The sequence below is a fragment of the Antechinus flavipes genome, chromosome 4 (assembly GCF_016432865.1).
Source record: "Antechinus flavipes isolate AdamAnt ecotype Samford, QLD, Australia chromosome 4, AdamAnt_v2, whole genome shotgun sequence".
NCBI classification, from domain to species: domain Eukaryota; kingdom Metazoa; phylum Chordata; class Mammalia; order Dasyuromorphia; family Dasyuridae; genus Antechinus; species Antechinus flavipes.
Window position 1 is genome coordinate 279,084,498 of NC_067401.1, and position 288,358 is coordinate 279,372,855.

The window sequence follows — 288,358 nt, forward strand, 5'->3', positions numbered from 1 at the left end:
TTGAAGAGATTCCCTCTCAAAAAAGTTACATGAATAAATTTGTTCTCAATGTCTCAGTGTTTTTTATTTCCTTTCACAATTTATAAATTCTTTCCTGGAAAGCCTAGGAAATTTTTAATGGAAAGTATTTCCATATCGTTTATATGTAAGCAACCTAATTATTGGACTTCATTCAGTTAAAGATTATCTGGGCTCTGTTACAGTGCCATTTATTATCACATGCCATTTCAATGATATTTTCATATATTTGGGGCAAAAAGAAACACGTTTGTTTCCAACATCTAACAGGTACAGAATCTGGGAATTTTTTCTTTCCTAACATAACATTTCAATAATAATAAAGCAAGCAGAATTATTTTCACCTGAACTTAAAGAGGGGTGAAATTTTCAGGTTATTTTCCATATTTCAGTTGGGCAGTCACATTTAATTATGCAACAAAGCTCTTATGCCAGATTTGACCTGATGATTAAAAAAGAAAAGTAAATCCATTATTCCCATTCTTTATCAAATTAGAGGAATAAGTCTCAGATAGGAGAAAGCACAAAACTGTTAGCAAGATTTTACTTTACTTCAGTAGTTCTGAATAGTGTGTACTTATATCTATAACTCAATAGAAAAACAAATAGATATTCAAAAGGATAAACAATTTCTTATACATCATTATTAGGCTAACAAACATTTAAATAAACTGTATTAGATAATAAATGAACAAATTTATTGAAGAAAGTTGTTGGAATCCTTACTAACTGCTAAGTAATTAGAGTTGATCTAATCTTACAAGAAGTTGGCAATTCTTCCTCCTGTACTTTCCTTTTCATCATTCTATCACTTAAATAACTTCTTATAGCCAATTGTATTACATTATATGTATTAATTATTGAGTTAGGCCCATTTTTATCATAGAATTGACAAAGATCCTCTCCAACCAATTTCCATTCATTTAGATCTAATTCCTTATCAAGAGAGAAACAAGGACATATGTCCTTTACAGTTTGTAAAAGTTCAGTGATTTGCTGTAAACTTATAATTAAACCTTGGCTTTCCATAATTTTGACAATGCTCTCTAAACATTTTCCTTGAACAGAAACAGGCTGTTTTCTAAATATCTGTCCCATCTTAGCTGAAATTCTACTTTAACTCTTTTAACAAAATTTCTTTGTTGTACTCACTCTAATTTCTGGGTTGAAGAGTCTTTTCCACTGGATCAGGATCAGAGGCTTTTCCACTTGAATCAGGATCGTAGCTTTTCCACTGAAATCCACTGAGGGGGTCTGTTAGCCCCACGTTGGGCACCAAAATGTGGTGATCTTTTTCTTCTCAAAACGCAACCAGGTGATAAAAGTTCAGATCTTTTATTATCCCGATATAGCCCGGTTAGCTTAGAGGCCTATCTCTCTGCTTGGTTCCAAGAGCTCTTGCCGCTTTGTCCTTTGCTTCTGCCTCTGCTTTCTTCAGCCTCCAGACCCAGCACCACTCTTCATGTCATCCCGCTGAAATCTCGACTTGTAGCGTCTTCACTCTCTCAAGAAGCTCTTCGACTGGCCCATTGGCCTATTTATGCTCCTTCCAGAGAGAGGGATTATGGGTAGTTCTACTTAGTACCTTGTTTCAGGTTCTGGCCAAAACAACTTCTTGTAAGATTAGATCAACTCTAATTAGTTAGCAGTTAGTTTCATGAATTATGTAGGATTCAAGCCCAACGCAATAGGCAAACAGGAGCTATTGTACAAGTTGCTTTTGACCAACTAGCTGGTGAAGGTCAGTATGCAGAGACTTCACAACAGATTTATTATCCCATAACAGTGTATGAGCAAATTTCTAAGGCTGCAATAAAAGCTTGGAATTCTCTCCCTGGACAGAAAGATGGAAATAATGTTTTCACAAAAATAGAGCAAGGTCCCAATGAACCTTTTGCAGATTTCGTGGGACGTTTACAAACAGCTGTAATAAGAACCATTGGAGACAATGCAGCAACAGAAATAATGACTAGACATTTGGCTAAGGAAAATGCCAATGAGGTTTGCAAAAGAATTATATGGGGCTAGACAAAAATGCTCCTTTAGAAGAAATCATTAGACGCTGTGCCACAGTGGACATAAATGCTTATTATGCCCAAACTATGATGAACATGGAAAGACAAGGTCCTTCTTGGCAGAGGAATTCTAGAGAAACTCGTCGATATGGAGATAGAGTGAGAAGACAGGGTGAGAGAAAACCCAAAACCCCATGTCCAAAATGTAACGGAGGCTTTCACTGGGCCTCTAAATGTATATTGACCCAGAGGAATGAGAGGCAGGGCCCAGCTCTAAAGTATCAATCAAAGGACAGGTGGGGCATGATAGCAGCTGAGGTTACACCCAGAGAGACTTTAGAAATTCAGAACTCTGATGTCATCAACCAACAGAAAAGCAATCAGGATTACAGTTGGGAAGAATACAGGCCTTTTAAGACAACAAGACAATATCCAATGCAAACAGCTCCAATGTAATTACCAGATGATGAGGAGAAATCCCAAAAGTGGTAAATAGAAGAGAATTAGATAGGTTAACTGCTTGGGGAAGAGGATCTGCTTATATTTCCACAGGTGGAAAAGGAATCAGATGGCTAACAATGAGACTGTCAAAAGAACTTTAAAATCTTCAGCTTTCAGTTCCTGAAAAACCAGCAAGAATCACTGGATTCCCTGAGATGAAAAATTGTTGATGAGACTTTTTTGCAGTACTTCAGAGCTTACAGGAATTATTAGATTCCTGGCGCATGAACTAATGAACAATGGATTCCTTATGGACTATTTCTAGGACTTATGGACATTTGTAAATTTTCAGGTCGATTTATGTTGTTACATTACTACTAGCCTGTGTTATATTACTATGTGCTTATGTATTTTAAGCAATTGCAAGAATCATTGGATTTCTTGAGATGAAAGATTGTTGATGAGACTTTTGCAGTAGTTAAATTTTCATGTTGATTCATGTTATTTGTTACATTACCACTAGCCTGCGTTATATTGCTGTGTGCTTTTGTAAATTATGTATAATGCCTCCCATATTGATGGATTTATGTATACCATGTATATCTGTTACAAAGTTCTGGCCCATATTGATGGATTTATGTGTACCCCCTCAGAAACCCCCTATGTTTTAAAACAAAAGAAAGGGGGAGATGTTGGAATCCTTACTAACTGCTAACTAATTAGAGTTGATCTAATCTTACAAGAAGTTGTTTTGGCCAGAACCTGAAACAAGGTACTAAGTAGAACTACCCATAATCCCTCTCTCTGGAAGGAGCATAAATAGGCCAATGGGCCAGTCGAAGAGCTTCTTGAGAGAGTGAAGACGCTACAAGTCGAGATTTCAGCGGGATGACATGAAGAGTGGTGCTGGGTCTGGAGGCTGAAGAAAGCAGAGGCAGAAGCAAAGGACAAAGCGGCAAGAGCTCTTGGAACCAAGCAGAGAGATAGGCCTCTAAGCTAACCGGGCTATATTGGGATAATAAAAGATCTGAACTTTTATCACCTGGTTGCGTTTTGAGAAGAAAAAGATCACCACAGAAAGTAAATAAATATATCATGAGACTAGTATGAAATAGTTGCAAAACCCTTTTCAAAATGGTTTCTATTTTTTCTTTCTTTCCTTCCAGGCTGAACTCATTGCCTATTCTAATTCCTTTAATTTCTTTTTCTTTTCTTATTGCTAAAGCCAACATTTCTAGTACAATGTTGAATAATAGTAGTGATAATGGACATCTTTGGTTCACTTCTGATTTTATTGAGAATATGCCCAGCTTCTCTTCATTAGAAATAATGCTTCCTGTTAGTTTTATATAGATACTGATTATTATTTTAAGGAAAATCCCTTAATCCCTATGCTCTCTAATGTTTTTAATATGAATGAGTGCTGTATTTTGTCAAAAGCCTTTTCTGCATCTATTGAGATTATCATATGATTTCTGTTAGTTTTTTTTAATTGATATAGTTGATTATGGCAATTGATTTCTTAATACTGAATCAATCCTGCATTCATAGTGTAAATCCCATTTGATCATAGTTTATTATGCTGCTGATATGTTGTTATAATCTCCTTACTAATATATTTTTTTAAAAATATGGGGTGGAGCCAAGATGCCACAATCAGAAGTCAGTCAACAGCTCAGGTCCCAGGACAAACTAAAGTGGCTTTCCCTGTCACCCTTTTGCCTTAAGAGCAGATCTCAACCTTTTAAAAAATGAGCAAAAAAAGCAAAAAAAGCAAAAAAAAAAAAAAAAAAAAAAAAAACTCTGACCATATATAGCTTTTATGGAGAAAGAGAACAGACCTCAACTCCTGAGGGTGGTAAGAGCAAATCATTTGTAAATGAACTCCAAAGGATACTATGAGTTGGTTCCCATTTCACAAGGCACTTTTAGAAGAATTCAAAAATAATATTTAAAGACATTTAGAAGAAAAATGGAGAAAGCAAATAAGAAATATGCAAGAGAGTTTGGAAAAAGAAAAACAGAAATTATCTGAAGAAAATGCCTTAAAAATAGATTTGATGAAATGGAAAAAGTCTATAACCCCTTACAAAATAAATATGAAAAAATTAATTGAAAAATAGAATTTGTGAAATGGGAAAAAAATGCAATGGACAAAATACTTCAAGTAAAACTTCAATTGCCCAAATGAAAAAGAAGATAAAAATACTATCTGAAGAAAATAATTCACTAAAAATTAGAATTGAACAAATGGAAGTAGATGATTCAACGAGACTTCAAAAATCAGTCAAACTAAACCAAAAAAAAAGAAGGAGAGAAAGAAAGAAAGAAAGAAAAGAAAATGCAAAATACCTCATTGGAAAAACAACTGACCTGAAAAATGGATCTAGGAAAGACAATCTAAAAATTATTGAATTTCCTGAAAACCATGATTAAAAAAAAAACAGCCTAGATAAAACCTTTCAGGAAATCATCAAAGAAAACTGCCCTAAGGTCCTAGAAGCAGAGAGTAAAAAAAAAAAAAAAAATTGAAAAAATTCTCCAATAACCTCCTGTGTGGTTTCCCACCCAAAACCCACTATTATCAGTCACTCCTAATTCTAAGGCCCTCAGAAGAATCTCTGGCCACTGTCCTAATATAGTTCTTCTTACCAATCTTACCTCAATCAGAAGTCTTCAGAGATCTTTGGCCACCACTGCATTGAGTGCTGGTTATATGTACAACAGAGCACCCAAAGACAGCCACATGCAAGCAAGCTTAAGATCTTTTATCCCGCGTGTTCATATCCTACCTTTCTCACTCTTAGTCTACTCCTAGTAAAATTCCTGGTAGAACTCCTACTTCCTGGTTCCCATAGCTTATATTAAGTCTATGAGGTCACACACAGCCAATTAGAGGAGATACCTTCCATAAATGATGCAGATCTCAATGTGACCAAAGCTCCCTCCAATGAGGCAATGTGCTGATCACATTAAACTACATCCAGGGATCTCAGGCTTCAAAGCCGAAGTACTTCCTAATTGCACCATGTGCAGCTCCTCCCCTGACCCTTACACTCTTGAAAGAGATCCTGAAATGAAAACTCAAAGAAACATCATAGCTACATTTCAGAATTGTCACATTAAGAAGAAAACATTGCAAGCAACCAGAAGAAATCAATTCAAATACCAAGGAGCAACAATCAGGAATTACCTACTACCTAATAGCTTCCAATTTAAAAGAATAAAGAGCAAGTAATCTGATATTCCAAAAGGCAAAAGAACTTAGATTTCAGCCAAAAATCAACCATTCAGGAAAACTGAGCATTACCTTTCAGGGGAAAAGATGAAAATTCAGTGAAATAGGTGACTTTCAATTATTTCTGATGAAAAGACCAGAGCTGAATAGAAAATCTGATTTTCAAATACAAAACTGAAGAGAAGAATAAAAAGGTAAAAAGGGGGAGCAACTAGATGGGACAGTGTATAGAGCACTTGCTCTGAAGTCAGGAGGACCTGAGTTCAAATGCGGCCTCAGACACTTAATACTTTCTAGCTGCTTAACTCTGGAAAAGTCACTTAACTCCAATTACCTCAGCCAAAAAAAAAAAAAATAAAAAAAATAAAAAGAAGAAGAAGAAGAAGAAGAAGAAGAAGAAGAAGAAGGAGAGAAAGAAAGAAAAGAAAATGCAAAATACCTCATTGGAAAAACAACTGACCTGAAAAATGGATCTAGGAAAGACAATCTAAAAATTATTGAATTTCCTGAAAACCATGATTAAAAAAAAAAAAGAAGGAGAGAAAGAAAGAAAAGAAAATGCAAAATACCTCATTGGAAAAACAACTGACCTGAAAAATGGATCTAGGAAAGACAATCTAAAAATTATTGAATTTCCTGAAAACCATGATAAAAAAAAAAAACTCTGACCATATATAGCTTTTATGGAGAAAGAGAACAGACCTCAATTCCTGAGGGTGGTAAGAGCAAATCATTTGTAAATGAACTCCAAAGGATACTATGAGTTGGTTCCCATTTCACAAGGCACTTTTAGAAGAATTCAAAAATAATATTTAAAGACATTTAGAAGAAAAATGGAGAAAGCAAATAAGAAATATGCAAGAGAGTTTGGAAAAAGAAAAACAGAAATTATCTGAAGAAAATAATTCACTAAAAATTAGAATTGAAAAAAAAAAATCAGTCAAACTAAACCAAAAAAAAAAAAACAGCCTAGATAAAACCTTTCAGGAAATCATCAAAGAAAACTGCCCTAAGGTCCTAGAAGCAGAGAGTAAAAAAAAAAAAATCAGTCAAACTAAACCAAAAAAAAAGAAGGAGAGAAAGAAAGAAAGAAAGAAAGAAAAGAAAATGCAAAATACCTCATTGGAAAAACAACTGACCTGAAAAATGGATCTAGGAAAGACAATCTAAAAATTATTGAATTTCCTGAAAACCATGATAAAAAAAAAAAACTCTGACCATATATAGCTTTTATGGAGAAAGAGAACAGACCTCAATTCCTGAGGGTGGTAAGAGCAAATCATTTGTAAATGAACTCCAAAGGATACTATGAGTTGGTTCCCATTTCACAAGGCATTTTTAGAAGAATTCAAAAATAATATTTAAAGACATTTAGAAGAAAAATGGAGAAAGCAAATAAGAAATATGCAAGAGAGTTTGGAAAAAGAAAAACAGAAATTATCTGAAGAAAATAATTCACTAAAAATTAGAATTGAAAAAAAAAAAACAAAAACAAAAACAAAAACAAAAACAAAAAAAAAAAAACAGCCTAGATAAAACCTTTCAGGAAATCATCAAAGAAAACTGCCCTAAGGTCCTAGAAGCAGAGAGTAAAAAAAAAAAAACTCTGACCATATATAGCTTTTATGGAGAAAGAGAACAGACCTCAATTCCTGAGGGTGGTAAGAGCAAATCATTTGTAAATGAACTCCAAAGGATACTATGAGTTGGTTCCCATTTCACAAGGCATTTTTAGAAGAATTCAAAAATAATATTTAAAGACATTTAGAAGAAAAATGGAGAAAGCAAATAAGAAATATGCAAGAGAGTTTGGAAAAAGAAAAACAGAAATTATCTGAAGAAAATGTCTTAAAAATAGATTTGATGAAATGGAAAAAGTCTATAACCCCTTACAAAATAGATATGAAAAAATTAATTGAAAAATAGAATTTGTGAAATGGGAAAAAAATGCAATGGACAAAATACTTCAAGTAAAACTTCAATTGCCCAAATGAAAAAGAAGATAAAAATACTATCTGAAGAAAATAATTCACTAAAAATTAGATAAGTTGAGTCACACAATAAATACAAAATAAGTTAAAGGGGTAAATAGAGTTCCAGAAACATTAGGTATAATAGAACTTTGGAGAAAATTGAATGAAGACAAAAAGAAATATACTTTTTTTCCCCTCAGCAGTACATGGAATCTATGCAAAAATTGACTATGTATAAGGCTATAAAAACACAAAAATCAATACAGAAAGGCAGAAATAGTAAATGCATTGTTTTCAGACCATGATGCAATAAAAAACAGCCTAGATAAAACCTTTCAGGAAATCATCAAAGAAAACTGCCCTAAGGTCCTAGAAGCAGAGAGTAAAAAAAAAAAAAAAAATTGAAAAAATTCTCCAATAACCTCCTGTGTGGTTTCCCACCCAAAACCCACTATTATCAGTCACTCCTAATTCTAAGGCCCTCAGAAGAATCTCTGGCCACTGTCTTAATATAGTTCTTCTTACCAATCTTACCTCAATCAGAGGTCTTCAGAGATCTTTGGCCACCACTGCATTGAGTGCTGGTTATATGTACAACAGAGCACCCAAAGACAGCCACATGCAAGCAAGCTTAAGATCTTTTATCCCGCGTGTTCATATTCTACCTTTCTCACTCTTAGTCTAGTCCTAGTAAAATTCCTGGTAGAACTCCTACTTCCTGGTTCCCATAGCTTATATTAAGTCTATGAGGTCACACACAGAGCCAATTAGAGGAGATGCCTTCCATAAATGATGCAGATCTCAATGTGACCAAAGCTCCCTCCAATGAGGCAATGTGCTGATCACATTAAACTACATCCAGGGATCTCAGGCTTCAAAGCCGAAGTACTTCCTAATTGCACCATGTGCAGCTCCTCCCCTGACCCTTACACTCTTGAAAGAGATCCTGAAATGAAAACTCAAAGAAACATCATAGCTAAATTTCAGAATTGTCACATTAAGAAGAAAACATTGCAAGCAACCAGAAATAAATCAATTCAAATACCAAGGAGCAACAATCAGGAATTACCTACTACCTAATAGCTTCCAATTTAAAAGAATAAAGAGCAAGTAATCTGATATTCCAAAAGGCAAAAGAACTTAGATTTCAGCCAAAAATCAACCATTCAGGAAAACTGAGCATTACCTTTCAGGGGAAAAGATGAAAATTCAGTGAAATAGGTGACTTTCAATTATTTCTGATGAAAAGACCAGAGCTGAATAGAAAATCTGATTTTCAAATACAAAACTGAAGAGAAGAATAAAAAGGTAAAAAGGGGGAGCAGCTAGATGGGACAGTGTATAGAGCACTTGCTCTGAAGTCAGGAGGACCTGAGTTCAAATGCGGCCTCAGACACTTAATACTTTCTAGCTGCTTAACTCTGGAAAAGTCACTTAACTCCAATTACCTCAGCCAAAAAAAAAAAAAATAAGTTAAAAATTTTATATCCCTATGTGGAACGATCAACTCCTGAAATCTGTAATCTATTATGGATATACATAGAGAGTATAGGTAATTTGCTTTTATTGTGATGATATTAAAAAAAAAAAAAAAAGAAGAGAAAAGGTAATTTTATTGGAAGAAGTGGAAAATGGAGTTAAAATTGGGTAAATTACATCTCATGAAGGGGCAAAAAAGACCTATTGAAATTGAAGAAAAGAAGAGAGGGGGCATGAACATTGAATCTTATTCTCATCATATTTGGTTCAAAGAGAGAATATCAGACATATTTAGCTTCACAGAGAAGTTTGTCTCATTTCATAGGGAAGTGGGAGGGGAAAGGGTGAAAGAAAGGGGAAGGGTAATACAAGGTAAAAGAGAAGTAAAAGGCAAAAGTATAAGAAAGAGGGAGAGGCTATAAAAGGAGAGAGCTGTTTGAGGAAGGGAGTGGTCAGAAGCAAAATATTAGGGAGGAGGGAAAGTGGAAAAGAAAGAAAAAAGTATAATGGGGAAAATAAGATGGCATGAAATACAGTTAGTAACTTTAACTAGGAATGTGAACAGGATGAAATTCTCCCATAAAATGAAAGTGGATTTCTATCTACTGGATTAAAAGCCAGAATTCTACAATTTGATGTTTACAGGAAATATATTTAAAGCAAAGTGTTACGTTCAGAATACAGGTAAAAGGCTGGAGCAGAATCTATTATGCTTCAGGTAAAGCAAAAATAAAACAAACAAACAAACAACAACAACAACAACAAACCGGGTAGATCCTAATCTCAGATCAAGCAAAAGAAGAATTAGATCTAATTAAAAGGTACGAGGAAGGAAACTATTTCTTGCTAAAGGATACCACAAATAATGAAGTAATATCAATATCAAATATACATACACCAAGTGGCATAGCATCCAAATTCCTACTGACAAGTTAAAGACAGATGTAAGAAGAATTAGAGAGCAAAATTATACTATTGAGGAATCTCCACATTGCTCTCTCAGAATTAGATAAGTTGAGTCACACAATAAATACAAAATAAGTTAAAGGGGTAAATAGAGTTCCAGAAACATTAGGTATAATAGAACTTTGGAGAAAATTGAATGAAGACAAAAAGAAATATACTTTTTTTCCCCTCAGCAGTACATGGAATCTATGCAAAAATTGACTATGTATAAGGCTATAAAAACACAAAAATCAATACAGAAAGGCAGAAATAGTAAATGCATTGTTTTCAGACCATGATGCAATAAAAATTACATGCAATAAAAATCCAGGGGAAAATAAACCAAAAATTAATTGGAAATTAAATGATGTAAACATAAAAGAATGAGTGGGTGAAACAACAAATCATAGACATAATTGATAGTTCCATCCAATAGAATGACAATCATGAAACAAATACCAAAATCCGTGGAATGCAGCCAAAGCAGTTATAGGGAAACATTTTAACTCTAAGTGTTTATTTGAATAAACTAGAGAAAAAAAAATAATGAATTGGGTTTGCAACTAAAAAAACTAGAAAAAGAAGAAAGTAAAAAATCCCCAAATACCAAATTTGAAATTCTAAAAATTAAAGGGGAGATTTATAAGATAGAAGGTAAGAAAAAATTTTAATTAAATAATTAATTAAATGAGAGTTGCTTTTATGAAAGAACCAACAAAACAGATAAAACTTTGGTTGACTTAATTAGAAAAAGGAAAGAAGAAAATTAAATTGTTATTATCTAAGATGAAAAAGGAGAACTTTCCACCAATGAAGAAGAAACTAGAACAATAATCAGGAATTATTTTGCTCAACTTTATATTAATAAATTTTTATAATCTAAGTGAAAGGGAGGAATATTTACAAAAATATAGATTTCCCAGATTAACAGAAAAGGAAATAAATTAAAAAATACTGTTTTATAAAATAAATAAAACAAGCTATTAATCAAGTCCCTAAGAAAAAAATCTCCTGGGCCAGATGGATCTACATGTGGATTCTACCAAACATTTAAACAAAAATTAATATCAACAGCATGCAAGCTATTTGAAAAAATAGTGAAAGGAGTCCCACCAAATTCTTTTTATGACACATATATGGTGCTGATAGCAAAAGCAGGTAAGGTCAACATAAAAAAAGAAAATTATAAACCAATTATCCTAATGAGTATTGATGCAAAAATCTTAAATAAAATATTAGCAAAGAGATTATAACATTATCCCCCAGATAATATACTATGACTAAGTAGGATTTATTCCAGGAATGCAGAACTGGTTCAATATTTGGAAAACTATTAGCATAATTGACTATATTAATAACCAAAGTAAGAAAAATCATATAATAATCTCAATAGATGCAGAAAAAGCATGTAACAAAATCCAACACCAATTCCTATTAAATAACATAATTAATTTAATAAAATAATAAATAATATAAAAACACTAAAGAGTAGGAATAAATGGAGTTTTCCTTAAATTATTAGTAGTATCTATTTAAAATCATCAGAAATCATCATATGTAATGGGAACAAAGTAGAAGCATTTCCAATACAATCAGGAGTGCAATAAGGTTGCCTAATATCACTATTACTATTCAGTATTGTATTAGAAAAGTTAGATTTGGAAATAGGGGAAGAAGAATAGATTAAAGGGATTGGTTAATTAATGAGGAAACCAAATTATTGCTGTTCTCAGATGATAGGATGGTATACTAATGGAATCCTAGAGAATGAACTAAAAAAAACTACTAGAAACAATTCACAACTTTAGCAAAGTTGCAGGATACAAAATAAATACACATAAATCATCAGCATTTTTATATATTACTGACAAAGTTTAGTGGCAAGAGATACATAGACAAATTCCATTTAAGGTAACAATGAATAATATAAAATGTTTGGGAATCTACCTTCCAAGGCAAAGTCAGGAACGATATGAACATAACTACAAAACACTTTGTACACAAATAAAGTCAAATCTAATCAATTGCAAAATTATCAAGTGCTCATGAGTAGGTTGACTGAATATAATAAAAAAATGACAACACTACCCAAATTCATCTACTTATTTAGTGCCATACCAATCAAACTTCCAAGAATTTATTTTTCAGACTTAGAAAAAAATAATAACAGTTCATCTGGAAGAACAAAATATCAAGAATTGCATGGGAATTAATGAAAAAAAAAGCCAATGAACATGACCTAGCTGTACTAGACCTAAAATTATATTATAAAGCAGCAGTCATCAAAACCATTTGGCACTGGCTAAGAAATAGAGTAGATGATCAGTGCAATAGGTTAGGATCACAGTACAAAATATGCAATAACTATAGCAATCTGGTGTTTGACAAACCCAAATACTCCAGCTTTTGGGATAAGAACTCACTATTTGCCAAAAACTTCTAGAAAAATTGGAAACTAATATGGAAGAAACTAAGGATTGACCCACCCCTAACACCACATAACAAGATAAGGTCAAAATGGATACATTATTTAGACACAAAGAGTGATATTATAAGCAAATTAGAAGAACATAGGATAGTTTACCTCTCAGTTCTGTGGAGAAGGAAGGAATATTTTGTCCAAAGAAGAACTGGAATTCATAATGGAAGACCAAACAGATAATTTTGATTATTTTAAGTTAAAAGGTTTTTGTACAAACAAAACTAATACAGACAAGATCAGAATGGAAGCAATAAATTGGGAAAACATTTTTACATTTAAGGGTTCTGATGAAAGGCCTCGTTTCTAAAATATATAGAGAATTGACTCAAATTTATAAGAATTTAAGTCATTCTCCAAATGATAGTCATATAAAAAGGTACTCTAAATCAGTATTGATCAGAGAAATGTAAATTAAGACATCTCTGAGATACTACTACACATCTTTCAGATTTGTTAAGATGATAGGAAAAGACAAAATGACAAATATTGGAGAGGATGTGGGAAAACTGGGACACTGATATATTGTTGGTGGAATTGAAAATGGATGCAGCCATTCTGGAGAACAATTTGAAACTATGTTCAAAAGTCTATCAAACTGTGCAAACCCTGTTATCCAGTATTATTTTAACTGGGCTTATATCCCAAAGAGATCATAAAGGAGGGAAAGGTATCCACATGTGCAAAAATGCTTGTGGTACCCCTTTTTGTAGTAACAAGGAACTAGAAACTGAATGGATGCACATCAGTTGAAAAATGGCTGAATAAGTTAAGGTATATGAAAATCATGGAATATTATCCTAGAAGAAATGATCAGCAGAATGATTTCAGAGAGCTTTAGGGAAAGTTACATAAACTTATACTAAGGGAAATGAACAGAAGTAAGAGATTATTGTACAAGGCAAAAGCAAGATTATAAGAAAATCAATTCTGGTGGAAGTGGTTCTTTTCAACAGTGAGATGATTGAAGCCAGTTTCTATAGTCTTCATGAAGATATCCATCTAACCTCAAGAGAGAACTATGAAAACTGAGTGTGGATCACAACATGGCATTTTCACTCTTTTTTATTGTTATTTGCTTGCATTTTGTTTTCTTTCTCATTATTTTTTATCTGATTTTTCTTGTGCAACATGATAATTCTATAAATATATACACATATATGGCATTTTTAACATGTTTAACAGATTTTGGATTGCTTGCCATCTTGGAGAAGAAGCAGGGGATGGGAGGGAAAATTTTGGAACAAAAAGTTTTTCAAGGGTCAGTAGTGAAAGAGTATCCATGCATATATTTTGAAAATAAAAAGCTTTAACAAAAAATAAAAATAAATAAAATTTGAAAAATTACATCAATATAAATTAGTGATATTGATATTCAATTTTCTTTCTCTGTTTTGGCTTTTCCTGGTTTAGGTATCAGTACCATATTTGTGTCCTAGAAGAAATTTGGCAGGACTTTTTCTTTACAGTTTTTCTCAAATAGTTTACAAATTATTGGAATTAATTGTTCTTTAAACATTTGGTAGAGTTAACTTTTAAATTCATCTGTCCTGGACATTTTTTTCTTAAGGAGTTCATTCATGACTTGTTCAATTTCTTTTTCTAAAATAGGACCATTTAAGTAATTTATTTCTTCTTCCTCTAATCTGAACAATTTGTATTTTTGTAAATATTCATTTCAATTAAATTGTCAGAAATTTTGCACCTCTTTGTGTAAACTAATTGTTCCATTATACCTCCCTTTTCTGCTTTTCCCAGTACAGACCATTTTCCACCCTTTCATGTCTTTTTCTTTGATGTCATTACATCATAATTCATTCAGAACCACATGCTCATTCCATGTGATGCCCCCTTCTGTTTGCCTCAGTGACAGATACAGTTCTCAAGAATTATAGATATCCTTTTCCCATCTAGGTATGTAAACAGTTTAAATTTTAAGTAATGTATATTTTTACCCTATTTAACTTTCATTTTTTTTCCCTAGTTCTGTGTTTGAAGTTCAAAATTTCTTTTTAGTTCTTTTTTCTAAGAGGAATGATGGAAAATTTCTTACTTCATTGAAGATTCATCTCCTCCCCTGAAAGGAGATGCTTTCTCCTGAAAGATGTTCATTCTAGCTGACTAGTTAGTTCTTGCTTATAACCTCAAGTTCTTTGCCTTTTGAAATATAATATTCTAGGTCTTTTTATTTATTTATTTCTTTATTTCTTTCTTTCTTTCTTTCTTTCTTTCTTTATTTATTTATTTTTGTTGTTGTAGATGCTGCCAGAGCCTGGGCAAATCTGTCTTTTGCTCCTTTATACTTGAAATGTTCTAATCTGGCAACTTGTAGCATTTTTTTCTCTTGAGATTGTAATTCTGGAGTTTTATAGCAAAGTTCCTTGGGATTTTCCTTGTGGAATCTTTCTGGAAGTAAGCAATGGTGGATTCTTTCAATGATTATTCCCCTCTCTCTGTTTCTAGTATATCAGAGCAGTTTTTCTTAATGTTCACTTGAAGAATGTTATCCATGCTATTTTTTTTGTAATAACCTTCAGGTGGACCAATAATTTTTTAATCTTCTCTCCTAAATCTATTTTCCAGGTCAGCTGTGTTTCCAATTTTTTGGAAGGTTTTTTTTTTTTTCTTTTTAGTTTGTGTGAATGATTCTTGATATCTTGTATAGTCATTAGATTCCATCTGCCCCATTCTAGTTTTTAATATATGATTTTCTTTAGTTAACTTTTTTATCTCTTTTCCATTTGATTAATTCTAGTTTTCAAGGTATTCTTTTCTTCAATGGATTTTTTTTTTTAATTTTGCAATTTTTTTTTATGGAATTGCATTCCTTTTCCAAGCTGTTGACTCTCTCTTCAATAACTTTCATTTTTTTCCCATTTCTTCTTGTACTTCTCTTATTTTCTTTTGAGGGTATTTTATTTGAAGCAGTGTCTTTGGATCTGAGACAAATTCATATTAATCTTTGAGATTTCCTGGATAAACATTTTGTCCTCATCTAACTTGGAGTTTGATCTTCCTTTCCACCATAGTAGCTTTCTATGGTCAAGATTTTTTTTTTATTTCTTGCTTATTTGCTTTTCTTTTTTCTTTTTATGTTTCAGTTCTACTCTTGGGGCAAAGGAGATGCTCTCCCAAATCTTCTTGTGTAACTCTGAGTCTTAGCTTTGAGCACAGAGGTCCCTTCTGTTTGTAGGAAGTAGCTTTGCTTTCCAAGAAACAGCCTGGTTTTCCAAAATTTGTTTTCTCAGCTGGTACCAGGGGCTGCACCACTGGTCTACTCCACTATTGAACCAGAACTGTGGGTTTTAGTTGCTGATTGGCTATGTTTATGACCATCTTTTTTTTTTTTTTAATAACTTTTTATTGACAGAACCCATGCCAGGGTAATTATTTACAACATTATCCCTTTCACTCACTTCTGTTACGATTTTCCCCCTCTCTCCCTCTACCCACTTACCCAGAAGGCATGCAGTCCTATACATGTTAAATAGGTTACAGTATATCCTAGATACAATATATGTGTACAGAATGGAACAGTTCTCTTTTTGCACAGGGAGAATTGGATTCAGATGGTATAAATAACCCAGAAGAAAAACAAAAATGCGAGCAGTTTATATTCATTTCCCAGTGTTCTTTCTTTGGGTGTAGCTGCTTCTGTCCATCCTTAATCAATGGAAACTGAGTTAGGTCTCTTTGTTGAAGAAATCCACTTCCATCAGAATATATCCTCATACAATATCGTTGTTGAGGTATATAATGATCTCCTAGTTCTGCTCATTTCACTTACCATCAGTTTATGTAAGTCTCTCCAAGCCTCTCTGTATTCATCCTGCTGGTCATTCCTTACAGAACAATAATATTCCATAAACGTTTATATTCCACAATTTACCCAGCCATTCTCCAATTGATGGGCATCCATTCGATTTCTAGTTCTAGTCACTACAACCAAGGCTGCCACAAACATTTTGGCACATACAGGTCTCTTTCCCTTCTTTAGTATCTCTTTGGGGTATAAGCCCAGTAGAAACACTGCTGGATCAAAGGGTATGCACAGTTTGATAACTTTTTGAGTATATTTCCAAATTACTCTCCAGAATGGCTGGATGTTTTCACAATTCCACCAACAATGTATCAGTGTCCCTGTTTTCCCACATCCCCTCCAACATTCCACATTATCTTTCCCTGTCACTCTAGCCAATCTGACAGGTGTGTAGTGGTATCTCAGAGTTGTCTTAATTTGCATTTCTCTGATTAATAATGATTTGGAGCATATTTTCATATGTCTATAAATAGTTTTAATTTCTTCATCTGAGAATTGTCTGTTCATATCCTTTGATCATTTATCAACTGGAGAATGGCTTAATTTCTTATTAGAGTCAATTATCTATATATTTTGGAAAAAAGGCCTTTATCAGAACTTTTGACTGTAAAAATGTTTTCCCAGTGTATTGTTTCCCTGCTAATCTTGTATGCATTAGTTTTGTTTGTACAAAACTTTTGCAATTTGATATAATCACAATTTTCTAGTTTGTAGTCAATAGTGATCTCTAGTTCTTCTTTGGTCATAAATTCCTTCCTCTTCCACAGGTCTGAGAGGTAAACTATCTTATGTTCTTCTAATTTATTTATAATCTCATTCTTTATGCCTAGGTCATGAACCCATTTTAATCTTATCTTGGTGTACGGTGTTAAGTGTGGGTCAATGCCGAGTTTCTACCATACTAATTTCTAATTTTCCCAGCAATTTTTGTCAAATAATGCATTCTTGTCCCCAAAACTGGAGTCTTTGGGTTTGTCAAACATTAGATCATTAAAGTTATTGGCTGTTTTGTCCTTTGAACTTAACCTATTCCATTGATCAACTAGTCTATTTCTTAGCCAATACCAGATGGTTTTAGTGACCACTGCTTTATAATATAATTTTAGATCCGGTACATACAGCTAGGCCACCTTCATTTGATTTTTTTTCATTAATTCCCTTGAAATTATTGACGTTTTGTTTTTCCATATGGACTTTGTTGTTATTTTTTCTAGGTCATCAAAATAGTTTTTTGGGAGTCTGATTAATATAGCGCTAAAGAAATAGATTAGTTTAGGTAATATTGTCATTTTTATTATATTTGCTTGCCCAGTCCAAGAGCATTTAATATTTTTCCAGTTGGTTAGATCAGATTTAATTTGTGTGGAAATTGTTTTGTAGTTTTGCTCATAAAGTTTCTGACTTTCCCTTGGCAGATAGATTCCTAAATATTTTATACAATCAGTAGTTACTTTAAATGGAATTTCTCTTTGTAACTCCAACTGTTAGGTTTTGTTAGTAATATGTAAGAATGCTGATGACTTATGTGGGTTTATTTTGTATACTGGAACTTTGCTAAAGGTGTGGAGTGTTTCTCATAACTTTTTAGTAGAAATCTCTGGGGTTCTCTAAGTATACCATCATATCATCAGCAAAGAGTGATAATTTGGTTTCCTCTTTGCCTCTTCTTATTCTTTTAATCTCTTTCTCAACTCTTATTGCCAAAGCTAGAACATTTCTAATACAATATTAAGTAGTAACCTTGATAGTGGGCAACTTTGTTTCACTCCTGATCTTATTGGGAATGGTTGCAGTTTGTCCCCGTTACATATGATGCTTACTGTTGATTTTAAATAAATGCTACTGGTTTTTTAAAGGAAAAGTCCATTTATTCCTATACTCTCAAGTGTTTTTATTAGGATTGGATGTTAGATTTTATCAAATGCTTTTTTCTGCATTTATTGAGATGATCTTTTTTTAATTTGGTTATTAATATGGGCAATAATAATGATAGCTTTCCTAATATTGAACCAGCCCTGCATTCCTGGCATAAATCCTACTTGATTGTGGTGTTTTATCCTGGGGATGATTTTCTGTAGTCTTTTTGCTAATATCTTATTTAAGATTTTAGCATCAATATTCATTAGGGAGATTGTCTATAATTTTCTTTCTCTGTTTTCAACCTACCTGGTTTAGGTATCAGTACAATGTCTGTGTCATAAAAGGAATTTGGTAGGACTCCTTCATTCCCTATTTTTTCAATAGTTTATAAAGCATTGGGGCTAATTGTTCTTTGAATGTTTGGTAGAATTCACATGTAAATCCATCTGGTTCTAGGGATTTTTTTTTAGGGAGTTGATTAATAGCTTGTTCTATTTCTTTTTTCTGAAATGGGACTATTTAAGCAATTTACTTCCTCCTCTGATAATCTGGGAAGCCTATATTTTTGGAGGAAGTCATCCATTTTGCTTAAGTTATTAAATTTATTGGCATAAAGTTGGGCAAAGTAAGCCCTTATTATTTCTTTAATTTCCTCTTCATTGGTGGAAAGTTCTCCCTTTTCATTTTTAAGACTACTAATTTGATTGTCCTCTCTCTTTTTTCTAATCAGATTTACCAAAAATTTATCAATTTTATTGGTTTTTTCATAAAACCAACTCTTAGTTTTATTTATTAGTTCAATAGTTTTGTTTTGTTTTGTTTTGTTTTTTACTTTCTATATTATTAATTTTTCCTTTTAATTTTAGAATTTCAAGTTTAGTAATTGATTGGGGGGGGTTTAATTTGGTCTCTTTCTAGCTTTTTAAGTTGCAGGCCCAATTCATTGATCTCCTCTTTCTCTATTTTATTTAAGTAAGCTTCTAAGGATATAAAATTTCCCCTTATTACCGCTTTGGCTACATCCCATAAATTTTGGTATCATGTCTCACCATTGTCATTATCTTGAGTGAAATTAATGAGTCTATAATTTGCTATTTCACCCAATTATTCTTTAAAATGAGATTATTTAGTTTCCCATTATTTTTTGGTCTATTTACACCTAACTTTTTGTTGAATGTAGTTTTTATTGCATTATGATCTGAAAAGAAATCATTTACTATTTCTGCCTTCCTGCATTTAATTTTGAGGTCTTTATTTCCTAATATATGGTCAATTTTTGTGTAGGTTCCATGAACTGCTGAGAAGAAAGTATACTCCTTTCTGTCACCATTCAGTTTTCTCCAGAGATCTATCATACCTAATTTTTCTAATATTCTATTTACCTCTAATTTCTTACTTATTTGTTTTGTGATTTGATTTATCTAAATCTGAGAGTACAAGATTGAGATCTCCCACTATTATAGTTTTGCGGTCTATTTCTTCTCGCAACTCTCTTAACTTCTCCTTTAGGAAGTTAGATGCTATACCACTTGGTGCATATATGTTTAATACTGATATTGCTTCATTGTCCATAGTACCTTTAGCAAGGTATAGTTTCTTTCCTTATCTCTTTTAATTAGATCAATGTTTGCTTTTGCTTGATCTGAGATATGGATGGCTACCTCTGCTTTTTTTTACTTCACCTGAAGCATAATAGATTCTGCTCCAGCCTTTTACCTTTACTCTGTATGTATCTCCCTGTTTTAAATGTGTTTCTTGTAAACAACATATTGTAGGGTTCTGACTTTAGATCCAGTCTGCTATCCATCTCCTCTTTATGGGAGATTTCATCCCATTCACATTTATGGTTAAAATTACTAATTCTGTATTTCCTGCCACCCCAATATCCCCAAATTATACTTTTCTTTTTCTTACCCTCCTTTCCCCCTTCCCTAGTATTAAACTTATTGGTCCCACTTGTGTTATGCAGCTCTCCCTCTTTAGTATCCCTCCCTCCTCCCTTTAAATCCTTTCCCCTTTCTTGTACCCTTCCCTTATTACTCTTTTTCCTTTTCCCTTTCCCTCTCACTTTTTAATGAAGTGAGAGAAGATTCTCTGTAAAACAAATATGTCAATTATTTTCTCTTTGAGCCAACTCTGATGAGAGTAGGATTCACAATGTTCCTCCCCCTCTCTAAGTTCCCTCATATATGATAGATTTCCTTTGCCTTATTGTCACATGTAGTTTCCCTCTTTTTGTCTTCCCTTTTCCCTTTTTCTGACACTATCCCCTTTCCATTTCTACTTCCCTTTTTTATGTTATATCAGTAAAATCAAATTATACATATGTTTTTTATGTATATCCATAACAGAAATACAGTTCTCAAGAGTTTCTTTTACCTTTTTCCACTTCTCTTGACTCCTGTTATTGTAGATCAAAAATTTGGTTTAAGTCTGGTTTTTTCCTTAGAAACAAATGGAATTCCTCTATTTCATTAAATGTCCATTATCTTCCATGGAAAAAAAATACTCAGCTTAGCTGGGTAGTTTATTCTTGGCTGCATTCCAAGCTCTTTTGCTTTTCGGAATATCTGATTCCAGGCCCTTCAATCCTTTAATGTTGAAGCAGCCAGATCTTGTGTGACCCTTATTGTGGCATCTCGGTATTTGAACTGTTTTTTCCTGGCTGCTTGTAAAATTTTTTCTTTATTCTGAAAATTCTGAAGTTTGGCCACAAAGAGTCCTTCTACTCTATCTTCAGCTGCAGAGTATTTCATTCTGTCAGATTCTGTCCAGGATCTTGATTTCATATGGTTTCTGAGAGACACTGAAAGAGAGTAAGTAGCTTCCTGGTTTTCTAGCTTTACTCCACTCCTCAGAGTGCAGTATATTAATACTAGCACAATTTTAAGGAATTTTAAGTATTCTCTTAGCATGTAGGAATATAAACAATTTAGTTCTATTAAATGCTTTATATTTTCTTTTCACTTTTTGTTTCTTTAAGTTTTTATTGGCTCTTGATAATGATGATCAAATTTTTTCTTCAGTTCTTATATCCTTATGAAAGTTTGGAATCCTTATCCTTTATTGAATGACATTTTTCTCCTTTATGCAGATTATGTTTAATTTTTTTCAGGTAAGGGATTACTAGTTGAAATTCTAAGATCTTTTCCTTCCAAAATAGCATGTTCTTTGACTGAACAAACTTTTAATGCTGCAGTTGCTAAGTCCTGTGTAATTCTTATTGCATTCCATGATACCTGAGTTATTTCTTTCTCCCAAGTTGCAGTATTTTTCCTTGACATGAAAGTTCTGAAATTTGGCTATAATATTTCTTGGAGGTTTTATTTGTGGATTTCTTTCTTGAGGTGATTGATAGATTATTTCAATGTCCAACTTGCTCAGGGCAGTTGTCTTATAATTTCTTGAAAGGTATTATCCAGATTTGCTTTTTGATTACAGTTTTCAAACAATTTAATGATTCTGACATTGTCTCTTCTACATATATTTTTCCAGGTCAGGTTTTTTTTCTCCATAAGGTATTTCACATTTTCTTTATTCTTTTAAACGTATTTCATTGATTCTTGATGTTTCATAGAGTCAAGACTGTCCACTTGTCCACTTGCCCAAATCTAACTTTTAAGGAGTTGTTTTGCACAAATAGCTTGAGTCCTTTCCTTTCTATTTCACCATTTGTTCTACTTAAAGAGCCACTTTCTTTAGTGGGTTTTTGTGTATCCTTTTCCATTTGGTGAATTCTGCTTTTTTTTTTTTTTTTTTTTTTTTTTTTTTTAATTTACAAGATATATGCATGGGCAATTTTTCAGCATTGACAACTATAAAACCTTTTGTTCCAATTTTCCCCTCCTTCCTCCCACTCCCTCCTCCAGATGGCAGGTTGACCAATACATGTTAAATATGTTAAAGTATAAGTTAAATACAATATATGTATACACATCCATACATTTATTTTGTTGTACAAAAAAAATTGGATTTTGAAACAGTATACAATTAACATGTGAAGGAAATCAAAAATGTAGGCAGACAAAAATAGAGAGATTGGGAATTCTATGAAGTGCTTCATACTCATTTCTTTCGTTGGGTGTAGCTGATTCAATTCATTACTGCTCTATTGGAACTAATTTGGTTCATCTCATTGTTGAAGAGGGCCACTTCCATCAGAATCGAATCATTATATAGTATTGTTGTTAAAGTATATAATAATCTCCTGGTACTTCTCATTTCACTCATCATCAGTTCATGTAAGTTTCTCCAGGCCTTTCTGAAATCATCCTGCTGGTCATTTCTTACAGAACAATAATATTCCATAATATTCATATACCAAAATTTATTCAGCCATTCTCTCATCCATGGGCATCCATTCAGTTTCCAGTTTCTGGCCACAAAGAGGGCTGCCACAAACATTCTTGCACATACAGGTCCCTTTCCCTTCTTTAAAATCTCTTTGGAATATAAGCCCAGTAGTAACACTGCTGAATCAAAGGATATGCACAGTCTGATAACCTTTTTGAGCATAGTTACAAATTTCTCTCCAGAATGGCTGGATGTATTCACAGTGAATTCTGCTTTTTAAGCAATTGTTTTCTTTTTCTAGCTTTTGGCATCTTTTTTCATGATTATCTCATATCACTCTCATTTCTTTTCCTAATTTTTCTTCTTTCTCTCTTGTATGATTTTTGTGTTTTTCTTTGAGCTCTTCATGAATTATTTCTGACTTGAGGACACTTCACATATTTATTTGGATTTTGCCCAAAATTGTTTTAATATTATTATTCTCTTCTGAGTTTGTGTTTTGTTCTTCTGTTACTAAAATAAGCTTCTATTGTCATATTCTTTGTTGTTGTTTAATTTACACATCTTTTTTTTCTTCCTTTCATTTAAATTTAAACTGTACTTCTGAGGTGGAAAAAACAGAGTTGTAGACTTCTTGTGCTTAAGGCTTCAATCCCTGACTATACTTACATTGCTTTGAATCCCATGGGAGTCGCTTGTGACTAATGTTGTGCTGACAGTAGTGAGGAATGGCATATACTGCTGGAGGCCTGGAGTCTGGCAGCTTCTTTGGTGCTAAGCTGGAGTCCCAGCAGTGGTTTCCTCTATTTACTCAAGCCAGTGGGGGTGTTTCTGTCTTTCCCCATGGATACACTGGATCATGTGGAGATCTGGCTGCTGGTTACCGAATAACATGCAATTCTAGCAACTGGATATTGTTTGGTTTCCCAGGGATTTGCCAAAGCATAGAATGGTTCCTAGAGCTGGAGTCTGCCAGTTTCTCTGGCTATGCTGATGCACTGGGAGGGAGCGGTAACATCCACCACAATGAAAATCTGGGTCAGGATCTTTTAGTTTGCTGAGTTAGAGGTGGCTCGTGACTTACTGCAATATTTCCTATCCTGGACTGTGCTCCTCTTTTCTCTGACTGAGGTGAACTTTTCATGTGGATCTTACAAGTTTCCTTGGTTCAAAGACTGTATCACTCTGTCTCTCTAATTTGCTATTTCTGGACTTGTTTTAGGGTAGTATTTTGTGGTTTTGTGGAGGTGAACTTTGAGAAGTTCTGATGACTTACTGTTTATTCTGCTAAAATGCAAATGTGATGGAATACAGTAGTGACTAAAATGTTAATTACCCACAATTACTTTAGCAGGATGCTCCTTGACATTTCTTATTTTTATTACAAATTATTTGAATTGATAGTCTGAACCACAAAGGCCTGAAATCAATCAATTACATCACATATACATACATAAATATATGCATACATGCATACACACATACATACACATATGTGTGGGTTTTCTAAATGACAAATATTAGGCTAGGCACAGATAGTACAATGACAAAAAACAAATCTCTCCACTCAAGAAACGTAAATTCTACAAAAGGAGAGACTAAAAATGTACATGCATAACTAATTTTTATACATTATAAACTCAAAATGTTTGAGCTGTGTTTTGAAAGAAGTAGGGATTTTAAATAGTGAAAATGAAGAGAGTGTGCTTCATGTACAGAAGTTAGCCTGGGAAAAGGAATAGAGATGGGAGATAATATATCATGTGTGAGGAACTTAGAAGTTAAGTTTTGCTAGATCACAGTATATCAAGAAGGATAATGTATAAGATTAGAATGGCTTAAACCATGTTTTGAAGGATTTTAAGTTCCAAACAAGATGTTTATTTTAATCCTATTTTACTTGGCATGATGACATTTGTGGATGTTCCAAAAAAAATATATTTACATGCACAAAATAAAATACATGGGTCTATAAAATAAGCCAAATATATTGAACATTTCATTAAAATATTTGAAAAGCACACATTCATGAATCCCTTTACAATTATCTTTTAACCCTATGGTGATCATTGGAATTCTGGTTAAAAACCAATGCTGTATAAGCATCAAAGAACTACTAGAGGTTATTGAGTATGGAATAAAAGGCTGGACCCATTCTTAAGAGATTTTAGAGTTCACCAAATTTAATTTTTTCCATTTTCAAGTATGGGAACTGAGCTGAGACCCAGAAGAATGAACTAGCTTATTTAAAGCTAATTAGTTTCAAATCCATGATTTAATCCATATTTTAATCCAGTGTTTTTTGGGAAATACTGTAATATTTTAATAAAATTAGGATAAGCCTGTGGACACATCTTCTTTCTTTTCATTGTCAATGTAACTATTAAAATTAATATCACCATCATCATCCTAATCAACATCATTTTCTTTTTTTAAAGCTGTTTATTTTCAAAACATATAAATATATAATTTTCAACATTCAGTCTTGCAAAACTTGGTATTCCATTTTTTTCCTCCCTGACTTTTTCCCACTCCCCCAGACACTAAGTAATCCAATATATGTTAAACATGTGCAATTCTTCTATACATATTTCCACATATGCTGCACACACACACACACACACTCACACACTCACACACAAATCAGATCAAAAAGGAAAAAAAAAAAGAAATAAAACAAAATCAAGCAAACAGCAAAAAAGTGAAAATATTATGCTGTGATCCACACTCACTCTCCAAGCTCCCTCTGGGTTCAAATGGCTTTCTCCATCACAAGAGCATTGGAACTTACCTGAATTATATCACTATTGAAAAGAGCTATGCCCACACTGGATAGAGCACTACCCCTGAAGGCAGAGGAACCTGAGTTCAAATATGGTCTCAGATACTTAATACTGCCTAGCTGTGTGACTCTGGCCAAGTCACTTAACCCCAATTGCCTCAGCAAAAAAAAAAAAAAAAAAAAAAAAGCCACATCCATCAGAATTAATCATCATATAATTGTATTTAAATATGTATACATATAGGGATATATGTATGTGTGTGTATGTGTAATAAAAATATACCCATTTGTTTACTTCTGTTGCCAGTCAGTTCATGGGCCCTATATATTCAAATGATATATACTGGTGTTTCTTTCATTGTTAAAACTGAATTCCTCTGATATAAATGTTATTCTATTTCCTCAGTCATATTTTAAGACTCTGCTCCATTATCTCTTTCTTATAGACTGGAAAATCAATAAGGTGGTGAATTTCTTCTTGCACAAATTCCCAATAGTCATTGCCTCTCCACATTAAGGCTCTTCACACTTCTATTGATTTCTGTAATTCTATAAAGAAATGTCAAATATATGTGATAGAGAAGAATACCAACTGTAAAAACAATGATACGTTTGGAGGTGTGTTGGGAATGAAAAAAAAAAAAAAGAACCTAAACAATTACCTACATTTATTTACTGCAAAGATAGACATACCAAGAGTCAGAATTTCAGTGATACCTGAGATTTCCAATGATTCATTAGCACTTATTTAAAGTAATTCTATATGGTGATTTAAGGCAATTTCTAGACTTGTGATGGAAAGTGCCATCCATATCCAGAGAAAGAACTATGAAAAGAATGTAGATCAAAGCATATTATTTTTAGCTTTTTGTTTGCTTATTTTTTTTCCTTTTTCATGTTTTTTCCCCTTATTGATCTGTTTTTTTTTTTTTATTTGTCATTATGAACATGGAAATATGTTTAAAGAATTGCACATATTTAACCCATATCATATTGCTTTTTGTCTTGGGGAAGGGGAAGAGGGGAGGAAGGGAAATATCTGGAAGACAAAATTTTGCAAAGATGAATTTTGAAAACTATCTTTCCATGTATTTTGAAATATAATATACCATTTTAAAAAAATAAGCTATTCTATTGGTCATTGTGCAATAATTAAGAGGATTAATTATGTAAGCAATGATAACTGTTCTAGTAATGATGTATTCTAATTTTGAAATAATTTAAAAAATTATAAAGGAAAGAAACATTAAAAAAAAAAACAAGAAGTAAAATAAAATGATTAGGAATAAGAGAACCCTTGGATGTAAATATATTTTTTCCAGTTTTCAGCATCCCTTCTAATATTGTCTTGCTTGAACAAAACTTGTTGATTTAAAATAATCAAATCTATTTTTCATTTCATACTGTGCTCTAGTTGTTCTTTGACCACAAATTACTTTTCCACAGATCTGAGAGGTAGACTATCCTTTGTACTTCTAATTTGATTATAATATCATTATTTATGTCTAAATCATAAACCCCCTTTGATCTTATTTTGGTACAGGATGTTAAGTGTTGGTCAATGTTTAGTTTCTGCCATTCTATTTTTTTTATTTTCCCATAAATTTTTGTCAGATACTGAGTTCTTATTAACCCAGTAGCTGGAGTCTTTGAGTTGATCAAACCTTGGATTATTTTATTCATTGACTATTGTGTCTTGTGAACCTAACTTATTCCATTGATCAACTACTCTATTTCTTAGCCACAAGTGGTTTTATTGACCACTGTGTTATTAAGTAGTTTTATATATGATACAGCTAGGCCACCTTCATTGCTATTATTGCTTTCATTAATTTCCTTGAAATTCTTCACCTCTTCTTCTTTTAGATGAACTTTCTTATTGTTTTTCTAACTCCATAAAGTTATTTCTTCACAGTTTGATTTATATGGTAATGAATATGTAGGTAAATTTAGTAGAATTATCATTTTTATTATATTAGCTCTACCTACCAATGAACACTTGATATTCTTCCAGTTGATTAGATCTGACTATGTAGGAAGTGTTTTAAATTGTGTTCATATAGTTCCTGACTTTGTCTTGGCAGATAGACTTCCAAATATTTTATATTATCTTCAGTAATTTTAAAGTGATTTCTCTTTGTATCTCTTGCTGCTGGACTTTGTTGGCAACATATAGAAATGCTGATTTTTTTTTTTTTTTTGGTATGGATTTATTTTGTATCCTGCAACTTTGCTATAGTTGTGGATTGTTTCTAGTATTTTTTCATTGATTCTCCAGGATTCTCTAATTATACTATTATATCATCAGGGAAGAGTGATCATTTAATTTTCTCATTACTTATTCTAATTATTTCATTTTTTTCTTCTCTTATTGCTAAAGCTAACATTTTTAATACAATATTGAATAGTAATGGTGAAATAGACAAACTTGTTTCACTCCTTATCTTATTGAGAATATTTCTAGTTTATCCCTGTTGCATTTATCCCCATACTTGCTGATGGTTTTAAATACATGCTACTGATTATTTTAAGAAAAACTCCATTTATTCTATGTTCTCTAGTGTTTTAAATAGGAATGGGAGTTGGATTTTGTCAAATGTTTTTTTTTTTTTTTTTTCGTATCTATTGAGATAACTATATGGTTTTTGTTAACTTGGTTATTGATACAGCCAATTATGCTAACAGTTTGCTTAATATTGAACCTACTCTACACTTCTGTTATAAATCTTAGTTGGTTATAGTATATTATCCTGATGATAACTTGCTTTAACCTTCTTGCTGAAAATTTGTTTAAGATTTCCACATAACATTCATTAGAGACATCAGTCTGTAATTTTCTTTCTCTCTTTTGATCCTCTCTGGTGGTATCAGCATCATATCTGTACCATAAAAGGAATTTGGTAGGACTCCTTCTTTCTCTACTTTTAAAATAATTTGTATAATATTAGAATCAATTGTTCTTTAAATGTTTGGTAGAATTCACTTGTAATTCCATCTGACCCTGGAAAATTTTTCTTAGGTAATTAATTAATAGCTTCTTCAGCCTTTTTTTTTTTTTTTTCTTTTCTAAAATGGGACTATTTAAGTAAGTTATTTCCTCCTCTACTAATCTGGACAATCTATATTTTTGTAAGTATTTCACTTAGATTATCAGATTTATTGGCATACAATCAGGCAAAATAGCTCTATTTTCCTCTTCATTAGTGAAAAGTTCTCCTTTTTCATTTTTGGTATTAACAATTTGATTTTCTTCTTTCCTTTTTTGAATCAAATAAAAAAAAGATTTATCTATTTTGTTTTTGTTTTTGTTTTTCAAAAAAACCAACTCTTAGTTTTATTAGTTGATTTGTTTTCTTTAAATTTTATTAATCTACTCTTTTATTTTCAGAATTTAAAATTTAGAATTAAATTGGGGTGTTTATTATTATTATTATTTTTTAGATTTTTAGTTAAATGCCTACTTCACTGATCTTCTCTTTCTCTAGCAAGTGAGCATTTAAAGATATAAAATTTCCCCTAATAACTACTTTGGCCACATCCCATAAGTTTTGGTATGTTGTCTCTTACTGTTAATCTTTTTTGATGGAATTATCAATTGTTTTTATGAATTGTTGTTTCAGCCACTCAGTCTTTAGGATGGGATTATTTAATTTCCAATTAATTTTTGATCAATTTTTCCCTGGCTCTTTATTACATGTAATTTTTATTGCATCATGATCTGAAAAAAATATGCATTTACTATTTCTTTCTTTCTTCATTTGATTTTGAGATGCTTATGCACTACTACATGGTCAATTTATGTAGCTTCCTGGTACTGAAAAGAAAAATGTATATTACTTTCTGTCCACATTCAGTTTTCTCCAAAAGTCTATCATAATTAATTCTTCTAAAATTCTATTTACCTCCTTAACATCTTTCTTATATGTTTATGGTTTGACTTATCTAGTTCTGATAGAAGGAGCTTGAGATATCCCAATAGTTTAACTGTCTATTTCTTCTTGTGCTCTCAATTTCTCTAGGTACTTGGATGCTATATCACTTGGTACATATATGTTTATATTGATATTATTTCATTATCTATGATACCCTTCAGCAAGATATAGTTTCCTTCCTTATCTCTTTTAATTACATCTATTTTTTGCCTTTTTTTTTTAAATCCAAGATCAGGATCACTACCCCTGCATTTTTTTAAAATTTTAGTTGAAGCATAATAGATTCTGCTCCAGCCTTTTATCTTATTCTGTATCACTCTGCTTTAAATGTGTTTATTGTAAACAACATATTGTAAAATTTTAGCTTTTAAACCAGTCTTCTATTTACTTCTGTTTTATGAAAGAGTTCATCCATTCACATTCACAGTTAAAATGATTAGCTCTGTATTTCCCATCACCTTATTTTCCCTAAGTCATGCTTTTCTCTTTTCCTCCTTTCTTTCCCCTCTATCCCTGTGGTTTGCTTCTGACTACCTTCTTCTTTTACAGATACTTCCCCCATTTCTTATCCCTTTCCCCATTCTATTTCTGTTCTCCCTTCTATCATGTCACCCTTTCCCTTTGTTCCTTCCTATTTTCCTATAGGATGAGACATGGTTTTATATTAAATATGTCTAATATTCTCTCTTTGAGCCAAGTCCTATGAGATTAATGTTCACACAATGCTGATCCCTTTCCCTTTATTTTCTCAATTGTAACATGTCTTTTTTGCCTCTTCACATGATGCAATTTGCCCCATTTTACCTACCTTTCCCTCATCTTCCAGTATTTTCACTTTTGCACCCCTTGTTTCTTTTTTATTATCTCAGTAAATTAAAATTATATCTAAGTATATTGCTAATCATAATACAATTCTCGAGTTGACCATATCTTTCTATAAAGAAATATAAACATTTTGACCTTTAAAAATATAGTTATTTTTCTTCCCTTTTTACTTTTTTATGCATCTCTTGAGTTTTGTATTTGAAGATCATTTTTTTTTTTTGTTCAGCTCTGTTCTTTTCATCAACAATAAATGAAAATCTCCTATTTCATTGAATATCTTTTGCTGGATAATTGATTCTTGGCTTCATTTCAAGTTCCTTTGCCCCCAGAATATCATATTCCAGGATCCATCCTTCATTCTTTTAAAGGAGAAGCTGCTAAGTTCTGAGTAAATCTGATTGTGGCTCCTCAATATTTGAATTGTTTCATTCTGGCTGCTTGCAGTATCTTCTCTTTGATCTAATAATTCTGGAATGTTTCTATGACATTCCTTGGGAGTTTTGTTTTGGGGTCTCTTGTCAGAGGTTATCAAGGGCAATTATGAATAGCAATGTCTATTTTACCGTATGGTTGTATTACATCAGAGCAATTTTCTTTGATGATTTCTTGAAAGATGTTGCCTAGGCTCTCTTTTTTTTTTCCATTATGGTTTTTAGGTAGTCCAGGAATTCTTAATTTTTCTCTTCTGTATCTATTTCCCAGATCAATTGTTTTTCTGATGAGGTATTTTACATTTTCTTCTAATTTTTTAATATATATTTTTGATTTTGTTTGACTGATTCTTTATGTCTCATTGAGTTATTCACATTCATTTGCTCAGTTTTAATTTTTAGTAAATTGTTTTCTTCATTTATCATTTTAAAATTCTTTTGCATTTGGCCAATTGAATTTTTCTTTTTAAAAATTATTTATTTATTTTTATTATCGCTTTTTATATACAAAGCATATGCATGGGTACTTTTTTCAACATTGACCCTTGCAAAAACTTCTGTTTTAACTTTTCCCCTTCTTGCCTCTATCCCCTCCTCTAGATGGCAGGTAGTCCCATTCATGTTAAATATGTTAAATTATGTATTAAATACAACATAGGTATAAATATTTATACAGTTGTCTTGCTGCACAAGAAAGATCATATTTAGAAAGAGGGTAAAAATAACCTGAAAAGAAAAAAACAAAAATGTAAGAAAGAGTGGAAATGTTATGTTGTGGTCCATACTCTTTTCCCAGTGTTCTTTCTCTGGGTGCAGCTGGTTCTGTTCATTACAAATCAAGTGTAACTAATTTGGATCCTCTCATTGTTGAAGAGAGCTATGTCCATCACAAATAATCATCATATACTATTGTTGTTGTATTGGGTAATTATCTCTTGGTTCTGCTCATTTCATTCAGCAACAGTTCATATATGTCTCTCCAAGCCTTTCTGTATTCATCCTGCTGGTCCTTTCTTATAGAACAATAATATTCTCTAACATTCATATACCACAATTTATTCAATCATTCTCCAATTGATGGGCATCCATTCATTTTCCAGTTTCTAGCCACTACAAAAGGGGCTGCCACAAATATTTTTGCACATACGGATCTCTTTCCCTACTTTAATATTTCTTTGGGATATAAGCCGGGTAGTAACACTGCTATGTCAAAGAATATGCACAGTTCGATAATTTTTTGAGTGTAGTTCCAAATTGCTCTCCAGAATTATTGGATCCATTCACAATGCATCAGTGTCCCAATTTTCCCACATCCCGTCCAACATTTATCAGTATCTTTTTCCTGTCATTCTAGCCAATCTGACAGGTATATAGTGGTATCTCAGAGTTGTCTTAATTTGCATTTCTATTATCAATAATGATTTGGAATATTTTATCATATAACTAAAAATAGTTTCAATTTCTTCATCTGAAAATTGTCTGTTCATATCCTTTGACCATTTATCAATTGGAGAATGGCTTGATTTTTTGTAAATTAGAGTCAATTCTCTATATATTTTGGAGATCAGAACCTTTAACTGTAAAAATGTTTTCTAGTTTATTGCTTGCCTTCTAATCTTGTCTGCATTAGTTTTATTTGTCCAAAAGCTTTTTAACTCAATATAATTGAAATTTTCTATTTTGTGATCAATAATGGCCTTTAGTTCTTTGGTCACAAATTCCTTTCTCCTCCCCAGATCTGAGAGGTAAACTATCCTATGTTCTTCTAATTAATTTATAATTTCATTCTTTATGCCTAGATCACGGATCCATTTTGATCTTATCTTGGTGTACTATGTTAAGTATGGGTTAATGCCTAGTTTTTGATACACTAATTTTCAATTTTCCCAGCAATTTTTTTCAAATAATGAATCCTTATACCAAAAGCTCGGGCCTTTGGGTTTACTGACTATTTTGTCCTGTGAATCTAACCTATTCCACTGATCAACTAGTCTATTTCTTAGGCAATATCAAATGCTTTTCGTGACTGCTGCTTTATAATATAGTTTTAGATCACGTACAGCTAGGCCACCTTCATTTGATTTTTTTTTTCATTAGTTCCCTTGAAATTCTTGATCTTTTGTTCTTCCAGATGAATGTTGTTGTTATTTTTTCTAGGTCATTAAAATAATTTTTTGGGAGTCTGATTGATATAGCACTAAATAAATAGATTAGCTTAGGTAATATTGTCATCTTTATTATATTTGCTCAGCCTATCCAGGAGCTCTTAATATTTTTTCCAATGTTTAGATCTGACTTTATTTGTGTGGAAAGTGTTTTGTAGTTTTGCTCATAGTTTTCCTTGGCAGATAGATTCCCAAATATTTTATACTATCAACAGTTATTTTAAGTGGAATTTCTCTTTGTATTCTCTTGCTATTGGATTTGTTAGTGATGTATAAGGATGCTGATGATTTGTGTGGATTTATTTTGTATCTTGCAACTTTGCTAAAGTTGTGGATTATTTATGATAGCTTTTTTAGTAGAATCTCTTGGATTCTCAAAGCATACCATCTTATGATCTGCAAAGAGTGATAATTTGGTTTCCTCATTATCTACTCTAATTCCTTAATTTCTTTTTTATCTCTTATTGCCAAAGCTAGCATTTTAAATACAATATTGAATAGTAATGGTGATAGTGTGCAGCCTTGTTTCACTCCTGATTTTATTGGAAATAGTTGCAGTTTATACCCATTACACATGATGCTTAGTGATGGTTTTAAATAGATGCTACTGACTATTTTAAGGAAACTTCCATTTATTCCTATATTCTCCAGTGTTTTTAATAGGAATGGGTGTTGGATTTTATCAAATGTTTTTTTCTGCATCTATTGAGATGCTTATATGTTTTTTTAATTGGGTTATTGATATAGTCAATATGCTAATAGTTGTCCTAATATTGAACCAGCCCTGCATTCCTGGTATAAATCCTACTTGATCATGGCGTATTATCCTGCAGATGATTTTCTGTAATCTTTTTGCTAATATTTTTAAGTGTACTCCTTTCTGTCTCCATTCAGTTTTTTCCCAAAGATCCACCATACCTAAGTTTTCTAGTGTCCTATTTACCTCTTTAATGTCCTTCTTATTTATTTTGTAGTTTGATTTATCTAGTTCTGAGAGTGCAAGGTTGAGATCTCCCACTATTATAATTTTGCTGTCTATTTCTTCTTGCAACTCTCTTAACTGCTCCTTTAGGAATTTAGATGTTATACCACTTGGTGCATATATGTTTACTAGTGATATTGCTTCATTATCTATGCTACCCTTTAGCAATATAGTGTTCTTCCTTATCTCTTTTAATTAGATCAATTTTTGCTTTTGCTTGATCTGAGATCAGGATGGCTACCCCTGCTTTTTTGACTCCACCAGAAGCATAGTGGATTCTGCTCCAGCCTTTTATCTTTATTCTATATGTATCACCCTGCTTCAAGTGTGTTTCCTGTAAACAATATATTGTAGGATTCTGGCTTTTAATCCACTCTGTTATCTGCCTCCACTTTATGGGGGAGTTTACCCCATTCACATTTATGGTTAAAAATACTAATTTTGTATTTCCTGCCATCTTATTAATCCCAACTTACTCTTTTCTCTTTTCTTTCCCCCTTATCCCCCTCTCCAGTATTAGACTTATGAGGACCACTTGCTTCAAGTAGCCCTCCCTCTTTAGGATCCCTCGCCTTTTTTTAAACCTTTCTCTTACAATTTCTGTATTCTCTGCTATTTGTCCTACTCCTCTTTTCATTTTTACCCTCCCATTTTTCAATGAGATGGGAGAAGTTTCTTTGCAAATCAAATATTCCTAATATTTTCTCTTTGAACCAATTTTGATAAGAGTAAGATTTATACTGTTCATCACCCTCCTTTCTTTCCCTCAGATATAATAGGTTTCCTTTGCCTTTTTGTAAGATGTAGTATCTTCACTTTTTCCTTTTCTGGTACAACTTCCTTTGCACCTCTAGATTCTTTTTTATATTATAACTGTAAACCAAATTATACATGCACTCTTTATGTATACTCGTAAAAGAAATATAGTTCCCTACATTTCTTTTTACCTTTTGTGTTTCTTTTGAGTCCTATATTTGGAGGTCAAACTTTTTGTTTAGTTCTGGTTTTTTCATCAGAAATAGATGGAATTCACCTATTTCATTGAATGTACATCTTCTTCCCTGGAAGGAAATGATCATTTTGTCTAAGTAAGTTATTTCTGTCTGCATACCAATTTCCTTAGCCTTTAGGAATATTAGATTCCAGTTGCTTTGATCCTTTATTGTGGACGCTGCTAGATCCTGAGTGATCCTTTTTGTAGCTCGTTGGTATTTGAATTGTTTTTTTTTTGTTTGTTTGTTTTTGTTTTTGTTTTTTTTCCTGGATGCTTGTAGTATTTTCTCCTTGGCTGATACTTCTGGAATTTAGCCACAATATTTCTTGGAGTTTTGATTTTGGGATGTCTTTCAGTAGGTGATTGATGAATTCTTTCAATGTCTATTTTGCCTTCTGTTTCTATAACATCAGGGCAGTTCTCTTTTGGTGATTTCCTGAAAAATGGTGTCTTGGCTCTTTTTTTATCATGATTTTCATGGAGTTCAATAATCCTTAGATCATCTCTACTAGATTTGTTTTCCAGGTCTGTTGTTTTCCCAAGTAGATATTTAATATATTTTTTCTATTAAAATTTTTTTTTCATTTTACTTGACTTATTCTTAGTGTCTCCTCGAGTCATTCATTTCCATTAGTTCAAGTCTGATTTTTAATGAATGATTCTATTAATTTACTTTTTAAATTTTCTTTTTGTATTTGTGCAATTGAGTTTTTCAATGGGTTGTTTTGTTTTATGGAATTTTTTTTCCATGTCGCCATTTTTTAAAAAAGAATTCTTTTCTTTTTCCAGTTCACAAATTCTGTTTTCCTTGGAATTGTTTATCTTTTCCAATTCACAAATTCTGTTTTTCAGGGAGTTGATTTCTTTTTCCCCTCTATCTTTTAATGTGTCACATCCTGACCCTCTTGCAAAGTTTTTTTTTTTTTTGTTTGTTTGTTTTTGTTTTTGTTTTTTTTCCTGGATGCTTGTAGTATTTTCTCCTTGGCTGATACTTCTGGAATTTAGCCACAATATTTCTTGGAGTTTTGATTTTGGGATGTCTTTCAGTAGGTGATTGATGAATTCTTTCAATGTCTATTTTGCCTTCTGTTTCTATAACATCAGGGCAGTTCTCTTTTGGTGATTTCCTGAAAAATGGTGTCTTGGCTCTTTTTTTATCATGATTTTCATGGAGTTCAATAATCCTTAGATCATCTCTACTAGATTTGTTTTCCAGGTCTGTTGTTTTCCCAAGTAGATATTTAATATATTTTTTCTATTAAAATTTTTTTTTCATTTTACTTGACTTATTCTTAGTGTCTCCTCGAGTCATTCATTTCCATTAGTTCAAGTCTGATTTTTAATGAATGATTCTATTAATTTACTTTTTAAATTTTCTTTTTGTATTTGTGCAATTGAGTTTTTCAATGGGTTGTTTTGTTTTATGGAATTTTTTTTCCATGTCGCCATTTTTTAAAAAAGAATTCTTTTCTTTTTCCAGTTCACAAATTCTGTTTTCCTTGGAATTGTTTATCTTTTCCAATTCACAAATTCTGTTTTTCAGGGAGTTGATTTCTTTTTCCCCTCTATCTTTTAATGTGTCACATCCTGACCCTCTTGCAAAGTTTTTTGTTTTTTTTTTTTTTCCTTTCCCCATTTTTCTTCTAGCTCTCTTTTAAGATCCTTTTTAATTTCTTCTATGAAAGCCTTGTGTGATGGGGATTAGGTTATATCCATTTTTGGATCTAGAGACAAACTATTTTTAGTCTCCTCAGGGTTTAACGTCTTCTTTCTTTCCATAAAGAAGGTATCTATAATTAGAACTCACTTAGCTTTTTTGCTCATTTTAACAAAAGAAAAAAAAAAAAAGCTATGGTCTGCTTCTGGGAACAGTAGGGTATTTCCAAGATGCCTCTTCAGACAACAAGAAATGGCAGTGAAGCGGCAGTGGGACAGCAGCCACAGGCTGCATTGGGATTAGCAGTTGTGCTGAAATCAGTGGCAGTAGGAAGGCTGTATCTGCAGTAGGAGCAGTGACTGTGGCTGTGCCTGGATCACACTGACTCACTCTGGGTGTTAGGTGGGTGTGGTCAGGTCCTGAGAGCTCTAGGGTTTGGGGGTTATAGTCTTTACCCCCTGTGTTTATAACTTTTCTGCTGATCTACTGGCTTGCTGACAGGGCAGAGTAGCTCACATTGTGGTAGACCTTTCCCTGAATATTTTCTGGCAGCAGAGACCACACCCCACTCCCCGCTCTGGTCTGCTCAGAATGAGCATTTCCCATGCTCTCACTGCCTGCCTGAGTCTGTGACTGGCGTAGCCCCATTCCATCCTCACGCACTTGTTTAAAAAAAAAAAAAAAAAACTTTTCTGGTGAGTTATAAGATTATTTTTTGTTGGTAATGTGTTGTATTCCCAATATTCATGGGTGATGACAGTCAAGCACTAATTCCGAGGCTGAATTTCATTAAAATTGATTGATGGAAAAGGAGAGCGTAGGAATATACATGTGTCCTCTCCACCATCTTGCCCCCCACCTTCCCCTGAATTTTTCAATGAGTGGTTTTATTCATTGGATTTCTTTTCCCATTTTACAATTTCTGTTTTTCAAGGAGTTGTTTCCCTTTTCCATTTTGCCAAAACTATTTTTAAGGAGTAACTTTCTTCAGACAATTTCTGTTGTTTCCTTTCCCAGACCTCTCATTTCCATTTTCCATTTTTCTTCTCTCTTTTAAGATACTTTTTGAATTTTTCCAAGAGATAAATGAAATGGAGATCAAACCCTTTGAGGGTTTATCTGGAGATATGTTTCCTTTAGTGTGCTCAGGGTTTGAAGTCTATTTTTCTCTGTCTTCATAAAAAAAATATGTATGGTTAGAGGTCTTTTTACATTTTTGCTCATTTATAAAGGTTGAGGTCTGTTCTTGAGGCAAAAGAGAGATTGCCCCAAGCTTCCTCTACAAGCCACAGTGGCTTCACACTACCCTGGGGCCAGTGCTGTCAGCTTCCTTCTTCTGCTGAGTGGCTGTTGCTAAATTCTGCTTGTTATGCTAGAGTTCAGGGACTCACTATTTGCCTCCTGTAGTTGTAATGGAAGTCTCATAAGTAGTCTGCTAATCCACTGGCCTCTGAACCAGGAAAGAGTTGCAAATGCTGCTGTATTTTGTCTATGAGGCTCCTGTTAAATTCTCCCAGCACAGGGAAGCTTCTCTACCCTAGTTCTCTTTGTATTGCATTTGCACTGCACTTGTGCTGGGTTGTAACCTCCCATCTCTCCCACTTTGACAATTGAGAGAGAACTTTCCTGAAGGAAAATATTTCTACAAATGCATTCCAAATATTTGTGGGTTCTGTCCCTCCAAAACCCTTTCAGGTATTTATCTTAGAAAAATCAGAAAGAACTAAGACAAAGACCTGTCAATGTACTGCTCTCATGGCTCTGCCCACCAATGTAGACATTTTCTAGTCCCTAAAGTGAAAAGGATATTTTGACATGGCTACTGTTTCATCTTGTTTCATGCACTAGCCAGGCTGAGATGTAAGCTCTCTTTTCCCCCTTTTCTCTCTTTCTTTCTTTTTTTTTATTCCAAAGGGTGCTTTGTGGCAGAATGTTAAGATGAGTTGCTTGTATTATAACAAAGTTTTCAAGATTCAGAAACCTTATGTGTATTATGTCTTATATGTATTTTTTGAATAATGATAGTTGGAATTGTTTATAATTTTAAAATATCTGTTTCAGCCATTTTAAGATGAACTTTTCAGTTGTTTTGTAGGCTGAATATTGACTTTTTTTTTCAAAATTTCAGATTTACAGCAAGATAAGATACAAAAAATACTTCTGTCTTTCTTTAATTCTCCCAACCCTCCTCTCTCTCTCTCTCTCTCTCTCTCTCTCTCTCTCTCTCTCTCTCCCTTTCTCTCTCTTTTTATCTTTCTTTCTTCCTCTTCCTTTTTACCTCTCCCTCTCTTTTTCTTTCTCCCTCCTTCTTCCCCTCTCTCTTCCTCTCTCTCCCTCTGCCCTTGTCCCTCTCTCTCTCCCTCCTCTCTGTCTTTCACTGTTCCTGTCTATATGTCTTTCTGTCTCTTTCTCTATCTCTCTTTCTGTGTCTCTCTCACACGCACATACTCTTGGAGTAAGAAAAACCTACCTCAGGTATTTAATAGTTCTAAGTTATTTAAAGGCAATTTATTTATCATCTTTTTGTATATTTTAATTTCCACATCTATAAGATGGGTATACTAATTACAACCACCCTACAAGGTTGTTGTGAGAATCAAATGTAACTATATATATATATATATACATACATACATACATACATACAGAGAGAGAGAGAGAGAGAGAGAGAGCTTACATAACATTAAAATGATAAGTAATTGCTAACTACCATTGTAATTATTAAACCAAGAAAATCTTTGTAATCTGATGTAGAAGAACAAGCACTGACTTTGGGAATTCAAATACTTCAGTTTGAATCCTATGTCTATTGTTCAATAATTAAACAGTATTAAGCAAGTCAAATCTATATCCATAGACCTTACTATGCTTAATTGAAAAATGAAAGGATAAGATTTGGTCAACTTTTTTTTTCCCCTGAGGCATTTGGGGTCAAGTGACTTACCCAGGGTCACACAGCTAGGAAGTATCAAGTGTTTGAGACCAGATTTAAACTCAGGTCCTCCTAACTTCAGGGCTGATGCTCTATCCAATATGCCACCTAGGTCCTAAGTAGGTCAACTTTAAAGCATGTTCTACTTCTAAATTTCATGACCCTTTATCTGACTTTTGTCAATTGTGTTCCTGGAAGAGTCATTTATACATTCTAAGTATAAATTTTCCAACCTGTAAAATAGGGATAATACAGTTATTTTCTCTGTCACACTAGTTGCTACAAACACTTTGTGAATATTGGAGGGAGCTTTATCAATGTATTTCTTGCTATATCATCATTACTGCCAACTTTGTAATTATTTTTTCCAATCAGTTAAACCCATTTGGAGTGACTTAAGCTGTACACAGAAACCAGCATTCACATTTGAAATTTGTACAAAGTACTACTAATTTATATTCTTATTTGTGTGAATATACTAATACAAAATGTGTGTATTTGTATGCACATGCATATGTATGTATAAGGAATATCTGATGGAATAACAGGTTTCGATCTGATTGCAATCACTAAGAAACCCACTATATTTCAAAAATGAGTCAGAGAAGTTCTTCAGGTATCAGTGAGCATGGCTGTAATATAGTAAAAGAAAAAAAAAACTACCCCAATATTCAGCTAATTCACTAATAAAGGACTTCACTTTATGTGAATTATGTCACTGCTATATAATAGAGAATGATGTTTTTATTTGGAAGATACTGCAATTTCCTCTAGGTTTTATTTTTATTTTGTATTGACTTAACACAGAATAGTGTTACCTTTTATTTGGAAAATCACATAAAAATATAAAGAATGAGTCTGGCATTTTCTCTGGACTCATCCAGCAGAAGAAGCATCAAAACAAAATAGTTTTATAATGATTATTTTTGGAGATCATTGATCCATGAGAGGCAGAATGCAGAGCCCAAAAATATAGTGAAAGACCTAATGACTTGATCTTGAAGCTAAAGCAACTGCTTATATTTTATGACTATGCTGGTGGAAGCCCAATTTTTCACAGGATACACACAGTGAAAGCAAAAGCTGGAATGGGGATCCCTTTCCTAAGCCTGACCACCAACTCTCAAACACAAAGGCTGCATAGGGATTAAATCTCCTTAAACCTTTACAAATTGCCTACACCTGAAGAGAGGCTTACACAGAGGCTCCCCATGATCAAAAACGTGGCAGCTCATCTATTGAAAAGTGCAAGTTATAGACAGTGACAAGTCTGCCCTCTCCTTGACTGGTTGCATGGCCTACTTTTGATCCATTTCAAAGTCTGATATTCCTCTTTAAGGCCCTACAAATCAAAAGGACCCTAGTTTTCATTTTATTTTTCTCCCTTTTTTGATATTTCACTGAACTATGCCCACCTTATAGAAGATTTCAGGAAAAAAAATATTAGTGGAAATGGGGACAAAAAAGAAATTGCTTTCTCTTTTCAATATCTATTTCTATCTATCCATATCAATCTATATCTATCTATCTATTTATATGTGTGCATGTGCATATATCTATATCTATATCTACATATATATGCATGCATATTCACACATATATCTATATCTATCAATCCACAAATAATAAAGGAAATTTAAGGAAAAAGCTCAAACCACTGGTCTTGATTCCAATAAAGAAGGATTTCTCTTTTCTTACCCTGTGCTATGTGTGTTTGAGTGGGAGGATACTCTTTTTAGGGACTGAAGTTGGAAAGAAGACCTAATAAAGGAAGAAGTTGAAAAGCAGGGATAGAGAAGAAGGTATAAAAGACTATGTGTTAAGCATTTATTTCTGTCACTGAATCTTTTTTATAAAATGTGCCTGTTGGAGAAGACTTTTCAATCAGCAAAAATACATGCCTAATTCTCTTCAACTTAAATATATTACATTATAGTCACTCTAATCTTTGGAGAAATCCTTGAACGTGTGAATAATGGGATTTAAGTGTAAAGTGTAGTGTCAATTTTTAAAAAATCCTATTGATTTTTTTACCTACTAGAAAATTTTTTATGTTAAATCAGTTGATATTTTATGGTTAAAACATGATCATATCCAAAAAATAGTATATGCATATTTTTGTCTTTAATTCTAAATTTCAGAGCTTAGTGTTTTGATATGATAGGTACCCCTTTCTACTACATGAGATGTTCATCCTAAATACCTTCTCCATTTTGTAGCCAATTTCACTTTCAGGTCTGTCTATGTAACTTGCTTTTATTTCATAATCACCCAGTCACTTCTTAAATCCTTACTATCTGATTTTTAAACCAATCGCTAGACAGTAATTGTTCTCTTTAAAGTTATCATCAATTTTTTGTTACATAATTCAATGGTATTTTATTAGTTCTTTTTATTATATTGATTGTTCTACAACTTGAACATTATTTTTATTTATTTATTTAGCTTTTTATTTACAAGTTATATGCTTGGATAATTTTATAGCATTGACAATTACCAAACCTTTTGTTCCAATTTTTCCCCTCTTTCCCCTCACTCCCTCCCCTAGATGGTGGGATGACCAATACATGTTAAATATGTTAAAGTATAAATTAAATACAAAATAAGTATACATGTCCAAAACATTATTTTGCTGTACAAAAAGAATCAGACTCTGAAATAGTGTACAATTGGCCTGTGAAGGAAATAAAAAATGCAGGTGGGCAAAAATATAGGGATTGGGAATTCTATGTAGTGGTTCATAGTCATCTCCCAGAGTTCTTTCACTGGGAGTAGCTGGTTCAGTTCAGTACTGCTATTGGAATTGATTTGGTTCATCTCATTGCTGAAGATGGCCAGGTCCATCAGAATTGATCATCATATAAACTTTAACTTTATTGATCACTTCTTTTTCTTGGACATTGTCTTTTTCTTGGATTTCTGTGACACTTTCTTATTATTCCTCTTCTTTCTTTCTAACATTTCTTTCTCAATACTTTTTTTTTCTCCCACTCACCATATATCTATCATGTACCTTCTTCTCTCCCTAAGATCTCTCTTTTGATAAATTCTTCAACTAACATTAATTTAATTAGAATTTCTATGCAGGTAACTCTTAAATCTTTATATATGGTAGTAATTTCTCTGATGAACTCCAATTCTCAATGATAAAATGCCTTTTGGGTGTTACTCATCGACATATTCATTCCAAACCATCAAAATAATCATTAAATTCATACTCCTCCACATTTAGCTCTCCTCCAAAATTCATTTTTATAGATGGCATCCCCATCTTTATAGCACTTTAGGTTACTTAGGTGCACAATCTTGGAATCATTCTTAACTTCTCTCTCGCCATCAACTTCTTATTCTAGTAGAATACCGTGCCTTGCCAATTCTATCATCACAGCAATTCTGAATTTGTTCCCTGGTTTTCCATCAAATATCTCTGATCTTGTTCAGAATTAGTCCCTTTTCTCCTGAACTATCATTATATTTTCTTAAATGGCCTAATTACTGCCAGCATCACTATTGTCCAAATAATTTTCCTTTTAGTTGTTAAAATAATATTCAAATATACCTAATCATATTATCTCATTTAAAAAAATAATGATTAGGGGAAGCTAGGTGGTATAGTGGATAAACCATCAGCCCTGAATTCAAGAGGATCTGAGTTCAAATCTTGCCTCAGATACTTAACACTTCCTAGCTGTGTGATCTTGGACAAGTCACAACTCCAATTGTCTAAGCAAAAAAAGAAAGAAAAAAAAAGTAATGATTTCATATTTCTACAGAATAAAATCCTGAATATTGCATTCAATGGCCTTTGTAATCTGGCTCTCCCCTACTTTACAGTTTTATTTCCTATTATATATTATTGACCTCTGCTAAGTTAATTTGAGAGGAAGTATGGCAAGGCAGCATAACAATAAGATAACTTGGATTCATATTATTGGTGGTTGCCTACAAAAGTTTCTTGATCTCTCTTTTATTCATTTCCTTTCTCAATAAAACAGGAGAGGAATGTTTATGAATTGGTCCAACATCTTTCTAGCTTTAAATAAGTAAATCTATGATTTTTTTTTTTTTTCATGTACTCTGTATTTTGGGCAAATTAGTTTACTAGTTATTTCCTGTATAGGATACTTCCTTTCTACCATGCATACCTTTGTCAAAGTGGTTTCCTCATGTCTCAAGGCACTCCCTTTTTAATCTACATATCATAGAAGTCCCAGCTTCCTTTAAAGTGATTTCTTATATGATACATCTCCTGATTCTTCCAGCTGTCTGTACTCTTTTGATCTAGAAATTATTTAGCATTATTTTCTATGAATTTTTCACTTATTTATGTGCATACTATATCCTAATTCCCATTAAAATATAAGCATTTTGAGAGTTATTTTATTTTATTTTATTTTATCTTCTATCACAGTGTCTTTTGCATAACAGGTGCTGAATTTTTCAATTTATCTCTCCTGGAAATAATTTCCAGGTCAGTTGTTTTTCTAATGAGATATTTCACAATGCTTTCTTTCTTTTTTTAAATTCTTCCAATTTTGCTTTATTGGATTTTGATTTCTTATAAAGTTACTAAGCTTCAATTTGTTCAATTCTATTTTTAAGCAGTTATTTTTTCTAGTGAACTTTTGTACTATCTTTCCCATTTGTCTAATTTTGCTTTTTAAGGCATTCTTCTTTTCATTAGCTTTTTGTATTTCCTTTTGCTTTGCTCTCATTTTGCATTCTATTTTTTACTCTTCCTCTCCTACTTGATTTTCAAAAACCTTTTTGAGTTCTTCCATGACCTGAGACCAATTCTTATTGATTTATTTATTTGTTTTCCTGGAGGCTTTTGATGCAGGACAACTTTGTTCTCTTCCTCTGAATATATATTTTAATCTTCCTTGTTACATAGTAACTTTCTATGGCCAGAATCTTTTTCTGTTTTTTTTTTTTCTTCTCATTTTGCCAACCTATTACTCAGATTTTACCTCTTTGATAAAGTAGGGCTTGAATTTCCATGTCAGAGGAACTGTGAACCAACATTGCTATCCAGATCTGTATCTGCTACAGGGATTAAGAGTATAGGAAAAGCAACAGAGTCCTGACTCAGTGCTAGCAAAGAGACCTCTATAATCTCCTTCTGATCAACTGTTCAGCCCCCTTATGTATGGGCTGAAACCTCCTAAAGCCATGACTGTTGCTACTACTGTTGTTGATTCAAGGGCTTCCAAAGACTGGTTTGCTGGGGCTTCTTTGACGTGGTAGTGTCAAAAACTTTTTCTTACAATGTGCCAAGTTTCCCTTGGCATTTGTGAGCTAAGAGGTCTAAAAACAGCCACAACTACCATATTCAAAAATCCCAAGTCTTGCACCTGATTTGTTGGGATTGTGGCTGTACTGTTGTGGCCTGTGCCATGACTGAACTACAGTCCTATTCCACTGGCCTTCTAAGTTGTCTTTTGCTGTGACACTGTTCCACTGCATCTTTTACTGGATTCTGATGCTCTAAAATTTGTTTAGAATCATTATTTAAAGATATTTAGAAAGGTTTAGGTAAAAAGATTAGGTGCCTTTATTCTTCCATTGTGACTATACTCTTTAATTTTTCTTACATGAATTTCATAAATGGAAAAGTGCTGATTAGTTGTTTTTTTTTTTTTTTCCCTCAAAGGAGTATATGATATATTAACTATTTTTGTGGTGGCAAGGAATTGGAAATTGAAAATATGCCTACCAATTGGGGAATAGTGAAACAAGTTGTGGTATATGAATGTCATGGAATTCTATCATTCTATAAGAAATGATAAGCAGGCAGATTTCAGATGATCTAACATAATTTCAAAGGACTCATAATGGAAAATGTTTTCCACATCTGGAGAAAGAACTACATATCAAAGTATACTGATTTCATTTTTTTGTTTGCTTTTTTCTTTTCTTTTTTGTTCTGATTCTTTTTTTTTTTTTTTAACAACATCACTAATGTGGAAATATATTCAATGTAATTGGACATGGATAATCTATTACAGATTTCTTGCCATTTTGTGAAGGGCAAAGAAAGGAAAGAGGAAGAAAAGAATTTGAACTCAAAATTTTGTAAAAATGAATGTTGAAAACTATCTACATCTGATTAGAAAAGAAAAATTATGCTATGGAAAAATGTTTGAAACTATAATAATTTTTGATAATAAAGCCATATGTTACATGCATCATCTCATTTCATTCCGACAATAATCATGCAAGGAATATAATGCAAGTATTATTTCAATTTTTCATATAAGGAGACTAAGAGTCAGAAACACTAAGTGATTTGTTCAGGACTATAAACAAAATGCCAGAAATAGGGTTTGAAGTCATCGATTGTTCTGGTCTAACACATAATAATTTTATCACACTGACTAATTTAACTATTATGAGCAGAATTTTATTCTAAAACAGAAGAATTTCATGATAGAGAAAGTTTATATATCTTATGATAGTTATCTGTATGTGTCTTCACTACTTTGCTCGATGGCAAGTTACTAGAGTTCATACATTAACTCACATCATGTTTTTAAAGCTTACTTTTTGAAATATGTTGTATTTAACTAATGAACGCAGGAAAAGGCACATAGTAGAAGCTTAATAAATACTTTTGACTCTTCTATTAATTGAAAAAGAGAACAAACAAGTGATTAATAGTTCTGGAATTGCACATTTGTGTGATTTTTTTTTTTTTTTAGCCTTTAGACTTGTCTTTATATTGACTTCTATTTTTACTATCACTATAATTTACAGAAAAAAATAAAGTAGAACTATAATTATGTAGCAATAACTATATTTCACTCTGAGCTAAGGACAGAAATATTCATTTCTTAAATCACCAATGCAACTTTCTCATATTCCTTCTATAAAACGGTTTCATGTCCTAAAATTTACATAAAAATGGGCCAAGAATCAGGGTTTTTATGTTTTTTTCTTAAGCTAGTCATTCTAGTTATGAATTGTATTGCTAAATTCTAAACATTATAAATTATATTGATGACCAAGTTGTTTTTCATCAGTATAAAATAAGACAAAATAAAATATTATTTACTGCCATTTTTTGTGTTTAAATTGTCTTTGATGCTCTAGGCATGTAGGAAGGAGATCTATATCTTTACACCAGAGAGAACGTAAATGTTCAAGAAGTCTTTTAAGAAGAAGAAGATGTAGGATGTAAATTACACATGTATTTAAGAGTAGCCATTTATACACAGAATAAAGGTCAAGAGATTATAACTCTAGAGTTAGAAAGAACTTCAAAAGCTATCTAGTCTAAATCAATTAATTGACAGATGAGAAAACTGAAGACCAGGGAGGCTAAATAACTTATTAAACGTCACAAAGGTAGTACAATTCGGAAATAGGATTTGAACTCAGGTCTTTTAACTTCAGGTTTTTTTTTTTTTTAATTTCAGGTTTTTTCAGCACTACTACTCATATAAACAATGAATACTTCTTCGAGTGGATGTTGACATGGCATCTTCATTTGCCAAATTATAAAAGAATGTTCTTCTCATGGAAGAAAATGTAGGTAATAGATAAGATATTATATCTTCCTAAATGAAATTTATGGGCTGGAGTGTGTGTGTGTATGTGTGTGTGTATGTGTGTGTGTGTGTGTGTGTATGTGTGTGTGTGTGTATAGTGGGGATGTGGAGTTTATACAACTGAAATGATGATGGCTATGAAACATATTAGTGAATGATAAGCATATGATAAAATGACAAAAGGCATTACATATAAAAAAAACCTTAGAAGTCATTTAGCTCAAGGTGGCAGGAAAAGATAATGCGGAATGTTGGAGGGGATGTGGGCAAACTGGGACTCTGATACATTGTTGATAGAACTGTGACCGAATCCAACCATTCTGGAGAGCGATTTGGAACTATGCTCAAAAAGTTATCAAACTCTGCTACCCTTTGATCCAGCACTGTTTCTACTGGGCTTATATCCCAAAGAGATCTTAAAGAAGGGAAAGGGACCTGTATGTGCAAGAATGCTTGTGGCAGGTCTCTCTGTAGTGGCCAGAAACTAGGAAATCAAGTGGATGCCCATCAATTGGAGAATGGCTGAATAAGTTTGGTATATGAATGTTATGGAATATTATTGTTCGGTAAGAAATGACCAACAGGATGATTTCAGAAAGGCCTGGAGAGACTTACATGAACTGATGCTGAGTGAAATCATTATACACAATAACAACAAAATTATACAATGAACAATTCTGATGGACGTGGCCCTCTTCAACAATGAGATGATTCAAACCAGTTCCGATTGTTTAGTAATGAAGAGAGCCATTTATACTCAGAGAGAGAACTATGGGACATGAGTGTGGACCACATCACAGCATTTCCACTTTTTCTGTTATTGTTTCCTTGCATTTTTGTCTTCCTTCTCAAGTTTTCTTTCTTTCTAGAAAGAATTTTTCTTATGCATCAATATAACTGTATAAATATGCATACATATATTGGATTTAACATATAATTTAACATATTTGACATTTATTAGACTATCTTCCATCTAGGGGAGGGAGTGGGAGGAATGAGGGGAAAAGCTGGAAAACAAGTTTTACAAGGGTCAATATTGAAAAATTATTCATGCATACGTTTTGTAAATAAAAAGCTATAATAATAATAATTATTATAATAATAAAATAAGACAAGCCATTTAGCTCAATAGAAGAACTTAACACACCACAGAAATTAAATGGGTCTAAGTCCATATAGATAATGGCACAGTGCATTACCATCTCCAGTCATGGTTTCTTTCCTATCTGCATTTTCCTGGTGTCAGCAAGAAAGACAACCAAATTCCCTGGAGTACTTATTCCCACTTTGGCATTTTAGAACTTCCTGTTGTCTGATGGCAAGATTCCTTCCCTTGGAAGGTGAACAGCTGTTATTTCTCCTCTTCTAATCCTTATTCCTTCTGCTTGCCCCAGGTGAAAAACATTATTAGTTAAGTCTTGGAATCTCAAAACTACCCATTCTTCTACACCTTAAAATTACAGACTTTGAAAATAAACTAAAAGGAAAATGCCATAGAAACACACATTGTTCGAGGGGTGGGCAAGGAAATCAGAGTTACTCACCCATGATCACACATCTAAGTGTCACTTGTCTGAGGCTGGATTTAAACACAGGTACTTGTATTCCAGGGTTGCTGCTCTATCTACTGTACCACTCAGCTACTCCTAATAAAACACCATTTCAATTAGTTAAGATAACCTTAGAGGTTACAAACTTTCACAATCTTAATAGTATATCATATATAAATCAGTATCTATCTATCTATCTATCTATCTATCTAGGTAGAATTATGTTTTATGTGAATGTTTTACATATAATTTATCCTACAACACACTGTCATTGTCACTAACTATTCATAGACACATTAAAGTTCTTTCAACTCTGTCAGACTCTTTGCAATTTATTATTCTCATCACATGGACAGGGTTGGCTGGGGAGGTTGCCTAATTAGATGCAGTGACTGGCTCCCTGGGATGCTAAAGGCTGCTAACTGACAAAAGCGAGTCTAGAAAAGGTCAAAGGGCTTCCCACAGAAGAAAATGAACCTTCTGCATGAGGACAGAACTTAGAAAGGCAAAATTCTTGCAGTCTCAGACAACTATTGGTGACATCTGAAGGTTGTGGAAGACTCTGAGATCACAGATGGTAGGCCTTAAACACTTCATTTTAAAAAGGATCAGTGAAGGTTGGAGGAACCTAAGAAGAAAGCAATGTATCCTATCCACTGTAAAGGTGACTTGAGATGGATGATGAAAGGAAGGATGAATTGAAGGAGAATTTATAAATTCATAGGATTTAACAGTAGGAGGGTATTGTAGTCCAATATGACATATCACAAAAGAAAAAAAATGAAGATTATTCAATTTAAGTAGCTTATCCAAAAGTTATTCCTTTGGTTGACCTCAGTCCCAATATAGAGATTTACATGTGCACACACACACACACACACACACAAGATAATATGTAGATTTCTGTCTCAAGAGTTTAAAGAGTGATACCTTCAGGTAAGTAGGTCCTAATTAATTAAGTAAAGTTTCTTCAAAAGACAGCACTTCCTTAATCAATGAATAGTTAGTATAGGCAGTTAGAGGCAGGTTACTGCAGTAGAAAGAGCTTGCAGATTAATATTCCACATAGGTTTTGTCGCTAGATGTATAAACTTTGGGAAAAATATACTTGATATCTCTTATTTTCAGTTAAATCAATTATACAATTTGAATGATAATGGCCTTATGTTAATCACATATTGATAATGAGGATCAAATGAGATAGTAATTGGTGCAGAGATATCCTTAAACTTCTAGACAGTGAGTAGAAGGGAAGATATTTTGTCATTCCTCCATGAAAATCATTTTCTGATACACTTTTCCCCCTTCCCTCTTGGTTATATAGAAATGATCTTAGAGAGTATCTGTGTACAAGGTATGATTTCTATATCCTAAAATGAAAGATTTTGCACTAATTGGTCCTTGAGAAGATGAGAATAATGTGACTAAAAGGATGACAGCAACAAGAAAGAGATTGAAGTAAAGAAGAGACTGTAGACCAAACTGAGATTTACAGAAATGAGAGCCAGTATCAGTAGAAATATTTCTGATCAAGTAGAGAAACCCTGGGACTAGGATCCTCAGGAAAAGATGAAGAGGTCTACGACTAAGTAGAGAAGACCTGAAACTAGATAATATTTAGAGCAGAGGAAACAGCAGGGAACAGAGCTACTATGAGAAGTTAACAGTTAACAAATTGTAAAATTGATCTGCTTCACAAAACAATGAAGATCCTCTATCTATTGGTGAAGACCTATTCCCAGTGAATCCCTGAGGTGTGTTTTTTTTTTTTTTTTTTTCCCTCAAGGTTAGTAAACCTTTTTATGTTTCTACTGGAAAGATTGGGTGAAGGATTGATGTATGAATGTGATGGGAAAAATCAGTCCATATAAAATCCTTTTTTTGGCAGTGGGATACAGATTATGTGAGAATAATGCATAAGTCCCTTTTCATAGATTACTTGCCCAAATACCACCACTATTGAAAAATGGGTTCCCCAGAAGAATAACTGTTACGACTCCCAGGGTTATAAGAATAACTCTAGGCATGACTATTCTCATAAATGCTAAATGGTCATTTTTCATCAGTATCCTGTCTATGGATCTCTCAATAGATCTTCTTAGCAAAGTCACTTAAGTGGCATAGTGAGGGCGATACTTTCAAATCATTTATTCCAAATTTCAGGCTCATACTTTCCCACAAACATACACAGAGTTCAGAAAGAAGAAAGAGGAGGAATAATGTAAAGTGCAGTAATAATGAAGCACACATATAAGGAACACACACGAATGAAGCAATACAAAACCCTGGTACATTAGGCCATTAATATCCTTTTTCTTTTGGTCTCCAGAATGCCTTCTCATAATTCATTATAATTTCAACTGGGCTAACTCTGTCCAGGATTGGCTCTTTATAGGGCACAGTGCATCAGCATATCAGAGGTCTTTTCCTCCTCAGATATCAATCTGCTGCTGCATTAGGCTGGACACTTTAATCCGTGATTGTACAGGATTATAATGCTCAGGCAAGGTGAAAGCTCTACTCAAAGAGAATAGTCTTTTTTGGACCTATTGATTTATTGGTCTATGTGAATTGCTTTTGGATGGATAGTTGCCGTCATTTTCCCATCTTCAGTCACTAACTGGGCTAGAGCAGAATCAAGGAAGTGGCACTTCGTTCTCTTCAGCTGAAGTGTTAACAAAGTTTGTTAGCTAAGATTAACATTTTGACAAAATTTTCCTAATTCAAAAAAACTCCTAATCCTTAAGATGTTCCATGTCTTAAAATTATTAATTTCTGTTTAAATGACACATTTAATAGACTGCCAAATTTGAAGGTTGGAAGACCTAAATTTAAATCTGGCCTCAAAAATTTCCTAGCTGTGTGACTCTAGGCAAGCCATTTAATTATTGATTGCCTCAATCTCCTTCTATGTAAAATGGGAATAATAATAGGGATATGATAAGGATCATATGAGATGATAAAGTCAAAACATTTATCACAGTTCCTGGAGCAAGTTAGCTATTTCTAGCTATTATTATTATTATTATTATTATTATTATTATTATTATTAATTTTCAATTTCCATATTCTAATAGGTATTTTATAGAGATTCATGACTGGGAAAGGGAGATAGGAATGAAGTCTATAATCTGTAGTTACTTCACTGTTTTATTGAGCTTTTTACACACAATGGGGTTATTCATTGCTCTCATCCTTTTTAGGGTAGAAGATGTTAATGTTTTTTTCTTCTGACGGCTCTGATTTACCTTTCAATGTCCTTGTCCTTCAGCCTCTGCAAAAATTTAATTATCATTTAAGTCTTATTAGAACCCCATTTCCACCTCCAATTTGTGTGTGTATGCTCACACGTGACCACACACACACACACACACACACACACACACACTCACCTTAGAAGTACATCATCCTTTCAGAAACTTGGAAGTTCTAAAATCAGCTTTTACATTTTCCCTCTCACTTTCTTCTCATACCAAATCCATCATCAAGACATACCAGATTTTGTATTATGATGCTTTGTTACTACTTTTGTCCAAATTCTCATACTCATTAAAATGTTAAGACTAGGTTTAAATCTCACTTCTTTCATGATACCTCCCTTTTGCCTCACAAGAAGCTGAGCCCCTAATGACAACCACTCTTTCTGAGTTCTAATTGCCTCAAGTCTGCAACACAATTCTGACACCTAATATCTATTGTTCTAAAGTGGGTATTTAGTTTTTTGGGTTTCAAATGTCCTTTCTCTGATTTTTTCATATGAATCCTAAATATTTCAATGTACAATTTGTATCTGAGAAATAATTATGCTGGCATTATTGCTATCATTTAACAAAATTAATGTTATATATAATGTTTATGCATATATGTTACATACATATACATATATCTAAATGTGGTGTATGTATACATATGTATGTATGTGTATGCATATGTATAAGTGTGTGTTTGTGTGTGTATATATATACCTTTAAATACATACAAATCTAGCTGGGAATCTACCTATCTATCTAGACACACATTTTGTGATACTAAATCACTGGTAGAATATAAATTCCTTGAGAGTAGGATTGTTACATTTATTATATTTGTATTCCTATCACCTAACATAGAACCTGGCCCATATTAGGAACTTATATGCTTGTTGATTAATGGAAATGGTAAACTCTTCAAGGACAGTAAGTAATTGTTAAATATTGTAAATGACAATAATAAGTCAATTATTTTTATTAATTTTAAAATCCATTATATGCAAACACTGCAAATTATATGTTATAACTTGCTAAAATATAACAAAATCAAATGATTTACTTAAGATTATATACAAAGCTGTTTTTTTTTACATTTCTTATAGTTGAATGCTTTTATTGATAATTCAACAAAATAAGATCATATATCTAAATGCTATTTGTTATTAAAATGACTTTTATAAAGGTATATACAATATGTGTGTATTTGTACACATGTATATACATACATATACATATGTATGTGCATGTAATGAAACAAATTTCACAGTCCATAGAAAATACTATACCACTTCTGTTTTTGCAGTAGATATCAAACCAAATATGTGTGTTGTTCAAGTTACAATATAACTGTATTGATACTAATGTTTGCTTCCCTTTGCATTTTATAAACTACCTATATAATAAATGCCTCTTCTTAATTTTAGGCAACCATTACGAACATCCAAATTCCAGCTGGAATTGTAAACATACCACTCTGTTTCTAAATGTTATACTAAGTATATTAAATTGGAAAAAAGTCAAGAATATAATTCATTCACTTGTACCTCCTTCTTTGCCACACATTCAAATATCCATAGGTGTTTATAATTTCTGTTTCTATTTGTCTTACAATGAGTAAGTTTGTAAAGAGAATAAACATACACAAACCGACAGACACACACACACACACACACACACACACACACAGAAATGTGTAAAAGAGATGATTTTGCTTTCTCAAATCATTAAACACATAGTGCTATTAACATCAGCTACTCAGTATCAAGGGATTTAAGTGGAAAATGTTCGAACAGAAATAAGTCAAACTATTTTTAGAAAGAATAATTGTTAACTCCCAAAGAATTCAAACATTGACATTAATAGCCAAAATTCTGAACAGAAGATCAATAGGTACTCATTATAGGGTACCAGGCATTGGGGTTTGTCTCACCTGAGGGAGCACATTGACCTAGGCAGGGAGAAGTTCTTGATGAATGCTGTAGGAGGAAAGTAATTATAAGAATAGAAATAGAGGGGAGAAAAAGCCAAATCAATTTCAAACATTAATGTCATTGTGATTCTTTTGGGAAACAAATGCCATGTAGTGAGTTATGTAATCAGAAGACAAATTAAAAATAAATAGAAGTGCATTATAATCATACATGTCCTAATGTAAACATTCATTTTCTAGTTAAAATAATTTTAAAATGACATAAGATTGTCAATTTGTATTGTCAAAAGTTAATGAGGTGTGATTTCTTTTAATCCTTTATATCCATCTATTATTTATTTTTTCCATCCACCCTTTCATTCACCCAGTACACATTTGTTAAACAATTTATATGCATTTGCTATAGTGTCTACACTATGCTAAATATTGTGCTAAAATTATGCATACATATACAAAAGTGCAACATCAATATTCTAATGTGGGAACAAGGAAATGATGTCTGGATTTCTGTTTATTTGTTTTTCAGTGTTGAAGTCATTGTGGTATTATTATTCCTTCCTCCTTCCTATCTTTTCCCATTTGATCTCTCATTTGAGCCTCATGACAGTCCTGTTAGGATAAGTGCTCCAATTATTATAATTTTATAGATGTCAAAACTGAGTCAGGTTTAATGACTTATAGAAGATCATGTCATATTCCAATAACCCTCACAGGTTACTGACAATATCATAATAATAGCAGTGCTTATATAGGCTTGGGAAAGAGAACTTTCTATTTTCCTTGAGCATTCTATCAAACTCTAGTCACCATTTCCAGATTTCTATTACTCCATGATAGTTATGTTACAAGGGCTATCTCTTGTTCCTGCTATCCCATTCCCATTTTCTAGCTACAAAAATCTATTTTCGTGACTAAGGAAGTCCAGGACAATGGACTTGGTCAATAATAGGTCAACATGATCAATAAAAACCAACCTGAATTCACAGCTGCATGATTTTGTTGATTATGAACCCCTGGATACTATTGTTCAAACCCAACTTTTTACCCATTCACCACTGAAATATCAGTTTTTTTTTCTCCCTAATTCTTACTTTCAGAGTAAGATGTTTAAACATAACCATTAAAACCCTTTTAAATAAATCCTCACAAGTCATCAATTTATTCATTTCCCCGGATCTGCTCTTCTATCTCAGCTAGCAGTGGTTATAGCTTTGATCTTGCCATCTATCACAAGTGTTCCACTTAAATATTCATGAATGCTGAAATTCTTTAGTAAAATATATTTAATTGTTGTCATTCTACTCCTCTATATGCATTGATACTTAAAAAAAAATTTATCATCATTCTCAGTACAACTTCTAGTACATCCACCCATCATTTCTTTCCAGGCCCACCCATGCTCAGACTATACTCTTTTGCCCTTCTAATTTTGAATCTTTGTCCTTTTTAATTTGTCCTTGTCTTTTAAGTCCCTTGCTTCCTTATCCTATTGAAAGCCATGCCCTGCCAAACCTCAGTTTCAGTTTACTTCCATCATCTTGCCTACACAGTTACTCACATGAAGCTGAATGAAACTAGGTACAAGTATGAATGAAATCATGCTAATGGGGTACACTACAGATTACTGTCTCATAATCAAATTAAATCCTGACTGCTAGAAGACAAACTTTTCTATGCCACTTAACTCAATTCACTCATCTTTTTATGACAGTGGCATATACAGAGATTTCCAAGCCTTTTCAAACCTCCCATATTCCCCCTTCCCTCCTGATCCATTTACTCAGATGCCTTCAGATCCTATATCTTCTTCCCTCATAGGAAAAGGTGGTCCTACTCTTTGCCAAAATAAACCACTCTCTGTGCCCATGTGATTTCATTCTATCCCAACTTCAAAAAATCCCCCCACCCCCTATATAATCTCTACTCTCTCATTAAGACTGTTTATCTAGTCACTGCAAACACCTCCATCGACAATAATCCCTCACTTGAATCATTCGGCTAAAGTAACAATAGACACATATGTCCCACTTTTTTTTTTTTTTTTTTTTTAGCTCAACCCCTTGAGAAAACTGCAAATAAATTGTGCATCCACATGTTTACTTTCACTATCATAACTCTTCACATTAGCTATTGACCAATAATTCAACTAAAAGTGTGCTGTCCAAAATGAATTCATCTGACAAATTTGATGAATTTTTATATCTCTTCATCTTCTTGACTTCTATACAGCTTTTGACGCTATTGATCAACTTTCCTTTGATTTTTACTTCTCTCTAGAATTTTGTGATCCTATTCTTTACTAGTTTTCTTTCTGTCTGTCTAATTGTTTATTCTTAGTTTCCTTTGCTGAATTCTGAGTCAGGTTATGCCTATTAGTTGTCATTATTCCCTAAAACTCTTCCCTTGACTTCTTTTTCTTCTCCCCAATACTATTTCACTTGTATTCTTTGGCTCTCATTGATTCAATTAACTTCTGTAAGTATATGATTTTGATATCTATTTGGTATACCCATATCTCTATATCTTATCTCCAACAGCCTTTTAGATCACTTTAACTGAATTTTTCATACATATATTAATTTAGATTAAAGTTATCTTTTCCATGAAATCATCCCCTGTTCCCTTATTATTTTCTAGGATATAACTATCTACTCAGTCTCCTGGGCTTGCAACCTATGTGTCATTCTCAATTCCCCTTTCTCTCTCTCCACATATTCAATCATTTGTCAAATCCAATCATCTTTACATTTGGAGAGAAGGCATCTTTAACTTTTTCTCTCTCTCTCAATATATATATACATATAATATGTGTATATATTATATATATGTGTGTTTTTGTATGTTTATATACCTATATGTGTTTGTGTATATATATATATATATGTGTGTGTGTGTGTGTGTGTGTGTATACACATATATATTTCTGCTGGCCTCATAATTACTTGGTTTTCAAATGCAATCATTTATGTTTTGCTATATTTTATTTATTTTGTTAAATATTTCCCAGTTATATTTTAATTTTGCTTTGTTGTATTCAAAAGTACTATGGGTTTGATGTTGTCCTGGCTGGAGTTTGATTCTGCTTTAAGTAATATTATGTCCCAGGTAAATAATATGAGAGTTATCTCAATTTGCAGATGAGGAAAATGAATATCAAAGAACATGACTTCCTTAGGTTCATATCACTAGTAAGTGAAACAGCCTAGCTTAATCCTTGGTCTTTTGATTCTAAGAATAGAACACAATTCACTAGCCCATATTGAATCCATGGGAGTCAAGGAGGACATGGAATTGCCCCTGGATCAAAGGGAGCCTTAAAGCAAAACTCATTATGTTATATCTCAAACTAGGAGATTTTAGTTAGGTGTTGGTAATAAGAGACAAATATAACATGGTCAGTACCTAGTAGAAACTTTCCCCATGAATAATGCAATCTATCACAACTAATTGAAAATACCAGATATTGTGAGCATCCTGATTAATCCAAGCAGAATTTTCAGTTTTTCCTGTAGGTTAGGTAGCTCACAAAGTACAGTTCCCCAATGACTTAAGGTCAAATATCTGGCCTAGTTCCATATATCACATGGTTATTCAAATACAGTTTGACTGACTGAACTATTTTTGAATTTTCAAAAATCATGCAAATCTGTTGGAGGATTTTAGACATCAGTGCAGGTGCTATGATTTTTATCCTTTTACATATTAAAATTGTGTGGCCTAAGCTCCTCTGACTATTTTTTTTTTACCTTTGTTGCCATAGAAACTCTAGAGGTAGCGTTAGCCCCTTGATTAGCATAGGGGTATAATTATTTTGTCAGAACTTCTTAGGTATTATACATCATTTGCATTAAAATTCACTCTATTTATATAAAACTTTCCTTCTATAAGAATGCAATACCTTAAATGTTTATCTATATCCATATACCCAGAGAGATAATTAATTAGTAAATTACCACTTGTGAGATAAGAGAGAGCACATGTTTACCTAAGGGAAGTGGACATTTAGTCCTATAAAGAGGAAAAAATATTTTACACATCTAAAAAAGCACATCAGTATCTCTTGCTTTATCTCAAGTTACATCAGGTAAAGCCACTACTTGACATGAAAATAAAATTCATTAACTATAAGAGAATAGTGAAAAGGATTACAGTGATTTTGGCTGAAGATAGAAAATCACTCAATAGTCAGATAGATTGATTTGGCCTTATTCTTGAGTTAACTTGCATGAAAATTCAATGAAAATTATCTGAGATTGAAAAGAATTTCCCAATCTCAATTACATATAATATTTCAATTTTACTTTGTGAAATCCTCAGGATGATTTAAAAAGGACCCAGTCTATGCCCTTGATATATGATAGAAGTAAAAGAAATTTGGAACAAAATAATTTAAATGGAGACCCTGAACAAAAATGTGGGGGTGTAGATGAAATTGGTTTAATCTTCTACTGGCTTTTTGTGAACCGATTGACTAAATGTGACTGCACTAGCCCTGGGTTTATCTTTAAAAGTAATGCTTCTCCCTGGATAGGAGGACAAGTATCACAGCTGCCATCCAGCAGATAGCAAGAGTAAGGGATAATGCAAATATACTGCAGAAAGTAGTTTATCTGGCAACTAACCTCATGAGAGGATATACATAGTTCTGAAGCACAATAAAAAGCTTGAGTTGCTCCTGTCATTTGAGTCTACATTTTGTGCACTTTCATGCACGTTCTCTGGCTACATGAGCTCCCTACTCAAGATGATTTGGTCTTGTTGTCGGTGTTGTATTAATTTTGGGGAGAGAATGAAACTTTGTCTATGGAGGATCTTTCTTGTTATTTATTTTACTATATTATTTGACCCAATTGTTTTAATTAAAGTAGACAGATCAGTATAGATTCAAAAAGGAGATATTTGAACAGATGGTAATCCACAGTGTGTTAGAAACCAAAACTAGCTCCCTGGAGAACAAAGTATGGTGGTATCCTGAGTATTTCAATGAATGTTAGAGTGTTAGGGCAAGACAAAACTAAATTCTATTCTCTTGTTCTGCTTTCTGTATGCTTATATCTAAACTTATACCTGATATTTGGGGGAGGGGATTATTTTTAATTTTTTCCAAAGTTCTCAATATGCATTCCCTTTCACTAACAGATAAAAAATTATTCTCTCTCCCTCTCTCTTTGCCTGTGTTTGTCCTCATCTCTCCCACCTCTCTCTCTCTCTGTCTGTCTCTCCACCTTTCCTCATTTCCTCACATATAATCCTTGTATAATTTAGGCAATAAAGTTAATTATATACAAAAATTCATTATTAGTTGATAATATAATCTTCCATTACAGATTCATCAGGAATTATTTTAGTCTATTTCCCAATTCAAAAAGACTATTTTCAAAATAGCAGGACATTTGTTAGAAGTTATATTTAATATTAATTTTGCCAATAGTATGACAAATAACATACCAATAGTATGTTAAATAAATTCTCTGCAATTCTTAGGTCATATTTTGTATTTTTCTCCATTTTTGCTGAGCAGCAATAACATCCTAAAGAAATTTCAGAAAGGTTAAGAGGATAGTTACCATGATTTTCCTAAACCATGTTAGCTTTAACAATGTTTTCCTCATGTTCACAAATCTGTTTTGTTAATATAATCTTATTCCTTAATCTGTAACCAAAGGAAAACTAATATCCATAAATTTAAAGTCTATTCTGAGTTCTTGATTAAAACGTATGATAGGATTATTCTGACCATTTTCCAGTGTTAAGGTCCTGGAGGACAGAACATGTAGAAGATGCTTCATGTAGTTTAGTCAATTTCTTTCAGTTTCAGTAGTACTCATATCTATTGTTTTCAGTTCTTGTGCTTTAAAATACCTGAAAAAAATGTCTGTTTCAGCAGAAATTTTTGTTCAGATTTAAAATTTTAAAGAAAATAGTAGAAATTGTAGCTATCTACTACTAAGAACTCAGATAAAGAAATAAATGCTATAGTATGTCCATAGCTTTACAGTTTTAAATAGACTGCAGAAATATGCATATTTGCTACTAATGAGTTTTCACATATAATTTTATGTTTTTATAAATAGTAGGTATGTTTTTAAAGTATAAACAATAGACAAGTATAAAAAAGTATACATGTATGATGTATCCATGTGTTCTCATATATGCATATTGTAGATATATATATACATATATGCATAATTGCATGCATATACAATAAAGTAGATTTTTAAAAAATAATGGTTATATTTGCACACAAGTTATCTTGTGGCATGAAATGATCACATTCTCCTCTAATGTTTCATTGTAGTGTGAAGATGGTCCTAAATTCTTAAAGAGTATATCAGCAGAGTTTAAGGTCTAGCTTCGTAGGTAAAAATGCATCCAGTGTGGCCCAGGTGCTAACTGTTGTCATTCAATTACAAGTTGAGGAAAATTTGGAAAACATGTTTTCATGAAGATCATAGGATTATACTTTCAGAGCTCCTAAAGATCTCTCAGAGATCTTTAACGACAGGTCATTAAATCTAAGTTCCAGAGTATGGATCAAGAATGCCCCAGACAAATAAGAATGTCTCCTTATTTACTGAAATATTCACAGCATCACTTTTTATCAGAGGAGTGGGGGAGAGGGGTAGGAAATAATTCAACCCCAGATGCTAGTAGAAAGTGAGAACAAGACTGTCCCAGTCTGGTTATTTTAAAGATGCAACTTGTTACAGCTGTGCAACTAGAATAGTACTAGACTGCTATGATTCAAGTAGAGGGGAAATTTAGGAAAAGCAAATTACTGTCATTTTCTACATGGATGACTCTACCTTAGGTAAACTGAGAATGTACAAAGCCTAGTTATACTCTCAAAGGACTTTGTAAACTTTAAATTGATATATAATGAGGGAAAGGGACTGGTGCAATGTCATGAGCAGAGGAAACTCCCAGGTAATGAAACTTCCTCTACTAATTCAGGTTAGTGTTTTCTCTGAGAGCCCAGAAATTAAGTAACTTTCTCAATCTCACACAGTCATTATATCTCAGAAATAGGATTTGAATTCAAGACTTATGGATAGCTCTCTAACTCTGTACAAGTTTGCCTCTAGTATATTAATAGATCTGATTATCTGTTGTTAAAATGTGCAAGATATTCAGGAGTATTCACATTTTTAATTCATGGCTTTCTTATTCAGTTCAACAAACATTTAGTAGTCATTAGTATAAGAGAATAGGAGAAAAGAGATGAATTACACATGTCTGATGCCTATGCTTTCAGGATTTGATGATAAATTGTAATCTGAAATCTCTGAAGAGTGGTTGTGACATAGAATCATATTGTACATTTCTGAACCTTGCAAAAATTATATTTTTATTTAATGAATGTCATGTTTGGAAAGGCTTTTTTTTTTTTTTAACCATACTATATCTTCTTTAATTAGTTTTTTTCTTATATGGAATTTTCTTAATGCAATAGTGTAGTTAATATAGGAAATGTACTAGAGGACAGTTTTCCAATTACTTAATACATGATCCTATGATTTACAGAGTTACATTACTTAGATTGCCTTGTGACTTGTTCCGAAACATCTGGGTTTCAATATAAGCTGTCAGTTCTCTCCATTAAAAAAAAAAAAAAAAGAAAAAAAAAGAAAGAAAGAAAAGGAAAAAAGGGGATGCTATTATTTATACAAGAACACATAGATGAAGGTAATTGTCATTTACACTTAATGATAAGTTACCTCTCATTCTAAGAGTTTTATTCTCAATGGAATTTCCTAAATATTTATCAGCAAATTTGAGATGTGCAAGGAGAAAGAGAAAAATGGATATAAAAAGTACCATTTCAGCCCTCTGGAGCCTCCAGCAAATACATTAAACCTGCTGTACTGTTTAAAGTAATCTACTTCACAGTCAAATCACTTCTATAATCTTGTCATTGTATTAATTCTGAAAAGGCAACTGCCAACCATCATGTGGCATATGGATTACTATGAGAGTCCATATACTTTGAAAAAGTTGGTCTTCAAATGAAAATTTGTGAAATCAAATAATAATTGAGCCCAGGCACCAAAATCTAATTATCAACAGCTTCACCAGACTACAAACTTTCCTTCAAAGGGTTGTGTTCCTTCTTTAACATCTGCTCCTTTTCTGTCACTCACCTGTTATACTCCATAGTTCTCAAAAAAGAATATACCTGAAAGAAACAAGGTTTACTAAGTTATCCTGCTAATTAGTCTTTAGTCAACTGTAATCTTAATGACCTTTTGTGTCATTCAATCAATGATGGATATTTAGGAAAAAACCTTAAATTTTTAAAAAATGTTTATAATCAATTTGAAATGTTTAAGTTATACTCTCCATACTAATTTTGGAAAATATTGGTAAAAAAAATGGAAATTCTACTGTCTGCAAATGACCTTTGTAGCTATGATAACCTCCAACTCTGCATTTCAACATGCAATGCTGCACCTAAGTTTATATTCCTGATCAAGAAGCAATTATACATTAAGAAAAATTGCGGAAACAATCTCTTAATTGTTTCTAACTAATCTCTGCCTTATCTATTCTATCATTCTCATCACCATGAAATTAATATCTTTCAGATCTAAAAATAACTGAAAAAGCATTTATTAAGCATTTACATGTAAAGCATAATAGTATGTATTAGCTTATGGACAAAACATAAAAGCAGGCACTTCTTCCAAGAAATTTATATTCTAATGGAGATAGAATGTCATTCATTAGGTATTACTACTTCCCTTTACAGAACTATCACCTATTTCTTTTCACTACATGTACTAGTCTCCTGATTAACAGAATTAGTCTTTGGACACACACATTGTTTTCCTATTCCTATGCCTTTGTGCTTGAAATATCTTCTCTTTAGACTTTCTCCACACTTTCAACTCCACCTCTTATAATACTGTACAATATTTAAGCCTTTATAAAACTGATCTCTTACAGGGAGCCTTCCTTGATTCCCTCAATCAGTTTTCCCCTCCTTTCTTTGACTTTACATAACACAATTTACTTGGCTTATGATTCTGTTCAGAGCATTATCATTCTTGTACACTATCATAAGTTTGTTCATCTATCATTATTCTTTCAATCAACTGCACATTTCATGTAAGGAGGTTTATGCCTGTGGGTGGAGGGGTAGTGGGTGTGTGGATAAGTGTGAGAGTGTGAAGTGAGATAACACCAGCTCCTAATTATCATAATCTCATCTTCCCTTCCAGCTAACCTCTTCCATCCAAACTTGAATTCTGCCTTCCAACTGATTAGCTTTCCTCTTTTCTTGCCCAGAACTAAGCCAGCACAACACATAGCAGTCATTTTCAACAACATATTCACTGTTTTAGCTCTTTTTAGTATTTTGTTTTCCCTCATAAAATGTAAATCCTTTGGGGTCAAGGACTGCCTTTCTTGTTTGTATTTGTATTCCCAAATATAAATGGTATTTACCTGTTACAATAATAAGAACTCAATAAATACTTTTACATTTATTCATTCATTCATTTATTCCCAGTAGATAGTACCATATTTTCCACATAGTAAGTGCTTAGTAAATGATTATTGAATGAAGAAATAAATGGCAAAAACACTTTAAACAAATATAATATATATATATATATATATATATATATATATATGCTATAGAAACAGGGCAATAATGGTACTAAAGCAATATTACTAACATTTATATAGAGTTTAATGTATACAAAGAACTTTTACAAATATTAAATCATTGGTTCCTTACAATTCTATAATACGATAATTTTACTATTTTACACATAACAAAATTGACCTTGAGAGAGATTAAGTGATATAATACAACTATCAAATGTCTAAGAAAAATTCCAACATTAAATCTAGTACTACACACAACATTACTTTGCCATTTTATATAAATTCGTGGACTCCAATTTCTTTCAAGTGGTCATAGAGGGAATTTTGCAGTGACACAAGCTTATTCATATTTTCTGTCATGCTTATTTACAAATTAGATATTTCAATGCAATTGTTCTCTTAGAACAGAGCTATCAATCAGATAACCAGCTTACAGTCAAGGAAAGTGTTCCTTTTGATCTTTACAACTCAATTCAAGGAAGATGGAATATTATGTTCTCCACTACATTGATTCTGGAAGGCCTCATAAATTCCTTGTATGTTATCTTAGATAACATCAGAGAAAAGTTCTCCCAATCCTGAAATAGGTGTAAACAATTCGAAAATACGTACTATTCCAAAGGTATATGGGATAAGAATCTGAAATAAAGAAGTCAATAGTCCTGAATCTTATTTTAAGTGTTTCCAACTTTATATTTGACAGACCAATGACAGCAGGAAGTGCGGCCTAGGGACATGTAAATATCTCCACATGTCACTTTTCAGTAAGCCTGAAGCAGACTTCAGGCTAGGTGACAATATGAGGCAACTGCAATTATTGATAGGTTTCTGACAGAAATAAAACATGGCAATGTACATATTTTCTCTGTGTAGGCTTTCTCAAAAGTCCAGTGTGTCAACTTGCTAGAGAAAGATGAAACAGATTCATATCAGTCCACTACTAGGGGCCTGCAGATATATGAATAAATTTTTATAAGCAATGCCAAAAAAGAAATAACAAAGCATATATTGATTTTCTTCTAGTTAATTTTAGAATGCAAAAAGTGTTGTGTTCTTTTCTAGAGACAAATGTACAATAAAAAGGTTAATTTGCTTAAAGTAAAATATTTAGGTCTCTTTTACATTTCAGCTGAATTCTGAAATCTGATTTATAAACATTCAAATTCATTCCAACTATTTTCAGATTTTTAACATACTCACAGGAACAAAAGAAAGAAAGACAGGGAGGGTCTAGAAACTCTTATTTATGCAGTATAATGATCATTCTTTGGATTCAATGCCTTGCTTTATCTCTTCTACAGGTGTCTTGCTATTAACTGCCCATGACAACTACTTTTTTAAAAAGTCTTATCCTCTCAACTAAAAACCAGTTCATCTTCTACAAATTTCATACTGATCAAAAAGGAAATGTGATGATATAATCTGGTGTTCTTTTATGCTCCTTTTGTAAGAATTTTTCAGTAAGCCACAAAATATAGATTTAAGTTTGTTTTGTTTTTTGTTTTTTTTTTTTTTTTTTTTTTGCTATCTATCTACTTGAAAGAACTGAATATTAATTGTTTCCTTTATAATTAAACCATTAATTCCAAGGAGAAACTTTTGGTTCTAGAATTTATGGGCCAGCTGATGATTTAAGGAAAATTACTGTTTCCCCAAGTCTGTTTTTTCATCTGTAAAATAAGAATGGTAAGACAGTGTCAACCTCAAAGGGTTCTTGTATGAATCAAGTAATATACAGGCACCATGTTAAATATTCACCAAATGCTGCATTCTTTTGAGTCACTAGGAGTGATAGTTTTATCTGTAGCCAGAAGATAAACCTTACTTTATTAGAATTGAATTCATATTACCAGTGCCAATTATTGGAATCCAGGTTGTTGAGGCCAATCAAATTTTTTTGCTTTTCTCAAAAGGTGTGGATTTCAAACTCTTCTAAAACTTTGGAATATCAGTGGCACATATTCAACTATGAGCACTAAAACATTATTATTATACACTAGCTATTAAAATATAATAAAATTGGAATAATATAATGAAAAAAATGACTCATAATACTAGTAGAAGAAGATAAGGATTTTTGAAAAACATATAAAGGGAATTTCATGATTGTAATGTTTGGACTAGCTCTCTGGAGGACTTTGGGATTAACTCAAGTCCTTGGTATTAGTGGAGTGAAGGAGGCAGGAGGAACATGTGGCTGGTCAAAGAGTCTGGAATCTGGCATCATTTCTTGTGTCTGTGTCTGAGAGCTGTGGCTGAAAGTGTTCTGTCTCTGAAACCCACTTATATGCCTCAGTATGATTACATCACTATAGCACACTGAGCCTGTGTAATCATTACATCATCATACTAAATACTAAGTATATGCTTAACTATAAGTACTTTGCTGACCTAGATTTAACTACACCTTTTCAGAGTTCCCCCTCTACCCATGATACCCTTGATGGCCCAGTGACTTCAAGGCATTTGAGAGCTAAAAGAAAACATTTTTTATGGTAACTGGGCAAGAAAACTGCAAGAAAGAAATTTAAAGTAATTGCATTTGTATGGTAGAGAATAATTTGGCAGGAACTATTGAATAGATAGCTTTGAAATATAGAAAAGAAAAGAAGAAAATAATTGGAGAAGCATGGTACATACATGTTCCATTTAAGGAAAAAAAAGATGTTGAGAAAAGTCAAATTGACTTAATGAATTCTAATCAAAAGAATAATAACTGCTTTGTGCTGGGGAAAATTTTGTGTTAAAATAGCATGTTCTGAAGAAAGAAATTGAATCAAGGGAGGAGGACAAAACATATAACTAGCTTTTTAAAAGTTTTAGTTTCATTTCATGGAACACAAGTATATTTTAATGAATTATCACAGGGCCACTTTCTTCATCACATATATAGACTAAAAATGAATCTTTATTCATAATTAGCATAGTAAGATGAATCTATAGGAGAGAGGGATGCTAATTAATTTAGTCTTGTTTCATTAAAGTATGAAAAATGATTAGTTATCCACAGTTCACTTTTTATATATATATACATAGTTTTACTTGCATCCTATTGGGGAAAAGAAAAAAAAAGTCTGAAATAAAAGAAATGATTTTGAAGATTTCTTTCAAAAACGACTGCCATCACTGTCTTTTTATCAATTTTGACTACAAATAGCATCTCAAAATATTCCGATAAGTGATTTATTTAAAACATATAACTACTGTATCTTTCTTATTATTTCTTGGAGAAACTAAATGGAGTATAGCAAGCTTTTGCCTGCTTTTATTTTCCTTCTCTATGTCCAAGTGTTAGAGACCAAGTGTTGAAACAATGAAACTTTGGCCAATGATATTTCTATAAATCCCTTACTTGTGGGAAAAAGTTGAGAAAAGATTTTGTTCCTCTATAAAATTCTCTGATATTTCTTAATCTGTCTCCTAACACTTATCTCACTATTTAGGTCCTAACTTTTAACTTTTAATTCTGTAACTTTATAAATTTCACACAATTTCCACAAAGTAAGAAAACTATTGAACTAATAAACAAAACTTAATGTTGATTTTATGAAAAAAATAGATAAAGCTTTAGTTAATTTTCTTAGTAAAATTAAAGAAGAAAATCAAATTGTTAGTATCAAAAATGAAAAGGGTGAGCTTTCCACCAATGAGGAAAGAAATTATAGCAATAATCAGGAGATATTTTGACCAACAGTATGCCAACAAAACAGAAAATGTAATAAAATGGACGAATACTTACCAAAATATAGATTGTTCAGATTAATAGAGAAGGAAATAAACTACTTAATTAGTGCTAATTTAGAAAACAAAATTGAATAAATGATTAATCAACTACCTAAGAAAAAATCTCCAAGGCTAGTTGGATTTACATATGAATTCTACCAAAAATTTAAAGAGCAATTAATTTCAATACTATGCAAACTATTTGGCAAAATTAGGAAATTTGAATCCTACCAAATTCTGTTTATGACACAAATAGGGTGCTAATATCTAAACCAGATAATGTCAAAATGGAAAGAAAATATTTAAACCATTTTTCCTAATGAATACTTATGCAAAAAAATATTAAATACAATATTAGCAAAAATATTACAGCATATTATTCCCAGGATAATACACCATGATCAAATAAGATTTATACCAGGAATGCAGGGCTGGTTCAATATTAGGAAAACTATTAGCATAATTGACTATACCAATAGCCCAACTAATAGAAATAACATGATTGTCTCATTAGATGCAGAAAAAGTATTTGATATTAATCAACACCCTTTCCTATTAAAAACACTAGAGATTATAATAATAAATGTAATTTTTCTTAAAATGATTAATAGCATGTGTTCAAAACATCAGCAAATGTCATATGAAATAGGAGAAATTAGAACCAATATGATTAGGAGTGAAACAAGAATGCCCATTATCACCATCACTATTCAAAATTCTTTTAGAAATTTTGGCTTATTCATTCTCCAACTGATAAATGATCAAAGGATACAAACAAACAATTTTCAGATGAAGAAATTAAAACCATTTCTAGTCATAATAAAAGGTGCTCTAAATCACTATTGATCAGGGAAACTCTGAGATACCACTACACACTTCTCAGATTGACTAAGATGACAGGAAAAGATAATGACAAATGTTGGAGGGGATGTGGGAAAACTGGGACACTGATACGTTGTTGGTGGAATTGTGAATGGATCCAATCATTCTGGAGAACAGTTTGGAACTATGCTCAAAAAGTTACCAAATTGTGCATACCATTTGAAGCAGCAGTGTTTCTATTGGGCCTGTATCCCAAAGTGATTTTAAAGGAAGGAAAGGGATTCACATGTGCAAAAATGTTTCTGGCAGCCTTTTTGTAGTGGCAAGAAAATGGAAACTGATGGATGTCTATCAGTTGGAGAATGACTGAATATGTTATGGTAACATATGAATATTATGGAATATTATTGTTTTATAAGAAACAATCAAGAGGATGATTTTAGAGAGGCCTGGATAGTCTTACATGAACTGATGTTAAGTAAAATTAACCAGGACCAGGAGATCATTATACATGACAATATCAATATTATATGATGATCAATTCTGATGAACGTGACTCTTTCCAAGAATGAGAGGACTAATACCAGTTCCAATAATCTTGTGATAAAGAGAGCAACTTGCACTCAAAGAAAAGACTGTGGGAACTGAATGTGGATCACAATATAATATTCTTACTCTTTTTGTTATTGTTTACTTGAGTTTTGTTTTCTTACTCATTTACTTTCCTTTTTGATCTGATTTTTCTTTTGCAGCAAGAGAATTGTATAAATATGTTAACACATATTGGATTTAACATATATTTTAACATGTATAATATATATTACATTGCTTGCATCTAGATGAAGGGATGGGGGAAGGAGGGGAAAATCTGAAACACAAGGTATGCAAGGGTCAGTGTTGAAAAATTATCCATGCATATATTTTAAAAATAAAAAGCTTAAAAAAAAAGAAATATTGGCTTTAGCAATAAGAGAAGAAAAATAAATTAAAGGAATTAGAATAGGAATTATCACTCTTTTCAGATGATTTGATGCTATACTTAGGAAATCTTAGAGAATCCACTAAAATATTACTAGAAACAATTCACAACAGTAGCAAATTTGCAGGATACAAAATAATTTTACACAAAATATAAGGTTCTTAGTGGTTTTCTGGAAGTCTTAGAGCAACCTTCCTTTCAGTTGAGTAATCACCACAAAAATAGCCAGGTGTTAAAGTCCAAATTCTTTATTATCTCCTGCCTGGGGTTGGGCAGCTTTCTGGAGAGCCTTTCAGACTGGCTTTGATCTTAGGGGGGAAAGTGCAGGAGGCCAGCTACCAAGAGGCTGATGAAGATGGAATAAATCTATCTCCAAATGAATCTGGCTCTGGGTTCCTTCTGAGTCTGTGTCTGGCCTTTCTGAGTCTCTCTCCAAGACCTTCTGAGTCTCTCTCTCTGGCTCTGAGTCTTAGCTTATATGCTCTACACTGCATATAAACCAATCATTATATCACTAGGAAACCATTATTTATTGTAAGATTAAATCAATCATACTGAATTTAGAGACCTATTAAGCACCATGCTAAAGTAGACAATTATTGTCTCATCAATTCCACTGACTTAACATCTTTTGAGAATCCTTGTTTCTGAGTTATGGCCCATAACAACAACATCATCAGCATTTCTATATGTTACCAACAAAGTTCAGCAGCAAGAGACAAAAAAGTTTAATTCCATTTAAAATAATTGTAGATAATGTAAAATATTTGGGAGTCTACCTGCCAAGACAACATCAGGAACTATATGACCTCAATTACAAAACACTTTCCACATAAATAAAGTTAGATCTAATCACCCCAGAAGAAAATCCAGTACTCATAGATAGACCAAAGAAATATAACAAAAATGACAATTCTACTTAAATTAATGTACTTATTCAATGCCATACAAATCAATCTGCTAAGAAACTACTTTACAGAGCTAGAAAAATAATAACAAAGTTCATATTAAAAAAAAAAAAAGATCAAGAATTTCAAGACTTTAATTTAAAAAAAATACAAAAAATTGTGACCTTGCTGTACCAGACCTAAACATAATAAAGCAGCAGTCATCAAAAGCATTTGGTACTGACTAAGAAATAGAGTAATAAATCAGCGGAAGAGGTTAGGTTCACAAGATACAACAATCAATGATTATAATAATCTAATGTTTGATAAACTCACAGACCACAGCTTCTAGGATAAGAACTACTATCTGACCAAATTCCTGGAAAAAAAATTGGAAATTAGTATGGCAGAAAATAGTCATTGGCCCACAACTAACACTCTATACTAAAATAAGGTTCAAAATGGATTCATGATTTAGACATAAAGAATGATATTATAAGCAAACTGGAAGAATTAAGGATAATCTTTCTATACCTCTCAGATGTGTGGAGAAATATGGAATTTATGATTAAAGAAGAACTAGAGTACATTATGGACTACAAAATGGATATTGTTGATTATATTAAGTTAAATAGTTTTTGTACAAACAAAATCAATGCTGACAAGTTTAAAAGGGAGGCAATAAACTTTGAAAAAATCTTTATATCCAAGGTTCTGATTAAGGCCTCCTATCTAAAATATATAGAGAATTCACAGAAATTTAAAGAGTACAATAAATTCTTCAATTCATAAATGGTTCAAGGATATAAACAGAGAATTTTCAGATGAAATAATTAAAACCATTTCCAGTCATATGAAAAAATGTTCTAAATGACTATTGATCAGAGAAATGCAAATTAAGAGAACTGAGGTATTATTACACATCTCTTAGATTGGTTAAGATTACAGGAAAAGATAGCTGAAAATTAGGGGAAATGTGGAAAAACTGGGATACCAATACATTTTTGTTGGTGATGTAAACTGATCCAACCATTCTGGAGAACAATTGGGAACTATGCCCAAAGGATTAACAAACTGTGTATACCCTTTGATTTAGCAATGTCCCTACTGGATCTGTATCCCAATGAGATGATAAAAAAGGGAAAAGGGTCCACATGTGCAAAAATGTTTGTAGCAGCCCTTTTTGTAAGCTTTTTGTAGGGACAAGGAAGTGGAAATTGAATGGATGTCCATCAGTTGGAAAATGGCTGAATAAATTATATGAATATTATGAAATGTTATTTTTTCTATAAAAATAATGAGCATGTTGATTTCAGAAATGACTGGAGAGACTTACATAAATTGATCCCAAGTGAAGTGTAGAACCAGAAGAACATTGTACATGGCAGCAGCATGTTTATATGATGATCAGTTCAAATGGTCATTTCTCTTTTCAACAGTGAGGTGATTCAGTTCAGTTCCCGTGATTTTGTCATGGAGAGAGCCATCTATATCCAGAGAGAAGACTGAAGATTGAAAGTGAATCATAACATAGTATTTTCCCTTTTTTCATTGTTGCTTGCTTGCATTCTGTTTTCTTTCTCAATTTTTGTTTCCTTTTTGATTTGGTTTTTCTTGTGCATCATGATAATTGTGAAAATATGTATAGAATAATTGCATATGTTTAATATATAGTGGATTACTCACTATCTAGGGAAGGTGGTAGGGGAAAGGGATGGATCTCCAGAACCTTTGCCTTCAGTCACTGGAACTTAAAAGCTTCTGTCCTACTCCCTCCCAGTTGATTAAGAAGGAATGAATTCAAAGTACACTAATCCAGTTTTCTGACTATATTTACTAATTTGCCCTAGGGCAAAAAAGGAAAAAGAAAATTATATTCATCTTCACAATCTATCTAGATTCTACCCAAGTCATCTTGCCATTTATCTGCCTCCCTAAATTGTAACCATTAACCCTTTTGTGCACAATAATCACATCAATATTGTGATTACTTTTTTAAAAAGAATGTATTACTTTACTAAAATAAATACCCACTTACGATCTCAGTAAGGACTTTGAACAAAACTCTTATTCCTCTCTATGCTTTTTCTTACCTATAACAATAGAATGAAGCATTTGGAATACAACTTTGTTTTTATATTTGTAGCCTCTTTATTTAGCACATTATTTGAAATATAATAAGCATTGAATAAATGACTTACTAATTAACTCAGCTCAAGCTGAGCAATAACTAAAAATTCAGTATTCTTCAATTTTTTATGGAACATAAATGCTTCACTTTCTTTGATAATATCCATTCTGTATCATGGTGATATATTATACTGAAAAGCAATTTTTTGATTAGTGAGTATAACAGAGATATTGTAGCCTTATACTAATATTGAAATTAGCTTTCACAGCTTTTTCCTTTTCTTTTGTGCATGTCATTAACTTAGAATACTTTTCAGTCATATATTCTAGATTTTAAATCTGTGAATTTCATTAAAGATAAAATTAAAAGAAATAGCATTTGGGTCCTTTTATGAATAGCCTTCTATTCTATAAGGCAATTTTTATCGAATTTCTAATTTCTGGAATATTCCCCTAACTTTTTTTCCTCCATGACATACCATACACTAATAGCCTCATTATTGTAATCAATGTTCCCTTCTTATTCTAAGTCTTTTTCCCACTTTGCATTTAGTTTCTGCCCTGCATTGACTACATGCCATGTTCTTCCTTAAATTATAATTATTTATATCCAGGCCTGGGAAACCAGATTGCACAGTGGAGGGGGCACTGGGCTTCAAATCAAGAAAACACATCTGTTTGAGTCCTCACATACTTACTAGCTGTGTGACTCTAGACAAGGCACTTAACTCTATTTGTCTAAGCTTCCTCATCTGTAAAATGAGCTGGGGAAGGTAATGGCAAACCACATCAGTATTTATGCCAAGAAATCTCCAAATGAGATTAAGAAGAGTCAGTATGATTTTTAAATGACCTAACTATAATAACTTAGGGCCTATTTCTCTTATTAGGTTTTATGGGTATAGGCCATATAGTTGCCCATTTCTTTGTACACAATGCATGAATTATAAGACTTAGTAAGTATATAGTAAATATGTTGAAAATGGAATAAACTGCAATATTTTTACTATTTTGTACTAGGATCCAATCACATCAGTTCACTGCCACAGCTCCACATAAAAAAACTTTGAGAGTGAAAGCAGAAAGCAGAAAAAAGATTTGGTACTTCCTTTCTATCTGAAGACTCTTTATCCCCTCTCAAGGGAAAAAATTAGCAGATCCTACAAATGATTACTAATATCTTTAAAAATATATTAGACTAGAGGCAGCTAGATAGCACAGTGGCTGAGATCATCTCAGAAACTTAGCACTTCCTAAATGTGTGAACTTGGAAAAGTCACTTAATGTCATTTGCCTCAGGGGGGAAAAATAGAGTAGATCTCTAATATTATGTCTCTATCATTTACTTCTCTCATTCTGGATGTTTTGCTTCTATAATATAGTTTTTAAGAGTCAGGTTTCAAACACTTCTTTCTGCCTTCAAAACTAGTTCCTTTTCTATACTATCCAACTGCTCACCAATCCTGAATTTAGTGGCCAGTCATTAAAATATATGAACTTGTTTTTAATGTATAAGAATTAGTGTTTATTTTTTATTGTGCTGTTATCAATCCAATCCAACTCAATTTCACTCCACATACATTTATTGAGTCACTACCATGGGTAACAAGTCATGCTAACTACTGGATAAAGATTTCACTCTTCTGTTGCCAACAATCACAGTTGGAATAGCATCTTTCTGTCAATGATTGTATAAAGAAATTAATTAAAGTAGATGCTCAGGTGAAATCTATTTTTTTAAATATGTATTTTTCATCCTTGATTTTTCTGTTCAAAGTTTCTGATTAAACTCTTTTCTGCCATACTAAAAACAATCTTGTCAAAAAGCCCTATGATAGATGTTATGTGCTATATAGATAAATAGAAAGCATATAAAAGAAAAATCACTTACAGTAAGCAAGAGTTATCATACAAGTATGGATGTAAATATGTTTATATTTTCAGAATATATTGTAATACATGCTGCCTTTTGCCTTTTGAGATGAATTTAATGCCAATTTAGTATTTTATTCTAGGAGAACATTAATTTGGATCAAATTCATTATTATTCCTATAAATGTTTTAATATTTTTGACTACTATTTCCACCTTGGAGAATTTCCTTTTGGCAAATACTGGAGGATTGTATGTCTATTTTACCAGAAATAAATTTTAATCTGAATAGTCATATTAGATGATGAAAAAACCAGATTTGTACTATACAAATATAACATATGCATTATATATATATATATATATATGTATATATATATATATATATATATATACATAATTTGCCCTCAATCTACCAATATTTACTAAGAAGGCTTAGAAATCAACCAGTTCTAGTATTGACATAAAAAAAAATGTATCTCCAACAGTATAACTACTGGTAAAGATGGGGGGAGTCAAAAGAGGGCATACTATAAGAAATAACTGTGAAGTATCATGGAAAAGTTGACCAGAGTATGAAAATTAGCTGGTAATTATCAACATATACAATGTCTTTTTGCCACTCATTTTCCCACTGTAGAAAATATAGCATGTCCAGATTGTTATTTATCCATGATGGAAGAATTACCATCCTTTTTCATAAAATTATTCAGTATATGATCACTGTATTATCAACCAAAAGGAAAAAAAAAAGAAAATAAAAGAATGGGGATAGAACTAAGATGTCAGAAAGTGAACAGATTTTTATCTGGGGTCTTCCTGGCATCTTTCATATCACCACCAGATCAAGTGTCTGAACTGATTTTGGAGTGACAGAACACACACATATTTGGAGTGTAACAAGTTTCCAGCAGAAGATATTTTGGAAAAATAACTTCAGAAAATATCTGTTTAAATCGGGCAGAGTTGGGTGGGGGGGAGGGAGTGTAGGCAGCCAAGTGCTGACACAGGGCAGGGATCCAGGATGGTGTGGCATCCCAATGCTGGTGAATCTACTGGGAGGCTCTTAGTCAAAATATAGCAGTGCTGGCTACTCTGATGTGTTTAGAAATGAGTGAATCAACCAATTAGCTATGACATCTGACACAAATACAAAAGGCAAATTGTGGTGAGCTTTTTCTTCTTAAAACGCAGCCAGGTGATAAAAGTTCAGATCTTTTATTGTCCCAATATAGCCCGGTTAGCTTAGAGGCCTATCTCTCTGCTTGGTTCCAAGAGCTCTCTCCGAATGTCACCAAATCCAAAGGTCTGGTCCTTCAGCCTCTGCCTCTGCTTTCTTCAGCCTCCAGCCAGCTCCAACTCTTCATGTCATTCCGCTGAAATCTCGACTTGTAGCATCTTCACTCTCGAAGAACACTTCTGCCACCAGCCAGCCAAGTGGAAAATATTCTGCCTTGCCTCGGAGAGAGGGCTTCTGGCGTAACTCTACTGAAATCTGACCGAGAGCTTCTGTCTGTTTCTTTTATCAAGAGGGAGGAATTGTGGGATACGAGAGAGAGGGATTATGGGTTTTCTCCCATAGTGCTCTCTGGCCCAACGAGCTTCAAGGGAGGTGTGAACTCATTGAACTTAGTTCTACTTAGTACCTTGTTTCAGGTTCTGCCCAAAACATCTTCTTGTAAGATTAGATCAACTCTAATTAGTTAGCAGTTAGTAAGGATTCCAACATCTCCCCCTTTCTTTTGTTTTAAAACATAGGGGGTTTCTGAAGGGGTACACATAAATCCATCATATGGGCCAGAACTTTGTAACAGATATACATGGTATACATAAATCCATCAATATGGGAGGCATTATACATAATTTACAAAAGCACACAGCAATATAACACAGGCTAGTGATAATGTAACAAATAACATGAATCAACATGAAAATTTAACTACTGCAAAAAGTCTCATCAACAATCTTTCATCTCAAGAAATCCAATGATTCTTGCAATTGCTTAAAATACATAAGCACATAGTAATATAACACAGGCTAGTAGTAATGTAACAACATAAATCGACCTGAAAATTTACAAATGTCCATAAGTCCTAGAAATAGTCCATAAGGAATCCATTGTCCATTAGTTCATGTGCCAGGAATCTAATAATTCCTGTAAGCTCTGAAGTACTGCAAAAAGTCTCATCAACAATTTTTCATCTCAGGGAACCCAATGATTTCTGAAGATTTTAAGAATCCTTTTGACAGTCTCATTGTCAGCCATCTGATTCTTTCTTCATCTGTGGAAATATAAGCAGATCCTCTTCCCCAAGCACTTAACCTATCTAATTCTCTTCTATTTACCACTTTTGGGATTTCTCATCATCTGGTAATTACATTGGAGCTGTTTGCATTGGATATTGTCTTGTTGTCTTAAAAGGCCTGTATTCTTCCCAACTGTAATCCTGATTGCTTTTCTGTTGGTTGATGACATCAGAGTTTTGAATTTCTAAAGTCTCTCTGGGTGTAACCTCAGCTGCTATCATGCCCCACCTGTCCTTTGATTGATACTTTAGAGCTGGGCCCTGCCTCTCATTCCTCTGGGTCAATATACATTTAGAGGCCCAATGAAAGCCTCGGTTACATTTTGGACATGGGGTTTTGGGTTTTCTCTCACCCTGTCTTCTCATTGTGTCTCTGTATCTACAATGAGCTCTCAAATGGCCAACTTTTCCGCACTTAAAACATCGACGAGTTTCTCTAGAATTCCTCTGCCAAGAAGGACCTTGTCTTTCCATGTTCATCATAGTCTGGGCATAATAAGCATTTGTGCCCACTGTGGCACAGCGCCTTATGATTTCTTCTAAAGGAGCATCTTTGTCTAGCCCCCATATAATTCTTTTGCAAACCTCATTGGCATTTTCCTTAGCCAAATGTTTAGTCATTATTTCTGTTGCTGCATTGTCTCCAATGGTTCTTATTACAGCTGTTTGTAAACGTCCCACAAAATCTGCAAAAGTTTCATTGGGACCTTGCTCTATTTTTGTGAAAGCATTATTTCCATCTTTCTGTCCAGGGAGAGAATTCCAAGCTTTTATTGCAGCCTTAGAAATTTGCTCATACACTGTTATGGGATAATAAATCTGTTCTGAACTCTCTGCATACTGACCTTCACCAGCTAGTTGGTCAAAAGTGATTTGTACAACAGCTCCTGTTTGCCTATTGCGTTGGGCTTGAATCCTACATAATTCATGAAACTCCGAAAGCCACAATAAATTTTGTCCCGGTTCTAGACAAGTTTTCACTATGGATTTCCAGTCATTCGGGGTTAGGATTTCATAAGATAAATTATCCAATAACATCTTCACATAAGATGATGTAGCCCCATAAAGAGTGCAACCCTTTTTCAAATCTTTAATTTTTTCCAAATTAAAAGGAGTGTATCTTCTCCCTTTCTGACCTGAGGAGTTGAGCTCTTCAATCACAGGATATGCATTTATAAAATCAGATATATCTTCTCCTTCATTTTTTGCCTTAATTAATGCTTTTTCTAATCTTGTTAAATTCTGCTTTATAGGAGAAGCTGACTGTGTTTCTGTCTCTCTCCCTCCCCCTTGTTCCACCCATGAAGGGTTCATTGTGGGGGGAGGGTCATGAGATGTGGAATCACCTAATTCCTCCTGCTGTGAAGTATCATACTCAGAATTGTAATTAACTCCATTCTCATCTGATTCGTCCTCCTTTTCACCTAGTAAAGTTGGCACTTCTTCCTCCTGTACTTTCCTTTTCATCATTCTATCACTTAAATAACTTCTTATAGCCAATTGTATTACATTATATGTATTAATTATTGAGTTAGGCCCATTTTTATCATAGAATTGACAAAGATCCTCTCCAACCAATTTCCATTCATTTAGATCTAATTCCTTATCAAGAGAGAAACAAGGACATATGTCCTTTACAGTTTGTAAAAATTCAGTGATTTGCTGTAAACTTATAATTAAACCTTGGCTTTCCATAATTTTGACAATGCTGTCTAAACATTTTCCTTGAACAGAAACAGGCTGTTTTCTAAATATCTGTCCCATCTTAGCTGAAATTCTACTTTAACTCTTCTAACAAAATTTCTTTGTTGCACTCACCCTAATTTCTGGGTTGATGAGTCTTTTCCACTGAAATCCACTGAGGGGTCTGTTTGTCCCTGTTCGGGCGCCAAAATGTGGTGAGCTTTTTCTTCTTAAAACGCAGCCAGGTGATAAAAGTTCAGATCTTTTATTGTCCCAATATAGCCCGGTTAGCTTAGAGGCCTATCTCTCTGCTTGGTTCCAAGAGCTCTCTCCGAATGTCACCAAATCCAAAGGTCTGGTCCTTCAGCCTCTGCCTCTGCTTTCTTCAGCCTCCAGCCAGCTCCAACTCTTCATGTCATTCCGCTGAAATCTCGACTTGTAGCATCTTCACTCTCCGAAGAACACTTCTGCCACCAGCCAGCCAAGTGGAAAATATTCTGCCTTGCCTCGGAGAGAGGGCTTCTGGCGTAACTCTACTGAAATCTGACCGAGAGCTTCTGTCTGTTTCTTTTATCCAAGAGGGAGGAATTGTGGGATACGAGAGAGAGGGATTATGGGTTTTCTCCCATAGTGCTCTCTGGCCCAACGAGCTTCAAGGGAGGTGTGAACTCATTGAACTTAGTTCTACTTAGTACCTTGTTTCAGGTTCTGCCCAAAACATCTTCTTGTAAGATTAGATCAACTCTAATTAGTTAGCAGTTAGTAAGGATTCCAACAGCAAATAGTGAGCTTCTAAATCCCAGCATAACACATAACCTGGCCATGCCCACCTAGCACTGGAAGAAAGTCAGCAGCACTGGCTCAAGGCAAAGTAAATCCACTGTCACCTGTACAAGAAGCTTGAAACAATCTCTCCTTTGCTCTAAGAGCTGGTAAAAATCAAAAAGAACTCTGATCTTAGATAACTTTTATGGAGACAGACAACAGACCTCAAACCCTGAAGATACTAAAGGTAGATCATCTCCAGATGAAGCCCCAGAGGGTGATATGAGATGGCCCCCATCACACAAGGATCACTTGAAAAAATTCATAAAGGACCTTAAAAAAAAGAGTTAAAAGAAAGATGGGGAAAGGAAATGAGAACTTTATAAGAGAGTTTGGAAAAGGAAAGAAAAAATTATCTGAAGAAAACTCCTTAAAAATAGAGATAGTGAAATGGAAAAAAGCATTCTCCTTTACAAACTCCTTATAAAATAGATTTGGAAAAGAAATCAATCTGGTGAAAAACAGAATTTGCAAAATGGAAAATATATTCCCATGAACAAAACACCTCATTTAAAAGTTCAATTGGCCAAATGCAAAAAAAAAATATTAAAAAACTAATTAAACACATCATTAAAAAATTCACTAAAAATTAAAAATGATCAAATGGTAGTGAATGACTCAATGAGATATCAAGAATCAGTCAAACAAAATTTTTAAAAAGGGAAAAATAAAATAAAATGTTAAATATCTCATTAGAAACACAACTGACCTGGAAAATAGATCCAGGAGAGACAATTTAAGAATTATTGGACTACCTGGAAACCATGATGAAAAAAAGACTCTAGACATCATCTTTCAGGAAAACTTCAAGGAAAACTGTTCTGATTTCTGAGAACCACAGAGTATAATAGCCACTGAAAGAATTCATTGATCATTTCCTGAAAGACATTCCAAAATGAAAACTGCAATTAACATTGTAGCTAACTTTCAAAATTATCAAAAAAAGAGAAAATATTGCAAGCAGCCAAAAAAATTCAAATATTGAAGAGCCACAATCAGGATTATATAGGACCTAACAGCTTCCACTTTAAAGGGTCAAAAAGTTTGGAATCAGACATTACAAAAGTGTAAAGGTAAAAGGCTGGAGCAGAATCCAGTATGTTTCAGCTGAAGTAAATAAAATCAGATAGTGATCCTGATCTCAGCTCAAGAAAAAGTGAAAATAGATATAATTAAAAGAGTCAAGGAAGGAAACTTCATCTTGCTAAAGGATACCATAGATAATGAAGTAATATCAATACTAAACATGTATGCATCAAGTGGTATAGCATCCAAATTCCTAGAGGAGAAGCTTCTAAGAGAGCTGCAAGAAGAACTAGACAGCAAAACTTTGCTAGTTGGGGATCTCAGCCTTGCACAATCAGAACTAGATAAACCAAACCACAAATTAAATGGGAAAGAAATTAAGGAGGTAAATAAAATTACAGAAAAGTTAGATATGATAGACCTTTAGCAAAAATTGAATGGAGACAGAAAGCAATATCCTTTTTTCTTGGCAGTAGGTGGAATCTATATAAAAATGACTATATATTAGACAATAAAAATCTGAAAATAAAATGCAGAGAGGTAGAAAAAGTAAATGCATTTTTTTCAGATAATAATTACATGCAATAAAAGTCCAGGGACAAATAGATCAAAAATTAGTTGGAAATTAAATAATCTAATCTTAAAGAATGAGTGAGTGAAACAATAAATCATAGACAGAATTGATAATATCATCCAAGAAAATGACAATAAAACTTTCCAAAATTTATGGGATGCAGCCAATGAAGTTCTTAGGGGAAGTTTTATATGTCTAGATGCTTACTTGCATAAAATAGAGAATGAGAAAATTAATGACTTAGGCATGAACTAAAAAAGCTCGAAAAAGGACAAATTAAAACCTTCCAATTCAATACTAAATTTGAAATTCTGAAAATAAAAGTGAAAATTAATAAAATTTAAAGTAAGAAAACTATTGAACTAATAAAACTTAATGTTGGTTTTATTAAAAAAAAAACAAGTAAAGCTTTAGTTAATTTTCTTCACAAAATTAAAGGAGAAAATCAAATTGTTAGTATCAAAAATGAAAAGGATGAGCTTTCCTCCAATGAGTGAACAAATTAGAACAATAATTAGGAGATATTTTGCCCATCTGTGTGCCAACAAAACATCTAAATGAAATGGATGAATACTTATCAAAATATAGATTATCCAGATTAGCAGAGGAGGAAATAAATTACTTAAATAGTGACATTTTAGAAAAAAATAAACTGAATAAACTATTAATCAACTACCTAATAAAAAAATCTCCAGGGTAAGATTTACATATGAATTCTACTAAAAAATTAAATCTATATTATATTGATTTTTTAAAAAATATTTCCAAATTATATTTTAATGTACTTTGGTTTGCATTGGGAATGTCACTGGCTATAACTACAGGATTGATACTTCTCATTTTGTGATTTAGTGAATTAAGCACTCAACATGAATAAATGATATTTTGTGAAAATAAAAAACATGAAAAACAAAAAATATATAATATTTTCTACTCATTTCTGATCAGAAGACATCAGTAATACAATTGTCAGTACTCAACACCACTATTTGGGGAGGACATTAATAAGCTTACTATTGTCCCAGGAAGACTACCAATAAAGTGCCTTGAGTTTGTGGCCAATGAAAATTGCTGGAAAGAAATACTGTTGGTATACTGGATAAGAAAAGGCTTATGTGACACATGTTAACTATATCTAAATATTAGAATGCATTATTATTATTATTTTATTATTAGAAGAATTTATCAAGGGGTTGAGACTTGTTTGGTCTCAGAGGGAAGAACCAATTATTAATAGGTGAGAATTGTAAGAAAGTCTGTATTTCTTCTGATTATAAGTGAAACAACCAATATTTCATAATTAATAAAGTAGTCTAAAAATGGAATAGGCTTTCTTGAGAAGTTCTCACTCACTGGAGCTTTTCAAACAGAAATTTATTTGTCATTTTCATTACAAAGAGGTTCATTTGGGGTATGAATTAGATTACATGACCACTGAGATTCTATCCATCATTTGCAGTACATCTTGCTCATTGTTCACAGACTTGTTTTAGAAACATAAGATTAATGAGTTTTATAACTTGATGAGGTTATAATTCAGGATATTTTAAAGTTATTTTCTTTCAATAAATCTCTAGAGAGTTTGTTTTCTCATTACTGACCGTTTTAATCACAAAAAGCAATTGCATAAAAATAAAAATTGATATTTATTGTACTACTTTTCCAAGTATTATAAGCTCCCTGTTTTGTTGGCTTTTTTGTTTGTTTGTTTTTCATTTTATGCCAAAATAAAACAGCAAGATGAAAGTTCTTTTTCTATATGTCTCTTCAACATGATTAATATTTTTTTCCAATTCATATTGTGTATGTATAAAACCTTGAACAAGGGAGTATCATATGCAAGTCTGCAATGTTAAAAGACTTGTGTGTGATATCCAATGTTCAAGGTTATCCTCTTCCTAGAATAGAAAAAAATATATATTGAAATGAGAGAATAGAAATATCTAATTAAAGATTAGAAAAGTTCCCATGCCGATTTCACAAGATTGTTTTTAGGCTCAAATAAGATAATTTCTGCAAAACATTCTGACATTAAATAACAACATGAATATTAGCTATTATTTTTATTATTAAAAATAATCTCAACAATCCCTAAAGGAAAAAAAAATTCTTCTTCATTATAAATACTGCCTTCTTTGTGAATCTATTGCCTTACCAACTGAAAACAATGCCTCTTGTCTTAATAATGTATCTGAAGAAATCTATGTATCTATAATCACTAGCTTTTAGTGGAATCAGTAGCATATATATTATATGCCTGGAAAGTTATGTTTTATACTTGGGTTGTCTAAACATTTCTTGTTTACTTGGGGAAATTAATAAGTAGAGGCCCCCTAACCAAAACATTACAACACTGTGAGAGAGCTGAAAAAGAGGCAGTTAAGAGTAAGATGAACAATAACTTCTCATTTGAAAATAAAAAGCAATCTTGTAAAAATGATATTCAGGAAAATTGGGTTGGAAGCAGATTGATGAGGGGGCAAAGGAGATTATAAGGCTTGCATAGAGTAAGAAGGGAAAGAGTGGCTTCAGCCTCTGCCTTGGCCATATTCAGCAGCCTCCTTTTCACTACAGGAGGAGCTTGCTAGCTTTGAAACAGCTTGATATAGTTGAGTTTCTTCCCATTAATGTAGTACCCCTGGGTTATCAGTAATTTTGTCTTTCCTACTACTAAACTAATACTGGACCTCTCAAATCAGGCATTAAATCTCCTGCACCAGGAGAAAAAGACAAGTTGACTAATAATATTTAAAGAGAAATTGTTACTTTGCAAATGGGAGAAAAGGACTTGCAGCAATGAGACACTATGAATTTGCTACATTACTTCCAAGTTTGAGTCCTCTTTACCCTGGACTCCATGTATACTTGTGGGACAGTGTGTCACAGACTTTTGGTTGGGAGTACTTTGTACTAACTCTACTTAATGGTACTATCTTAGTAAATATTTTTTTCTCCAAGTTACTATAAGCAGAATAAATATTTTTTTAAGTGATGATCTTGGACAGAAGCACACTAATAAATGCTTGAGCTGATAGTATTAGTGAATAGACCTTGACTAACCAGTGGTACTCCTCTAACCTTGTGGGAGAAAAGTGCTACTTGTTCTGGACACCCTTCTAATCAATAGGATTGAGAGCTGGGATAATGATAGCTAACATTTACCTAGCACTTACTATATGCTAGTCACTGTGCTCAACACTTTACAATTACTATATCATTTATTCCTCACAGTCTGGAAAGTAAATATTATTAATATCCCCATTTTATATATGAACAATCAAACAGAGGTTAAGTATCTTCTCTAAAATAACATCACTAGTAAGTACAGGAGATTGGATTTGAATTTAGGTCTTCCTGACTTCAGAACTGATTATCCGCTGTAACACCTAAGGATACATCAGAATTGATATTTTCTATATTTGTCTCGAGTATCCCTACAAAAGAATGATTTGAAATTAATAATTACAAATTGCAGTGCTTGAAGATATTTGTAAACTTGTACACATATGGAATAACATTCTTGTAACTTCAAGATTACTTAAAGAATTCAGAGACCAAGAGGTCAGGAAAGAAAAAAAAAACAGTACATCTTTCTCTAGAAGAATTAAATTTGCTAGCTTCTGTCATAAATATAAAGCTTTGACAAGAGTGTAAAACAACAGATGAAGAACTAATCTCAGAGATAGGAAGACTTAGTTTTAGATCCTGCCTTTCATGTCATTTTGGTCTAGGCCTGATTTAGTCTCAATATGAGATCAAGATGAGACCCTAATAAATCACTCAACATTAACACAAATATATTAATCAAAGTAGAGAAAGATATTTGATAAGGATGACATTGAGATCTTGAATTTATTCAGTTCATTAAAGGTGCCTTGCCTGTTGTGATCCACCATGCAAATTTCAGAATCCCCTAGAGATGACCTTTTGCTTTATAGTCAGTTATTACTGAGTTCTTAGTCAACCAATAATAATAGCTAACATTTATATAGCATTTGCTATATTCAAGACACTCTGCTAAGTATTTTATAATTATTATAACATTTGATCCTCACAGCCATTTTGGAGGACAACCCCAATTTATAGATGGCAAATACACACACACACAAATAGACAAATAGATACACATACATATACAACACACACATATGGGCAAAAAGAAGTTATATGTCATGCTCAGAGATACTATACAACTAGCAAATATCTGAGGTTGGATTTGAATTAAGGTTTTTTAGACTGCAGGCCTAGTGCATTATCTACTCTATCATCTAGTTGTCAAACCTATAGAAGTATCTCAACATTTTTTAAGGAAAAATTAGTTTAACTTGTCTGGGGAAAAGGAGGGGAGAGACTACAGGATATTGTTACTATCATAGCTGTATATAGACCATGTGATTCTAAGTAAGTCACTTAATCTTTCAACTTCTTTACTAATAAGGCTATAAATTTCATAGCATTGCAAATGTGCATTGGTAGGAGGACTTTCATTACCTTGAGTTTCTTAAATCAAAAGAATCTCAGGACAGAGAAAATGTAGAGGGCTGAAACTATTGGGTCAATGCACTGAGGTTGGGACTGCTGAGCACTTGAGGATGACTACTAATTGGACAGTACTTTGTGGGCATGTGCTTGGAAAAATGGTCCTTTCCACTATTAGTACTGGCTCAATGATTGGTGTATAGAGGATTCTAAGAGGGACTAGGGGGTGGAGTAAAGCTAGTCAGGGACACACTCTCGGTGGTAGCGGAGGGAGAAGGTAGTTGTGGAGATTCTGCTTCCATCCTCTTCAATTCTGAGACCAAGAATAAAGATGGACTTTTGCTTATCTTGACTCCGGCTGATTCTGAGGTCTCCTGGGTGCTAGCGCGGTCATTACAAGAAAACAAGAACAAAATCACATCAAAAATTTGAGAGGCAAATCCATGAAATATCCTTAATAATGTAATGTTTAAGCAACATCTGGAAGCCTAAATTCAATTATAAATACCATATTTTAGAAAGAACTTGATAAATTTTATAATAGCCAGAGCAATCTGTTGGTCAGTCAATAAACATTTATTGAGAGGCTTCTACATGCTAATCACTATTCAACCTTGGGAATAAAATATACAAGCAGAAAAAAATCTCTATCATATATGAGTTTTCATTTTAATGGGGAAAGGAAGAATAATATGTGAATGGAAGTTGAAAGAGGAGGAAAGGATAAAAATACAATGCAAAGGCTTTGAGGGTCAGTGGATGAGAATGGCCTCCCTATTATAGAAGTTCACAGAGGAGGCATCTAATCAAGGGGAGAAATCACAGAAATAAAGACAACTGGAGTAAACACTAGAATGAAAAAATTCCTGGAACATGGTAGAGAAATTCTAATAGTAAGGAATGAAGAGAGGCAAGAAATCAGCATGTCAAAGGAACTCAAGTCCATGCCATTTGACAGTCTGCTGAAGGAATTGGAAATGAGTGCTCTGCGGGGGGAAAAATTAGGGGGAACATGGAAATTACCTTTCAAAAACTCTTCTCTTAAGCTCAGTGCACAAATGTGAATCTATTATCTGAAGATATTGCATCAATGAAGTAAAAACTCAAAACAACAACAGAAATTCTATTTACTAAAAGAAACAACAAATACTAATAAAATTAGTATATGGTATATTTATATATGGAAGTATATGGGAGCAGCTATGTAGATATGAAATATTATTGCACAACACAATAGAATTCATTAAATCTCCAAAGACAAAAAAACTACCTGCCATCCCCTTCTTTTTTTCTTCCAGTAATTTTTTTTTTATTTTTAATACACATTACTTTATGAAACATTTTGAGGAGAAAAATCAAAGCAAAAGGGAAAAAATAATGGGAAAGAAAAACAACAACAACAGAAAAAAGAAGAGAACATAGCATGTATTGATTTACATTCAGTCTCCTCAGTTCATTTTCTGGATGCAGATGACATTTTTTGTTCAAATTTGTTGCTTTGGGTCACTGAACCACTGAAAAGAACCAAATCTTTCATAGTTGATCATCACACATTCTTGCTATTAATGTGTACAATGTATTCTTGGTTCTGCTTGTTACCCTCAGCATCAGTTCATGTAAATTTTTCCAGAATTTTCTAAAATCAGTTTATTCATCATTTTTTAAAGAAAAATAATATTCCATTATCTATACCATAACTTGTTCAGCCATTTCCCACTTAATGGGCATCTACTCATTTTCAAATTCTTTGCTACTACAAAGAGTTGGTGTTGTGCTACAGTTCCCTTTTAATGCTTTGACCCAATTTCCCTTATTGTCCTATTTAGTCTTTCTGCCTCAGGTTATAACCATTCCCTACTAATGTTTGATAGGATAAAGGTCTTTCTTCTTATATCTTAGACCTTAGGCTATACTTATTCCTTCTTAATGTTTAATGGGATAAAGGGATTTATCCATTTTAGACATCATTAGAATATCAGGAGACTCTCCAGTATCTCTCATTATATCATCCTAGGTCCCTTCCCCCATTAGGTCATTCCCATACAGGTACCTCCCCCATTATGTCATTTTTCTTGTTACCTTATAAAAGAATCTTGTATCCCATAGTTCGTGCTGGTTTTTTTTTGAGACGATAGTCCCATTCAACCCTGGGACTGTTTGCATAGATCCATTTGGTCCCAGTAAATCTCTCCATTTAATAAACTATTAAATTGTTCTCTAATCTCTATCTTGCTCAATTTCTCCAGGATTGCATTGGTACAAATATTTCTGCACATGTGGAACCTTTTCCCTCCTTTATTATTTCCTTCAGATACAGACCCAGTCAATGGCATTGCTAGGTCAACATATATGAACAATTTTATAGCCCTTTCAGCACAACTCCCTTCTTGATTTTTGTTTACACAATGCTTCTTAAAAGTAGGCCTTAGTACATTTACTCTATTCTCTACACATTCTCCATGAATAAGTGATATTCAGACCTTTTCACTCATTAAAGTCATGTTTAAAACTCAATGCCTGGGCAGAATGAATAATACCTGAGAAATCTGTTATGTGAAAATGGAATTAGATTTATTCTATGTGGTTCTAAATGGTGAAACAGGAGAAGAAAAAAGGGGATACTAAAAGAGCAAATGTAGACTTCATATAAAGGAAAACCTACTAATACAGAATTTCCCAGAAGTGGAATGGAATGCTTTGGGAGATTAAAAAAAAAAAAGTCATACAACTACTAGTTAGATATGATGCTTATATTAATAGCATAGCTTCTTCTTCAAAGCACCTTCATAGGATATGGTGATGATCAAGTGAGTTAATATCTGTAAAGTGCCTTACAAACTTTAAAGTTTGCTCTCTCTTTTTTTCCATCTCCTACCCATTATTATGGGCACCTTTCACTTTTTGAGTCATTTGGTTTCTGCAATTCTGCAGTTCTGGTATGCTGCTACTAACATAGATCACTGACAAATCTTTAGTTAACCAGAATTTAAATTAATACCACAATCCCATTCCCTAACCATAGGAGATTTTGTTCTTTGCAATGTTCAGGATCATCTTAAAGCATGGCTGCTGTTCTTCTAGGGCACTGTTCATTTTCCTATAATGAAGTGTTCTGGAGTTTTATTTAAGAAGTTTTATGAAAACCGTTTGGAATAATTGACTGAACATAACTCAGTCATCATAATAAAATGGTTGCCAATTTAAAAAAAAATTTACATAGTCATTCCATGATAATCCATGATCATTTCTATTAACATGACATGAGAAATTTAGATTCCAGAAAATTCAAAAGTCTCATTTTAGGCAATAGTCTCAATATACTCTTCCACTAATTTTTTACTGGAGCCTCTGGAAGATAGTGAAATTGTTTGACTTTATTTTTATCTCTTTTTTTCTTCCTCTTTTCTTGTTGTGGTAGAAGTACCAAAGTGCATTAAAAAATACCTAAAACCAGTCAAACAGGAAAGGGAAAATTAAAAGTTCAAGAGTAGATTATGTTATTGCTTTCTTCATTCTTTTTTTAATGCATTTGGTGCATTAATGTCCATAAATTTATAGTAAAACTTCAAAAAACCAATTAAAACCATAAATCTGTATTTTATAAAATACAATATTCATTTTCCCCACAACTACACATGTATATGTATACATATATACACACACATTTACAGACAAATTACAAATATACATATATATTTGCATTCACATAAAGTTATTTGTATTCAAGATACATGTAACTATCAATTTATTTTTCTATCTATATACTTTTTAAAAGACTGTTTATTCTCCATCAGTTATTAAAAGCATTCTCATGTTTCTCTTAAGTCTTTATATATGTATTGCTGATACAATAATAGGTCTCTACATTTATGTAGCACAATTTGTTCAGCCACTGCTACATTGATAGATACCTATTCTTTTTTCAATTCTTTGCCACTACAAAATTAAAAACGGGATTCATGGATTCATAGTTCTGGAAATTTTTGCAAGAACTAGATACTGACAATATCAGAAGGATTAAAGGTATAATTAATGTCAAGAAACATTTCAATTTACTCATAATGGGAAAACTATAAGATACATAGTAGACAATCAATAAATGTGCTCTACTCCCTCATTTTATACAGAAACAGTAATAGCTGTTGATAAAATGACATTTGAATGGGAATGATGGTTAAGAACAAAATCAAGGCCAATATTCTTTTGTCTTAATCATATGGTTTTCTAACTATTTCAAAGAGGTTATATTTATTTTTGTTTTTTTTTTAACTATAATATGCTCTAGCTTTAAATTCTGTTTTTGAAGAATTTTATAGTCTGTAAAAAAAAAAAAAAAGTTTGTATTTTTATCCTGATCACTACTCACACTAGAGAAACTATCAATCAATGCTTATTGAGTGATTACATTGCCTCAAACAAAGACATTGTGAAAATTACAGATGTTGCTTAAGGAATAGAATTGGCTTTCAAGTTGCTGAAGATAAAAAAAAAATAACATATATGAAACAAGTAGAGAACAATAAAGTTCAATTTGTATGGAACTGACTCTCAAGGCAATAATTATTTGGGGAAGAAGGGGATGAATTTGGACCAAAGAATGCTATGTACAAAGGATAGTTTAATATTAATTCATGGTGAGAAAAAGTGATACAAATTTGAAAAGTGAGAAAATTTTGAATCATTCTTGGTATTTGAACATGACACAATTAGGTGGTACCATTAAGTATCCTTTGTACAGATGGAAAAACAGATGAAACAGGTTATAAATCTACAATTGAATGAGTCATGAATTAGAGCTGCATTATAATAGCAGGGAAGACATCAAAGGAGGAAAGTAAGGGAATGATTTTTATTAGAATTGCAATAAAATTTGAAAGCCTTAAGATTTTTGCATAATGTCTAGGACAGATAAAAGCATTTTTTGTTGATTGAACAACTATGTTGCCCATAATACCCTCAGATAACTTCCCTCATACAAGGAAAGATTTCACTAATCATAAATTTCACCATTTGGAGGCCTATACATATATATCATTCAGATGATAATTCATAACACTTTATTTATATCCCATTACCTTTTATGAGTACAATTCCATATTTTGTAAAAGGAGGTCTGCATAATTCAAATATAAATACATCAGTGTTCAAAACAGGGTTCTTACTTTTAAATTGATCTTGAAATTGTCTGTGTAAACTTAGATAGGTTTAACCATTTCCCATGAACCCAGAAGTCTGGTTGATATTGCTTTATTACTAAGAATAATTCTTTCTGGGAGAAGGTAGGGGTGGAATGGGGTTCATTTATGTAGTTTTAAATGTTGAGATGCATTCTGTGTATACACAAATATGTATTTATGTATATATTCATGCACACAAAAATATACATAGTGCTTCTAAAGTCATTGAGCTTTAATAGTTTAAAATTGCACTTAGTCTTTTTGACTGCACTACATATTATAAGTAGGTAGATAATGCAGTTGATTGAGTGTTAGACATTCCTAGAGTCAGAAATATCAGAGTTCAAATTCAACCTCAGATATTTACTAGTTGTGTGACCATGGGAAAGCTACTTGACCTTTGTCTGCCTCAGATTTTTTAATCTGTAAATAGGTACAATAATAGCAACTATCTCCCAATGTTGTTTGATGATTAAATATGATATTATTTTAATTTTTATTTAATTTTTATTTTTGCTGAGGCAATTGGGCTTAAGTGACTTGTCCAGGATCACACAGCTAGGAAGTGTTAGTGTCTGAGGCCAGATTTGAACTCAGGTCTTCCTGACTTCAGGTTTGCTGCTCTATCCAGTGCACCATCTTGCTGCCCTTATGATGTTATTTTTAAAGCAATCTACAAAATTCAAAATACTGAATAAATGTGAGCTATTATTTAATTACACATACATAATTTTGGAGTATATATCTATGCATATCCTCACTCACATGTATAAATATGGCCATGCATGGGTACACATGTATATGTAGACTTATAACAGAGGTATAAACATACACATGTTATAAGGATAATATTTTAGGGGAGAATATTGGGAAGATGGAAGAATAAGTCAGAAAATTTCAATCTCTTCAGATTTCACCCACAAACAGAACAAATTTTCTCTTTGGAGTGAACATAGACTAGTAAAAAAAAACAAATAATTCTTGGGATAGAACAAGAGTCCTCCTGCAACAACCCATGAACTGAAGAAAGACCCCAGGACAGGGATATAACCGGTATGAAGTGCAGGCTAGCTTTGGAGAAGCAGCAAGCAAGGAGATCTGGGGCTAATTGGATTCATAGGGAGCCTCAGCCTGCACTTCAGGAATTTTCACATGCAGCATAACTAGGAGAATCTGGGACTAGGAGTCTGAGAAGACTGAGGGAAACTCTGCTGATTAGGATATCAGAACCAGCTGTGCTGGAGAGATACTGCCCCAGGTGAGAAAGAACCACCAGACCTGGTGAATGCAGAAACAGGGGGCAAGGACCCTGCTGGCTATGGGCATTTTCAGAATGGTGGAGCTATTGATTTAGATTTCCAAGGTAGAAGGAAAAGTGAAATGAAGCTAGAAGTACCATCTGCCACACCCTAGGATTAGAGAGGCATACACTAATAGATTTCAAAAAAGCAAAACCAAACAAACAAAAAAACATTATCACAGAAACTTATGGGACTAGAAAAGACCAGAGTTTATCTTCTTCATGGAGGAGAGCAAAGTTTAGAAACAAAAGCCTCTTCTACCCAAAAGAATAATATTAAATGGCTATCTGCCCAAAAAGAATGACAGAAATTTAGGAAAAATAAAAAATAAATAAATAAAAATAAAAAGTCTAAGAAAAATAAAAATTTTGTGGGAAAAAAAAAAGTTAACCAAGTAAAGAAAAAGACACACAGTCTTAAAGATAGAAATAATTCTTTGAAAATTAGAATTGGCAAAGGGAATCCAGTGAAGCTTTAAGACACCAAGAAATAACAAAACAAAATATGAATGCTGTAAACAAACAAAAAAAGTATTCTGACACAATAACATAAAAAATAATAAAAAAAGATTGTTTTGGAGTGACAGAACAAAAGGGGAAAGTAAAAATAGAAAAAGACAAATCTACCACCATTGATTCAAAGAGCTCCTACAAAGAATATTATTAGAAACATTATTGCTAAATTTTGAAAACCTCAGATCAAAGAGAAAATTCTACAAAAAAGAAACAAACACACAATATAAGACAAAAAAAAATAATTCTAATATTCTGGAGCTTCAATGAGAATTGTACAGGATTTATCAGCAGTTAGAATAAAAGAATGTAGGTCTTTGAAATATATATATTGATAATCTAAAGACCAACATTTAGTAACTCATACGTAGGTCTCAATGGGTTTATGATTTAGATATAAAGAATGATATTATATGTAGATTAAAAGAGAAAAGAACAGTTTACCTCTCAGATCTGTGGAGAAGGAAGGAATAAGTGAAGAATTTATTATTGAACAAAAAATAGATAATTTTGATTATATTAAGTTAAAATGTTTTTGTACAGATAAAACTAATGCAGACAAGTTTAGAAAGGAAAAAAACATTTTTATATTCAAAGGTTCTGATAAAGAACTCTTTTCTAAAATAAACACAGAATTGACTCAAATTTATAAGAATCGAAGCCATTCTCTAATTCATAAATGGTCAAATGATATAAAAAGACAGTTTTTAGATGAAAAAACGTTTTTTAAAAGCTTTTAATTATAAAAAAAATGTGTACAGATAATTTTTTTTTTACATTAGAACTTGCATAGCTTTGTGTTTCAGATTTTCCCCTCACTTACCCTACTCTTTCCCTAGATGGCAAGCAATCTAATATATGTTACTACATATTAAAATATATGTTAAATGTAATATGTTAGCATATTTATAAAATTCTCTTGTTGCACAAGAAAATGAGTAAGAAAATAAAATGCAAGCAAATAACAACAAAAAGATGAAGCTATTATATTGTGATCCACATTCAATTCCCATAGTGCTCTCTCTGAGTATAGATGGTTCTCTTTGTCACAAGATTAATGGAATAGGAATCCAATCATCTCGTTGTTGAAAATAATCATGTCCATCAGAATTTATTGTCATATAATACTGTTGTTGCTGTGTATAATGATCTCCTGTTCTGCTCATTTCACTTCACATCAGTTCATATAAGTCTCTCTAGGCCTTTCTAAAATCATCCTCCTGATCCTTTCTTATAGAACAATAAAATTCCATAACATTCATATACCATAACTTATTTAGCCATTCTCCACCTGATGGGCATCCACTCAGTTTCCAGTTTCTACAAAAAGGACTGCCACAAATAAAGGTTATGCGCAGTTTGATACTTTTTGAGCATGGTTCCAAATTGCTCTCCAGAATGGCTGGATCACTTCACAACTCCACCAATCATGTATTAGTATCCCAGTTTTCCCACATCCCCTCCAACATTCATCATTGTCTTTTCCTATCATATCAGGCAATCTTAGAAGTGTTTAGTGGTATCTCAGATTTGTCTTAATTTTCATTTCTCTCATCAATAGTGATTTAGAGCACCTTTTCATATGATTAGAGATGCTTTTAATTTCTCAAATGAAGAAATTCAGTCTTTCTACTGGGCTTATATCCCAAAGATATGTTAAGGGCAGAAAAGGGACCTATATGTGCACCAATGTTTGTGGCAGCCCCCCTCCCCTTTTTTTTTTTTTAATTAACGCCTTTTATTTTTCAAAACATATGTGTGGACAATTCTTCAACACTAGCCCTTGCAAAACCCTTGCAAAACCCTTGCAAAAAAAGTCTTCTAATTCTTCTTTGTCCATAAATTCCTTCCTTCTCCATAGACATAAGAGGAAAACTATTCCTTACTCTTCTAATTTGCTTATGGTATCACACTTTATGTCTAAATCATGTGCCAATTTTGATATTACTTGATAAATTGTGTGAGATTTTGGTCAGTACTTAGTTTATAGCATCTTATTTTCTTGGTTTTCAATAGATTTTTTTTTTAAAAATGAAACATTGACTTCTCATCCTAGAAACTGGACTTATAAAACAATAGAATATCGAAGTAATTTATCACTGTGTTTTGGGTATCTAAACCTTTCAAGTGATCTGCCACTCTGTTTCTTAACCAATTCCAACTAGTTTTTCAGGAGTTTCACTTTATAATACAGTTTTAGATCTGATACAGCTAGTCCTCTTTGCATTTTTCTCATTATTTCTCTAGATATTGTTGACCTTTTCTTCTTACTGATGAATTCTATTATTATGTTTTCCAGCTCTATGGAAAATTTTTATTAATTTGATTAATATTGCATTGAATAAATAAATTAATTTAGGTTGAATTGTCATTTTTAAATTATATTACCTTAGCCTACTCTTGAGAAGGTGATATTTTTGCACTTGTTTAGATCTGATTTGGGGGGGAGAAAATTGTTTTGTAATTGTTTTTATAAAGTTGTTCAGTTTTTCTTGGCAGGTAGATGTGAAAATATTTTATATTGGCTACATTTATTTTATTTTATTTTTATTATAGCTTTTTATTTACAAGATATATGCATGGGTAATTTTTCAGCATTGACAATTGCAAAACCTTTTGTTCCAATTTTTCCCCTCCTTCCTCCCACCCGCTGCCCCAGATTGCAGGTAGACTAATACATGTTAAATATATTAAAATATATGTTAAATACTATATATATACACACACATATATATAAATATATATATATATACATACACACACACACACACACACACACACACATATCCATACAGTTATTTTGTTTCACAAGAAGAATGGGACTTTGAAATAATGTACAATTAACCTATGAAGGAAATCAAAAATGCAAGCATACAAAAACAGAGATATTGGAAATGCTATGTGGTGGTTCACACTAATTTCCCAGAGTTCTTTCACTGGGTATGGCTGGTTCTATTCATTATTGAACAAATGGAACTGATTGGTTCATTTCATTATTGAAGAGAGTCACATCCATCAGAATTGATCATCATATGGTTTTGTTGTTGTTGTTGTATATAATGATCTCCTGGTCCTGCTCTTTTCACTCAGCATCAGTTCATATAAATCTGTCCAGGCCTTTCTGAAATCATCCTGTTATTCATTTTTTTTACAAAACAATAATATGCCATAACATTCATAAACCACAATTTTTTCACCCATTTTCCAATTGATGGGCATCCACTAAGTTTCCAGTTTCTAGCCACTACAAAGAGAGCTGCCACAAACATTTTTTTCACATACAGATCCCTTTCCCTTCGTTAAGATTTCTTTGAGATACAAGCCCAGTAGTAGCATTGCTAGATCAAAGAGTGTGCACAATCTGATAACTTTTTGAGCATAGTTCCAAATCACTCCCCAGAATGGCTGGATGTATTCACAATTTCACCAATAATGTATCAGTATCCCAGTTTTCCTACATCCTCTCCAACATTCAGTATTATCTTTTCCTGTCATCCTAGTCAATCTGACAGGTGTGTAGTAGTGGTATCTCAGAGTTGTCTTAATTTGCATTTCTCTGATCAAAAGTGATTTAAAGTACCTTTTCATATGACTAGAAATAGTTTCAATTTCTTCATCTGAAAATTGTCTGTTCTTATCTTTTGACCATTTATTAATTGGAGAATGGCGTCATTTCTGAGAAATTAGAGTCAATTCTCTATATATTTTAGAAATGAGACCTTTGTCAAAACCTTTGACTGTAAAAATGTTATTATTTCCTTTCTAATCTTGTCTGCATTTGTTTTGTTTGTACAAAAGATTTTAAATTTGATATAATAAAATTTTTCGATTTTGTGATCAATAATGATCTCTAGTTCTTCTTTGGTCACAAAATCCTTCCTCCTCCACAGGTCTGAGAGGTAAACTATCCTATGTTGCTCTAATTTATTTATAATCACATTCTTTATGCCTAGATCATGAACCCATTTTGACTTTATCTTGTTATACAGTGTTAAGTGTGGGTCAATGTCTAGTTTCTGCCATACTAATTTCCAATTTTCCCAGCAGTTTTTGTCAAACAGTGAATTCTCATTCCAAAATCTGGGATGTTTGGGTTTGTCAAACACTGGATTATTAAAGTTATTAACTGTTTTGTCCTTTGAACCTAACTTTTCCATTGATCAACTAGTCTATTTCTTAGCCAATACTAAATGGTGGGACTTCCGGTTAAGATGGTGGAGAGGAGGCTCACAGTTGCATAAGCTCCACGCTTTCTCTCACTATCCACCTCATTACAAGCCTCTGAATCAATGCTTGACTGAAAAAAACCCACAAATAGTTACCAAGAGAAGCCATCCTTGAGATCCGCCAAGAAAGGTCTGTCTTTACTGGAGGGCTGGGGCGGTTTTAGATCGGGCGCAGGCGGCGGGCAGCAGCAGTGAGAGCACGGGAGCAGACTGGAGAGGGGGTGGAGAGTGATCGTAGCCATTTCTGCGGGGAGAGCTTCGCTACAGGTTTGGATACTTTCCTCCGGCAGCAAGTCAACAGCCCAGCAGAGAAGCTAAAAACACCGGGGCTGAAGAATACAACCCCAAACAGCTGGAGTCTCTCAGGACCTGGCCGCCCCCCCCCTTCCACCCCCTCAGTGACTCAGCACGCTTTGGGATCTCAGAGCGCAGGCGCAGCACAGTCCTGCTAGTGCCTCACTGCTGCCCCCTGCAGTCTGTAGAGGAAGCTCGATAACACACCCAGCCCCCCCCCCAAAGAAAGACTCCAGTTTTTTCTGTTTTTCTTTGGTAGTTTGTCTCTGATTAATAGACAGAATGAGCAAGAAGCTGAAGAGGACTTTAACCCTTGACAGCTTCTACACAGATAGAGAGCAGACTCTAAATCCTGAGGAGACTAAAAACAGGCAGTCCCCAGGTGATTCCCCAAAGGAGGAGATTGTCTGTTCCTCAGCACAGATGAACCTCATAGAAGTGATTAAAAAGGCTCTCACAAGGGAGCTAGAAGAAAAATGGGGAAAGCAGAGTGAGGCTTGGGAAAAGGAGAGGGAGGCTTGGCAAAAGAGCCTGGAGAAGTCAGTTAAAGAGAGAGTGGATAAAGAAGTAAAATCCTTGAAAAATAGGATTAGTGAACTGGAAACAGAAAACAGCTCTCTAAAAAACAAAATTGGCGAAATGGAAAAAAATTCCACAGAACAAAAGAACTCAATGGGACAATTAGAGAAAGATTTTAAAAAAGTGAGTGAAGAGAATACTTCACTGAAAATCAGAATTGAACAAGTGGAATTGAATGACTCGTGGAGACAAGAAGAATCAGTCAAGCAAATCCAAAAAAATCAAACAATGGAGAAAAATGTGAAATACCTTCTGGGGAAGACAACAGACCTGGAAAACAGATCCAGGAGAGACAATCTGAGAATCATTGGACTCCCAGAAAAACATGATGAAAAAAAGAGCCTGGACACTGTCTTCCAGGAAATTATCAAAGAGAACTGCCCAGAAGTCATAGGAACAGAGGAAAAAATAAACATTGAAAGGATTCATCGATCACCCACTGAAAGGGATCCTAAAATCAAAACACCAAGAAATATAGTGGCCAAATGCCAGAACCCTCAGATGAAAGAAAAAATATTGCAAGCAGCTAGAAAAACCCAATTCAAGTATCAAGGAGCCACAATAAGGATCACCCAGGATCTGGCAGCATCCACATTAAAAGATTGAAGGGCCTGGAATATGATATTCCGAAAGGCTAAGGAACTTGGTATGCAACCAAAAATAACTTACCCAGCGAGAATGAGCATCTTTTTCCAGGGAAGAAGATGGACATTCAACGAAGTAAGCGAATTTCATCTATTTCTGATGAAAAAACCAGAACTTAACAAAAAGTTTGATCTACAAATATAGAACTCAAGAGAAATCTAAAAAGGTAAAGATTAATCTTGGGAACTATATTTTGACTATATAGATGTATAAAGAATACATGTATACCTTGTTCTAGAAATTGATGTGGAAAGGACATTGTACCAGAAAAAGGGTAAAGTGGGGGTAGTATATCTCATGAAGAGGCATAGGAAACCTATTATATCTGAGAGAAAGAATGGAGGGGGATGAATATAGTGGGTATCTTACTGCCTTCAGAATTGGCTTTAAGTGAAAAATCTTAAGACATATTCAATCTATGGTGAAACTTCTCCCATCTCATTGAAAAGTGAGAAGGGAAAAGTGGAAAGGGAAGGAATAAGCTAAGCGGAAGGGAATACGGGAACTGGGAGGGAAAGGGGTAAGATAGGGGGAGGAACTCTAAGGCGGGGGGAGGGACACTAAAAAGGGAGGGCTGTGAGAAGCAAGGGGTGCTCACAAGCTTAATACTTGGAAGGGGGGGAAAGGGGAAAGAAGGGAGGAAAGCATAAACCGGGGTTAACAAGATGGCAAGTAATACAGAATTGGTCATTCTAACCATAAACGTGAATGGGGTAAACTCCCCCATAAAGAGGAAGCGGTTAGCAGAATGGATTAAAAGCCAGAATCCTACAATATGTTGTTTACAGGAAACACACCTGAAGCGGGGAGATACATGCAGGTGAAAGGTAAAAGGTTGGAGCAAAATCTACTATGCTTCAGGTGAAGTCAAAAAAGCAGGGGTAGCCATCCTGATCTCAGATCAAGCTAAAGCAAAAATTGACCTAATTAAAAGAGATAAGGAAGGACACTATATCTTGCTAAAGGGTAGCATGGATAATGAAGCACTATCTATATTAAACATATATGCACCAAGTGGGGTAGCATCTAAATTCTTAAAAGAGAAACTAAGAGAGCTGCAAGAAGAAATAGACAGTAAAACTATAATAGTGGGAGATCTTAACCTTGCACTCTCAGAATTAGATAAATCAAACCACAAAATAAATAAGAAAGAAGTCAAAGAGGTAAATAGAATACTAGAAAAGTAAGATATGATAGATCTCTGGAGAAAATGTAATGGAGACAGAAAGGAATACACTTTCTTTTCAGCAGTTCATGGAACCTATACAAAAATTGACCATATATTAGGACATAAAAACCTCAAACTCAAATGTAGTAAGGCAGAAATAGTAAATGCATCCTTTTCAGACCACGATGCAATGAAAATTACATTCAACAAAAAAGCAGGGGGAAGTAGACCAAAAAATAATTGGAAACTAAATAATCTCATACTAAAGAATGATTGGGTGAAACAGCAAATCATAGACATAATTAATAACTTCACCCAAGAAAACGATAATAATGAGACATCATACCAAAATGTATGGGATGCAGCCAAAGCGGTAATAAGGGGAAATTTCATATCTCTAGAGGCCTATTTGTATAAAATAGAGAAAGAGAAGGTCAATGAATTGGGTTTGCAATTAAAAATGCTAGAAAAGGAACAAATAAAAACCCCCAGTCAAACACTAAACTTGAAATTCTAAAAGTAAAAGGTGAGATCAATAAAATTGAAAGTAAAAAAACTATTGAATTGATTAATAAAACTAAGAGTTGGTTCTATGAAAAAACCAACAAAATAGACAAACCCTTAGTAAATCTGATTAAAAAAAGGAAAGAGGAAAATCAAATTGTTAGTCTTAAAAATGAAAAGGGAGAACTCACCACTAACGAAGAGGAAATTAGAGCAATAATTAGGAGTTACTTTGCCCAACTTTATGCCAATAAATTCGACAACTTAAATGAAATAGAAAAATACCTCCAAAAATACAGCTTGCCCAAACTAACAGAGGAAGAAGTAAATATCCTAAACAGTCCCATCTCAGAAAAAGAAATAGAACAAACTATCAATCAACTCCCTAAGAAAAAATCCCCAGGACCAGATGGATTTACATGTGAATTCTACCAAACATTTAAAGAACAATTAACTCCAATGTTATATAAACTATTTGAAAAAATAGGGATTGAAGGAGTCCTACCAAACTCCTTTTATGACACAGATATGGTACTGATACCTAAACCAGGTAGGCTGAAAACAGAGAAAAAAAATTATAGACCAATCTCCCTAATGAATATTGATGCTAAAATCTTAAATAAAATATTAGCAAAAAGATTACAGAAAATTGTCACCAGGATAATACACTATGACCAAGTAGGATTTATACCAGGAATGCAGGGCTGGTTCAATATTAGGAAAACTATTAGCATAATTGACTATATCAATAACCAATCAAACAAAAACCACATGATCATCTCAATAGATGCAGAAAAAGCATTTGATAAAATCCAACATCCATTCCTAATAAAAACACTTGAGAGCATAGGAATAAATGAACTTTTCCTTAAAATAGTCAGGAGCATATATTTAAAACCATCAGTAAGCATCATATGCAATGGGGAAAAACTGGAACCTTTCCCAGTAAGATCTGGAGTGAAGCAAGGCTGCCCACTATCACCATTATTATTTAATATCGTATTAGAAACACTAGCCTCGGCAATAAGAGTCGAGAAAGATATAAAAGGAATTAGAGTAGGCAATGAGGAAACCAAACTATCACTCTTTGCAGATGATATGATGGTATACCTAGAGAACCCCAGAGATTCTACCAAAAAGCTATTGGAAATAATTCATAATTTTAGCAAAGTAGCTGGCTACAAAATAAATCCCCATAAGTCCTCAGCATTTTTATACATCACCAACAAAACCCAACAGCAAGAGATACAAAGAGAAATTCCATTCAGAATAACTGTTGATACCATAAAATATTTGGGAATCTATCTACCAAAGGAAAGTCAGGAATTATATGAGCAAAATTATAAAAAACTCTCCACACAAATAAAGTCAGACTTAAATAATTGGAAAAATATTAAGTGCTCCTGGATCGGCCGAGCGAACATAATAAAGATGACAATACTCCCTAAATTAATCTATTTATTTAGTGCTATACCAATCAGACTTCCAAGAAAATATTTTATTGATCTAGAAAAAATAACAACAAAATTCATATGGAACAATAAAAAGTCGAGAATCTCAAGGGAATTAATGAAAAAAAAATCAAATGAAGGTGGCCTAGCTGTACCTGATCTAAAATTATATTATAAAGCAGCAGTCACCAAAACCATTTGGTATTGGCTAAGAAATAGATTAGTGGATCAGTGGAAAAGGCTAGGCTCACAAGACAGAATAGTCAATTATAGCAATCTAGTGTTTGACAAACCCAAAGCCCCTAACTTCTGGGAAAAGAATTCATTATTTGATAAAAACTGCTGGGATAATTGGAAATTAGTATGGCAGAAATTAGGCATGGACCCACACTTAACACCATATACCAAGATAAGATCAAAATGGGTCTATGACCTAGGCATAAAGAACGAGACTATAAATAAATTAGAGGAACATAGAATAGTTTATCTCTCAGACTTGTGGAGGAGAAAGAAATTTGTGACCAAAGATGAACTAGAGACCATTACTGATCACAGAATAGAAAATTTCGATTACATCAAATTAAAAAGCTTTTGTACAAATAAAACTAATGCAAACAAGATTAGAAGGGAAGCAACAAACTGGGAAAACATTTTCACAGTTAAAGGTTCTGATAAAGGCCTCATTTCCAAAATATATAGAGAACTGACTCAAATTTATAAGAAATCAAGCCATTCTCCAATTGATAAATGGTCAAAGGATATGAACAGACAATTCTCAGAGGATGAGATTGAAACTATTACCACTCATATGAAAGAGTGTTCCAAATCATTATTGATCAGAGAAATGCAAATTAAGACAACTCTGAGATACCACTACACACCTGTCAGATTGGCTAAGATGACAGGAAAAAATAATGATGAATGTTGGAGGGGATGCGGGAAAACTGGGACACTAATGCATTGTTGGTGGAGTTGTGAACGAATCCAACCATTCTGGAGAGCAATCTGGAATTATGCCCAAAAAATTATCAAATTGTGCATACTCTTTGATCCAGCAGTGTTTCTATTGGGCTTATATCCCAAAGAAATACTAAAGAAGGGAAAGGGACCTGTATGTGCCAAAATGTTTGTAGCAGCCCTGTTTGTAGTGGCTAGAAACTGGAAAATGAATGGATGCCCATCAATTGGAGAATGGCTGGGTAAATTGTGGTATATGAATGTTATGGAATATTATTGTTCTGTAAGAAATGACCAGCAGGATGAATACAGAGAGGACTGGCGAGACTTACATGAACTGATGCTAAGTGAAATGAGCAGAACCAGGAGATCATTATACACTTCGACAACGATATTGTATGAGGACATATTTTGATGGAAGTGGATTTCTTTGACAAAGAGACCTGAGTTTCAATTGATAAATGACGGACAAAAGCAGCTACACCCAAAGAAAGAACACTGGGAAACGAATGTAAACTATCTGCATTTTTGTTTTTCTTCCCGGATTATTTATACCTTCTGAATCCAATTCTCCCTACGCAACAAGAGAACTGTTCGGTTCTGCAAACATATATTGTATCTAGGATATACTGCAACATATCCAACATATAAAGGACTGCTTGCCATCTAGGGGAGGGGGTGGAGGGAGGGAGGGGGAAAAAAATCGGAACAGAAACGAGTGTCAATATAATGTAATTATTAAATAAAAAATTTAAAAAAAAATACTAAATGGTTTTGGTAACCACTGTTTTATAGTATAGTTTTAGGTCTGGTACAGCTAGGCCACTTTCATTTGATTTTTTTTTTTTTTCATTAATTCCCTTGAATGTCTTGACCTTTTGTTCTTCCAGATGAATTTTGTTGTTATTTTTTCTAGGTCATTAAAATAATTTTTTGGGAGTCTGATTGGTATAGCACTAAATAAGTAGATTAGTTTAGGTAGTATTGCCATCTTTATTATATTTGCTCGACCTACCTAAGATCACTTAAGATTTTTTCCAATTGGTTAGATCTGACTTTATTTGTGTGGAAAGTGTTTTGTAGTTTTGCTGATATAGCTCTTGACTTTCCTTTGGCAGATAGATTCCCAAATGTTTTATACTATCAGAAGTTATTTTAAATGGAATTTTTTTGTTGTGTCTCTAAAGTTGGATTTTGTTAGTGATGTATAAGAATGCTGATGACTTATGCGGGTTTATTTTGTATCCTGCTACTTTGCTAAAGATGTGGATTATTTCTAATAGCTTTTTAGTAGAATCTCTGGGGTTCTCTAAGTATACCATCATATCATCTACAAAGAGTAATAATTTGGTTTTCTCATTACATACTCTAATTCATTTACTCTCTTTCTCAACTCTTATTGCCAAAACTAGCATATCTAATACAATATTGAATAGTAATAGTGATAGTGGGCAACATTGTTTCACTCCTGATCTTACTGGGAATAGTTCCAGTTTATCCCCATTACATATGATGTTTACTGATGTTTTAAATAGATGTTACTGATTATTTTAAGGCAAAGTCCATTTATTCCTATACGCTCAAGTGTTTTTATTAGGAATGGGTATTGGATTTTATCAAATGCTTTTTCTGCATCTATTGAGATGATCATATAGTTTTTGCTAATTTGGTTATTGATACAGTCAGTTATACTCATAATTCTCCTAATATTGAACCAGCCCTGCATTTTTGGTATAAATCTTACTTGGTCATGGTATACTATCCTGGGGATGATTTTCTGTAATCTTTTTGCTAATATTTTATTTAATATTTTTGCATCAATGTTCATTAGGGAAATTGGTCTATAATTTTCTTTCTCTCTTTTCAACCTACCTGGTTTAGGTATCAGTACCATGTCTGTGTCATAAAAGGAATTTGGTAGGACTCCATTGCCTATTTTTTCAAATAGTTTATATATCATTGGAGTTAATTGTTCTTTAAATGTTTGGTAGAACTCACGTGTAAATCCATCTGGTCCAGGGGATTTTTTTCTTAGGGAGTTGATTAGTAGCTTGTTCTATTTCTTTTTCTAAAATGGGATTATTTAAGCAATTCCTCCTCTGTTAATCTGGGAAACCTATTTTTTTGAAGGTAGTCATCCATTTCACTTATGTTATCAAATTTATTGGCATAAAGTTGGGCAAAGTAACTGCTTATTATTGTTATAATTTCCTTTTCATTTTTGAGACTAACAATTTGATTTTTCTCTTTCCTTTTTCTAATCAGATTTACTAAAGGTTTATCTATTTTATTGTTTTTTTTTTCATAAAATCAATTCTGTTTTATTTATTAATTCTAAAGATTTTTTGCTTTCAATTTTATCAATTTCTCCTTTTAATTTTAGAATTTCAAGTTAATATTTAATTGAGTGTTTTTAATTTGGTCTTTTTCTAGCTTTTTAAGTTGCAAACCCAATTGATTAATCTTCTCTTTCTCCATTTTATTCAAGTAAACCTCTAGAGATATAAAATTTCCCTTTATTACCACTTTGGCTGCATACCACAAATTTTGGTATATTGTCTCATTGTTGTCATTCTCTTGGGTGAAATCATTAATTGTGTCTATGATTTGCTGTTTCACCCTGTCATTCTTTAGGATGAGATTATTTAGTTTCCAATTACTTTTTGATCTACTTACCCCTAGCTTTTTGTTGACTGTAGTTTGTATTGCATCATGATCTGAAAAGAATGCACTTACTATTTCTGCCTTTCTGCTTTTAATTTTGAGGTCTTTATGTCCTAATATATGGTCAATTTTTGTATAAGCCCCATGAATTGCTGAGAAGAAAGTATATTCCTTTCTGCCTGCATTCAGTTTTCTCCAAAGATCTAACATACCAAACTTTTCTAATCTATTTATCTCTTTAAATTATTTCTGGAGCAGGTGGTGGTCAGAAACAAAACATTAGTGAGGAGGGAAAGGGGAAAAGCTGCTTTTTTTTTTTTTTTTTTACTTCCGTTGAAGCATAATAGATTCTGCTTCAGTCTTTTATCTTTACTCTGTATGTATACATTTGCCCAATTCTTATTTTTATGAATTTCTTCTGTATCTCCTTTTTTTATTTGTCTAGTTCTATTTAATGTCAAAAAATAGAATTAATTTTTTCTCTTCAGATATTTTACTGTAATTAATTACCTTAATCTGAGAATATTATCATTTTTCCATTTATTCATGCTCACTATCACAAAGTCATTTGCTACTTCTCCCTCCCACTCAACCCAACTACCCAATATATTATCAACTTGTCAGTTTAACTTTCTCAATATATTTAATATTTATGATCCTTTCCCTCTATTCATACTGCTCCAATAAAGCTCTTATCACTTCTTTCCTTAATTATCTCAACTCAATGAGTTGATCTCATTGCAAATCTTATTATCCTCTAATATGTCTTCTAGTTGTCAAAGAGATCAGTCCAAAGGTATTCTCTGACCATACCATGTACTAATTAAATGAAATCCATTGATTATCTATTATACCCAGAATCAAATATTAAATCCTGCTGGGCATTTAAAGTCATCCAAAATGTGGCCTTTTCCAGAATTTTAATTCTTTTTTTTTCTCCTCTACATGTTTTAAAACTCAATGAAATCTACTTTCTAGCTATTTTTCACATATCACACTCTCCCAAGCCTCTATCAAATTTTAAAGTATTTTCCCATGGTTTGAACATTCTCCTCCCTTATTACAACTTCTTAGCTTCCTAAAATAATAATAATAATAACTCAAATATTTAAATTTTATGTTGGAATATAATCAGCTATTCTGTCATCTCTCTATGTCTCTGTCTGTCTCTTTCTCTCTCTCTCTCTCTATCTCCCTCCCTCCTTGCCTTTTCTGCTCTCTCCTTTTTTCTTCCTTCCCTCCATTCTTATACTAAAATGTATAATTTATATAACATATTTATGTACATATACACAAAGGAGAAATATATCCATACATATTTCTATTTCTACCTTTAAGTGTATTTGGGATTATTGTATGTAAACTATGGTTTTCTTTGCAATATGGAAACGGTGACTGTTTTTGCTTTCTTTTAATTCCCAATTCTTAGTTGAGTACTTAGCAAATGGTAGTCACTTATTATTTATTGAGTTACTATCTATCCTCATTTTGTAGTTTAATACCTGGGGCATTGTAAATTCTTTAAATGTCCTTGTTCACTGAGTGATATCATTATTTCTATAATATCTGTATTTAATACAAAATTATCTATGAAATCCTTACTTCTTTGACATTTTGCACTTTGTTTTCTTCCCTAACATGTATTTTTTCCTACTGGTTTATTAGATAAAATAAATAAAAATAGTTGTTCATGCAGTAGCTTATTTTCTCAATTATCCTCTTTCCTCAATTATCCACTTTCTATCTTCTCCAAATTTCAAACTGTCTTATTTATCCAACAGTTTAACACTATAAAAAATGAACTCATGCAAGGATAAATCTCAGCCTCCCAATTATTTTTTTGTCCATGTTTCAACAGTTCTTTATTGAATATAATGTTGCATTATGATCTGAAGACATGCACTGAATTTATTTGTTTTTCTGCAGTTGTCTGTGAGATTTTTATGTGTGTTAGTATGTGGCAAACTTTTATTTAAGGTGCTATGTAAAGTGGAGAGAAAAATAAATATACTCCTTTCTATTGCCATTCAATGTTCTCCAAAGGTTGATAACATCCTTTCCTACAATTCTATTCATCTGTTAAACTTCTTTATTTTCTATTTTAAATTGAGATTTCCATAGGTCTGAGAGTGATAAATTGATGTTCTGTATCAGTACACTTTATAGTAACTCATTTAATATTTCTTTCAGGAATTTCATTGCTATTCCAGTTTAATACTTGTATTCATTGTATATATAGATATAGATAGATATAGATATAGATAGATAGATATACATATATATCTATCTATATATGGATATAGATAGATATATTAGCAAAATTCATTTCTTTAATTATATCTTTATTTAGGGTCTATTTTTACTTTTGTTTTGTCTCAGATTATGATTGCAACTCTTGTATTTTATTTTTCTTCAGCTAAAATATTCTACTTTAATCCCTAATTGTTATTTTGTATATGTTTTACTGTTTCAATTATGTATCTAGAAAACTACATATTGTTGGATTGTGGCTTCTAGTTCATTTTGATATCCTCTTTATTGTATGGATGAATTTATTCCATTCACATTCATAATTATAATTGCTCTATTTCCATCCATCCTATTATTTTTTCTCTTTTCTTGTTTTACTCTATATTTTCTGAGACAAATCTGTCCAGAATATTTTTATCACACCATATTCCTTAATATATATATATATATCCTTCTCTTCCCATTCCCCTTTCATTTATCTCCTTTAACTCCAACTTCCAAATTGAGTAAAATGAAGTTCATCCCCATGTGTCCTTGTTTTTCTGGTTTTTTTTTTTCCCATTCATTTTAGAATCAGTTCAGAAGAGAGTAAATTCAAATGTTTCCCACTCTGTCCCCGCCATTTTCTCCATCCATTGTAATAAAAATTGTCCCTTATCTAACTCTTTTGAGAGAGATATATTTTCCCATTTTTTCCTTCTTTTCCCCTCTTCTACCACTTTATCCCTCTTTTTTTTATTTTTGAGGTAATCCCCATATAACAGATTTATAGTGATATCATCTAAATAGACTCCAAACTGCCAAGCTCCCACTCCTTCTGTTGTAGTTTCTTCCTCCAAGGCACACAACTGGTGGCATTTCCATCACAATCTCAGCTCTGTATTTGTAGACGTGTGCAGATGTCTTTCTGACAAAATTTTTCTGGGGGTGAACAATGACACTCTGATGTTCTGATACTTTTCAACTTAGAATTCAACTTGATATATTTTGTGCTTGTTTTATAGGAAAGGATGTGGAGGAAGTTTGACAATTATGACATTTCTTTTCCATTTTTGCTTCCAGAATTTACAAGAATCAATTTAAAAAAAATTTATCTATAGTTGTCCACAGAGGTTGCAGACTCATTCACATCCAGGCATGAGCTTTGACAGCAGCTGAAAATACCATGAAAAAATCACCATGATCGTAAATTTGTCTTTAGTTTGTTTGCTTGTTTTTCACTTCCAATTATAGGTCCAATTTCAACCAAAAATAAGGTCTGATACAAAGGCATTACTAAAAAAATGATGTAATGCCTCTTTGGGAAGTGGGATCAAGCAAATTGAATACTAAACTTTTCTCAAGGAATATTTCTAAATTTTGTTTTCCTAGTACCAGAAACTGAACAACAGATGTTGCTATCATATATTAGCAATGGTGATTTGAAAACTGAAGTGGTTCTAAATATATTATCCGGCAAAACATGATAAAAACTGCCTGTGGCATGAATGAAGGATAAAAGATGCAGAATTTGCCTTATTCACTGATGCACTCAATGTCAAATGACTTAAAGGCAGCCCTTCAAAATTTTGGGTTGATTATCTGTAAAGGACTGTGACAATGAAAAACATTTCTTCAAATAAGAAAAGAGAGCATGATATAAAGAAAAGAATACAGATCTACAGTAAGATCTGAGTTCAAATTCCCTTTCTTAAGTTTAGAAACAGTATGACCTTTCTGAAATTCTTTAAGATAAGAAGGTTGAACAAAATGATTTCTTCAGTTTCTTCTGTCTCTGATTAATAATACTGGTTCCTATTACAAGTATATTTTTAAAGAGTAGCAAGTATATTTTATTTTATTTTTTTTATCTTCTGGTAACAATTTCTATATTACAATTATTATTACAGCTTTTTATTGGTGAAACATATGCATGGGTAATTTTTCAACATTGACCCTTATAAAAACTACTGTTCCAACTTTTCCTCTCCTTCCCTCCACCTCCCACCCCCGATAGCAGGCAGTCCCATATATGTTAAACATGTTAAAGTATATGTTAAATACAATATGTGTATACATATTTATACAGTTATCTTGTTGCATGAGAAAAACCAGATTTAGAAAAATGGTAAAAATAACTTGGGAAGAAAAACAAAAATGCAAGCAAACCACAACAGAAAGATTGCAAATACTATGCTCATTACCCAGTGCTCTCTCGCTGGGTGTAGTGGGTTGTGTTCATCACTGATCAATTGGAACTGATTTGGATCCTCTCATTGCCAAAGATAGCCATCAGAACTGATCCTCATGTAGTACTGTTGTTGAAGTGTATAATGAGCTCCTTGTTAGGATTATTTCACTTAGCATCATTTCATGTAGGTCTCTCCAAACCTCTCTGTATTTATCCTTCTGGTCATTTCTTACAGAATAATAACATTCCATTGCATTCATATGCCATATTTTGCTCAGCCATCTCCAATTGATGGGTATCCATTCAATTTCCAGTTTCTAGCTGCTACAAAAAGTGCTGCCACAAATATTTTTGCAAATACAAATTCCTTTCCCTTTATGGAATACAAATCCAGTAGTAATACTTCTGGATCAAAGGTTATACACAATTTGATCCCTTTTTGAGCATAGTTCTAAACTGCTCTCCAGAATGGTTGGATCCGTTCACAACTCCACCAACAATGTATCAGTGTCCCAGTTTTTCCACATTCCCTCCAACATTCAGGATTATTTTTTTCCTGTCATCTTAGCCAATCTGACAGGTTGTAGTGGTATCTCAGAGTTGTCTTAATTTGCATTTCTCTGATTAATAGTGATTTGGAACACTTTCATATGAGTGGAAATAGTTTCAATTTCATCATCTGAAAATTGTCTGCTCATATCCTTTGATCATTTATCAATTGGAGAATGGCTTGGTTTCTAAGAAATTAGAGTCTTAACATTTTGGCTTTTGTTTTCAAATATCAATGAAAGGAACCAAAAATTCTGACAAAATATTGTTTTCCAGATTCCATTTTGCATGTCTTTTTTTTTTTTTTTTTTTTTTTTTTTTTTTTTTGCTTTTAACTGGGCAACATGGTGGTCAAGTTTTCTGTTATATTAATGAGCTAGATATTGATGTCATCTACTTCTTTCCCTAGATTTTCTTTTTTTCTTTTTTTTTGTTTAAATCTTTTTTTATAACTTTTTATTGACAAAACATATGCCTGGGTATCCCATAGATTTTTAATAGTTCCCTAAAGTCACTTCTGTCATAGTGCTATTCAACACTTCTTCCATGGGCTATTCTATGGGCACCCTCTTTCCTCCTAGGATTCTTATATGGACAATGACTACCACATATATTTTTGTGTTCAGAGACTGAAATGTTTCAATACTTTCTGTCAAATATTGTGAGAGAATGCAGACATACATGATGGGTATAGTCTATACCAGCTTTTTAAATCACCCTGTTTCAGTAAAATTAGCCTGAGAATTGGACTCATATTATCTTGCTCAAGGAAAGACTTTTCAAAATTTCAGTTAAGAATATCCATTCCTTTTTCAGAATCATTTGGAATATCAATGTTGTTTTTGTGATGTTTTATTATTAGGTATAATTTAATGAGTTTTCCATAAATAAAGATTTTCAATGCCCCCCCCAAAAAAAAGAAATTAGAGTCAATTCTCTATATATTTTGGAAATGAGACCTTTATCAGAATCTTTAACTGTAAATATGTTTTCCCAGTTTATTTCTTCCCTTCTAATCTTGTTTGCATTAGTTTTGATTGTACAAAGGCTTTTTAATTTGATATAATCAAAATTTTCTATTTTGTGATCAATAATGATCTCTAGTTCTTCTTTGGTCACAAATTCTTTCCTTCTCCACAAGTCTGAGAGGTAAACTATCCTATGTTCCTCAAATTTATTTATAATCTCATTCTTTATACCTAAATCATGGACCCATTTTTATCGTATCTTGATGTATAGTGTTAACAATGGGTCCATGTCTAATTTCTGCCATACTAATTTCCAGTTTTCAAAACAGTTTTTGTCAAATAATGAATTCTTATCCCAAAGGGTGGGATCTTTGGGTTTGTCAAACACTAGATTGCTATAGTTATTCACTATTTTGTCCTGTGAACCTAATCACACTGATCAACTAATTTATTTCTTAGCCAATACCAAATGGTTATGGTGACTGCTGTTTTATAATATAATTTTAGATCAGGTACAGCTAGGCTACCTTCATTTGTTTTTTGTTTTTTTTTTTCCATTAATTCCCTTGAAATTCTCGACTTTTTGTTCTCCCATATGAATTTTGTTGTTATTTTTTCTAGGTCATTAAAATAGTTTCTTGGGAGTCTGATTGGTATAGCACTAAATAAATAGATTAGTTTAGGGAGTATTGTCATCTTTATTATAGTCACTTGACCGATCCAAGAGCATTTAGTATTTTTCCAATTATTTAAATCTGACTTTATTCAAAACACTGGAAAGTGTTTTGTAATTATGCTCATATAATTCCTGACTTTCCTTTGGTAGATAGATTACCAACTATTTTATGCTATGGAAAGTTATTTTGAATGGAATTTCTCTTTGTATCTCTTGCTGTTGGAGTTTGTTGGTGATGTATAAAAATGCTTAGGATTTATATGGATTAATTTTGTATCCTGCAATTTTGCTAAAGTTATGAATTATTTCTAATAGCTTTTTAGTAGAATCTCTGGGGTTCTCTAAGTATACAATCATATCATCTGCAAAGAGTAATAATTTGGTTTCCTCATTATGTACTCTAATTCTTTTAATCTCTCAACTCTTATTGCTGAGGGTAGCATTTCTAATACAATATTGAATAATAATGGTGATAGTGGGCAACCTTGTTTCACCCCTGATCTTACTGGGAATGGTTCCAGTTTATACCCATTACATATGATGTTTGCTGACAGTTTTAAATATATTCTCCTGACTATTAAGGAAAAAGTCCATTTATTCCTATACTGTCAAGTGTTTTTATTAGGAATAGTCGTTGGATTTTATCAAATGCTTTTTCTGCATCTATTGAGATGATCATATGGTTTATGCTAATTTGTGTATTGATATAGTCAATTATGCTAATAATTTTCCTAATGTTGAACCAACCCTGCATTCCTAATATAAATCCTACTTGGTCATAGTATATTATCCTGGGGATGATTTTCTGTGGTCTTTTTGCTAATATCTTGTTTAAGATTTTAGCATCAATATTTATTAGGGAGATTGATCTATAATTTTATTTCTTTATTTTGAACCTACCTGGTTTAGGTATCAGTGCCATGTCTGTGTCATAAAAGGAGTTTGGTAGGACTCCTTCAATCCCTATTTTTTCCAATATTTTATATCATTGGAGTTAATTGTTCTTTAAATGTTTGGAGCAATTTGGAACTATGCTCAAAAAGTTATCAAACTGTGCGTACCCTTTGATCCAGCAGTGTTTCTACTGGGCTTATACCCCAAAGAGATACTAAAGAAGGGAAAGGGACTTGTATGTGCCAAAATGTTTGTGGCAGCCCTGTTTGTAGTGGCTAGAAGCTGGAAAATGAATGGATGCCCATCAATTGGAGATTGGTTGAGTAAATTGTGGTGTATGAACGTTATGGAATATTATTGTTCTGTAAGGAATGACCAGCAGGATGAATACAGAAAGCGCTGGCGAGACTTACATGAACTGATGCTAAGTGAAATGAGCAGAACCAGGAGATCATTATATACCTCAACAACGATACTGTTTGAGGATGTATTCTGATGGAAGGGGATCTCTTCTATAAAGAGAGTTAATTCAGTTTCAGTTGATCAAGGATGGACAGAAGCAGCTACACCCAAAGAAAGAACACTGCGAAATGAATATAAACTGCTTGCATTTTTGTTTTTCTTCCCGGGTTATTTATACCTTCTGAATCCAATTCTCCCTGTGCAACAAGAAAACTGTTCGGTTCTGCACACATATATTGCATCTAGGATATACATTAACCCATTCAACATGTAAAGGACTGCTTGCCATCTGGGGGAGGGGGTGGAGGGAGGGATGGGAAAAATTGGAACAGAAGTGAGTTCAAGGGATAATGCTATAAAAAATTACCCTTGTATGGGTTCTATCAAAAAAAAAAGTTATTAAAAAAAAAAAGGAAGCCCAATAATTCTCAGATTGTCTCTCCTAGATCTATTTTCCAGGTCTCTTGTTTTCCCAAAATAGTATTTGACATTTTTTCCATTGTTTCTTTTTTTGTTTTTTCTTGACTGATTCTTGGTGTCTTAAGTCATTCAATTCCATTTGTTTGATTCTGATTTTCAAAGAAGTATTTTCTTCACACACTTTTTATAATTTTTTCTAATTGTCCAATTGAGTTTTAAAGTGAGTTGTTTTGTTCTGTGAAATTTTTTTTTTCCATTTCACCTGTTTTATTTTTTAGGGAGCGATTTTCTTTTTCCAACTTACTAATTCTGTTTTTTAAGGATTTGATTTCTTTATCCACTCTATCTTTAAATCAGTGGGATGACTTATCCAGACTCTCTTGCCAAGCTTCCCTTTCTTTTTTCCATTTTTCTTCTAGCTCTCTTGTGAGAGCCTTTTTAATTTCTTCCAGGAGAGTCTTGTGTGTTGAGGGCTAGATCATATCTCCCTTTGGGGATTCTCTGAAGACAGTCTGTTTTTAGCCTCCTCAGGGTTTAAAGTCTGCTTTCGATCCATATAGAAGCTATCAATAGAGTTCATTTTAATTTTTTGTTCATTTTGTCAAAGAAGAATAAAACAAACAAACAAACAAAAAAAAAAAAAAACAAGAAAAACAACTGCAGCCTGCTTTTTTGAGGGGAAGGGGGAGGGTGTGGATGATATTACCGAGCTTCTTTTACAGACTGCAGGGGGGCAGCAGCGAGGCACTGGCAGGACAGCAATGGCTTCACTGCATCTGTGCTCTGAGACTCTGAGGCTCTGAGAGCATGCTGAGACACTCCAGATAGGTGTGACCAGGTCCCAAGGATGCTAGCTACTCAGGGTTATAGTCTTTACTCACTGTGTTTTTAACTTCTCTGCTTGTCTACTGGCTTGCTGCCACGGCAAAGTAGCCAATATTGTAGCAAAGCTCTCCCTGCAGAAATGGCTGAGATGACACCCCATCCTCTCTGGTCTGCTCAGCTGTGACCTGTGTGCCTTACTATGTCTGCTGTGCTGCTGCTACCTGCCTTCAGTTTGTGTCCAATCTAGCTATCCTTACTCAAGAGCAAAAACAGACCTTTTCTTTTGAATTTCAAGGATATCTTCTCTTGTTAATTATTTGTGTTTTTTTTCAGTCAAGCACTAATTCCGAGACTTGTCATGAAATAAATTATTCTGAGAGAAAGAACAGAGCTTAAGTAAATGTGTCCTCTTTGCTATTTTGGCCAGAAGTCCAAAAAAAATCTTAAAAGATAGAAGAAAAATGGAAAAATGAAATGTAACTTTTGCAATAGAATTTGGGAAAGAAAACACAAAAAAGTATCTGAAAAAAAAACTCTTTAAAATCGAATTTGGCAAAATAGAAAAAAGAATATAATTCCTTAAAATATTGATGAAATAGAAAAGGAAAACAATATTTGAAAAAGGGAATTAGTGAAATAGGAAAAAAATCCAGTGGACAAAACAGCTCTTTTAAAAATTCAGTTGGCCAAATGCAACAAAAAAATAAAGCAGTTAATTGAAGAAAACAATTCACTAAAAATTAGAAATGAACAAATGAAAGCAGTCAATGAAAAACAAAAAAAAATGAAAAAATCTCATAAGAAAAATAGTTGACATGGAAAATAGATCCAGAAGAGACAATCTAAGGATGAGAAAAAGAGAGCCTAGACTTCATCTTTCAAGAAATCATTAAGAAAAACTACCCCAATATCCTAGAACTAGCAGGAAAATAGCTATTGAAAGAATCTGCCAATAATATCCTGAAACAAACCACAAAATAAAAACCCCAAGGAATATTGTAACTAACATCCAGAATTATTGATCAAGGAGAAAATGCTGCAAGTAGCCAGAAAGAAACAATTCAAATATTGAGGAGATACAATCAGGATTATTTAGGATCTAGCAGCTTTCACTTTAAAGTATTGAAAGCTCTATTCCAAAGGGTATAGGAGCTTGGACTGTAGCCAATAATTAAATATCCAGTAAAATTAAGCATATTTTTCAGAAGAAACAATGGATATTCAATGAAATAAGTGATTTTTTTTTGATGAAAAGACCAGAGCTGAACAACAACAACAACAAAAAAGATGATCTTCAAATACAGAATCCAAGAGCATAAAAAGACAAAAAGGGGAAAAAAATCATGTACTTTTTAAAGGTTAAAACCTTTATATTCTATAATAAAAGATGGTATGCTTAACACGTGAGAACTGCATCTTTGTGAAGGATATAATTTAAAGGTGTAGGCATAATTTGATTTTACTATGTATTATAAAAAAAGAAACTGGGGTGGAAAAGGTGTTACACTGGAAATAAAGGAAAAGGGAGGAGAAATAAGGGTAAAATGCATCATATGAGGAGGCAAAAAAAAAAAAAACAAACCTACAATTGAGAGGTAGAAAAGAGGGGGTATGCATTATATGAACCTTAATATTATCAGATTTAGGCTCATGGAAAGAATATCAGACATATTTAGTTAGATACATAAACTTGTCTCACCCTACAGAGAAGTAGGATGGGAAAGAGGAAAGAAAGGGAGAGGCTAATAGAAGGGAGAATACAAGTAAAAGGGGAAAGTGTTAAGAAAAGAGGAAGGGACTGTAATACGGGAAAATTAATGAGGGAAGTCATTGAAATAAAATGTTGAGGAGGAGGGGAAGGGGGGAAAGGAAAGAGAAAAGTATAACTTGGGGAAAATAAGATGATGGGAAATACAAAATTAGTAATTATAACTATGAATGTGAATGGGACAATTCTCTCCTAAAAAAACAAGCAGAGATAGAATGGATTAAAAACAGAACACTACAATATGTTGTTTACAAGAAACACAAGAAATGTTTAAAGTAGAGTGATATATCCAGAGTAAATGTAAAACACTGGAGCAGAATCTACTATGCTCAGCAAAAGTAAAAAAAAAATGCAGAGGGTAGTGATCCAATGGATATTCACTGAAATAAGTGATTTTTTTTTTTTGATGAAAAGACCAGAGCTGAACAGCAACAACAACAAAAAAGATGATCTTCAAATACAGAATCCAAGAGCATAAAAAGACAAAAAGGGGGGAAAAATCATGTATTTTTTAAAGGTTAAAACGTTTATATTCTATAAGAAAAGATGGTATGCTTAACACTTGAGAACTGCATCTTTGTGAAGGATATAATTTAAAGGTGTAGGCATAATTTGATTTTACTATGTATTATAAAAAAAGAAACTGGGGTGGAAAAGGTGTTACACTGGAAATAAAGGAAAAGGGAGGAGAAATAAGGGTAAAATGCATCATATGAGGAGGCAAAAAAAAAAAAAAACAAACCTACAATTGAGAGGTAGAAAAGAGGGGGTATGCATTATATGAACCTTAATATTATCAGATTTAGGCTCATGGAAAGAATATCAGACATATTTAGTTAGATACATAAACTTGTCTCACCCTACAGAGAAGTAGGATGGGAAAGAGGAAAGAAAGGGAGAGGCTAATAGAAGGGAGAATACAAGTAAAAGGGGAAAGTGTTAAGAAAAGAGGAAGGGACTGTAATACGGGAAAATTAATGAGGGAAGTCATTGAAATAAAATGTTGAGGAGGAGGGGAAGGGGGGAAAGGAAAGAGAAAAGTATAACTTGGGGAAAATAAGATGATGGGAAATACAAAATTAGTAATTATAACTATGAATGTGAATGGGACAATTCTCTCCTAAAAAAACAAGCAGAGATAGAATGGATTAAAAACAGAACACTACAATATGTTGTTTACAAGAAACACAAGAAATGTTTAAAGTAGAGTGATATATCCAGAGTAAATGTAAAACACTGGAGCAGAATCTACTATGCTCAGCAAAAGTAAAAAAAAATGCAGAGGGTAGTGATCCAATGGATATTCACTGAAATAAGTGATTTTTTTTTTTTTGATGAAAAGACCAGAGCTGAACAGCAACAACAACAAAAAAGATGATCTTCAAATACAGAATCCAAGAGCATAAAAAGACAAAAAGGGGGGAAAAATCATGTATTTTTTAAAGGTTAAAACGTTTATATTCTATAAGAAAAGATGGTATGCTTAACACTTGAGAACTGCATCTTTGTGAAGGATATAATTAAAAGTGTAGGCATAATTTGATTTTACTATGTATTATAAAAAAAGAAACTGGGGTGGAAAAGGTGTTACACTGGAAATAAAGGAAAAGGGAGTAAAATAGATCTAATTAAAAGAGACAAGGAAGGAAATTACATTTTGCTAAAGGGTACCATAGCTAATGAAGTAATATCAATACTAAACAAATATATATTCAGTGGTATAGCATCTAAATTCGTAGAGAAGTTCAGGGAATCATAAGAAGAAATAGGGAGCAAAATTATGATAGTGAGTGATTTCAACCTTAATCAGAACTAGATGAATTGAATCAAAAAATACTTATGAAAGCAATTAAGGAGTCTAACAGATTTTTTAGCAAAAATTAGATACAATAGTCCTTTGGGGAATATTCATTTGGGGCAGAAAGGAATATATTTTTTTCCCATTGGTACATGGACCCTAGACAAAAATGCATAGCAGCATATATTAGGACATATGCACCACAAAATTGAATGCAGAAAAGCAAAAATAAATGCATCTTTTTCATATCATAGTTCAAAAAATTATATGAAAAAAAGGTTCAGGAAAAATAGGTCAAAATTAATTAGAAACTAAATAATCTAACCCTAAAGAACGAGCAGGTGAAACAACAAATCATAGAAACTATCCATAAGTTCAGCCAAGAGAAGGACAATAATGAGACAATATATAAAAATATATAGGATTCAGTCAAAGTAGGTCTTAGGGGAAATTTTATATTTCTAGATGCTTACTTGCATGAAATAGAGAAAGAGATCAGTGAACTGGACATGCAACTAAAAATACAGAAGAAGAACAAATTAAAAATGCCCAATTAAATATGAAATTTGAAATTCTAAAAATAATTGGAGAGATTAATAAAATTGAAATTAAGAAAACTATTGAACTAATAAGCAAAACTGAGTTGATTTTATGAAAAATCTCAGCAAAATAAAGTTTTAGTTAATTTGATTAGAAATAGGAAAGAAGAAAATCAAATTGTTAGTATCAAAAATGTAAAGAGTGAACTTTCCAGTAATGAAGAGGAAATTAAAGCAATAATTAAAAGCTATTTTGCCCAACTGTATGCCAATAATCTGATAATGTAAGTGAAATGGATGAATACTTACAGAAATATTCCAGACTAACAGATTAACAGAGAAACTTAATTAATTACATAATCCCAATTTAGAAAAAAGAAATTGAACAAGCTATCAAACAGCTCCCTAAGAAAAAAGTCTGCAGGGCCAGATTAATTCACAAGTGAATTCTACCAAACAGTTAAAGAATAATTAACTCCAATACTACATAAATTATTTGGAAAAATAGGGATAGTAGCCATCCTACCAATTCTTTTTTTGATACAGACATGGTGCTATTACCTAAACAAGATAGGGTCAAAACAGAGAAAGAAAATTATATATCAATTTTGTTAATGAATATTGATGCAAAAATCATAAATAAAATATTAACAAAGAGATTACAGTAAATTATCATAAGGTTAATACACCATGGTCACATACAATTTGTACCGGGAATTTAGGGCTGCCTCAGTTGTAGGAAAACTAGCAGCATAATTTGTTATATAAGCAATCAAACTAACAGAAATCATATGATCATTTAAGTAGATGCAGAAATAGACAAAAATCTAACACCCATTTCTATTAAAAACACTAAAAAGCACAAGAATAAATAGAATTTATAGGACCATCTATTTAAAACCATCAGCAAGTATTGTATATACTGGGGATAAATTGTAACCATTCCTAGTAAGACAAGAAGCAAAACCAGCTTACCCACTATCACTATTACTATTCAATATTATAGTAGAATGGTTACCTTTAGGAATAAGGGAAGAAAAAAATTAAAGGAATTAAAGTAATTAAAATAATGAGGAAATCACTCTTTGCAGATGATATGATAGTATACTCAGAGAATCCTAGAGAATTAACTAAAAACAATTTTTAGAAACAATTCCCAATTTTAGTCCAATGCATGATGTACAACAAATATACATAAATCATCAGCATTTCTATATGTTACCAACAAAGTTCAGCAGCAAGAGATGAAAGGTGAAATTCCATTTAAAATAATTGTAGATAATATAAAATATTTGGGAGTTTACCTGTCAAAGCAAAGACAGGAACTTATGACCACAATTGCAACACACTTTCCACACAAATACAGCAGATGTAATCAATTGGAAGATTATCAAGTCTTCCATGGGTAGGCCAAGCTAATATGATAAAAATGAGAATTTCACCTGAATAAATCCACTTATTCAGTGTCATATTAACCAAACTGTAAAGAAACAATTTTATTGGGTTAGAAAAAATAATAAAGTTTATCTTGAAGAACAAAAGATCAAGAATTTAAAGGGAATTAATGGAAAAATGTAAACAAAGATTACCTAGCTATACCAGATGTAAAAATTTATTATAAAACAGGAATCATAAAAACCATTTAGTACTAGTTAAGAAATAGAATAGTTGATCTGTGGAATGGGTTAGATTCACAAGACACAATAGTCAATAACTGTAGTAATCTAGTGTTTCCTAAACTCAAATACCGCAGCTTCTGGCATAAGAACTCATTATTTGAAAAAAAAAATTGCTGGTATATTTGGAAATTAGTATGGCAGTAATAGGCATTACCACTCTATACCAAGATAAGGTCAAAATGATTTCACGATTTGGATATAAAAAGTGTTATTATAAGCAAATTAGGAGAACAAAGGAGAGTCTGTACCTCAGATACATGGAAAAGAAAGCAATTTGTGGCCAAAGACTTGCAGTATAGTATGGAATGCAAAATGAATAATTTTGATCACATTTAGTTAAAAATGCAGATAAGGGAAGCAGAAAACTGGGGGAAATTACATTCAGGGATACTGATAAATATTTCATTTCTAAAATATATAGAGAATTGATTGAATTTTCTGAGAATACAAGATATTTTCCAATTGATAAATGAACAGAGTATATGTACAGATAATTTTTAGATGAAATTGAAACCATTTCTAATAATATGAAAAAGTGCTCAAAATCACTATTGATCACAGAAATTCAAAGTAAGACAAGTTTGAGGTATCACCACACACTTCTCCAATAGACTGACAGGAAAGATAATAATTGATATTGGAGGGGGATATCAGAAGACACGGATACTTATACATTATTGGTGGAGTTGTGAACTGATCGAACCTTTCTGGAGAACAACATGAATTATGCCCAATGGGCTTTGATACAATATGTATCTACTAGACCTGTATATCAAAGAGATCATAAAAAGGGAAAAGTTTCATATGTGAAAAAAAAAAATATTTGTAGCAGTCCTTTTAGTAGTGGCAAGAACTGGTAACTGAGTGGATGCCCATCAATTGGACAATGGCTGAATAAGTTATGGTATATGCATGTTACAGAATATTATTATTCTATAAGAAATGATCAGCAGGATGATTTCAGAGAGGCATGCAGAGACTTACATGAACTGATGCTAATGAATTGAATAGAACCAATAGAAAGTTGTACACAGTGACAACAAGATTATATGATGATCAATTCTGACAAATGTGGCAGAGAGTCACCAACATGATCAATCAGCCGAGAAGCAACCTGATGGGATAAAGGGATTACAATTAGGGAGAATAAAATTGTATGCAGCTGGGTCTACTGAGATATGCCCTGGAGGGGGAAATCTGTCTTTGTTCAATTTATAGATCCTTTGCCTCCAGGAACATTTCCCCTCATGAGAGTGCTTACAAAACAGGGTCTATCCAAACATGATTTGAGAAACTGGGGAATGTATGGCTAATATTCCAGTCACTAATATTGGTAGACAATGTGTGACTTATCACCCAGGAGAATTAGTAGCATCAGGTTTACTGACACATACTCTTAATAGGCAATGGTGATATTTACCCAGATTTTGACTCCCAGCAGCAACAGAATCCAGAATATTCTGGACTGCAACTATTATATCTGGCCAACCTATGCTCATGATCTATATAAATGACATACCATTATAAGGGGTGGTAGACACAGATGCAGATCATATAGTCATTAGAGGTGACAATTGGCCCAGTCATTGGCCAAAGATTAAGACAGACACCCATATGTCTGGCATAGGAGCATCAACAGCAACTATAGTTAGTGCTACCCCTTTGAGATGGATATTCGCAGGTGAAACAGAATTTTTTCCTCCTGTTGTTGTAGAAAAACTCCCCATCTATCTATGGGGAAGAGATATCTAACAACAGGATTACAATTGAGTACTTTGGCTTTTTAGGCAGGGCTGCTGTTGAAGGCCTGCCTGCTTTCCCATGTGTTCCCATTCAATGGAAAAAAATTGATACCCAGGTGTGGGTAGAAGAGTGGCCCTTAGCAAGTGATAAAATTCAGGCTTTATTAGATATAATCCAGCATAGTACTTACTTAGCCTTACTTGACCAAGGACACTTACAAACTTCTCTAAGTCCTCTTGTATTTGTTGGGAAAAAAAAAGAAATCTTGAAAATGGAGGATGTTGACTGATTTTAGAAAAATAAATGAATAGATGGCAACTATGGAAACTCTTCAGGCTGGACTTCCAACTCCTACTCAGTTGCTTAGAGAAGGACTTCTTTGAGTTATAAACATTTATACCTTCCTTATCCAGGGTAATAGACTAGATTGTTTCCATTCTATCTCTCTGGATAAGGAGAATATAAAAAGATTTGCCTTTTCTGTACTCTGCTTTAATTTATTTTTTATTTTTTTTTACAATGTGTCAAATGTATGTGACTGCTGCTCTTACTCCAGTAAGAAAACCATTTCCAAAAGTTAGTTGTTACATTACATGGATATTATATTGGGGTATGCATCTGAAGAGCAAATATTAGAAGCATGTCTATAAAAGACTAAAGAAACACTAATAAATTGCATATGGCTCCAGAAAAAAATTCAAAGACATTCTCCTTTTTAATATTTAGGATATGAAGGATATCTTAGGATACCCTAAGATGCTTACAGTTACAAAAACTTTCTTTAAAAACAGAGAAGTTGAACACCTTAAATGACTTTCAGAAATTGATAGGAGATATTCAGTGAATGTGTCTAGTCTTAGGTTTAATTACCTATCAATCACAACCATTATATGAAATTGTAAGGGGAGACTCTGCTTTAAACTCACCATGCCAGCTTACAAAAGAAGCTCAAGAGGTTTTGAGAGAAGTTGAACTGGCTTTATCTAATGTGGTTGAGTCACTCAAAAACTCTTGCAAATAACAGTTTTTGCTATGAACAAGGTACTCACAGCAGTCTTTCATCAAGGACACAATGTGATAGAGTGGGTGAACTTCCCAGCATAGCCAGACCAAAGCCTTACTCCTTACTCAGTGCTTGTGGCTAGAATCTTATTAAGGCCATTAAGTGAGCAGTACAATTATATGTAATAAGAACTGACAAGATATACACTTTTCATACCAATGCCCAAAGTAATGTCTGCTGTGAAATCATCCCAGAGTGGCTAATTTTATTGACCATAGCTCCAAATTTTACACAGTCTCCATTAAAGATATGCTGGATATTACATAATTGGCAATGAATTTTTGAAGAAAAGGTTTCTAAGGTCCCTCTTAAAGGACCAACTATCTTTACAGATGCATCCAAACATAACATTTGTGCTGTATACTCTCATGACTTAATTATAAAGAGAGTAGTTGGAGTAGTCAGAACTCCTTTTTAGTCCACTCAGCAGAATGAATTGTATGCAATCATGCTAGCTCTTACTTGTTATTTAGAAAATATAAATATATCCGAATCAGCTTATTCAGAATTTCTACAATCCAAATAAAATTTGTAGCTTCTAATATATATCAGCTCTTTAAGGAACTTCAAGAGCAAATGAGAAAGCATCCAGGTAAGATTTATATCTTGCATGTCCACTCTCATAGTGGACTTCCAGGTTCTATTTTTTATGGAAATTCAAAGGGGGATTGATTTCTAACTGTGTTAGTCAATATTCCTTTATTTCAGGCAGCCCAAGAATCTCATTCTAATTACCATCAGGCTTCTCAAGCTTTACATTTGTAATTTGGGATAACATAAAAGGAAGCGAGGAATATAGTAAAAGCCTGTACAGCTTTTGCCTTCTTTTCCACATTCCTGTGCTCCTTCTAAAAAAGAAAAACCCTCATGGTTTGAGAACTAATGAAATTTGCCAAATGAATGTGATCCATTATAAATCTTTGGTCGTCTGTCTTCTATCTATGTTGTAGTAGACAACTTTTCAGTATTTACTTTTGCAATACCAGTAGCAAAAGAGACAGCCTGATTAGTCACTGAATTTTTTATACAAATTTGCAATTGTGGGTGTGCCACAAGCAATAAAAACAGATAGTGGACCTGCATATACTTCTAAACATTTTGCATCCTTTTGTGTACAGCATAAGATTTTATACATCATTGGCATATATTTTAATCCTCAAGAACAAGCAATAGTAGAGAGGAGAAACAGAGAAATCAAGATGCTCCTTCAAAAACAAAAGAAAGGGGGAGCCACAGATTTCTCACCCTAGAGAAATGTTAAATTTAGCTTTTTATACTATTAGTTTTTTGATTTTTTGATAAAAATGCACTGGCTCCAGCAGACAGGTTTTATAACCCACTGGAAGGACAGTGTGCAGTGTGAGCAGCTCCACTATCTTAGATAATTGCTAGATGATATGGAGAGATCCAGAAAGTAGTGAATGGAAGGTAACTAGTAGGTTAACTGCTTGGGAGACAGGGCTTGCTTATATCTTTATAGATGGAGAAGGAATTAAATAGGTGCCAAGAGCTATATTCACCTCATGCATCAGAGAAAAATGGAGAAGACCTTTGAAATGAAGGGAAAGTTTCATTGCTGACTGGGCCCAACACTAAAAGAGCTTGGCAGTTATGGAAATTGACTCATGAACATCAAACATTGTTAATAAGACTGCCACAGACTTTAAAACCAGCAGGAATCATTGGATTCCCTGACATGTAAAATAATGAACAATATATTGCTTTTGGACTATCTTTTGGCCACTGAGGGAAGTGTATGAGTGATTGTTATTTATATATCCTCCTTCTAAGACTTATGGGTATATTTGTTTTGTCACTATGTTGAGCTGTTTTGTTTGCTACATCACTACTAGCCTGAGTTATATTTTATGTGCTTGTGTAATACCTCCTATGCTGTTGGAGTTATATATACCTGTTTCAGTTTCAGCCAAGAGGAAACCTTCTAACAATATCTGGTTTGACTATCCATTTCCTTTTAATGTTTTCATCTCCCTTCCTGAGAAGTCAGGGAGGGCATGATCATTTCCTTTTTTGGTGTTTTCTCCTCCTTTCCTGAGAAATCAGGGAGGGTGTGACCATCTATGTTCTAAAACAAAAGAAAGGGGCAGAAGTAGAGGGCCAGAACTCTGAAAAAATATACTTAAATCTAGGTCAGCATGGTGCTTATAGTTAAGCACCTACTGAATGTGAAATAATGGCTCTCCATGGTGATGTCATGGTTGAGCATGCTCAGTGTGCTATAGTGATGTGTAGTGATAAATATCTGAGGTATTTAAGGGAGTCTCAGACACAGAAGGCTCTCTCAGCCACAACTGTCAGCCACAGACACAGAGAAGACTTCAGGCTCCAGATTTCAGAGCCAGATTCCATCTTTGACCAGCCAAATGGTGGTTGTCCTGCCTCCTTCACTCCTCCACTAAGACCAAAGACTCAGCTGATCTGGAGGTCCTAGAGAGCTAATCTGGATATTACATAAGATTTTGAAAGGGTGAATTTTGAAAACTATGGATATATTTTGAAAATAAACAGCTTTAAAATTTAAATAAAATAAAGAATAAAAAAATAAAAATAAGAAAACTAAAATCACTATGTCTCACTTGATAATGAATGAAAATAGAGATCTACAAAAACAAGAAATATACATGAGAATGTTGAAATTGTCAAATTTTCAGTTCTTCAGGATTAATTTTTAAAAGCCTAAACTTTGAAGGGACAAATAAAAAGCCAAAGAGTGGATATGATAGTGATCTTGTATTTTGTGGAAACTCTTAATTTGAAGAATAGACACATTCTTCAAAGAATTAGAGTCTTTGAGAGTAGGAAAGGATTTGAAGTACAACTCCTGCTCAAATAGAAATATCCTATGTACCACTTATGTTCTGTATTTCTGCTTTAATTCCCTTTGTTCAGTTCTCATGTCACCCAAACTACTTTTAGGTCATTCTCTAAGCACCTTTTTCCATTGCTCCTCAAATCTACTAGTGGGAGTGTTAGGGCACTCCCTATTATAATGCCTAAATATTTACATTTATATTTGCCAGGAATCATCATGTACCCATTGTGGTTTTAGATACTATCTTAACTTCCATATTACATTACATTAACATCCATATAACATCATAAACTTTTCAGTCCACAAAAAATAAACAGATAAAAATATGAATCTATTCTCACTTTTCTCTTAAACTTATTTATGTAAGAAATTCAGTTGTCAGCCCATAAACGTCTATTAAGGGCCTAGAATATCCTCAGGACTGTGCTGAATCCTGAAGATATAAACACAAAAAAGAAAATTTTCTCAAGAAACTTACAGTAAAATAGAGAAAACAACATGCAAATTGCCATATTAAAATGCAAAGAGTATGAATATGAATTAAGGATTATCAGAAAAGATTTCTTGTAAGTGGTTTAGTGGATAAAACACTAATTCTGGAGTCAAGTAGTCTCATCTGAGTTCAAGTCTAGCCTCACATACTTAGCTATGTGACCAAAAGATTTCTTATAAGTGGTTCAGTGGATAGAACACTAAATCTGGAGTCACGTAGACTCATCTGAGTTCAAGTCTAGCCTCAGATACTTAGCTATGTGACCAAGGGCCAGTCACTAAACTTTATTTGCTTTAGTTTTCTCACCTGTAAAATGAGTTGGAGAAGGAAATGACAAAGCATTCCAGTATCTCTGAAAGAAAATTCCAAATGGGGTAACAAAAAGTTAGATATGACTGAATAATGATTGATCAATATATTTGAATTTTTTCTGATTGAAAAAAATGCAGAATTCAGAAGATGGGAATGAGTAGAGAGAGCATTTGAAGTAAAATGGATAGTCAGGAAAAATTCATTGTGTAAAATGACGGTGTCTCAATCTAAGAATAGAAAGAATGCCAATATTACTGGATCGTGGAAAACATAAGGGTTGACATAAGGGTTGATTTTATAAGAAAATAGAGATATGTGAAGGATATCTTAGTTAATAAAGGACTTGGAAGCCAAACAAAGGATTTTATATTTGGAATTGGAACTTATAGGACACTGTGAGGCCTGAGCTTTGTGGAGATGGATGGAGGAATGAAGTAGAGTAGAAAGAGACTCATCACAAAGAAACCAACCGAAAAACTACTGAAATAATTCAGGGATGAGGTGATGAGAGACTTAACAGAATATTCAGAGTGTCAGAATAGAGAAGGGATCCCATGAGAGAGATGTAATGAAAGTAAAATCAAAAGGTAAATCAACAATGGATTGTTCATATATAATGAGAAAGGATGAAACATTAAGGATAGTGCCTAAGTTGAAAGCTTGGATGACAGAAAGAAAACCTCTGTGGTGTTGTTTTCTTCCTTTTTCTTTTCTTCTTTTTTTTGCCTTTTTGATACAATTTTTTTTGTGTAGCATTATAATTGTGGAAATGTGTATAGAAGAATTGCACATAATTAACATATATTGATTTACTTGCTGTCTGGGAAGGGAGTAGGGAGAAGGAGGGAGAAAAATTGGAACACAATATTTTGAAATGGTGTGTGGTGAAAACCATCTGCATACATTTTGAAAATAAAAAGTTATTTATTAAAAAAAAGAAAACCTGGATGATTAGAAAGATAATGACACCTCCAACATTAAAAAGGAACATTAGGAAGAACAGAAACTTTGGGGAGAAATAATCAATTCAGTTTGGGCCAAGAATAAAATTGAATGTATAGTTTGACATATGCAATTAGTCCATCTGGAGGTCATCAGGTAAATGGATAGAGGATATGCATAATTGAGAATCAGCAACTTATGAATGTGACCTGATGAAATCCCCAAGTGAAATATATAAAAAAGAGAAAAAAAATTGGGATGAAGTATTGTAGGGCATACATGTTTAGCAAATGTGATTGGCATAAAGCTCTAACAGAGGAGACTGGAAAAAATGGTTAAGTAGGTAATAAGAGAATTTAGAGAAAATAGGGTCACCAAATCAGAAGATGAGAGATTATCAAATAAAAAAGAACAGTCAACAGTCTTAAGGCTTCACAAAAGTCAAAGAGATTGAAGATTGATAAAATGTCATTATATATGATAAGACATCAATAGCAACTATGGAGAGAATGATCTTAATTGAATTGTTTAGTCTAAGGCCAGAATGTAAAGAGGTAAAAACAGAGCATTTCCTGAAAAAGTTGAGTCACAAAAGGTTGAACAGGGAAGGATGGATCAAATGAGATTTTTTTAAGGATGGAGGAGCTGAGAAAATATCAGTATTTCAATAATTTTCCATAGATGCAAGATTTGCCTTTGGACAGTAATGTGGAGAGAAAAATAAAATCAGGGATCAGATTTTTTTTTATTGTAATCTCACACTGGAATATAGCTTAAAGTCAAGTAACATTCTCTCCCCAGGTATACATTATACATATAAACAAACAAACACACATAGACAAACACACACATTTTGTCTCTATACAATTCTGCTACTTCTCACTTTCTTTATGGTATTTCAAAAATCATTTATATCATCTTAAAAATGAAACATCTCATTTCTTCCAGTGCCCTGGGATAAAACTCATGCAAGACTACTAACGCCATATAACTGAGGAGGAATGACAACACCAACAATCTTTTCACTTGCCTCAAATTTCCTCTCAACTGCTTCCTCTCAAAGTCTGGATAGATTTGCTCAGTGTCATATACTCCCAGTCAAATTTTCACTTTGCTAGAGGCAAAAAACAACAACAACAACAACAACAACAAAAAATTCATTTGATTAGTTTAAGATTTGTAAAGAGCTTTATAAATGATGTTTCATTTGATCCTCATAATAATCCTGTGAAGTAAATGTTATCATTTCTCTCCTTCTCTCTCTCCAAAGGAGGAAATTGGATCTCAGAGAAATTAAGGAAATTGGCCAGAGTCACACAAGTGTTTGATACAGGGTATTTAGTATCCCTAGCTGAATTTGAGGACAATATACACTACTTTTTTCTTTTTTTAAGTTATCATCATTTCATCCAACTTAAGAAAATGTTACCTCTCTTGTCTTCTATATTTCACTTAGTTCACATTATATTTAAGAGGAGTTTGATAGAATAAAAAAAAAAAGCTCTGGTATTTGAAATTCTTATCTTAATTCTAATGCTGACTATATGTGACCATAGGCAATCTCTTGTCCAGACCTGCTCACTAGAAGATTTTGTAGCAGCCCGAATCCTGATTATGCATGAGGAGTGATAGGGTAGAACTGACAAAGATGATCAAACAGGAGTCCATTTATTCAAAATTTTCTCAACCTTATATATTCTAAAACATATAACTATAGCCCACTGCAATGCTCTATATACTGGGCATGTAGGGCCACATAATCAATGTGCTATTTGTGCAGACTTTCCTTGCCACTTTAGTATAACTCTGCTTTAATTACAACACAGGTTGTCATGCTACCTGACTTCTTAGAAAGCCAAGTTGCCCTTAGGGGGATGGAGAGCTAAACCAGACACATCAGCAGAGTTCCTTTTACTGGCCTAAAGGGTCTTCTCCCAAGGGTTCCCGCTCTCTGCAACCATCTAAAATCTCTTAACTTCTCTGGTTCTGTTTTCAAATATGTATGAGGAAGGTGTTGAACTTCCAGTTGTGCATCTGTAGTTTATGATTCTGTTACCTGCCTTTGCCTTTATTTTCTCTACATGTCCTTTGAAAATTTACATTGGTCAATAAGTTTCTTTGTAGTTGCATTAATCTTGTTAGACAACTTCTTTTCAGAATGGTGTATTAAAGGGATACTGGTTTCAGAGTTACAGAAATTGATTTGAAATCACAATTTTTATAGATTTGTAGTTTCATGTGCAATTGGCTTTTTCTTATGCTATTTTACACAAATGCTTGTTTTAGTCCATAAATAAATAAATAAATAAATGAAAAAAAAAAAAAAGAAATCACAACTTTATAATTTTCTATATTGGGGACCTTGAACATGTCCATTTCTCATCTTGGGTCTCTTCTTTCTTATCTGAAAAGAATGTTCAAATAAATAAAGTGAATTTAGTTGTTTGCATGGATATAAATCTAAAAGCTAAGATTTGATTGCAGGTCCTCTGAGATATCCCATTTTTTTTTAACTATATCATACAACTTTACATAATATGCTGAGGTTATAATGAATAGCTTTTTAATGTTCAGCTCATTTTATTTTATTATAAGTATTTCCCTCTTGAACATCACAAATTTTGATTTACCCTCCCCTCAGCTTTCAGTATTTATTGACATTGTTCTTTAATAGACCATCTAATTCCACAATCTGCTTTTTCATATATTCAGTTAGATTTTGTGTAAGTGTTGACAATTGCATTTTCAGATTTGATTAACCATTATAAATATTAAAATAAACATGTAACCTTTAAGTATCTGTGAAATTATTCAATAAAATAAATACATGTATGTACTAAATTCTAATGTGGAGATTGTTTTGTTCTTGGATTTAACCACTTAGAGCCATTAGGAATGGAAGGATACTTTATCTTGAAGAATAAAATGTGTGTCTTATAACTGTTAACTTTGATGAAGAAAAAAATACAGATTCCATAAGTTTCCTATGTATTAAATTTGTATAGTAATAAGCTACACAATATGTTTTAATCCATATATATATGCCTAACTCAAGGTCACTAGTGGAAAATTGGATTTTTTTTTCCTTTATCTTCATTCATTGACAAGGGAAGACACACAAGAAGCTCTTCATTAATTATTTGAACTCTCTATCTGACTGTTCTTTTCTTTTTTAAAAAAGAAATATTCAGCATTTTCCCAGGTACTTGATATTTTCTTTCAATTACTCTCTACTTTTCCTGAAGTTCACTTTCAGATAGTGAACACTGCATAAAAGTATCACTACTACTAAGTATCCCCCTTCTTCTGAAAATTGTTAAGCCATAGAAGTTTTATGATATTTCTAGGATGACTGTGGTTATCTAACTGAAGGCTCCCTTCTTGAAATGTTTTTTCTCATGCAAACAATATTTAAATAATATTCTTCAACTAGAGGACAAGATAGAAATTTAAAAATACCCACTGATAAACACCTGAAATTGTTTCTAAAATGAAAATTTCTATGAATATTACAGTCAAATTCCAATGTTTCCAAGTCAAAGAGGAAACACTTCAAGAAGCCAGAAAAAACCACTCAAATAGATGGTGTTAGTGTCAGGATCGCACAAAACTTAGAAGCAACCACATTATAGGAGTAGAAGGTATAAGGTTTAATGTCAGGAGCTATATTATCAGTTCAGATTACAATCAAGAATAATCTACTCAGAAAAACTAGGCATAATAATTCAAAGGAAAAAATAGAAAATTTTATTTTTAATTGTGATGCAAGAGAAGTATAAAAAGGTAAACAAATTAACTATTATGTAAAACTATTTCTCTATATGGGAAGCTAATACAAAGAACTATGTTGTAATTTGGGCAGTTAGAGGATTTTTATATAGAAAGACATTGTGAGAGTGAATTATGTTGGGATAATATAAAAATGGATAAATGAGTAACAGGATTCTCTGGAAGGACAGGTGTGTAAGGAAACAAAGAAAATTATCTCACATAAAAGAGGTACACAAGGAAATGCATTTACAATGTAATGGGAAGAAGTGAGGAGTGGTAAGTAATACCTGTAACCCACATATAAATTGACTCAAAGAGGAAAAATACAGTAAATACTCAATTGGTTTTAAAATTTTACCTTATCAAACATGGAAATGAGGGATGATAAAAAGGTGGGCAAATAAAAGAAATCTGTGGTCAATGGCAAGACAGATTTTAGAGAAGGGAAAGGATAAAAAGGGAGAAAGATAAACAGAAGAAAATGGGAAGACAGGAAAAGCAGCTAGTTATTATAACTATGAATGTGAATGGAATGTTTCCACATATAAAATTGAAGCAAATAACATAATGGGTTAGAAACCAGAATCAAAAAACATATTAGTTACAACAAATAGCAGAATCTATGCTTCAGCTGAAGTAAAAAAAAAAAAATAGGAGTAGCAATCATGGTATCAGACAAAACAACCAAAACAGCCAAAAAGAAAAAAAAAATAATAACTTAAAAGGAACAAATGGGACAACTATATCTAGCTAAAAGGAATCATAGATATTAAAGTAATAACTATCATAAATATATATGTATCAAATGGCATAGCATTTCAAATTCATAAAGGAAAAGTTAAATGAACTAAGGAGGAAATAGACAACAAAATTAAACTGGTGAAAAAATCAACTTTCCGATCTCAAGAGGCATATGTGTGTGTGTATATGTATATGTAAATATATATGTGTGCATATATATATGTGTGTGTGTGTATATATTTGTGTGCATGTACATGTATGTATATGCATGTACATATATACACACACACACACACACATATATATATATATATATATATGAAAGAAATCTTAGAAGAGCTGCATATGATAGATCATCTCTGGAGAAAAAAAAAGGAATACAAATTTTCAGAGTTGTATTGAGATCCTCAAAAATTCATCTTGTTTTAGGGCTTATACACTTTTCAACCAAATGTGGAAAAAAAGAAATATTAGATGCACTTTAAAGATCATAATGAAATAACACATTTATTGAGAGGCCATAGAAGAATAGATTAAAACTTAATTTATGATGAAATAATCTGTAATAAAAATGAATGTGTCAAAGGACAAATCATATTTATAACAATAAATTACTGTACCTATTTATAATATTAAACAATTTCTTTTAAATAAACAATGATAACAAAGAGATAACATTCCAAATTGAAGCCTTCCCAAAAAGATCAGAACAAGGATGTTCATTATCACCAATGTTATTCAATATTATACTAGAATTATTATTTTACAGTAATATAACAAGAAAAATTAATTGAAGTAATTAAAATAGGTAATGAGAATACAGAACTATCACTTTTTGCAGATGATGTGATACAATAATTAGCCCAAGACAATCAACTAAAATAATTGCAAGATTTAACAACTTTAGCAAAGTTGCAAGATTAATAAATGTAAATAAAAATAAATCCACGTAAATCATTGACATATCTACACACTATCAAAAACTCCAACAGCCAAAAAAAAAAAATTGAAAAAAATTGCACTTAAAACAACTATAGACAAAACAAAATACATCCTTCGGAATGTATTTGCCAGGACACAATTGCCTGTACCTAAAGATTCTTGCCCCATTAAAGTATTTTTTTTGGTCTTAGAGAAATATCTCAGGGATAGATGACAGAGAGGATAAAACTCTGGCCCTGAAGTCAGGAGAACCTTGAGTTCAAATCCAGTCTCAGACACTTAACATCTCCTAATTGTATGACCCTGGGCAAGTCATCACCCCAATTGCCTTCCACCCCCAAAAAAAGAGATAAAGGGAGAGGAAAAGAGTGGGGTAGAGAGGGAGGCAGAAGGATAGAGAGAGAGAAAAAGAGAGAGAGAGAGATACATACACAGAGAGAGAGGAACAGAAAAAGGGAGACACACAGAGAGAGTCCTAGTTTAACACCTGTTAGTGGAAAATAAACATGTGCTTCACAGGAATTTCTACATGATTAAAGATATGGCATCATTTCTCTAATGTGGGTCTTAGATGGGAATTAAATGGACAAGTAAGAAAATGTTGAGTGGTGATGGTAGTAAAATTAACTTATATTTCAGGAGATGTTAAATATTTGGGGTTTGCGAGTTCTTGGCCACTTTACTTCATATGATTCATGGATTATGCAAAATTTTTGACTGTTTTGAAAGTATCACTATGTTCCTACAGTAACACTGATTTCCATGGTACTATTCTTACCCATTGTTTCCATATTTTATAAATAGAATACTCTTTGGATTTGCTGAAGTTAGCCTTATTTGGTTTAAATATCTCTGATGACCCTGGTACTCCTTGGATTTAGTTTCATTTATGATCTAGTATCATGAATACCAACAATTAAGTGCAAAGGTATAGTGTCACCTACCACAAGGAGCATATTGTGGACATCTGTAACTAGGTCCTTTGGAGAATTGTATAGGATAGAATAGCCTTCAATAGCTGTCTTTTGCTCTCTCAAATTTCTTTTTTCTCATTGCTTCTTTTATTTTTATTTAAATTTTGTGTGTAGATGAGTATTGCATTTTTTTTTCTTTTTTATGTTTTAATTTTCATAAAATTCTTACAAAACACTAAAATACTGTGTGATCCTCTAGAAGATCATCGGGATCTTGTTACCATTGACTAATATAAAAATAATATCTAAATGGAGTCTCCACACCTCCCAAATCCTGAGTTACACCATATCCCCCTTCACTCCACCAAGAAAAGGGAGCCAAAGCTGGTACTTTATGGGACCAAGTATGAGAAGGCTCAAGCTATGCTTTCTTTTACCTCCTGAATATGTTGATGATGCTTCTTTACCCAGTTGTATTTTTCACTCATTTCCAGAGAATTTTCATACTTCTTCATATAAGAAGCTCATTGTATCTATGAACTATTTATCACATTATTCATAATATGTACACTTATGAACTGTCCCTTTGATTGTCGTGTTCTTCCCAGAACTTAAATTCTAAGGAAAAGCCCAGGACAATCATGTTTTAATTCCTATTCAGGTCACACTACTTGTTTATGTAATTGAACCTTATCTACTATGTCCCCTTAAAAGATACATTCACTTCACCTTCCTCTTGAAATATGATTTTCATCTACTTTTTTATATTTTCCTTCATTAAAATGTACACTTTTTGAGAACAAGGATTCTCTTTCTTTATGCTTATATCTATATTACCAGCACTCTCGGCACAGTATCTGGGACGTTTTAAGTGTTTAACACATGCTTATTGATTGACAAACTGACTAACCTGATCACACGCTGGCATTTAAAATTTTCACTTGGGTAGGGACATCTCTCTTCACATTTAATTAACATACAGAGACCATACAAGTATCTACTTGTTGCTGTGCAAAATAGATAAGACTACATAAGGGGACTCTCTTGTAGATGAAGGTGAGTCTACTGAAGCTGTTGTAGAATCCTTTTGAAATATATTTTTATATTAGAATTAAATAAAATTTTTTTTTGGTTATCTGTTCAATGACCTATATAAGTGGTTCATTTTCTGAACATCAAACCTTAACTAATATTGTACCTATCATACCCTATCATACCCTCTCCTAACAAATAATGGAAAAGGATTCTGACCAAATCTCATATGGAAAGGAGTATAACAAGTGTCAATTTCCTGAGTGTCCCATTTGTACAGTATAAATGACTGTGCCATGTAGAGGATTCATAGTAGATCATACTCAAGATTTAAATAGGATGAAAATGGTGCAATGAATTTCTACTAGCCTCATTAAAAGGATATTCAAATTAATGAAAGTGGAAATTTCCCTTTTGATTTAGCTACAGCAATCATATTATAAAATTATAATTTATTTTCTGATTTATGCAGAATTATCAGTCTGTGATTCAGATTATTTTGTTTCTTATGGGCCCATCCTCCATCTGTGTCTTTGTAATATTGCTAAGGAGAACAAAAAGGAAGTCTAATATGACATCTGTGTATTTCTACTGTATCACACTGGTTTTTTTGGCATTATTTTGTCATAGTAGCTACATTTCATTTTATGGCAGGTGCAACTTGTGTCAATGCTTCTCTCTGCTCAACCCCATCCAGAAGCTTTCTAGATTTGTAATGGTAAAGAGGAAATCCTTTAATTACTTTACTAGGAGGTAAAACAAGCAAGACCTGCTAATTGAACTTAGATGTTTGCAAAAGCAAAATGAAGGAAAGCAATGCAGTGCAATATTTCTCTTCTAGCCCAATTTGTTCAGATTGCATTATACTATTTTATTCAAGCTGAAATATTTTTTTTAAAAAATGAGATATTTAAAGTATCTTTCTATTTATACAGTTGTATTTATCAGATTTATTGATTAAATCCACTATTAGGGTAGAAAACTGGATTCACTAAAGTTGGGACAACTTTTCTGACAATTAAGAACATCTTCAAGAGCTCTGGCAGTTATTTATTTTGAGATGGTAATTTGTAACAAGGGGGAATAAAGGTCAAAGGCTAGGTGATATAAAAAAAAGTTGTAAAGTGAGACATAGACTCTTGGGATTGAAATCTCTCTTTCCTGAATGGGAAGAAACCAGATAGTCTCAGTGCCTATGAAATAAAATATAAGTTTTATTAAATGAGGCCGATATGCATGTGGAGCAGAGAGACTTAGACGGCATTTGTTCAAAGAAGGAGTTTTTTGATGTGATTGATATACATTTTAGCAATGTTGGGGTAGTACAGGAAGTCTCAGGAGAAGAATGAGGGAGGTGAAGAAGGACACATTTTGAAACTTCCAGTACATGTTAGCAAAGTGTTTGAAAAGTCCAGAATGCACCTCAATCATTAGGAACTACCTAAGGACCTAAGGCTTCGTTGGACAAGTTTTCTGGTTGCTACTGCTGTCGATTGGTCCCAGGTTACTTTAGGGCAACTCAAGAAAGCATTACTTTGAGGAATCACTCAATTCTGTTAAAATGAACATTGTTTTAAAGTATGAATATTGAACAGTTCAATATACAACGAGTTTTAGCAGATTCAAAGAATCAGAGAATCCCTTTTCTCAATGATTTCAAGTTAATTACTGATTTAATTTATACTTTGGAGAGAGAATCCTTTGACTTGAATCAGAGACAAAGGAGTCAAATCTAACAGTGCAGTTTATTAAAAAAAGAGAGAGCAAAATATAGGTGTAAAATGTTGTGGCTATATCTAACTCCTTAGCATCATCCTAAAACATTAAAAAGATCATGTCATATAAATGAACAACAATAAAAAAAATAAATCATTGCAAAGAAAATCTAACAAACTATGAGACATAATAAATAAATCAAATAAGCAAAATATTATGCTAAGAAGGAAATTTTATGTCATAAAGGGATGGAAAAATTTTCCCAAGGAGAAAAGAATAATAATTCAACAACTAAAATATTATTCTAAGAAGTGAAATTGAAATAACCCTAAGGACCTACTCACACAATTACTGAGAAATAAAATCAAATAAAAAATAGAAGTAAGGAGTTAAATTAGGGCTCCTAAGGACTTATTGAAGAAGAAAATCAATGGTATAATAGTACAGAAGTAATAAAATTGTGTTAAGATTGATGGCATTGTTTTAAAGACCATGAAAAATATCATTTCCAAATAGATTTTATAAATATTCAAGAAAAAATAAAAAACTGAAAGGTTTATATATTTATAGATATATAGATAAAGTAATATGAAGTTTCAATAAAACAAAGTAACTCTCCTTGAAGACAAAGTTCATTAATTCAGTGTAAAATTTATTAGCCTCTGAAAGAATCATGATGAATCAATAAGCTTGGATTTGGGGAAATCGTTATCCAAAACTAACTAGAAATTTGCAATGAGAAGACACAAGTTTTATAAAATACAAATGATGACAAAAAGGAGACTCAAGTTTAACACATCTTCAGGTATGCCTGTCAAGCCAGAGAAATCATTTGGTCTGTCATGGTATAGTTTTCATTAATCCATGTTACTTCTTTGTGATACTAATTTCCTTTTTCTATTTTAATAACACTGATTTAATAAAGTATGATAAAAATTGTTGGACACATCTATGCTTTTCTCTTAAAAATAACATCAACAAAGGGAAACTAAGTGCTTTTTCTAACAGCATTGATAGCAGTAGTTGTATGGGTGGTGATAGTGACAATAGTAAAAGAAGCAGTAATAGTAGTAATAGTAGTAGTACTTGTTTTGTTTTTTTTTTTTTTTTTTAAAGCTAATGGTGTAATAGTGCCTTATCATTTGCAAGACTTTATAATTATTTTATTCAGTCCTCAAAAACCACCTTTGGCATCAATTGTTTTTAATTATCTCTATTTTTTAAATTAAGAAAATAAGATAAACAAGTTAATCGACTTTCCCAGGAAAACACAGCTAATCAACGTCAAAGGCTGAATTTGAGTTGGACTCTATCTGAATTGAAGTACAGTAATCTAACCAACATACTAATTAGTAATAACAAGAAATATTACTAAATATCATTATTTCATTAATGAAAGTAGTTTAATTACCACATACCAGTGCTTTTAGTAGCTAAGGTGTCATTTGTTCCTGACAAATAATTTGAATGTATCAAGGGCAGTTACTTTAGACAGTGTTTTATTGTTCCTTTATTTAATTTCTAATTCCTTTTTAGCCACTTTTTTTCTGCTAATATGTGTGGTTGTGTGTATGTGTGTGTGTATATATATATCGTATTTAACATTTTATTTTCTCCAGTTACATATAAAACTATTTTTACATTGTTAGAATTTAGAATTCCAGCTTCTCTCCCTTTCTCCCCATCCCACCCTGTTAAAAAATGTGTGAAGTTATGCAAAACATTTCCATAAAAATCATGTTGTGAAAGAAAGTAAAGATCTCCCAATTGAGGGGTGAGGGGAACCTTCAAAAATAAATTATTTATTATTATTAAGAGTATGTTTCATTCTGTATTTAGACACTATCATTTCTTTCTCTTAGATTGGATAGCATCTTTCATCTTAAATTCTTCAGAGTATTAATGGATCATTGTTTTGATGAGCATAGCAAAGTCATTCACAGTGGAACATTTGACAATATTGTAATTACTTTGTACACAGTATATTTCAACTTGTTTGAGTTCATGGAGAATTTTCCAAGATTTTCTGAGATAACTCATCATTTCCCATGGAATAACAATATTTATTTATTTATTCCAAAATTTATTCAGCCATTCCCTAATTGATGGGTACCCTATCAATTTCCAATTCTTTGCCCTAAAAAGAGAACTCCTATAAATATTTTTATATTTATAGGATGCTTTTTTAGCTTTTTTAAGGTATAAATATATTTATACAATTCTCTTGCTGCACAAGAGAAATCAAATAAAAAAGGAAGTAAATGAGTAAGAAAGCAAAATGCAAGTTAACAACAACAAAAAGAGTGAGAATGTTTTGTGAACCATATTCAGTTCCCACAGTCCTCTCCCTGGGTGTAGATGGCTCTTTGCATCACAAGATCATTTGAACTGTCATCAATCATCTCATTGTTGGAGAGTCACGTTCATCAGAATTGATCATTGTATAATATTACTGTTGTTCTGTACACTGATCTCCTGGTTCTATGCATTTCATTTAGCATCAGTTCATGTAAGACTCTCCAAGCCTTTCTAAAATCATCTTCTTGATCATTTGTTGTAGAACAATAATATTCCATAACATTCATATACCATAACTCATTTTGTCTTTCTCCAACTGATGGGCATCCACTCAGTTTCCAGTTTCTTGCCACTACAAAGAGGGCTGCCACAAACATTTTTTCACATGTGGGTCCCCATCCTTCCTTTAATATCTCTTTGGGATATAGACCCAGAAGAAACACTTCTGGGTGAAAGGATATGCATAGTTGGATGACTTTTTGAATATAGTTCCAAATTCCTCTCCAGAATGGCTTGATCTGTTCACAACTCCACCAACAATGTATCAGTGTCCCTGTTTTCCCACATCCCTTCCAATTTGTCCTTGTCCTTTCCTGTCATCTTATCCAATCTGAGAGGTATGTAGTAGTATCTCAGAATTGTCTTAATTTGCATTTCTCTGATAATAGTGATTTAGAGCACCTTTTCATATGTTGTAATGTTCTGACTAGCTTTCTGGAGAGTCTTTGTTTCAGCAGAATAATCACTACAAGAATAGTCAGGGATGAAGTCCAAAGTCTTTATTGTCTCCTTCAGTCTCCCAGTCTGCATCAGCAGTCTCAGTTAATCAGCCAATCAGCAGTCTGCAATCCAAATGTAATGTCCTGCTTTCTAGAGCCTCCAAGTTGGGGTGACAAAATGTACCATTGGTTTTTTAAAGCCCCAATACTGGGGTGAGTAGAATATAGTGCCCAGACTAACTCTCTGGACAATTTTGGGAACAGCCCAAGTCCTTGGTCATCGTTGGAGTAATGAAGGCAGGAGGGCCACCATGAAACTGGACAAGTCTTATGCCCTGTGGCTGAGTTTGTCCCCAGTTTATATACTCTATTACAATTAAATCAATTCATCATGCTGAGAATAAGCCAATCATTATATATCTAGGGAATCATTATTTGTTGTAAGATTAAATCAATCATACTGAACTATTAATCACCATGCTAAACTTGATAACTGTTGTCTTATCAATTGCACTGAGTTAACACCTTCTTTCAAGTATATTTCTCCAAAGTTCTGCCCTCTACAATATGATTAAAAATAGTTTCAATTTCTTCATCTGAAAATTGTTTGTTCACGTCCTTTGACCTTTTATCAATTGGAAAATGGCTTGGATTCTTATAAATTTGAGTCAATTTCCTATATATTTTAGAAATGAGGTCTTTATCAGTATCCTTAAATGTAAAAATGATTTCCTAGTTGATTGCTTCTTTTTTGAACTTGTCTGTATTAGTTTTGTTTGTACAAAAACTTTTAAACTTAATATAATCAAAATAATTTAGTCTTCAATTGTCATTGTTATTTTAATCCACTTCCTCTTCACTGTCAATATTACCTAAAATATTAAATATTCGAAATAAATACATGTCCAATTTTTGGGAAGGTGGCTTAAATATAATTATTATTTAGTAAATATTTGAAGCAACATTCAGACAAAAAATAATACCTGACATGTCTAGTACTTCATGCTGTTACTTTTTAATGAATCCATTACTCATAGAATATTTAGCCCCTGTCATGCTATGTACTCTGGGGCTTTATCTTTGTATTTTGTTTTGTTTTTTAATTAATATATTTATTGTCAATGAGACAATCACTATTTGTCTCATTCTTGCCTTAATTGTAGTCTTATGTTATTCTCTTAAAGAGAATATGTTGTCCTTATGACTATTGATCTTAAAATGGATAATCTAGATAAATAATGGTCTAAAGAAAATTTGTACAATGTGCTTTTATGATTTTTTCAATCTAGTAACATACTTTACTGGATCTGAAATGTTATTATTTTATATTTTCTTTGTGTATACATATACTACCTCTACATTATACCTACCATTAGACAATTAGACAATCAATTTCTTTTGATTTTGATATAAGTAAATTTAATGAAAACAAATTCCAGATTTATGGCTATTGAGATGTTATTTTCTTATAGGAAACTATTTTTAATTTAAATTATGAAAAGAACTAAAAATGTGGAATGATACCAATATAATCTTTGAAAATTTTCAAGGATTAAATGAAAACATTGTTTTTAACCAGGTAAAAATTTTAAAAGAAAAAGCAATTGAGAAATATTGTAATTCAGTCTAATATCCTAGTCTAGTCCTCATAGTTGAGTGTACTGGGTATAAAGTTAAAACTGGAAAAATATTTTCTCAAAATTGACTAACAATAACATTTTATCTTTGTAATGATTTGCTTTTACTTAGAATAGAAAATATTTCAGATGTTTTCCCTTACCAAAGGCAAAGAAAATAGCTGTTGACTTCCATGGAGATTATATGTTGAATTTGTTTTAAATTACTATTTGATGATGTTTGTAGCAGCCCTGTTTGTAGTTGCTAGAAACTGGAAAATGAATGGATGCCCATCAATTGGAGAATGGCTGGGTAAATTGTGGTATATGAATGTTACAGAATATTATTGTTCTGTAAGAAATGACCATCAGGATGAATACAGAGAGGCTTGGAGAGACCTACATGGACTGATGCTAAGTGAGATGAGCAGAACCAGGAGATCATTATACACTTCGACAACGATATTGTATGAGGATGTATTCTGATGGAAGTGGATTTCTATGACAAAGAGACCTAACTGAGTTTCAATGGATAAATGATGGACAGAAACAGCTACACCCAAAGAAGGAACACTGGGAAACGAATGTGAACTATTTGCATTTTTGATTTTCTTCCCGAGTTATTTTTACCTTCTGAATCCAATTCTCCCTGTGCAACAGGAGAACTGTTTGGTTCTGCAAATATGTATTATATCTAGGATATACTGCAACATATTTAACATATATAGGACTGCTTGCCATCTTGGGGAGGGGGGGGGAGGAGAGAGGGAGGGGAAAAAACGAGACATAAGCGAGTGCAAGGGATAATGTTGTAAAAAATTACCCTGGCATGGATTCTGTCAATACAAAGTTATTATTAAATAAAATTAAATTTAAAAAAATTACTATTTGATGCCAGAATTCACATTATATTTAAGTATATTTTCCTGGTGTCACTCAAGGGCTTAATGAAAATTGGAAATTAAAGGATTGTAAAAACATAGCTTAAATTAACTCAACATAAGTGAAATGAGTAGGACCAGGATAACATTGTACACAACAGCAAAATTATATGATAATCAGTTCTGAAGGAGGTGGTTCTTTTAACAACAAGGTGAATCAGGCCAGTTCCTATGGTCTTTTGATTAAGAAATCTATTTGCATCTAGAAAGAAGACTGTGGGGACTGAGTGTGTATCACAATCTAGCATTTTATTTTATTTTTTTTCTTGTTTGCTTTCATTTTTTTTCTTTTTTGATCTGATTGTTTTGTGTGTAGCATAATGCTTATGGAAAAATGTAGAGTAGAATTGCACATTTTAACATATATTGGATTATTTGCCATCTAAGGGAGGGAATGGGGGAAGGGAGGAAAAATTTTGGAAAACAAGGTTTTGCAAGGGGAATATTGAAAATTTTCTATGCATATGTTTTGAAAATAAAAAAAAATTAATAAAAAAGAGAACAAAGGACAAAAACAAAGAAACAAATTAATCAACTAATTAGCTGAGCATACGTTTTGAAATTCAAGTTAAAAATTAATATTTTGGAGACAATTTTTACTTTTTAAATAAAACTAATTAGAAATATCTGCATTATTAATATTGTTTTTAAATATAAGAATCATTTTAAAATTGAAAAGTAAGAGAAAGAAGAGTAAAGTCATTTCAAGTAAATGCAAATATAGGTAAATATCCAAATTAACTACAGAAGAGACACAAAAAGAACTAATAAGTAGAAATATATATATATATATATATATATATATATATATATATATATATATATATATATGTTGGAATCCTTACTAACTGCTAACTAATTAGAGTTGATCTAATCTTACAAGAAGATGTTTTGGGCAGAACCTGAAACAAGGTACTAAGTAGAACTAATTAATACAAGGCCTGTGTTCACACCTTTACTCATTGGAGTTCAATGAGTTCACACCTCCCTTGAAGCTCTTTGGGCCAGAGAGCACTATGGGAGAAAGGAGAAAACCCACAATCCCTCTCTCTCGTATCCCACAATTCCTCCCTCTTGGATAAAAGAAACAGACAGAGGTCCTCGGTCAGATTTCAGTGGAGTTACGCCAGAAGCCCTCTCTCCAAGGCAAGGCAGAATATTTTCCACTTGGATGGCTGGTGGCAGAAGAAGCTTTCTTCAGAGTGAAGAAGCTACAAGTCGAGATTTCACCGGAATGACATGAAGAGTTGGAGCTGGCTGGAGGCTGAAGAAAGCAGAGGCAGAAGCTGAAGGACCAGACCTTTGGATTTGGCGACAATAGGAGAGAGCTCTTGGAACCAAGCAGAGAGATAGGCCTCTAAGCTAACCGGGCTATATTGGAGATAATAAAAGATCTGAACTCTTATCACCTGGCTGCGTTTTGAGAAGAAAAAGCTCACCACATTTTGGCGCCCGAACAGGGACCAACAAAATCCTGATTCCAGGGAAGGCACCCAGAGAGAACTCCAACATTTGAACTAACATCTGAACTAGATCACAACATATATATACACACAATATTTCTATGCATGTATATATGTGTGTATATGCACACATACATGTGTGTATATATATATATATATATATATATATATATATATATATATATATATGTTGGAATCCTTACTAACTGCTAACTAATTAGAGTTGATCTAATCTTACAAGAAGATGTTTTGGGCAGAACCTGAAACAAGGTACTAAGTAGAACTAATTAATACAAGGCCTGTGTTCACACCTTTACTCATTGGAGTTCAATGAGTTCACACCTCCCTTGAAGCTCTTTGGGCCAGAGAGCACTATGGGAGAAAGGAGAAAACCCACAATCCCTCTCTCTCGTATCCCACAATTCCTCCCTCTTGGATAAAAGAAACAGACAGAGGTCCTCGGTCAGATTTCAGTGGAGTTACGCCAGAAGCCCTCTCTCCAAGGCAAGGCAGAATATTTTCCACTTGGATGGCTGGTGGCAGAAGAAGCTTTCTTCAGAGTGAAGAAGCTACAAGTCGAGATTTCACCGGAATGACATGAAGAGTTGGAGCTGGCTGGAGGCTGAAGAAAGCAGAGGCAGAAGCTGAAGGACCAGACCTTTGGATTTGGCGACAATAGGAGAGAGCTCTTGGAACCAAGCAGAGAGATAGGCCTCTAAGCTAACCGGGCTATATTGGAGATAATAAAAGATCTGAACTCTTATCACCTGGCTGCGTTTTGAGAAGAAAAAGCTCACCACATTTTGGCGCCCGAACAGGGACCAACAAAATCCTGATTCCAGGGAAGGCACCCAGAGAGAACTCCAACATTTGAACTAACATCTGAACTAGATCACAACATATATATACACACAATATTTCTATGCATGTATATATGTGTGTATATGCACACATACATGTGTGTATATATATATATATATATATATATATATATATATATATATATATATATGAAGGCATATACATGAGGGTGTGTGGGTGTGGGTGTAATGGTAGCTACATGGCAAATTTATTATATATTTAAAAGGAATAGCAAATTGTATATAATAGATTTAGAATTTCATGTACAATCATATTTTTTTCTATTCTACTATGTTATAGAAAAACTTATATTGTTTCTTAAATTCAGGAAGATATGAATTAAATTTGAAAAAAGAAATAAAACAAGGTTATTATGCAAGGGATAATAAAAATGGTTAAGATGATGATATTGATGGTATCACTATTGATAATTGGTGAAAAACATGCATTTATGAAATTACTATAATTAAAAAATTAAAGTAATATGAGATTAGGATTTTAGATTATTCATCAATGTAGATATTGAAGTCATTGCAGAAAACTTTTCTCCCATTTTGTAGTGTTTTATTTTTTCTAATTATATATAAATATACTTTTCAACATTCATTTTATAAGATTTTGAGAACCAAATTTTTCTTCCTCTCTTGCATTCCCTACCAAAACAACAAACAAATGATGTATCACATTTTTAATAATTTACATTAATTATGTTGTGAAAAAAAGAAAACCCATGAGAAAAAATTTAAAAAGTGAAAATAGTATGATTCTCTTTGATTTAAAACTACATGTTCTTTCTCTGCATGTAAATGTATTTTCCATTGTGAGTTTTTGAAATTGTCTTGGATTATTGTACGCTCTTAACTCTTATAAGAGCTACATCTATCATAGCTGATCATCCTACAAGGTTGTTTTTGCTATATACAATGCTATTCTGGTTTTGCTCACTTCACTTTGGATTAGTTCTCTAAGTCTTTCCAGGTATTTTCTGAAATCTGTCTGCTCATTATTTCTTATACTATAATGTTATTGCATTACATTCATTCAGCTATTCACTGTTGGAATATATGGGAGCAACCTGATAGTGGCTGCTAGAGGTCCAACCCAGAATGGATCTCCTCTTGTGAGAGGATGATACAAGGAGATTGAGAGGTAGTTGCTGTTTTATGACCTCTCTGACTGAGAGGGCGTTGTGTTGTCTGACCTCTCTCCTCTTCCTTCTGCCTCCAATTTATCTCATTCCCAGTCCGCAATGCCACTGTCAGCAAAGGCTGCCCTGCAACTCCTTCAGATGTTATGATCCACAGATGTGGAAGCTCTCAGAGAATTGACTTGTTTCTTAATAATTAAATAATTGACAAGTATCCTCTCAAATTTCTAATTTGTTGCTACCATTGAAAGAACTGCTAAAATAATTTTGTACATATGGGTTCTTTTCCCTCATTTATAATCTCTTTGGGATACATACATAATAGTGGCATTGCTGGTTCAATGTGTAACCACAGTTTTATAGCCTTTTGGGCATAATTCCAAATTACTCTCCTGAATAATTGGATCAATTCACTATGTGGAAAATAATTTCTAATTAAAAAACAACCTGAACAGAATTCGAGACCAGTTAATTTATAAAACAACTTACATATTATGGTATTTATTAATTTTAGCCCCATTGTATTATAAAAACAATATTTTTATCTTTTTTTTTTAACTTTTGAGTTCCAGATTCTCTTCTTTACCCAGTCCCTCAATCCTCATTAAGAAACCACATGTGAAGTTATGCAAAACATTTCCATAAAAATCATGTTGTGAAAGAGGATATAGATGTCCCACCCATCAAAAAAATATCTCAAGAAAAAACATAGTTTTAAAAAAGAAAGAGAGTATGATTCAATTTGTACTCAGACATAATCAATTTCTCCTCTGGGTATATGTAGGATTTTTCATAATAAGTCTTTCAGAGAAGTACTATTATACTGCTAAGGATAACTAAGTCATTTACAGCTGGTCATCCCAAAACATTGCCATTATTTTGTATACAGTACATTTTATTTTTCTTGAGTTCATGGAGGACTTTCCAGAGTTTTTTCCCATTAGCATTTTGCTCATCACTTCCCATATAACAATAATTATTGTAATCATACATCACAATTTATTGAGCCATCCTCCTATTGATGCACATGCCCTCAATTTTTAATTCATTGCCCTGAGAAGGGAGCTGCTACAAATATATTTGTACATGTAGATCTTTTTTTCCTTTCTCCCCTCCAATTTTAAATCTCTTTTAGTAATCATGTCTTATAATGACAGTGTTAGGTCAATGGATGGATATACATGAATGTATAGCCCTTTGGACATAGATCATATATTTTGACAACTTATTAATTGGAGAATGGATTTTATTTTTCATAAATTTGACATTTCCTTCTATGTATGAAAAATTAGTATTTATCAGAGAAATGCTTCAAAGTTCTTTTTGCAATTACTATTTCTAACTACCCATTTATTCTATTCTCTCTTTCCTTTCACCCTGCCCATCTTCAAAAGTGTTTTACTACTGATCACTCTATCCCCCAAAATGCATTTTCTTTTATCATTCTTGCTTCTTCCCATACTCCATTCCCATCTTATATTCCTGCAGGATAAGATAGACTTCTATGCCTATATTGAATGAGCTTGTTATTTTTCTTTTTAGCCAATTCTGATGAGAGTAAGGTTCATTCACTCCCCCTTTACTCCTCCTCTTTTCCTTCACCGTAAAAGCTTTTTCTTGCCTCTTGTTTGTGGTCCATAATTAAAACTATTCCAATTCTTCTGTTCTCTTTCTCCCAGTATATTGCTCTCTCCCCTCTTAATTTCATCATTTTTTTAGATATTATTCCTTCATATTCAACTCACTCCTCCTCTTCTCTCTCTCTCTCTCTCTCTCTCTCTTTCTCTCTCTCTCTCTCTCTCTCTCTCTCTCTCTCTCTCTCTCTCTCTCTCTCTCTCTCTCTCTCTCTCTCTCTCTCTCTCTCTCTCTCTCTCTCTCTCTCTCTCCATATATTCCTTCAAACTGCCATAATAATGAGAAAGTTCTAATAAGTTACAATTATCATTTTCTCATATAGGAATGTAAACAAATAAACTTAATTAAGTCCTTTAGCTTCTTATGATTCTCCAGAGTATTTGAAAATCAAAATTTCCATTCAGCTCTGGATTTTCATAATGAATATTTGAAAATCCACCATTTCCTTAAATGTTCACCTTTTCATCTGAATGATTGTACTCAGTTTTTCTGGGTAGAGGATTCTTGGTTGTAATCTTAGCTCCCTTGCTCTCCAGAATATCATATTCCAAGCCCACCAGTTCTTTAATGTATAAACTGCTAAATCTTGTGTTATCATGATTGTGGATCCACACTACTTAATTGTTTATTTCTAAATGTTTGCATTATTTTCTGCTTGATTCAAAGATTTTGGAATTTGAATATAATATTCCTGGGAGTTTTCATGTTGGGATCTCTTTCAAGAGGTGATTAGTGAATTCTTTCAATTTCTATTTTATCTGCTGCTTCTAGACTAACAAGTAAATTTTTCTTGATAATGTTTTTTAGTACATTTGTTTTTAAGATTTTTGAGTTCTAAGTTCTCTCCCTTACCCCACCCACAATTAAGAAATCACACATGAAGTTATATAAAGCATTTCCATTATGATACAGGAGCCACCTGCTAGTGACTGCTGGAAGTCTAACTCAGACCTATAGAATGGATTTCTTCATGTGAGAGAATGATAATGATACAAAGAAACTGAGAGACACTTGCTGTTCTCTGACATATTCATTGAGAATATTTTAATATATTTTAGTTTGTTCATGGATTTCAGATGTTTATTTTTTTCCCCTGAGAGCATCCTGTTCATTATTTTCCAGAAATCAAGAATATTCCTTTAAAGAAACTTGATTTGATTTTTTTTTTACAATTTCTATTGAAAATTGTATTTCCCTCTATTTATTTTCTCTCTCCTTTCACCCTGCTCATTTTCAAAAGTGTTTTGCTATTGACCACTCCCTTCCCCCAGTATGCCCTGTCTTTTATCACTTCCTTCCCCGCTTCCCACATTCCATTCCCCTCCTATTTTCCTGCAGTATATGATAGATTTGTATACCTGTATTGAATGTTTATGTTATTTCCTTTTTGGGCCAATTCTGATGAGAGTAAAATTCACTTGTTCCCCTTTTTCTCCCCCTCTTTCCCTTCACTGTAAAAGATATTTTTGTCTCCTTTTTTATGGCAGATAATTTGCACCATTCAACTTTTACCTTGCCCGTTCCATCAGTACATTCCTCTCTCACCCCTTAATTTCATCATTAAAAAATATATATTATTCTTTCATGTTCAATTCACACCCATTCCCTATTGTGATCATAAAGTCCTTCTAACTGCCATAATAATGAAAATGATCTAATGAGTTACAAGTATCATCCTCCTATGTAGGAATATAAACAGACAAATCTTATTAAGTCTCCTATGTTATCACTTTCCTGATTTCTCTAGAATCTTTTATTTGAAAATCATATTTTCCATTTAGTTCTGGTTTTTTCATCATGCATATTTGAAAATCCTGTTTCATTGAATGACCACTTTTTCCTCCGAGGAATTATACTCAGTCTTGCTGTGTAGAGGATTATTGGTTGTAATCTTAACTCCATTGCTCTCCAGAATATAATATTCCAAGCCCTCTGGTCCTTTAATATAGAAGCTGCCAAATTTTGTGTTGTCCTGAGTGTGGCTTCACTATACTTAAATTGTTTCTTTCTGGAAGCTTGCAATATTTTCTTCTTGATCTGGGAGATCCAGAATTTGACTATAATATTACTGGGAGTTTTTATTTTGGGATCTATTTCAGGAGGTGATTGGTGGATTATTTCAATTTCCATTTTACCCTCGGTTCTAAAATATCAGGACAGTTTTCTTGATAATTTCTTGAAAGATAATGTCTAGACTCTTTTTTTGATCATGACTTTCAGGTTGATCAAAAAATTTTAAATGACCTCTCCTGGATCCATTTTCCATGTCAATTGTTTTTCCACTGTGATATTTCACAATTTTATTTTTTTTTTGTTTTGTTTTGAGTATATCTTGATTTCTTATAGAATCATTAGTTTCCATTTGTTCAATTCTATTTTTAAGGAATTATTTTCTTCAGTGAGCTTTTGTACCTCCCTTCTCAATTGGCCAGGTTTGCTTTCTAAGAAATTATTCTCAGTAGTTTTTTTTTTTTTTTTTCAATTTCCTTTTGTACATCTCTCAATTCTTTCCCCAATTTTTCCCTTTATCTCTCTTACTTGATATTCAAAATCCTTTTTGGACTCCTCCATGGCCTGAGACCAATTCTTATTTTTCTTGGTGGTTTTGTGTGTAGGAACTTTGACTTTGTTATCATCTTCTGAGTGTATGTTTTGATCTTCCTTGCCACCATAATGACTTTCAAACATCAGAGACTTTTTTTTTTTTTTTTTTTGATTTCTGCTCATTTTACTGGACTATTCCTTGGCTAACTTTGTTAAAGTAAGGGTCTATTTCTAGCATGGACAGTGCATTGTTGAAAGCTTCCGGGATTTTGTATAGTTGTTTTCAGAATCCTTCTAGAAATCAGACCACAGCATTCTTTCATGTCCTGGAACTATAAGGTGTTTCTCTTGTTCACTGTAATTGTAAGATCCAGTATGCTGGTGGAATCTGGGGTTCTATTCACCTGGGCTGTTCTGGGACTGTACACTAGACTCCTCCTCATTGCTACATACTCTCCCACTCACCTTTCAACTGATTCAGAGGTTAGGCCAGGTTGAGCGAGGTCTGAGTCCAGTGCTTCACCAGCATTCCCACCCTAATATCACAAACCTTTTCTGCTGAGCTTCTAAGTTGCCTTCAGCTAGAAAATGTTCTCTTTTGGGGTGTTCTGATGCTCAAAAAATTGTTTAGAGTCATTATTTGAAGGAATTTGGGGCAGTTTGAGAAAGAGGTTGGTCAAGTTCCTGCCTTTACTTTGCCATCCTGTCTCTGCCTCCCCAATAATTTCTTAAAAGATGATGTCTGGGCTTTTTTTTATTATTATTATAATGACTTTGAGGTAGACCTATAATTTTTAAATTATCTCTCCTGGATCCATTTTCTAATTATGTTGTAAAAATATTTAAAAACACAACATTATTTTAAAGATAAGTTGTTTTCCCCCAGGAAAAATATTAGGATTATTAAAAATGCTACCCCATTTCTTAAATACAATATATCTTCTGGATCTAATTTCATGTTCATGTACACTGTCTAGTCAAGACAACTTGGACTGATGGACAAAACCTTTAGAATACTGATCCACATATATAATAGTCTTGACTATGGATATTCTTATTCATTTACTTTTGCCCATCTCTACTTTTTTTTAAAAAGTCACATTATTCTATTATCTGCACAACCTATTTTACTACTCCTTTCCCCCACTTTTTTTCCTTTATGAATCAAACTTTCTAATTTGGGAAGGGCAGGAAGCTGTCCTTGTTGGCCCATTTTATCTCCTATGTAGATCTTTCATCTATTTAGGTATTTTGTAGGTCTTTTCAATCCCTTGCAACCTGTTTAAAATTTTCATTAATTTACTGAAATTATACATTCCCAATTTTCTCTTGTTTTATCATCTCTTTAAAAACATTAATTTAGACATGGCCTGTGAACTTTTCAATACTTTATAAAAAATCATGTAGCTCAGGGGTTTACAATTAGAAAGGATTTTGAAGGTAACCTTCTTTGTTATCAACAAAGTACTTCTACTTTGTTGACAGGAAACAGAATCCCAAAGAGACTACAGTGATTTTCCCAAAATCATAAAATCAGACGTGCTCACATTTGAACCTAGGTCTTCTGATTGCACAACCAATATTCTTATACGAAGAGATTTGCTAGTGATAGATGGCATAGAATTCCCATAGTTTCCTGTCCTCTGTTCCCTTATAAACAATTACTATATGAAAACATGTCATATTACAGTTTAAAATAATAAGGTTCAAAGCAATACAAAGCTCGTTAGTAAATCCTATATAGTAGTTGGTATATCCTATATAGTATCCAGATGACTATATCTGGATATAGTCCAGATCATTAGGTCTGGACCCTAGAGCAATCTTTTTTTTTTCCTCCTCATAAATATAAATATTTAATGCAAATTAACCCTCAATTGTAAAGTCAGTACCATGTTTTAACTGAATTAACTGCTGCGAATGAATGATTTTTTAAAAAATTAGTATTATATATAGTTATAAATATGTGTGTGCATATATAAATAAGTTAAAATATTGCTATGTACCAACCAGCATGTTAATCACTATGAATATAAATACAATAAACAATGATCCCTATCTCCAAAAAGTCTGTATTATAATGATCAACTGGTTTTAATATGCCTAGGAAAAATATATAGAGTAAAAATTTTCATTGTACAGGGAGAAATTTGTATACTCTTAACTTCACAGGAAAGATAATCTCCTTTGCAAAAAGAATAGCTTTAACAACAAAAGTTTACTCTAGAGTCTATGTAGAAATTAAGCATCACAGTTCCTTCCATTTTATGGCCTATTTGACTTCACTGGCCCAACAATCCAGTTTATCTCTTAGTTAAACAAGAAATCTCAGAAAGATAAAGGATTCTAGTCTGTCTCTATGAGAGTTGTCAGAAATGTTAATGGTATCTTTTGAGATACATTTGGATAATATAATAATACTGTTCATATGCAGTGATAGAAGAAATTCTCTCATTATTACTATGTAATTCCATAGATTTTCCTGTGACAGGTTATTTAAATTTTACCATCTAATGCAAAGACCTTAGAATTAAGGAGAGGCAGTCTTCCTTTTGCCCTTCTAGTTTTGAAGGAAATGGCCATTTTCCAAAAATAAATAACTTGGGATTCTATGAAGATTTTACTACAAAAATTTTAATAATAGAATAGAGTAGTAAACTGATGAGACAGGACCCCTTGGCTTTGGAAAATGCAAGAAATGATATTTCATTGGAAAAATCCACCTTTTGAGTTTAGTCTGTGTTTTAAAAACCCAATTTTCAAAAGCATTCACATTCATTTGATTATAGATCTTTTTATTTATAAGAATAGACAAATTAACATTAAAACCTGAAAAATATAAAATTTCAAAGGTATATCTTCTTGACTGATACAGGGAAATAGTACAGAAAATCACCTTCTATTTGTTCTATGCACAAAACAAATGATATCCCATTCTATACATTTAGAGAGAACATACATCTGTGGTATAGGGCATAGAATTCTGACTTTAGTCCTAGAAAAATTAAATTCAAAAACTTCTTTGGGAGTTTTACTAGCTGTGCTATTCTGGGCAAGTCACTAAACTCTCTGAGTCTCAGTTTTCCCATATGTCACACATGATAATAATAGCAACTACCTGTCAAGGTTATCATGAAGCTCAAATAAGAAGATATGCATATAATGTTTTATAAAACAAAAAATGTCAAATAAATATGAGTTATTATAACAATAACTATTATGATTATTAATTATTAGAAAGAGCAATGATTCATCTTCCTCAGTTTCTTTATATAAATACACCTATAGTTTGTATTTAAATGCAAAAGAAGAAGAAAAATCGGACACGTCCAATCTCTATTAGCTATTGATCAGTAATTTTAAAAATAAAATCTGTTTTATTTAATAAAATCTTGAACACTTGGAACTTTGGCCTTTCTACTATAAAATGACATATTTTTACACATACACATATGTGTATGTGGCAGATATATATTTAGCTAATCTATTCTTTCAAAAAGATTTGAATATGTGTGTATGTATGTGTATATACATATAATATACATACACACATTTATATATATAATACATTTATACACAAGTGTAAATAATATATGCACATATGCATATGTGCATATATGTATATACACACATACACACGTGTGTGTATGTGTATGTATTTATTTCCAACATTTATCTTTCAAAAACAATGGCATCATCATACTCCAAACAAAAATCTTTTGCTGGCAGGTGGCACAAGCCTACTTGGTATGCTTTATACCAGGGTAAAAGCTGCTAATTAGGTAAGGGCTACTCAAAAATTAGTTCTGTTTTACTGACTAGTGACAAGATAATTGGAGAACACATGATGGAATAGAAAGTGACATACTGTGTGATGCCTTTCATCAGATGAAAAAATCTGACAGCCAGTCAGAAGCCTTCTTGAATTAAATATTGACAGGTCCAGGAGTAACAAGTATTTCAAATTTACTTGACAAAGAATTTAAAAATAAAAATGGGTGTATGGCTTTTTTTTTGGAGGTAATAGAAGCCTATTTTTTTTGGTTGGGGAAAAGGTATATTACAAATAAATGCCTTATTATATCTAGTATTGGAGCTAGTGAGACAGATTGATTCAATAGTGACTTTCACAAAATTCCAAACAAGGTGAAGGTGACAAGAATTCTCAGGTGAGGCTTTTTAAATGGAGATGATAACTTTTCCGGAAACAGCTTCCGTATGATGGCCTGTCACCTATTATTTCTGTTGTATTTATGTATCTTTGGAAAGGTGAAGGTGTGGTAGAGTTATAAAAAGGAAAGGTCTACTCCCATGATTCTGTGCTAATAGAAAATAATTAAGAATGCATTTTATTACACTTCACATTGGCAGACAACATCAGTCTTACTGCATTTTCTGAACATTAATTGTAGTTTTATTTTTTATAAGTTCTTGCAGACTTAAGTATGGCTAACATTTAAGAAATCCATGTAAGGTGGGGAGAGGGAGGAAAAAGAGTCAAAAAATGAAAATAAATCTAAAAGTGGTTGAAACATTGTGAGGAATGGAACTAAAAGAGAGTATAAAAGCTGCCTTTGAGAAAAAATTTTGACAGATGAGGAATATGCTTTGTTTTCAAAACCTGTCAGTCACATTCATTTTTACTGTGCAATCTTGGTATCCTTGTTATCATCATTTGATGTTATTTCTGATACATTCTACTATTGTTGAAGAAATTATTTCATTATTATTTTTAGCATAGGATAGCACATATCATTTTTAGAGGGAGGATCCATCATATTAGAGTCTAATCATTTTCATAATTATTTTAGGTCAATTGAGCCATCACTGAATGAATGGAGTAAATGAATGAATGCATGAATAAGATTTAGTGTCTATATTGTGCCAGACCTTGTATTAAGCAATGAAATATAAATGTACAAGTTAAACCCTCAAAAACTCACATTCTAACATAGGAAAACAATTCTGCTTGACAATATATCTTAGTAGGGCTAGAGTGCTTTAATAGAGAATAAGGAAATAGCATTTCCCTGACTCACTTATTCTTATAACATATCATAATTAAACATGTGATTTCTTATTCCTTTTGGAAATTTAAAATGTAAGATCAACTGTGAAGGACAGGTATAATCATACCAGATGTTGAATGTGTTTTGATGTTGTTCTTAAAGACCAACTCTTACTTCTCTTGTACAAAAGCAACTCATTATGTGTGTTTCCTATCATACCTCATACTTACACAATTGAAGATATTTTTTTCTTTACACAATCAACTTTGCAAATGCACAAAATGAAGCATATTGCAGATTTAAAGATAATGCACATGAATTCATATCAAATGTAAGCAATCATTACAAGAAAGACAATTTCTTGTGAATCACCTCTTCTCTAGCTAGAGTCTCCTGCTTTCTTTCTCCTTCATGATACTAATCAATCTTCCAGCATTTTGACTGCAAAAGTGTTATATTCACATGATATAAATACAATGTCCTGCTAACTAATGATTTAACTTTCTCTAATCTTTCTTTTCTTTTAAGATCCCTCTAATATTTTCATTGCTTTCTATTAAAGTTAGAACCTTTATGATTTTATCATAACTTTCATAATTCAAAAAGTAAAATTAGGCTTTTCTGCTGACCTGCTGGGATGACTTGCCACTTTATATGCCTGGATCTACCAGGACCTGCTGGGTAGTGAAAGTAAAAGATTTGGATAAACTGTTCTTTGATAACCACCCAATTATCTTTTGCTTCATGATGATAAAAAAAAAATCACAGTTATTATAACTTCCTGTAGGTTTATAGGAAAACTCTCTGAGGATCATCTCTGTAAAAGAGGTTGTTGTGGATGATATTCATCACTGTAGCCAAGAGACTTCTAAACCCAAGGCTTACATGAACAGGATTCAATTTTAACAGAAATCCTACAAGGTCAGTATCCTTGTTTCAATATAAATTCAATCAGAATTTACTCCTGGAAAAGCACCACTTATAATTCATATCTTAGTCCCTAAAAATATAGATAACAGGGGCCCAAATCCTGAACATGTGATTCAGGGAAACATGATATTAGGTACAGGAGAAACACTTTACTCCCTAGGGGGAAAAACATAAAATGTAATAGGAGCCATAAATCATTAACACAACTAGTAGGGCCCACTTTTTCATAATGCCTTGCATAATACCTCCTGGCTCATTACTATCCTATGGGTTAGACTCCTCCAGGAAGGAAATGTACATAATGTCTGATTCCCCAGTGTCATTTATTGAAGTAGAAAACATGAATTCAAAACATTTGTTTCTCCAAGTAATAACTTTAAATTAAAAATTACATTGACTTCCAGGGATGGAGCCAAGATAGTGGAGTAAAGTCAGGAAGCTCCTGGCGCTTTTCCAGCTCCCCTTGAAAACCACATGAAATAAAATCTCTGAATAGAGTTTGAGGGAATGAAACTACTTTTCAGCTCGAAATATACTGGAAAAAAAAAACTTCAAGAAAGAATAGTCTCATTGTTGTGAAAAAGGTATTCAACCCAGCTCAGATAGACCCTAGAAAAGCTAGTGAGAGGGTCTTAATCATAGGAAATCAGCAAAAATGTCCCTCAGTCCTGGCTCAACAGAGGGGCAAATCAGTGGAGCAGCTTGCAATCCCAGCTCAGAAGACAAAGTCTGGGAAACCAAGTTATTTCCTGAAAAGAGCAGGGTAAGATGCCTCTGCAAACACAGGGGACACTGTGTTCAGAGCCAAGGCTCAGACCTGCACAGGAAGCTTGGGACAGGGCCCTTTTTACCCAAGGAACAAAGCTTAACCATAAAAGTAAAAAAAAAAAAAAAAAAAAGGAAACACCCAAAGAAAAGGAAAGAAAATGAGCAAGGAAAAAAAAAATAGAAAGCTACTATGGTGACAGGACAGAACAAAATACAAACTCAGATAAAGATAGAATATCCAAAGAAGAAATTTCAAAGAATGATATGAATTGGTCTCAAGTCCAAAAAAACTTCTTGGAAGTGCTCATAAAACACTTCAAAAGAAAAATAAGAGAGGTAAAAGAAAAAATTGAGAAAGGAAATGAGTGATATGTATTCTGCAAGAAATCATCAAGGAAAACTACCCTGATATTCTAGAAAAAGAGAGGAAAATATTCATCAAAAGACTCCATCAATCACCTTTGGAAAGAGAACCCACAAGGAGCGATGTTCTGAAACTGCAGAACTACAATCTCAAGAAAAAATGTTGCAAACTACCAGACAAAAAACAATTCAAATATCAAGGACCAATAGTCAGGATTTCTCAGGATCTGGAAGTTTTTACAGTAAAGAATCAGAGGGCTGGAATACTATATTCCAGAAGACAAATAACCTAAGGTTACAACCAAGAATTAATTACACAGCAAGACTGAACATCATCTTTTAGGGATGAAATGATACTTCAGTGAAGTAAGAAACTTTCAACCATTTCTATTAGAAAAAAAAAGCAGAGCTAAACAGAAAAGTTACAAACACAAGATTCAAGAGAAGCATAGAAAGGAAAACAGAAGGAAATTATATATTATTTAAAGGTTAAACTGTTTACAACCCTACATAGGAAAATGATAACCATAACTCTTAAGAACTCTTGAGAACCCATCAGACAGAGGGACGGAGCAGGGAATCACATGGAATGAGGTTGTGGTTGTGAATGGACTCTGATGTGATGACATCAAAGAAAAATATATTAATGGGTGGGAAATGGTCTGTGCTGGAAAAAGAAGAAAGGGTAGGAATAATGAAAAAATTAATTCACATGAAGCAATGCAAAAGACCTATTATAATGGACAGAGAGAAGGGTGGGGAACAAGTTTTGTCTGAAACTTGATCTTATCAATTTTTCCTTTAAGGGGGAACAACTTTATCATTAATTTGTGAATAGAAATTTTTCTAGCGCTATAAAGAAGTGGCAGGAGAAAGAGGAAAGAAAAGGAAGAGACAAGATAAAAGGGAGAGCAGAAACATTAGGGAAAAAAGTAAGAGAAGAGGGGAAAGGCTAATAGAACATAAGGTAGTGGGTGGAGTAAGAGAAAGGTAGTGGATAGGGTGAGTACAAAAACATTAGTAAGTACAGGATGGAAAGAAAGGACAAAAGTATATAGAGGGCAGAAAATAGGATGGAAAGAAATATAGAGCTGGTAATCATAACTGTGTATGTGAATAAAATATCCCATAAAATGAAAGTGAATAGCAGAGTGGATTAAAACGATAGAATCCTACAATATGTTGTTTACAAAAAAATTCATTTGATACATAGAGAGTAATGGTGAAAGGCTGGAATAGATGACGAAAGGCTTGAATAGAATTTATTATATTTCAGCTGAAGTAACAAAAGCAAGGCTAGCAATTCTGATCTCAGATAAAACAAAAGTAAAAATAGATCTTATTAAAAGATATAAGGAAGGAAAGCACATCTTGATAAAGGTACCATAAATAATGAAGTAATAACTACACTAAATGTGCATGGACAAGGTGATAGAGCAGTCAAATTTCTGAAGAAGATTTTAAGCCAATTACAGCAAGAAATAAACAGCAAAACTGTTCTAGTGGAAGACCTCAACATTCTCTTCTCAGAATCAGACAAATATAGCCATAGAATAAACAAGAAAGAAATCAGGAAGATTAATAGGATTATAGAAACCTAGATATGATAGACCTCTAGAGAAAATTGAATATGGACAGAAAGGAATATGCTTTTTTTTCTTCTCAACAATATATGGCACTGCTACAAAAATTGACCATGTATTAGGACATAAAAACATCACAATCAAACGCAGAAAGAAAGAAATAGTAAATGCTTCCTTTTCGGACCACAATGATGTAAAATTATATTCAATAAAGGCCCAGGGAAAGATAGACTAAAAGCCAATTAGAAATGTAATACTATAATTCTAAAGAATAAGTCAAACATAAAATCACAGTAACAGTCCACAATTTCAGCTATTAACAAGAAAGTACAAAGCTGGAAAAATTTTATAGTCAGTGTTTCTGATAAAGTTCTCATTTCTAAAACATCTAAAGGACACTGTCAAATTTATAACAATACAAGTCATTCCCACATTGATAAATGATCAAAGAATATGAACAGAAAAAATTTAGGTGACAGAACTAATCATCTATAGTTATATGAAAAATGCTCTAAGTCTTTATTGATTAGAGAAATATAAATTAAAACAAGCCTGAGGTTACATCTCACAACTCTCAGATTGGCTAAAATGACAGTAAAAGATAATAATAAATGTTGGAGGGTGTTAAGGACCACACCTAAGTGTGAAACCCAGAAAACCTGTAAAGGGTTAAAGGGTATTGTACCATTAAGGGGAAGATCTGTTCTCCGGAAAGTACCCACAGCTGTTAATCAGAACACACTTGAAGGAACTGCAAATCAGCCTTTACTGAAGCAGATGTTCCTTGTGAATTGGACATGAAATAAATCAGAGGGAAGGGGGAAGAGGAGAGAGGTCAAAGAATGCAACTGCTTCTTAGGCCCCTTATATTATTATCATCCTCTCACATGAAGTGATCTAGTATGCTGGTCAGAATTTGATCCCCAAAAGTCACAGCAGATGACTCCCCTAAGACCCAGCACACTAGCAAGTTGCTCTTCTAACAGAAGGGCATGTGGGAAAATGAAAATACTAATACATTTTTGGTAGAATTGTGAACTGATCCAACCATTCTAAAGGGCAACTTGGAATTATACCTAAAGTGCTATAAAATTATGTATACCCTTTGATCTAGAAGTGCCATTACTGGGTCTGTATCCCAAGGAAATCATAAAAGAGAGAAAAGAATCCACATGTGAAAAAAAAGTTTGTAGCAGTTCTTTTTGTGGTTGCAAAGAATTAGAAAAGGAGTGAATGCCCATCAATTGGGATATGGCTAAACAAGTTATGTTACATGACAACAATGGAATATTATTGTTTGTAAAAATGATGAATGAGCTAATTTTAGAAAGACCTGGAGAGATTTACATAAACTGATACTTGCACAAAATATGCAAAACCAGGAATACATTGTACACAGTAACAGCAAGAATGTGCAATGATCACCTATGAAAGACTTGGTTCCTCTCAGTGGTTCAGTAATCTAAAGCAATCTCAATAGATTTTGGACAGAAAATGCCATAAACATCCAGAAAAAGAATTAAGAACTAAGGATACTACATGTAAATCAATACATGCTAAGTTCACTACATTTTTCTGTTTTTTTTTTTTTTTAAATCTCTCTAATGTATTTTCCCTTTTGCTCTGATTTATCTATCCCAACATGATTCATAAAGCAATGCATATTAAGAATAAATAAATTTACTACAAAAATTTTTAAAATTAAAAATATAAAAACAATTACATCAGTTATAGATATACTCTATAGAAAATTCATAAAATTCAAAGGATTGAAATTTTTGGGCTACATGAGTAATTCTCTTCTCTCTCTGAGAAGGACATTCCTCAGAAAATTTCCTTTCCTGGAAAGGTTATTCTGTAAACTCTTAAATTTGCAAGTATTCATGACACAGCACTCAAAGCTATAACTGCACAAAAAAAATCTTATTTTCTTGTTAGAAGGCTAGAATGTTTTTTGCTGGAGAACCTGTAAATTATAATAGTAGAAAGAATTTTAAGAATTGTGTTTTCATGAACATCTCTCTTGGACCACTTGGGCAATCTGTAACTTTTCTGTGCTTTTTCAGAATAATCTATTACTTTTCTGCTTAACTGTTGTTATTCCTTGGCTTTGGGAATTCCAGTTATACGGTTTTTATTTGGGATTTAGATTCATAAAGGGAAAGAAGGGATAACATTTTCTAGGAATTATCTAATCATGAAATTACTTCAAAACATGGTTCCCATGTACTTCTACCTCAAGAAAACCATTAAAGGACTACTGTGGAATGGAAAAAAAAAATTATTCCTATTCCCAATTCCTAAATCTGCCATGTTTTTTTATCTTTCTAGATGAAAAAAATGAGATTAACTAAGTGAAAAGGAGTTCTTACTATCACAAGATTTTATAGAACATGTAATTCCCATGTCCATATGCACCAAAGATAACTTGTTAATATATTTCCTGTCACACATGAACACAACTCTCTCCCTTGCCTCTTTCCCCTTTTTGCTTTATGAAAAAATACTGCTTTTGCTAATGGAAAAAAGAACAATAATGAAGTGTATTTTGATTTCATTAACTATTCAATAGTAGGAAATGAATTTAGTTCTTTGTATTCTGAGAACAGCTCATTATCTAGCTACTCCACACTAACTTTCTTCTAATGCAAAATGAAATGGCAAACTTTCAAAGAAAAGATTTATGACAAAAATACATAGACCATACCCAAAGCATTTTTATAGTTTAAAAAGCAGAGGGCTCTATACAGGATAACCTTAATGTGAATGTCACAATCCCATTTCCATGTTCTATCTTTTTTTTTTTTTTTTTCCCTTTCCCTGCTCTATTTTTCTCAAGAAATCCATATGAAAACCCTTCACTCAATGGCAGTTAATCTCTTCTCCAATTGTATCCAAAATACCACTACTGGTATCACAATTGTCTGCTGGAAAATGATAATAATGTTACAAAGAAAGGATTAGAATAATATGCTGCGAATAAGAAGTAGCTAGAAAAACTATCGAGAAACAAGCTTCTATTTACCTATGTGTGTCAGTAATAACAAATGAGAGACAAGAAAGGGAGATAAGTGATAGACTGCATAAGCCACACAATTGTAACCAAATAAAATGTATTTCAAATTATATCTCAATACAATTTACTTCAAAGTTTTCTATGAAGTACAGCTTTTATTTAAAATCATTATTTGCAAGTTAGGCTTTAGAGCTTTATGTAAGTTCTTCTGGGAATACTTGATAACTCTCTAGTTCAAGATTGAAAAAAAATCATGAAAAACATCTATGTCTTAAGACTTACTTAGGGAAGTCTGGGATACCAATAATTCAATACAAGGAAGCAAAGTTCTCAAAATAAAACAGCACGCTTTAGTAAGCCAACTTTATGAAAAGAAGATACTCACAATATGAAGTAATCAGGGTGAATTATAGAGAATAGTCTTCTGTGCTCTAGACTGGATTTAGAACCCTACCTATGTCTTGGAGGTAATACAACAAACACCTCTCCACAAATCAATAAAGTTTGATATATTTTTGTAGGGTTTTTTATGACACCAGCAGGATCAGTCTTTCAGGACATGAATTGAGTGAGTCCAATAGTAAACTTTTGATGTTTCTTAGAGGGGAGAGTTGCAACTCCTAGCAAACTGAAGGTTAGGTAAAAAGGTTTGTGGCAATTACCTCTGATCTTATTCTAATGAGGTAACTAATTTTTCCTGTCACATATTTTTTCTCTTTTCTGGGGTTTCTTCCTTCAGTGCTTTGAAGATACTATTAAAATAGTCACAATCTGTTGGTAATTTTTAAAGAATTTCTTATACTGAAAGAAATTAATCTGTTGTGTTATTTTTTTAAAATGTGAAAATGTCTCAGTATATGCTTTTTAAAACCATAAAAACATTACATTGAGGATGAAACTTGTTACATGGATATTGTGGTTTTATACATATGTGTTTTTGTGTATATACATATATATGTATATATATATATATATATATACACATATATATGTTTCAGAAATATATAAATATATACACAAACATGCACATATATATTTTTATGTTTATATGTATGCATTTATTGTTAACTTTTATCTCAGTGTTAATGCTGACTAAATTCATAAAATCAATAGTAATTTCATGCTTTGATTGTACAGTTTATTCATGTTACTTATTTAATCAACAAGCTTAATATAAATGTGTCAACAATATATGATAGTGTACATCAAAATTTTGAAGAACTCTGTATTAAAATTTGAAGTTCATGAAAAAAGTCTCTGTTGTTTTGTACAGTCATTGAATAAGTCATCAACAATTTTCCATATCATTTATCATGTTATATAATAGTTTCAACAGCGATTTTATACACACACATACATATATGTGTATATATATTTGAATTTCATTTTTATAATAAGATATCAAATACATAAATGGATTTATAATTTCATTTATTCCAAAGTTATCTTTCATTATCAAGATCTCAGAACAAAGAAGGGTTTCCAACCTGTTACATTTTTTTTTAAGTTCTCCCAAAAATTCACAACAGGAAGCCATCCAGAGGTTTACTGGTATAGGGAGCAACTGACCCGAGACCTGATTTTTAAGTTTTCAGTGTGAACAACATTTAGACCACAGAAAGCAACAAATGCTATAAGTCTGAGCTTGTATATTGTTGATTATCTACACTTTCAAAAGTAATGGAAGAGAGGATTCTGGGATGGTGTAGTAGTTCAAAAAATTCCAAGCACTCTAGATTGCTTTCACAAGCAATGCAGAATTGTATCTCAGGGTAAATGTAGAACAGCTAAAAACAAATAGGAGGGCAGAGCCAAGATGGCAGAGTAGACAGGTTCTTGTCTGATTTCTTCCTGGCTTCATTTAGATCAACAGGAGATCAAGCTTCTAACTATGTATTGGAGTGACAAAATACTCAAATATTCGGAATGTAAAATATTTCTAGCAGAAAATATTTTGGAAGAACTTCAGGAAAGATCTGTCTCATTTGGCCAAGGGTAGGAGGGAAGGGTTGCAGTATAGCACAGGCACAGCACAGCACAGTAGAATGCAGGGGAATCAAGGGTGAAGAAGCTTTTGGGTGCTGGGGAATCTAGTGAAAGTTCATAGGCAAAATACTGTTGGAATCCTTACTAACTGCTAACTAATTAGAGTTGATCTAATCTTACAAGAAGATTTTGGCCAGAACCTGAAACAAGGTACTAAGTAGAACTAATTAATACAAGGCTTGTGTTCACACCTTTACTCATTGGAGTTCACAAGTATGCTAGCTTCACAAAGTAAACTTTGTACCTTTATGAGTTCACACCTCCCTTGAAGCTCTTTGGGCCAGAGAGCACTATGGGAGAAAACCCATAATCCCTCTCTCTCATATCCCACAATTCCTCCCTCTTGGATAAAAGAAACAGACAGAGGCTCTCGGTCAGATTTCAGTGGAGTTACGCCAGAAGCCCTCTCTCCGAGGCAAGGCAAGGGAGAATACATTTTCCTCTTGCATGGCTGGTCGCGGAGGAGAGTTCAGCTGGACTCGAGAGGAGCGACTCTGGTGCAGACAGAGAGCACTTTGACGGATTTCAGCAGAATTACGTCAGAAACCCTCTTTCCGAGGCAAGGCAGAATACATCAGACTGCTCGAGCTTTGCGTTTACAGTTTGGGATTACAAAAGAGGAAGCTAGGAGCATAGTAAAAAGCTGTACAGCTTGCCTTCCCTTCCACGCTCCTACACTGCCTCCAGGGAAGAACCCTCGTAGTTTGAGACCCAATGAAATCTGGCAAATGGATGTGACCCATTATAAATCTTTTGGTCGTCTGTCTTTTATCCATGTTGTAGTAGACACCTTTTCAGGATTCACTTTTGCCATACTAGCAGCAAAAGAGACAGCCCGAGTGGTCACTGAATTCCTCATTAAAGCATTCGCAATTATGGCTGTGCCACAAGAAATAAAAACAGATAATGGACCGGCATATACCTCCAAACATTTTGAACACTTTTGTGCACAGTATAAGATTTTACACACTACTGGCATACCCTTTAATCCTCAAGGTCAAGCAATAGTAGAAAGAAGAAACAGAGACATTAAGACACTCCTCCAAAAACAAAAGAAAGGGGGAGCCCCGGGTAACCCTAGAGAACTTCTAAATTTAGTTCTCTATACCATTAATTTTTTAATCTTTGATAAAGATGCACTGGCTCCAGCAGACAGGTTTTATAACCCACCAGAAGAGCAGTGCCCAGTGCGAGCAGCTCCACTATCTTTAGATAATCGCCAGGTGATGTGGAGAGACCCAGAAAGTGGTGAATGGAAGGGACCAGATAGGCTAACTGCTTGGGGGAGAGGATTTGCTTGCATCTCTACATGTGGAGAAGGAATCAGATGGGTGCCTACGAGCCGCATTCGCCTTGTCCATCGCAGAGAGATGGAGCAGACCCTTGAAACAAAGGAGAAGACCCAAGAAATATCGGGTGGTTCTGTTGCTGATTGTGCTCACCATTGAAAGAGCATAGCTGACAAGGAGACTGTTAAAAAGACTTTTAAAATCTTCAGGAATCTTTGGATTTCCTAACACAAGATGAAACTGTTTTAGTTCTTGAAAAACCAGCGAGAATCATTGAATTCCTTAAGATGAAAAATTGTTGATGAGACTTTTGCAGTACTTCAGGGCTTACAGGAACTATTGGATTCCTGGCACATGAACTAATGGACAATGGATTCCTTATGGACTATTTCTAGGACTTATGGACATGTGTAAATTTTCAGGTTGATTCATGTTGTTACATTACTACTAGCCTGTGTTATATTGCTATATGCTTATGTAAATTATGTATAATGCCTCCCATATTGATGGATTTATGTATACCATGTATATCTGTTACAAAGTTCTGGCCCATATTGATGGATTTATGTGTACCCCTTTAGAAATCCACTAATCTGATTAGATTTCCTATTTCCTTTGGTGTTTTCATCTAACAAAAGAAAGGGGAAGAGATGTTGGAATCCTTACTAACTGCTAACTAATTAGAGTTGATCTAATCTTACAAGAAGATTTTGGCCAGAACCTGAAACAAGGTACTAAGTAGAACTAATTAATACAAGGCTTGTGTTCACACCTTTACTCATTGGAGTCCACAAGTATGCTAGCTTCACAAAGTATACTTTCTAACTTCAAGGGAGTCCACACCTCCCTTAAAGCTCTTTGGGCCAGAGAGCACTATGGGAGAAAACCCATAATCCCATTCTCTCAGAAGATTCACATATAAGGCGAGACAGCCATTCCAGAATACATTTTTTTTTTTTTTCCTCTTGGCTGGCTGGTCGCAGAAGAGAGTTCAGCTGGACTCGAGAGGAGCAACTCTAGTGCAGAGAACATTTGGACGGATTTCAGTGGAGCTACGCCAGAAGCCCTCTCTCCGCGGCAAGTTGGTGGCTGGGCTCCCCAGAAGGAGACAAGAGAGACATTCCATCTCTGTGTTGGTTGGAGGCTGAAGAAAGCAGAGGCAGAGGCTGAAGGACACAACCTTTGGATTTGGAGATATTCGGAGGGCTCTAAGCCTCTAAGCCCTGTGTTTTGAGAAGAACAAGAACTCCAACATTTGAACTCTAACAAAATACAGTAGTAATTACTACCATATCCTGGTTCATAAGCCAGTGGATCAGCAGAGAAGCAGTGAGACCTCCAACAAAACTACAGAAGGCAAATAGTGAGCCCTGATCCAAAACATAACAAGGGGGACTTGACCATACCCAATCAAGACAGGAAGAAAGCCACAGCACTGGCCCCAAGGCAATATGAAGAAGTTGTCCCCTACAGAGGAGGTTTGCCCTAAGAGTAGACCGCATCTTTTATTTTTTTTAAAAAAGAAAACAATTTGAAAGCTTTTTTTTATTTTAAAAACATATGCACAGATACAGTTTCATCATTGACCCTTGTATAGCTGTCTGTTCCAAAATCCCCCTCCCCTTCCCTTCACTCCCTCCCTTAGATGGAAAACAATCCAATATATGTTAAAATATATAATATATGCAAACATATATATACCATTATCTTACTGCATAAGAAAAATCAGACCAAAAAGGAGAGAAAATGAGTAAGAAAATAAAATACAAATGAACAATAACAAAAAGAGTGAAAATATTATTTTATGATTCACACTCAGTTTAACTTCAACTTTTAAAAATGAACAAAAAAGCAAAAGAACTCTGACCATAGTTAGAAAACTTTTATGAAGACAGGGATGAACAGGCCATAAATTCTGAGAACACAGAATAAAATATCTGTAGATGAAGCCTCAAAAGATGATATAAGTTGTTCTCCTTGTTAGAGGGCTTTATTGGAAGAATTTAAAAAGGATCTTAAAAGAGAATCAGAAGAAAAACAGGGAAAGGAAATGAGAGCTCTGGAAAAGGAAATTCAGAAATTGTGTAAAGAAAATCACTCCTTAAAATAGTTTTGGTAGAATGGCAAGAGAAAATAACTCCTTGAAAAACAGAATTAGTGAAATGTAAAAAAAAAAAAAAAATCAATGAACAAAATAACACATTTAAAATTTATATTGATCAAATGGAAAAGGAGATAAAAAAGCTAACTGAAGAACATAATTCACTAAAAACTGGAACTGAAAAAAATGGAAGTGAATGATTCAATGAGACATCAAGAACCATTCAAATAAAACCAAAAATATGAAAAAAAAAAAAAAAAAGAAGAAGACGAAAATGTAAAGTACCCCATTGAAAAAACGACTGATATGGAAAATAGATCCAGGAGAGACAATCTAAGAATTATCAGACTACCTGAAAAAAATGATTAAAAAAAGAATTAAAATAACATCTTTCAAGAAATCATCAATAAAAACTTCACTGAGGTCCTAGAACCAGTTGGTAAAATAGTCATTGAAAGAATTCATCACTCACCCTCTGAAAGAGACCACCAAATGAAAACTCCAAGGAATATTATAGCTAAATTTCTGAATACTGCAAGCAGCTAGAAAGAAACAATTCAAATATCAAGGAACCAAAATCAGGATTAATCAGAACATAGCATATTCCTCTTTAAAGGATCAAAGTAGCTGGAATATGATACTTTATATGGAAAAGAAAATTGAGTTACAGCCAAAAATCAATTATCCAGCAAAATTAAGCATTGTATTACAGGGGAAAAGATGAACATTAAATGAAATAGGGAAGTTTCATTTATTTTTGATGAAAAGGCCAGAGCTGAACAGAAAATTTGGTCTTCAAATACAGAATTCAAGAGAAGCATAAAAAAGTAAAGCAAAATGAGAAGGGAAAAGAAAAACTGTTTTAAAGGTTAAAATGTTTATATCCCTATGTGGAAAATGATACGTTTAACTCTTGAGAACTGTATCTTTTCTAGGGGTAAACTTAAAAGATATAATTTAAAATTACTATGATATTATAAAATAAAATAAACTAGGGGTAGAAAAGGGATGGTTTTGGAAGAAGAGGAAAGAAGAAGTAAAATGGGGTAAATTACATCTCATGAAGAGGCAAACATATTTATTACACTTAAGGCAAAGAAGAGAGGGGGAAGAGCATCTTATGAAAGTTAATCTCACTGCATTTGGCTCAAAGACATAATTTCAGACATATTTAGTTTGATATAGAAACTTGTCTCATCCTATAGGGAAGTAATAGAAGAAAGGGGAAAGAAAGGGAGGAGATCATAGAAGGGATAACAGAAATAGAAGGGGAAAGGAATAGAAAAAGGAGATTGGCTGTAAAAGGCAAGGTGGTGGTCAGAATCAATCAGTGAGAAGAAGGGAAAGGGGAAAAAGAGAAAAGAAAAATTTGGGGAAAATAAGATGGTGGAAAAATACAGATTTAGTAAAAATATAGTGCATAAAAATATAATTTATAAAGAAAGAAGAAGAGGAATAGAATAAGAAGGTGCAGAAAGGGTATGTTGATTAGTGGAAATGGGATAAGATATGTAGATTAATGGGGATGAACTAAAATGAGAGGAGAAGTGTCTTGTGATGACCACGTATTTAAAATCAGCCGGAGTCAGGAATTCAGGTTAAGGGAAAAATCTTTAATCTTTATTCTCAGTAGAGGTGAAGAAAGCAATATGAGCAGCTGTGACAGGAAGCCAGCTAGCAGAGGGGGATCAGAGGTCAAGGGCAGTTGATAGCAATGCGAGCAGCTATGTCAAAACGCCAGCCAGCAGTCTCTCCTTCTGCTTCCCTTTCCACTCCCCTGCCTCCACACACCAAAATCGTCATTTCCTATACAACACATCAGGACTTGCACAAAGAGTGGGCAGGGGCCATTCTTTCTCCAAGCATATATATTAATAGAGTATGGTCCCAATTACTATTTAGCCTCACATAATTGGGATCTCAGTGCATCAACTCAAGCCTCAGCCCATTACAGTGTGTAACTGATTAATAAATCAGTGTAGGTAATAGCAAAATAAAACAAGATTAATTATGGATATGAAATAAAAAACCATAAAAAAATAATGAACAGGATTAACATTTATTTGATGAAATAAACAGTAGAGCTAGTCTTTACTGATCTCAAAATTAATATATATTTAAAAAATATGGGAAACAACAGTAAGATATTATCAACCTTCAGAGAAGCAGAGAACAAATGAGCATAGTACTTCCTAACATAGATGTATGCGAATGTACAAGTTTATATATGTGTATGATTAAACATATCTATGTATAAATGTATATGTAACACCTTCTTGACACAGATAGAGGGAGGAAAAGGAGAAAAAAAGAACAAAGAAGTGCACAGCAGAGAATAAAAGCAAACCTATATGCAAGTCAAAAAAAAAAAAGGTGGACAGATTTGAACACAATAGGATCTATTATATGGGTTTTCTTGAGATGGTCATTTATTGTCTCATATGTTGAATTCTCTTTTATGTTGTACACATGAAAATTTTTTAAGTCTTTTTTTCCCTATTTTAAAAATTCTGTTTTGTTTGGTTTTATATTTTGAAATACATTTCAAAAAGTAATGTAGAAAATGTTAATTTTATTAAACTATATTTCAGCTATTTAAAATATGTATTCAAGTTGAGAAATCATAACACTAACTAGCCTGAAATAACTTGTAGGTTTACAAACGATCTCTAATGGTCTTTTTTTATTATAGCTTTTTATTTATAAGATATATGCATGGGTAATTATTCAGCATTGACAACTGCAAAATCTTTTGTTGCAACTTTTCTTCTCCTTCCTCCCACCCCTTCCCCCAGATGGCAAATTGACCAATACATGGTCCATACAGTTATTTTGCTGTACAAAAAGAATTGGACTTTGAAATAGTGTACAATTAACCTGTGAAGGAAATCAAAAATGCAGGAGGACAAAAATAGAAGGATTGGGAATTCTATGAAGGGGTTCATAGTCATATTCCAGAGTTCTTTCATTTGGGTGTAACTGGTTCCATTCATTACTGTTCCATTGGAACTGATTCGGTTCATCTCCTTGTTGAAGATGGCCACGTCCATCAGAATTCATCATCATATAGTATTGCTGTTGAAGTATATAATGATTTCCTGGTCCTGCTCCTTTCACTCAGCATCAGTTCATATAAGTCTATCCAGGTCTTTCTGAAATCATCCTAGTGATCATTTCTTACAGAACAATATTCATATATCACAATTTATTCAGCCATTCTCCAATTGATGGGCATCCACTCAGTTTTTAGTTTCTGGCCACTACAACAGGCTGCCATGAACATTCTTGCACATGTGGGTCCCTTTACCTTTTAAAAAATCTCTTTGGGATATAAGCCCAGTAGTAACACTGCAGGGTCAAAGAGTATGCACAATTTGATAACTTTTTGAGTATAGTTCCAAATTGCTTTCCACAATGGCTGGATGTATTCACAATTCCACCAACAATGTATCAGTGTCCCAGTTTTCCTCCATCCCTTCCAACATTTCACATCTTTCCCTGTCATTCAAGACAATCTGACAGGTACGTAGTGGTATCTCAGAGTTGTCTTAATTTGCATTTCTCTGATTAATAATGACTTGGAGCATCTTTTCATATGGCTAGAAATACTTTCAATTTCTTCATCTGAGAATTGTCTGTTCATATCCTTTGACCATTTGTCAATTGGAGAATGGCTTGATTTCTTATCAATTAGAGTCAATTATCTATGTATTTTGGAAATGAGGCCTTTATCAGAACCTTTGACTGTAAAAATGTTTTCCCAGTTTATTGCTTCCCTTTTAATCTTGTCTGCATTAGTTTTGTTTGTACAAAAACTTTTTAATTTGATATAGTCAACATTTTCTATTTTGTGATCAATAATGATCTCTAGTTACTTCTTTGGTCATAAATTCCTTCCTCTTCCACAGATCTGAGAGGTAAACTATCTTATGTTCCTCTAATTTATTTATAATCTCATTCTTTATGCCTAGGTCATGAACCCATTTTGACCTTATCTTGGTGTACAGTGTTAAGTGTGGGTAATGGTTTTTGAATAGAGACTTTCATGAGGGGTACAGACTGGATGTATGATTTCCCAAAGTCAATATTCAATGTACCTTACACTGAATTTTGAGGTAGCTAAGAATGTAAAACTATTACAATGCAGGGAAAGAGATACATTTTTAAAAAGAAAACATGACTGGATAAATACTGTGATTTCTGAAAATAACAATACTTCTGAGGTACTAAGTTGCACAGAGGGGGGAAAAAAAAAACAAAAAAAAAAAAAAAAAAAAACAAAAACAAAAACAAAAAAAAAAAACAAAACAAAAAAAAAAAAAACCTCACTCTCTTGCCCAGAAACCTTCAGTAATTCTCTATTATCATTCACATGAAAGGAGAATAATTAGGTTTAACAGTTAAAGTTCTTCACATTGTACTCCAGTTTTTCATTCTGATATTAATCATTACTTTATGATACATATTCTGAGTTTCAAGAAAACTTACTTAAGTTGCTATTTGTCCACCCTCAATATTTCATCTTCTGCCTTAGTGATTTTAGTTTCTTCCCTTTCTTTAGAATGCATTTCCTTCTCATTTCTAACTCTTCTGAATCAGTAACTTCAGTCATAGCTTTAGGTCTTGTCAATTTCCCACTGGCTGATTTTTTTCAGGTCTTTACAGGTATTCCTGCTATTTCTCTTCTTAAATTATCTGCATCTTGTATACTAAAAAAGTTAAGAGGTTGTATGCCTTTCACAAGAAGCTTATCATAGTATCAAAGTTAATACAAAGATTGTTCTTATTGTACCAGCAATTTAGTATTCTCTACCTCATGTGGCAAAACTTCCCCATTCCTATGACTTATATGAATTTATTTATGAAGAATTTGTATATGAAGAGATATTAATGGATTTATATTTTAAAGCCGTTATAAAACTGCAAAGTGGGAAAATATTACAAAAATGATTAGTCACCATGAAAAAAAAGAAGAAAGGAAGAAAGACAGAGAAGGAACGAGGAAATAATAGAGAAAGGAGAGGAAAAGAAATGAAAGATGAGGAAACTGAGGCTCAGAGAAGTGAAGTTACTTGCCAGAGAGTTCTTTGACTTCAAATGCAGCATTATTGCTAAGCTGCTGAACTGACAGGCAGGCCAATTATTTTTCACATTAATAATTGTAAAACCAAATTAATGGTGCTTTCTACAAAACTTAAATATGTGTTTAGTTGTTTCAGTCATTCCGAACTTTTGTGACACTTTTTGGGGTTTTCTTTGCAAAAATCTTGCAATAGTATGTCATTTCCGTCAACAGATCATTTTATAAATAAGGAATTAAGATCAACAGGATTGAATGTATTGTTCATGGTCCCACAGCTAATAAGTGCCTGTGGTCATATTTGAAATTAGGTAGATGCATTTTTCCTGACTCCAGATCCAGCATTCTATCCACTGACTGAGAATGCAGTTTCTCCTTCATACATTGTGCAAAACAGACTCACCTTGCCTCCATATTAGGAATTGCAGTTTAAAAAATGCTACAAACATGTAAAAGATGAGTTTATTATAAGGCTACAAGCTTTATATCAATATGTTAATTTCTTTATCAAAAACTCCTGTTTTCTCATTGGCTAAAAAGTTTTAGACACAATCTGGAATTCAAGATTCTATATAATCTTACTCCAGCTTCTAAAGCAAGCTTTAATTTTTACTTCTCCTAATTATGCTCTCAAATACCCAGAGAAAGTACATATTTTCTGATTCCTCAAATTATTTTCCCCTATGAAGAGTCCTTTTTTCCCTTGAAACACAAGATCTATAGTTACCTACTTCAATTCAATTTACATGAACCTAAATTTCTCCATCTGTAGAAAAAGTACAATAACACTCATGATATATATTTCATGAAAATCATTATGGCATAGTGGCCAGAAAACCATGCTTAGAATCAGAAAAATTTAGTTTAAATTCTGTTTCTGACACATATAAGCTGTCCTTGATCTATATTTTTGATAGTTTAGACTTACTTCACATATATATTTAATTTGTTTATTTTATCTAATTAGAATTATGTGTGTACATGTAATATCACTATTCTTGAAAATTTCTTGAGGAGAGGAGACATATCTGGTTTTATTTTATGTTTCTTCTCATGCCCATTATAGTGTATGTTTTATAGGATAATTGTATAAGTTTGTATTTCCAACTGAGATAAAGGTAGGAATACAAGTAATACCCTCCAAGAATCCAGGATATATTATATTCCTCTTTTATGAAATGATGGGTTTCATGAATGGTTTAAAATTTTGAATTCATTACTAGCTTTGAAAATATTTTTCAAAAGAGAAATAAAGAGAATAGTATATAAAAACATCAAGTTTCTGCCATAATGTAAGAGATAAAATTAGGCAAACTAGACCTTACGTACTAATGCAATTCCTTTTTAGAAAGATTGAGAAACCACAGGTAAAAAAAGATTAAAAACCTTTGGAAACATCAGAAATAATCAGTTGTACTCTCTTCATCTTGTTACTAACTCCCAACACAATGATGGATCAATGAACATGTATGTGTGTGTATGTATGCATGTTTGTATATGCACATGTATGTGTCTAGTTGAAAATATTTTGCCTGCATTGAGTCAATGGGCATTAATGATATTCAAAAGTGGACCCAGCGTTTAAGAAACTCTATTGTAAGTAATGGGGAAAATAAGCACCAGATAAACTTAGCCTAATAATGTCAATCTTTTTTTGCTACATATGACTACAAAATGGTCATTTTTTGCCACTATATATAAAAAATTAAATGAGTGGAAATGTTCCAATTCATTTTAACATAAATTACTCACAGTTCATGATAGCTTTTAGCTTCAAACATTTAATTTTAAAACATCAATTTTCAAATTCAAGTTATTTTTTTCTAAGCTATTATGCTACATGCATTAGAAAGACTCATCTAAATAAAACTTCAGAGCATAAACTTTTGTATTTTAACCATGTTTTTAAAACCTAATCCTAAAATATAGTAATTTGGCTTTCATTTCTGAACCACAAAATGAACCTTTTATATTATTGTTCTGTATCCTGAACATGACATTCTGTAGAGCTTCTATTAATTTAGTTTCATTACCATAGAAACAGAATGATTTTTTAAACCATCACTTGTGTCTTTTTTCCCTTAAAACAAAAAGAAAAAAAAAGAGATAGCATTTATGACTTTAAAACATTTCCAAAGTTACTATTTCTTATTCTTGTATTAGTCCATATGCCAAGGTAATGTCTGTAACAAATACATCATTATTTATACTTTCAGATTTTCCTGAAAAAACAGACTCAGGAATAGCTAAAGCAATTACAATCAATTATCCTCCATTGTTAGGTCAGTTTGGAGACAAAAGCTCCTCTTTGATTACCTTTTCATAATCCTACATGGTTCTTTAAAGATAAGAAACACTTTTTAGTAATTGGCAACAGTTTTTTTTTTTTTTTTTAATTTTTCTTTCCAGAAAACTGTTCTTGGTCATGTCAATTGGTCAATGTGAACTTATGTAGGATAAGAGAAAGCCACAGATAGCAGTGGTTCAAATTCTGTTTCTGATTATTAAAACCTGTGAGACCTAGGACCAATATTTAAAGATGTTTCCTCATAGAGAATGAAGAAATTTGGCTAAATGACCTATGAGTTCCTATCTAGTTATAAATCTATGACCAGTAATTGTAATATGTAATGATCGCCTAAAAGATTGCCATCTTACCCTCATAATTAATTACTGTATAAGATAGCAATGTTAAAGAACATTTATTTAAAATAGGAAACAAGATATGTTGCAAGAACTAAGAATCAAAACAGAAAACAAGATACATCATAAGAAAAAAGAGCCAATCATAAAACACTCCACACATCTACTTCTGCAAAAACCTTTTTGTTAGCTTCTAGTTAAGAGGAGTTGCAATTCTAATTGTCCTCATTTCTTATTCTAATTTATCAAGGTAAAAAGGAAAGATTTGAAAGTTGAGTTCCTGGTAGCAGAATTGAATATAGTGGGTTCCATATCAGGAGGTACAGAAATGATCAAAAAAATTTTGGATCTCACTTTAATATTTACTGGTAAGGTCTACCTGTGGGTTAGATTAATCTTAACTCTGGAAAACTCTGCTTCTGAGGAAGTTGAGATTTTCCTTTTATCTCTTATATCTGTCTTTCTCTTTTTCTGACTCGATAACATATTTCCCAGTATTTATTTTTGGATGTGATAAGCTTGGCAACCTATCTAATTAATTCACTTCATTTTCAAATGAATTATAATATTTTTATATTATGTTTTATATATTTTATAATATTTTTTAAAAAGTTTAAACAGAAAATTTTGATTCTAAAATTTCCCTAGGATATTGAAAGTGAAATTATAAAACTGTTTTTGTAAAGACTTAGAGTATTCAGACTTTAAAAGTGACTTTGAGAGTAATTATAATTTTCCCTAGTTTTTCTTAAATCTGCATAATAAGTATAGCTTCTTTATTTGCAAAGATTTTAGTCTGTGCATGTGTGTGTGCATGCATATGTGTAAATGTGTGTGTGTGTGTGTGTGTGTGTGTGTGTTTCTGAGAGAGATCCTTTTGGCAGTATAATACAGCATAAGGGTTTTTTATCAGAATAAAGTTTTTAAAGGCATACAATAGAATACGTGGGACTTAAAACAAACCAATAATATTGATATAATTATATTTTTACATCCAAGTTTGGGTAATCATAAGTATATAAACAACTGCTTATAGCTTCACCCAATTTTTCCATCTGTATTTTAAGTCAAAAAAAAGTTGTGCATAGAGGAATTTTGAATACAATAAAATAGGGAAGTGAAACCAAGATGGATTCCTCCAAATTCCTCCAAAAACATTAATGCCTCTAAATGAAGTCTGGAAAGATAGAATCTATGAAAGGGTGAAGCAAAAACATTTTATAGCTCAAGGCATCTTAGAAGGTGATCAGGAAAACACTGCTGCACCAAAGTGAGAATGGAATGCATTGCCATGTATACCACGCCAAAAAAACAACAGCAGATATTAGAGGGGACTGAATCAGTGGTTGCAGTAGCAGCTTCCAGAACTCACATTACACAGATGGTAAGTGGGTGGTATCAAGAAATTGGTCCAAAGGAGAATACAAGGGTGTCTTTGGTGGCTCTTTGATGCCCAGACAATAAGCAGTGGAAGTGTCAGAATGAGGAAGAGGAGGGGAATAAAAGAAAGGAAAAATGATAGAAGGGAGAGAAGATTAGGAATGATGCTAATCAGAAAGAAAAATTGTCCCCAGTGTCCTAGAATCTGAGCTTAAAATACAAATTTAAAGAATGATATATAGATTACTACCCAAAATACATCCCCCAAAGAAAACTGCAAGGAATATTTATGCCAAATTCCAGAATTCCCAGGTCAAAGAGAAAATACTTCAAATAGCAAGAAAAGTGCATTGGAGCCACAGTCAATATCACACAAGATTTAGCAGTTTCTACTTTAAAACTAAAACATCAGAAAATTTAACACATGATATTCTGAAATTAAAAAAAAAAGCTAGGATTACAATCAAGAACAATCTACCCCATAAAATGGAATATAATCTATCACAAAAATATTATTTTATAAAATAGAGTACTTTCAAACATTCCTGCATAACAGATCAGAAGTGAGTAAAAATGTTGACTTCAAAACACAATGATAAAGAAATAAAAATAAATGAACAAACAAATAAATATGAAAGAGAAATATGGGATTTAATAAGATTATTTTTCATATTATTCATACATGGAAATATGATATTTGTGTCTAGTAATGATATCATTATAAAGGAACTTAGAATATTTCTACATAAAAAGAGAGTGTAGAAATGAGTCAGTTAAGTTGGGATAATGTGGAAAAAAATGAAGAGATAAGAAAAAGGAATGTCATAGGAGAAGGAAGAAGAGAAAGAAAAAGTATCTCATATTAAGGGGTTCTCAAGTATGAATTTTTACTGTGGAGATGAAAATGGAGAGGACAGACAATGAACTTTACTTACAACTAAATTGATTAAAAAAGGGAAATGTATATATGTGTGTGTGTATGTGTGTGTGTGTGTGTGTGTATACATGTGTATATGTATGTATATACACATATACATACGTACTCAATGGTAATAGAAATCTATTTTATCCAATAAGAAATTAGAAGCAAAAGGGATTAAGAGAAAGGGGGAAGTGATGAATAAAATACATGTAAGATAAAGGAAGGCAGTGATCAGAAGCAAAACAGACTTTAGAGGAGGGACAAAATAAAAGGAAAGAGGGAAAGACAAAGTGAATAGGATGGAGTTATATGCACAAGTACTAATCATAAATCTGAATGCAATTAGCTTACCTATAAAACAGAAGTTGTTAGGAGAATGAATTAGAAATCATAAACAAATAATATATTGTTTACAAGAAACACTTGAAACAAAGAGATAAATATAGAATGAAAATAAAGTACTGGAGCAGAATCTATTATTCTTTAAATGAAGGTTAAAAAAAGACAGGTTAAATACACACACACACACACACACACACAGAAAGAGAGAGAGAGAGAGAGATTTGTAGTTAAAAGAAATAAGAATATACTTATATACTATATCATGCTAAAAGGAACTATAGATAATGAAGTTATATCACTAGTAAACATATATACACCTAATGAAATAGCAAACAAATACTAAGAAGAAAAGTAAAATCAATTAAATGAATAAATAGGTAATAAAATTATCCTACTATAAGACCTTAACTTTCCCATCACAGAGATAACTAAAGCAAAGCATAAAATAAATAAGAAAAGGAGTAAATCAAATTTTAGAAAGCAAAAAATTACAGAAATCTGGAGAAAACTTAAGGGAAGTAGGAAGGAATGTACTTTTTTTTTTTTTTCTCAACTGAACATAACAGCTTCAAAAAAGTGGGCCTGTAGTAGAGTGTAAAAACTTCACAACTAAAGACAAAAAAAAAAAAAAAAAAAACCTTTTATACTTTTAACTTTCCATATCATATCAGTATGCAATAAAAATATATTATGAAAAAGTTGTGGAAAAATAGATTGAAAATTAATTGGAAATTAAATAATATGATATTAAAGAATGATTAGGTCAAAGAATAAATAATGGAAACAATATTTTATAAAACAAAATGACAATAAAAATAATTCAAAATGTATGGGATGAAGCCAAAGAATGTTGGAGAAATTTAATATCTCTATATGTTCATTTTAGGAAGAAAGGAATGTTCACTACTTGTTTACCAACTTATCAGATTCACTTATACAGCCACAAGAATGCTGAAAAGAATATCTCCTTCGTATTTTACTTAGATTCCACATCCAAATCCAATATGAGTTGACTGTCTTGATTCTTTGGAAAGTCCCCCAATTCATTTTTGTACCTTTGGGCCATTATCTCTTGTTCAACATGAGCAATGACCATTTTATGAATACTAAGTCATTACTCTATGTTTCACTTGACCTGTGACAGTCTTGCTAATATGTCATATCTGGCTCTCCAGAACAAAGGCTTTCAACCAATGAGATTCTGTATTTTACCATGCATCTTCAAAACAAGGTCTTGAAAGATGGGGGCATCTCAGATTATGAGGAAATTTCGAATTTTTCTACCATTTTCTACTCTTGGTTTTATGAAAATTCATATATCTATGCAAATAATCAAAGCTCAAAATTACAGTAAATTTACAGTCCCAGAATTTTTTTAATTTAAAATGGCAAAATTTCACTAATCACAATTTAAAGGTTGAATATAATTCCTGATGTTTCCCTAACAGTTATAATTTCATTAATCTTCTTCTACTTATGAATTCATAGTACCCAGTTTCTATGGTTTCAAAATACAACAAATATCTGATGTTTCACTCATTATTAATATCTTTAATCCACTTTGTATACTTCCATAATAATCAATATTTTCAAAATAAAATGATGTTAAAACAAATATTATGTATAATATACATCAGATTTATTGCTGTTTTGTGGTAGGAGAAAGATAATGAAGGAGAGAGAAAAATAAAATCAAAATCTTACAAAAATGAATGCTGAAAACAAAAATGAATGTTGAAAATTATCTATCCATGTAACTGGAAAAATAAAATGCTATTAAGGAAATAGAAAGGAATAAATATTAATATACTTCATCTAATATATAACAGTTTTAAATACCTTTCTTTTCACTGTACTTTGTATACATTGTCTAATTCACTTTGTATAATTTACTTTTATTATATTAGGATTTGAAAACAATAATTTAATATCTCTCTCTTTTTAAATTTTTTATTGAAGTTTTTATGTCCCATTATAAGGTCTATTTTGTGTAGGTGCAATGTGCTCCTGAATAAAGTATATTCTTTTCTGTTCCCATTAAATTTTCTTCAAAGCTCTATTATATCTCACTTCTTTTTTAATATTCTGTTTCCCTCTTTAGTTTATTTTTTTCTTTTTTCTGGAATTTATTGACTATTGAGAGGAGACAGTTTTGCCCCTTATTAGTATATTATTGCTGTCTAGTTCTTTCTGTAATTTACTTAATTTCTTCAAGAATTTGGATTTTATAGCCTTTGGTGCATATATGTTTAATATCAATATGATTTTTTTGTTTGTTTGTTTATGGTACTTTTTAGCAAGGCATGGTTTCCTTCTTTATCTCTTTTAATTAGATTGTTTGCTTTTGCTTGGTCAGAAGCTTTGTTTTTGTGCTTTCTTCTCCAGCCTCTTACCTTTACTCTGTGTATGTTTCTCTTTTTCAAGTCTGTTTCTTGTTACAACATATTGTAGGTTTTGGAGTTTTGATCTGCTCTGTTATCTGCTTCCATTTTATGGGAGAATTAATTTCATTCGCAATAGTGTTTATTATTGCAATCTTTGTCTGTCATATCCTCTGATTTGTTCTCCCTTCTATTGGTTCCCATACCACTCTTCCCATGTTTACTTAGTCTCTTCTCTTTTCTTCTTCTTCTTCTTCTTCTTCTTCTTCTTCTTCTTCTTCTTCTTCTTCTTCTTCTTCTTCTTCTTCTTCTTCTTCTTCTTCTTCTTCTTCTTCTTCTTCTTCTTCTTCTTCTTCTTCTTCTTCTTCTTCTTTTTCTTCCTGAAGCAATGGGGTCAAGTTACTTTCCCAGGGTCACACAGCTAGGAAGTATTAAGTGTCTGAAACCAGATTTCAACTGAGGTTCCTCTGACTTCAGGGCAAGTGCTCTATCCACTGTATCATCTTTCTGCCTCCCACCCCTTCTTACTTCTTTGTTAATTAAGATAAATTTATATATTCAACTGGTTATATATAGTATTACTTCTTTGAACAAGTATACATAAGAATAAAGTTCAAGTGATGATCATCACCCAGCCTCACATATTATACTCCAGTATAACTCTTTTTTTCACCTCTTCAGTTCATATAATTTACTCTATTGTACCTCTCCTTTTTTTTGTATAAAGTGCAACTCTCTTTCTCATAACTTAATTTTCATGCCATTCCTTCAAATTCACTCTATATTCATACTTTCTCTGTTTATTTGTTCTAGATGTACTATTAGTGAAAAAGTTATTAAAGATTACAAGCATCATTTTTCCCATATGGATTTAGTTCTAGTAAATCCCTTATGTTTTCCTTTCTCCTTTTAACCTAGTTTATACTTCTATTCTCTTTCCAGCACTATTGGACTTGATATTTCTTATCAGTAGTAATTCCCTCAATCATCCCCGACTTAGATTCTTGATTCCCCACATTGCATGTGAGGTAGAAAGTCCTATGACTTTCTCAACATGGGTTGGATGTCTTGATGCTTTGGAAAGTCCTTCAACTTTTTTGTTGTTTTGTTTTATTTCTTCACACCATTCTCTTTTACCCAGTATTATTAGGTTACCATATTATAAGCAACTTATGACTATTAGTCATGGGAGATGTCCCATCTTTCACCCAGTTTGTGACTCCTTTCCTATATTTCATTTTTGGCCCTTAAGGGCAAGTCTATACACCAATGAAATTTTGTATTTTACCATGCCTCTTTTGCTAATAAAAATAAGGTCCCAGAAGAAGGGGGCAATTAAAAGTTCAGAAATGAAATTAAAGCAATTATTAGGAGCAAATTTGCCTAGCTATATACCAGTTAAAGTGGCAACCTAAATGAAATTGCTGAATATTACAAAAGACATATAAACTATCCAGATTAATGGAAAAGAGAATACTTAAATCCTACTACTGTAGGAAAAATTTAACAAGCCATGAATGAGTTCCTTATTGGAAAAAAAAATACAACAGGATAAGATGAATACATATTTGAATTTAACCAAGCATTTATGGAAGAAATAATCAAAATATATAAATGAAAGAATATAGGGGAAAAGGAGTCCCAATACAATACTATTATTATGTAAATATCTTTTTGATACTTAATCCAGGGAGACAAAAATCAAAGAAAGTAAATTGTAATCAAAGATCCATTATGAACATGGATGCAAAGAATTTAAATTATATGCTAGCAAAAGAATACAAATATATATCACAAACTATGATCATTTAAGATTTACACCAAAAGGACAGAGTTAGTTCAATATTAGAATAACTATATAGTTGGCCATATCAATAAAAATAGTAACAAAAACATATGATTATATTAATATAAAGAAAAAAGACTTTGAATACAAAGGTTCCTATTAATTTTTTAATGATAATAACTTTCTAGTTAAATTAAGAGAAAGCATTGTCAATAATGAGGATGAATTTAAAGCCTTTCAATAAAATCAGGGGTGAAGCTATGTTGTCCATTATGACAACCCTCATTCAATATTTTGCTAAACTGCCAAGTATCACAATAATACAAAAGAAAAAAAATTGAAATGATACAATAGGCAATCTAGGAAGCAAAACAATTTCTTTTTATAGCTGTGATGATATATATTTAAAGAACACTAAGGAAGAATTAAAACACAGACTGAGATGATTAACAACATCAGCAAATTTAAAGGGTATAAAATAAACCCACATAATTCATCAGCATTACTATATACTACAAAGTCCATCAACAAGAGATTAAAAAAAAAAAGAAATTCCATTAAAATAACTGTAGCAAAAATGAGGATGAGAAAAAACTATGATGGTGGAGTAAAGGCAGGAACTTGCCCAACAATTTCCCAAAATTCTTTTAAATGATAACTCTATATAAATGTTAGAGCATTGCAATACCCCAAAAGATGGAGTAGAACACTTTCCATCTGAAAGCTGACTTTTTGTAGATCAGCAGTAAAGGTATATGGCACCAACTTGGGAGTCCAGCATTTAGTCCCAATGCAGGTTGTACCCACACTATCCTAGCCCCAACTCTGGCCCCAGTATGGTCTCTGAATCAGCAGCAGTGCTGGAGGCTTCTGAACCTCTCAGTTCAGAGATACCATGGAGGACTTAGAAAGGTCAGCAGAGAGGGTCTGGGGTATCCGGGTGGGAGTCTCACATGTAGGCCCAGCAAGACTGGACCAGCACAGCCCAGGCCCCACCCCCACTCCTGTGAGCAAAGCAGGATTGTTGCTTTACCACAATAAATCTCATAGCTTTAGTGGGGTGGGGACATTCCTTCCACCTTCACAGTAGAAAAGAATGTTTGTGATCAGGTTTCTAAAAGGATCTCTGAAAATAATTGTATAAAACCCTTGAAGTTTGGGACAATGTATTCTTCACCCTGGAAACAGAGGCCTACTTTAACAAAGTTAAAAGTTGAGTAACAGGCTAAAAAAGTGAGCAGAAAACAGAAAAAAAAATGTTGTCACCATTGAAAGTTATTATGCAGATAGGGAAAATCAAAAAACACACTGAGAAGATAATAACAAGTCAAAGCTCCTACATCCAAAGATTCCAAGAACTATAAGAATTGGACTCAGGCCATGGAAAAGCTCAAAAAAGGATTTTGAAAATCAAGTAAGAGAGACAGAGGGAAAATTAGGAAAAGAAGTGAAACTGATGCAAAGGAAATTGAAAAAACTAAGGAGGAGAAAAATGTCTTAAAAATCAAAATGGAAAGCTAATAACTTTATGAGATTTGAAGATACAATAAAGATAATCAAAAAATGAAAAAAAAAATGTGAAATATGTCATTGGAAAAACAATTGACCTGGAAAATAGATCCAGGAGAGATAACTTAAAAATCATTGGTCTACCTGAATGTCATGATCAAAAAAAGAGTCTGGACACCATCTTTAAGGAAATCATAAAGGGAAAAATGTCCTCATATTTTAGAACCTGAAGGTAGAAGAGAAAATGAAGAAATACACTGATCACCTCCTGAACAAGATACCAAAATGAAAACTCTGAGGAAAATTATAGACCAATTATGGAACTCCCTAGTCAGGAAGAAAATATTGCAAGTATCCATAAATAAACAATTGAACTAGAGTGGAACCACAATTAGGGTTACAAGATTTATCAATTTCTCCATTAAATTACTACAGGGCTTAGAATATGATATTCCAGATACTGACAGAATAGTTAATAACTACAGCAATCTAGTGTATGACAAAGCCAAAGACCCCATATTTTGAGATAAGTATTCACTATTTGACAAAAACTGCTAGGAAAATTGGAAACTACTATGGAAGAAACTAAGCATTGACCCATATCTAACACTGTATACCAAGATAAAGTCAAAATAGTTTCATTTAGACATAAAGAGTGATATTATAAGCAAATTAGAAGAACATAGGCTAGTTTGTTTCTCAGATCTGTGAAGAAGGAAGGAATTTGTGTCCAAAGAACTGAAACTCATAATGGAACACCAAATAGATCATTTTGATTATATAACGCTAAAAAGTTTTTGTACAAAATAAATGAAGACAAGATCAGAAGGGAAGCAATAAATTGTGAAAACATTCTTACATTTAAGGGTTCTGATAAAGGCCTCATTTCTAAATTATATAGAGAATTGACTCAATTTATACGAATTCGAGCCATTCTTCCATTGATAAATGGTCAAAGGATATGAACAATTTTTATATGAAGAAATTAAAACCATTTCTAATCATGTGAAAAGGTGCTCTAAAGCACTATTTATTAGAAAAATACAAATTAAGACAATTCTGAGATGCCACTACACACCTCTTGGGTTGGCTAAGATGATAGAAAAAGATAATGACAAATGTTGCAGGAAATATGGAAAAACTGGGACACTAATACATTGTTGGTGGAATTGTGAATAGATCTAATCATTCTGGAGAGCAATTTGCAACTATGTTTAAAAAGTTATCAAACTGTGCATACTCTTTGATCCAGCAGTGTTTTATTGGACCTATATCCCAAAGAGATCTTATAGGAAGGAAAGGGACTCACATGAGCAAAAATGTTTGTGGCAATTCTTTTTGTAATGGCAAGAACCTGGAAGCTGAGTGGATGTCCATCAGTTGGAGAATGGCTGAATAAGTTATAATATATGTATTTTATAAGAAACAATCAGGAGGATGATTTTAGAGAGGCTTGGAGAGACTTATATGACCTGCTGTTAAGTGAAATGAGCAGAATTAGAAGATCATTGTACATGGAAATATCAATATTATATGATGATCAATTCTGATGAATGAGACTTTTTCCAACAATGAGATAACTGATGCCAGTTCCAATGATCTTGTAATAAAGAGAGCCATCTACACCCAGAAAGAGAATTATAGGTACTGAATGTGGATCACAGCATTACATTCTTACTCTTTTTTTGTTGTTGTTTGCTTGCATTTTGTTTTCTTGCTCATTTGCTTTCCCTTTTGATTTGATATTTTGGGTGCAGCAAGAGAATTGAATAAATATGTTTACACATATTAGATTTAATATGTATAACATATATTGGATATTTTCCTTTAGGTTTAAATAGATTTCTCTACTCAATCCAATATGTGTTTGCTTGCCATCTAGGGGAGGAGATGGGGTGAAGAATGGAAAAATCTGAAACAAAAGGCAATGAGAGGGTCAATGTTGAAAAATTATCTCTGAATATGTCTTGAAAATTAAAAAAAAGCTTCAAAAAAAGATTTACCTACATCTGATAGAGTGATTTTAAGATTATCCCACTAGTACAGCTTTTCTGTGTAATTCTTCATGTAACTCACTTAATTCCTTTTCTAAGAATTTGAATTCTATTCCACCTGGTTCATGTATGTTTAATATTGATATTACTTCATTATCTATGGTATTTTGTCAGGATATAGTCTCCTATTTTATTTCTTTTAATTAGGTATATTTTTACTTTTGCTTGCTCTGAGATCAGCAATTCTACTTCAGTTTTTATTATTGTTATTATTGTTACTATTATTATTATTTCAGGCAAAGCTTAATGTATTGTGTTCCAGTCTTTTACCCAGACTCTGTATGTATCTCTCTACTTCAAATGTATTCCTTGTAAATAACATATTGTAGGATCCCTGCTTTTAATACGCTGTTATCCACTTCTGTTTTATTCACATTCACAACTAAAATTACTATTTTTATATTTCCTGCCATCCTATTTTTCCCAAATTATTCTATCCTCTCTCCTTTCACCTTTTCCCTTCTCACCAGTTCTTTGCATCTGACCACCACCTTTCTGGATCTGCCTTCCCCTCTCTTTATTTCTTTCAAATTCGACCCTTTCTTGTATTAGCCTTCTCCTTTTCTTTCCTCTTTCCCCTCCTACTTCTCTATAAAATGAGATAAATTTCTATACCAAAGTAAGTACATATAGTATTCCCTTTGAGCCAAATCTAACAAGAGTAATAATTTTTTTTTTTTGGTGGACTGACCAACCCAAGAAAATACTTCCTGTGTTGTCTTTTTAAAAACACATATATATTTGGTCTATTAAATTTAGGTACCCAGAGAAGTTCATCAGTATTGTATGCCAGTTTCACCATGGCATGATTGAATAGGCTCTGGATTATGGATGATACTTTTGTCTTTTCTCCATTATCTTGGAGTAAAGCTGCATACTTGCTCCCATGCTTTTTTTTTTTTTTTTATAATAACTTTTTATTGACAGAACCCATGCCAGGGTAATTTTTTACAACATTATCTCTAGCACTCACTTCTAACAGGAGTAATATTAAAACATTGTTTATCCATTTCCTTTCTTTCTCTCAAGTGTAACAGGTCTTTGTGCTTCCCCTTCTATTTTCCTTTAGGTTTAAATAGATTTCTCTACTCAATTAAGTGTGTTTGTTATCTGCTCTTTGAGACAATTCTGATGAGAGTAAGGTGTACTCTCTGCTCCTCATGTTTCCCCTTTTTCCTTTCATTATACAAGGACATGTCAAGGTACTAAACCTCTAAAGACTCACTGGGCATAACTTTGGCTGCCATCATGCCCCACTTGTTTTTGGGCCTGAGGGCCTACCTCTCATTTCCCTGAATCAATCTACATTCTGATGCCCAATGGAAACCTTTGTTGCATTTTGGACATGGGGTTTTGGGTCTTGGTCTCCCACCCTGTCCTCTCACTCTATCTCAATGCCAACATTGAGCTTTCAGATGCCCTATTTTACCACAATGAAAGCATTGATAAGTCTCTCTGGAAGTCACTTGTCAAAAGAAACCCTCTCTTCCCATGTTCTGATCTGGAAAAGTCTGCATCATAGACTAAGTATAAAAAGTGTTTGTTCTTACTGTGGCACAGAGTCTTATGATCTCATCTAAAGGAGCATCCTTCTGTAGTCCTAGTATAATTCTTCCACAAACCCATTAGCATTTTCTTTAGCAAGTTGTCTTATCATAATTTCTGTTACTGCATTTTCCTTTGTGTCCCTTTCTTCAGTGTTTATGCCACTTTCATTCTTCTAATTAGTCTGCCTAAGAGGATTTGGATCACTTTCTCTTGGGTGCCAAAATGTAATGGTCAAGTTAGCTTTCAGGTCTTGGGAGCAGCCTTGGTTTCATCAGAATTATCACTACAAGAATAGTCAGGGATAAAGTCCAAAGTCTTTGTTATTTCTTTCATAATCGATCTTCTTCTCCTGGGGCCAGACTAGCTTTCTGAGGGACCTTCAGATGGGCCTTGATCTTAGTGGAGGGATGCAGAATGCAGGAGAGCCATCAGGATGGTGGGAGATGAAATGTCTCTTCTACTCCTTGTTAGCCTTTGTATACCTTATTGCAATTACATCATTACAGCATACTGATTATGTGTGAACTTAGAGAAACATTACATCACTGTGATAAGTACTAAGTATATATGTTAATTAGATAACCATTGTCTCATCAATTCCTCTGAGTTAACACCTTCTTTCAAGTATATTTCTCCAGCGTTCTGGCTCTCTACATTTTAGAATTATTGTATTGCACCCCTTCATTTAAATGTAGCTCTGGGCCTATTTAATTAAAAGGAAGGAAAATGAGTTAAAGGAGGTATGCCAATAAAGTTGAAGACTGAATCACTTTTGTCATTAGCATATGTCTTCAAATTGTTACAAGGAGGAAATAAATAGTTCTGGAAAAAGATCGTAAGACTGTTACATAAATGTAATATATTGAGCATAAAAGATATAAAGTATATGGGAATCTTTTGAAAGCAGATGAGCTAAGAATTGTTGATTTGTCTGAATGATAATTTTTATCTTTCAAAACGTATTTTATTTATACCAAATTCTGTGCCAAAACTATGAATCTGCAAAGGTTACAAACCCTTTGGAAGCAATTTCATCCTTCATTCAAGGATAATGAATCTTCAATAGCAAAATGCTTTGTCAATTCAGTAACAAATAGCTTGATGCTCTTTACTTTAGACCTATTGTTTTAATTAGAATTGGGGAAGAACTAAAGATTATGCTCTACCTCCACTGACATTCAAAGTAGTTTAAAGAAAGTGATTTAGAATTAAAATGTTGTTAAGAATAGCTAAATTGAAACAATCTTATTGATAAATGGGTTATTTTCGTAGCTATTGAGTTCTTTGGAGCTAAGAATATCTGTTTCATAGTATCAGCACTACACATTAGTTTAGGAGCATAAACTCATATTGTTGCAGACATACTTATAATGGTCCCTTATTATCGAAAGCTCTCATTTTGTAAATGAGGAAAATTAAGGCCAGGGAAATGCCATGTATTTGCAGAGGCCACATAGTAGATTTCATAGGTAGAATACGAACTCACAACTTCTTACTATAGGATAATTAAATTTTCATTATAATATTTTATCTCCTTTAGTTTCCAACATTTCTTGTTTAACAATTAGATGGTGGTCAATGGTGGCAGTGGCTGGAGATGAGGGAGCAGAATAAAGAAATCAGTTGTATTAGAGTGAGATGACAAAAGACTTTAATGGTTCTGACTCCTCTGGAATAAGATACAGTGTGAAGCCTTATAATCTGACAAGAATTAGTACAGTGGCTTCTATAAGGACTGTTTGCTGTACTTGTCTGACCACATAAGTAGGGATTATCTTAATAGAAAAGCAGGAATTACAGAAACAATGGGAAAATGTGAGTCAGTAACATTAATAGTAACTGCCAGTTAAGAATGTGTGGATTTAAAACTATGGGAACAAGGGAACAAGGAAATTTTCAGTCTACAGAGGTGGCCATTTTGCCTTAAATTGTATTGGTAACAGAAGCTCTAACAAATTATGATAAATACCATGGTTAAATCAGGCTAAATATTCATCACCCAGGCAGATCATTTATAAGTTCATCATTCCAATATTTTTGAATTATTGCCTGAGCATGTTAAGTTTATTGTCTGTCAAAATTTAATCTAGAATAATATCACATTTTCTATGGAATATATTTTCTTATAAAAGATGTTCTGAATAATTAAAATTGTATATTTATATATACATACATATATACTTTTAAAATTAAACAATACTGAGATTTTTAACAAGTGTTTAAGCAAAAGTCTTAAAAGAAAAAAGGAAAGAAATACCCAAACTTCACATTATTTCACATACCCAAAACAGCTTTTAAAGAAAAAAAAATCAACAGTATTGTATTCTACTGAAAGAAAAATGAAATTCTATTAATATTCAAAGTTTTTTTAAAAAAATATCATCTAACTATTTCATTTCAATTCTTTCAAATAAGAGTCATGCATCAGGAAGGAAAAAATACTTTAAAAGGATAAAAAATTGTCATAATGCAAATAGAGACACTGAAAGGATGATTAAGCTGTTGAACACTAAGTGCTATGTTTTAAAATGGCAAAAGTATGAAAAATCATTATGAAATGATGACAGTTGAACAAGATTAGATCTAATCCTCAATACAGTAACACTATTATTTTTCTACTTTTACTTATAATGACAAGAACTTGAAATTCCAAATCCTTCTGGGAAATGTCTCCAATAGAAAAAAAAATCTAAGTTTGAAACTTAAACTTTTTGTTTTTTTGTACTAAGTATGATCTTCTAAATAAGATATTTTCATACCTTTAAATCATAAACCCAAAAAGTTTGCTTCATCTAAATAACTAAACAATCCTTAATCTAAGCTTAATCAATATTGTGGAATTTAATAGCATTAAACTTGAAGAGCTGAAGGTTACTCAATTAATTATGTACTCACACAAATAATTGGTGCAATGCCCTCCCAGTGTACTTTTCTCAAAATATCTTTACTAATCTAAAATTTCTGTACTTGTATCAAATAATACAAAAGTAGGTCTAAATAAATGTTCCCAATGAGAAGGCACTTTAAAATTGTGAACTTTTAAAATTAAAGGAAATGGATCAGACATTAAGAAATCTTGCCTGCTCTGATTTTCATTTTTTAGAATGTAAGAAAATTTTGTGTCTCAGTTGAACAATATTGTATTTGTTTAAGGAAAAATTGAAATTTGTACTGAAGACATGAAATACAAGCTTTAAGTAAATAATCTTTCAGTATCTCAACAACCAAACATATCATTTGCCTTTACTAAAATATAATTCTTCATCAAAATAAATTAATTAATGATAAAACATATCTTAAATTGTGGTAAGCACAGGGGATACAAATATAATGTAAAGGGCTGAAACTCTGAATAGGTGCACTGGAATCAAACAACTGAGCGCACTGGACACTGCACTTCCAATGGGTTATAAAATCTATCTCCTGGAGCCAGTGCATTTTTATAAAAAAAATAAAAAAACTTAATTTAATAGTATAAAGAGGTAAATTTAGATGTTCCCTAGGGTTACTTGTGGCTTCCCTTTTCTTTTGTTTTTGGTGGAGCATTTTGATATCTCTGTTTTTTCTTTCTACTATTGCCAGTCTTTCAGGATGAAAAGGTATGCCAATGGTGTGTAAAATGTGATACTGTGCACAAAAGTGTGCAAAATGTTTAGAAGTATATGCAGGTTCATTATTTGTTTTTATTGCTTTTGGCACACATAATTACATAATTGCATAAAAGCTTGTATAAGAAATTCAGTGACCACTTGGGACAGTCTCTTTTGCTACTGGTTTTGCAAAAGTAAATCCTAAAAAGTTTTCTACTACAACATGGATTAAAAAAAAAAAAAAGATGACCAAAAGATTTATAATGGGTCACATCCATTTGCCAACTTTCATTGGATCTCAAACAAGTAGAGTTTTTCCCTGGAGGCAGCATAGAAGTGTGGAAAGGAAGGCAAGCTGTACAGCCTTTTACTATGCTCCTAGCTTCCTCTTTTGTTGTCCCAATTTGCAACCATAAAGCTCAAGCAGCCTGATGATATTTAGAATGAGATTCTTGGGTTGCCTGAAATAAAGGAGTATTGGTTAACATGATTAGAAAGCTATCTGCCTTTGAATTTCCATAAAAATAGGACCTGGAAGTCTACTATGAGAGTGGACATGCAAAATATAAATCTTACCTGGATGCTTTCTCACTTGCTCTTGAAGTTCCTTAAAGAGCTAATATATATTAGAAGCTTCAAATTTTATTTGGGCTGTGGCATCTCTTTGTACCACACCTACTGAATAAGTAGAATCAGATATTATATTTACAACTCTTTGATAATAAGTAAGAGCTAGCATGATTGCATACAATTCATTCTGCTGAGTGGACTGAAAAGAAATTTTGACTACTCTCTTTATAGTTAAGTATTGGGAGTTCAAATGTTGGAGTTCTTGTTTTTCTCACAGCCGGTTTAGCTTAGAGCCCTCCAAATGTCTCCAAATCCAAGGGTTTTGTCCTTTAGCCTCCAACCAGCACAGAGATGGAATGAATCTCCTGTCTTCTTCACTTGGGGCTCGGCTAGCTTTCTGGTGAGTCTTTCAGACCAGCTTGGTCTCAGTGGGGGAAGTGCAGGAGCCCAGCCACCAACTACAGTGGTGTGAGATGAAGATGAATCTGGTTGTCCACTGAACTCTCCACTTGTAGCTTTATCCCCTGAAAACTCTTCGTCTGCCACCAGCCAGCCAAGTGGAATATATTCTGCCTTGCCTTGGAAAGAGGGCTTCTGGCATAATTCCGCTGAAATCCGTCAAAGTGCTCTCTGTCTACACCAGAGTCACTCCTCTTGAGTCCAGCTGAACTCTCCTCTGCAACCAGCCAGCCAAGAGGAAAATGTATTCTGGAATAGCTCTCTCTCCTCATTGGCCTTATATGTAAATCTTCTGAGATAATGGGATTATGGGTTTTCTCCCATAGTGCTCTCTGGCCCAAAAAGCTTTAAGGGAGGTGTGAACACAAAGGTGTAAACACAAGCATTGTACTAATTAGTTCTACTTAGTACCTTGTTTCAGGTTCTGGACAAAATCTTCTTGTAAGATTAGATCAACTCTAATTAGTTAGCAGTTTGTAAGGATTCCAACATCTCCCCCTTTCTTTTGTTAGATGAAAACACCAAAGGAAATAGGAAATCTAATCAGATTAGTGGGTTTCTGAAGGGGTACACATAAATCCATCAATATGGGCCAGAACTTTGTAACAGCTATACATGGTATACATAAATCCATCAATATGGGAGGCATTATACATAATTTACATAAGCACATAGCAATATAACACAGGCTAGTAGTAATGTAACAACATGAATCAACCTGAAAATTTACACATGTCCATAAGTCCTAGAAATAGTCCATAAGGAATCCATTGTCCATTAGTTCATGTGCCAGGAATCCAATAGTTCCTGTAAGCCCTGAAGTACTGCAAAAGTCTCATCAACAATTTTTCATCTTAAGGAATCCAATGATTCTCGCTGGTTTTTCAAGAACTAAAACAGTTTCATCTTGTGTTAGGAAATCCAATGATTCCTGAAGATTTTAAAAGTCTTTTTAACAGTCTCCTTGTCAGCTATGCTTTTTCTTTCTTTCTTTTTTTTTTTAAAGGACCAACTATCTTTGGGTGTAGCTGCTTCTGTCTGTCATTTATCAATTGAAACTCAGTTAGGACTCTTTGTCAAAGAAATCCACTTCCATCAAAATATGTCCTCATACAATATCGTTGTCAAAGTGTATAATGATCTCCTGGTTCTGCTCATTTCACTTAGCATCAGTTCATGTAAGTCTCGCCAGTCCTCTCTGTATTCATCCTGCTGGTCATTTCTTACAGAACAATAATATTCCATAACATTCATATACCACAATTTACCCAGCCATTCTCCAATTGATGGGCATCTATTCATTTTCCAGTTTCTAGCCACTACAAATAGGGCTGCTACAAAAATTTTGGCACATACAGGTCCCTTTCCCTTCTTTAGTATTTCTTTGGGATATAAGCCCAATAGAAACACTGCTGGGTCAAAGGGTATACACAATTTGATAATTTTTTGGGCATAATTCCAGATTGCTCTCCAGAATGGTTGGATTCATTCACAACTCCACCAACAATGCATTAGTGTCCCAGTTTTCCCGCATCCCCTCCAACATTCATCATTATTTTTTCCTGTCATCTTAGCCAATCTGACAGGTGTGTAGTGGTATCTCAGAGTTGTCTTAATTTGCATTTCTCTGATCAATAATGATTTGGAACACTCTTTCATATGAGTGGTAATAGCTTCAATTTCATCCTCTGAAAATTGTCTGTTCATATCCTTTGACCATTTATCAGTTGGAGAATGGCTTGATTTCTTATAAATTTGAGTCAGTTCTCTATATATTTTGGAAATGAGGCCTTTATCAGAACCTTTAACTGTGAAGATGTTTTCCCAGTTTGTTGCTTCCCTTCTAATCTTGTTTGCATTAGTTTTGTTTGTACAAAGGCTTTTTAATTTGATGTAATCAAACTTTTCTATTTTGTGAGCAGTAATGGTCTCTAGTGCATCTTTGGTCACAAATTTCTTTCTGGTTACAAATACATGAATATACACATGTATATATACATATTTACACATTTGCTGACATGCATCTAAAACAATATCAATATAGTTGACATATAATGAAGATTTCTCTCTTGATTGGATCTTTAAATTTGACTTTGAGATTAATTATTATTAAACAAAATAATACAATAAATGATTTAATTAATTAAGTATTGAGTACTTAATAATTAACAATTATTTTATTATTAATATTATTTAAATTAAATGTTAATAATTAAAATCTCTACTTTTTTCTAATAAATTCTACTCCTGATCCTTGTTACTATGTTTTTGTATATCTCTTATTTCCTATAATTGTTAACTCTTTTATTTTAATTCTACTCCAAAATTATCCCTGTTATTACTTAATCTGCCACCATCCATGGATCCCTTCTTTTTCTTCTCTCCCCACTTTTTCGCTCCCTTTTTATCTCTTTTCCTATAATTATATATTTTGTTTCACTGACATAAATCTGCAAACTCTTCTATACCCCATTTTATCCTGGTCTTTCCCACTTTATTTCTTTATAGATTTCTTTATAGATTAATGATTACTTATTAGCATATATAGCAGGTGGGCTAAATAATTAGAATAATGTATTTTTAGACTCATCTGAAAGATTAGGCAGTGGGCTACAAACTCTTCAGTAGATTCTACAAAAAGGAACAATCTTTAACCTATTTAATATATTTTTATTAATTTAAATTAATTTAAAATATATTTAATAATATATGCCTTTATGGTACATATATTATTCCTTATTTAACCCATTTCTGGTGTGAATAAGTTTTCAAAACTATCCACCCACCTCCCCATCTTTATCAGTTCTTCTTCTGCACCTCTTTCATGCATCATATAGCATGATTAGTAATTCTACTTTTTCTAAGAAAATTTTCCTTTTCCAAATCAGATCATGCTTTTATCTCTATCCCATTCCCAATTACTGATGTCAGTCTTGGAAATGTGTTTTACATGTCCATAGTGATTTTCTATAGGCAGGTTCTTTCTTCTTTGTGTGTTATTTTTCCTGAGAACTATTAGTTATTCCTGGGGGAGATGGCACCACTGGCTTCACTTCAGCTCTCTTCTCTGACTTGGCCCACTAAACCAAAAGTTTCACTGTCCTGCAAGTTCCTGCAGCCAGCAGGATCCCTGCTCCATTGCTTCTGTACTCAAAAGATATGCTTGTTCCTTTTTGCCCTGGACTGTGTCTCTTGCTGAGCTCTGCATTCCTAATCTGCAGAGACATCTTCAGTCTTTCTGATCTAAGACCTTGATTGCCCAGACTGTGCAGGGTTGAAAGCTCCAGCGGTTCAGAATGAGACTGCCTCTCAACACAACTAGCCCCAGAGATCCTAGAGTGCTGTATCAAGGGACCTAGGTTGGAGGTGTTTACAATTCACAAGGAGTTAAACGTTGGTCCTGGGGTCTTTCTTTAGGTCTTTTCAATTTGTCTGAGAGGGCACCAAGTTCTTCACCAAGTTCTATTTGTTTTTCAGTAGTCTATATTTATCTAAGGAGCAATTTTGTTTACTTTTAGTGAAGGGAATCTGGAGAACCTGGAATTGTCTGACCTACCATTTTCCCACACTCCTCCTGCCTAAAATATTTATTCATTTAAAAAAAAATCTTAGATATTAATAAAATAGTCTATCAATAGGAATGAATTTCCTTGCTTTTTTACTTTATTTCCTTCCTTCCCTCCTTCCTTCTTTCCTCCCTCCCTCCCTTCCTCTCTCTCTCTTTCCCTTCCTTTCTTCTTTCCTTTCTTCCTTCCTCCCTCCCTCCCTCTCTCTCTCTTTCCCTTCCTTCCTTCCTCCCTTTCTTCCTTCCTTCCTTCCTTCCTCCCTCCCTCCCTCTCTCTCTCTTTCCCTTCCTTCCTTCCTTTCTCTCTCTCTTTCTCTTTTTTTCTCTATGTATATATATACACACATTTCTTTAAGTCCATGAAACACACACATATAGAAATTTATAACTCTATATTACCTATTAAATTTCCTATGGCTCTTTGATAATTTACATGATTCCACCTAAAAATTGCTTCTAAATCACAACCTTTGAACCTATGAACATTTATAGATAAGGAAGTCATGTTATTTATTATAAAAATAACACATTAAGTTAATACAATGATAAATGCTACTAAAAAAAATTGCATTATAAACTACTCAGAAAGAAAATAGTCAATGTTGATATTATTATCATTTTCTCTCCAAATAAGCTCCCATTTTGTTGTAAAAAGGACCAGATTACCAGTGTCATGAAAAAATGTGTCAGCATATATAAATATATGCTGATATTACTATTATTTATTATGGCATTAGAAACCATAAATTGTATTTACTGGATAAATTTTAAGTGAGTACAAAACATTTCCAGCAAGTTTTAAAATCTTTGTTCTATACCTGACTCTGCCCCTTTTTGTATATTAATTTGTTTTAAAAGATTGAATATTGCTTTTAATTTATATGAGAATTTGTATTCCAAGTTGATTTAAATATTTTAGTAAGCAATGCATAAGTGCTTCTAAGAATTCAAATAATTGTAGAAATGTTTTTCACCATAAAAAATAAACACAATAATTGCAACAGCTACAAGATGTTTTCAAGAAATCCAGAGTCAATCCAGTAAAAGTAACTTTTTCCTTCTAACATAGGTGTCAGACATAATAGCATTAAGTAATGACTAGTATGAACAAGCCACTTTTCCCAAAAAAGTGTGTAATGTCTTGCTTACAGTCAAATGAAGATATTTTGTTCCCTTTCCATCTATTAATCTATTATATCTATTATAAAAACCTATCCTGACTTCTTTCCCAGAAATCCTATTTTTTTTCATGGCCTGTTTTTTTTTTTTATTATTATCTCACTCTATCTACTATTTTAAAATAGATAATTAAGAGTCAACATTGTTTCATCAAGAAGAAAACTGTTAGACAACCTTTAATTCTTACTTCTTGCTCTGCCTTTATTTGCCACATGGAATACTGCCTTGAATATTAAATATCTTGATTTATTGGAAAGAACTGATACACTTTGCTTTGGACTTTGTCCTTAAAAGTGATCAGTGCTGACTGATAAGAAAAGAAATATACAGTCATCCAGATATATAAAACTGGTTTTATATTATGTTTAATGTATGTACATCCTGGACATTTTGAATTCTGGTCTTCCATGTTACTCTTTTCTCCTCCCCTTCTCTTCAGATATATTTCTAAGGAGAATAATCAAAATCAATGGAAAAAGAATGATAACTCCGCAAAAGCTCTAGACATCATTGGGAGGATGCTCTACCTCCCTCTATAGATATCATCACCAATTTTTTTTCCCCCCTCATCAGGATATAAAGCCTTTAAAGTCCAGGAATGTTACACTTCTGCTTTTTTGTTGGTTTTCCATTCAGAGTATTTAAGATGACATCAGCAAAAAAGTACTATTCATTCATTCCTGAAGCCATTTCATAATATTGTAACTAGGGGCAGCTAGATGGCACAGTATATAGAGCACCAGCCCTGAAGTCAGGAGGAACTGAGTTCAAATCTGCTCTCAGACACGTAACACTTCCTATCTGTGTGACCCTGAGCAAGTCACTTAACACCAATTGCCTCAGCAAAAATAAATAGTAATGATAATAATAAATACTTATACTGATAAATCAGGGACACCAAAGATATAGTTTATGTGCATATCAAGTTTGGATTGGATAGAATTGTTTATGTTACAATTGTGAGAAGCTCAAAAGTTCTAGACCTTCTTAGTCCTTTTAGCCTGTCAGTTTGAAACTTTTAATTAATTGAAATTAAAGAATAGATATTAATAGGCAAATTAGATAGGAAGAAAATCTCCAGTTGAGTGTTCTAAGGATTTCTGTGCAACCATATTCTGTTTAATACAATATTTTTTTATTTATGACATTGATTAGGGCTTCCTTTTAAAAAATCTGTAGATGGCAAAAATAAATAGAAATCATAAAAATATAAACTGATAAACATAGGTTCCAAAGAGGATGTGGCATTCTACATTAGACCCAAAATAATAGGAATAAAATTGATAGAAAATAATGTGAAGCCTAGACAAATACTGCATATGGCTTTTTTTCCCCCCCAGAGGAGTTTTATCATGAAATTTGGGAGATGAAGAAAAGTATCTTCGATTTTTAACCAACTATTCTTTTGTTTGCTTCTTTGATTTCTTTTATTTCCCAATTATAATTATTTGCAAACATAGTATCTTATACTGAATGAGCATTTTCTTTTACCAATTTAAAATATGCAAAAATAAGTGGGATAATCAGTATTTTTGAGAATATATGGAAGATTCTGTATTCTTAGTTTGCCACCTTTCTAAGAAGGTATCTTTCTTTATCTATCTTCCTATAATTAAAAACAAAGTGAAACAAAACAAACAAAAAAAATGAACAACAACAACAACTCTTTCCTGACTTAATATAGAAAGAACATGAAATGACTCTGCTATTTAGTTAAGCATTCTATCATTGTCTCTAAAAAGATGATATGCTTTGTGGAAAAATATTTCTACCTATTTCCGTTGTTGTTGACACAGAAAATTAAGTAAAACATCAGGTGATATGATTACCAAGAAAAGTTTTTCTCAATGATTTGTTACACATTGTAAGGGTCAGGAGAGGAAACTTGTACAGCGCAATAGGAAGTACAATGGTCTTAAAACCTGAGATCCCCCGAAGTGGTTTTCTGTAAACCATTATGGACCCCTTCATGAGAAGGAGCTCTGGTTGCACTGAGATCCACATCATCAATGGGAGGTGTCTCCTTCTCTAATTGACTGTGCATGTAACCTCATAGACCTGATATAAGCTAGTGGGGACTAGGAAGTAGGTGGAATTTTACTAGTAGTTTACTAGGACCTAGTCAGGAGCTCACTAGGAGTGAGCAGGAGGCTAGAAGGATAGGGTGTGAACAAAGGGAATAAAAGGTCTTGACTTTGCATGTGACAGTCCTTGGGTGCGAAATCATCTTGATGAAATGGTGGCCAGAGATCTCTGAAGACCTCTGATTGAGCTAAGTGTTGGTATAAGCATTTACTATACAGTGGCTAGAGATTCTTCTGAAGGCCTAGGAATTAAGAGTGACTGGTAACTGTAGTTCCTGAGTGGGGAGCCACGATGCATTGTTATTTATGAATGTGCCCTAACCCTTTAAAGGGTTATTTTATTATATTTATTGTTTTTTATCCTTAATTCTTGAAGAGAACCATGACTTCAGGGAAGTGAAGCTACAATATGCACATGGAGACCTTGGCCTTTTAAACTAGGGTCTTTAACAGGTCTCAATGTGACTAAGGCAACAAACATTCAGTCATAAAAGCTAAGCAAGAATTGAAGCAAACAATGACTTTTCTTACTTATCTGTTTAAAAAAAATCTAATCTAGGAGAAGACCTTCAGGATTTCTGGGCAAAATAGTAATAGGTATTTACATTTATTATGAGAAAGAAGGAAGGAAGGAAGGAAGGAAGACAAAAAGACAGAAAGAAAGAAAAAGAAAGAGAGAGAGAGAGAGAGCACTATGCTGTCCAATTGACCAGAATCAGCAAAGCTCCCTTTATCACCCTCTATATAAAATGTTGCTTTCTTTTGTTTTAATCTTCTTTCTCTGAAGCAGTCATGAATGTATATAAACTAATGAATAGCTCCCTTAAAAACTTGATAAAATTGTTGCATTTATAGGTTATTTCAAAGAAATGTTGTAGCTATAAATGGTATAAGTATTTTTGAATTCAATTTTAGACATAAAATACGAAAGGTTTTTTTATAGAAAATTTGATTAACATATATGTTAGATTAAGATGTCAAATTATGCCAAAATTTTGGATCAAATGCTAATGGAGGTTTAAATTCATTTGAGAAAATATATTTTTTATTCTAAAAAGAATAAGAATATTATCCATTTACAGATTTCTCAGTCAACAGTAACAGATGCCTAAGTTAAGGATGAACCCCTGATGAGACTAAAGAGTTAATTAACAAGATAACTGGAATTCTGTCCTCTAAAAATTGGCAATATGGCTTCTTGAAACAGTGACCTTCTACCTTTTTCTGATCATTTAAAGTACTAAGAGGATGTTTCTACATAGGAAAGGATGGATTCAAATTTAGAAAATGAACTTTATACATTTGATATAGATTTGATGCTATCAAGAGATTCTATCATTTTATATAATAAACAAAAAAGAATTCCCAAAAGCAATAATAAATAATAATCAACTATGGAAATATTCTAATAAAATCATCTGGATCAGTAGTTCTCAAACTCTTTTTCTCAGTATCTTTACAGTATTAACAACTATTGAGAATATGTCCAAAGAGTTTTTGTTTATATGTGTTACATAAAAGATATTTATCATAAATAGGAAAAAAAACTAATTTTGAATTTGTTGACCCACTGAAAGTATTTCAGAGATCCTCCAGGACTCACTGCACCACACTTTGAGAACCAGTGATCTGGATACTGCTTTTGTTACCATTTAACATTCCATTCTGTGAGAATTTGGTTATATACTATCTTCAAAAATTTAGTTAAAAACTGTCAAAAGCAATTACAAATTTATATCTTTTTAAAGGATACATGAGATATTTGAAAACCTTGGATGATTTCTATTATTTTATTTTAACATTCTGAAAGTAACTTTTTTTTTTTCTACATGTGTGAAAAGGCACATATATTTACTGTATTAAAACAACCAAGACATTTCTATATATCAGTTATGCAAGTTTTTTTTTAACTTTTGCTTAGAACTAAATAATCTAATTAATTAGTTAAATGAGCATTCAGAATCAAATCCCTAATTCACCAGCAAAATTATCTACAATACCACTGAAAAATAATCCATCCAGATTCATGTAAAGACTGTCATCAATGGTCATTTCATTATCTCATCAGTTAACTCATTTTACTTTTGGACAATTCTAATTATTTGTGTATCTTTATAATGTTTCTTGTTTTTTCATTTTGGCTATATGACATGAATTAAAATAGACACAATCATTCATTCATATGAACATTTTTGGTTGTTTTTAATTTATTTTTTTAAATTCCGTATTCCACAGTTTTACTGTGCTATACCTGTAGTTTAAAATTGTTCTTCAAAAAGATTAGAACTCTACACAAGTCCACCGATACTGCACTAATGTCCCATTTTAACTTCCCCTCTAACATTTGTCATTTTCCATTTCTGTCATAATTGTCAATCTGATAGATCTGTGATCATATCTCTGGATATTCTTAATTTTTGTTTCTCTAATCAGTAATGATATAGGGTATATTTTAAAGTGACTTGATAGCTTTAGCCTGGTCAAACACTTGAATCAATTAATGACTGGGGGATGGCTCTTATATTTAAAAATTAAGCTCAGTTCCCTATATTTTTTGGAGAAATGAGACCTTTCCTCAATTCTAAAATATATAGAGAATTAATTCAAATTTAAAAGAATACAAGTCATTCCACAATTGACAAATGGTGAAAGGATATGAGTAGACAATTTTCAGAAGAAGAAATTAAAGATATTTCTAGTTATAAGAAAAAATGTTCTAAATTACTATTGATTAGAAAAATGCAAGTTAAAGAAACTCTGAGGTACCACTATATGCCTTTCAGAATGGGTTAAATGAGAGGAAAAGGTAATGATAAGTGTTGGAAGGAATGTGGGAAAACTTGCACATTAATACATTGCTGGTAGAGTTTGAATGCATCAAACTATTCTGGAGAGCAATTTGAAACTATTCCCAAAGGGTTATCTATCAAACTGTGCAACAGCATCTCTACAAGGTCTATATCCCAAAATAATCATAAAAATGGGAGCTGGATTTTCATGTGCAAAAATGTTTGTAACAACTTTTTTTTTTTTTTTTAGAGTGGCAAGGAAATAAAAACCGAGTGAATACCCACTAGTTGGGGTGTAGCTAAATAAGTTATGATATGTGAATGTCATGAAATAGTATTGTTTCCATAAGAGACGATCAGTGGGTTCATTTCAGAAAAGCCTAAAAAGACTTACATGGAGTGATGCTGAGTGAAGAGAGTAGAATCAAGAGAACATTGTACACTATAATAAGATTATGAAATGATCAACTGTGATGAACTTGGCTCTTCAATAATGAGGTGATACAAGGCAATAGACTTGAGATGTGAAAGAGCCATCCACATCCCAGTGGGTATAATATAATATTTTCAGCTTTTTGTCATTGTTATTGTTAGCTTGATTTTTTTCTTCCTTACTTTTTTCCCTCTTGATCTGATTTTTCTTTCACAGCATGACAAATGTGGAAATGTTTAGAAGAATAACATGTTTAGCATATATTAGATTGCTGTTTAGAAAAAAAGGGATAGCAAGTTGGGGAAGGAGTAAATTTAGAACACAAGGTTTGGTAAGGGTGAATGTTGAAACTGATTTGCATGTCTTTTTTCTAATCTGATTTCTTTTTTATTATTTTTTTGTATTTTTTATTATAGCTTTTTATTGGGAAAATATCTACATGTGTAATTTTTCAACATTGACCCTTTCAATCATTTCTGTTCCAACTTTTCCCTTCCTTCCCTCCACCTTATTTTCTAAATGGCAGGCAGTCTCGTACATGTTAAACATGTTAAAGTATATCTTAAATACAATATATGTGTACATATTTATCCAGTTCTCTTCTTGCACAAGAAAAGTTGGATTTAGAAAAGTAAAAATAACTTGGGAAGAAAAACAAAAATGCAAACAGTCCACATTCATTTCCCAGTGTTCTTTCCCTGGGTGTAGTTGGTTCTTTTCATCACTGATCAACTGAAACTGAATTGGATCCTCTCATTGACAAAGATAGCCACTGCAATCAGAATTGATCCTCATATAGCATTGTTGTTGAAGTGCATAATGATCTCCTTATTCTGCTCCTTTCATTTAGCATCAGTTTATGTAAGTCTCTTCAAGCCTTTCTGTATTCTTTCTGTATTCCATAGCATTCATATACCACAATTTACCTAGCCTTCTCCAATTGATGAACATCTATTCAATTTCCAATTTCTAGCCACTATGAAAAGACTATCACAAACATTTTTGCACATACAGGTCCCTTTCCCTTCTTTAAGATCTCTTTGAGATATAAGCCCAGTAGTAACATTGCTGTATCAAAGGGTATGCACAGTTGGATAACTTTTTGGGCATAATTTCAAATTGCTCTCCAGAATGGTTGGATTAATTCACAACTCCACCAAAAATGCATCAATGTCCCAGTTTTCCCACATACCCTTCAAAATTCATCATTATCTTTGACTGTCATCTTAGCCAATCTGATAGGTGTGTAGTGGTATCTCAGAGTCATCCTAATTTGCATTTCTCTGATCAATAGTGATTTGGAACACCTTTTCATATGAGCAGAAATAGTTTCAATTTCATATCTAAAAATTATATGTTCATATTCTTTGACCATTTATCACCTGGAGAATAGCTTGATTTCTTATAAATTTGAGTCAATCCTCCATATATTTTGGAAATGAGGCCTTTATCAGAATCTTTAACTGTAAACATGTTTTCCCAGTTTATTGCTTCCCTTCTAATCTTGTCTGCATTAGTTTTGTTTGTACAAAAGCTTTTTAACTTGATATAATCAAAATTTTATATTTTGTGATCAATAATGACCTCTAATTCTTTTTTGGTCACAAATTCCTTCCTCCTCCACAAATCTGAGAAGTAACCTATCCTATGCTTTTCTAATTTATTTGTAATCTCATTTTTTATGCCTAAATCATGAGCCCATTTTGATATTATCTTGGTATACAATGTTAAGTGGGGGTCCATGCCTTGTTTCTGCCATACTAATTTCCAGTTTTCCCAGCAGTTTTTGTTAAATAGTGAATTCGTATCCCAAACGTTGGGGTCTTTGTGTTTGTCAAACATTAAATTACTATGTTATTCACTATTTTGTCCTGTGAACCTAACCTATTCCCCTGGTCAACTAGTCTATTTCTTAGCCAATGCCAAATGGTTTTGGTGACTGCTGCTTTATAATATAACTTTAGATCATGTACAGCTAGGCCACCTTCATTTGATTTTTTTTTTCATTAGTTCCCTTGAAATGCTTGACTTTTTGTTCTTTTATATGAATTTTTTTGTTATTTTTTTCTAGATCATTAAAGTAGTTTTTTGGGAGTCTGATTGGTGTAGCACTAAATAAATAGATTAGTTTAGGTAATATTGTCACCTTTATTATATTTGCTCAACCTATCCAACAGCACTTAATATTTTTTCTAATTGTTTAGATAGGACTTTATTTGTGTGGAAAATGTTTTGTAGTTTTGTAGTTACTCATATAGAATTTATCACAGATAGATTCCCAAATATTTTATGTTATCGACTGTTAGTTTGAATTTCTCTTTCTATCTCTTGCTGTTGGATTTTGTTGATGTATAAAAATGCATTTTTATGTGATTTATGTGGATTTATTTTGTATCCTGAAATTTTGCTAAAATTGTGGATTATTTCTCATAGTTTTCTAGTAGAATCTCTGGGGTTCTCTAAGTATACTAGCATGTCATCTGCAAAGAGTGATTTTTTTGGTTTCCTCATTACCTACTCTATCTAATTCCTTGATTTGCATGTCTTAAAAATGTATTTTTTTAAAGAATTAAATGAGGCCTTTATCAAATACATTTGCTACAAATATTTTCCCAGTTTCCTTTTTTCCTACTTTTGGTTGTATTAGTTTTTTTTTTTTTTTTTTTTTTTTAATTTCATGTAACCAAAATTATTAGTTTTACTTCCTGTGATCTTCTTTTTCTCTTCTTTTATAATATAATTGTCCCTTATGCAGAGATCTGACAGATATATCTTTCTATTCTTTCCTATTTGAGTTATATCACTTTTTATATTTCTCACATATCCAGTCTTCTCTTGTTAAAGTCTGATATGTTGCTTTATATCTATTTTTTTTTCAAACTGCTTTCTGGCAATTTACAATTTTTATTGTTGAATTATTATCCTCAAAAGTTTTATCTTTGTGTTTAACAAATACTAGATTAGTTTGGTTATTCACTAGTGTACACTGAATGACCTAATCTGCCTCAGTGATTCCCCACCCTATTGCTGTTATGTATTGCTGTATATTGATGTTATGGTTTCTAATCCATTCTGCTAGGTGTTGTTATTTGTTGTTGCAGATATAGCAGCAGCATCAATAGTTTAAATAATTAGGGACGTATAGATACTCAGAAATTAACTTGAAATCATTCATTTCTTTCTAAAAATGCAAAGATTAAGCAATGGGATTTATTTATTTATTTTTATTTCCATGAAGCCATCACATATGATGAATAATGTATAACTTTCTTAATCAGCAAATAGTAGCTAAGGAATTTTTTTTCCTTCTGAAATCATTTTCTCTTTCAACATAATGTATTTCTTTTTATGCATTTTTAAATAATACTTTGCTTTTCTATTTGTGCATCTTTCCTATTTTCAAGATGCTAGTGTTATAGATTCTAACTGTAGAAAACGACTTGAATGAAGTTCAAATTATCAGTATCATCACCATCATCTTCTTCTTCCTCCTTCTCCTCTTCATTATCATCATCCTTAAAATGTAGTCTGAGAATTGGATGCAACTGACTCATCTGCTGCTGCAATCATATTGCTTATAAGTTACAGAGTGTTTGTTTAAATTCAAATATACATGGATCATTTTAATCAAAATGACAGACATCATATGTAGCCTTCATACAACATAAATTTCATAAGATTTAAATGTGCTAGCATGGTCAAATTAATGGGATTTCTCTTGCCCCCTTTTCAATGTTTATATGAAAAGATTCATGTCATTTCTTTATAAATATACATATAAATAGTTTGATAATCTTTTGAAATATACTCTAAAAAATTTCTGTTCAGTTGGTTTAATTTTTTGGAAATTTCTGACAAATGGACTTTGGGAAATTTAAAGCTCATTGTATCATATCTACTGACTTAGAAATTTTGGTATTAAACTGATAGCAATTTTTATTACATATAAATATCTAGCATGTGTATCTGTGACAAATTATTTTGTATTATATAAACACATCATATATCATACATCATGTATAAGATCATTCATATTATATTATATACTATCATATTTCATTTTATCTCATGTGTATATGTATGTGTATTATCGGTATGTATCCTCTAGAGCAGGGATTTTTATACTTTTTCAATCTGCAACTCCTTTATGCTGGAGAAATTTGTATATGACTGAGCATATAGATATGCAAAATATGTAGACACATATAAATCACAATCTCACAACCTCCACATTCAGTTGGATGACTCCATATGAGGATATGACCCACAGTTTAAGCTTAAAGTCTTATAATTTGAATTTCTGTTGAGATGGAAAAATACCTACTTCTCTCTATATTGTTTCCCACTGGGAAAATAGATATTATGTAAGAGTGGTCTTTAACTGGTAATAGATAAAGTCAGACATTTTCTATTAGAAATGAATGAATACACCTTTATTCCAAAACAACCCTTAGCTTTTGGGGAAAAAAATGTAGAAAAGGAAACAAACTCCACAAACTTTCAAATGTGGGAAGCCTTGAAACACAACATATGATACTAACTCTAGTCTTCAAAAATATAGTTTGTATGCTACCCACAAGGACATGACAAGGAATATATGATCAAAGTAGAGAGGTAGTAGCAGGCTCTACTTTAACACATATGTTATAGACCTTTTTTTCTTCCTATTTGGTTGTGAGGACAGAAATAGACATTTTCTCTCACTCATCTCCAGTTGCTGATAAGACAAAAGCTATTTGGTTCTATTCTATCTATACTACTTATCTTCCAGACAAAAATAAAAGACTAATAAGGTAAGAGTAGCACCAATAAATTTCATGTGTACAGAGGAGTGAGTAGAATTTGTTTTTGAAAGAAAATTCAACATTATTCTATCAAGATTAAATATTGCCTTTTATTTTAAGATTATTACTAAAGTTTCATTATGTATAAATATATATATATATATATATACATACATATATATAATACATACATATAGATAGAGAGAGAGAGAGAAATAGAGAGAGAGAAAGAGAAAAAGAAAGAGAGAAAAAGAGAGAGAGAGAAAGAGAGAGAGAGAGAGAATCTAGACCTGCTTATTGGCATTAAACTAGAAAATTTACCTGATAATTCACATGTTTTTCAGAACACTATTATAAACATATAAGCTTACTATAAGTGAAAGTCTATCAAGCAAAATTTATTACAAAAGTCATGAATGAAGAATTATTTCCTGAGTTCATGTGCTTTATTTAGCTATATATTTTTTCTTTTTCTTCCCTACATTATAATCTAGGAGAGTAAACCTTTTGCAAATGCAACCTGGAAATCTATTTTTACAGATGCTGCAGCCTTATTTTCCTTGCCAGCTATAGATACAAAAGAACATAAAGTAAAATTGGTGATTAAAAATTTTGTCCCCTTCAAATGGTACAATATCTAAAATAAGTGTCATTTTATCAGTGAAAAAAAATGAAGGAATGTTACTACCAACTTGATAGTAACAAGATATATTTATTGATTCATGTAATAATTTAGAGTTTGCTAAGTCTTTCACATTTAATTTAATGCTGAAAACAATCTTTTGTATTTATGAAGTACATTTTACAAATTAGGAAACAATCTCACATGAAGTAGGTGCAAAAGATCATAAAACTGAAAAAACTGAGTCAAATTCCAGTTTGAATATTAGTGATTTCACCTCCTGTGCTTCAGAATTTTAGAATCTTGGAGTCTTGAAATTTTTCCTAAGTTTTATCTTCCTTATTGGAATATAAGCTATTTAAAAGAAGGGACTGTCTTGATATTCTCTCACTATTATTTATACATTCTTTATTTTAAAAAATATAGCAAGTAGTCAATGAGTGATTTTCAATTATCATTCATACAATTACATATAAGTTCAAGCATTTATTATCTTAAACATTTTTAAAGTGAGAAATAAGTCATTCAATTTTCCAGAGCAGAGTCTAGAAGATGGTGAGAGTACCACATCCCAATAGATAGAGATTATAGCTTCAGACATGAAAATGTCTATAACAAAAAGCAGAAAATTAGGATCTAGAGTTTGTTGCATATTTCTACATTAGAAAAATAATATGGGGTTGAGCATGCACTAATTTAATGAATATTTATAGGTTATCTTCATGACAAAATGCATTATTCTAACTTTCTAAATTTCTTTATTAGATCTCAGTTCATCTTCAGATTTTGTTATTTGGTTATCTATATACATTCCATGTCACCCAATGGGATATAAATTCCTGAAGGATAATTATTTCATTTCTATCTCCAATATACTGGTGCCTACCTCAAAATCTTGTGAATAGTAGCTACATAGTAAAATTTATTAAATTGAAAACTGAAGTTTACTAGTTCTTTTCAGATACACAATTAAAAGATGAAGATGATTGGGAAAGTTGAGATGAACAAACAAGTAGGAAACAACATAGAATAAGATTAGGATTATGGGCACAATGATAGAATATTATTGTGAATTCAGGAAAGGGAATTGTTATTTCTGAAATTGGATATTACAAAAGCCTCAAATAATGACTCTCATTTTAGTTAAGCTATCAAGAAACATGGTAGAAGCACTTTTTGACCTTTAAAGAAGGAGGATGCAACAGATAAGCCAATTAAAATATCTCCGAGAACTCCCTTAGAAAAAATTTCCAGGAGCAGATGAATTTAAAAGAGGATTCTGACTCTGCCAAAAATTTAAAGAACAATTAATCTCAATACTATGTAAACTATTTGGGATAACAGGCAAAGAAAGAAGCCTGCAGATTCATTTTATGACACAAATATCATACTGACATCTAAATCTACAAGAGTCAAAACAGAGAAATACAATTATAGACCAATTTCCCTAATGAATATCAATGCAAACAATTTACATGAATTATTAGCAAATATATTATAGGAGCTTGTTGCTAGGATAATGGAAAATTACTAGCTGAAATTTGTACCATATTAGCTGGTTGGTTCAATATTAGGAAAACTATTAGCTTATCTGATCTTATCAATAATCAAACTAATAGAAATTATATAACTAAATCAACCTATGCAGAAAAGAATTGGCAAAATACAGCATCTATTGCTATTAAAATTCTGGTGAACATAGAAATAAATGGAGTATTCTTTAAAATTAGAAGTAATATCTATCTAAAGTAATCAACAACAAAAAAATCAACAAAATCCTAAGTAATTAGGATAAACTAGAAGCATTTCTCATAAGAACAGAAGTGTTGTGATATGGGAGCCACCTGCCAATGGTTGCTGGAAGTCTAACTCAGACTTATAGAATGGCTCTTTTCATATGAGAGGATGATGACAGTGATACAAGGAGACTGAGAGGCAGTTGCATTCTCTGACCTCTCTCCTCTTCTCTTTTGCCTTCGACTTATTTCATTCCCAATCCATAAGGAGCATCTGCATTAGTAAAGGCTGCTTTGCAGCTCCTTTAAGTGTTATTTACAGCTGTGGAGGCTCTTGGAGAATTGACCTGTCCCTTCACCTACCATGGTCCTTAACACAGGAGTAAAGGAAAAATGCCCAATATCACCACCATTATTCAATATTTTGCAAGAAATATTATTTTTAGCAATAAGAAAAGAAAAAAAAGAAATAAAAGAAATTAGAATAGGCATTAAGAAACAAATCTATCACTCTTTTTAGATGATATATGCTATAGTTAGATTAACCTAGAGAATCAAGAAAAACTACTCAAAACAATCACTAACTTAAGCAAAGTTGTAAAATATAAAATAAATCTACACAAATCATTAGCTTTTCTAAATATTACCAACAAAGTCCAGCAGCAAGAATAAAAATTTTGGGGGAAAACTGGAAAAGAATGTCAGAAACTAAGCATAGACCTACATTCCATATCCCAATTCCAAAATAAGGTCAAGATGGATATATGATTTGGGCATAAAGGTGTTATAATAAACAAATTAGAAGAGCAAATGATAATTTACCTATGGGATCCTTGGAAAAGAGAGTAATTTATTACTAAAGAAGAACTAGAGAACATGAAAGTCATAAATAAAACCAACAGAAAAAAGATTAAAAGGTAAGTACAAAGCTGGGGATAAATCTTTACAAACCGTGTTTCGATAAAGAGCTAATTTCTAAAATATATAAAGAACTGTGTCAAATTTATAAGAATCCAAGTCATTCCCCAATTGATAAATGGCCAAAGGATATGAACAAACACATTTCAAATGATGAAATTAAAGCCCTCTCTAGTCATATGAAAAAAAATGCTCTAAATAATTGTTGATTAGAGAAATGCAAATTGAAACAACTCTGAGGTTCCACCTCATCTATCATCTAGACCAAGATGAAAGAAAAGGATAATAATAAATATTAGAGGGAATATAAGAAAACTGGGACACTAATACATTATTAGTGGATCTGTTAAATAGTCCAACCATTCTGAAGAGCAATTTAAAACTATACTCAAAGGGCTATACAATTGTGTATACTCTTTGTTCCAGCATTTTCTCTGCTGGATTTGTATCCCAAAGAGATCATTAAAAAAGTTTGACTCATATCTACAAAAGTGTTTATAGTAACTCTTTTTGTAGTGTCAAATTATCAGATATTGAAGAGATACCCATCAATTGGGGAATGGCTGAACAAGTTATAGTATATGAATGTAAGGGAACATGATTGTTCTATAAGAAATGATCAGCAGGCATATTTGAGAAAACCTTGGAAAAAGTTACATGAATTGATGATGAGTGAACAGAACCAAAAAAAATCATACACAATAACAGTTACATTATGTGATGATCAACTATGACAGACTTGGTTCTTCTCATCATTGCAATGTTTCAAGAAAATTTCAAGAGACTCATAATGAAAAATGCTGAACACATTCAGTGAAAGAGCTAGGGAGTCTGGATATAGATTGAAACATACTATTTTCATTTTTCAGTTTCTCAAGTTTTTTTTTCTCTTTTTGTTCCAATTCTTCTTTCAAAACATTACTAATTTTGAAATGTTTAATATGATTATACCTGCATATAAGATTTCTTTGTGTCTTAGGTAGGGTGAAAGGAGATGGAGGAAAATGTGGAGTTCAACAATATTTAAATCATGAATATTGAAAACTATAATATAATAAGAATAAAATAAAAATCAGTTTAAGAAAAAGCATTCCTCCCTCATGATCTTGATACATTAATACTTCAGGCATTAATTCTATGCAATTCAAAAATATTTCTTTTCAATACCTTCTATGGGTATTGAAGTAGACTTGGCCTACTATGGGCCATGCATCGTAGTAGTTGTTGGGCAATATAGAAAAAAAAAATAAACAGTCTCTGGCCAAAAGGAGTTTATATTTTCCTGAACAGAAGATTCTTTATGTAAACCAATCAATATAAAATACAAAGTAGATAAATTCAAAATGTTGAGGAAATATTTGGAAGTAGAAACAACTGGTAATATTGAGACTGAACTCTTTTCATAGGAGATAGGAATTCCTAGAGAATGTAAGCCTATCTCCCAAAATTCAGACTTCAAAAGCATTAAACATATGTTTCATCTGTAGTCATTGTTTCTTCTGGTGATTTCTGGTGATTGGTAAGTTATAACTGAGAAGCCAAATACAAAATCCAGTGCTAGGTTTAAGCTTAAATATTTCTCTAAGAAGAATTAGAAAACCAAATCAAACCAAAAAAAAAAAAAAAATCCTTGTTTTCCTGAAGCATTGTCTCTGGGAATCCATAGCTACTTTTTTCCATGTGGCATCCCAACAGGATTTTAGTTTTTTTTTTTTGTTTGTTTGTTTGTTTGTTTATGAATAGAGTTGTTTCTTTTTTTTAATTTAATTTTATTTTATAATAACTTTATATTGAAAGAATCCACGCCAGGATAATTTTTTACAACATTATCCCTTGCACTCGCTTCTGTTTTGATTTTTCCCCTCCCTCCCTCCACCCCCTCCCCTAGATGGCAAGCAGTCCTATATATGTTAGATATGTTGCAGTATATCCTAGATACAATATATATTTGCAGAACCGAACAGTTCTCTTGTTGCACAGGGAGAATTGGATTCAGAAGGTAAAAACCTGGGAAGAAAATCAAAAATGCAAATAGTTCATATTTGTTTCCCAGTGTTCTTTCTTTGGGTGTAGCTGCTTCTGTCCATCATTTATCCATTGAAACTCAGTTAGGTCTCTTTGTCAAAGAAATCCACTTCCATCAGAATACATCCTCATACAATATCGTTGTCGAAGTCTATAATGATCTCCTGGTTCTGCTCATTTCACTTAGCATCAGTTGGATTTTAGTTTTTTGATAGTAGTAAGGATAATATGAATGTTTTCATTTCTTCATAATTTCTCACAATATTTCACATTCATTATCTCACTTGCTAATTTAAAGTCCTGCATTTGACACTTACCAACTATGATCTTAGGCAAGTTACTCTATCTTTTTTGGCCTCATTTTTCTAATAAGTAAAATGAGAAATGCAGTCCAGTTGACAACTAAGGTCTCATCTAGCCCTAGTTCTAATATTTTTATTCAGGAAAGAAGCAAATTACAAAAGTCTCTATCATTTAATGTATTAATTTAAAATCAATCACAACAGAAACATATTACATGTTGAATTAAATGTTTAATGATCATAATCTCATTCTATATTAAATTGACTTTTAAGAAAAGAGTAGGAGCAGCTACTTGGTACAGTGGATAGAGCACTAGCCCTGAAATCTGGAGGACCTGAGTTCAAATCTGACCCCAGATACTTAACACTTCCTTAGCTGTGTGATTTGGGCAAATCACTTAACCCCAATTGTCTCAGGAAAAAAAAAAAAGATCAGTATCCCCAAGATAAATTGAGATGAGAATAGGTGTTATAGGAAACTGAAATGAAATAGAGAGCAAAGCAAAAGTTGTTTCGGGAGATTTGCTGAAATAAGATTTAGAATTGAGATGTTTAACAATAGGTCAAAATAATTACACATAGCAGAAAGAACAAGAACACAGGTGGATGAATCCAGGTAACAAATATAAGCTTATATACGTCAGAGCCCACGTTGTACATAAGTACAAAAAATAGGGTTCAGAATACTCAGTGTGCTACAAAAGCTAGACAACTGATTTTATATGATGCCAGGAGGCTAAGCAGAAATGAAGTGTAAATACCACTAGGCCACCTCCACCGAAACAGCAAGTTGGGAGCCCTTGGGGCTAGCTGAGTTGGAGAATTGCCTCAGTCTGAAGCTCGAGAACTTTCACTATCTGGACAATGTGGAATGTCTGGGATTTGAACCTGAAAAAACTGAAGGAACCTCTCCTGCTAAAGAATTCTAGGCCAATCTGTGCTACAGGAAAGCTGCCCTGGGCAAGGAGAAAGCAGTACATCTGATAAGTACAGAAAGAATGATGCAGAAACCTGTTGGCTGCCCACATTTTGAAGGTGGAGGAGTTTTTGATTTGGAGCTCCAGATCAGAGGGAAGAGCTGAAGAGGCAGGCTTCCCTTCCACCTCAAGATTAGAGATGCTTATACTAATAAGTTTTGATTTTTTTAAATGAACAGGTAAAGAGGAAAGCACCCAATAATACAAACTTACTTTAGGAATAGGGAAGACCAGGCTTCATCTTCAGAGTAGGACAGTGAAGTTAAAAAAGCCTCTTTTATCCCAAATAGTAATATTAAATGATCATCTGTCTACAAAAAATAAATAGATAAAAAATAAAAATTAAAAAAAAAATTAAAATTATGAGAGATTGAACAAAAACCAAAATGAATAAATAAATAGACAAATAAATGAGTGAATAAGAACCATCAAATAAAAGCAAGAAGATTATAAAAAAAATGATTATAAAAAAAGGTATAACACTTCAAAATCTATGAAGAAATAAGTGGAAAGAGAATAGGATAAGAAGGGGCATAGAAGTTATTTAGATTAAGGAGAACAACATAAAATGTACAGATTAATGGGAATGGGATAAAGAGGTAAGGAAAAGATAGGGGAGAAAATAAAGGAGGAATCCATTAGTGGGGATGATTAATATTAGTAAGGCAAGTTAAGCAACAGAATTGAAGTAAAAGATTTAGCAGAGATAGGAAATAGCAATTATATACAAACACTGCAACAAGGATAAGGAGTAGAATTCATTAGGAAAAAAAAAGTAGAATTAGTAATCATTCATATCAGACAAAGTTAAACTTAAAGATTCAATCAAGAGACAAATCTACATTATACATCAGTCATATTAATATTATTTTAGATGCATGTTTACATATGTTTAAATGTGTGTATATGTTTGTATCTCTCTGTGTGTATAAATAAATAAATATATATGTACATGTACATGCATATATAAATATATCTATGCTTAGCTGTAACTTGCTTGGTGGGGGGAGAAGAGGATGCAAGAGAAAAAAAAAAGAATAAAGTAACAAGTGCATGAGAGAGCAAAGGAATAGCCTACAATGAAGTAAAATCATGAGTATATAATATCTAATATTGTTATAAAGAATTCACCTTTTTCATTTTTGATACTGGTAATATAGTTTTCCTTTTTCAAGTCAAATTAAACAAAATTCTTTCATTTTCATAAAATAGTTCTGTTTTATTTATTATTTCAATAATTTTCTTACTTTCATTAAACTCTCTTTTGATTTTCCAGAATTTGTATTTGGTCTTTAATGAGATAATTTTTATTTTTTCTAGTTTTTATTTTTGCTACTTGCATGCTCAATATATTAAGTTTTTCTTTCTCCATTTGCTTCACATAAGTTTTGAGTGATATAAAATTTCCCTAAAAACTGCTCTGGCTATGATATTTGACCCTCTTCTTTTTTAGGATTAAATTGTTTAGCATTCAATTAGTTTTTAATCAATCTTTCCATGTTTTTTATTACACATAATTTTTAATGCATCATGATCTGAAAAGGATGTCTGTAAATTTAATACTTAATTCCATTTAATATCTCTGCCTTTGTCAGTAATACTTTTATACTCTAATACATAATCAGTTTTTATGTAAATGCAAGGTACTGCTTTGAAAATGGTATATTCCTTTCCATTCCCATTCCGTTTTTTACAGAGGTCTATCATATCTAACTTTTCTAAAATTCTATTCACTTTATTAACTTCTTTCTTGTTTGGGTCTAGTTTTATCACTTCTAAGAGATGTAGACTAATAGACTTTTGATACCTTTTTAATCACATAACTCACAACTTCTTCTTAGTTATGTTTTGTATTGATATTACATCATTGTCTATAGTAATTTTTTAACAAGATGTATTTTTATTTACCTCTTTTAATTGATTCTATTTTTGCTTTGTCTTTTCTAAGATGGAATTTCCTTCTCCTTTTATTTTGCTTCATCTAAAGCATAATATTCTTTAACCTTTATTCTGGATGTATCTCTCTCTTCTTCAAATATGTTTCTTGCAAATAACATACTGTAGTATTTTGCTTTTTAATCCATTGTGCCATGTGCCTCCATTTTATGAGAGTTAAACCCATTTGCATTCGATTATGATTACTAATTGTGTATTTTCTTTCATCCTCTGTATTTTTCTCATTTCATCCTAGTTCTCACCAATGTTTGTCTTCTGATCCTCACATCCTTCAATCCATTATCCCTTTTATTGCCCCCTTCCATATTCCCCCTTCTCCTCCTAATACCTTATAGGGTAAGATAAATTTCTATACCTGTTGGAATCCTTACTAACTGCTAACTAATTAGAGTTGATCTAATCTTACAAGAAGATGTTTTGGGCAGAACCTGAAACAAGGTACTAAGTAGAACTAATTAATACAAGGCTTGTGTTCACACCTTTACTCATTGGAGTTCAATGAGTTCATACCTCCCTTGAAGCTCTTTGGGGCAGAGAGCACTATGGGAGAAAACCCACAATCCCTCTCTTGAAGGAGCATAAATAGAGCTTCAATGGGCCAGTCAAAGAAGTTCTTCAGAGTGAAGAAGCTACAAGTCGAGATTTCACCGGAATGACATGAAGAGTGGAGCTGGCTGGAGGCTGAAGAAAGCAGAGGCAGAGGCTGAAGGACCAGACCTTTGGATTTGGCGACATTCGGAGAGAGCTCTTGGAACCAAGCAGAGAGATAGGCCTCTAAGCTAACAGGGCTATATTGGAGATAATAAAAGATCTGAACTTTTATCACCTGGCTGCGTTTTGAGAAGAAAAAGCTCACCACACTTTGGCACCTGAACAGGGACCGATTCAGATCCAATAGTATTTGGAACACCTGACATTGTGAAGATAGAGTGAGAAAAATTTTAAGTGAAATTATTTAAATATTATTAAATGGACTGTCTAGAACTAAAAGCAGGGTATAAAAACCAGATTTTTCATTTAATATAGGGGGAAAGACTTCTTAACCACAAGAGCTAACCCAAAATACAATGGACCACCTTATCAGAGTGAACTTTCTATCACTGGAGATATAAGCAGATCCTCTTCCCCAAGCAGTTAACCTAATTACCTTCTATTTACCAAATTTGGGATTTCTCCTCATCATCTGGTAATTACATTGGAGCTGTTTGCACTGGATATTGCCTTGTTGTCTTAAAAGTCCTGTATTCTTCCCAACTGTAATCCTGATTGCTTTTCTGTTGGTTGATGACATCAGAGTCCTGAATTTCTAAAGGCTCTCTGGGTGTAACCTCAGCTGCTATCATGCCCCACCTGTCCTTTGATTGATACTTTGGAGCTGGGCCTTGCCTCTCATTCCTCTGGGTCAATATACATTTAGAGGCCCAGTGAAAGCCTCGGTTACATTTTGGACATGGGGTTTGGGGTTTTCTCTCACCCTGTCTTCTCATTGTATCTCTGTATCTACATTGGGCTCTTAGATGTCCAATTTTTCCACATTGAAAACATCGACAAGTTTCTCTAGAATTCCTTTGCCAAGAAGGACCTTGTCTTTCCACGTTCATCATAGTTTGGGCATAATAAGCATTTGTGCCCACTGTGGCACAGCGTCTTATGATCTCCTCCAAAGGAGCATCTTTGTTTAGCCCCCATATAATTCTTTTGCAAACCTCATTGGCATTTTCCTTAGCCAAATGTCTAGTCATTATTTCTGTTGCTGCATTATCTCCAATGGTTCTTATTACAGCTGTTTGTAAATGTCCCACAAAATCTGCAAAAGGTTCATTGGGACCTTGCTCTATTTTTGTGAAAGCATTATTTCCATCTTTCTGTCCAGGGAGAGAATTCCAAGCTTTTATTGCAGCCTTAGAAATTTGCTCATATACTGTTATGGGATAATAAATCTGTTCTGAACTCTCTGCATACTGACCTTGACCAGCTAGTTGGTCAAAAGTGATTTGTCCTGTTTGCCTATTGTGTTGGGCTTGAATCCTACATAATTCATGAAACTCTGAAAGCCACAATAAATTTTGTCCTGGTTCAAGACATGTTTTAGTGATGGATTTCCAGTCATTCGGGGTTAAGATTTCATAAGACAAATTATCCAGTAACATCGTCACATAAGATGATGTAGCCCCATAAAGAGTGCAACCCTTTTTCAAATCTTTAATTTTTCCCAAATTAAAAGGAGTGTATTTTCTCTCTTTTTGACCTGAGGAGTTGAGCTCTTCAATCACAGGATATGCATTTATAAAATCAGATATATCTTCTCCTTCATTTTTTGCTTTAATTAATGCTTTTTCTAATCTTGCCAAATTCTGCTTTACAGGAGAAGCTGACTGTGTTTCTGTCTCTCTCCCTCCCCCTTGTTCCACCCATGAAGGGTTAATTGTGGGGGGAGGGTCATGAGATGTGGAATCACCTAATTCCTCCTGCTGTGAAGTATCATACTCAGAATTGTAATTAACTCCATTCTCATCTGATTCGTTCTCCTTTTCACCTAGTAAAGTTGGCACTTCTTTCTCTTGTACTTTCCTGTTCATCATTCTATCACTTAAATAACTTCTTATAGCCAATTGTATTACATTATATGTATTAATTATTGAGTTAGGCCCATTTTTATCATAGAATTGACAAAGATCCTCTTCAACCAATTTCCATTCATTTAGATCTAATTCCTTATCAAGAGAGAAACAAGGACATATGTCCTTTACAGTTTGTAAAAATTCAGTGATTTGCTTTAAACTTATAATTAAACCTTGGCTTTCCATAATTTTGACAATGCTCTCTAAACATTTTCCTTGAACAGAAACAGGCTGTTTTCTAAATATCTGTCCCATCTTAGCTGAAATTCTACTTTAACTCTTTTAACAAAATTTCTTTGTTGTACTCACTCTAATTTCTGGGTTGAAGAGTCTTTTCTACTGGATCAGGATCAGAGGCTTTTCCACTGGAATCAGGATCATAGCTTTTCCACTGAAATCCACTGAGGGGTCTGTTAGCCCCACATTCAGGGCGCCAAAATGTTGTGATCTAGTTCAGATGGATCTGAATCGGTCCCTGTTTGGGTGCCAAAGTGTGGTGAGCTTTTTCTTCTCAAAACACAGCCAGGTGATAAAAGTTCAGATCTTTTATTATCTCCAATATAGCCCGGTTAGCTTAGATATACCCAACTGAGAGTGTATGTTATTTCCTTTTTGAGCCAAATCCAATGACTTAAATGTTCTAAGACTAATCTCCCTTCTTTCCTCTAATGCAATAGGATTTTTGTGCCTCTTCATGTGATATAATCCCATTTTGCCTCCTCTTTCCTCTTCTCATTCTTTTACTCTTTAATTATTTTTATATATTGTCACATCAAAATACACTTATACTTATACCTCTGTCTATGTATATCTCTTCTAACTACCCTAATAAAGATACATTTCTCAAGATTTACAAGTATCATTTTCCCATGTAGGAATAAGAACAGTTTAACATCTTGAATAACATTTTTTTTCCTTTCCTGTTTACCTTTTTATGCTTATTTTTTTAATCTTATACTTAAAGGTAAAATTTTCTGTTCATCTTTTTTTTTTTTTTTTAATTACAAATGATTGGAAATTTTCTGTTCATTGAATGTCAATCTTTCCCCTTGAAAGATGATGGTCAGTTTTTCTGGGAATTTGACTCTTTGCTGTAATTCAAGCTTTTTTTTCCCCAGAGTATCAAATTTTAAGATGTCTGATATTTTAATGTACAAGCTGCTAAGCCCCATGTAATCCTGACTATGACTTTTTGAAATTTGAGTTGTTTCTTTCTGGTTTCTTGCAGTATTTTCTCCTTGACCTAATAATTCTGGAATTTGGCTACCATATCACTTGGAAATTTCATTTTGTGATATCTTTCAAAAGGTGATCAATTGATTTTTTTTCAATGACTCTTTTACTCTTATGGTTCTAGGATATCATAGTAGTTTTCATTAATAATTTTTGAATGATGCTGTCCAGATTCATAATTTTCAGTCTATTTAAAAATAGTTAAAATTAAAATAGAAAATAGAAAAAAAAAACAAACTGAAAAAGAAATAAAAATTGTCATGTACCTAGAAAATATAAGAAAGAATTAAGAATATGAGAAAATAGAATTTCAATTTTAAGAAAGCATATATAATAAATACTACACACCAAGTTCAGAGCTGTCCTTCTTTTATTTGCTATATTATAGGTTTTCTTTTGGTCTCTGCTGTACATTTATTACTTTATTGTTCCTTCCTTTTTCTTTACCCTTCCCTTCTCCCTTTAAATCATCTTTCCTGGATCTATTTTTTAGGTTAGTTATTTTATCAATAAAGTGTTTTGCATTTTTCTTTATTTTTATTCATTTGATTTTCTTTGACTGATTCTTGATGTCTCATAGAATTATTAGGCCCCAATCAATTTTAGCTTTAGTGAATTTTGTCCTTCCTTTTTCAAACTGTTGACTTTCTCTTGCACACCTCATTTCTGTCTTTATATTTCTTTTAATTTTCTTAATTGATTTTTTTTAAATAACTTTTTATTGATAGAACTCATGCCAGGGTAATTTTTTACATTATCCCTTGCATTCACTTCTGTTCTGATTTTTCCCCTCCCTCCCTCCACCCCCTCCCCCAGATGGCAAGCAATCCTTTACATGTTGAATAGGTTACAGTATATCCTGGATACAATATACGTGTACAGAACTGAACAGTTTTCTTGTTGCACAGGGAGAATTGAATTCAGAAGCTTACTTGACTTTTAAAATCCGTATTGAAATATTCCAAGAAGGCTTTCTGAGTTTGACACTAATTCATATGCCCCTTTGAGATTTTAAATGTTGGCATTTTGTCTTCTGAGTTGCTGCTTTGATCTTTCCTATCACAAAGGTAGCTTTCTACAGTTGAGGTCCTTTTCTGATTGTTTCTTGCTCCATTTTTGCCTATTTTATAATTTTAAAGTTGAGCTCTTCTCCTTGTACAGAAAGTATTGTCCAAAGCTTCTACTGATGGGGGACAAGAGATTGGTCATTGACTTTATAGGCTTCTTTCTTACATGCTGGTGGCTGTACTGGGATATCAGGTCCTAGGTATCTGGGGTACCTTTTTGTTGCCTGGGTTCTAAGATGGCAATTTTCTTTTTGCCTTGGGGGTGGAGAATGCACCATTGCCTTGGCGTACCATTGATGTCTTTGATCCAAGACCAAGGAACTTTGGCTGCTTTTCTGTGTTATGGGTAATTTACTAATGCTAGCTTTCCAAGACACCATGTGTGCTTGTCTGGAGTTTTCTTTTATCAAGTGAAATAGAATCTTCCTGAAGTTCTTTTGAATTATTTTAAGCAGTAAAATTACTTTACTCCATATTTTTGTATTTTCTATCATTCCAGAACTCATTTAGAAGCTTGAATAAATATTTTTGTCAAGGGAGACCAGAAAACTAAGGCATCTTTTGGCTTTTCTCTGCTATCTTGGTTCTACCCTATTCTATAATTTTTTAAGCTTTTTATTTTCAAAATACACGTATAGGGGGCCAGAGCCAAGATGGCAGAGAAGGCACATGCAACTTTCTAAGCTCCTCTCTTACCCTCACTATCAATATTATATCCAGCCTCAATAATAGGGCTTGACTGCTATAACTCATAAAGATTAGAAGTATAACAACTCACCAAACGAAGATTATCTGAAATCTCACCAGAAAAGGTTTGTTCTGAGGTGCTTGGGAAAAGATCAGCATGGACAGGGGAGAACTAGAGGCTCTGAGTGAAACTCCAAACCGAAAGTGAGAGCACAGATCACAGCCAAGCTCACAGTCCTAATCTGCAGTACTGGGCTTTTCCTTGGGGCAGTTGTGAACCTGCATGGCAGGGGGGCACAGCCCCAGGCAATCTCTAATCTCTACAGTTCGGGGCTCCACTTGGGGCAATAGAACTTTCTCGGGTGATTTGCTTCCAGGCAGAGACTTCCGGGCAGAGACTTCTGGTCAGAGATTTCTGGTCCCAGCCAAGCTGTTCACTGGTCAGCTGCTAATACCCACAGCCCCACTAGGGGCTCTGGCCTGGGGCAGTGATACTTTCACTGCTTAGTCTTTAGCCTTAGGGCAGTTGCTAAACCACACAGTGGTTCTCCACTGAGCTAAGTCACCTGTGCTAAATCACCTTCAGTTGGGGGAGAGGAAAACTTTCACTCAGAACACTCCAGAAGCCTGTTTACATCTCTCCTTTGCCCTAAAGGCATACCCTAAAGGCTTTAAAAAATGAATTAAAAAAAATGAAAAAGGACCAATCAATAGCTTCTATACAGAAAAAGAGCAGGTCTGAAACCCCAAAGAGACTAATAGCAAACAGTCACCAGATAATACCCCAAAAGGGAATCGTACCGGTCCCCTTTTACATAAAACTCTCATAGAAGAGACCATTAAAAGTCTCAAATGAGAGTTAGAAGAAAAATGGGGAAAGAAAAGAGAAGCTTGGAAATATGAATTGGAAAAGGTAAAAAAAAAAATCTTTGGAAAGTAAGATTTGTGAACAAGAAAGTAAGATTTGCGGATTGGAAAAGACAAAGAACTTGCAAGAAAGTAGGATCTGTGATTTGGAAAAAGAAAATAATTCACTAAAAAAAAAAAAAAAATTAGTGAAATGGAAAAAAATTCCATAGAGCAAAACAATTCATGTAAAAACTCAATTGGACATATACAGAATGAAGTAAAAAAAGCTAGTGAAGAAAATAATTCCTTAAAAATCAGAACTGAACAAATAGAAACTAATGATTCATTGAGACAGCAAGAATCAGTCAAGCAAAACCAAAAAAAAAAAAAAATGAAAAATTGGAAAAAAACCATGAAACATCTACTTGGAAAAATGACAGACCTGGAAAATAGATCTAGGAGAGATAATCTGAGGATTATTGGACTTTCCGAAAATTATGATGAAAAAAAGAGCCTAGATACTATTTTACAAGAAATCATCAAAGAGAATTGTCCAGAGGTAATAGAATCAGAAGGTAAAATAGGCATTGAAAGAATTCATCAAACATTTTCTGAAAAAGACCCTAAAATAAAAATTCCAAGCAATATTGTGGCCAAATTTAAGAACTATTAGATTAAGGAAAAATTTTTACAAGCAGCTAGGAAAAAAAAACAATTTAAATACTGAGGTGCCACAATAAGGATCACCCAAGATCTGTCTGCCTCCACACTAAAGGATTGAAGGGCCTGGAATCTGATATTCCAAAAGGCAAAAGAACTTGGAGTGCAGCCAAGAATAAACTACCCAGCTAAACTGAGCATTTTCTTCCAGGAAAGAAGACGGACATTTAATGAAACAGATGAATTCCATTTGTTTCTAAGGGAAAAAACCAGAACTAAATAAAAAATTTGATCTCCAAACATAGGACTCAAGAGATGCAGAAAAGGTAAAAGGAACTCTTGAGAATTGTATTTTTGTTGTGGATATACAAAAAGACTACATGTATAATTTGATTTTACTGATATAACATAAAAAAGGGAAATAGAAATGGAAAAGGGATAATGTTAGGAAAGGGGGAAAGGGGGGATAAAAAGAGGGAAACTATATCCCACAAAGAGGCAAAGGAAACTTATCATATCCGAGGGAACTCAAAGAGGGGGAGGAACATTGTGTGAATCTTACTCTCATCAGAGTTGGCTCAAAGAGAAAATAATTGACATACTTGTTTTACAGAAAAATTTATCTTGCCTCATTAAAAAGGGGGAGAGGAAAAGGGAAAAGAAAAAAGAGTAATAAGAGAAGGGTACAAGAAAGGGGAAGAAATTCAAAAGGGGGGAAGGGAGGGATCCTAAAGAGAGTGAGCAGCGTGATACAAGTGGGGCGCATAAGTTTAAAACTGAGAAAGAGGGTTGGAGGGGCAAGTAAAATCAAAATACATGTATAGTTTTCAACATTTACCCTTGTAAATTCTTGTGTTCCAAATTTTCATTCCAAATTCAAAATTTCAGCAAGTAATATATGTAAAATTTTCAATTCTATATATATTTCCACAATTATCATGCTGCATAAGAAAAATCCAATCTAAAAAAGAAAAAAAAATACAAACAAATAACAATAAAAAGGTGACAATACTATGTGGCGAACTACATTCAGGCCCATTGTCTTCTCTCTGAATGCAGATGTCTCGCTCCATCTGAAATCCATTACAACTGGACTGACTCTCCTCACTGTTGAAAAGAACCATGTCCATCAGAATGGATCATTGTATAAACTTGTTGTTGCTGTGTTTAACATTCTCTTGTTTCTAATCACTTTACTTATCATCAGTTCATATAAGTCTCTCCAGACCTCTCCAGAAATCATTCTGCTGACCATATTTAATAAAAAAAATAACATTCCTAAACAATAACTCATTCATCCATTTTTAAGTTTATGAGCATCCATTCAGTTTCCAGTTCCTTTCCACTACAAAAGGGCTGTTACAAACATCTTCACACATATAGGCTCTTTTGTGACAATGAGATGATTCAGACCAGTTCCAATGATCTTGTGATGAAGAGAGCCATTTATACCCAGCAAGATGAAAGTGGGAACTGAGTGTAGATTACTACATAGAATTTTCCCTTTTGTTGTTGTTTATTTTCATTTTATTTTCTTTTTAATTTTATTCCTTTTTTGATCTGATTTTTGTACATTAATTGGAATATGGCTTGAATTCTTATAAATTTGAGTCAATTCTCTATATATTTAATAAATGAAGGCTTTATCAGAACCATTTAATATAATTTTCCCCTTTTATTCCTTCTCTTCTAATCTTGTGTGCATTAGTTTGATTTGTACAGAAGCCTTTTTAACTAAATATAACCAAGTTATCCATTTTGGATTCCACACTGTATGCCAGTTCTTCTTTCACCACAGATTCCTTCCTTCTCCATAGATCTAAGAGGTAGACTATCCTTGTTCTTCTAATTAGTTTATATCACTCTTTATGTAGAAATCATGAAGCCATTTCAACCTTATCTTGGTATAGATTGTTAGGTGAGGGTCAATGGCTAGTTTCAGCCATACTCATTTTTAATTTCCCCAGCAATTTGGTGAAATATTGAGTTCTTATTTCAGAAGCTGGAGGCTTTAGGTTTATCAAACACTAGATTACTATAGTCACTGACTATGGTTTCTTGTGAAGTTGAACCTATTCCTCTGATCAATTACTGTATTTCTTAGCCAGTACCAAAAGGTTTGGATGGCTGCTACTTTATAATATGTTTTTAGCTGCGACACAGCTAGGCCATCATTTTTTTAAACATTTTTTTATCATTAATTCCTTTGAGATTCTTGACCTTTTGTTTTGTTCTTCCAGATGAACTTTGTTATTATTTTCTTTTCTAGATTTGTAAAGTAATTTCTTGGGAGTTTGATTGACATGGCACTGAATAAGTAGATTAATTTTAATTATAGTATTGCCATTTTTAATATATTCACTTGGCCTACCCATGAACACTTGATATTTTTTAATTGATTAGGTCTGATTTTATTTGTGTGGAAAGTGTTTTATAGTTGTGTTCATATAGTTCCTGACTTGACCTTGGCAGGTAGACTCCCAACTATTTTATATTATCAACACTTATTTTAAATAGAATTTCTCTTTGTATATCTTTCTGCTGGACTTTGTTGGTAATATATATATAAAATGTTGATGATTTCTGTGGATTTATTTTGAATTCTGCAACTTTGTTAAATTTATGAATTTTATCTAATAGGTTTTTTTGTTAATTCTCTAGGATTCTCTAAGTATATCATCATAGCTTCTGCAAAGTGTGATAATTTGGTTTCCTCATTTACCTATTCTAATTTCTTTAATCTTTTTTTCTTTTCTTATTGCCAAAGTGAACATTTCCAATACAATATGGAATAGTAATTTGATAGGAGCCAAATTTGTTTCATTCCTGATCTTCCTGGGAGTGTTCTTAGTTTGTCCCCATTACAAATGATGCTTACTGACGGTTTTAAATTGATATTACTTATCATTTTCAGGGAAATTCTATTTATTCCTATACTGTCTAGTGTTTTTTTAATAGTTATGGTTGTTGGACTTTTGTCAGTTGCTTTTTCTGTATCTATTGATTGAGTTAATCATATGATTTTCGTTAGTTTGATTATTTATATATTCAATTATGTTAATATTTTCCAAATATTGAACCAGCTCTGAATTTCTGGTATAAATTATACTAGGTCATGGAATATTACCATGGGGATGACTTTCTATAATTGCTTTGCTAATATATTTTTAAGTTTTTCCATCAATATTCATTAGGGAAATTGGTCTATAATTTTCTTTTTCTCTTTTAACCTCCCTGTTTTAGGTATCAGCACCATATCAGTGTCATAAAAGGAGTATTGTAGGACTCCTTCTTTCCCTATTTTTTTTCAATTAGTTTGCATAGTAATGGAATTAATTATTCTTTAAAAGTTTATAGAATTCACAAGTATATCCATCTGGCCCTGGAGATTTTTTTCTTAGGGAGTTGATTAATAGTTTGTTCTATTTCTTTTTCTAAAATGGGACTATGTAAATAATTTATTTCCTCTTCTGTTAATCTGGGCTGTCTATATTTTTGCAAGTATTGCTTCATTTCACTTAGATTATTGAATTTATTAACATACAGTTGGGCAAAAAAAAATCCTCTTAATTATTGCTCTAATTTCCTCTTCATTGCTGGAAAATTATTGATTTTTATTCTTGATACTAACAAATTGTTTTTCTTCTTTCCTTTTTCTAATCAAATTAACTAATGGTTAAATTTTGTTTTATTTTTCATAAATCCAATCCTTATTTTTGTTTATTAATTCAACAGTTTTCTTATTTTCAATTTTATTAATCTCCTCTTTTATTTTCAGAATTTCAAATTTGGTATTTAATTAGGGGCTTTAAATTTATTCTTTTTATAGTTTTTTTAGTTGCAAGCCCAACACATTGATCTTTTCTTTTTCTATTTTATGCAAGTAAGCATCTAAAGATATTAAATTTCTCATAATAACCACTTTGCCTTCATCCCACAAATTTTAGTATGTTGTCTCATTATTGTCATTATCTTGGATGAAATTATTGATTGTGTTTATGATTTGTTTCATTCACTCATTCTTTAAGATTAGCTCATTTAGTTTTTGATTAATATTTGGTCATTTCCCCCTGACTTTTTATTGCATGTAATTTTTATTGCATCATGATCTAAAATATACAATTATTTTTTCACCCATTCTGTACTTGCTTGTGATGACTGTGTATTTAAAATCAGTCGGAGTCAGGAATTCAGGTTAAGGGAAAAATCTTCAATCTTTATTGAATTGAAGAGGTGAAAAAGCATTGTGATAGCAATATGGGCAGCTGCGACAGGAAGCCAGCTAGCAGAGGGGGATTGGAGATGAAGGGCCTTCCCGATAGCAATGCGAGCAGCTGTGTCAAGACGCCAGCCAGCAGTATCCCCTTCCGCTTCCCTTTTCACTCCCTTGCCTCCACCCACCAAAATTGTCATTTCCTATACAACACATCAGGACTTGCACAAAGAGTGGGCGGGGGCCATTCTTTCTCCAAGCATATATATTAATAGAGTATGGTCCAATTACTATTTAGCCTCACGTGCTTGGGACCTCAGTGCATCAACTCAAGCCTCAGCCCATTATACTTGCTTTTGAGGTTTTTTTATGCCCTAATGCATGATCATTTTTTGTATAGGTCCCATGTACTGCCAAGAAAAAAAAATTTTTTTTAAAGTATATACCTTTCTCTGTCCTTTTAATTTTTTCCAAAGTTTTATCATGCTTATTATTATTTTTTTTTAGAATCATATTTATCTTCTTAACGTCTTTCTTATTTATTTTGTGGTTTGATTTATCTAGTTCTGACAGAGCAAATTTGAGATCCCTCACTAGTATAGTTTTGGTGTCTAATCCTTCTTGCATCTTTCTTAACTTATTCTCTAGGAATTTGGATGCTATACATCTAAACTGTACATCCAATATGTGCATTGGTACATATATGCTTCATATAAATACTAATTCATTATCTATGGTAACTTTTAGCAGGATGTAGTTTCCTTTCTTATCTCTATTAATTAGATCTATTTTTGTATTTACTTGATCTGACATCAGGATTGTTACCCCTGCTTTTGTTTTACCTCAGCTGAAGCATAATTGATTCTGCTCCAGAGTTTTACCTTTACTCTGACTGTATCAATCTACTTTCAATGAGCTTCTTATAAACAACATATTGTAGGATTCTGGATTTGAATTCAGTCTGCTATCTGCTTCTGTTTTATGGGAGCATTCATCCTATTTCCATTCACAGATTAAATTATTAACTCTGTATTTCCTGTCATTTTATTTCCCCAAAGTTATATATTTTTTTCTTTTCCCTTTTACCTAGTCACCAGTATTTTTCTCCTGACTACTACTTCCCTCAAACAGCCCTCTACTTAGACAGCACCTCCTCCTTTCTTATACCTTTCCCCTTCTACTTCTGTCCTCCCTTCTATTACCCTTCCTTTTTCCTTTCCCCTTTCTCCTCTTTCCTATATTGTGAGACAAACTTCTTTGTGAAGATAAATGTGTGTGAAACTCCCTTTTGGAACTAAATCTTATGAATTCACATAATACTCACCCCACTTCCTCCTTTCCCTCAAATGTCATAGGTCTTTTTTGCCTCTTCATAAAACCTAATTTACCTCATTTTAAGTCTTGCTTCCTTATCTTCAGTAGAATTACTTTTCCTCTTCTAGTTTCTTTTTTATATCATGAAAATAAAATTAAATTATATCTGTATCCTTTAAGTATACTCACAACAGAGATACAGATCTCAAGTTAAACATATCATCTTCCTATATAGGAATATTAGCTTTTAAACTTTAAAATAAAGTTTTTTTTTTTCCTTTTCTTTTCACTTTTTTATACTTCTCTTGAGTTTTGCATTTGAAGATCAACTTTTCTATGCAGCTCTTGTCTTGTCATACGAAATAAATGAAATTCACCCATTTTATTGAATGTCCATCTTTTTCTCTGATCAATAATGCACATTTTTGCATGACAATTGATTCCATTCTGTGATCTAAATTCCTCTGCCTTTGGGATTATAAGATTCCATGCCCTTCGATCTTTTAAAGTGGAAGATAAATGCTCCTTTTAATAAATATAAATAAATGGGTAATCCTTCATATAGCTCCTTAATATTTGAATTATTTCCTTTTGGCTGCTTGCAATAGTTTCTCTTTGATTTATTGTAGTATAATCTGGAAAAGATCTATTTAACATTATCCTTTTTTTTTTTTTTTGTGAGATTTATTCTTTTATCCATGTTTTGTTCTATAGGTGTTATATGTGTGTGTATATATATAAATAAAATTCTACTATCATTCAACATTCCTTCAGAATCTCTCATAGCTATATATTCTAAAATTCTATTAATTATTAATCTCCTTAACTTTTCTCATTTTTTTTTAGATTTATCTGGTACTGATAGAAGAAAATTGAAGTTCTTTGCTATTACAATTTTAGTTCCCATTTTGTCCTATAACTTATTTAACATTCCTTTGAAGAATTTTCATTGCTATAATATTTGGTGAACATGTTTATTGTTAATATTTTGTTGTACATTTTAACCAATATAGTTTCTTGGCTTACCTCTTTTAATTAGATCTATTGTGTTCTTATTTTTTCTAAGATCCCATTTTCCACCCTTGTTTTTTTTAAAAATTCATTTGAAGCATAATAGGTTCTACGATAGCCATTTATCTTTATCTATGTGAGTCTTTGTGCGTCAAGAGGGATTTTTTAATTAACTTTTTCTAAGATTCTCCTTTTGAACCTATGCTAATGTTGAAGTTCAAAAGGAGATTCCCTAAAGGTTGGGGTTGCATACTGGTGTTTTGAGGCATCTGAAAAAATTCAGGTTTGAATCCATCTCCATGTCAAAAGGCAAAATTATTTATAATTGTAATGCCAATTGAAGTTGGCTAATTTCCAAAAAGATTACTGAAGAACCAGAAGCAAGAAGTTAAATTTAAATTTATAAATAAAGTCAGAGAAATCAAGTTCTTGATGTCATTGATATGCTAATTTTATGCTTTAGAGGTAGAACTGAGGAGTGGTCTGGTATACACCTCAATATTGAATTTTATATTTTACAGGTAAGGTTGAGGTATAGTCTGGTATGTACCATGCCATTTGTCTTAGAAACCCTGTTATCACTAACCAACTGATTTTTATCTGGCATTCAGCAACAATTTTAGGACTATAACATAATATTCTTAAGATGAAGAGATGTTAGAATCCTTGAAAGACTGTTAAAACAATAGCATTCTTTAAGTCTGGGGGGGGTCTCAAGATTATTGTTATATTTCTCCTACAAGCTGCAATCTATCATTGCTATCTGCTTCCATTGGTTGGGCGAGTTCATTTCATTCATACTCACAATTATTATTTCTTTGGATTCCATTCCTCATATTTTTCCTATTTATTTTTTCCTTTTTTTCTCTTCTTTTATACTATCTCTCCCCAAAAGATTATTTTGCTTCTGACCACCACCTCCCCCAGTTTGCCTTTCCTTTTCTCACCCTTTCTCTTTTCACCCCTTTATTTCATTTTTATTAAAATTATTTCATTGTTTGAGAGTGTAAATGATGAGGTCCTAGGTATCCAAGTGAGTATTAGTAAAGAAAACTTGAAGCACTGATAGAATTATAAAACTCCTGAAAGTAAACATAGCAGAGCACTGATAGAATCATCCTAGCCTTAAGTGGGTTTTTTGTCCTTAATTAGACCTTTTATTCAAGTAGATATTTTATTACAGTCCCACTACAGGTGGAGATTGCTAGTAACTACAGTTACTATATCTAATCAGAAAGCCAAGTTATGATATTAAATATCCAGGGTTATATTTCCCTTTTAAAACATCTGCTTATACTATATATATTTGTTAAGTTTCTTCAGGAATCCAGCCCACCATTCAATAGCATGCCCCTACTTCATGGCATTTTCTTTCAGGTTAATTATGAGTTCCACTAAGGAACTTGTGTTTCTCTTTATTAATTGCTAAACCCTCTTTCCTTCTTACCCATTCTTAGAAAAGCAATAAAAATTTCCCCCTTGATTTATAAAAAAATAAATCCTCACGGTCAACTAGCTCCCATCTCATCTTTGTATGTATACTTCTGCTAGCAATCCAAATGATACCAATAAGGATTTTGAAAGTTGCAAGTATCATATTCTGATATAGGAATGAAAACAGTTAAGCCTTATTGCATTTTTTATATTTCCCCTTTATATTTGCCTTTTTATGCTTCTCTTTAATCTTGTATTTAAAAGTCAACTTTTCTATTTAGCTCTTGTCTTCTCATCAAGATACATGAAAGATGTCTATTTTATTGGATATCCATTTTCCCTTGAAAGCATATTCTGAGTTTTGCTTGGTCAATTATTCTTGTTTGTTATCCAAGCTTCTTTGCTCTCTTAAATATTATATTCCATACCCTCTGATGCTTTAATGGGAAAGCTTTTAAATCTTGTGTAATCCTCCCTTTAGCTCTAAAATATTTGAATTCTTTATGGCTGCTTCCAATATTTTCTCCTTTACATGAGTGTACTGGAATTTGAATATAATATTCCTGGAAGTTTTCATTTGGGAAAATCCTTTTTGTGGTGCTTAATAGATCATTTAAATTACTATTTTCCTTCTTTTTCTAGATATCAGAGTAGTTTTCTTTAATAATTTCTTGAAACATATTGTCTTTTTATGATTTCTTTCAATTACTTTGATAATCCTTAAATTATCCTTCAAGAATCTATTTATTAAGTCCATTGTTTTTTAATGTGATATTTCACATTTTCTTCTTTTTTTTTCATTTTTTGACATTGCTTTACTGTTTTTGAATATCTCATTATCTTGATCAAAACTGTAATAAAGAAAAATTGAGGCACAAAGTTCTGAGCATGATGAATTTATTAATGAGTCCTGCAGTTTTCAGTGAATGGGATAAAAAAAAAAATCTATAGTAGACTGAGATCCTTCTGATAGAGCAATTCTTTAATATAGTTAGTTATATAAGGTACAAAAACTAAGATTTTGATCAGTCATAGAAATATATAGTGCCATCTTTGCTTTGTTTGATTCGGATTGAGAAATTTCCAAATACCATCGAACAGGGGGAAAATAGATGTGAACAATATTCTCTGTAAAGTTTCTTAGTGGGTAATCATCCTAAGGATTTATTTATACAAACTGATTTTTGTGACAGAAGAAAGAAATAAAAAAATTACAGAAAACCATTTTAAATACAATTCAATTTGGCAAGACAGGTCCTCTTATTAATACACTTCTCTCAATCTTTCTTAACAATTATATCGAGCTGTCAAAGTGAGGTTATTCTTCCACATACAATAGATTTGTGTAATAAGAAATCTCACTGGAGAAGAAGAATTTGTGGTATGGAATTAGTCACCACACTCCTCCTCAGCTTTCCATCTTATCTTCTAACTGCCAACCTTAGAAGATTCCAATACTCAACTCTCAAAACAAATAACAAAAAAAAAAAGAGTTTATCTACTCAACCTGGAAAGATGCACTTAATCTTTTAGTAATCCCCCCATTTGTGCCAGAAAAGGGAACTTATCCCTTTGACATTTTTCCCTGTTCTACATGCTAAACAGGAGAACTTAGATTTCAAAAAGGATCTTATTATTCTATAATTATTTTCTTGCTATATATATTTTAATATAAATTTTCTGCTACTGAATAATAAATTCTTTCCAATCAATATATATACTAAACATAATGAATAACTTAGACTTAAGAGAATATCTATGTTATACTCACTTATCTGTTAAGAGTATCATTTTCTAAAGAAGGGAGTTTAATCCTAAATCAAATGAAAAATAAATCAAAGTAATCAATACTTATTTTTTTTTTTCAGCAGACAAATATCTTTTGACCAGGGTGACTTATAATTAGTGAAAGCTCACAGACTGACAAACTCTTTGTCTTTGGACTATAGCCCATATGAATAGGAAAATTGAACTCCTATAAATTATAACACTGAAACTTATACAATCAAGTCCAAATTTGATACATTGGCTAAAATTCTTAATATTGTAATGAATAATTAATATTTTATACAAAATAAAGTGGGGTTTTAATTTTCAATGCCATATTATGAATCATTTTCTTCAAAGTATCTTATTATTTCTAAAGTTTTTTTTTGTTTTTTTTTTGTTTTTTTTTTTAGAATGTAACTCTTTAGTATCTCTGTAAGACATAAATCTTTTCATTGTTCAGTATTTATCAGTCTATGCATTTCTGCATTTTATTTTTCTCAGCATCTGTTTTATTATTTTTTTCCCTTGTCAACAGACACTTAGTCCTTAGGATATTGCTTTATGTTTCAATGAAAGAGTTTAGGACTTCTGTCATAATCTCCCATGAAATCGAAGAATGGCTGAATAAATTATGATATATGAATGTTTGGAATATTATTGTTCTATAATTTCAAAGAGATCTGGAGACACTCACATGAACTGATGCTAAGTGAAATGAGCAGAACCAGGGGATCATTGTACATAGCAATAACAAGATATACTAAGATCATTTCTGATTGACTAGGCTCTTTTCAACAATGAGATTGAGGCCAGTTTCAATGATCTTGTGATGGAAGCAGTCCTTTATACCCAGAGAGAGGATTGTGGAAACTAAGTGTGGATCACAATAGAGTATTTTCATTATTTTTTGTTGTTGTTTGCTTGAATTTTATTTTCTTTCTCATTTTTTCCTTTTTTGATCTCATTTTTCTTACACAGCAATATAATTTTATAATTCTGTATGCATATATTGAATTTAACATAAATTTTACCATGTTTATCATATATTGGATTATTTGCCATCCAGTGGAGGAGTGGGGAAAAGAGGGGGGAAATTGGAGTACAAGGTTTTGCAAGAGTCAGTGTTGAAAAATTGTCCATGTATATATTTTGAAAATAAAAAAATTACAGAAAACCATTTTAAATACAATTCAATTTGGCAAGACAGGTCCTCTTATTAATACACTTCTCTCAATCTTTCTTAACAATTATATTGAGCTGTCAAAGTGAGGTTATTCTTCCACATACAATAGATTTGTGTAATAAGAAATCTCACTGGAGAAGAAGAATTTGTGGTATGGAATTAGTCACCACACTCCTCCTCAGCTTTCCATCTTATCTTCTAACTGCCAACCTTAGAAGATTCCAATACTCAACTCTCAAAACAAATAACAAAAAAAAAAAGAGTTTATCTACTCAACCTGGAAAGATGCACTTAATCTTTTAGTAATCCCCCCATTTGTGCCAGAAAAGGGAACTTATCCCTTTGACATTTTTCCCTGTTCTACATGCTAAACAGGAGAACTTAGATTTCAAAAAGGATCTTATTATTCTATAATTATTTTCTTGCTATATATATTTTAATATAAATTTTCTGCTACTGAATAATAAATTCTTTCCAATCAATATATATACTAAACATAATGAATAACTTAGACTTAAGAGAATATCTATGTTATACTCACTTATCTGTTAAGAGTATCATTTTCTAAAGAAGGGAGTTTAATCCTAAATCAAATGAAAAATAAATCAAAGTAATCAATACTTATTTTTTTTTTCAGCAGACAAATATTTTTTGACCAGGGTGACTTATAATTAGTGAAAGCTCACAGACTGACAAACTCTTTGTCTTTGGACTGTAGCCCATATGAATAGGAAAATTGAACTCCTATAAATTATAACACTGAAACTTATACAATCAAGTCCAAATTTGATACATTGGCTAAAATTCTTAATATTGTAATGAATAATTAATATTTTATACAAAATAAAGTGGGGTTTTAATTTTCAATGCCATATTATGAATCATTTTCTTCAAAGTATCTTATTATTTCTAAAGTTTTTTTTTGTTTTTTTTTGTTTTTTTTTTTAGAATGTAACTCTTTAGTATCTCTGTAAGACATAAATCTTTTCATTGTTCAGTATTTATCAGTCTATGCATTTCTGCATTTTATTTTTCTCAGCATCTGTTTTATTATTTTTTTCCCTTGTCAACAGACACTTAGTCCTTAGGATATTGCTTTATGTTTCAATGAAAGAGTTTAGGACTTCTGTCATAATCTCCCATGAAATCGAAGAATGGCTGAATAAATTATGATATATGAATGTTTGGAATATTATTGTTCTATAATTTCAAAGAGATCTGGAGACACTCACATGAACTGATGCTAAGTGAAATGAGCAGAACCAGGGGATCATTGTACATAGCAATAACAAGATATACTAAGATCATTTCTGATTGACTAGGCTCTTTTCAACAATGAGATTGAGGCCAGTTTCAATGATCTTGTGATGGAAGCAGTCCTTTATACCCAGAGAGAGGATTGTGGAAACTAAGTGTGGATCACAATAGAGTATTTTCATTATTTTTTGTTGTTGTTTGCTTGAATTTTATTTTCTTTCTCATTTTTTCCTTTTTTGATCTCATTTTTCTTACACAGCAATATAATTTTATAATTCTGTATGCATATATTGAATTTAACATAAATTTTACCATGTTTATCATATATTGGATTATTTGCCATCCAGTGGAGGAGTGGGGAAAAGAGGGGGGAAATTGGAGTACAAGGTTTTGCAAGAGTCAGTGTTGAAAAATTGTCCATGTATATATTTTGAAAATAAAAAAAAATTAATAAAAAAAAATAAAAACAAAATATGATTCAGAGAATTTGTTTTCAATTATTTTTTTTTCTCAAAGGAGATTAAAAGATCACCAGTCTGTTAGAATCAAGTTATAGTGTGTCCAACTGTGGTTGATCAGACCAATATAAGCCCAAAATACTCTACTATAGTTCTTGCAGAAATTATTCATATGAAGTTTTGGGGCAGATTATCTAAATTTATTTATCTCACATTTATTTGGACTTCACTTCTGTTTTTTTCTAATAGAATTCATCATCTTCTTTAATGAAGTCTTGCCATATCTTGTGCTAATGTTTTCTATATCGAAAGATTAGTTCTAAAGGTATTCAGACAAAACTTGAGTTCTTACATGCTGGCCACTATGTAAATGCTTATCTTGTGTGTGTTTTCCATAAAAGAGTTTTGGGACAAGTGCATATTTGGCATTCTATCAATATGAATAGTTTATTAGATTTGTTTTCCTTGCAGTAATGCTTGATTGCATGTTTGTTGTTTGTTTTACTACAGATGATTATGCATTCAATGTAGCCCTCTGAAGCTAAGCTGCAACAAAGTATGGATTAGTTTTTTGCTACTTCTGTTAATTTTAATCTAACAATCAACATCAAGAAAACACATGAATTGAATGAACCAGCACTACATTATCCATATGTATTACCATCCCTTAACAGGAAATGGAAAAGTTTTGAATGCTATGGATAAGTTGGTGTGCAAAGTAATTTTATATATATATATATACCTGGATTTGTTTTGGCATATTAGTTACCAAGTAATTTATGCTTTCTACAATTTCTTTTCTATTTTGCCTGTTATATTTTATAGGTAGTATATAGAAATATTTTATGCATAAGATAGAAATGCTGATGACTTATTTGGGTTTGTTTTATAACTTGAAATAGGTTTTGGATAATAAATGATGCTCTCATGTTTTCCCAGTCACGGATGGAATGAAACAAGGCTCTGTGTTTGCTTTTATTGCATGATTTTTTTTTTTTTTTCAGTATGTAGTCAGAGACCTTCAATGAAGACAAACATAGTATCAAAGCTACCATACTAATGATAAATTCTTTAATTCAGAAAAGTTATAAGGCAATACTAAAGTAATAGGAAAGTTGGTATGAGATTGTATGGGTATACTATTTAGTTTTCATAAGCATGCAACAATGAAATTAGTACAGTGGATCTGTAGACCCTCAATATGGTAGTCTCTCTAATAATTCTTTTCTCCCACACATTTCCTTTGGAGCTTATCAAAATTGTGCTAGTTCTGACAATGTTTGTGTTAACCTCATTATCTCTATGCATATTCCTGGAAAGTATACAGGCATACTAAATTAACTTACCCAGTACTAAATGACCAGAGTTGTCTAAGGTTTGATAAACACAAAAACCCAACCTCTTGAAATTAGACTTCACTAGCTGAAAAAACTGGAAAAGGATTCTGGCAGAAATTATGTATATATTATATATCAAGTTAAAATAAATAAATAATTTATAGATAAATTATATCTTAAATAAATTAGGGGAGCACGAAGTCTATGTATAAGAGAAAAGTTGATGAAAAAGCAGAATAGCAAGCCTCACCATATATAAAATGAATAATTTTGATCAAGTAAAATTAAAAATATTTTGCACCAACAAAAATGTAGTTGAAATCATTAGGAAATCAAGAAATAACTATAGCAAGTTTCTCTGAAAAAAAAAAATCTTTTCTCATTTTCTCATATATAAAGAGAAATGGCCAAATTTTTTAAATTAGATTCATTTCCCAGTTAACAAATCATCAATGCATACGAACACTCAGTTTTTACAATAACTCAAAGCTTTCAAAATTTACACAAAAAGCTCTGAATCACTACTAATTAGAAAACTATAAATTAAATTCACACCTATAAGATTAGCTAACGTTACAAAAAAAGAAAATCACAAATGCTACTGATGTTGAAATATTGGGATACTAATGCATCCATTGGTGGAATTTTGTATTAGTCCAATAATTCTAGAGAACAATTTATAACTATACATTCAAAGGGCTATAAAATTAGGCATTCCCATTGACTTGGTCATACCCCTATGAAGTCTGTATATATATATAAAAAAAAAAAGGAGAAAAGAAATACATACACATGCACACGTGCACACATCCCCAAATACACACAGCAGCTTTTTTTTTTTTGAAGTAACAAAGAATTAGAAATTGATCAATTTTAAGACATTTAAGCAATATAAGACATGATAAACAGCATAATTTTTAAAAAGCCTGTAAGGACTTATGTGAACTCATAAAAAATGAAGAGAGTAGAATATGGATACTCACAAAAATAAAGTAAGGATGACAAAGTGTGGAAAATTTAGCTATTCAGACAAACTCAATTATACAAAATGATGCTAAAAGACTCATGATGAAAAGTTCTATTAACTTCCAGAAAGACAATTGTTGAATTGTAAATGAAGATTGAAATATAATTTTTCTTATTTTTTTCTTACTTTGCAACATGGCTAATATAAAAATGTTTGCTTTGATGTGTATGTGTGTGCATGTATTTGCCGTCAAATTTCTTACCTTCTAAATTACAGGGGTCCTCAAACTTTTTAAATAGGGGGCCAGTTCACTGTCCCTCAGACTAGTGGAGGGGCAGACTATAGTAAAAACAAAAACTTTATTTTGTGGGGCTTTAAATAAAGAAACTTCACAGCCCTGGGTGAGGGGGATAAATGTCCTCAGCTGCCGCATCTGGCCCACGGGCTGTAGTTTGAAGGACTAGTGAAATATGGGAGAATGAGAGAATTCGGAACTCAAAAAAATTGAATATGTAAAGAATGTACATGTAATTGGGAAATGTTGAATAAACAACCTTTTTCTTAAATTAATGATATTCCCCTTATTTGTTAATTAAATTAAAATTTGACACAACTGACAATATATAGATTCAATTAAAAAAATAACTGATTTCCACAGAGCTATGACCAAAAATACTATTAATATTTATTATGTTAATGATGATTTTTGTAGAAAAATGGACATTTATATCATGAAACAATTTTAGAATCTCACTGCAGAGAAGATTTATCAGTTGAATTGGCCCAGTGAAAAAGCCATGATTTTGGAGATGAGTATTATTTTTTATTTCATAGAATATTAAAGTGTACTATAATATATACTACCTTAAGATATTCTTCAAGCTTTTCAAAAATTTGAATCACTTTCCACTCCCCAGTACATATTTACCAAGAAAAATCAAAAAATGAATTTTTATTTGTACAGTAAGACTTTACACATGAACTGATCTATATATGATTCAGTTGCTTGTCTTAAAATGTCACAAGAAATGACTTTTCTTTTTTTGTTGTTTTCTTGGGGATAAAAGCTATTATTAATATATTCTTCAAGGTTTTGTTATGTGACCATGAATAGTGTGATTTTAGAAACAATACTACAATAACTGAGCACAAAATATAATGAATGATTGTAAATTATCACAGTATACTTTAATGCTTATTTGCATTAAAATAAAAAAGGTGATATGTAGAATCTTAAATGTTTAAAAGACACTGTGTTGGTTGATGGATGTTTTAAAAGTTAATATGTTATAATGCTAAAGAATGAATAAGCCATATGTGTCACTACTATGCACCCATGGCATCACCATGAAAAATGATATAAGTAAAATTCACCTTGTTTATAATTTTAAAATAATATATTTAATAATTATAACATTTCAAAGATACATAACACAATTTTTAGCATCTCCTGAAGTCCTATTCATGTTTCCTCACAAAATAGTAATGCTTGTGGCTGTCTATAAACATAGAGTATAACAAATTGGTTACACTCCAAAATTGAAATCCTTTTGAAAATGAAGCTGTCTGACTGACCATATGTCTATTATCAGAATACCCAAGGAAATAAAGTTGGGTAGCTATACCTGCTCTTTGGCTCTGACTCTTTGTCAAATAATTTTAGCTATATTTATTTTATTGGGACAATTTTTTTTTAAATTGTTTAATCAAAATTTTCTGTTTTACCATTTTTACATGTTTGGTAAAAAACATGGTGATCCTCTCTATCTCTTACTTGAATATATTTTCACATTAAAATGATCTGTATAACTTACTTTATTTCTGTTTAGCATTTACTTAGATAAATGTTTTATTCATTATTCACATTCTTATATTTATAACTTCATGAAGGTATTAGTAGAATTTGTTTTAAAGAAACCAAATTGTTGAGTAAAACCAAGGGTCCCCTGCTATCCTCCTCTATGCCTTTCAGAGAGAAGTCACCAAAGTAGTTCACAGATTCTTTTAACATATTGAACCAAAATATCATAAACCTATTACAACAATAATCAAGTGGATAGATAAATATAAGACTAGTATTTTACTAGACTAAGTAGTTAAATGCAGCTAGATGTCATAATAGACAAGAATGCAGAGACTGGGTTCAGGAAAACTCATCTTCCTAGTTCAAATTTGGCCTCACACATTCAGTAACTGTTTTACTCTGGCTAAATCATCTAACTATGTTGGTTTCATTTTCCTCTGGTATAAAATGAGCTGGAGAAGCAGTGGCAAACCACTACATTATCTTTACTAAGAAAATCTCAAACGGGGTCACATGGATTGAAACACAATTGAAATGACTGAACAACAACAAATTTTCCTATATTATCTCAGAGGAGTAACAAAAGTCTAGCTTTTGCTTCATTCATGTATTAATATTTTAATCTAAACATTTGAGTAAATGGTATTTTACTTTCATTTAACAAAATTATGTTTTAAAAAAGGTTCATCAAATTATTATTTTAAATTTGTGAAATTAGTTTATTAATGAAAAGAAACAAAATGCATAATTCTTGATTTTTTAGTGATCATGCTCACTAAATTTTATGTTTTAATTCAGAAACAATTTCTAGACATTTTGAAATGTAGATTTATTGTCTATTAAACTTTATATTTGCATTGTTGAAATTTAATTTAATTTCAAATTTTGAACTTTTATCAGATTTTGCTCTCCCTCTTCAATTCTTTGAGAAAGAAGGAAAACAAAAATCTGCATTAGCCCTGTCACAAAAGTTGAGTTCTATGTTTAGAGATCAATTTTTTTTTGTCCAATTCTGGTATTTTCATTAGAAATAGGTGAAATTCACCTATATCATTGAATATCCATCTTTTTCCCTGAAAGATAATGTTCATTTTAGCTGGATAGCTTATTCTTGTCTGTAATCCAAGTTTCTTTGCCTTTTGGACTATCCGATTCCAGGCCCTTTGAACCTTTATGGTGGAAGCTACTAGGTCCTGGTTAATCCTCATTGTGGCTCCTCAGTATTTAAATTGTTTTGTTGTTGTTGTTGTTGTTGCTGTTGCTGCTTGCAATATTTTTTCGTTGGTGCAATAGTTCTGAAAGTTAGCCATGATATTCCTTTGGAATTTAATTTTGGGATCTCTTTCAAGAGGTGATTGCTGAGGGACGGAGCCAAGATGGTGGAGAAGGCACACAGGATTTTCTAAACTCTCTCATACCCTAATGACAAATTATTAAATTCAGCCTCAAAAATAGCACTTGATTGGTAAACCCCACAAAGATTATAAGTACAACAACTTACCAGCCAAAGATAATCTGGAAGTTCATCAGAAAAAGTTTGTCCTAAAACAGCCAATAACTTTAATAATATAGTGTTTGACAAACCCAAAGACACCAGTTTCTGGGATAAGAATACATTATTTGACAAAAATTGCTGGGAAAATTGGAAATCAGTATGGCAGAAACTAGGCATTGACCCACACTTAACACCATACACCAAGATAAGGTCAAAATGGGTTCATGATCTAGGCATAAAGAATGAGATGATAAATAAATTGGAAGAGCATAGGATAGTTTACCTCTCAGACCTGTGGAAGAGGGAGGAACTTATGACCAAAGAAGAACTAGAGATCACTATTGACCACAACATAGAAAATTTTGATTATATCAAATTGAAAAGTTTTTGTACAAACAAAACAAATGCAAACAAGATTAGAAGGGAAACAATAAACTGGGAAAACATTTTTACAATCAAAGGTTCTGATAAAGGCCTCATTTCCAAAATATATAGAGAATTGACTCTAATCTATAAGAAATCAAACCATTCTCCAATTGATAAATGGTCAAAGGATATGAACAGACAATTCTCAGACGAAGAAATTGAAACTATTTATAGACATATGAAAATATGCTCCAAATCATTATTAATCAGAGAAATGCAAATTAAGACAACTCTGAGATACCACTACACACCTGTCAGATTGGCTAGAATGATAGGGAAAGATAATGGGGAATGTTGGAGGGGATGTGGGAAAACAGGGACACTGATACATTGTTGGTGGAATTGTGACTACATTAAGCCAGTCTGGAGAGCAATTTGGAACTATGCTCAAAAAGTTATCAAACTGTGCATACCCTTTGATCCAGCAGTGTTTCTACTGGGCTTATACCCCAAAGAGATACTAAAGAAAGGAAATGGACCTGTATGTGCCAAAATGTTTGTGGCATCCCTGTTTGTAGTGGCTAGAAGCTGGAAAATGAAAGGATGTCCATCAATTGGAGAATGGTTGAGTAAATGGTGGTATATGAATGTTATGGAATATTATTATTCTGTAAGAAATGACCAGCAGGATGAATACAGAGAGGACTGGCGAGACTTACATGAACTGATGCTGAGTGAAATGAGCAGAACCAGGAGATCATTATATACCTCAACAACGATACTATTTGAAGATGTATTCTGATGGAAGTGGACCTCTTCGATAAAGAGAGCCTTAATTGATCAAAGATGGACAGAAGCAGCTATACCCAGAGAAAGAACACTGGGAAATGAATATAAACTGCTTGCATTTTTGTTTTTCTTCCTAGGTTATTTCTACCTTCTGAATTCAATTCTCCCTGTGCAACAAGAAAACTGTTTGGTTCTGCACACATATATTGTATCTAGGATATACTGCAACCCATTCAACATGTAAAGGACTCTTGCCATCTGGGGGAAGGGGTGGAGGGAGAGAGGGGAAAAATCGGAATAGAAGTGAATGCAAGGGATAATGCTGTAAAAAATTACCCTGGCATGCGTTCTATCAATAAAAAGTTATTTAAAAAAAAAAAAGAAAAGAAAAGAAAAGAAAAGAAAAGAAAAGAAAAGAAAAGAAAAGAAAAGAAAAGAAAAGAAAAGAAAAGAAAAGAAAAGGTTTGTCCTGAGGGGCCGAAGTAGATCAGCACAAAGAGGGAAGTAGGAGAGGCTAGCAAATGGGGCATATCAGGGAGGGGGTGGCCTCTGTGGTTAGAAAAATTACAGAGACAACTCTGGCATAGGCTGATTGTTCTGCTCTGCTTGCAAAACAGCAGATCAGCAGAGAAATCAAAGCCAAAGACAGAGGGTACTCTAAAAAATGCCAGAACGTAACAGGATCTGGCTATATCTACACAAAAGTATAAGTGATCCAGCACAACTCACACCACAACTGTGCAGCCCCACTCTGCAGTACGGGGCTTTTCCTTGAGGTATTTACAAACCTGCACAGCAGGGGAGCATAGCACTGGGGCAGCCTCTAATCTGCACAGTGTGGGGCTCAGCCTGGGGCAATAGAACTTCCACAGCACAACTGTGCTTCCCAGGGCAGAGACATTTCCAGTCTATGTGGGGCTATTGGCTGGTCAGCTGCTAACTTCCCGAGCCTCACAGTGGGATTTGGCCTGGGATAGTGACACGTTCCCTGCTCAGCCTCTAGCCTCAGGACAGTCGCTAATCCACACAGTGGGGTTATTCACTGGGCACATTTGCAACTCTACCCCATGCTAACCAGGTCTGAATCAGTTCCAGTTGGGGGAGGGGGAGGAACTTTTTCCTAGAGCACTCCCATACCTCACTGCTCTTTGAAGCCCATTCATAAGACAGCTGCCATTTATATACCTATCCCTGTTTTGCAGAGAAAGCTGATAACCTCCTTTCCCTGAAGACAGACAATACAGGCTTTAAAAAATGAGTAAAAACTCAAAAGGATGATTGATAGCTTTTATACAGAAAGAGAACAGGTTTGTAACCCTGAGGAGACTATTAGCAAACAGTCTCCAGACAATACCACAGGGGAATGTTACCTTATCCTGTCTCTCCTAGAGAATTCTCCTAGAAAAGAATATTAAAATCTTAAAAGAGAGTTAGAAGAAAAATGGGGAAAGGAAAGAGAAGGTATGCAAGAGAATAACAACTTCCTTAAATGTGAATTGGAAAAGGTAAAGAATTCCCAGGAAGTTCCGGGAAACAGAATTTGTAAATTGTAAAATGTTTAAAAAATTCCAGGAAGGTAGGATTTGTGAATTAGAAAAAATAAAGAATTCCTAAGAAAGTAGGATTTGTGAATTGGAAAAAGAAAATAATTCACTAAAAAAATAGTGAAATGGAAAAAAAATTCCATACAGCAAAACATCTCATTTAAAAACTCAATTGGATATATACAAAAAGAAGGGAAAAAGCTAATGAAGAAAATAACTCATTAAAAATCAGAACTGAACAAATAGAAATGAATGATTCATTGAGACATCAAGAATCAGTCAAGCAAAACCAAAAAAAAGAAAAATTAGAAAAAAAAACATTAAATATCTACTTGCAAAATGACAGAGCTGGAAAGAAGATCTAGGAGACATAATCTAAGAATTATTGCACTTCCCAAAAATTATGATGAAAAAAAAAAGAGCCTAGATACTATTTTACATGAACTTATCAAAGAGAACTGCCTAGATGTAATAGAATCAGAAGGTAAAATAGGCATTGAAAGAATTCATTGGACACCTTCTGAGAAAGACTGAAAAATAAAATCACCAAGGAATATTGTGGCCAAATTTCAGAACTATCAGACTAAGGAAAAAACATTACAAGCAGCCAGAAAAAAATTCAAATACTGAGGTGCCACAATAAGGATCACTCAAGATCTGGCTGCCTATACATTAAAGAATCAAAGGGCCTGGAATCTGATATTTTGAAAGGCAAAAGAATTTGGAATGCAGCCAAGAATAAACTACCCAGCTAGGCTGAGTATTTTTTTCCATGGAAAAATATGGACATTTAATGAAACAGATGAATTGCAATTATTTCTAAGGAAAAAACCAGATCTAAACAACAACAACAACAACAACAACAACAACAACAAAAATCATCTCCAAGCATAGGACTCAAGAGAAACAGAAAAAAGTAAAGGGAACTCTTGAGAATTGTATTTCTATTGTGGATATACATAAAGACTATGTGTATAATTTGAGTTTCCTGATATAACATAAAAAAGGGAAGTAGAAATGGAAAGGGGATAGTGTCAGAAAAAGGGGAAAGGGGGAATAAAAAGAGGGAAATTAGTTCCCATGAAGAGGCAAAGGAAACCTATCATATCTGAGGGAATTCAGAGAGGGCAAGATTGTGCGAATCTTACTCTCATCAGAATTGGCTCAAAGAGAAAATAATTTGCATATTTGTTTTACAGAGAATTTTCTCTCACCTAATAAAAAGGGGAGAGAAAAAGGGAAAAAGAAAAGAGCAAAAAGGGAAAGGGGAAGAGATTCAAAGGGAGGAGGGAGGGATCCTAAAGAGGGTGAGTGGCATGACATAAGTGAGACCCATAAGTTTAATACTGGAAAAGAGGGTTAGGTGGGGATAAGAAAAATAAAAGTATAATCTGAGGATAATAAGATGGCAGGAAATACAGAATTATTGGCTAAGAAATGGACTAGTTGATTAGTGGAATAGGTTAGGCTCATAGGACAAAATAGTCATTAACTTTAATAATCTAGTTTTTGACAAACCCAAAGACTCCAGTTTTTGGGATAAGAACTCACTGTTTGACAAAAATTGCTGGGAAAATTGGAAATCGGCAAGGCAGAAACTAAGCATTGACCGTCACTTAACAGTATACACAATTATAAGGTCAAAATGGGTTCATGACTTAGGCATAAAGAATGAGATTATAAATAAATTGGAAGAGCATAGGATAGTGTACCTCTCAGACCTGAGGAAGAGGAAGGAATTTATGACCAAAGAAGAACTAGACATCATTATTGATCACAAAATAGAAAAATTTGATTATATCAAGTTGAAAAGTTTGGTGTTGGACTTCCGGTTAAGATGGCGGAGAGGAGGCACACAGCTGCATAAGCTCCATGCTTTCTCTCACTATCCATTTCATTACAAGCCTCTGAATTAATGCTTGACTGAAAAAAAAACCACAAATAGTTACCAAGAGAAGCCATCCTTGAGATTCGCCAAGAAAGGTCTGTCTTTACTGAAGGGCTGGGATGGTTTTAGATCGGGCGCAGGCTGAGGGCAGCGGCAGTGAGAGCACGGGAGCAGACTGGAGAGGGGGTGGGGAGTGATCGCAGCCGTCTCTGCGGGGAGAGCTTCGCTACAGGACTGGATACTTTGCTCCGGCAGCAAGTCAGCAGCCCAGCAGAGAAGCTAAAAACACCGGGGCTGAAGAATACAACCCCAAACAGCTGGAGTCTCTCGGGACCTGGCCGCCCCCCCTTCCCCTCCCCCCCACAGTGACTCAGCACGCTCTGGGATCTCAGAGCGCAGGCGCAGCACAGTCCTGCTAGTGCCTCACTGCTGCCCCCCACAGTCTGTAGAGGAAACTCGGTAACACACCCAGCCTCCCCCAAAGAAAGACTCCAGTTTTTTCTGTTTTTCTTTGGTAGTTTGTCTTTGATTATTAGACAGAATGAGCAAGAAACTGAAGAGGACTTTAACCCTTGACAGCTTCTATACAGATAGAGAGCAGACTCTAAATCCTGAGGAGACTAAAAACAGACAGTCCCCAGGTGAATCCCCAAAGGAGGAGATCATCTTTTCCTCAGCACAGATAAACCTCATAGAAGTGATTAAAAAGGCTCTCACAAGGGAGCTAGAAGAAAAATGGGGAAAGCAGAGTGAGGCTTGGCAAAAGGAGAGGAAAGCTATGGAAAAGGAGAGGGAGGCTTGGCAAAAGGAGAGGGAAGCTTGGGAAAAGGAGAGGGAGGCTTGGCAAAAGAGCCTGGAGATGTCAGTTAAAGAGAGAGTGGATAAAGAAGTAAAATCCTTGAAAAATAGGATTGGTGAACTGGAAAACAAAATTGGCGAAATGGAAAAAAATTCCACAGAACAAAAGAACTCAATGGGACAAATAGAAAAAGATTTTTAAAAAGTGAGTGAAGAAAATACTTCACTGAAAATCAGAATTGAACAAGTAGAATTGAATGACTCGAGGAGACAAGAAGAATCAGTCAAGCAAATCCAAGAAAATCAAACAATGGAAAAGAATGTGAAATACCTTCTGGGGAAGACAACAGACCTGGAAAACAGATCCAGGAGAGACAATCTGAGAATCATTGGACTTCCAGAAAAACATGATGAAAAAAAGAGCCTGGACACTATTTTCCAGGAAATTATCATAGAGAACTGCCCAGAAGTCATAGGAACAGAGGAAAAAAACAAACATTGAAAGGATTCATCAATCACCCACTGAAAGGGATCCTAAAATCAAAACACCAAGGAATATAGTGGCCAAATGCCAGAACCTTCAGACGAAGGAAAAAATATTGCAAGCGGCAAGAAAAACCCAATTCAAGTATCAAGGAGCCACAATAAGGATCACTCAGGATCTGGCAGCATCCACATTAAAAGATCGAAGGGCCTGGAATATGATATTCTGAAAGGCTAAGGAACTTGGTATGCAACCAAAAATAACTTACCCAGCTAGAATGAGCATCTTTTTCCAGGGAAGAAGATGGACATTCAACGAAGTAAGTGAATTTCATCTATTTCTGATGAAAAAGCCAGAACTTAACAAAAAGTTTGATCTACAAATATAGAACTCAAGAGAAATCTAAAAAGGTAAAGATTAGTCTTGGGAACTATATTTCCACTATATAGATGTATAAAGAATACATGTATACCTTGTTCTAGAAATTGATGTGGAAAGGACATTGTACCAGAAAAAGGGTAAAGTGGAGGTAGTACATCTCATGAAGAGGCATAGGAAACCTATTATATCTGAGAGAAAGAATGGAGGTGGATGAATATAGTGGGTATCTTACTGCCTTCAGAATTGGCTTTAAGAGAAAAATCTTAAGACATATTCAATCTATGGTGAAATTTCTCCCACCTCATTGAAAAGTGAGAAGAGAAAAGTGAAAAGGGAAGGAATAAGCTAAGCGGAAGGGAATACGAAAACTGGGAGGGAAAGGGGTAAGATAGGGGGAGGAATTCTAAGGCGGGGGGAGGGATACTAAAAAGGGAGAGCTGTGAGAAGCAAGTGGTGCTCACAAGCTTAATACTGGGAAGGGGGGAAAAGGGAAAGAAGGGAGAAAAGCGTAAACCAGGGTTAACAAGATGGTAAGTAATACAGAATTGGTCATTCTAACCATAAATGTGAACGGGGTAAACTCCCCCATAAAGAGGAAGCAGTTAGCAGAATGGATTAAAAGCCAGAATCCTACAATATGTTGTTTACAGGAAACACACCTGAAGCGGGGAGATACATGCAGGTTAAAGGTAAAAGGTTGGAGCAAAATCTACTATGCTTCAGGTGAAGCCAAAAAAGCAGGGGTAGCCATCCTGATCTCAGATCAAGCTAAAGCAAAAATTGATCTAATTAAAAGAGATAAGGAAGGGCATTATATCTTGCTAAAGGGTAGCATGGACAATGAAGCACTATCTATATTAAACATATATGCACCAAGTGGTGTAGCATCTAAATTCTTAAAAGAGAAATTAAGAGAGCTGCAAGAAGAAATAGACAGTAAAACTATAATAGTCGGAGATCTTAACCTTGCACTCTCAGAATTAGATAAATCAAACCACAAAATAAATAAGAAAGAAGTCAAAGAGGTAAATAGAATACTAGAAAAGTTAGATATGATAGATCTCTGGAGAAAATGTAATGGAGACAGAAAGGAATACACTTTCTTTTCAGCAGTTCATGGAACCTATACAAAAATTGACCATATATTAGGACATAAAAACCTCAAACTCAAATGCAGTAAGGCAGAAATAGTAAATGCATCCTTTTCAGACCACGATGCAATGAAAATTACATTCAACAAAAAACCAGGGGGAAGTAGACCAAAAAATAATTGGAAACTAAATAATCTCATACTAAAGAATGATTGGGTGAAACAGCAAATCATAAACATAATGAATAACTTCACCCAAGAAAACGATAATAATGAGCCATCATACCAAAATGTATGGGATGCAGCCAAAGCGGTAATAAGGGGAAATTTCATAACTCTAGAGGCCTATTTGTATAAAATAGAGAAAGAGAAGATCAGTGAATTGGGTTTGCAACTAAAAATGCTAGAAAAGGAACAAATTAAAAACCCCCAGTCAAACACTAAACTTGAAATTCTAAAAATAAAAGGAGAGATCAATAAAATTGAAAGTAAAAAAACTATTGAATTAATTAATAAAACTAAGAGTTGGTTCTATGAAAAAACCAACAAAATAGACAAACCCTTAGTAAATCTTATTAAAAAAAAGGAAAGAGGAAAATCAAATTGTTAGTCTTAAAAATGAAAAGGGAGAACTCGCCACTAATGAAGAGGAAATTAGAGCAATAATTAGGAGTTACTTTGCCCAACTTTATGCCAATAAATTCGACAACTTAAATGAAATAGAAAAATACCTCCAAAAATATAGCTTGCCCAAACTAACAGAGGAAGAAGTAAATATCCTAAACAGTGCCATCTCAGAAAAAGAAATAGAACAAACTATCAATCAACTCCTGTAATGGGCTGAGGCTTGAGTTGATGCACTGAGGTCCCAAGCACATGAGGCTAAATAGTAATTGGACCATACTCTATTAATAGATAAGCTTGGAGAGAGAATGGCCCCCACCCACTCTTTGTGCAAGTCCTGATGTGTTGTATAGGAAATGACGATTTTGGTGGGTGGAGGCAGGGGAGTGGAAAAGGAAGGGGAGGAGAGACTTTTGGGACAGCCATTGCCACGGTTGGCTCAGCTCACTTTTTCTGTTTTGTTAAGTGTCTGAGGCTGGATTTGAACTCAGGTCCTCTTGACTTCAAGGCTAGTGCTCTATCCACTGAGCCATCTCCTCCCCTTCCTCTTGACTTCAAGGCTAGTGCTCTATCCACTGAGCCATCTCCTCCCCTCCGTGCCTGTTTACAACTCGAAGCACAGATGAACTTTTCCTGCAGCTCACTGGGAAAGGGTCTGGAAGACCCGAGGGCGGGGAGGGAGCCTCACGCTGGGCACCCCACCCTAGCACGAGGCACTGTCCGCGTCCTCCATGTCTGGTCTGCTCTGTGGGTGCGGAGTGCACACTTCCATGCTTGTGGAAATCAACAAGTTTTTACTGAGCACCCGAAGGACTCTACGGCCATACCACCCTGAACGCGCCCGATCTCGTCTGATCTCGGAAGCTAAGCAGGGTCGGGCCTGGTTAGTACTTGGATGGGAGACCGCCTGGGAATACCGGGTGCTGTAGGCTTTAACCGTGGCAATGGCCGTCCCAAAAGTCTCTCCTCCCCTTCCTTTTCCACTCCCCTGCCTCCACCCACCAAAATCGTCATTTCCTATACAACACATCAGGACTTGCACAAAGAGTGGGTGGGGGCCATTCTCTCTCCAAGCTTATCTATTAATAGAGTATGGTCCAATTACTATTTAGCCTCATGTGCTTGGGACCTCAGTGCATCAACTCAAGCCTCAGCCCATTACATCCTCCCTAAGAAAAAATCCCCAGGACCAGATGGATTTACATGTGAATTCTACCAAACATTTAAAGAACAATTAACTCCAATGTTATATAAACTATTTGAAAAAATAGGGATTGAAGAAGTCCTACCAAACTCCTTTTATGACACAGACATGGTACTGATACCTAAACCAGGTAGGCTGAAAACAGAGAAAGAAAATTATAGACCAATCTCCCTAATGAATATTGATGCTAAAATCTTAAATAAAATATTAGCAAAAAGATTACAGAAAATCATCACCAGGATAATACACTATGACCAAGTAGGATTTATACCAGGAATGCAGGGCTGGTTCAATATTAGGAAAACTATTAGCATAATTGACTATATCAATAACCAACCAAACAAAAACCATATGATCATCTCAATAGATGCAGAAAAAGCATTTGATAAAATCCAACATCTGTTCCTAATAAAAACACTTGAGAGCATAGGAATAAATGGACTTTTCCTTAAAATAGTCAGGAGCATATATTTAAAACCATCAGTAAGCATCATATGCAATGGGGAAAAACTGGAACCTTTCCCAGTAAGATCTGGAGTGAAGCAAGGTTGCCCACTATCACCATTATTATTTAATTTCGTATTAGAAACACTAGCCTCGGCAATAAGAGTCAAGAAAGATATTAAAGGAATTAGAGTAGGCAATGAGGAAACCAAACTATCACTCTTTGCAGATGATATGATGGTATACCTAGAGAACCCCAGAGATTCTACTAAAAAGCTATTGGAAATAATTCATAATTTTAGCAAAGTAGCTGGCTACAAAATAAAACCCCATAAATCCTCAGCATTTTTATACATCACCAACAAAACCCAACAGCAAGAGATACAAAGAGAAATTCCATTCAGAATAACTGTTGATACCATAAAATATTTGGGAATCTATCTACCAAAGGAAAGTCAGGAATTATATGAGCAAAATTATAAAAAAGTCTCCACACAAATAAAGTCAGACTTAAATAATTGGAAAAATATTAAGTGCTCTTGGATCGGCCGAGCGAACATAATAAAGATGACAATACTCCCTAAACTAATCTATTTATTTAGTGCTATACCAATCAGACTTCCAAGAAAATATTTTAATGATCTAGAAAAAATAACAACAAAATTCATATGGAACAATAAAAAGTCGAGAATCTCAAGGGAATTAATGAAAAAAAAAATCAAATGAAGGTGGCATAGCTGTACCTGATCTAAAATTATATTATAAAGCAGCAGTCACCAAAACCATTTGGTATTGGCTAAGAAATAGATTAGTGGATCAGTGGAAAAGGCTAGGTTCACAAGACAGAATAGTCAACTATAGCAATCTAGTGTTTGACAAACCCAAAGCCCCTAACTTCTGGAAAAGAATTCATTATTTGATAAAAACTGCTGGGATAATTGGAAATTAGTATGGCAGAAATTAGGCATGGACCCACACTTAACACCATATACCAAGATAAGATCAAAATGGGTCCATGACCTAGGCATAAAGAACGAGATTATAAATAAATTAGAGGAACATAGAATAGTTTATCTCTCAGACTTGTGGAGGAGAAAGAAATTTGTGACTAAGATGAACTAGAGACCATTACTGATCACAAAATAGAAAATTTTGATTACATCAAATTAAAAAGCCTTTGTACAAATAAAACTAATGCAAACAAGATTAGAAGGGAAGCAACAAACTGGGAAAACATCTTCACAGTTAAAGGTTCTGATAAAGGCCTCATTTCCAAAATATATAGAGAACTGACTCAAATTTATAAGAAATCAAGCCATTCTCCAATTGATAAATGGTCAAAGGATATGAACAGACAATTTTCAGAGGATGAAATTGAAACTATTACCACTCATATGAAAGAGTGTTCCAAATCATTATTGATCAGAGAAATGCAAATTAAGACAACTCTGAGATACCACTACACACCTGTCAGATTGGCTAAGATGACAGGAAAAAATAATGATGAATGTTGGAGGGGATGCGGGAAAACTGGGACACTAATGCATTGTTGGTGGAGTTGTGAACGAATCCAACTATTCTGGAGAGCAATCTGGAATTATGCCCCAAAAATTATCAAATTGTGCATACCCTTTGATCCAGCAGTGTTTCTATTGGGCTTATATCCGAAAGAAATACTAAAGAAGGGAAATGGACCTGTATGTGCCAAAATGTTTGTGGCAGCCCTGTTTGTAGTGGCTAGAAACTGGAAATTGAATGGATGCCTAGCAATTGGAGAATTTCTGGGTAAATTGTGGTATATGAATGTTATGGAATATTATTGTTCTGTAAGAAATGACCAGCAGGATGAATCCAGAGAGGCTTGGAGAGACTTACATGAATTGATGCTAAGTGAAATGAGCAGAACCAGGAGATCATTATACACTTCAACAATGATATTGTATGAGGATGTATTCTGATGGAAGTGGATTTCTTTGACAAAGAGACCTAACTCAGTTTCAATTGATAAATGATGGACAGAAGCAGCTACACCCAAAGAAAGAACACTGGGAAACGAATGTGAACTATTTACATTTTTGTTTTTCTTCCCGAGTTATTTTTACCTTCTGAATCCAATTCTCCCTGTGCAAGAAGAGAACTGTTTGGTTCTGCAAACATATATTGTATCTACGATATACTGCAACATATCTAACATATGTAGGACTGCTTGCCATCTAGGGGAGGGGATGAAGGGAGGGAGGGGAAAAATTGGAACAGAAGCGAGTGCAAGGGATAATGTTGTAAAAAAATTACCCTGGCATGGATTCTGTCAATATAAAGTTATTATAAAATTTTAAAAAAAGAAAAAAATGTTTCTATATTCCAACAAAGATTTAAAAAAAAAAACAAGAAAAAATTTTTTATCGTGAATGTGCATTAGCAAATAAAACAAATCCCCTCATTGTCTCTACAAAAAAAAAAAAAGTCTTATCACATACTCTAAATCTAATCAATTACCACCCTGTGAGGAGGTGTGTACTATGTCTTATCATCAATCATGTGTAATCATTGTGTAGGTCATATTTTTTTTACATTTTCCAAAATTGTTTGATTTTAAGGGATTTCATTATATAAATGGTTCTACTTATATCGGTCATTTCATTTATCATTTATTTTAAATTTTTTTCACTTTTGTTGATATTTATTATTCAGATATTATGAATTTTGAAAATTGGTGATAAAGGTGTTAATTTTGCATGAAATTAAACATCTTTATATAGGGTAATCAGATAAACTTAACACTCAAAAGAAAGTAATTTCCTTGAAAAAAATCTTTGTAATTTTTTTTCTGACAAAAATCTCATTTCTAAGATATGAGCTAAAGATATGAGCTTATATCTAAGATGTAAGATAAAGAGCTAATTTAAATTAATAAAATTAAGAAAAATTCTCAAATTGATGGATTTTCTAAGGATAAAACAAAAATTTTAAAAGGATTTTCCAAGAAAAAATATCATTAGTTATTAGACAAGTGAATAGAGGATTTTTAGAATATGGAAGATTAGGTCAGAAAGTTTCAAGGTCTACTGATTTCCTTCGAAAACAAGACAAAATTGTGTCTCAATGCACCATAAAAAACAAATAACAATGATCCTCCTGGGACAACAGGAGAGGATAAAAAGAAAGATACTAGGACAGAAGTTTGACCCTTGTGAAGTGAAAATAGTTCCAAATTAGTTACACTGAAACAGCAAGAAGCAAATCTTGAGGCTAGCTGAATGCCAAAGTAGCCTCAGGCACAAAAACAGGAACTTTCACCACAAGAAAATGTGGGAAGTGTGGGCTTTGAATATAGTTTATAATCTCATTCTTTATGCCTAGGTCATGAACCCATTTTGACTTTATCTTGGTGTATGGTGTTAAGTATGGGTCAATGCCTAGTTTCTGCCATACTAATTTCCAATTTTCCCAGCAGTTTTTGCCAAATAATGTGTTTTTATCCCCAAAACTGGGATTTTTGGGTTTGTCAAACACTATATTGTCAAAGAAATTATACATTTATAACACTATATTAAAGTTATTGGCTGTTTTATCTTTTGAACCTAACCTATTCCATTGATCAACTAGTCTATCTCTTAGCCAATATCAGATGGTTTTAGTAACTGCTGCTTTATAATATAATTTTAGATCTGGTACAGCTAGGCCACCTTCATTTGATTTTTTTTTTTCATTAATTCCCTTGAAATTCTTGACCCTTTGTTTCTCCATATGAACTTTGTTGTTATTTTTTCTTGGTCATCAAAGTAGTTTTTTGGGAGTCTGATTGGTATAGCGCTAAATAAATAGATTAGTTTAGGTAGTATTGTCATCTTTATTATATTTGCTCGCCCAATCCAAGAGCATTTAGTATTTTTCCAGTTGGGTAGATCAGACTTAATTTGTGTGGAAAGTGTTTTGTAGTTTTGCTCATAAAGTTTCTGATTTTCCCTTGGCAGAAAGATTCCTAAATATTTAATACAATCAGTAGTTACTTTAAATGGAATTTCTCTTTGTAACTCTAACTGTTGGGTTTTGTTAGTGATATATAAGAATGCTAATGAGTTATGTGGGTTTATTTTATATCCTGCAACTTTGCTGAAGGTGTGGATTGTTTCTAATAACTTTTTAGTAGAGTCTCTGGGGTTCTCGAAGTACACATCATATCATCAGCAAAGAGTGATAATTTGGTTTCCTCCTTGCCTATTCTTATCCCTTTAATCTCTTTCTCAACCCTTATTGCCAAAGCTAGCATTTCTAATACAATATTAAATAGTAATGGTGATAGTGGGCAACCTTGTTTCACTCCTGATCTTATTGGGAATGGTTGCAGTTTGTCCCCATTACATATGATGCTTACTGCTGGTTTTAAATAGATGTGGAACTCAAAGTTTAAAAATAAAAAAAAAGATAAAAACATTTTACATGTAACTAGGGAAAAAAACATTAAATATATACAAAAGAAAGAAATAAAAAGAACGTGCAAAAAAAGAAAGAAAACAAATTATCCTGGAATTATAGAAGATGGGAAATTGCAGGTAGGAAAAAAAAATCACAAACCACTATCTCAAAAAATATCCTTCATAAAAACACATAACAATATCACTGCTAATTTTTGCAAATAACAGATCAAAGAGAAAAAAAAATTTACAGGAAGCACACATAAATACACACGCACACACATACACACATACACACAAACACACACCCCATTTCAAATATGCTGGAGCTACAATTCAAATTATGTGGGATTTATCAGCATGTACAATAAAAAAAATCATAAATCCTGTAATAAAATATATTGACAATGCAAAGAGCTAGGCTGGCTTCCAAAATATTATACCCAGCAAAATAACCATAATAGTGAACAAAAAGAGATAATATTCAGCAAAATTGCACATTTCCAATATTTTGTTTTAAATAAACTTGAACTCAATAATAAGTGCTAACATCAAATTTTAATTTCAAGGGATTCAACAAGGACACATTTTTTTTTTTTTTAAATAAGGAAATGTAAACCATATGGTTAAGAGTGACAACATTAATTGGGAATTTCAAAAGAAAGACTGGGACAGATCTGAGTACAAATTGACTTTGAAAAAGCAAAATTGAATAAAAATTAAAAAAAAGCAAAATTTTCTGGGAAATGATATAAACAATAATGATGCTATATGGATGACATGCAGGGGGGAACAACACAGAGGCAATAAATACAGGAGGAGGTCTGAAAATTCTGAAAACCTACTTACATTCAGAATAGGTCAAAAAAGGAACAAAACGTACATACATACATACATACATACATATATGTTTTGTTTTTGTTTTTCCTCAGTCTGTCTCACTGATTTTCAAAGTCTTTTATTATTTTATAAATTCTTTCTTGACAGGTAACCATTTAACATTGGTCTTTGGAGAGGAAGAGGCTTTTTCCCCTTCACTGTCCTCTTGTGATTGTGAACCCAATCTTGTCTAGTCCCATACTAAATTTTGATAGTTGAGTTCTTTTTTCTTTGCCTGTCATTTTTTTTTTCCTTAATGAGAACTATTGATGTAAGCATATAGTAAGGATATGATGTCTCTGGTTTCACTTGAACTCTCTTCTCTGAATTGAAGCCCCCAACCAAAAAACTCCATCTTCCTGCTCCATCCAGCACAGTTGCTATCCCATTGCTTCTACACTCAAGGGATGCACTAGCTCCTTCTTGCCCAGGATGAATTCTCAACCCACAGATGCTTTTTAATGCTTTTTAGCAGAGATTCCTCAGTCTTCTTGGACTCCCAACTCCCCTAACCATCATGTAAGTGAAAGCTCCTGTGTTTCAGGCTCACATTACCACTGACTGAAACTTGCTAGCCCCAAGGCTTTTTGCTTACTGTTTTAAGGGAATTAGCCTGGAGATAATTCCTCTTCACCCTGCTTAAACCTTGACTCTGGATCTTCTTGTGTTAGCCCAGAAAAACCTCTGTTTTTGCTAAAAAAATTATTTGTTTTTCACTGATCAATGTTTCCCCTGATTTGCAAGTTTTTAATGTCTGGGGTGGGGGGGAGGGACTCTGGAAAACTCTTAATTTTCAGACATACTGTCCCAATCTCTTTTTTAATTAAATTTATATTTCCTTTTCTATTTGCCTCACATTTAAAAGAAGTGTTTCCTTTAGTAAATTTTTGTACACACACACACACCTACTTTACCAAGCTGTTGACTCTTTTCTTATATGTCTCATTCATAGCTCTCTTTTTTTCAGATTTTTTTAAATCTCCATTTTTCATTTAAAAAATCCTTTATGAACGCTTTCAGGAACACTTTCTGTACTTGAGACCAAATCATATTTTTTTTCTTTTTTGAGGTTTTCTATGTAGCTGTTTTTAAATTTTTGTTCTCTTATGAGTTTATTTTGATATTCCTCATTGTCATGGTTTCATATTGTATGGTTAGAGTCTTTTGTTATTCTTTTTGTTTGTTTTATTGCTTATTCATTTCCAGTTTATTTGGTGACTTAAAAATGAGCCTTGCTTCTGGGGTATAAAAAGTACTGTCTCAAACTACTTACACAAAGTGCCAGGGACTTGATCCCTGGCTTGCTTAATTGAGGCTTTCAGGGCTGGCAGATAGCTGCAGAACTGGGAGTTGGAGGCCTTACAATTGGACCGCAGTGCTGCTGATGTGAGGAGCTGGGGCTTTGGTTGCAGGTTTGTGCCAGAGCTAGATACTTTTTGTTATTTTCCAAAAACAGGATATTCCCCTTTTACCCTAATGAGAAAAACCCTTTCCTTTAAAATTATTTTGTGCTAAAATAATGTTTCACTCTATTATTTTGTGGTTTATTTAATTATATAATTTGTTAGGATTTGCTATCAAAGTTGTATAGAGGAGAACTTGGGAGAGTTCGGTCAACTTCCTGCTTTTTCCCACTATCTTGACACCAAATTCTATGTTGCTGCTGTTTTTTTTAAACAGATAGTTGTTATTTGTTGGAAGATGATCATGAAGGAAATATTTTCATTTATTAAAGCATTTGTTGTAATCCCAAGAAATAAATTCTATGTATTCCTATATAACCCATATATTTAAGTCATATAACTGAGTGACAGTGAAGGAATAATCACCTTAGGGAGATAAAAACATGAATGAAAAGAGGGAAAGCTATTATGTTAAGGGTGGCAGCCAGTCTATAGCTCAGAAAGGATGAGCACTGAGAAAAAGACCCTTAGATATGGAAATTAAGATACCATTAGTAATTTTGAAGAGATATATGTTTAGTTGAATGATGTTATTGGAATCCAGATTACAAAGAGTTAAGAAAATATTGAGAAGAAAGGAAATGAAGTCATTTCTTTTAAATGTATTTATTAAGGAGTTTGTAACCAAAGAGAGAAGAGCTAGCTTGATAATTCTTGGTGATGAATGGATTAACTGAGGGTTTCTGAGGACAGGAGAAACATGGGAATATTTATGGGTACAAGACTAGCAGCCAGAATATAAATACTGAATGAAGATTGATGAATAAAGTTGAGAAAGGGGACAATTTCCTGGGAAAGATGGGATGGATTGGGAATAATTTTTATGTCTAGATACTTTTGCTTCAGTAAGGAGTAAGGCCACTTCTTCAAATTAAAAAGGGGTAGAGGAAGACATTGTCAGAACACACCTGTATGATGCAAAGATTGCATTTCATCTCATATTTTCATTCAAATATGAGGTAACTTTTTCAAATGAGACAGTGTGTGGAATTTGGAAGCATAGAAGTTTTTAGGATGGATGAAAGAAAATAGAAAAAGTTATTGTGATGAATAAAGTAGTAGGCCAAAGAAAGGGTGAGGCTAACAAGGATTGCCTTGTCTCAGTGAAGGCGTAATTGTTATTATGTAGTATAAATTTATAGTGGACATATTTTCTTGAGTTTGTGATATTCTCTAAAATGTGAATAAGAAGAAAGGCAGCAGATGGTATAAGCACTACAAGGCATAGGTTTTCTTTAATAAGATAAGTACATTAGGGACTGGAGAGAAAAGATTACTGTAGGATTAAATGATCCACAAGGAGATCTAAATGTGGAAGTAAACGAACTATAGCCAGTATTAGGGTGATGCCCTAACAATGAAGTGAGGAATGGAAACACTGTAGGTGATTGTGAGGAAAAAGAATAGGCTATGGAGTTTTATGACAGGAAGAGACATGGAATGGTTGCATATTGTTATCACATGAAAGAACCTCTGAGTTCATGTATATGGAAGAGGAACACATCCCAAAATCAAGTTTTTGCTATTTTGTGTAGCTGTAGTCAGGTGAAGGAGTAGGTTATAAGAAATGAGCATGTGGAGAAAAATAACTAGGATGAAGATTATATTTTGTTTTCTGAGTTTAAAAAGATGATTATTATGTCAAATATATAGCAAGCTCATCAATTTAGGATCATCTTATGTTTCCTACTTAAATTTTAGAATAAGCTTCTTTGATTATGTGTACTCTAAATCAGTTGAAGTGTGTGTGATTACTCATTGCCTTCTTTTAAAACTTTTCAATTCAAATATGAAATAAACCATCACAGAGGAATTTCTATGAATATCCCCATTTCTGACAGATGATATATATCTCTTCATCCAAGCTTACTTATTTATTCACCCAAATTTCAATGCAAATAATTCCCTTAAATATATCAATACAAAAACTATATGCATTTAAACATTGAAACATTAGAACTCTACTTTCACTGGAAATGGATGAAGTGAAATATTAAATAAAAATGTTTTAAAAATGAAAAACAGGTCTGTGTGTATAACAAAACACCTAAGCTGGTGGCATCTGCTGATTTTTTCCCCCTGTAACAGTAAGAAAAAAAAGATGAAACAACATTATTTTGTTACTTATGTACTTCAGGTATTTATACCTATGAAACTCACTAACCCTATTTACTTAAACCATAGAAAAATGACAGGATGCTATTCTGAATAAGAATATGCTGTTATTACACAATTCTTTTGAAATATTTTATATCATTACTCTGACAGTGAAGAATTAAGAAATTAGAATATATATGTATATATATGTACATATATATGTTTATATGTACATATACATATATGTGTGTGTGTCTGTATATACACACTACATAAATTATTGATATAAAATACATGTACACATCCATACATATATGCATACATACATATGCACACATGTATACATATGCATAAGCATTCATAGACACATAAAATAATACAAATACTATTTTCCCTCAAAGTTAAAAATTAAGAAACTAAATTTAAAAGCTTTGAAAATAATTTTATTAATTTTTATATTGATGCTTTTCTACTTTATTTGTACATCTCACCAAGAAGGGAAGCCAAAATAAGAACTTATTGATTTATACATTTATGCTTAGTTAAATGAAGATAAGAAATTGTGTTCCAACCTAAAAAAAAAAAAAAAAAACTATTCATTTTAGTTTCTTGATCATTGTTAATACTATAAGGATCAAGGCAGAAAAAAGCCCTAGATTATATTTACAAAATTAGGCCCAGAAACATATATCCAGTGTAATTAAGATCCAAGTTGTAGAAATTTGAAACAAGGGGGGAGGTGTCACAAAAATATCTAAAGTGAGATACATCTTGTATTTCAGAAAGAAGGCATTTCCTTCAGATTACCATCTCAGTGACATCATTCCTTTGTTTCCATTTTGCTTCATTTTACACTCTGCTAAAAATGTGGACTCAATACTTGCTCGCTCTTTTTGGACATTCTCTTGGTCTTCTAGGAAAGCTTTTAGGCATATCCAATCAGCTACCAAGACTTTATGTCATAGCAAGTATTCACAAGTTTTGTTCCCCCTTCCAATAGGTCTCACTCTCTGACCATTTTCCCTTCATCAGAAACTTTGATTCTGGACTTTCCTCAGTTCATGCAGATGAGTCTTTGAAATTTTATCATGTTAAGAACTAAAATTGTCTTATGTTGTAAAATTGTAAAGAAAAATATATATTGTCAAATTGTCTTACATTGGCTAATGGGAAAATAGATAAAAGCATATTTCTTTCTAGGAAGTAGTAAAGTACACATGATTTCCATTTATAATATCATCAAAGAAGAATTTCCATAATTATGTACTTGGAAGAACTTTTCACAATATTGTATTGAGCATCTTTTAAATGGGATCTTTCTATTTTAATTATCTTTTCTTATAATAAATGTAGGTTTCTTATCATCACAAATCAATAATCATAGTTCTTGGCACATAGTAGGGCTTTATGAAATTTTTATTTATTATTGACAAATAAATTTTTATATTTAAATCATCAGATTGAAAATTTCAAAATTATTTCTAGCAAAATTATAAGCAGCTTCATCCCACTAATTATACCATTTAAATAGAATTAATTCTGGCTTTAGAAAAGAAAATAAGTCCTATCAGGCTTTCTAAACATCAACTACAATGGGATGATATGGGTCAGAGGAAGACTGAGCCATTTTAGAGACTTAGGATTTTGCCTGTGTCTATTGACCTTGGAGGAAAATGGCAGTATCTCTCTCTCTCAAACACACACACACACACACACACACACACACACACGTATGCCCATACATGCACACATGCATGTATGTGCACACACAAACACATAAAAGAAGCCTAAGTCACTTTTACCATCCTCTTTGTACTAGGAGAGATTTTCAAATTCTGTGCAAAATTATATCAGCATCTATATGGAGTCCAAATTAAATTCAGAAATTGTTGGAATCCTTACTAACTGCTAACTAATTAGAGTTGATCTAATCTTACAAGAAGATGTTTTGGGCAGAACCTGAAACAAGGTACTAAGTAGAACTAATTAATACAAGGCTTGTGTTCACACCTTTACTCATTGGAGTTCAATGAGTTCATACCTCCCTTGAAGCTCTTTGGGCCAGAGAGCACTATGGGAGAAAACCCATAATCCCTCTCTCTGGAAGGAGCATAAATAGGCCAATGGGCCAGTCGAAGAAGTTTTTTAGAGTGAAGAAGCTACAAGTCGAGATTTCACTAGAATGACATGAAGAGTGGTGCTGGCTCTGGAGGCTGAAGAAAGCAGAGGCAGAAGCAAAGGACAAAGCGGCAAGAGCTCTTGGAACCAAGAAGAGAGATAGGCCTCTAAGCTAACCAGGCTATATTGGAGATAATAAAAGATCTGAACTTTGATCACCTGGCTGCGCTTTGAGAAGAAAAAGCTCACCACATTTTGGCACCCGAACAGGGACCGATTCAGATCCATCTGAACTCGATCATAACAAGAAATTATGCATTAGTCTTTTTATATGAAAATGTAGGAAAAACTGGTAATAATTGCAAGTCATTCATGACTTAGCTTAATTCAAGAGGAAAAAGTAAAAAAAAAACAAAAACAAAAACAAATGAATGTGTAATCATTTTTCATTGTATTTTTTGTATTGAATAAAATTTCATTTTTAATACAATAATTCTTAAGTTATTAGCCCTTGATCTGTTTTCCAGGCCAGTTATTTTTTCAATGAGATATTTCACATGTTCTATTTTTCCCATTCTTGTTACTTTATTTTAATTTCCTTGATATCTCCTGGAATCATTTGTTTCTTCTTGCCTGTATCTAAGTTTTATGGAATTATTTTCTTTGGTGATTTGTGTTACATTTTTAAAAATTTTACTTTTGGTCATTTTTGAGGAGTTATTTCTAAAGAATTAATGTATCTCTATTTGCCCAATTCTAATTTTTAAGATATTATTTTTGAGAATGATAAATAAAGGAGAGGATGTAGGAAAAGTAGGACACAAATGCATTGTTGGTGGAGTTGTGAACTGATTCAACCATTCTGGAGAGCAAATTGGAACTGGGCTATAAAATAGAACATACCCTTTGATCAACCAGTGTCACTACTGAGTCTGTTTTGAAAAAAAAAATCATAACAAAAGGGAAGGGACCTACAAGTACAAAAGTGTTTTTTTTTTTTTTTTTTTAAAGAAACTGAAAATTAAGAAGATTTCCATTAATTGGGGAATGGCTGAATAATTTCTGATATATGATGTAATAAAATATTATTGTTCCATAAAAATGATGAGCAATCTGAATTCAGAAAGGACTGGAAAGACTAATATGAACTGATGCTAAATGAAATAAGTAGAACCAAGAGAACATTGTACATAGCAACCAGTTTATGTGATGATTAACCATAATTGACTTGGCTCTTTTCAACATTGAGGTGATTCAAGGCAATTCCAAAAGACTTGTGATAGAAAGAACATCCCCATCCAGAAAAAAGAATTATGGAGACTGAATGTAGATCAAAGTACAGTATTTTCCCCATATCTTTTTAGTTCTTTGTTTACTTGTGTTTTTTATTTCTTTTTTCTATTTTGATTTGATTTGTGTGTGTGTGTGTGTGTGTGTGTGTGTGTGTATGTGTGTGTGCGCGCACACACATAGCATGATGGATTATGGAAATATGTTTAGAAGAATTATGTCAGTTTAACCTATATTGTATTACTTGCTGTCCAAGAGAGAGGGGAAAGAGAGAGGAAAATTTGGAACACAAGATATTGCAAAGGTGAATATTAAAAACTGTCTTTGCTTGAATTAAATTGTAGTATTTAATTCAATTTGCATATATTAAAAAAGATATTTTTTCTGCAGTATCATTTATGCTTCTTTTTTCAAGTTGTTCATTTTTTATTCAAAATTGTCTTGCATCATTCCATCTCCCCCAGTTTTTCATTTAACTCTTTTATTTCATTTTTAAAATCAATTTTGAGCTATTCCAGATATTTTTGTTGTAGTTGTATACAATTCTCATTTTATTTTTATCTTTGAGACTTTGTTTCTGTTTTTACTTCATTGTCTTCTAAATTTATATCTTGATCCTTTAAGTAACCATAGTACTTGTGATGACAAGGTTATTTTTTTGTTGTTTGCTAATTTTTTTCCAAATTATTCCTTGTCTATTACCTTTATGTGAAAATTGGACTCTGATCCAAGAATGGAGATGTGGGAGACATTTCCTAAGCTTCACTTTTTTTGTATTATGTTTTTAAGTTATTGCTGAAGGTCTCTATATTTTCAATACTTCCAAGATGGTGTGATGTGAGGATATTTCTGATCCCTGCTCTCCTGCCCTGAACTCTAGTCATTATCCAACAAGAGCCTCTGATCACTTGCCTTATTCCTTATTGTCTCTGTTTTGAAAGGTCTCAAAAATACTATTACCTTATTTTTAGCTACATTTAAGTCCTATCATTGGTTTTTTATGTCCTCTTCACTTTGGACAGGAACCTATCCCAATATAATGAAATGATTTTACTATGCAGATTTAGGCTAAATAAATTTCTTATCTCAATTTACTCTTGGTTTAGAATTTGATCTGAAACATTATTTTAAAGTCCTTTGGAAGGATATATTGGAAGAAGCTTAGTGGGTTGTTGACTCTATTCTGCCATCTCAGCTCGATGATCTTTTTCTTCTAATTTCATCTGCACTAGTTTGGATTGTGCAAAAACCTTTTTTTTTTTATTTCAAGGAATTAAAAGTATATATTTTCCCATAATCCTTTCTTGCTCTTGTTTGGTAATAAATTCTTTGTTATTCATAGATCTGATGATATTTTCATTGTTCCCCTAGTTACTTATGATAATTCATACCTTATGTTTGAAACAATTTAGTCTTCTTTATTTTAGTTTCTTCCAAACAGCTTTGCAATTACTTCAGTGATTTTTGTGAAATAGTAAGTTCTGGCCCCAAAAGTTTTAATCTTTGTTTTTATCAAATACCATGAACTCTATGATCCTTTAATGCTATATACTATGTATAAAATCTATTCCACTGATTTACAACTATCGCTGTTATACCATACCAGTTGTTTTTCATGATTACCCATTTGTAAAATAGTTTGAAATATAATATAGCTAGTCTATATTCATTCACTTTATTTTCATTGATTCCCTTGATATTCTTGAAATTTTGTTCTCCAGATGAATCTTGTTATATTTTTTTCTAACTCCATAAAATGCCTCTTAATTAAACACTCTTCTTTTTCTAAATCAGGGGAATTTTTTTCTTTTGAAAGAGCAGCTACAAATGAGGAAAGCATATTTTTGTTACTCAGGTAAATTTATTAAAGATATGGTGGTAATTTCTTAGGTTTAATTTTGTTAAATATGTCTGGAGCCTACAATGATAAGGTTATGTATGTTGGCTGGAAGAACTCTGGGCAGGATGATGTGACTGCAGCATATATAGAATCCCAACCCTCAAAACAGTAATATTAAAAGGGCAAGGAACACCCAGAATACTCAGTCGGAGGAGAAGCAGCAGGACCAGCAGTAACTATATTGGGGCTAGGATTCTAATCAGGAGACTAGTGACAGCAGCAGAGTAACTGGCATTCCTGGCAGTCCTGATGCCAGGGCAGCAATAAGAAGTGGGGGAAGAGGAGAGAGGACAATAGCTTCTGGTTTTTACATCCAGGCCTCTCCATACCTTCATAAAAACTTGGACAAGAGTGGGTTGGTGAGGAGAAAGGGGGAGCCAAAATGGCAGAAAGGAGACATCTTTTTCTGAGCTCTCCCTATGACCCTCAAACTAAATAGCAAATCCACACTCTGAACTGATTATGGAGTGACAGAACCCAGGAATATTGGGAATGTAACAAATTACCAGCAGAAGATAATTTTTGAAGATTTCCAGAAGATATCAGCTTGGAGGAAGGTGGGCCAAGTGCAGGCAGACTGAGGACAGAGGTTGAGTACAAACAGCACAGGTCCTGGGACTGGGGCTCAGACTGCCAGAAAAATACTGGGAAGAATATACAACAGGTTTTGTTACTCTGCCTTTGTTACAAGCCAGTAGATCAGCAGACTGTTTGTAAGACATACAACACAAATACAAAAGGCAAATATTGAGCCCCTAAATTCCAGAATTTCAAAACATCTGTCCACATCCACATGACACAAAAAATTAGTCAGGACTGATGCAGAATAGACAGTGTCACTCATAGAAGTTTGGACAATTCCCCCCTTGGCCTAGAAGCAATTTCCTCCTTGTCCTAAAAGACCTCAACTTTAAAACAAATTAGCAAAAAAAAACAAAACAAAAAGAACTCTGATCATAGATAGTTTTTGTGGTGATTTCAAATCTGATGATAGTAATATCCAATTCTCCCTCCTTTCCTTCTTTCAATTATAATAGGACTTTTGTTGCCTATTCATGAGATTCATTTTATCTCCATTTTTCTCTTTTTCCAATACCATCCCCTTTTCATCTCTAGTTTCTTTTTTATATTATAACAGTAAAATCAAATTATATATGCACTCTCTATGTTTACCCATAATAGAGATATAGTTCTCAAGAGTTCTTTCCTTTTTACCTTTTTCTGATTCTCTTGAGTTCTATATTTGAAAGACACTTTTTATTCAGCTTTGATTTTTTTTCACCAAAAATAAATGAAATTCAGCTGTATTATTGAATGTTCATCTTCTTTCCTGAAAGATAATGTTCAGTTTAGTTGGATAGTTTGTTTTTGATTGCATTCCAAATTCCTTTGCCTTTTAGAGTATTTGATTCGAGGCCCTCTGATCATTTAAGGTGAAAGTTCTGTATAATGCTGATGTGGCTCAATGATATTTGAATTATTTCTCTCTGACAAGAATTCTTACAATATTTTTTCCTAAATCTAATAGTTCTGAAAACTTAGTCATGATATTCCTCAGAATTTTCATTTTTTTTGGTCTCTTTTAGTAGGTGATCAGTGAATTCTTTCAATGATTATTTTATGTTCTGATTCTAGGACATCAGGACAGTTTTCCTTGATGCTTTTCTGGATTTGGGCTTACAACTAAAGGAGAGAGGGAAATCAAATTAATAGTCTTAAAAATGAAAAGGGAGAACTTTCCACCAATGAAGAGGAAATTAAAGAAATAATAAGGGATTACTTTGCCTAACTTTATGCCAATAAATTTGATAACCTAAGTGAAAGGGATGAGTACCTCCAAAAATATAGGCTTCCCAGATTATCAGAGGAGGAAGTAAATTGCTTAAATAATCCCATTTCAGAAAAAATAAATAGAACAAGCTATTAATCAACTCCCCCAAAAAAATCCCTGGGACCAGATGGATTTACATGTGAATTCTATCAAACATTCAAAGAACAATTAGCCCCAATGCTTTATAAACTATTGGAAAAACTAGGGAATGAAGGAGTCCTATCAAATTCCTTTTATGACACAGTCATGGTACTGATACCTAAACTAGGTAGGTAGAAAACAGACAAAGAATAAATAAAAAACTCTCAATTAAATACCAAATTTGAAATTCTGAAAATAAAAGGGGAGATTAATAAAATTGAAAATAAGAAAACAATTGAGTTAATAAATAAAACTAAGAGTTGGCTTTATGAAAAAAACAACAAAATATGTAAATGTTTAGTCAATTTGATTAGAAAAAATAAAGAAAAAATCAAATTGTTAGTCTCAAAAATGAAAAGGGAGAACTTTCCACCAATGAAGAGAAAATTAGAGCAATCATTAGGAATTATTTTGCCAAAATATATGTCAAAAATTTGACAATCTAAATGAAATGGAGGAATATTTACAAAAATATAGATTGCCCAGGTTATCAGAAGAGGAAATAAATTATTTAAATAGTCCCATTTTAGGAGCTAGAAATAAAATAAGCTATTAATCAGCTCCCTAAGAAAAAATCTCTGGGACCAGATGGATTTACATGTGAATTCTACCAAACACTCAAAGAACAACTAATTCCAATAATATATAAACTATTTGTAAAAATAGGGAAAGTGTCCATTAAAGGAATATGTTGCTGATAGCTAAACCAGGTAGAGTGAAAACAAGAAATGCATGTCATCTGCATCTATTGAGATTATCATAATTTTTTTGTTAGTTTTGTTATTGATAGTCAATTATGCTAATAGTTTTCCTTATGTTGAACCAGACCTGCATTCCTGGTATAAATCCTACTTGGTAATGGTGTATTATCCTGGGGATGACTTTCTTTAATCTCTTGGCTAATGTTTTATTTAAAATTTTTGCATCAATATTCATTACAAAAATTAATCTATTATTTTCTTTATCTGTTTTTATCTTACCTGTTTTAGGTATAAGCACCATATCTTGTCATAAAATGAATTCTTTCCATATTTTTTCCAATGAGACAGTATAATAGAGTGGGTGAAGTAAGTGAAGCCTTACTCCTTACCCAGTGCTTGTGACTAGACTTTTATTAAAGGCCATTAAGCAAGTAATACAATTACTGATTGACAAAATATACACCTTTTATACGAATGCACAAATCAATGTATGCTGTGAAACTATTCCAAAGTGGCAAACATTTTTGGCCACAGCTCCAAATTTTACACACGGGTTTCTATTAAAGATAACCCTACTATTATATAATTGGCAATGGATTTTTGAAGACAAGGTTTCTAAGGTTCCTCTTAAGGAACCACCAATCTTTACAGATGCATCCAAACATAACATTTGTGCTGCATACTCTCATGACTTAACTATAAAGAGAGTAGTCAAAACTCCTTTTCACTCCACTCAACAGTGTGATGACCGTATTTAATACCCAGGGTATTTTAAAATCAGCCAGAGTCAGGATCAGCAAAAATCCTTGATCTTTATTCTTTGTGGAGGTGAACAGGAATGGCAATGTGAAGTGAGAGCAATCACGACATGAATTCAACCAGCAGTGCCTCTGGGTCTCACACTCCACCCATCTCATCCTCTATCTCCTATACAATACATCAAACTTGCACAGAGAATGGGCAGGGCCATTCTTTCTCCAAGCATATATTAATAGAGTATTGTCCAATTGCTAAGTAGCCTTAAATGCTCAGCTTCAGCCCATTACAGAACAGTAATTTTATGCAATCATGCTAGCTCTTACTTATTATCCAGGAGATATAAATATAATATCTGGTTCAGCTTATTCAGTAGGTGTGGTACAAAGAATTGCCACAGCCCAAATAAAATTTGTATCTTCTAATATATATTAGCTCTTTAAGGAAGAGCTAATGAGCAAGTGAGAAAGCATGTAGGTAAGATTTATATCTCATAGTGGACTTCCAGGTCCTATTTTTATGAAAATTCAAAGGCAGATCGCGTTCTAATCATGTTAACCAATACTCCTTGATTTCAGGCAGCCCAAGTATCTCAATTTAAGTATCATCAGGCTACTTGAGCTTTATGTTTGCAATTTGGGATAACAAAAGAGGAAGCTAGGAATATAGTAAAAGCCTATATATCTTCTCCTTTGCATGCTCATATACTCCCTGCAGGAAAAATGTTTGTGGTTTGAGACAGAGTGAAATTTGGCAAATGGATGTGACCCATTATAAATCTTTTGGTCTTCTCTCTTTTATACATGTAGTAGACAATTTTTCAGCATTTACTTTTGCAATACCAGCAGCAAAACAGGTAGCCCGAGTGGTCACTGAATTCCTTATACAAGCTTTTGCAATTATGGGTGTGCTACAAGTAATAAAAACTGATAATGGACCTGCATATACTTTAAAACATTTTGCACACTTTTGTGCACAGCATCAGATTTTACACACCACTGGCATACCTTTTAATCCTCAAGGACCAGCAATAGTAGAAAGGAGAAACAGAGACATCAAAATGCTCCTCCAAAAACAAAAGAAAAGAAAAGCCACAGATAACACTAGAGAATAGCTAAATGTAGCTCTTTATACTATTATTTTTTTTTATACTATTGGTTTTTTATAAAGATGCACTGGCTCTAGGAAATAGATTTTATTACCCACTGGAAGGACAGTGTCCAGTGAGAGTAGCTCCATTATCTTTAGATATTGTCCAGATGATGTGAAGAGAACCAGAAAGTGGTGAATGGAAGTGACCAGATAGGTCAACTGCTTGGGAGAGAGGGTTTCCTTGTATCTCTACAGATGGCAAAGGAATCAGATTGGTGCCAGGGAGCTTGAATTTGCCTTGTCCATCAGAAAAAAGACAGAAAAAGAGGAGGTCCTTGAAACAAAGGAAAAGACCTCAGAAAAATCAGATGGTTCCATCTCTGACTACACGTGTCACTGAAAAAACCGTAGCTGTTAACCCAATGCATATAGCAATTGACTCATGAACATCAAAAATTGTTAATGAGACCACTGCAGGACTTCAAAATCTGCAGGAATCATTGGATCCCCTGACACATAATGTGACTGTTGCAGGACTTCAAAACTTGCAAGAATCATTCAATTCCCTGACATATGAAGTAATGGACAATAGATTGGTTTTAAACTATTCTGCTGAAGGAGGTATATGTGTGAATGGTATTTATATGCTTCTAGGATTTATGGACATGTATAATTCCTCATGTTGATTCATATTGTTTGTTACATCACTAGTAGCCAGTGTTATATTCTATGTACTTGTGTAATATCTTCCATGCTGATGGATTTATGTATACTTGTTTCAAGTAAGACCCTTCAGCCCAGAGGAAACCTCCTAACAATACCTGGTTTGGTGTTCTCATCTCCCTGAGAAGTCAGGGAAGGTATTTTCACTTCTTTTTTGGTGTTTTCCCCTCTCTTTCTGAGAAGTCAGGGAGGGCGTGACTACCTATGTTCTAAAATTAAAAAAAAAAAAAAAAAAAAAAGAGGGAGGCATAGAAGGCCGTAACTCTGAGATAAATATATTGAAACAAGGATACTTACAAGGTGTTTACTTAGCGTAACTGATGAGATAATGGTTCTCTAGTTCACATATATCTAGTATGATATAATGATATAATCATTCTAGTTTGATATAATGATATAATCATGCATATGAAAGGCAGCAGGGAAGGAACCCAGTAGAAACAGAAGGCTTGGGAATTAGTAAAAGGGAGACAATCAATATGAAATGCCTTGGCAAATTTAGGATGAGATGAAAGATGGATTTTAAGAAAGGAAAAGGCAGAATGGGAAGCAATTGACAGGAAAGATTTTGAGAGATGTACAAAAGAACAGAGTTTCCTGGAAGACATCAGAGGCATGTGAGTTAAATTGTAGGAAATAAATGAGATCTTTCAACAAACAGCCTCAAAATTTTGAATGAAATGAGGTAATTTTTTAGATAAAATAATGGGAACAGGTGGTACTTTAGGAGGCTTGAGAAGGAATAAAAATGTTTAGATAGTGAGTGAGATTTTCAAAAACTTAAGAGCATATAAAAGTGTCATTTTGCTGCAATGAGTGTCCAATTGGTATCATTTAACTTAAGTTTGTAGCAGGCCCAATTAGAAGGATTTATGTTTTTGTCCTCCACCTTTGTTCAGCAAGATATAAAAATGAAAAAGAGAAGTATGGTACAATTTATTCAAAGTTAGAGTTGGGAAAAAACATAATCAATGAAAGAACTTTGCAGCATGTATATGCTAAGGGATTTTGGAAGAGAAAATGATGTAGAAATGAATTTATTTCTGTTTTCTTAACTGATTTCCTATAGCACTTATAAGTAGAAATAAATGAGAAAAGGACAGAGAAAGGAGGCTCTCGGGTGATAACAAATATTTTACTTTTATTTTTTTTTTTTTACTATGAGAGAATACTTTCATTTTCATAATGAATAAACATTGCAGCAAATGTCCCTGAGATGTACTCAATTTTTGAATCTTTTTATTAACAAAGAGTACTTCATAGGGACTACCTTGACATAAATATTCTCATGAAGAAAACATGCCCATAAATGCTTTGAGTTTTATATTATATGTTGCTAATCTTTTTGCTGTATAATTTCTAAAAGAATAAAAATTTAACTAAAGGAGATTATTCTTTTAACTAAGTAGATAAGATCAACTTAATAAATACAAAATGAATCATTTTTCCCTAATTTAAGATATTTTAATATCAACATACTTTGAAATTTCTTTGTCGCCATTGATTTTATTTTAAAAGTTTGATTTTATATTTTCAATAAAGCTAGAAGAAAATAAGATCTTATTATGAATATGCAAAGGTTGTCTTTTAATCATTAAATATATTGTCTTAACTAAGGAAACAAAATTCTTTAACAACTAAAAAAATTATCTATAAAGAATTATCAATAAAGTTAACTTTATCAGCTTCATATTAATATGCTCTAAGAAGAGGTACTTTCATATGTTAGAATAATCCAATCAGGAAAGGATTGTAGTAAAAGGGCAGAGCAGGTCAGAAAACTCTAAATGCTCCAGATTTCTTACACAAACAAAACAAAAATGTGCCTCGGGGGAACACAGAATACTTAAAATCAAATAACAGGTAGGCAGAACAATAGTCCTCTTAGGACCATCAGAGAAGACTTGAAGAAAGATACAGGAAAGGAGCTTTGTTTATGTATGAGCTTTGACCAGTATAAACATCTCCTGACTGATTCATCTGAATCTGCAAGTAGTTAGCCCTGAGGTTGGTTGGATTGATTTGCAACCTTGCAGGCACAGCAATTTTCACCTCCTAGACAATGTAGGGCATCAGTCATCTGAGTAGATTTAGGGAACTTCTATCAATAAGGAGCTTGAAGTCCAAGTTAGCTGCTGAGAAAAGGCCCTGGGCAAGAAATAACCAGCACATGCTCCTGTAAGCGAAGAAGCAGTGGGGCAAAGATGCTGCTGATTGTTTCAGATTCCAGTTCAGAGAGGAGAACTAAAGGAGTATGGGAGGCCAGCAGCACCGCCCCCTAGGATGAGAATTGATTATGCCAATGGTCTGCTACAAATAAAAACAAAATTAGTTCTGAATACACTGTGTAGTATTTATTATTTCTGTGAGGTGTTATGTTAAAGTGGACATACAAATTTGTAATTGTTTACATTAATGTAAACATGGTTTCTACTATTAATAAAATTGGAAATTGTCCTCTGAATATCTCTGGTATCCTCTCCTTTAGATACTTTATAAATCAGATTTTTAAAGTCTCACAACTGTTTTGCCTCAAGTATGGATTTTTTGTGTAGACTTGGATTAAGCCTGTGGTATTTCACTTTTTTATTTTTTTAAAATACTATAAATATGTCTTCCATACTTTTTGAAGTAAGTGGTGGTGCAGAATTGTGGGAACCCTTCTTTGGTTGGCACAGGTCCAACATGAAAGAATTCATGAATCTGAAATATTAAACAGGCAAAAGGAAGTTTATTGGCTCTGATAAGTCAGCTTTTGCTAGGAGAGTGACTTCTTTAGTGGCAAAGTGCTGACAGAGAGTTAAAGGTCCTAGGAGAGAAATCCTTGCAGAGAGATAAAGAGAGGTTAACACTGAAAAGAGAATGTCTTCTCATTGGATAGGGGTTCTAACAGGCAGCTATGGCAAAGAAAGGTCCCTTGGCATGGCATGATTCCTGTTTTTAGGCCTCTTCAAAGAAATGAGCTCCCAAATTGCCCTTTAAATAGGAAATATGAGACTGAAGTTTCAATTGGATGAAAATCTTTCAATGTTATCACTGCCCCCATATCTTGATTTTCACTAGAATGAGATCACTTAAGTTTGAGCTAAGTAGGGGTGGTCCTGTACTAATTTTGAACTCAATAGATGGTGCAGTCAGCTACTCAATAGAAATATCAGATCCAGATTTCTAGCTAAATGAGACCACTGAAGTTTGAGCTAAGTAGTGAGTGGAATTGGGCAAATCTTAATGAAATCACTTAACTGCCCCATAGATGGGTCCCTGTCAGAAGAGTTTCAGGCTCACCTCAAAAGTCAAGTATAGTTTCAGTGTTCCCCCATCATACAGTGATTCTATCTAAATATGATAGTACAAATCCTGTGAATGATAAGAAGATGCTTTTCTTATTTTTAGATTTTTTTTTAGATCTAGAAAACAGTTTTATTGCTATGTTAACATTCTTATAAGGCCAAAACAAAAACAAAAGCAAAACAAAACAAGTATTGAAACAAGGCTAGTGCTATTTTAAGAGAATCATACTGTCCAAGTAGAGTGAGGGAAATGATAGTCTAGTCTCATTCTATTGTATTTTGCTAGACAATATCTGGCATATTATATTCAATTCTGGGGATAAAATTTAGCAAAAGACTCTGTTAAACTAGAGTATCCAAAAAGAGGATCACTAAATAAAAATTTATCTTACTACTGATTTAATTTCCATTATGACGCATGAGCTAATGTTTAGAGACTATTTTACTGTTTATTATCTATTGAGAGAAACTGCGTTTTGTTTATTTCTCCTGACACAGGTATCCCATCATTCATTATATTAATAGTACACAAACTATTTTTGCTTCTCTTCTGATTCATCTCACAAAATTATTTTTGTTCTCTTTTTATCCATATGAACAATTTTAAAAAATCTTTAAGGAGGTATTCTCTTTCCTGGTATATTTCATATATGTCTATAGTATATTTTTATTCATTTTGAACTGCTTTGTTCTTTTTATTGTTTTGCTCATTGCATCAATTAAACTTTTATTGTAATGTTTTTTGATACTTTTATTGCCAAAGCAAACGTTTCTAATACAATATTGAATAATAATGGTGATAGTAGGCAACTGTGTTTCACTCCTGATTTTTAATTAAATGATTTTCAATATCCTTTAATTTCTAGTATTCAGTTCTCCATGTTTCTTTTTCTTTGCTCTTAATTCATCAACATGCCATTAATACATCAAATAGATATTGATGTAATTTTCTACTGTCTTTCTGTAGGTCTCCAAAATTTTTCTTAAATATTGTCTTCCATAATGATATTTGAGATTTATCTATAACAATATTCCTTGATAAATCCTTATGGTCTTTATTGTACCAATGATGTCATCATATCTATGTCTATAGTTACATCTCTCTAGATTTTTAGACACTGATAGATATCTAAGTAGATATATTTATAGATTTAGGTAGATAGATATAGATTTGTCCATAGATATCTCCAATTTTATTAACCAAACTTAAAAACATCATTCAAAGAATTACCATTATTCTGTAGTCATTTCATTATTATTAGGGAGCATTGTAGGAATTGTCACTAAATTCAGATTTCCATTTTTTCAAATTCTTCATCTTTCCTTTTTTTCAGCTATTAGTCCAAAATTTTCCCTCATTTTATCTATTATGCATTTAAGAAGGTATTTATTTGATATAGACATTATTCATTATTTGACAAAAATTTCTAGGAAAATTGGAAATTAGTATGGCAGAAACTAGGCATTGACTTATACACCAAGATAAAATCAAGATGGATTGATGATCTAGGCATAAAAAAATGAGATTATAAATAAATTAGAACATAGTACAGTTTACTTCTCAGACCTGTTAGAGGAGGAAGGAATTTGTGACTACAGAAGAACTAAAGGTCATTTTTGACCATGACATAGAAACTTTTGATTATATTAAGTTAAAAAAGCTTTTTTCAAATAAAACTAATGGAGACAGAATTAGAAGGGAAACAATTAACTGGGAAAACAGTTTTACAGCTAAAGGTTCTGATAAAGGCCTCATCTCCAAAACCTATAGAGAATTTACTCTATAAGAAATCAAACCATTATTCAATTGATAAATGGTCAAAGGATATGAACAGACAATTTTCGGATGATGAAATTGAAACTATTTCTAGTCATATGAAAAAATGTTCCAAATCATTATTGATCAGAGAAATGCAAATTAAGACAACTCTGAGGTACCACTACACACCTGTCATACTGGCTAGAATGACAAGGAAAGATGATGTGGAATGTTGGAGGAGATATGGGTAAACTGGGACACTGATGTCCCAGTGTTGTTGGTGTAGCTGTGAACAGATGCAACCATTCTGGAGAGCAATTTGGAACTACTCAAAAAGTTCTCAAACTGTGCATACCCTTTGATTCAGCAGTGTTACTACTGGGCTTATATTTCAAAGGGATCTTAAAGAAGGGAAAGGGACCAGTATGTGCAAAAAATATTTGTGGCAGCCCTTTTTGTAGTGGATAGAAACTGGAAATTGAATAAAGGCCCATTAGTTGGAGAATGGTTGGGTAAATTGTGGTATATGAATGTTATGGAATATTATTGTTCTATAAGAAATGAACATCAGGATGGATACAGAGAGGCTTGGAGAGACATACATGAACTGATGCTAAGTGAAATAAGTAGAACCAGGAGATCATTATATACTTCAACAACAATATTATATGATGATCAAATCTGATGGATGTGGCTCTCCTCAACAATGAGAGGATCCAAATCAGTTCCAATTGATTTGTAATGAACAGAGCTAACTACACCCAGAGAAAGAATACTGGGAAATGAGTATGGACCAAAACATACCATTTCCACTCTTTCTGTTATTATTTACTTGGATTTTTTTCCCCTCAGGTTATTTTTACCTTCTTTCTAAATCTGATCTTTCTTGTGCAGCAAGATAAGTGTATAAATATGTATACATATATTGTATTTAACATATACTTTAACATATTTAACATATATGGCACTACCTGCCATATAGGGGAGGGGGTGGAGGGAAGGAGGGGAAATGTTGAAACAGAAGTTTTTGCAAGGGTCAATGTTGAAAAATTAGCCATGCATATATTTTATATACAAAAAGCTATAATAATAAAAAAAAATAAAAAAAAATCTTTGAATAAGCAAACATTGACCATTCATTTGAGTTCATTCACTGGTGAAAATAAAGTTACATTTTTTTCACTTATTTCAATCCTGGATTTCTTTGACCCAAAGTATTTTCTTCCTTTCAATAGACAAGTATATACTTCTTATAAATATGATATGAAAGTGCTAAATTTTGGAAGGAAACATATTTTTGATATTTCTTATCATTTAGAATGCTTATAGTATGTACTTGATATTGGATATCAACTTATGAGAGCAGCAATAATTAATAGTATATTTCTTAAATTAATTCCAAACTTAGTGCCTGTGATACAGTATAAAAGAAAGGAATTTTAAAATTAGAACTTTTTAGAATTAAAGTTAAACAAATGGAGAAATGATTTTTAATCTAACAATAAAACCTGAAGATTAAATATCTTATACTTATCTTTATCATATATATATATATATACATATATATACATATATAAAGATATAAATATCTTTAACATAATGATTTGAAGGTTAATAAAATTATTTCACTTTTAATTTCTTTGCATCTGTATTGCATTTTAATGTTAAGAGAGTAAAAGCTTGGTCTGAAGACTTATGCAAATCCTTTCTTTTCAAGATTTCTTTCTTATTATAACAAGAAGGCTAACAGTATGTGTAAAAGTTCAAAGTAAATATGTGAAAAGAAACATTTTCACACTTTCTTTTCCTACCCTCTGTCACATAAAAACAATCAAAATTAATGCCATAGGAAAACAAAACTTATGTGAATTATTAAATTTATGTGTTCAAAAGTCTCACAATGATTTCTGTCCATATATGAGAAAACTTTACTTCTTCATCCTTTATTCTAGAAATATGAGGTAAAATATTTTATTAAATAATAATTTTGCAATAGATGCAAAAGAAATGTGGCAGGAAGGATTAACTTGCAGTTTCTGTGTTATTGAGAGCACGACTGATTAAACCTTGACTGCATGTGGCATTCCAGTAGACAGAGGATCTCAAAGGGGTCCCTAATCATCCTATACTTTTTAAAACTAGCACTCCAAATAAGTGCTCTCAGATAACCTCCACTTTATTTTTTCTCTCTTCCCTCTATAAACCATAAATTCTATTAGCTGTGTTAAGAAACCACAGACTCAAACACAAGCACACAATTAAATGATTTAGAGGACCATATCACATGACCTATGGACATAAAGCATCTGTCTTGCTTGCCATTTAACAACTTTGTTCTGTCAGACTTAGTAGACAGTGGTCAAGAAATCAATGAGCCTCATCACTAATAGTGAATTAGATTGTTCCAGTACAGAAGACAGAATCAGATATGTAGGAAAGAAACCACTTTATTTAGACCCAGTGGGGATTGCAGTCATTCTTAAAGCTTAGTCATTGATTTTTTTTTTTTCATTCTTTCTCTTCATTTACTGAAATCTGTGATCACTGCTGCCATTTTGCAATCAGATCAAGGATAAACTCTTCAAAGGGTAAGTGGTTAAGAAGTGTTTTAAGAAAAAAAAAAGAAAGTAAAAACATTCCTCAGACGGATGTCCTTTCAGTAGGCATTCATTTAATTTTTGTCTCATTTCAGTTGCAGGACTGGCAATGTGAAAGGAATAGATTATCATTATAACAAAAAAAAAAAAAAAAGAGAGAGAGAGAGAAAATAGAAAGAGGTGATAGGAAAAATATGCATGATAATTATTATACATGGAATATCTTGGACAGAATTTAAACATACAACATAAGATCCAAGATGTAGAATAAGAAATATTCTACTAGATAAAAGTAATACCTTTCTAATAACATAAAATCCAGAAAATCTGAGTAAATTTTCCCCCACTTTTATCTTAAAAATCATATTTGAAAAAAATTAAGGGAAATAAATTGAAAATGTTATTAAGAGTGGGGTTTATTTGAACTCTACACACTTGTCAATAATAGAGAAGACAAAAAAAGCATCATAGAGTTTTAGAGACAGAATAAGACAGGTATGTGAACTTTGCCCTCCTTTCTAGAAAGGGACAAATTTGAGATTCCCTCAAACAAGTGTTAGTCTATGTAGGAACATGTACTTTCTTTTCTAGTTTTCCTAACTCAAACTTTCCCTTTGGGTAAAAGAAACAATGTTTTATTCATTAATACTTTGGAGAATAAGAGTTAAAACCTCAGTGGCAATATGATAATTGGGCAAAAATTCTTAACTTGTTTAGTACCGTGAATCAACTTTATTAGTAAAGTGAAAACTAAGAAGGAGCCCCCTATTTCTAAAATAAATTTTAAAATAAATCTAATAAAATGGGATTTCAAAGGAAGTCAATTATGTTGGAATAAAGAAGTATTATTTTTTTACTGTCAAGTTATAGACTCCCTGAAATCTGTACATGGAACCCTTGGGAGTATGGGTACCCCAGGTTAAGAAGTTCTGTTCTAACAGAAAGTCTACTTGAGTCCTGGATTTGAGTTCTTAGTTTATATTTGAGAAAATTCTTTGATCATTTTTTCATATATCTGGAAAGTGAATTTCTATTTAGATCAGGTAGAATTTTACTAATTAGTGTGGGTATGTGTTTGTGTGTATAATGCTCTATTTGGCAGGTGGATAAAATTTCTGTATTTTTTCTTAGAATAGTATTACTAACTGCAAAAACTAAAATGTATAAATGCATTATATTGCAAAAGAAATCACTCATATTGAAATTTAATTATCAAATATAAAAAAATAGAAGTTGCAAGATCCCAGATTAATAATCCCTGATCTAGATTGAAATATATTTAACCCTTTTCTCTTTTCCATTATTTCCTCAAAATTATAAGTGTATTTAAATTTATAAATAATTTCTTCACAGGCTGTAGAATTTAAACTTTTTGGTTGAATAGGACACATAGTATTTGTCTTTCATCTCTGAATCAATAAATTCAAGCTGCTGAAAGTACAAAGTTCACTAGCAATATTTTACACAAACTCCAAAAGATGGGAATGGATGCAACAAACTTTTAGCCAAAATAGTCACATATTAAAGGCAACAAATAAAAGAGTTTAAAAGTCAAAGGGGGTTAAATTTATTGTCAGTTAAAATACTGGATCTTCCAGGTGTGTTTGATCTGAACAAATAATTTAATTTATAAAAGGAAAAGGATTAGATATAATCACCATTAAAAATCCTTTCATATATAAATTATGCCATTGAAACTTTCTTCCTTCCATTATGACAATGATGGTAAAATTGAAACAGAAAAGTATCATGCTTCTGAATATGTATTACAATATTTGTTCTTAGTAAATGTGCACATTAATGAAATGATGTCACTGTGAAGATGTAATGCCGGAGAAACTGAGCAAGACAGAGGTTAGAGACCTATTTAATAGTTTATTAAATGGAGAGATACACTAGGACCAACTGGATCTTGGTCCCAGGGCTGGATGAGACTATCATCTCAAAGAATCCAGCCCTAAGTATCAGAGAGCAAGCTTTTTTATAGGATAACAAGAACAATGACATAATGGGGAAGGTACCTGGATAGGGATAACCTAATGGGGGAAGGCACTTAGGATGACACAATGGAGGGAGGTACTGGAGAGGTTACTGACATTCTAATGACAACTAAAATGGATAAACCTTTATCTTGTCAAACATTAAGAAGGAATGATTATAACCTAAAGATATAAAACCTTTATCTCATCAATTGTTTAAGAGGAAATGATTGTAGCTTGGGGTTAGGGGGCAGAGCAACTGAGGTAGACCTTTATCTCATCAAACATTAAGAGGGAAAGATTATAACCTGAGGCAGGGTAACTAAATAGGACAATTAGGGAAACTAGGTCAGGACATCAAAAGGGAACTGTGGCACAACATTCCACACTCTCTTTTTTTAAACTATTCAAATCTTTGAATTACCTCCCTCTAGAAGGTCTTAGCACCATAATTTTGACCAACCCTATGTGAAGTAAATAGACCAAATAAAAATCAAAATAAAGCTAGAACAATGCAAGGACTTATGACAAGGTCAAGTCTCTCCCTGATAACTCCAGAGTTAATCATCAATACAAAAAGTTTCTTATTTCAGTCATATCAGATCCTCTGCAGTTGGGGAGCATATGGACAGTTCACTGTGAATTAGGTCTGTGGTCATTTGTGCATGACTCGGCCTCTGCTTACAGAGCAGCAAGGCTCAAGACAGTTGTGCTGCCCATTCACAGGGGCAACCTCACCAGGGGAGAAAGGTGAGGCTTGAAGTAGCTCCACCTGTCCCTGCCTAGAGGAACAGACAGGGCTGCAGAAAGGATCCTATTTCTGAGCAGATTATACACAGTTAGACCAAGGCAGGTGAACCCCAAACTTTTAGAGGCCCAATACCAACCTTTTAAGTATGCTGAAATACTAATTAAGGAATTGGGGTAACAGGAGTGGAGAAACAGATCAGAGAGACTGCCAGTTCCAAGAAAGGTATCCAATTTCTTGTTGTTTCTAAAAAACAATCCCCAATACTGAGTCTGCCAGGGCAATTCCAACAAAATAAGGGATTTCAAAGTTAAAGCACAAGTGGCAAATCATAATCCAGTAAATTTAAGCAAGGAGTAAAAAATGAAAAGGACTGTTTAAAGGTCTTCCAACTAAATCTGATAGGATAAAGGGTAGGGCAGAAGTGCCTAAGAAAATACACCAGTTTCCCCAATTTCCTATTTCTTCTTCCCTTTTTTTCCCCTCAGAAAGGAATTATCAAATAACCATCCCACATATAAATCATATACATATCCATATACATAACAGACTAAAAGTCCCTCAAACATAACAGCAACAGTTACACCAGTTTAACAATTTCCATCCCAAGTCTTAAACACACAGTAAGACAGTTAAAATTCTAACAATTCAACCACTTTCCCACTCCCCCATATCAGTCCAAATTACATCAGGAAAAGGGTAGATTGGTTCTCAAAAGCTCCTTCCTGCTGAAAATGGGCAAAGATGCTCAGTCCAGGGAGGGGGATGGGTGTACTGTGGCGTGCTGACAATCAAAGCTTGATCTAGGTCCCAGAAGCAAGTCAATATATCTGTAATTTGACCAAATCTAGAAACAAAAACAAATCTAACAAAGAAAAGTTAGAACAGTCTGAGATAGAAAGACTAGTCTACAAGGACTACTACAAGATGTGGCCTCATTAGTTATAAACCTTAAAAAAAAACTTGAATATCCAGACACAATATCTAGTAACCAATAGATGAGCAGACTAAATACTTATTTACTCAAGTATTTAGGATATAATGATAACAGATAATCAGACTGAAAACAGCAAGGTATGACATAATTGAATTGCATTAACAATTTCTTATTGGCCATTGCTCTGATCATAGAAATCAGTTACAGGAGGAAAAAAAATGCAGTGGCATATTAACTACAAACCCAAGAAATTTTACCTTCAATAACAAATCCTAAACAGATATTTACCATAATCTGATTTACACAAATCAGTTTGCTACTTTTAGCCAAGAACTAGGTAGCTACAACTTGATAAAAGTCTGGAACAGTTTAGAGAGAGGGGGGAGGAGAGGATTCCATGTGACTGCCCTTCCCCCCACTTTACCTCCCAAGAAAGGGGGGGGGGAGGGAAGTCGAACTAAACTTCACTGCAGACTAACTAGATGCTCCAATAGCTGAAGTAACAGCAGTGGGGGGGGGGGTAAGGGAAGGAGGCGGGGGAAGGGAAGTTTAAATCTTTACAAAAGATCCCCACCCAACCCAACATTTAAAGTAGTAGAAATCAGTGGGTGGTTGGGTGGGGGAATTCCATAAAACCCACATGTCCAACAGAGCTGGATTTAAAGCATAATTTACAATGTTATAATATAGGTAACAAGCAGTTTTAAATTCCCAATAATATAAAACTGTTTTTCCAATCTCAGTTCAAATAATGAAACAGCATAGGTTCTTTTTCTTCTTCTGGTCCCATGTGGCCATTATTCCCAATGGACTCCTCCTAAGCTCCAACTTGGCCAAAGTTGAAGCTTTCAGAAAAGTCAGATCCTTTTTACTAAATACTTTACCCAATGCTATACCACTTGGTCCATATATGTTCAGTATTAATATAACTTCATGATATAGAGTACACTGTAGCAAGATGTCATTTCCTTCTTTATCTCCTTTAATTAGATCTATTTTAATAGTTGCTTTTGCTGGATCTGAGTTCAGGTCAAGCTATTTTTTTTTTTTTTTTTACTTCAGCTGAAGCATAACAGATTCTGCTCAAGCCCTTTCCCTTTACTCTAAATGTATTACTCTACTTTAAATTTGTTTCTTGTAAAAAATATATTGCGTGATTCTCACTTTTAATCCAGTCTTCTATCTGCTTTTGTTTTATGGTAGAGTTCATCACATTCACACTCATCGTTAAAATTACTGACTTTGTGTTTCCTGCCATCCTGTTTTCCATAGATTATATTTTTCTTTTTTCTTTACTCTTTCTGTACTCCCCAGTAGTTTGCTTCAGATTACTAGCTGCCTCAAACAACCTTCCCCCTTTACAGCCCTTGCATCTTTCTTATATCTTTCGCCTTGTACATCTGTTTTCTCTACTATTATCTTCCCCTTTTTGTTTCTCCTTTCTCCTCCTTCTTCCCTATGGGGTAGGACAATTTTCTTTTTGAAGCTAAATATTGTCTGATATCCTTTCTTTGACTCAAATTTCATCAGGATAAGATAACACAAAGTTATTCCTTCTCTCTCTTTCCCTCAATTGTAATTGACCTTTTTTGCCTTTTCATGAGATTGAATTTGCCCCTTTTAACTCCATTTTCTTCTTCCAGAATCCCCTTCCCTCCTCTAGTTACTTTTTTATATCATCACAATAAGATAAAATTATACCTGCACCTTCTAAGTAAGCCTATAACAAAGAAACAAATCATAGGAGTTAAAAATATGATCTTTGTGGAAGGGGAAGGGGGGATTCAAGATGGCAAAGAAGACACAAGCATCATTCTAAACTGTTTTACCCTTGCTACTAATTACCAAATTCAGCCTCAGAAATAGTGCTTGGCTGGTAAAAGAACAAATTTCCAGCTGAAGATAATCTGGAAGATTACCAGAAAAGGTTTGAACTGATAGGCAGGAGCAGGCCAGCACAGGGAGGGAGGCAGAACACAGAAGCTAGGACACTAAGCAGGGGCGGTCTCTGTGGGTGGAGAATTTGCAGGATTCCACCACAGGTTGGCTACTCTGCTTTGGTTGCAAAACAGTAGATCAACAGAGAAGTTACACTAATGCCAAATGTAGAGTGTACTCCAAAAAAAAGCCCAGAATTAACAGGACTTGGCTACACCTACCCAGCACAGGTAGTGACTCAGCACGGACCATGGTACAGCTATGCAGCTGCATTCTGCTGCATAGGGTTTTTGCCTAGAGCAGCCACAAATCTACACAGCAGGGGTGGCTCTGCTGGGGCAGCCACAAATCTGCACATGGGAAGGGGTAAAGGGGGGAGGGGTCTTCCCAGGGCAGTAGAGCTTCTGCAGTGCAGTCACTCTTCCCAGAGCAGAGACACTGCCACTGTTGAGCTCTTCCCAGAGCACTTCCACAGCTCAGCCACTCTTTGCAGCCTATTTCCAGGACAGCTACTGTCCAAATATCTATCCCTGTCTGTAGAGGAAACTGGAAACCTTCTTGCCTTAAAGGCAGACCCAAAGGGCTTTTTAAAAAAATGAGTAAAAAAAAACAAGCAAATTCTAGCCATTGATTGTTGTTTTTCCCCAAAGGGGAAAGTAACATGGTCCCTATCACACAAGCCTCTCCTAGAAGAAATAATAAAAGATCTTAAAAGAGAACTAGAAGAAAAATGGGAAAAGGAAAAAGAAGCTCTCCAAGAGAGTCCAGAAAAGGCATATAACTCACAAAAATAAAAATCTGATGAAGTGGAAAAAGCAAAAAACTTTCTGAAATGTGAATTAGTAAAGGTAAAGAACTCCCGGGGAAACAGAATTTGTGAATTGGAAAAGATAAAGAAGTCCCAGGAAAGTAGCATTTGTGAATTGGAAAAAGAAAACTCAGTTCAAAAAAAAAATAGTGAATTGGAAAAAAAAAATCTATAAAGCAAAAAAAAAAAAAAACAACAACAACAACAACAACAAAACACACAAACACACACACACAAACTCATTTAAAAACTCAAATGGACATATACAAAAAGAAGTAAAAAAAAAAAAAAAGCTAATGAATAAAATAATTCATTAAAAACCAGAACTGACCAAATAGAAATGAATGATTCATTGAGACATCAAGAATCAGTCAAGCAAAACCAAAACAATGAAAAATTAGAAAAAATATTAAATATCTATTTGGATAAACAACAGACCTGGAAAATAGATCTAAGAGAGATAATCTGAGGATTATTGTACTTCCTGAAAGTTCCAATAAAAAAAAAGAGCTTACACACTATTTTACAGGAAATCACCAAAGAGAACTGCCCAGATGTAATAGAATCAGAAGGTAAAGTGTTGAAAGAATTCATCAAAACCTTCTGAAAGAGACCCTAAAATAAAAACTCCAAGGAATATTGTGACTAGAAAAAATATTTCAAGCAACCAGAAAAAAAAATCAAAACCCGAGGAGCCACAATAAGGATCACTCAGGATGTAGCTGCTTCCACATTAAAGGATCGAAGGGCCTGGAATCTCATATTCCAAAAGGCAAAAGAACTTGGAATACAGCTAAGAATAAACTACCCACCTAAGCTGGACATTTCCTTCCAGGGAAGAAGAAGGACATTCATTGAAAGACATGAATTCCATGTGTTTCTAGTGAAAAAATAACAGAACTAAACAACAAAAAAAAAAAATGACCCACAACTATAGAACTCAAGAGAAGCAGAAAAAGGAAAAAGAACTCTTCAGAACTGCATTTCTGTTATGGACACACATAAAAAGTGCATGTGTAATTTGATTTTACTGATATAAAAAAGGAACATAAAAATGGAAAAGGTATAGCATCAGAAAAAGGGAAAATGGGATATATAAAGAGGGAAATTACATCCCATAAAGAGGCAAAGGAAGCCTATCATATCTGAGGGAATTTAGAGAGAGGGAGGTACACTGTATGAATCTTACTCTTATCAGATTTGGTTCAAAGTGAAAATAATAGACATATTTGGTTTACAGAGAAACTTCTCTCACCTCATTAAAAAGTGGGAGAGGAAAAATGAAAAGGAAAAGAGTAATAAGGGAAAGGTATAAGAAAGGGAAAGGGACTCAAAGGTGAGAGGGATTATAAAGAGGGAGAGTAGCATGAGGCATGTGGTGCCCATAAGTTTAATACTGGGGAGAGGGATAAAGGGAGGAAATAAAAAGAAAAGTATAATGTGGGGATAATAAGATGACAGGAAATACAGAATTAGTCATTTTAACCATAAATGTGAATGGGATGAACTCTCCCATAAAGTGAAGGTGGATGGATAGGAGACTGGATCAAAAGTCAGAACCCTACAATATATTGTTTATAGGAAATACATTTAAAACAGGGTGATACATACAGAGTAAAGGTAAGAGGCTGGAGCAGAATCTATTATGCTTCAGGAGAAGTAAAAAAAGCAGGTGTGGCCATACTTGTTTCAGATCAAACAAAAGCAAAAATTGATCTAAGAGATAAGGAAGGAAACTATATTTTGCTAAAGGGTAGCATAGACAATGAAGCTATATCAATATTAAACATATATGCACCAAGTGGTATAGCATCTAATTTCCTAATGAAGAAGTTAAGAGAGTTGTAAGAAGAAATAGACAGCAAAAATATTATAGTGGGAGATCTCAACCTTGAACTCTCAGAATAGATAAATTAAACCATGAAATAAATAGGAAAGAAGTTAAAGAAATAAATAGAATATTAGAAAAGTTATGTGTGATAGATCTTTGGAGAAAACTAAATGGAGACAAAAAGGAGTACACTTTCTTCTCAGCAGTTCATAGAACCTGTACACAAATTGACCATATATTAGGACATAAAGACCTCAAAATTAATTGCAGAAAGGCAGAAATAGTAACTGCATTGTTTTTAGATCATGATGCAATAAAAACTACATTTAACAAAAATCTAGGGGTAAATAGACCAAAAAGTTATTGGAAACTAAATAATCTCATCCTAAAGAATGAACGTGAAATAGCAAATCATAGACATAATTAATAACTTCACCCAAGAAAATGACAACGAGACAGCATACAAAAATTTGTGAGATGCAGCCAAAGCAGTAATAAGAGAAAATTTTATATCTTTAGAGGCTTACTTGAATAAAATAGAGAAAGAGAAGATCAATGAATTGGGTTTCCAACTTAAAAAGCTAGAAGACGACCAAATTAGAAACCCCCATCAAACTAAACTTGAAATTCTAAAATTAAAAAGAGAAATTAATAATATTGAAAGTTAAAAAAACACTATTGAATTAACAAATAAAATTAAGAGTTGGTTTTATGAAAAAAATAGATAAACTCTTGGTAAATCTGATTAGAAAAAAGGAAACAGGAAAAATCAATTTGATAGTTTTTGAAAAGAGAGAACTTTCCACTAATGAAGAGGAAATAAATCTGGGCAAAGTAGCTCCTACTTTATGCCAATAAATTTGATAATCTAAGTGAAATGGATTACTACTTTCAAAAATATAGGCTTTCCAGATTATCAGAGGAGAGAGTAAATTGTGTAAATAGTCCCATTTTAGAAAAAAAGAAATAGAACAAGCTATTAATCAACTCCCTAAGTAAAAATCCCCAGGACTTGATGGATTTATATATGAATTCTATCAAATATATAAAGACCAATTAGCCTCAATGCTATATAAACTATTTGAAAAAAATATGGAATGAAGGAGTCCTACCAAATTCCTCTTATCACACAGACATGGTACTGATACTTAAACCAGGTAGGTTGAAAACAGAGAAAGAAAATTATAGACCAATCTCCCTTATGAATATTGATGCAAAAATCTTAAATAAAATATTGGCAAAAAGATTACAGAAAATCATTTCCAGAATAATACACCATGACCAAATAGGATTTATACCAGGAATTCAGGGCTAGTTCAATATTAGAAAAACTATTAGCATAATTGACTTTATTGATAACTAAATTAACAAAAAAAAATGATCATCTCAAAAGATGCAGAAAAAGCATTTGATAAAATCAAACATCCATTCCTATTAAAAACATTTGAGAGTATAGGAATAAATGGACTTTTCCTTAAAATAGTCAGTAGTATGTATTTCAAACCAACAGTAAGCATCATATGTAATGGGGATAAACTGTAACTATTGCCAATAAGTCAGGAGTAAAATAAGGTTGCCACTATCACCATTACTATTCAATGTTTTATTAGAAATCCTAACTTTGGCAATAAGAGTTGAGAAAGAGATAAAAAGGAATTAGAGCAGGTAATGAGGAAAACAAATTATTACACTTTGCAGATGATGTGATGGTATACTTAGAGAACCCCAGAGATTCTACTAAAAATAAATATTAGAAATAATCCACAACTTCAGCAAAGTTGCAAGATACAAAATAAGAACACAAAAATAATCAGCATTTTTATATATCACTAACAAAATCCAACAGTTAGGGTTACAAAGAGAAATACCACTTTATGTAATTCCCATAATATAAAATATTTGGGATACTGACAAGGGAAATTCAGGAACTATATGAGCAAAACTACAAAACATTTTCCACACAAATAAAGTCATACCTAAACAATTTGGAAAATATGAAGTGCTCTTGGATTGATTGAGCAAATATAATAAAGATGACAATTAAAAAATAAATAAAGAAAGAAGTACAAAAGAACAAACGGGGGGGGGGAGGGAGGGAGGAAAGGAGGAAGGGAGAGAAGTGTGACTTACCAATGTCAAAGTAGTTGTAAATGGAAAATGGAGAATTTGAATCTTGATCTTCTGCCTCCAGAGATAATGTTTGCTCACTAGAGATTAACCACTTCTTATTGAGAGGTCTGAATTTCACACTGTAAAAACTTATAGTGTCTGATAATTAATGACATTTTCTGGTCTATCAAGAAGAGGGAAGTCTATTTCCTCACCTATTTTTGTTCTTGTTGTTGTTGGTTTGCTTTTCTTTTTTTAAGAACCAAGATTAGTTATTACAATCAATCTGAAAAAAAAATGATCTTCCCATATAGGTATATAAGCTTTTTAAGTTCTAAAACAATGTTAATTTTTCTATTCTTTTTTTACATTTTTATGCTTCTATTGAGTTCTGTATTTGAAGATTAAATTTTCTCTTTAGCTATGGTCTTTTTATCAGAAACATATGAAATTCACCTGTCAATGAATGTCCATCTTTTTATGGTAAATAAAATGCTTAATTTTGCTGGGTCAGTGATAATTGGTTGCAACATAAGTTCCTTTGTCTTTCAGAATATCAGATCCTTTAAAGTGGAAGCTGCTAAGTCCTGGGTAATTCTGATTGTGGCTCCTTGATATTTGATTTTTTTTCTGCCTGCTTGCAATATTTTCTCCTTGGTCTGATAATTCTGAAATTTAACTAAAATATTCCTTGGAGTTTTCATTTTGGAATCTCTTTTTGATGATGATAGGTGAATTCTTTCAATGACTATTTTATCTTCTGATTCTAGGACATCAGGACAATTTTCTTTGATGATTTCCTAAAAGGTGATGTTTAGGCTCTTAATTTTATCATGGTTTTCAGGAATTGTAATTATTTCTAGATTACCTCTCCTAGATTTGTTTTCCAGGTTAGTTGTTTTTCTAGTATGGTATCTTACATTTTCTTAAAGTTTTTTTTTTCAGTTTTTGAATTTGCTTGACTGATTCTTGAAGTCTCTTTGAGTCATTCACTTCCATTTGTTCAGTTCTAATTTTTAATGAATATTTTTCTTCAGTTAGATTTTTAAATCTCCTTTAGTATTTGGCCAATTGAAATTTAAAATGAGGTGTTTTGTTCATTTTTTAAAATTTCCACTTCATAAATTCTGGTTTTCAAGGAATTATTTTCTTTTTCCATTTTGTCAGTTCTATTTTGTAAGAACTTACTGGATTTTTCTATTTCACAAAATCTATTTTAAGGTTTCTTTAGATTATTTCTGTGTTTCCTTTTCCAAACTCTCTTGCAAAGTTCTCATTTTCTTTCCACATTTTTTCTTCTGTCTTTTAAGATCCTTTTTCAATCCTTCCAAAAGAGCCTGGTGAGATGTGGATCAATCAATTTATATCACCCTTTGTGGTTTCATCTGAAGATGATTTGACTTTAGGATCCTCAGGTTTTGAAGTTTGTTTTCGTTTTCATTATAAAAGTTATTTTTGATCAGAGTTTTTTTTTTTTTTTTCCTTTTTGCTTTTTTTTTTTTTTTTTTTTTTTAAAAAGGTTAAGGTCTGCTCATAGGGAAAGGGGGAATTTTCCCAAACTTTGTCAACAGATGACAACAGCTTTAGGTTGCCCTGAGCCATTGCTGACCAAATTCCTTTGCTGACTGGTTGTAGCTAGGTCTTGAGTTACTCTGGGGTTAAGGGGCTCATTATTTGTATTGTCTTTTTGCCTTAGATGTCTCAGAGGTAATCTGTTGATCCACTGGCTTATAACAAGGCAGACTAGACAATGCTGCTCTATTTTGGCTAAAAGCCTCTTGGTGGATTTCTCAGGACATCAACACTCTGTCTTCCTATGCTGTGCCTTTGCTCAGCTGCATCCCCCATGCCTGACTGAAACAGAATTTTTAAAAAAGTTCTTCCAATATGTCTTTACTCAAAATTTATTACACTCCTAATATTTTTGTGTTCTATCACTACAAAACCAGTTCAGAAGGTTGATCTGTTGTTAATCTGAGGGCCAGCAGAAGAGGCTCAGATAAAGGCCTGGCTACTTTCTGTCATCTTGGCTACATCACCTGAAAAATTTAAATTATTAAGATAATTAATAAGTTGAATTAACACACACACATTCCAATAAAGAACCAGAAATTCTACCACATAATATACCAAAAAGTCTGAGAATTCAAGAGAAGCTTAATGTACACAAAACATATAAAATTTTCAAATTGACAAAACAAGACCGATATCTTGAAAAATGTAATATTAGAAAAAAATAAATTAAGCAAAGCATAAATAAATTATTAACAAAAGAAGTGGGGACACCTTCCCAAACTTAGAATAGCAAGACCATTTAAAGTTCTCACTCCTTTTAACCAGATTATTATATCAGTTACCCAACTAGTCTTTCTGATTTCAGTCTATCTTTCCCCAGGTTGTCCTCCCTACCCCACTTTCTGTGGAATTTGGCTTTTCTATTTAATTCAACATATCAACACTTCCTAGGCACAAAGTCAAACAGAAAAATAACAAAATAAAAATTTAAACCAGTTTCTGCTTTTAAGGAATTTACATTCTGTTTGGGTAAACACATTCTCTTTAATTGCTCCTTATGTTTTGCCAGATA

At 32.9% G+C, this 288,358-nt stretch overlaps 1 non-coding gene across 1 annotated transcript; it reads left to right on the top strand.

The window, feature by feature from the left end:
• The first annotated feature begins 247,534 nt into the window (after positions 1-247,534).
• LOC127563531 (5S ribosomal RNA) lies at positions 247,535-247,653 on the top strand. Its single transcript, XR_007953989.1, has one exon. It is a non-coding gene; the product is annotated as a 5S ribosomal RNA (ribosomal RNA).
• Positions 247,654-288,358: the final 40,705 nt, after the last annotated feature.